Below are 288,358 nucleotides of genomic sequence, written 5' to 3' on the forward strand. Positions count from 1 at the left end.
GCCTCGGGGCGACTGAGCAGCGGTGGGTGGCACAGTTGGCCAGCTATGATCTGGAGGTAAAGTACCGCCCTGGGTCCCGCAATGCTAATGCGGACACCCTGTCTCAGTTGCCTGGGGAGGAGGGGGTTGTGGCGCAGGTGGCTTTGGATGCCGCAGCTGAGGGTGCGTGGGACTGGGCGTCCTTACAGCAGAGGGATGAGCATCTGCGGGCTCTGGCGGCGCGGGTTGAGAGTGGGGAGCCCCCTCGGCGGGAGGAGCGGAGGAAGGCCTCACCCGAGGAAGGTAGGTGGTGGAGGGAATGGGAGCGGCTCCATTTACGAGGGGGGGTCCTTTGCCGCCGGGTGCAGGACGGGGCTGCTGGAGAGCTGTTGTGGCAGGTGCTGGTGCCCTGGGGCGAGGCCCAGGGTGTCTGGCAGCGGTACCATCAGGCCCTGGGTCACTTGTGCGCCAACAAGCTGGAGGCTGCCTTACGCCGGCGGTTTTACTGGCCGGGTCTGGGGGCGGACGTGCGGCGTTGGACGGCAGATTGTGGCCAGTGTGTGGTGACCAAGGCCGGCCCGGAGGTAAGGGCCCCCCTTGTCCCTCTTTCCACCTCCTACCCCTTAGAGGTGGTGTCCATGGACCACCTTGCGCTGGGGCGCCCGGGGCGACCCGTACCCCTACCTGCTCGTGCTGACGGATTTGTTCTCGAAGTACGGGTGGGCGGTGCCTGTCAGGGACCAGTCGGCGACGACCACGGTCAAGGCACTGTGGGGTGCGGTGATACAGCACTGGGGCTGCCCTGAGCGACTCCTCTCTGACCGGGGGGCGGCGTTCGAGTCCTCCATGGTCGCGGCTTTCTGTGAGCTATATGGATGTACAAAGATCCGCACCACCCCCTACCATCCCCAGGGCAATGGGGCCTGCGAGCGGTTTAATCAGACACTGCTGTCTCTCCTAGGCTCATTGCGAGAGGATGAGCAGTCCCGTTGGCCGGAGCGCCTGCCGGCCCTGTTGCAGGCCTATAACAACTCGGTCCATAGCAGCACAGGGTATGCCCCGCATTTTGTCCTGACAGGGCGCCACGCCCGGTTGCCGGTGGACCTGGCCCTCAACGTGCCGCCCCCCGAGCGGCGATGGACCCTGGAGGGATGGGTGAAGGATCACCATCGGACCCTGCTACGGGTGTACCAGCGGGTGCTGGAGGGGGTGCGGCGCCAACAGGGCCGGGACAAGGAGAGGTATGATCGGCGAGTCCGGGACCTCCCCTTGCTGCCTGGTGACCGGGTGTTGGTGCGGAACTTCCGGCGGCGGGAGCATGGTAAGTTGGCCCCTCGTTGGAGCCCCAGACCGTTTGTTGTACTGCGCCAGGTCGATCCGGAGAAGCCGGTGTATGTGGTCCGCCCGGAGGCCGGTGGTAAGGAACGGACCCTACACCGAAACAACCTGCGCACCTGCCCGGTTGGCGACGTTCATGGGGGGCCCCCTGTGGAAGAGACCCGCCGGGTGGCCGAGCCGGAGGAGCGAGGTCAGGTATGGGGGTGGAACCCGGTGTGGGTCCCAGCCCGGAACCCTGGAGTGGTGCCCGCTGCTCCCCTAGAGGAACAGGAGCAGGAGGCAGTGGCAGGGCCTCCTGCACAGCCGGAAGATGCGCCCCTTCGTCGCTCCTCCCGTGAGACGAGGGGCCAGCCCCCGCGCTGGTACATAGAGGAGGTGTAGTCGGGGACGACTACCCATAAAGCGGGGGGGAAAACTGTCAGGAGTTCCTCCTGACATGACCGCGCTGCACTCCCTGGGAGAGCGAGGGGGCTCGGGATGGAATAATTGGCAATTGACGGTGTTCGCTGCCTGGTGTGTGCTCTGCATCTGTTGCCTGTCTGTGTAATTTCGCTGGGACTATTTAGGCAGGTGAGTGGGAGTAGCACGCCAGAGACGCTGACGGAGGTTGCCACACGGGATTTTAGCGTGGAGCCAGGTTTTTGATTTCTTTTTTTTTTCTTTTGAACGTGCCGTCACGGCTGAGTTTCGGGTTTATTTTGGTTTGCTGTTTTTTCTTTGAGCTCTGGGAGTCGCGACCCAGAGCGGGTTTTGAGTTTGCTTTGTTTAATTTCTTTTGGTTTTTGCTTTGGTGTGCGAGATGCGCGAGTGTGTTTGTGTGTTTTAGGCGGCTTCAGAAGAGCGGCGACCGAAGGGGCTCTAGCGGTGAATCCCTGAGGGAGCGGGGAAAACAACGCTTGGTTCCGGACGCAGCTGGGGTCGAAGAGAGCCCCCACCCCGTGGAAGCGCGTGCTGGGGAGGTGGATCCCCTAGCTGGAAGGGAGGTGGCACCGCGAAATCTCAAGAGAGTGCATGGGTCACCAGCACGGGGTGGAGAGGGAGGGCTGACCGGCTGCTGTTCTGTGTCTCCCTCAGTGCGATCCCGCGGAGCCGGCGGAGTTACTACCGGGGAGAAGACGTGGGTCGCCGCCGGAGCCGCCAGCCCCCGCAGGAGTGACGCGGGGGCCTTGTCTGGAGTTTATTTAATTTTTTTTTTGTTTTTTTGGGACGTAGGCGAAGCCCGGCAGTGTGGCGCGGGCTGAGCTACGTCCCCACTTATATTTTCGTTTCGTTTTGTACGTCTTGTGTGGTGTGCATGCGTGTGCGTGCGTGCGTGTGAGGAGCCTCCCCCGCAGCGGTAGCACTTCCCCCTCGGTAGTGAAATTGAGTAGTCCTCTCTCTCCCGGCGTCCAGATGGGCGGGGACGCCAGATCACGGGTGTGTGCAGTGAGGCTAAGTGTGTGTGTGGGGATTCCTTTTTTTCTTTTTTCTTTTCTTCTTTTGGTGTGAGCGGCTGGGTAGCGTTCCCGCCTGTTTGTAGCCGGGGAGGGCAGACAGGGGTGGACAGAAGGATAGGGGGAGGGGCTTCGTTGGGAGAGGGGTAGCGGCGTCTCAGATTTTATGAATTGTGTTGTGTTAAATTTGTGTTTTTTTAAAAAAAAAAAGAATAAAGAGTTGCTCCTACTCACCTTGTCCTGGCATTCTTGTGGCGGGCGGATCCCTAGGAGGGCGAACAATTTGGGCATAGTGTCACTCCTGACAATAACATTAGTCTTGGCATGTTTCATATACAGGCTAATAAAGAGGCTGGCATATAATATACTGGTAATTATGATCGCCTCACTAGCATTCTTATATGTATGATTATGCGTAAGCATAACATACCTATAATACATCTGGATATAATTTAAGGCACAGTGTTTAGGTTCATACCCAGAGATGGGCAGTATTTCTGTTATGCGAGGTTCAGACTACACAATTTTTTTTGTCTTTCACGACGGTCACCATGTCAGACCAGGCATTCATAATGCGTAAAATCTTGCCTCATCTTGGTCGGGAGACTGGCAACACTACAAGTTTGACCTCGACCAAGCATTGTTCACATCCTTGCGTGTCATCGGGGAGGTGGGTCAAGAAAGTGTCAATCATGGCTACAGAAGCGCTATGTGTGTAGTTGCTGCCGAGTTCACGCATTAGCGTTACACCGGAGAATTTGCTATCAGCTCCTAAATCGCAGATACAGAATGTGCCTCGTTGTCTCTAGTACACGATTTCTACAAGTAGTGTAAATGTAGTTGTTAATTTAACAAATATGATAATAATAATACTGATTACTGTTATTACTGTAACTCCATGCAACTGACATTTACTGTAACACTTTATGTGTAACCACAATTAAAATAATATTACCGACATTTAACAGTAATATACTGTTACTATTCCTAATTTCCATGTTTGCAGAGAGCACTCTATCATCCTATTGGTCAACTTTGGAACACGTCGTAGGAGATTCTCAAAAAATTCTGACATGCTAGACTTTTCGTCGGGGTGTCATGGGGAGTCCCAGACATAATTCGTTGATTATGTCACATTACAAGAACCGTTGTTCCGATTCAGGCCCGACGCTGGAAATTTGTCCGCTACAACAAAATCGTGTTAAAATCGGGCTGAAATCGTGTAGTCTGAACCCGGCATTAGTTGTATTTGAAGTACATATTTCAATTACTTTTGAGTATGCAAGACAGCACATGCTTTCTGCCTCAACCAGTGCAGTGGACTGTCCGTCAAGGTAAACAGTTTATCTGCACTGCAAGACCGGTTAGCCATGGGTAGCCAGCAAGTGTTAGCTAGATGCATAAGTCTGGGAGAGACCAGAGATCACAAGCCACAGCAAAGCTAAATTAGAGACCCTTCATTTTCTGGAGGACACCAGAAGGGACCTGCTCTCTCTGGAGCTGTACCCACTGATCAAGCTCCTTTTTGCTTGATTTAACACAACCCTCCCCTCTTCAGCTCCAGTTGAGAGATTGTTCTCATTTTCAGGAATAATACTCCATCCGCTCAGGAGGCGGTTAACACCAGTATTTGAAAAGTTAGTTGTTCTTAAAGGCAACTCAACAGGCTACTAATTGAAGTGGTTGGGTGCCATGTCTTTGAACTGGACAGAGAGCAAGTTTCTACATAGACACAAGACATACTATTTTCAGTATTTTTGTTGTTGTTGTTGTTTTTACAGTTTTGCTTAGATACAGTAGCTTTCTACTTCCTGTTCTTCCTTCCTGTAGGGTTCAAACTCTCACCAGAGACTGATGTACATTATAAAAATCTGAATGTTCTGCCATTTTGTACAAATTCAGAATGCCCAATGTTACAAATGTATTTTCCTGTGTTTTGAAAATACAAAATGCATGTGTTTTTTCTTGATACATTTTCTGGCACCAGTATTTTGTATTTTATTTTGATACATTTATTTCAGGGGTATTTTGTATTTGTAACAAGACACATTTTGATGTATCTTTACCCATCTCTGTTCATACCAATATGACAAAACCACCCTTCAGTAAGAGCTCAGAGTCTGTTTCTGCTTTCTTTGAGCACTGCTTTTAATCACCGTCTACACCATAATGCAGAACAGTGGCTGGCTTTCTCTAATCATGTAATACCAATTACCTATTTAGATCCAACACAGACTTAAATAAGCAAATATTCAGGGCTGACTTTGATTAAATCTCTTATCTATGCGGTTCTCCCGGCTCAGTGGCCAGTGTCCCTGTTATTTGTGAGTTGTAAATTAAGGCCTCCCTGGCCTTGCTGGCATTACAAATCCTCCAAAATAAAACCACACACCATCCTAGCAACCATATAAAACATTTAATTTCAAGATTTTATTTTTTATTTACTGTTCCATCCCCATGTAAAATACCCTCAAGTCAATCACTGGTATTTAGAAAGACGAAATTTGCTGTTCAGTAATCAGATTTTTCAGATATAGCCTGCAAAGCAATACGTTTAAAAGCTTACTGTGGGTCCTCAGTATTTTTCATTCAGGAGCTTCATTCAGGAGAGGTTTTGCAGTTTCTGGCATTATCCACTGTATATAAAAGATAAAATGAAAATACAAAATAAAAAAGTGACAAATGTTTGTAAATTTTTCCACAAAGATATGGAGAATGAGATGATACAAAACACACATGAGGAAAATGTCAGCGACTGCACATGTCTCTGGGCATGTACTGCATGTAACAGTTGAAACTGTTGCATATAACAGAGTCAGACTAGCAGTCCTGGTTTTACAGGACCTTTGTGGGGACAAATCTTGGTGTAGAAGCCTAAAGGTACTACTCTGTAAGAGGTATGCAAAAGAATTTGACATCTGAAAAACTGGTTCTCCAAAGCAGTGGTGTTACTAGCATGTCATCCTGGGGTGGGCATTTGGATATGTGGGGTGGGCAATTGTATCCAATATAAAAAGAGCCACAACTCAAAAACCTCTCTTTCCGATAAAACCTGTAGGCCCACATGTACAATAGTAAATGCAACCATGGTCGTGCTATTCCCATATGACAAAAATGATTACAATCGCTGATTATTTCCGTTTATACTGTAATTGCAGTTATTAATGTAGTTTGATAGATACGAAATTTACAGAAATGAAGGCTCAGAGTGCAGTACTAGCAAACTTAATGCAGAATTACAGGCTGTCATTTTCAAGCCTAGTAAGACAAGAATATCAGATGTAAGATTGCCATGCTTGGTGAATATGTCCTCCTTGTCACCGGCACCATGTGACACGGAAAACGGAAAACTGCATCAGGCTGTGCTGAATGCTCCAGCCACGGTCGAGACTGGTACCAGCTCGCACTAAAGCATCTCGTATTCTGGCCAAACATACGTTTAGGGTAACTTGCCAAAATTGGCTGGGAAGGTTTATCATTATTCAAGTACCAGTTAGGGCGGTGATCATCACCGCAATTATTTATTTATTTTAGGGTTGTCAACGTTAACGCGTTAACGCTCGTTCGCGATTAATCTGGAAACTTTAACGTTTGTTTTCATTTGCGGTATTAAGTTTCTTATAGATTTCAGTTAGCATTTGCTACATTTTTAAAGTTAACTCGCTGTTTACTCAAAGTTAAAATTAGCTAGAATTTCTCCAATCTAGTGTTCTAATCGCACCAGTTTAATGACACCGGCGTGACCGTACGCGCGAAAGGGTTAAAACGAAATTTGCCGTTCAGCACATCTGTATTTGCCACGTAAAATAAAAAGACCGTAAAATAAAGAATGAGTACATTGAGTTCGATTTTTTGCAGCACATTATACAAGCAGTGATTGTAGTAGCTAGCCTACCGACATCATGAATGTTCAATTATGTTGCATGTTTCAAAACCATTAGCCTAATATTCCCTTACCAACTTCTTATTTGTCATTTGATTTGAAAAATAATTAAAATTGTTTTAATGCGGCTACATATAGCCTACCTGTTCATGTTGTTTCAGACGCCATTATTGTATAGCCCACAGAATTATGTGAATTAAAATATCAAATATTAAAATGTTAAGTGTAAAAATGTAAAATATTTGTAAGTTTGCAATCACTTTCTAAGTTGTAATCAGCCTTCCCGAGAATTTTGCAGAAAAATAAACAAAATTTTTAATGCCAGGTGCCGCTGACACTGAAGCAGGGCTCGATCAGCAGAAGCAGCAATGGCATTGTCTGTGATCTTTGGTAGACCATTTTGAATAAGCCATCTTTGCATTCTTAAAACTCAAGAAACTTAATTGCCCAAGTGAGCTTGCTAGGTACTTTGGAACAAACCAGCAAGGAACTAGCGACTAACCAGCTAACGTTAACACTGGTCAAAAAAGCATTAGCTGTACCTATAAGCTATAACCTAAGAAATGACACTAAACACTAGTCAACACTATGAATGAGGGGGGAAAAAAAGGATAACAAAACAAAAGTTTTATGAACAATTCAATGCAGATGACTGTTGAATGTTCTCGACCACTCCTCTTCAATTATGTCACACATTTGAAATAACCAATGATTCATCAGAGAAATGTAAAAGTAATGTATAAGCCATAGACTATATAAATTAAGCTAAACCTTTAATTTAACCAATTTTTCATAGGGTGGGCAAATGACCCTTTTGGCAAATGACCGCCCCTGCTCCAAAGAAATTTGGCTGGGCTGTGTGAATCCTGTGCTAGAATTTCATCATCCTTTATGACTCTGAAGATGAACAGCTTTCCCTTCAAAGCACTTGCTTCAAACAAGGCTTTATTTGGTTTGGTGGTGTCCACAGCACCGTTGGGGCAAAATTTATCCACTAAAACATTATGCTATTGTATTTCACTTTGCTAATATGCCTAGTCCCATCTAACTTTTAACATCCATAAAGTGAAATATACAGTAACATACAAATATTGAGATGACAGATGTGTCAAGTTGGTGTTGGCAAGGAATACCCCATTTCCGACAAAAATTATCATAATGAACCTGAAATCTGACTCATTACAAATATTTATTTCTACGCCAAAAACCTCATTTAAACAATGAAAACTGATATACTACCCTGTGACTATACAGTACCCTAATGTGTAATTCATGGTCTAATTCAATAGTCTTGCCTCATGTCAATAATCACATCGGTTCATTATTACCAATTGAAAGCCATGTTCTGTGCTTAGCAAAAAATAACTTATGACTCATTTTGGCTGTGCATGACATTGACCTAGCTAAGCTCCTAACCAAAAGATTAATATCAATGCCAATAAGGCTATATAGCCTCAAGAGGCCACAAAACACTTCTGAAATACTCTCCCTGTCATGCCTGCTTTCACAATATAACATTTTATGTTAACTCACCAGAGGCAACAAGGTTTAAAACATCACTCATCAAGATTTGCTGTTCATGGCAAGCTGCAAGCTACTGTCTCTGGGTTCAAAATGGTTGTAAGCCAGCTCTATTTATATCTATATATCTAGCTGGCTCTATTTTCAGCTTGTGGGCTTGATAGCTCATTGGCTAGGCAGTTAAGATGCTAACTAGCTAGTTATATTGCTGGCCACTTTATTTTCAGCCAATTTGCTCACAAATTTGCACATTTCAGTAAAGAGCTGGACCTCAAAGTTTCTCCCTTGGCTGGAGTGCAGCTCTGTTGGGACCCCAAACACGACTGAACATTTAGATCAGAATATATCAGTCAGAACCTCTCTAGCTGCACGTTCCTGACCAGACATGGAGTAAGTTTCTGGCCACATGGTGAAATTATCCAGAGCTACCACCTCATAGCGGTTACCCTATGGGGTGTGGGGGGAAGACACCAAGGACATTGACTGCCACACAGTGTATACGGGCCTCCGCATGATACTGCTGGAGTGGTGCCCTACTGTGGTACTACAGACTTTTATGGGCGACATGCAGGTCACATCTATGAAGGCAAGCCTTTACATCATGCCGGCAGGTGACCCAGCAAAGACAAATGGCAAATCCGTTTTAATGTCTTATTCCTGCCAAAGTAGCCAACTCCCTGCTGGTGAGGATAGTCCAGCACTTTATGTTGTCGGCTCTCAGGCACCACCTGTCATGGAGCTCAAGCAAGGACTCAGGCGCAGACAGGAAGGCACGATAAAAAAGTTTACTGAATCCAAATCGAAATCCAAAAACGAGGTCAGAACAGACACAGTCAAAAACCAGGGAAATCATGGCGAACAAATCCGAAAACAGAATACAAAAATCGAGGTATAGAAGAACAAGCAGGGTCGCAAACCAGGCAGGCAAAACAGAACAAAGAACGGCTGGTAGCGAAACAGGAGGACTGAGACGAACTAGCAAAGAACACACAACAAAACAGGGAATATATAGGGCGAGTCAGATGAGGGAATGAGATGCAGGTGTGCAGGCAGGCAGGTGATCAGACACAGGTGGGCGGAGACAGGGCAGAGAACCGGGCAGGGCTGGAACACAGGGGAAAACAGTAAACATGAGCACATGGACAGAGAAAACAAAAGCCGGCTAAGAAGCCGCTGTACTGACACCACCACTTGCTGTCGCGGGGCTCAAGCAAGGACTCAGGCGCAGACAGGAAGGCACGATGAAACAACGAGTTTACTGAAGCCAAGTCGTAATCTAAAAAACGAAGTCAGAACAGGTACAGTCCAAAACCAGAGAAATTACAGCAAACAAATCCAAAGAGCAAAATACAAAATCGAAGTAACAAGAACAGGCAGGGTCACAAAACGGGCAGGTGCAGGTGTGCAGGTAGGCAGGCGATCTGGCATGGATGGGCGGAGACAGGGCAGAGAACAGGGCAGGGCTGGAACACAGGGGAAAAACAGTAAACAAGAGCACATGGAGAGCGAAAACAAAGCCAGCTACGAAACCGCCGTACTGACACTTGCTAACTCTATTTTGGGCTCCATCTGGTTCTGTCAAAACATTCCATCCTAACCCCGCTCCAGCTATCATCTGCCCATCCTAGATGCTGATCGTCCTCCAAACAATTTATTACTCTGCTGTCCTCACACTGCACCTTGGGTAAGTCAGCTGACTCATCCAAGCACAAGGTCGGACACCTTACCTTCTGCTCATCAAAAGCCTGTATCCTTAGGCTGGATACATTGGATTGAATTACTGGAATTTAGCAGACACTCTTATTCAGAATGACCTACATCAGTTACAGTTTTTTTTTACAATGTTATCCATTTATACAGCTGGATATTTATTGAGGTAATTGTGGGTTAAGTACCTTGCCCAAGGGTACAGCAGCAGTGCCCCCATGGGGAATTGAACAGGCAACTTTTTGGTTACGTCCTGTTCCTTAACCTCTATGCTATACTGCTGACCAGCAGTGAGTACATTTGAAGCTCAGGCTCCCTGAAGGACCCTGTATCCACAATGGCATATATTGATTTTTCCCTCGACTTTTACTACCAACTGGCAGGCTTCAGGTAACTACTGAGGGACCTACAGACTAGGCTCATGTGTACAATTATTCATCACAGATGAGTTGGGGTGGTCTGCCAGAAGGGGTCAGAGGTATTTCTCTCTACTGTGACCCCAAGCCATCTCCTGGAAATTGCTAGTGGGGGTTGAAAATGATGCTGGGGGATGCAGCTCACCAATCCCATATGTAGTCTCTCTGGTCTGAAACTGGGGGTCAGGTGTGGTATGGATGATCAGCATCTCTGATCTCTCTGCAGGGGTACAATGTTAATGGGGGGTGGCATATTAGGTTGGCATAGAATGGGCTACAGAGGCTTGTCTCCTTTTCAACCTCCAGAACACTTGCTAGTTGGCTGTTATTTATGCTGTTTCTAAATGTATGTACCTACTTACTGGTGGTTCCTGTACTCCTGTTGTCTTCTGGGTGTGAGCGAGCAAACTGGGGTGCAGGACGGGGAAGCTTTACGCTCTTTTCGGGCTCCGATAAGGAAGCGCTCATTGGTGCAGGGGTGCTCCGTGCAAATTTATTTTAATCATTAAAGAAGTGTCTAAGGGCATTGATAAAATAAACATCAGATTGTCTGTAAGGAAGATGTTTTGCCTAGGTGCTTTGATCAATGAAATATTGTGTGTAGTGGTTAATTGATTTATGTCTGTGCAATGGATGAGAACGGGGTTTCATATGGCTGCTGTGTAGCTTAGATGGGGAGATGCCTCTGAAGTGAGAGGTCATGCCATGGGACCTTTGTAATAGGGCCTAGTTAGTATATGGGCATTGTCTCAGTGTTCTTTTCCCTTTTTGCCAAAGTGTTTTGTTTGTTTGTCTTTAGTGTCTGCATGCTTATAACCCTGCCGGTAGCCTAAAGTAAAATAAAAAGTTTTCAAATTGGAAACTTTTGTCTGCAGTTCTCCCTCATTCAGTCTTGACCACATCTCCGCTCGGGCACACTCCTTTACAGCCTCTTTGTCTTGTAATGACTTGACATATGGCATGGGTAAAATTAAATGTATTTATACCTGATCAAAATATAGGCTAGTTATTTCCTGCCCATACAACTTCAGTATCCTTAAGCTGATCTAACGTTACACATGCAACGCAGCGTTATTCTGCATGGAATGCTCTTATCTATGAGAAATGACATGGGATAATCACACACTGAATATGTTCCCATTCGTCCCTCCAACATACTGTAGTCTGACTAAATGGATCGGGATCTTTCATGGTGTTCGTTAGGGTAGCCGAAACAATTTTGCTCCATGGGAGCCAACCCGAAATCTTTATCAGTGACTGATTGCATTGCATTAACACCCATATCATCTTCAGCATTGTGTTTTGTAAAATAAATAGCAAGAAATGTCAAGGTAATCAAATGGTTTATTCACCTGGTGTTGAGTAAGGGTGACATATAAAACACGTAGCCTATGTCGGAATGCGTAGGATGGCAGCGTGGTTATTTGTCTGTAGGCTATTGCAACTCCTGCAGGGGCATGTTTATCCATCTAGTGGAAGTAGATAACTATAATGCACTGCATGACATGTAGGCTATCTGTAGGCTAGTAGGACATGAGTAACATGTAGGTTGGAATCCTTTTTAAAAGCGCAGTGTGAATGTTTATAAAATCAATACGATGGTCCACGTTCAACTGCTTTCCTATATATCCACTAGAGGTCTGATATGGAGGTGCTTGTTTCAAATCACAACGTATGCAAGTGGAATGAATGAAGAAGAGTTACACTGGAATGGCAGAGTTGATGGCCTAGAAGCGATATGATACCACGCATAATTTCATTTGCTTTCAAAGACTACACTGTCGAAAACAGAAAACGTCTAGCTACATGCAAAACATGCGGAGCAAAAATTTCTAATGGAGAATCAACAACCTCCAACTTTGTTCGCCACTTAAGGTTGCATAAAGACAGGTAAGTTAAGTACAATTGTGTGTGTAGCAATCCTTGGTAACGCATGGCTTAGCTAGTAAGATAAGAGCTTGTAGCATGGACCTAACTTTAGATTTAGACTGTGAACTTGAAAACAACAAGCCCTTACCCGTTCTGTGTGGTAGCATAGTCTTAAAATTGTTACACATGTGTTGAAAATTGCTTTCTGTATAAGTAAAGTTAATTTTGGACCCTGGTTGCTTAGCATGTTGTTGGATTTTGTTCTAATTTTAAAAGTAAACGAACCGGACCAAAAGCGCACTTGGAGAAAAAGCTTTATTCGGCGATGGAATCCGGCAGCATCTCTGCCTGCGAAGCTTTAACTCAGGGAACTGTTACCGTGATCGGCCTTTTATACCATGAAACAAATGGCAACAAACAATAGGTTTTACACTGTTGCAGCATCAACCTATGTTCCCAATGCAAAGCGGGATCCTTTGATGCTGACCGCGTCTTTGTGTGGTGATGGTTGCCAATTGCCCACTCCCGGTTGTATGCTAGACTTGATGGCTGCTGCCTGCCTTAATCAATTGCTCTTGGCAATTGGTGTGGAGCTTCCTTTGTAACTATGATAATAAGGCCATCAGGTTAACAGTTCTCTGATTCTGAACCATGTCTGGTCAGAAGTTAGAAGCACTATAATCTTACAATGTATTAGAAATACTCATACTTAGCTGACAACGGTTGGAAAATTCAGAACCTGTTATCACCCTAATGGGGTAAATTAAAGCCGTGTAATATTGCATTTTTTAATTACCATTTTAATGTTAACCATCTATAAAATAGATTTGGGCACATTTTAGAAAGTTTGAACACTATTTTCCATATAGGCTAAACATTTTTTTCCTTCATCTGCATATTTGTAGGCCTTGTGTAAGAGTATTTGTGATTGCATATAAAATGTAAGTATTAATGTAAACATGCATTTATTTCACACAGATTTGAAGAGTACCAAATGAAGAAAACCCTCCCAAGTAAGCCACAGCAACCCTCAATTTCTGTGTTTTTGGGTGCACAAAGTACGCAGTACAATGCCACCCACCCTCAACAGAAGGCTATTACCAATGCCATTCTCTCTGACCTGGTCATTGGATGCAATATGCCCCTGTCTGTTGTGGAAAATAGATCTTTTCGGCACTTTCTGTTAGTGGTTGATACCAAGTATAGCCCAGTTTGTCGCAGGACATTGACATCAAAAGTGGAGAACGTTTCGTCATGTTTCGGTGACAGTAGACATTTGGTCAGATAGAAATATGAGGGGATTTCTTGGCCTTACAGTACATTATATGGAGAGAGAAGAATGGGGGTGTCAGGGCACAGGCAAGGACTCAGGCGCGGACCACGAGAACTCCAGAATCCAGGAGTTTATTAACAGAGTCGTAGAACAGGCAGGCAGTCCAAAACAGGCAGGGTCAAAATACCGGGAAGGCAGTCCAAACACAGTCAGGAATCAAAGCCGGGGACAGGCAGGGTCAAACCAGGTAGTCAGGAAGATCAGGTGAACAAGGCAGGACAGCAGGCAGGAGCAAGGTCGAAGAGCAGGCAGGGTCGATTCAGGGAACAGCGATCAGGCAGAAAACACGGCGGGAACGAGACAGGCAAAAACACACTGCAACGAACTGGCAACAAGACAGAGACAAGCAGGGTAGATATAGGGCTGGGCTGATGAGGAGATGGGAAGCAGGTGTGTAAGCAGGCAGGAGGGGATGATCGGGTGGGCGGAGACAGGGCGGAGAGTGGGGCAGGGCTAGAACACAAGGAAAACAAAAGCACATGGACAGGGGAAAAAACAAAACACAATAGCTAGGGGGCGGGAGCACTGACAGTACCCCCCCCCCCTACGGACGCCACCAGGCGTCACAGCAGGCGAGCCCGGGTTCCGGCGGTGGAAATCCCGGATCAAGCCAGGGTCCAAGATGTCCCTGGCTGGGACCCAGCATCTCTCCTCGGGTCCGTAGCCCTCCCAGTCCACCAGGTACTGGAGACCGCGCCCCCGACGCCGAACCCCCAGTAGACGGCGTACAGTGTAGGCTTGTGCTCCATCAATCAGGCGGGGAGGCGGAGGAGCCCGGGGAGCCGGGCAGAGAGGGCTGCGGACAACGGGTTTGATCCTGGAGACGTGGAAGGTTGGGTGGATGCGGCGAAGGGAGAGCGGGAGCTTCAGCCGGACCGCCACGGGGCTGATCACCTTAGCGATGGGAAAGGGGCCGATGAAGCGGGGAGCCAGCTTGCGGGAGTCCACCTTGAGGGGAAGGTCCTGGGTGGAGAGCCATACTCGCTGACCCTGGCGATAGCGGGGTGCCTTGGAGCGGTGGCGGTCAGCAAACTGCTTGACCCGAGCCGAGGAGCGGAGCAGTGCGGTACGTGCGCGTCTCCAGGTGCGACGGCAGCGCTGGACAAACGCCGTCACCGAGGGGACCCCCACCTCCTCCTCCTGGGCCGGGAATAGGGGAGGTTGGTAGCCCACACAGCACTGGAAGGGGGACAGCCCTGTGGATGCAGAGGGCAGGGAGTTGATGGCGTACTCCACCCAGGGTAGTTGCTGGCTCCACGCCGTGGGTTCCTGAGATGTGAGGCAACGCAGTACCACTTCTAGCTGCTGGTTAGCCCGCTCGGTCTGGCCGTTAGACTGGGGGTGAAACCCGGATGACAGGCTGACCGTGGCACCCAGTAGCCTGCAAAAAGCTTTCCAGAAATGAGAGGTGAATTGGGGCCCCCGGTCAGACACCACATCAGTGGGTAGTCCATGCAAACGGAAAACATGGTGAATGAGCAGCTGGGCTGTTTCCTTGGCAGAGGGTAATTTGGGCAGCGGAATGAGATGTACCGACTTGGAAAAGCGATCTATGACAGTGAGGATGACGGTGTTACCGTCAGACGAGGGCAAGCCAGTGACAAAATCCAGGGCGATGTGGGACCAGGGTCGTCTGGGAATTGGCAGGGGTTGTAGCAGGCCGGCGGGCGGCAAGGTGGACGTCTTGTTCCGGGCGCAGACTGAGCAGGCGGAGACGAAGGTCCGGACGTCATCGTTCATGGTGGGCCACCAAAACCGTTGGCTAATGAACGCCGCAGTACGTTGGGCACCGGGATGGCAGGCGAGTCTGGAGGAGTGCCCCCACTGCAGGACCTGAGAGCGAGCAGACTGGGGAACATAAAGACGGTTAGGGGGACAGGTGCTAGGGCCCGATTCGGCCCGAAGTGCAGTGCGGACGACGGTCTCGATGTTCCACTGAGCAGCCGCGACCACACATCGGGCGGGCAGGATGGTGCTGGGCTCCTGGGGTACCTCTGCGGGTGAAAACTGGCGTGAAAGGGCATCTGGCTTACCATTCTTGGAACCGGGGCGGTATGACAGGGTGAAGTCAAACCTGGAAAAGAACAGGGACCAGCGGGCTTGCCTGGGGTTCAGACGTTTGGCCGACTTGAGGTACTCTAACTTCTTGTGGTCGGTCCACACCAGGAATGGGATGCTCGTCCCCTCCAGCCAGTGCCTCCACTCCTCCAGCGCCAGTTTGACTGCCAGTAATTCCCGATCACTGATGTCATAGTTGCGTTCGGTGGGTGTGAGGCGGTGGGAGAAAAAGGCGCAGGGGTGAAGTTTGTTGTCTGTCGGTGAGCGTTGTGACAGGATGGCCCCCACTCCTATGTCTGAAGCGTCCACCTCCACAATGAACTGCTGGGCAGGATCCGGCTGGGTCAGGACAGGCGCTAAGGTGAACCGGGTCTTCAGGTCGACGAACGCCTTCTCGGCTTCAGGGGACCAGGAGAATGCCGTCTTAACAGAAGTCAGAGAGGTGAGAGGAGCAGCCACCATGCTGTAATTGCGGATGAAGCGGCGGTAGAAGTTTGCGAACCCCAGGAAGCGTTGCAGCTCCCGACGTGAAGTGGGGCGAGGCCACTCCTCTACTGCCTGGACCTTCTGCCTGTCCATCTGGATGCTTCCCGCGGAGATGACAAAACCCAGGAAGGCGATGGTGCCCCGATGGAACTCACACTTCTCTGCTTTGACGTATAGCTGGTTCTCCAGCAGGCGCTGAAGGACGCGACGGACATGCTGGACGTGTTCGGACCGGGAGCGAGAAAAGATCAAGATGTCATCCAAATAAACAAACACAAACCGATTGAGCATATCACGGAGGACGTCGTTCACCAGGGACTGGAAAACAGCTGGGGAATTCATCAGACCGAATGGCATGACCAGATATTCATAATGCCCAGAGGGGGTGTTGAAAGCTGTTTTCCACTCGTCCCCCTCTCGAATTCTGACCAGGTGGTAGGCATTGCGGAGATCCAGCTTGGTGAAGATGGTGGCGCCCTGTAGTGACTCGAAGGCAGACGACAGAAGGGGTAGGGGGTAGCGGTTCTTAACAGTTATGGCGTTGAGACCCCGATAATCAATGCAGGGACAAAGAGAGCCGTCCTTCTTACCAACAAAGAAAAAGCCAGCCCCTGCGGGTGAGGAGGACGGGCGGATTATCCCTGCTGCCAGGGACTCCTGGATGTACCGGTTCATAGCCTCGGTCTCCGGTGGGGACAGGGAGAACAGGCGCCCCCTAGGGGGTGACGAACCGGGCAGGAGCTCTATGGCGCAGTCGTAAGGACGATGCGGGGGCAGCGAAGTGGCACGGGACTTACTGAACACCGGCTTAAGGTCCAGATACTCTGGCGGTACTGCCGAGAGGTCAGGAAAATCCTCAGGTGCAGGGGGGGCTGGTGAAGCAGGGACCAAGGCATCGCGAAGACAGTGTGAGTGGCAGAAGGGGCTCCAGCCCAGGATCTTATTGCCCTCCCAGTCGATGTGTGGATTGTGCTGCACTAGCCAGGGGTGACCCAGGACCACGGAGGCTTGAGGGGTGTTGAGGAGATGCAGCACTATCTCTTCACGGTGGTTGCCGGAAATGAGGAAACTCACCGGGTGGGTGGTGTGGGTGATGCGGACCAGTGGGGCTCCGGTGAGGGCATGGGCCTCCAATGGTGAGTGCAGTGGGATGCGGGGCAGGTGCAGCTGGGCCGCCAGGTTGGCGTCAATGAAGCTTCCGTCAGCTCCCGAATCTATTAGGACAGAAACGGAGTGAGACTGACCCCCGACGATCAGGGTGGCGGTGAACAGAGGATGGACTTCAGGGGACAGGTGTAAGGGGGTGACGCTCACCCGTAATCCCCTCACTACTGGGTGAGCACTGGCCTTTGCCGGGCAGATTGCCACGAAGTGCCCTGTCTGCCCACAGTACAGACAGGACCCAGTGCTGATCCTCCTCTGACGCTCGACAGGTGACAGACGAGTCCGGTCGACCTGCATCGGTCCTGGAGGGGTAGGTGGAGGAGATGCAGGACCCCGTGCAGCCCAAACAGAGGACTGCTCCCGGGAGGGACTGGGCAGACTTCGGGAACCCCTCTCCCTGCGGTGCAGCATCAGGCGCTGGTCCACACGAATGGCCAGGCCCACCAAGGCATCGAAGCTGGCAGGTAGCTCCCGGGTGGCTAGCTCGTCCTTGATGGGCTCCGAGAGGCCGTTGAGGAACGCATCGTACTGAGCCTCCAAGTTCCACCCGCTGGAGGCAGCGAGGGTGCGGAAATCAATAGCGAAATCCGACACCGATCGGCCCCCCTGGCGGGTCAGCAGCATCTCCCGGGCAGCCTCACGACCGTGCTTGGAACGGTCGAACACCTTCTTCATCTCTTTGGTGATGGCTGCGTAGGAGTGGCAGAAAGAGGCACCGGCATCCCAGACTGCGGTGCCCCACTCCCTGGCACGGCCCGTCAGCAGGGTGATCACGTATGCGATCCTCGTCCGGTCCGTGGGGAACATAGAGGGCTGGAACTCGAACACCAGGGAGCATTGGGAGAGGAACGACCTGCAGGTACCTGGATCGCCGGCATACGACTCGGGAGGTGGCAGTCGGGGTTCCAGACTCGGAGGTGCAGGCAGGGCAGGGGGAGAGACGGCTGCAGGTGGCGCTGGGCGGCTCTGCTGAAGCTGCAGCAGCTGAGCTGTGATGCTGGCCATGCTGGTGGCGAAGCTCTCCAGGGACCTGCCGATTGCCTCCAACTGGCTCTGATGGGTTCCCAGCAGGGTACCTTGCAACTCCAATGCTGCTCTCAGCTGGGGAAGGTCCGCTGAGTCCATGATGGCCAGTTCGTACTGTCAGGGCACAGGCAAGGACTCAGGCGCGGACCACGAGAACTCCAGAATCCAGGAGTTTATTAACAGAGTCGTAGAACAGGCAGGCAGTCCAAAACAGGCAGGGTCAAAATACCGGGAAGGCAGTCCAAACACAGTCAGGAATCAAAGCCGGGGACAGGCAGGGTCAAACCAGGTAGTCAGGAAGATCAGGTGAACAAGGCAGGACAGCAGGCAGGAGCAAGGTCGAAGAGCAGGCAGGGTCGATTCAGGGAACAGCGATCAGGCAGAAAACACGGCGGGAACGAGACAGGCAAAAACACACTGCAACGAACTGGCAACAAGACAGAGACAAGCAGGGTAGATATAGGGCTGGGCTGATGAGGAGATGGGAAGCAGGTGTGTAAGCAGGCAGGAGGGGATGATCGGGTGGGCGGAGACAGGGCGGAGAGTGGGGCAGGGCTAGAACACAAGGAAAACAAAAGCACATGGACAGGGGAAAAAACAAAACACAATAGCTAGGGGGCGGGAGCACTGACAGGGGGATACAGCTGAGGTCCAATCTCCTTTCTTGCGTGCGCTTCACAGGCCCACAAACAGCCGAAAAAATTTGTGAGCTGTTTTAGAGTATTTGCAATGAGTACAGCATCAAAGACAAATTGGATTTCATCATTTGTGACAATGCGGCAAATATGAAGAAAGCATTTACAGTGTGCTTCCCCAGTGAGGTAGAGGACACTTATGATGATGAAGATGATGATCTTGATGACCCAGAACTGTGGATGATCTCTCCATAGAAGAGATGGAAACTGTAGATGCTGCCATGGCCAAACAATCACACTTACAGTGTTTTGTTCACTCGCTCCAGTTTGTGGTGGGGGGTGGCTTGAGGGAAACTAAAGTGATAGCTCCTACTCTCTCAAAGCTGACAAAAATTAGTTCACTGCTGCACACCAGCACAACATTCAGAGAGGCATTTGAGGCTGAATTTGGGGAACGAGGTATTCCTGCTGCTGTCAGCACAAGATGGAACTCAAGACTCAGACAGGTGAAGGCTGCCCTACAGTGTGAAGCTGTGTCATGTACTGGAAAGAGCTGGGCACAAAGAGCTGTCGTTCTCAGTACGAGAATGGAATCTGTTGAAAGAGTTACTGGATATCCTGAAACCATTTGGTGAAGCAACAGATATGACTCAGGGGGAGAACATGGTCACCATCAGCTTTGTTTTACCCTCTGTCCTATCTCTGAATCACCACTTGGAGAACATGAAGTCTGAAGTTACTTTCCTTAGGGGCCTGGTCAGGACACTCCAGGCCTCCTTGAGAAAAAGATTTCTTGGAATCTTCATCAATGTGGAAATGGAAAGTAATCCAGCTGGAATCTCGGCACCCTTTTCAGATCCAGTATATCTCAAAGCAGCTGCTTTGGATCCAGTCTTTTCCCAGGGGGTGGATGCCCATTTGATGGTCACTCCAGATGTTAAGGAGGAGGTGGCTGAAAAAGTGAAAGGTAAACTTGGAGTTCAATGTTTGTGCATAATTTGCTAACTGTAACTGATGCAATGAAGTTACCGCAAAAGACCAAAGAAGGATTTTGTGGACAGTCCAGCACTTCAGCTAAGTCACACCTAGACAAATGTGAAGGACAGAATGCCCTCCTCTTTTGGGTAATGAATAAGAATACTCTTCCATCCTTGTTCCCTGTGGCCATGAGGGTCTTAGCTGTTTCTGCCTCCAGTGCTCCAGTGGAGCATGTTTTTAGTCATGGTGGCATCATACTACGTCCCCATCGTGCACACTGATACACTTTTGTCCAGGTTGATTTTTTGCAAATGTAATTGAGTTTGAAGTTCTTGAATCTTTCCACATTGTCACATGTATAAGACACTACACAGATACAGTGGCACATGCAGTCACTCACTCACTCTCATGCGTGTGCGGCACACACACACACACACACACACACAGTGGCACATGGACTCACTCACTCACTCACAGACACATTGGTCACATGCGCTCACACTGCCACGCAGACAAAAATAGACACACAGGCACAAACACCCAACGCACACACAGACACATTGGTGCACACATACACATGCACAGACACAGACACTCACACACACACTCAGTGGCACATGTAGTCACACAGACACACACACACATACTATTTGTTTTCAATTTTTAGACAGTGTCTTATGTATAAGTTCAGAGCAGGAAGGATTATTGTTCACTTTTCATCTCCATGATGGGCAATTTAAAATGGCAGCTCCTCTGTTACTCTTATCCCTGCTCATTTTTTGTTGTTTGTACTGTATTCTAGTTTGCCATTGCAAATTCAAACACTGTTTTTTATTGAAATAAAAAGTCAATGTGATGAATGGAAACATTATGACACACTGTAAAAGCAACTCACTCACCCATTCACATAGTCACCCATACACACTTTACTCCCTAACTCACACACACCTCACATGTGCACCTCACCCTTCACTCAATTAAAGTTGCTTTATTGGCGTACCTGTTGGGACATAGTATTGCCAATCAGTACTCATTGAATTCAAAACCAGTAAACATTTTTCCTCTGTAAGACTACAGTTTTAAAGTATGACATATTGATTAGAAGGATATATTGAAAGTATTGATTAAATTTATATGTTGATTGGTTGCATATTAATATGGAACCTAAACAACCTAAACAATATGCATATCTTGAAAAAAATAAGGACTTGGACTTGGACTTGACTTGGCCTTGGTAATACTTGGACTCGGACTTACTTGAGACCTTTCTGTCTTGACTTGGGACTTGACTCGGACTTCATGCATTAGGACTTGAGACTTACTTGTTACTTGCCAAACAGTGACTTTGTCCCACCTCTGGTAGACACTGATTTGAGCAGGGGCATGTCTACATTATTACTATGTGGATTTTGTTCTTTGTAAAACTGAGTGGAATTGACGCACGTTTAACAACGGAAGAAAAGGATTATCGTATTTTTAGTTTGCATTCCTTGGTGAGCGCGGCGAGGAATGACATTTATTCATTTCGTGAAATGTATAACCATGGAAATGTGTGAAAGATTTTATTGTTGTACAATGTAAACTTTGCCGCTGTTGATATTTTAATATAATGAGTTTGACTGCGGAACTGGGTTGTGAAGTTTGTCGTTTGTCGTATGTTTTGATATAGTTTTCACAGTGCTGTATGGTGATTCGACGATATGGATTAAAGTTGCTCTTTGAACAAACTGTTGCTGTGATGAACTTAAATAAAGAAACCCGAAACATCAGTTGAGACTCTCTGGATCCAAGGGCTGCTACACTATGGTTTGGGGGTATCTCAGCATTCTCTGTTGGTTCCTATTGGTTGCATTCGCTACATCACACACTCACTCCTCTGGTAAGCACCTGCTATGGGGGCTGCAGTGACTGCAAACAGAGCAGCAGTAATGGCCTTGGTGAAGACTGGGGTTACCATTTTGGTGGAGTCTGAGAGTGCATGACAGCTTGCTTGAAGAGGGTTCATTTGACTAACCCCAGGACAGGGGCAAGCAGACAGTTGGTTTAATTCTACAGTTTACACCTCCCTCTCTAGCTTGACTGACACAGGGCTCAACTGCACAAACCAAAACATTATCACTATAGTCTAAGAAGGACATCTAAAATACAAAGCTGGCCAGTTACAACAAGGCTATCTATTGCTCACTATTAGCCTGTGCCAAGCTAACAAGCACAACAGTGGTCTGCAGGTTTGCTGGCTTGAACTAATATGGCCAGGGAATGGTAAACTGAAACAGTTAGCAATAGGGTTGCAATACACAGACAGGACACTTAAACTATATTAGCATGAGTTAAACTAACAAGATTAGCAGTAGTTGAGCTAACAGAAAGAGTCATTAGGCTACCAAATGCAGGCTGATTACTGGGCTCTGAGGTAGCATAGCTTGTAGCTGCAATTTAAGATGGGTAGCTACAGGGATACAAAACACAGGGTGGGCAATGGGCACTGAAACAGCATGGTTAGCATAGAAGATGCTGAGCTAGTCTGGGTACCCATGGGGCTAACAAACACAGGTTAGACAATCGTCCCAATTTAGCATGATCAGGGCCAATGGCTGCTTAAATGAGGTGTGTACAAAGAGAGTCAATATGCTCGGGAATCGGCTGGGTTTATCACTAATGCACTGGGCTCTTTCTTGACTACGTTACTTCGCATAGCTACTATTTGAGCTTCAACTTTAATCTCTCCAGGTTAGCTGTTAGCTTGAGCCTTATTACCTTGAAAACCTTTATGCTGCTTCCCTTACCTCACTCTGAATGAATAAATGTTATTTCTACATTTATTTGTTTATTTTTATTTCTGCCTTTGTTATGATAATTACTTTAAAAAGGTCTTACACACCATTGATTTATCATGGACTAAAGAATATCCAGTTACACTTGATTTGCATTGCCGTGACAATTAGCTGAAGTGCCCGTTCTACAATCTACAAACAAGGACAGTTCTGGGTGTCATTGAGGTAGAATACGCTACCCACAGAGATCACAAAATTGTACAAGTAACATACCTTATCTTTTTCAAGCATCACACAATAATGACGAGACTAGAAGTGACTCAGTCACTTAAATTTGTTCTTTTGGGTTTTTATCTGTTCTAAATAAAGTATTCTAAAGCCTTAGTTTTCACATTACAAGTTGCTGTTGCTGAAGAAGCTATCATTCGCTGGGTTGCAGGCGACACCATACTAGGGGATGGTCAGGCGGACTTGCTAAATTCGAGGCCTCAGCTTCAGCACAGGAAATGAAGAAGCTAAGAGGGGTCGGCAAACTACGGCTGTTTCCTCCTTTGGCTGCTCTCTCTGTGGTTCTGAGGTGAGCTGTCATACAAAGTTGCCTTTTATCAGACCTTTAAAATAAACTTTGAACTCACATTTGCACAACTGAATTAACAGAACAACAGTAAAACAATGAAGTGTGGTTACAAACCCTGCATTCACTTCTGCTAGTGAGATTTTAATATAAATTTATGGGCATATGCACACCAGCTTTCCCTCCTACAAGGCCAAGTACCTTGGTTACAGATGGGTAGACTGTAGCTGATCGCTAACAGAGAAAATTTAGCAGAAGTGTTACCAGTATTGGCTGAAGTCAACTTTGCCAGTTTGCTAACATTTCCATATAACTTTGTATGACTTTGTAATCATCTGTTATAGTTTACAAAAATGAACGCATTTTTGAGCTATATGGCTGAGTCTGGAAGTTAATGTAGAGGTCACATAGATGTACCACATTTATTAATATATAGAAGTTTATTAAAACTAATCAGTTATCTTATAAAATACTATATAGTATGTAAAAAATATCCAGTCCTGTACTGTGTTAGTTGTGTTCTACATTGAAGTTCTGTAATATGTTTATTTTTATTAAATCATGGTATTCTGAGCTAAAATTATGAAGCCATTTGGCTAGTTTGTACCCAGGTAGCAAACTAACGAGTAGAACACGTTTTTTTTTCGGTGTTAACTTGGTTATATGAACGTTCAGAATTCGGCCAGAATAACGTTTGTTTTAGGTTAAAGTGTGGGCTCCATTTTAAATTGGTTCAGAATAGGTGTCAAACATGTTTCGTACACCTTGTGAAAAGGTGTAAAACACGTTTGAGGAAAATGGTGTGGGAAAATGGTGTGACAAACATGTTATGCACATTTAATTTATGTTTCAATCATGTCCACTAGACGTTGATTTTGACACATTTATTGAACGTGTCTAAAGAGTTTACTTGTGCCTCTGAATGGGCATAAAATTTATTTAGCTTTACGCTTTATAACAGCATTTATGAGCAGCCCTATTTTACAACCTAAACACAAAACCAAGCAGAAATTATGAATAATTTCAAATTGCCATATTTTATTAAAACAACAGGAGTGTCTGGCTTGGGCTAAGGCTACGCAGGTGGCACTTCTCGGGTGGGCTGGGGAAGTGCTCCATTCATGGGCTGAGGCCAGTTGACATTGTTTGTCTGAAAACAATACAAAAGGTGTAAGTTAATTAGCATGTGTTCACTCAGCCTAGGCCTAGATTTACAGATGCAATAGCCTGGGTTATTCCCAAATAAACCGATAATGATAACCTACATGACACTGAAAAGAGTTTGAATACAAATACTGATTGCAAGTACATTTGTAAGTCAATTATAATGGAATTCAAGTTTTATACCAAAAGTCATTACATCTCAGCTGTCCAACCATGAATTTTATTTCTAAAAACTTCCTTGTACAGTTGACAACACAAGCTATAAATTGATGTGATTGGTTGAGCAGTTTGCTGCTGGAATTTGGGAGCAACTCGTGATATGAAAACGCCACTTGAGTCCCTGCGCCAGATGAGGACAGCAAGGAGCAAGTTATACTTGACTTCGGTCACATCGCTAGAAGACCAGCACCAGAAGAAGCAGGAGAAGAACAGCTGGGAAATATGGGGTAAGAAAACTTATAAACTGAATCTTAGTCTATTTGTACAACAGTGGAGTTGTGGAGTTGGCAGAGGAGGCATGGTCTGCTGGTCAATGTCTGTTGCTACAAAACAATTTCCCATAAAGATGTCATATTTAGAAAGTATGTAAATTGGGCTAATCACACTGAAATCCAGTCTGAACTCTGAAATCCACTCACTGCTGCTGTCAGAACAGTCCTGTCTAAAACGGGCAGGCAGGACATGGGGCCTTTCCTGTACCTCCGTGTTGCTTTCTGTGTTTGACTGGGTTTCTGCCCTCCTTGCCCAGCGCTGTGCCCTGGCGTACTCATCTAAAATAGGTCCAAATAGTTATTTTTTTCAATGGAAGAGAACTACAAGGCTTAGGTTTAAAAAGGATAGATCTGTGACTGAAGTGATGTGTGACCTCCTAGTTGTGGAATGGGGCACTACCTGCCCAGGGTGCTTTCGCCACCTCTCCTTGTCAGGAGTGACCCCTTTTTTGGCTTTTTTTGACACCCCTGAGGGGGGCCAGTAGCAAATAGTTCCCTGCAATTCAAAAACATAAGCCTATTGCAATGCTCTGCTTGCAGGCCTACCAGCATGCACAGTGAAACCACTACAGGTGTTTTTTTATTATTCATACCTTTGAAGTGGTCGCAATTCATGATTTAACAACCACAGTTATTGTCACTGGGTTTTCCTTAAAAATTCCACAATTTGATATATTGTCATCTGTCAAAGTAGAGAGAAATATATGGTAAACATATTATATTCAGGCAGCCTGCTGTATTAAGTGGACCAATTATAACCAAAAAATGTTGTAGTTGTGAAGACATGATAGTCTATGCCTCTAACATGGTACCAGTCATTACAAGTCATTACCAGTCATTCTTACCCTGTACCAAAATGGCTTGTTGTTCCAGGTGTCTTTCTGGAAGCACTTCCATGTGGGTGACTGTTTTATTTGTGTAGTACACTCAAAAATAATTTTTGAGTCACATGGCACACTGAATAATGCTTCAAGGTTGTTGTACACCCTGCAATTGACTTTATCCTGGCTGACTCTCTCAAACACCTCCACGAATGTCCTCCCTACTTGAAATATGTTATCAGGCCTCCAGAAAGATCCTGGTGTGGATATGTTTAATGCAGGCCTTTCAAGGGTAACATTTGTCTCTGACAATCTTTTTGTGATCTGTGTCAGAAGGTGATTTCCAGAGCGGACCATTTTTTTAATCTTATGATTAAAGTTTTCAAATGGAAATGCTGAGCACTTATCAAGCCCATTGAAAGCTTTCGCATCATCTGCAATGTGTAGCATGCAATGGACATTCTACACAATAAATTTAGAACCATAGAGCTGTTTGGCTCTTGTGACAAAGTGGGTCATTAGGTCTTTTGCATATATGTGGTGGTGTTGCACTAAGTTGGGGCAAACAAGAATTCCCAGAGCTATAGAAAAAGTTAGAAAATGCTCGTATACATCTGGCCTCAAGATTCCTTTCAAAACTATTTTTGCAGAATAGATTGAATTCGAATGTTGTCCTCCATTTGGCTTGAGAGAAGCTGCAACTTTCTCATGAAAGCCTTCACCAAGCTGTACATTTCATGCACAAAAAGGCCCTTACATTGCAGTTTGACATTTAGTTCATTCATTAGTGCAGTCACATCTACAGCAAAACCAAGGTCTGCAATCCAGTCTGCATCTGAAAGCTGTGGGATGTCATTCCCTTTCTTCACACAGAAATCTTGAATATCTTCTCTCAGGTCCCATACTCTTTTAAGCACTTTGCCCAGGCTGAGCCACCTGACAGCTGTGTGGTAGCCTATGTCATGATGTTCAGTCTCATTGTCCTCCAAAAGTGCAACAAACTGCCCGTGATTCAATGCTCTTGCCCTGATAAAGTTAACTATTTTAGTTACAAATCAACAACATGGTTAATTTTTAACACTGACTTACACAACACTTCCTGATGTATATTACAATGCAAAAATAACAATTTCTGTTCAGGGTTAATTTCTGTCACTTTATCCTGCATTCTCTTCAAAAGTCCAACATTCCATCCGTTGTCACACCCGCCAGCTTGTCCCATTTCAGTCCCAACTTGGCCAAACATGCATTTACCTCCATGAACAAATCACTCCCAGTTGTTGTCCCTTTCATTGACTGCATGGCTGCCAGCTCCTCCGTGATTTCAAAGTGCGTAGTTATCCCACGTACGAAAAGTAGCTGGGCTGCATCACGTACACCACAGCTCTCATCCAAAGCCAAGGAAAAAAAGTCAAAGTTGACCGCTCTGTTCTGCAACTGAAGCTCCAGATTTCCCGCAATGTCCTCACATTCTTAGGGGCACATTCTTAAATGCCTCCTTTTTCTCCGGGCATATTAGTGCTGCAGAGTCCAACAAACACTCATTAATAAACTCTCCATCAGAAAACGGTTTACTGTTTCTAGCGATTTTGTGGGATATGACATAACTTGTCTTGACAGCTGCATCTCTGGATGTGTGAAGTTTAGTAAAAAGTCCTTGTTGGTTTTGCATCTTAGCTAGCAAAGCATCCGACTCCCTTGCCTACTCTTGATCAGACATGTCCTTGTATTTCTGTGTGTTTGGTCATGTAGTGGCGATTCAAATTGTAATCCTTGAACACAGCGACCTGTGCACCACAAACTAAGCACACGGCTTTACCTTTGACTTCTGTAAAAAAATATTTAGCAGTCCATGTCTTGTTAAAAACGCGGTAATCGGTATCTATCTTTCTTTTTTGGCGTGAGCTGACATTTTGAGGGCTAGCCGGCCAGCATCACTTGTAGTTGTTTTCATGCATGTGCGTCCATACGTAAATAAAAAAAAAAACAGCACCCTTTTCAAAATAAAAGCAACACAGTTGTATTGCGTGCATGGCGTAATTACTTTTTCATATATGTTCTAATTTATGATTGACCTCACGCGGGTCAGACAGGGACGGCCAAAGGGCCAGATGTGGCCCGTGGGCCGTAAAATGCCCTGGTCTGGTCTATCTCATCCAAACTTCTAGGTTTATGAGAAAACATGTTTGGCACTGATTGCCTCAATGCAAACAAACAGTCATTTAAGGAAGAGATCTGTGCCCTGCTAATTCTTGTATCTCTGTTTCCATGCATCCAGGTGAGGAGTAGCTTTTCCATGACACCAAGACAAGCCTGGTGCATTCAGTCAACTGGAAATGCCTTGATTATGTCTATGCCGATTCATGAATGGAGACACATTTTGGTGTTTAGTTTGTGTTTGCTCTCTAAATGACTGGTCTGTGCATATCTCTACTCCCTCTACTCGCTGGTATGTTACTCTCCAAAGCCAGACTCCCTTTTGTGTGCACTTGTCACATAATAGCCTGAGTACTGTTTGGTCCCTTTTACTACTACCCTAGCTGGTGCATCACATATTACACATTTCAGATGAATATTAATGTGTTTTCCTTCATGGACAATCCCCTCAGTAAATAGCTTTTTCATTTCCTCTGTGGTTTCCTTGAGAAAATCCAGGTCACTTGGTTTTGTATTGCCGCATGTTAGTACAACTGGAAACACTGAAGGTGGATTGTGATCAATGGCTGCTAAAACTGACCAAATAGTGGTTTTTGAACTTTTGAATAGGGGCAAACCTTTCACATTCAAAGACATGTTTACAACATTTGTGGCATCAGGAAGGGGATATTTCTGTAAAGTCATTTTAAGCGTTGTCTCTACTCCCCAAAAAACATAGTCCAGCCCAGATTTGGCAGTCACATTAACTGTTTTTTTGTGTGCTTAAAAGTGTTTGTGCACTACATGGTAATTCAGAAAAGCCGTGGCATTTAAGAATCCTCAGTACACCATCTGTAGCTGCATGTGTGATGTTGTTTTCAACAACCCAAGTTGCCAAGTCTTGTTTCAGTGAAACACTTTTCTCTAAGTCACTGACAGGAGACATGCTTTCTAAGTCTATCTCTGTAAATTCAGTCTGTAAGAATTGAAGAGGCATGGGTCCGATGTAGTTTGGAAATCGGTACAGTTTTATTGGTATTCAAGCAGTTGCAACAAGAAAGTTTTACAATGATCGGCAATGCGTCACAGAAAAAGTTTCTTTGGGTTCGCGGAGTAATTGAACACTGGTTGATACATTGAGGCACTTAATATATCTTCTCTGAGTTCTTTGTCTTCAGAGGCAGGAAACAGAAATGTGTATTCCAGCTATATCCTTGCTTTTGGCATTCTTAACTCTGACAATCACCTCTGTTGCCTGCTTTCTGCTGGTCCACAGGGGGTCTGACCCTCAGCCCTCAACCAGAGGCCTAGCCAGGTAACAGTCTATGGCAGCCTTTGTGTGTGTGTGTGTGTGTGTCTGTGTGAGTGTGTTGGCACCTAGGGTGTCGGCACCTCGGTGTCTGCGGGATAGTGGAGGAGACCCTGTATGGGGTCTCTCATGGCAGCATTTAAATTGCCTTATCCATACATACATTTATGTGTGAGGGTGTCGGCACCTCTGTGTCTATGGGATAGAGAGAGAGACCATGTGTGGGGTCCCTCAAACCTTACAAGTCACATCCATGTCCATCAATGCCCCATGGCTTTCAGTTTCAGTAAGTAAGAACATCTAAGAAGATAGCGGCCTGTTATTAATAGGTGAGGATGGGCTACAGATGGCATTGGTCCTGTATGGATCTTGTCTGCCTGGTCTACAGGCCTTCAAAGACCTTCTTTGTGCTGCTATCCATTTTCTGTCATAGCTCTTCTTTCTATCCCTATCCATTGTTCTCTGAAATGGACACAGTAAATCTATTATTTGATAACCTATCACAAAACTATATTCTATATTTTAAAGTTATTGAGGCCTGAATTGCCAAATTGACACTCTTAAGTAGGCCATTTTTAAAGGCTTTGTATGATACAATTGATTTTCGAGTGTAATATCTTCTTTAGCTAATGCTGCACAACCCATAAATTTATCTAATCTTATGTATTTATTGGTACTTTATGTAATCAGCTACATGTCAGCTACATGTCAGTTGAGTTGTTGGAAGGATATGCCACATGTGTTTTGGATGGATCATTTCAGAAAGAAGCGAGTTGTAGTTTTATAATTCTATATTTTCTTCTATGTTGTCTTTGGTTTATGTGAAAATTAGTAGTTTATATGTATTTAACAATTGTAGAATGGACCTACATGTCCAGTTGCAGATTAACCATAATCAGCCACTTGATCGCTGAATGGGTCGTTAGCTTGTATCTTGTAAACTAACGTTATCTGTGCTGTTAGCTTGAGTTGAGTTACTATTGAGTTTCATTGGGCTCACAAACTGTGGGCTGGTGGTTAGTAAAGCACCGTTAACGTTAGCATAAGGATAGCTACCTAACATTATCCAGAGTTTTGGCCAACATTAATGCTACATCGACATTTTAACGTTAACGTTATTCCTCAGTGAGTGAGTAGACAACGCCATTATACTGAGTGAATGTTAGGAAGCTAACGTTATCGTTACCAGTTAATTTGAATTAGTGGTACAGTGGTCGGTAATATTAGTGGATTGGTGGTCTTTAAAAAGCACTAACTTGTAACATTAACATTATAGGATAGCTATCTATCAGCGAAAATCATAAATAAATACGCAATAACGTTACTTAGGTTATCCATGACATATATTTATATGCTATGTGTAATGCTAATAGTTTTTTGCTAAATGCAATTTGTGTGATGTTTTGATATTAGAGTTTCAGCAAAACGTTAAGTGAGCTCGCGCTACTATCTATATTTTAAAATAACCATTAGCTAGCATAGTTAGCTTAACTTCATACCACCCTTACCTGGAAAGTTCTAGACACATAGGATAGAAACGTAAAGATAACTCAGTGTTAGCAGGTTAACGTTAAATGAGAAGTACTTAATCCTTTGGGTAATTGGACAAATTTATTAACGTTACTAGTAAAACCTAAATTATCTACATTATATCTAAACTGTCTAAACTGACTTAAGCCCTCAATTGTACGCATTATTTTGCCAGTGGGTAAAAAAATTATTGTAATGTTTTTTGTCATAAAATGGACCAAGTAAACAAAAAATTTTCAAAAAAAAAAAAATTTGGAGGGTACACTTTGCGGTGCGTTGCCTTAAAGTAACACTGTACCATAATGGTAAAAAATGAAAAAAAGAGAGTTATTGTTTAAAATTTGAATGGAGGGAAATATTCAATGGCTTCAACAGTTTAAAAAACATGTCAATTTAAATTTAAAAATATAAAAAATGAACTTTACATAGGTTTGTTTGTCTGAATGTTACCCTCAGGCAACATTGTACCATTGTGGAACAGCCTATACGAATGAATGCGTAAAAGAGAATACACATATTTCAACAAACTTTACATTAAAAATCTTTAAAACCAAACTTCAAAACCATGTTAAAAAAAAACAAGACAGAGTGTTACATTCCATTGTTTAATCATTTGTGTTAGATTTGAACGTGTGTCTTCAGTTTCCTGGTGTGTGTGTCTTTTCTGATATATATTGACACTATTTGTTGCCTTGCTACCATCTTTGGCTCAATGCTTATGGAAGTTGACAAAGCAGTTCTCAGCAGCGAAGCATAGGTAAGTAGCACACTTTGTGCACTGCACTTTCACTATACCTGTACAGCCAGGGTGTTTGCACTGGCCCCTGCTCTCTACCCATACAGGCCAATGATCGGTGTTGTCCTGACGTACAGGTGCTGATGGCACTGGTGCAGCATGACTTTGGTGTTTTTTCTCAGCCAGGCTTCCCTGGCTGAGAAAACTCAGAGAACTTGCACCCTGCCAGGCAATTCTGCCGCACTGTCCCAACACAGTGGATCTTTTTCTTCTGAAGAGTGACTTGGAGATCTACACTGCAGAACCAGTTGTCAAAGAAGAGCTTGTGGGAGAGGTTGTCTGGAATTATGCTAGCAAGTTGTAAAACAGTGTTGCCACTTGCTCCAATATCTGGCATTGCATTCAAATCAAAGTTGTAGGCAATCCCATTGCCGTCTGTCAGAGATGGACACCCTGTCTTCGGAAAGTTAAAGTCCTACCAAGTATTTGTTCTAGCCATTCACTAAACAAGGTGATTTCACTAATTAGCTCCTCTTCCTGGCTGAAGAGTTGTGCTTATTAAATTCAGCTGCTGTAGTGGGTGGAACAAATATGTGGCAAGACTTTTACTTTCTGAAGTCAGGGTGTCCACCTCTGCTGTCTGTCCAGACAAATATTTTGTAACCCCAGCGCTTTGATTTGTTTGAGTTGTACTGCTTTATGTCACTTTTCCCCTTGAATGGCACAACATGCTTATCAATACAGAGCCTCTCATCCATTGGGACTGCTTGAAAGCACTGCTGGAGTGATGTCAATAGGGGACATATTTTGTTATGTCATTGTTGTCAGGGCTCCGCCCCCCTAGCTGTGGTGTTTTTGTTTTTCCCTGTCCTTGTGCTTTTTGTTTTTCCTTGTGTTCCAGCCCCGCCCCGCTCCCCGCCTGGTCCCCGCCCACCTGATTGCCTCATTACCTTCACCTGCCTGCCTGCCCACCTGCATCCCATCTCCTCATCAGCCCAGCCCTATTTCTACCCTGCTTGTTCCTGTCTTGTTTGCCAGTTCGTCTCAGCGTTTTCGTACCTGTTTCGGTCCCGCAGTTTTTGGATGTCTGATTTCTCCGTGCTTGACTCTGCCTGCCCTTCGTCTTCGTTTTCTGCCTGCCGTTTTGTCCCGTTGCCTGATCGTTTGCCTGCCTGTTTCCTGACCCTGCCTGCTTCTGTTACCGACCCTGCTTTTGTCCACGGACTGCCTTCCGGTTTTCGACCCTGCCTGCTTTTGTTTCGCAACTTTCCTGCAGTCATTAATAAACCAGCCTGGAACCTGAAGCTCTCTTGGTCTGCGACTGAGTCCTTGCCTGAGCCCTTACAGTACGAACTGGCAACGATGGACTCAGCAGACCTACCCCAGCTGAAGACTGCGCTGGAACTGGGGGACCATCAAAGCCAGCTGGAAGCCATAGGTCGGTCCTTGGAGATTTTCGCCACCAACCTTGCCGGCGTCACGTCCCAGCTGCTGCAGTTGCAGCAGCCGAGCCAGGAGAACCGCCCCGCACCGCCTGCGGCAGCTCCCCCGTCTGCCCCACCAGCTCTCCCGAGCCGGGAACCCCGATTGCCACCTCCCGAATGTTACGCGGGGAATCCGGGAACCTGTCGGTCGTTCCTCTCCCAGTGCTCCCTGGTTTTCGAACTCCAACCCTCCACGTTTCCCACGGACCGGGCGAGGATCGCCTACGTGATTACCCTGTTGACGGGACGTGCCAGGGAGTGGGGCACTGCGGTCTGGGATGCCGACGCCTCTTTCTGCCACTCCTTCGCCGCCTTCGCTGAGGAGATGAGGAAGGTCTTCGACCGCTCCAAACACGGTCGCGAAGCCGCGAGGGAGATGCTCCTGATCCATCAGGGGCGTCAGTCGGTGTCTGATTATGCTATTGACTTCCGCACCCTTGCAGCCTCCAGCGGATGGAACATGGAGGCGCAGTACGACACCTTTCTCCACTGCCTTTCGGAGACCATCAAGGACGAGCTGGTCACTCGGGAGTTGCCAGTCAGCTTTGATGCCTTGGTGGATCTGGCCATCCGCGTTGACCAGCGCCTGTCACAGCGGCACCGGGAGAGAGGAGCCAGTGGACCGCGGATCCCCTCCCGTGAACCCCTGCCCTCTGCATGAGGCCCTAGCTCCTGTGTCACCTGTCGCTCACGCACCAGAGAAGTTTCCGGACCTTTCGGCAGTACCGCCGGAGTATCTGGACCTGAAGCCTGTGTTCAGTAAGTCCCGTGCAGCCTCGCTTCCCCCGCATCGTCCTTATGACTGTGCGATCGACCTCCTGCCCGGCTCCTCACCACCTAGGGGGCGTCTGTACTCCCTATCCCCGCCGGAGACTGAGGCCATGAATCGCTACATCCAGGAGTCCCTAGCAGCTGGAATTATTCGCCCATCCTCCTCACCTCCCGGGGCCGGCTTCTTCTTCGTTGGGAAGAAGGACGGCTCTCTTCGTCCGTGTATTGATTACCGAGGTCTCAATGCCATTACTGTGAAGAACCGCTACCCCCTCCCGCTCCTGTCCTCTGCTTTTGAGTCGCTGCAGGGAGCCACCATCTTCACCAAACTCGACCTCCGCAACGCCTACCACCTGGTCCGTATCTGGGAGGGAGATGAGTGGAAGACAGCCTTCAACACCTCCACCGGTCACTACGAATATTTGGTTATGCCATTCGGGGTAACTAATGCCCCTGCCGTGTTTCAGTCACTGGTGAACGATGTCCTACGGGATATGCTGAACCGGTTTGTTTTCGTCTACCTCGATGACATACTCATTTTTTCTCGCTCCCTGCCCGAACACGTCCAGCATGTCCGTTGCGTTCTCCAGCGCCTGCTGGAGAATCACCTCTATGTCAAGGCTGAGAAGAGCGAGTTCCACCGAGACACCATCTCCTTCCTGGGTTTTGTTATCACAGCGGGTAGCATACAAATGGACCAGCAGAAGGTCCGTGCGGTGGAGGAATGGCCCCGCCCCACCTCTCATTGGGAGCTGCAGCGCTTCCTTTGTTTTGCCAATTTTTACCGCCGCTTCATCCGTGACTACAGCACTGTAGCAGCTCCCCTCACGGCTCTGACATCTACCAACAGGGCATTCTCCTGGACCCCGGCAGCCGAGGCAGCATTTCGCAACCTGAAAGGCCGCTTCACTTCTGCGCCCATTCTGACACAGCCTGATCCTGCCCGTCAGTTCATTGTGGAAGTGGACGCTTCGGACATAGGAGTGGGGGCCGTCCTGTCTCAGTGTTCGGCTGCAGACAACAAACTCCATCCCTGTGCGTTCTTCTCCCACCGCCTCACGCCCACCGAGCGCAATTACGACATCGGCGACCGGGAGCTGCTAGCAGTGAAGCTCGCACTGGAGGAGTGGAGGCATTGGCTGGAGGGGGCAAAGACGCCGTTCCTGGTGTGGACCGACCATAAAAACCTGGAATACATCAGGTCGGCTAAGCGTCTGAACCCCCGACAGGCCCGCTGGTCCCTGTTCTTTTCCCGGTTCGACTTTGCCCTGTCCTACCGATCGGGTACCAAGAACGGGAAACCTGACGCTCTCTCTCGCCAGTTCGCGCCAGCAGGCGAGACCCCAGAACCCAGCACCATCCTGCCTACCCGGTGCGTGGTTGCGGTGGCGCAGTGGGACATCGAGACCACCGTCCGCGCAGCCCTCCGGACCGAGCCGGGTCCTAGCTCCTGCCCCCTTAACCGCCTCTTTGTACCTCAGTCTGTCCGATCCCAGGTGCTGCAGTGGGGGCACTCGTCTAGACTTGCCTGCCACCCTGGCGCCCAACGTACAGCGGCATTCATCGGTCAGCGGTTCTGGTGGCCCACCATGAGGGAGGACATCCCCAGCTTCGTTTCCGCCTGCTCGGTCTGCGCCCGGAATAAGACGTCCAACCAGCCGCCCGCTGGTCTGCTGCAACCCCTGCCAGTTCCCCGACGACCCTGGTCCCACATCGCGTTGGACTTCGTCACTGGCTTGCCCCCGTCAGACGGTAACACCACCATTCTCACCGTAGTCGACCGTTTTTCCAAGTCTGTCCACTTCATTCCGTTGCCTAAACTTCCCTCCGCCAAAGTAACAGCGCAGCTGCTTATTCATCACGTTTTCCGGCTGCACGGCCTGCCCTCCGACGTGGTGTCTGACCGGGGCCCCCAGTTCACCTCCCACTTCTGGAGGGCGTTTTGCAGATTGCTGGGCGCTTCAGTCAGCTTGTCCAGCCGCCTGATCGACGGATCGGAGGCGTACACCGTGTGCCGCCTGCTTAAGGTTTGGCAACGGGGGCGCGGACTTCAGTACCTGGTTGACTGGGAGGGCTACGGTCCTGAAGAGAGGTGCTGGGTCCCTGCCAGGGACATCTTGGACCCTGCCCTCATCCGGGACTTCCACCGCCAGCACCCTGGCGAACCCGCTGTGACGCCTGGGGGCGTTCGTAGGGGGGGGGGGGGGGGTACTGTCAGGGCTCCGCCCCCCTAGTTGTGATGTTTTTGTTTTTCCCTGTCCATGTGCTTTTTGTTTTTCCTTGTGTTCCAGCCCCGCCCCGCTCCCCGCCTGGTCCCCACCCACCTGATTGCCCCATTTCCTTCACCTGCCTGCCTGCCCACCTGCATCCCATCTCCTCATCAGCCCAGCCCTATTTCTACCCTGCTTTGCCAGTTCGTCTCAGCGTTTTCGTACCTGTTTCGTTCCCGCAGTTTTTGAATGTCTGATTTCTCCGTGTTTGACTCTGCCTGCCCTTCGTCTTCGTTTTTCTGCCTGCCGTTTTGTCCCGTTGCCTGATCGTTTGCCTGCCCGGTTCCTGACCCTGCCTGCTTCTGTTACCGACCCTGCTTTTGTCCACGGACTGCCTTCCGGTTTTCGACCCTGTCTGCTTTTGTTTCGCAACTTGCCTGCCGTCATTAATAAACCCACCTGGAACCTGAAGCTCTCTTGGTCTGCGACTGAGTCCTTGCCTGAGCCCTTACAATTGTCATGACCAGGCTCTCCTGGAGGAATTTACTTCATGTTGCAAAATGGAGATTGTGCTTGATAGCCTCCTAGCGCTGCATCGTTATGGTATTTGCTACACAGTCAACCCTTGTGCTTGAATTCCAGTACATGTGGGATCCTGGCAGCACATAAATGGACATATAGAAGCTAATGCCAATAAACTGCTCTATTTCATCACAGGTATTTAGTGGCTTTTCTGGATTACACTGGACAGCATACGGGTTTCATTGCTCCACAATGTTTTCAATGCAGGTGTTACTTAACAGGCCCCTAAAATATTCAATTGGAGGCTTGACATCTGTAGCTTGTGGCAGACTGCCTTTCCATTTTGGGACAGGAAGGATGGTCCTGCAGTTTTTCCACTCCAGTCCCCTGGCTGTTTTTGGTATTTCTTGAGGTACTAAAAACAAACAAATATCCACATGCTATGAAAATGTCAATAAAATGCAACACATTATCAATAAGTGAAAAGAAGGTTATTAAATGGATTTTCCTCCCTATCTTACACACATAATACCTGTCACTGCACTTTCACCCTCACTGTCCTCTTCTTCACTCTTATCCTCATCCGTGTTCTCAGACTCATCCTCACCCTCACTGTCACTTTCTTCTTTCAGGGTTTCTGGCATCTTATTGTCTTCCTCACTACTAAATCCTAATTCATCCTCACTACCATCAGCTGGGAGTGCTAATTCTTCCTTCCTCTTCTTTGAAGAACCATAGAAATATGTTGTGTTCATCCTCTAAATGGAAGAATAATGTGTGTAAAATATAAGCATATGCTCTGCAGAGGGGACACCAAAGCGAACTGTTAAAACATCCAGTGTAATAACATTTTTATTACAATTTTATTACAACTAACATTATCAAATTTATAATTAATTAATGTATAATTATGAGAAAAAAATATGATGACTTTTATGCTTTTGAGCAGTAGAGAAACCTAAATGCACAATACCAAAAAATGGCATGGCGGGATTCCATAATGGTATGATGTTGCTTCAAGGCAACATTTGCATTTTAACTATTTTCCATTACATAATTATCAAATAAATTAAACATTAAACAATTAAAAATGAAACTTTACTCACCTATTATTGTGAATCCAATTTTTCCTGATCAAAAAATGGCACAAAAAGATGTTTTGAGGGCAGTTTAACTTTCAAACTATCTAAACACTAAATACTACACTAACAATAAACTAACTACCTAACAAGAACTAACAAACAATAAAAATCTAAACATGTACAATATTAATCTAATCTAATGTAATCTAATCTAAACTGTTAAATTAATCAAAACACTGTAAAAAAGGATTTGTTGACTCAACTTACCCCAGTCAAGTCATCTTGTTGCTTTGACTGGTTTAAGTCATGTCAGCATATAGTGTCAAGTTTATCACACTTAAAGAAATCAGTTGATACAACTTGCAGTTTGTTTACTCAACTCATCTTGTTGCTCTGACTGAGTTAAGTTATGTCAACGTATAGTGTCAAGTTTATCACACTTAAAGAAATCAGTTGATACAACTTGCAGTTTGTTGACTCAACCTACCCCGGTCAGGTCATCTTGTTGCTTTGACTGAGTTAAGTTATGTCAGCGTATAGTGTCAAGTCTATTAGACTTAAAATACATCAGTTGATTATAACTTGCAGTTTGTTGACTCAAGTTCCTGTGTCAAATAATTTGGACTAGAAAAGATTAGTTAAGAGAACTGAAAGATGTTGGTTGAGCTTATTTTTTCAAGTTTGTACAATTGTGAATCAGGTTGGCTCAACGTGAAATACATAGATTTTTCAACTTCTATTACCAAGTTACTTAGGTTTACAGAAGCTGATCGATATTTCCACAACTTACCAGAACAAGCAAAGTAATACCTACAAAGCTACTATAAATCTACACGAGAACTAGCTGAGTCCAACCTAAACATTAACACATGAAAAAATAGCTGAAAAGACACATTTCAATCAGGACTTTTAGTACAATGTCAAGAACTGTATTTCAACTCCAACCCACCCACACTCAATAAGTGTTCAGTGTTACTCTGAAATTAAAATAACTGTGTCGACACATCAAAAAGACCTTACTTTGGGACATGTAGACAAAAAAAAGCCTTCATGCCCTCTCACACATCCTTGCTCATGCTGAGGGCTGCTCCAAAAACTGAAATTACACCATGTCCCACACATAAAAAGAAGAGCATCCATTTCCACCCTTTGGGGGGAAAAAAATCTACTCTCTAGTGACTCTTGTTCAACAGAGTCCACTCTGAGGAGTGAGTGTTCAGGGTTGCTGCAGTAAAATGCAAAAAGACATACATAGAAAAAAATGCATCTCTCTAACAGAAACTTGCTCAAATGTCAAGTCAGAACATAAAAACGTACATCAAACATTACTCAAATGTCCACTCTGTCCAACTTCATGGTTGCTCTACAACATAAAAAAACACATTAGTGTCTCACAGACACATTTCCTCCAAATAGAGCGATAGAGATCAGTCAGAACATGAAAACATAAAATACACTGGTGTGACCCACAGAAGGACTATACATTTCTTTTCTCCTTACTACATAATTTAATGGACAAATGGCAAAAAATGAGAATGCTTCCTTTGGGACAAATGCAGTGACATATCCCTAAGCCATCCCTCTAACTGAGCAATTTATTCTTCAGCGGGTGGACCTTGGGAGTGCACGAGTCTGACCCAATTCCCATGAACAGATGCTGAATCACCTCAAAGGTGTATTTCAAGTCCTTTGGATAGTCAAGATTCAATATGTACAGCAGTCCCATCAGATTCACAAAATCGTTGGGTACATCACCCAGGTGACGTATGACAATCTCTTCCTCGATCATGAGGGCAACATCATTGTAGGAAGCTGGAAGGGGTTCCTTCACATCTTCAACGACTAAAAGGATTCCTATTACCATTCCCTTGATGACATCCTCTTCAGGATCTGTTGGCTTCATGCAAAAACAAAAAAAACAACCACAAAGATGCCTGTGCTTCAGAGATGCTTTGTCATATAGTACATACACACAGAGGATGCATGAAACGACAAGTGTAACCCTGCTCTTGTGAACTACTTTTCTTTGGATCATCTTGAATGACATTTCACTGCTGACCTCACACATCTTCATGAATGTAAAAGGATTCTCCCTCATGTACCATGGTAGGCCCTGCAATGCTGCTGCCCTCTTCCTTTGGTTCGATGCCTGCCAAAACACTTGATACTTAAATACAGTTGCTATCGGAATTATATAACCCCCTCACTCCAAGACATTCTGGTGATTTGAACAAAACTGAATGAAAATATACAATCCAAAGACTCAGTAAATAGTGACAGAAAGTGTTCAAATACATATTCAAGTTATTTTGACAACATTACATTGAGTTTACACGTGAACATAGAATGAATTTGGAAAGGCAGCTCTATTGCCTCAAAGTCTTTTAAAGTAGAGAAATGTACTTACATCCTTGTCGAGGCTCTCCAGTAAGGACGTCATTTTTTTAATCCCCTCGTAGCGCTTTGACCTGAACAACTGAAGGAGTTTCTGCAGATGGCTGTCCAAACACTCATAGAGCAAATTGAGGTCCATCGACATCAGCCTGGTGAATTCCTTGGCGATCTGTATGAACAAGTTACATTACATAATTTTAGTGCAGCGGCATTACATCATTTTAGTCCAAGTTATAAGTGACCTAAATTTTCACATTTCTGGCCAGATGTTATATTTGGTATTGCACGAGCCTGTAGATGTGAAACCATTTAAAATGTTCAATTGAACATTATTACTTTGTCATGCCTGTTGGTACGGCACATATTTGAAGCCTAAGGTTTTGTGTTGGTAAAATTAAAAGCACACAAAGCCAACAAATACTTACACTCTTTACCTGTCTTTCAGTAAAAAGCGCAGGCCACCTGACTTTCATTTCGGACACAGGTGGCTCCTGTTCAACAATCTCCTGTCTTCTCAAAGCAAATGTGGCACTCATAGCAGCATCAATTAAGGCCAGGGGGAGATCTGGAAAGAAGTTTGTTTCAGATCGTCTGGGTTTGTTTACTTTGTTTCTCTTCCCTCGCGTGTCCCCAGGACCTCTCTTCTCAGAATTTATGTTCAGCTCTTGACAGCCTGCATCTCTCAATTTCTGCCTGTAATTGCCCATCTTAAACTTTAAACTTAGTTTCCATCCATACCATCCAAATGTGGTGCCAGGTTCTCTTAGGCAAGGGTGTTTTTCAATGAGTGCAATGGCTACACTCTCAAATTCTTTATTCACAGGGTAGGCGTTGAAGGAATATACAGCTTCAGCAATCTTCTCCAGGATCTCAGACTTCATATCCCTTGAAATTGATAGAAGTGTTCCATCTTTTCTGAAAGCACCATTGCCTTGCCTGAGCCTCAGCACAACAACATATGAGAAGGTGGGAATGGGAAAGAGAGTTGGCCATGGCTGTGAACGACCTGCAAAGGACTCTGAATGGCTGCTCAATGAAGAGGATGTTGCCGGAGATAAAGGTAAATGTAAACTTAAAGTGTCCAAACTGGAGTTTGAGGAGACAGCAGAACAGAAATTGACTTTCAATATAACCTTCTCCTTTGATAGATCGTCAAGACATGTGACCTTACAGAAGTCTTGGAAGTCCTCATCATGATATTGAAGGTCAAACGAGGAGTGTAACTGCAATTTGTTTTTCAACACCAGTTTCAGGCCATCAACCGAATCTGGAACCGAGTCCAATCAGACCTTCCTAATGTCCTGTGGTGAAATTATCACTCGTAACAGCATCTTCCTTTGAGTGAGAAACTCTCAGGACTTCTCTGGAGATGGAAAAGACAAAAGAAGCAATAAAGCCAATAAACATTCATACATTAGTTTTTGCATTCCAAGTTCTTTAACTCTTTGAACTCTGAGCCGTTTCTTACTTTTTTTAAGGGGAATCTGCTCTATATGATTACGAGTTGATATGGTACACCATGTAAACTAAAATAACAGTTCAGCTATACCTTAGTGAAGCAAGAAAACCTATGGTGTCACGATCAGTTTGCCTGCTCTTGTGTATGGATACAGGGGTTGATAATCATTAAGTTCATGTGATTCCACAATCTCCAGTTCAGAAGGTTGTTTTAACTCCGCAAGTGCTCTATGTACCATGCTTGACACAATTCAATGATGAAAGACACTTTGCTGGACAGAACTACAATTTTAACTAGCTTCCCAAAGTCGGGTAGGCCACTGGTGTGCCCCACTGACAGAAACATACCCTCTTTATACTTGGTGCCATAGAGGCAGGCATGGGTTGCAAGAGATACAAGAGTTATGTTTCCATATTTCAGCTCTACAGCCTGCTTCATAGAGTGCTCTAGTGTATCAGGTGAAACAACCGCAATGTCTTCAACTTCCAGATCAGGTTTGAAAAGACTTGGCAAGTCTAGATAGTAAGCTAAAGAAAGCTGGTGTTTTGTTGCAAGAGTGAGCAAGATGTTTCTGAAATTGTGAGAATCATGCACCACTCTTTTAAAAAAGCTATGCTTTGCTTCAAACCTAATAGTCCAGAAATCAATCAGGGCCCAAATCTTTGAATCAGTTCCGGATAATGTTACAAAAAGTGGTGCTTGGGCAGGAGGAGGAAATCGGGAAACACCTCTTTTAATAGGAACCTGTGATCGGAGATTTTACACTGCACGTACGATAATGTCTCATCTGAAAAATGTCCACTAGCCAGAAGTTCAACTTTGTCTTTCAAATCTAATAGAATTTGCCAAGTTTTGTCATCTTCTGGTATAACATGACCGATCATCAATGGCAGTAGTCTCAATAGTGTCCAATTCTCGTGGCAATTCCCACCAATAGTATTTTTCAATGTGAAAGACTTTGAAATTGGTTACGATCTGTTGGTTTTATCCTAAACTTGAAAGGGAAGGATTCAATAATAGAATTCAGATAATCTATTGTAAAGTACTGTTTGGATACCAGTGACTTTATACATAGACATAACTCCCTTGGCACTATTCCTTCAAAAAGCTCATGCATAAAATCTGGGGGGACATTTGGTGTCAGAAGTGCGTCACAGCCTCAGCTGGTGAAGACAAAATAGGAAAGATGCCACCCAAGACCAAACCGGACAGAGGAGGTGAAAGTCTTGAGCAATGGGAGGATCTGGAACAGGAGATGGTGCAGAGGTCATCAGACAGCCAAGCAGCAGCTGCAACGCAAGGCTACACAGGCACCAAGGGAGCAAGGTCAGAGACTCTAGCAGAAAGGATGATTGCTGAATTGACAAGCTTGGTGAAAGTGCTCGTTCAGTCCCAAGCAGCATGGGATGAGCGGGTGGACCAGGTAGCAGCAAAGCAGGAGCAACGGTGGAGGAGCATCCAGCACCAGTTCCAGCAGCTCCAGGGGGCCGCTCGATCTGCTGAAGGAGTTCTGGGAGGGTCCACAAGGTCAGCAGAAGAATGTAGTCCAGTATGTGATCCACATGAGAGATAGACTGGAACAGATGACCTCTTTGGCCCAGGAGAGTATGAGAAAGGCACAGAAGAACCAAAAAGCCTGGCATGACCGCAATGCCAGGGAAAGGTCTTTTGTACCTGGCCAGCAGGTGCTGCTCTTGTTACTCACAGAAGACATCAAGCTCCTGGCGAGATGGCACGGTCCATATGAGGTTCTTTGTAAGACAGGGAGCGTGACGTATGAGATCTGTATGCCGGAGAGGGCTAAGCAGAAGCAGACCTTTCATGTGAACCCCCAATCGGAGCTAGAGCCAGTGAAGACTCAGCCACTTGTCCGGGCAATTGCAGAGGAAGAGGAACCACCAGAACAGTATCTCCCCATCAGCAGCAGCCCGCAGATGGTGGAGGTTTCCCACCTTGAATCACTAGAGCAGCAGCAGCAGCTGAAGGAGTTGCTGGACCCAGACCTGTTCCAGGAGAGGCCTGGATATACTGATTGGGTACAGCATGACATCATTCTCAAGGAAGATGTTCTGGTGAGGCAGAAGAGTTATCGCATCCCTGAACACTTGCTGTTGGCTCTGAAGCAGGAACTGGACATTATGCTCTCTTTAGGAGTCATTGAGCCATCAACAAGTAAATGGTGTAGCCCAATTGCGTTGGTGCCTAAAAAGGATGGAACTATTCGTTTCTGCATAGACTTTAGGCACATCAATGCGCTCTCAAAATTTGACCTCTACCCTATGCCACGTATTGATGAGCTGATTGAGCGACTTGGCAAGGCAAAGTACATCTCATCCCTCGACTTGTGTAAGGGATATTGGCAAGTCCCATTGAGCTTGAGGGCTAAACAACTGACAGCCTTCTGGACCCCTTGTGTGCTCTTCCATTTTCGGGTCATGCCATTTGGCCTCCAGGGGGCCGCCCCCACCTTCCAGAGACTTATTTGCAATTTGCTGCAGGGTACAAGTGGTTTTGCGGCAGCATATCTGGATGATGTGGTTATCTTTAGTGAAACCTGGGATGACCACTATAAGCATCTCAAGCTGATCTTGGGGCGGTTTAAGGATGCAGGGCTTACCATCAATCCCAAGCAGTGTGTCCTGGCCAGAAAAGAGATCAGCTACCTGTGCTTTATTATTGGCAATGAGGTCGTCCATCCACAGCTGGACAAAGTGGAGGCCATCCGCAGTTGCAGTCCGCCTTTGACCAAGAAAAAGGTGAGATCTTTCTTGGGGCTGGTGGGATGGTACCGTAGGTTTATACCTAACTTTTCAGCCAGAGATCCTTACAGATGTCCTTACAGATCTCACCAAGGCCACGGCTCCCAACAAAGTGGTCTGGACAGAACAGTGTGAGAAGGTGTTCCAGGACCTGAAGGGGGCGCTTTGTGAGGAGACAGTTCTGCGGAGGCCGGACTTCAATCAGCCATTCATCGTATAGACTGATGCTTCAGGTGTGGCCTTGGAGCGGTGGTGTTGCAGGAGGTGGAGGGGGAGCGCAGGCCAGTTGCTTTCCTCAGCCGCAAGATGTTTCCCAGGGAGACAAGGTACTCGACAGTGGAGCAGGAGTGCCTGGCCATCAAGTAGGCACTAGACTCCCTGAGATACTATCTCCTGGAGAAGCACTTTCTGTTGGAAACGGACCATCGGGCGCTACAGTGGCTGGAAAAGATGCGAGAGACTAATGCCTGCATTACTCGGTGGTACCTTTCCATTCAGCCATTTAGCTTCACTGCTCGCTACCGACCAGGTTCTGCGAACCGGGTGGCGGACTTCCTGTCCCGCATCCCAGAAGATGTGGGGTAGGGTTGTCTATCGGGGACTCTGGTCACCTAATGATTGAAAGGGGGCTGTCTTTGACACTAGAGGGCATTTATCATCTCCAGAAGGGGGAGGAAATGTAACGGAGTGCATGTCCGTTACATGAACTAAGCAAACTAAGCAAAAGGGCAAACATATCATGGTACTATCTACCATCCCCATTGTATTTCTCCGGCTCTTTTGTTTGCCTCCTCCCAAAAGACACCCAAACCACTGACTGTATAAATCAAGGACAGGTGGAATGTCTTAACATGCAGGGTGACCAACTGAATGTTTGCGCATTTCTAATCTTTGACAACATTTTTGTCAATTGCACCTTTTTTTCAATCAAAGAAATGTTTGTGGTTTGGGGGAAACAGGGCCTACCTGTGCATCCAAGGGCACAGGCAGGACAGACTCCATCAGCCAAAGGACCCGAGGACTGGGGCCTGATGGGACTTGTAGGTTTGGAGAGAGCAAACAAATGGGGCTGACCAACATGGAAGGTGACTATGGGGGAGTTTCCAGTGATTGCTGGTTAATCTTTTATGATTTAATTATATTGGTTTATAAAGAGCAAAAATATCCAGGAAACAATTTTGATGTGACAGAGTAATATTTGTAGGCCAGTATTTATTGGATTATGGCTTGTGTTGAGTAACTTGATTTATTTTGTTCTGAGTAGTTCAATCCAAGATGGCTGATTGCCTTTATAAGAGCCACACTCAGTCAGTAGGGGGGGGGGGGGGGGCTGGCAAAGAGTATAGAGAGAATCACGGCATAATTAATGTGTTCTCTTTTGGCCTGCTTAGGCAATTGTTGTTTTCTTTTTTTCGTTCCTCTCATGGTTAATTTAGTGTTATTAGTTGTTGTTACTTACACTAGTCACGGCTTGGGTGAAATAAACCACCATAACCTCATTCAACCTTTTGACCTCATCAGTTCTTTTATTATCACCTCTCGGTCATCCCACGACACCTGGATTGTGTGGAAATGAGAAAGTCTATTGAGAACACAGTTGCTCTTTACTCCATTCAGGGAATCTAACTGATGTCTGTACAATTCCAGAAGGTCATGTTTGTGAGCTTCAACTGTCCGGAGTGGAAACACTCCCTCCTTAACCTCATGAATGTAATTATCTTGCTGACTAGCTAAACAAAACCTGCAAAATCTATCAACATTAAAATTCTCTTGAAATCCAGCAAGTGAGTGGGCCCCAAGTTGTCTGCGGACACATGTAGCAAAGTACCTCTAACAGTTGTTCCAAATCTCTGAACATACAATCCTTGCTGCTCAAGTACTTCGTCTTTTATCAGTGGTTCAAGAATGGCACCATACCTATAGTTCTTCACATCATTGCTATGACACAGACATGCAAGATAGATTGACTGTACAGATGACCTATACTATATTGGTAAATTTGAAATGACCCAATAGACTGCACAGACCTTATGTTTTCTTTTGGATGTTCCTAATGGGTTGCAAACCTCAAAGTCATCTATATACAGTCCTAGGGCAATGCTTAGATCTTCTGATGAGAGCAAAATATCCTCTTTGCAATATAGACCGTTTCTGTATGTTTTATACTGAGACAAGTGTCCAACAGTTTCCCTGTGTTCTGTCTCCAAGACTTTATCTATCACGTTGTTACGATTTAACAGCTCTGTCAAGACTTTCAAAATTGGAATATAAACACATTTTCGTCTGGAAGATGCATCTAAAACATATTCAATCGGCTCAATAACTTTAAAATTATTCTTGTACAAAGCTGTTCTTTTGTATTCAGAGCCAAAAGGTCCATCCTTTGACAGGAAATGTAGGGGGTTTGCTTTTTTAACTATTTCTGTTATAGCAGTGATGACTGCACTGTTTACTGCACAATTGTGCTTGATCAATACACTTTCAATTACTTTTGCTGTGCACTCTTCCACAACTGAGCTAATACTACAAAGCTCATTTATAATTTCCTGAGTTGATGTCTTAGACACATGTAAAATTGTTTGCATACACAGTAAGAGAGATGCAACTTTGTGTTGAAGCAAATCATGCAGGTTTTGCTCATCTACGTAATCATCTGTTGTTATGTCTAGATGGTCCGAATGTGTCTCAAAGTCTGTCCTTTCAGAGTTTGAAGTGCCTGGAGTACAAGTCTGAAACAAGTTTGTACGAAAATTGTCAACGCTACAAAGGTGATGTTTCCTGCTCTTGTGTGCACGAAAAGTACTGTATACGCTGGACTGAATATTACATTCTTTAAAGGGTCATTTCATTATTTCCTTATTGTGTATATGTATTTTTAGATGCGCAAAATACTGTGTATCACTACAAGTCTCTGAGAATTTGCACGGTTCACAATTTAACTTTGAGGTCACCCGCTTTGAACGGGCTTGACTATGGTCTCAAGTTAAATGTTTTTTCTGAGATGATTCTGTCCTGAAGGAGAAGCACTGTCCTGATGACAGTGCTTCAGTTTGTAATGGACAACTAGTGTGTGTTGGCTGGGTGAGGAGTAATTACACCACTTGCAGGACCACCTCACCTCAACTGCACTGACGTGATCCTGTACAGAAAAAAGAAAAATAAAAACTTTAACTTCTATGGTTATCAGCACAAGTACAGCACAGCATAGTAAAATAAGAGTCCAAGTACTCTTCTCTAAGAAAACTGTTTTTGCAATCCAGATTTTAAGTATCCAGACATGTAGACACTATTCAGTTTATTAGAAAGCAGACCCACTTGGTCATGAAACTCAGTTGAATGTCAACATTCAAGGCATTCATATAACTTTAAGTGAGCAAGTGATCTATCAGACAGGCATGTGCATGTGCCGTGCATGTGCGCGCACTGTCGTCAAAATCACTGCGAGCCACATACACAAATGATCGTAATATAAATGTTTATTTAAAAGAAATTCAACGTTGTTGTCATGTTAGCAAGTGAGCATCAACTTGGTGTTTTTAAACAATTGCTTCTAAGCTAAGAGTGAGTCGCTATCAGACAGAGTTGCAAATGAACAGGAGCTGCAAGACAGTCTCTCTACATGGCACACAAAAACCGTTTGGTTAGGGTTAGGGGAAATGTTCTGACTCACGGTTAAAAACTGTCCCGACGGTTCTGGGAGAAGTTTGCCTTCAGGGCTTTCTGCCAAAAGGGTTGGGCTTTCTGCAAGAAACGGTTAGGGTTAGGGAAAAGGAAAGGGGTTGGATTTCTGTTAGAAAGGCTCTCTGGCAGAAAGCCCTGAAGGCAAACTTCTCCCACGTGCTGTCCCGACTGGCGGTTGGAAACGGGAAGCGAACAGTGGTCTCCTGCAGCACAGTCCACTTTATATACTGTATAATAGGGATGTAATGATATGTCTAATTTCACGATATCGTAATAAAAAATGTCTCGATACCGTCGTGGGACTGTGACCAAATGTACCAGGATATTACATGGTCATTTCGCTAGTATAGCTGCATTCTACTATCTCTCCTTGTCGAAAATTGTATTGTTCTGCTTTGCAATTGTACATACATAGTTCAATCATTCATTGCCAAACTGTAGTACAACATAATTGTGATTGCCCCGGTGCTAATATATTTTCTTTATTGTTATACACAGGGTGGGAGAGTATATATAGCTATCACAATTACAAGTAATTTTAGTGATATCGCTGAATGGTTACTGCGCTGCATGGGTTGCACCGTCGATATTTACCAAGTGTTGACAAAGACAATTCATGCCAATTTTTGCCCATGCTTAGATCATGGCTGGCTACTTTTACTTTGTTTTATTAAAGAAGGAAATCAGAAGCACTTTCAATTAAAAGGAAAAACAAACTTTATACGAATAAAAGATGCTGACTTATTTAATAAGGGACATTTTTTCAAGTCATCATTTTTCCTCGTTTTTTAATATCGCATACATATTGTATCATGGACTTTTTATGGTGGTATTATCGTTTTTGGTATCGTTACATCCCTACTGTATAAGCCAACATGTTGCAAAGTTTCCAACCGACGGCTGGCTAGCTAGCTTGCTAACATGCTAACGTATTCCCAATAAGCAAAACAAACTAAACATGAAATATCCATCAAGCGTTGTGGTGACGGGCTGTCTGAGACAGAGACTAGATAATTAATTCGCATTGCCTACTGATGAACTAGCTAGATTAAATTTTAATTGAATTTAAATTTAAATTTAAACTTACTTGATAACGAGAGTTAGAGGAAGATGCCGTCCAACTTCTTTGGGGAATGGGCCTTTTTCACGTAAACATGGCGGATCTTCCGGTCTGAGCCAACAAGGGGTATATTTACTTCCGGTTAGCCATCTTCCCTATTACTGGCGAATCGGGGCGGGGCGGGGGGGGGGCGGGGGGGGTGCTAAGGAATTAAACTATAAATTTGGCTGTTCTGTCTACAACTGAGACTACCTCTTATTTAATGTGCATGGACTTTACAAATGATTATATTATTCTGATTATACGTCACATAGCAAGTTTGATATTATCACGTTTAATGCAGCTAGCTAGCTAGCTAGGTACAACTTGGACATCAGCGGTCCTGAAGTTCCCTTTAACCCGCTAGGTAGCCAGCTAGCTTGCTTGCCTTGATAACGGCACACAGCTAACATTGGAAACTTTTGTTGTTTTATTTAGCGTTAAAAAAAACAGCGGTGACAATGCAATAGTTTACTTAGGATAGATGACCGCGTTGTTGGTAAGCTTACGCAACTAAGCTCTGTTTGAACTAATCGTGACGTGACTTTGTCAGTGTCAAAGTGATTACATACGAACGTGTGTCATTGAAAACTGCTGTGCAACATGCCTTAACAGTGAATGCATTCATGTAATTATCGTACCTTGTTATTGAAGTAAACGTTCATTTCTCAGTCCTCCCAATTGAACGATTTCATCAGATGATAGGCGCACAGAGAGGGCTGGTAAAAAAAAAAAAAAAAAAAAAAACATATTGGATTTTTTGACGGTCCACCGGCCCACCGAGATTTGTCCCGGTATGCCCGATGGCCAGTACACCACTGGCAACAGAATGGATTCAAGCCATGAAGAGCTGTTTAACGTCTGTGATGACACAGTTGTTTGTAGCATGCACTTTCACAGCAATGACCTGTTTACAACAACTACTGGTCTAAACAGAATTAAAAAGATGTGGAGCCTTGTATTTTTCCATGGGTCTTTGACAGAACCCCAGCCAGGAAGTCAAATTTATGACAGATCGACAAAGACTGGGGTTTGATGTTTGTCGAGTCAAACCTTGCTGTGGTTGAGAAAACATTGATGTTGCTAGCGTTGCTAGCCAAAGCATCTCCTTCAACAGACCGATGCAAATAATAATTTACTCAGCGCTCTTGCTCCTTTTGCCCCTTAACAATGTTATCTTCACTACATCTCCAGTTTGTGTGGCTCCTCATTCTTTTTAAGTGACCTGTAGCACCGTGCTCGTATTACGACACTACCGTCTACTACATCGGACACTATACCAAAGAGAACATGCACGTAAGAAACATGAATGAATATTAAACTATCGTGACATATGTTATGACAATGAACCATTGGATAATTTCATTACACAGCTTTATTGATGTGTATTTACAAGCTGCTAGGTGGCTTGATCTAACGTTAGCCATCTCTCCGTAGCTAGCTGACATTATCTTCATAATTAAAGATAAACTGATTATGGAACAGTTTATATCCACGATCCAGTTTGGATCGTTTTGTTTTGCAATATATATCCACTGTTTCAGCAACCTTTGAGAGCTGGAATTTTCGCAGCTATGCCAAAGATCTGGAGAAAATCAGAGAGAGACGCATATCTGTCTTTTTTCAAGTTGAAGTTGTTGTAACTCATCATACTTTGTTGTAATGTGCAATGAGTTCACTCAACATGATTGCGCTGGTCCATCTGACTAAAACCCCAAATCCCTTTTTAACAGTGAAGTTGTAAACCAAGTTGTCTCTAGCCTGTCTCTCACTGAAAACTACCAACATCTGCATAGAATGATGGGTATCCAAGGGTTCTACGTAGTGAACGCTGCCTGGTTAACTAGCACGAGACGGTTAGATAAGAACATAAGAACATATTTTGACGAGAACAAGCCATTCAGCCCAACTAAGCTCACCATTACAATTAAGGAGAATTCAAAACTCCATCAAGTCTGGACTTGAACACAGCAAGGGTCTCTGCGTCAACTACATGACCTATTCCATGTATTGATAACTCTTTGTGTAAAATAATACTTCGTTATATCAGTGCAGAACTTACTCTTAACTAGTTTCCATTTATGTCCCCTTGTTCTACAGACTGAACTCACCCTAAAAAATGTGGCACCCTAAAAAAAGATGTGCCATCTCCCGTAATTGGCATCAAATGCCAGCTAGATGATGATTCTGTTGTAGCCTCTTTGCCATGGGAGTCAGATCTTTCTTTATATTGTTAGTCTTAGCAAATTGCTATTATTATTTAACTACATTTTCGTTGAGGGTAGCAACATTAGATGATTCCATGACATATTAACTTGTATTAGGATAAACATTATTTTAATTGTTTTCTTACCTTTTTCTCCATCAGAGATTGTGAAGCTTGCCTGCTGAAGATCAAGAGAGCCAGCAGTGGAAATTCATAGCTGAGTGTGGCACAGGCTGTGGAGGCCAAGATGTGTCTACTGCCAGCTGTGCTGCTTCAATGAGGGACTGTCTTGGGTCATTGTGACAGCCCGACTAGTATTACAGAACTACATGACAATTTCTCAGAAGTTACAAGTAAACATAGTCTGCAGTACAATAGAAAGCTTCCTCTGAGCTGACTTTGTGGTTGGCTTGAAGCAGAGGAAAGGACTTCAAGCAAACTTTTCTATGCTAGACATTGCCAACACACTGCACGATGCATTTGTGAAGCTGAGTAGTATGCTCATGTGTAGGCTGCTGTCACTGAGCTGCCCAGTAAAAAGATATAGATTCTTTTGTCATATGGCTCTTCATCACTGTGTGTGTGTGTGTGTGTGTGTGTGTGTGTGTGTGTGTGTGTGTGTGTGTGGGGGGGGGGGGGGGGGGGGGGGGTGTCTTAGTATTGGACTTGATGCTCCTCTGCTTTAGCTTTTAACTACATACTGTTCACATACTGGTCACTTTTATTTGTATTGCACTACAGCTACATGCATGTTGCCTGTTTGCACTCATACACAGCTCTTAGTGCTATGGTGAAATGGATTGTTGTCCCCCTGTTATGGATTGTTTTTGTTTTCATACCGTTTTCATACTGTTGTGTACTGTTTGTTTTGCCACATCACAATAAGCTATATCTAAATCAGTGTACTGTGCTTATATTTGTCATATTTTCTCATTTATTACTTTGCTTTTATTCTCCTATAATTAGGAATTGTTAGGAAATGGCAGTAATGACACACATCAGGACAAAATTTAAAAGACATACATCACTAACCACTGATCCCTCAAAACTTCCTTTCTGACCAGATTATGTGTGACCAACTTTAAAGTATTTGTTCTGTAATAATTCAGACTTGTGCCAATTTTCACTTACGTGTGCGGACTGTGATTCATTTATTTCGTCTTCAATCTGTTGTAGGTATGTGTGGTAGCCTACCTACAGTAACTTGCAATTCTCATGTATTATTGTAACAAAAACCTAATTATTTACCAAGCCCTTTACAACAGTTTAATTTGATGACCTCTTAATTAGGGAAGTACGTTTATCTGCATCAACTCAACCGTAAGTAACCTACTTGTGTGTTCATCTGCTGCAAGACGAAAATAACTCACGAAATTTAAAGATTCAGTCCGTGATTCTGACAACCCGAATCAAACTGACAAAATGTGGTAAACACGTTTATGAAACGTTTTTAACACGTCGGTATTCTGTCTAAAAACACACCTCATAAGCACCACCGTTAAACGTTAGAAATAGGTTTCAGATACGTTCATTATTTAACGTTGTGTTAAACACTTATTTAGAACGAGTGACGTCAGTTATTGGGCTTCCACGGTTGGTGTAAGTTGACACCAAATCAACACCTTTGTTAAACGTTGGAATCGATGTCAGATGACTTCCTTTTTAAACGTTGTGTTTAATACCCGATTAGAACTTTTAAGAAACGCTTCTTATAGGGCTCCTTCCATTGGTGTCAATAAACACGTCTGGTGGACGTCGTTTACACGTCGGTTTTGTTGAACACCAAAATACAACCCAAACCAAACGTTGGTTTTGGTTCAGATAACGTGTTTTGCTACTTGGGTAGGTTAATGTTAGCCTGTGGCCTTATCTGTTACCATAAATCAGCTACTTTAAAGTATTGTAGATTATCCCTGTCTGAGTGAGCACACCGGCCACATATGAACAGGAATGGACATTCTAAAACGGCCCTCAAACATTCGGTGAAACTATTTTGCGATTCTAAGAATGTTGTATTATAGTGATATTTTGAAATGTTTCTTCCTGTCTTTTAGGTTGTCCAACCCCGGGCAAAGTCAAAACACTCTGGCTAACTAGCTAACTGTGCACAAATCGTCATCATCGAACACTACAGTTCTTTGCTCGCTAAAAAGCTGCTCCCTGGCAGAAATAGACAGAAGGGACTTAAAGTGATAAACTTGGTCCGTCGCGTAGCGTTTGAGAGGGCTGGTTCCGAACATTCACAGAACCTATAAGGTAGTCTCGATCATAATTTTCATTGCTTATGTCAGGAATGTCTAGCTGTATGCACTCACCGGTCTCTCGTTAGAATCAGGTTAGGATGATTCATAATCATCATCACCATCATCATCCTCGCCTCCATCCGTATTACCTTTTACTCAAACTCTGCTCAGAGTAATTATTTATAGCACCGATAAACAACCGCTATAGACATAACCTTGTTTGCACTAGTACAGAAAATCTTTATAGTCTGAATTACATTTGCTACACAATCACAAGATCTTTCCACCATAGGCGCTTTTGTTTTACTTTGTTAGCTGTTCAGCCTGGTTCGTATCAGTTCTGGTCATTCCTTATTCTAAAAACGCGTACTCTAGCAGGTAGCCGAACGGTTGCAGCGGCTACGTCACTCCCCCGAGACCTGGGTAAGTAACGTTGTTGCCGATAGGCTAAGGAAAATTTGCTTTTAGCTCAACTGGCACCGACGCTGGCTGTGTAAGGGGTTGGCAGCGAGCAGTGAGAACTTCGGTTCGAAACCCACTCCCTCGCCGACCCACAGAATTGTTTAAATAAATAGCTCTATAGGACTTGTACTAAAGCGTCTGCTAAATGCCAATAATGTATTGAGGGTGTTAGTAACTTCGCGGATGATATTAGCCTACTATCATCCGAATCCGTCATTGATACTGACAATGGTTGCTTTAGGCCACGCCCCTTTAAGAATATACATAATAAATGTATTTTAGCATAAGCCTGGCCGAGAGAGAACTGTAGATGTGCAGTGCAACAGGCTGACTGCCAATAATTGGTACATAGCCTATTAATATAGTAATTTCCTGTGCGCCGCTGACTAAAACGTATAATAGACAATGTAATGCTGTATCTGGATCAAGAAAAAGTTGTTTCCGAATGGCATTCAGAAAAGTTGGCATCTGGATGTGTTGTTGGAATCGGACACAACTGGAGAACATATGGTGTTTAATGAAAACAAATATCTAGGTAAATGTGTACAGTGGGATGTTAAGGTATGCCATCCTGCAAATTAGAGGTTGGCAGGGCAAAGTCCGTATCTGCACAGCGCGAACAGTCAGTTTACCCAGACTCTGGATCTGTTTAGTTGGATTGATCAAACTATTCAGCCAATTATGATTTCTTGGCTGGAACTAGCTTACTAAAATTTTTGTGAAAAGCTCGGTAGCTAACTTTAATATAACTAGGTACGGTAACACAGCATACTGAATAAAACGTGTTACTGCTGGATATGAAAGCATACTGAATGAACTTTTGAAACAGGCTGGCCTCAAACATCTGTGGTCAGGTTGGTGTACAACTTAAACTAGCTGGAATAATATTTCTTAAGTCCCTATGCTTTGTAGCTACTTTAATCGAAGCTTGTGATCATTCAAGTATTGGACTTGATTCAAATGATCAACTCGTTATGAACTCCTGAAGCTGCTTAATAACAAACTGATCATTTGAATCAGCTGTATTGGAGCAGGGAGAGATCTAAAACAGTGTTTCTCAACCCTCTCCTGGAGTACTCCCTGCCCTGCATGTTTTAGATCTCTCCCTGCTCCAACACAGCTGATTCAAATGATCAGTTTGTTATTAAGCAGCTTCAGGGGCTGATAATGAGTTGATCATTTGAATCAGCTGTGTTGGAGCAGGGAGAGATCTAAAACATGCAGGGCAGGGGGTACTCCAGGAGAGGGTTGAGAAACACTGATCTAAAACATGCAGGGCAGGGGGTACTCCAGGAGAGGGTTGAGAAACACTGTGTTAGACAACCACGTCTGTAAGTGTGACTTTATCACTATGGTACTATTTCTTTCCCGCTTAACTTAAATGATTAAACATCAGCTTGCAAAATAACTTGGAGGTGTTGGTGACAGGCTAATTTGTAAAACTGCAGATAGCCTCCCAGTGTAGTTAAGGTTACCATGTTAGCTAACGTAACTACAGTGCAGTGGCAGAATTTCAGAACTCCGCTGCGCTTGGACCTTGGTATAACTGTTAGTTAGCGCAGCAAGATAGCTGCCACTCACTTCCGCACTGCACCTCATAACCAAACTGTGCCAGTTCTAACGGTAAAATTAGTCCATGGAAATTATTTAAATTTATTAAATAGCCTGCTAAAATTATATTCGGCATGTCATGGAAGCGATAGTTGTGTGAATGAGTCTAATTCTTTGCTCAGGCACTTACTCATATCTTTTCAATGCCACCGCTTCTGCTTGAATTGTGTAAAAAGCAAGCGGGTGGCTGTCCATGCGGGAGACAAGTACTCAAACTCGCTGGGAATAGGATTTCTGAATTCACTACCACGGAACATGTAACAAGATGTAGTAAAATCCCTCACGAGTACGTTCCATACCACGAACAGACAGCCAGCTCCATTAAATCCTCCCTTTCCAGACGCTGTCGTAGCTAGTCCCCATTGCTTTTCCGCTACCGTTTGGCTAGCTAGTCTAGCTTGTTATTTCTGATGTTAGTTCCAGACGCTGTTTACGCACTGAATGGGTTTACCGATTTAGACACGAGCACGTCCTTTAATATCAACGTTTGTACAGAGTTAGCCAGCTATCTGAAAGATTCATTCAATTTATGTGAACCTCCTGTTGCATAATAATGATGCGCTTAGAGTGAAGAGATTTTAAACGCTCCTGGAATATTGCGAGTCGGGTCAATCCGTGGATTTTGAGGAATAACCGAGGTAGCGATTACAGTCCTACGTCCAGTTAGCACAACACTTGGCATTTTCTAATCGCAATTTGAGTCCATGTTTTAGGACTGTGCAATTTCTCAAAAATGCATCACCAACAACGAATGGCTGCCTTAGGGACAGACAAAGAACTCAGCGACTTACTGGATTTCAGCGCGGTAAGCAGTTGGATTGTACGTACATTTTGACAGCGGCAGCGAATGTATTAAAGCTTGTGATGCACTTTTTATGTTTTACGTTATCTCTGAGGTAATGTTACGTGTTTACTGCAAAATCTGTTATTGACTGTTGGTAAATGTATTTTAGTTACAGAAAGCAGAAACTGTTATGTTACTTACGAAGTGTTTTCCAAAACGTGTACAGATAAATATGATGTTGCTTTAGTAATTTTGTTGTTTTATAGATGCTAAACAACGAATTGAAAATATTCCCAACTCAAATGGTAGTATTCCACTTAACTATATTCTTGTTTCGTTCCTCGTTTGCCGTGGCATAGATAAGTAAATGCTGTGTATACTTTTATCACCTACTAGTTTATATCAGCAATTTCCAGAGACAGTACATCTGGCGAAACCCTACATTTTCTAGCTAAAATAAAGCGTACTGGATTAACTTTATCCAAGGTATTGGAGTTAAAATAAGGACATGTTTGTTGCTATAAAACGGTAGCTATAGCTCTTGGTTAGAATCGTTTACATGTACAACGGAAGGGTGAGCGCCAGTTCTCGCTGGAAAGTAAGTGGAACCATGGCGTTTTTCTCTTTTTAGAGGAATTAACGTTTCCTTTGAGAGCAACTCGGAAATTGTTCAAAATTTGTTATTTCTTCAGAGTTACGGAATTGTTAACTTACCACATGAAAAACTTGCATAAAACGTGGTCTACTAGAGGCCAAGTATATTGCATTTCAGTTTCCTTAATACATTCCACTCATATTCCATTTGATTTCGTAGTCAGTAATACTAGGTAAATATTGTATGCTTGACTGATTGACACATTGACTTCTTTGAAGTGACATCATAAGGAGTTCATTTCAAGTTCATGATTAGGAATGTGCTGTAGTGTGTAATATGTGTGCACATTTTCTTTGAAATGTGTTTCTTTGAAACATGTTTTACATTTGACAGAAGGACAGCAACCTATGCAATATATGTGGCAATGATTCTCACTATATAAAGTCCTTTGCTTAGTATAATAAAATTCTGTGCTAGTGTAATGTAGAATAAGTGTGAGTACATATACAGCGCCCTCTAGATTTATTGAAATCCTAGATTAAATAAAAATTATGAAAATAGTTGATCATATTACATTTGTAATGCTATACTGTAATCTTAACAGCATTGCACAGAGCAAATTGAGATTATTCACCAGTTAAAGAATTGTAATCCAGAGAACATGAGGGTCACAGTTATTCACAATTGTAACTAATCTTCAAAAAAAAAAATCTGACAAAACAAATCTACACTACAGTTTTGCCTACTGGCAGTGCAGTGGAGGATTCTGAACTATATAGAGGCATGTAAATGATTCTTTGAAGTATGAAAGGAGGTGACACGGATTAATCAGTATTGTGCACTATCATGGTAAAAGTCCCAGAGCTCTCTGGAGAATGCATGTAAATGGTCACTGACTGGCACTAGTTTGAAAATGGCTGTAATGGAATTCACAGAAACTTGAATCTACCACTTTTAGCTGTAGTGGTTATTATTAAGACATTTCTGGCAAGTGGTACAGTGGCAGCTTTACCAGGAAGAGGATGTTTATCCACCGTGAGTTGTGAGACAAGTGGTTTTGGAGATAACCATAAATCCAAAAGCACCAGCTTGAGATCTCCTAACTAAACTGGCATTTTCAAGTCACAAAGTGACAAGAACAAATCAAAGTTCCCTGCATGAATGTTACATTCATGGCCACGTTGCAAGGCAAAGGCCTTTTTTGAACACAAGCCACAAACAGGCAACTTGAATTCAGCAGACTACTTCTGAATGAAAATTCGAACCATGGCTCAAGGACAAATGAAATGCATGTTTGAGCTGTTTGGACATGCTCATCAGCTTTATGTTTGGTATAGGAGGTAGAGCTTATGTTGAGAAAAAAACCTATGTTCATTGTGAAATATAGTGGAGAATTTATTTGTTTTGCATCTATTGAGTCCTGGAGCAATAACCTCTAACTTCTACCAGAACATTGTGGCCAGAAACATGGTTTCTTCAGCCAAGATGCTCAGACTTGGTTTAAAATGCCATTCAGGCATGACAATACTATAAAATATTCACCCACACCACCAAAGAAATGGTTAACTGAGCACAAAATACATGTTCTAAATTGATCATCTCAATCACCAGACCTCAAGCCAATTGAACATTTTTGTTTTTTGAACACAAAGAAGTTCACAAATGAAAACCAAAAGAACTAGAGCAATTCTGCCTGGGGGAATGGTAAAAAAAAAAAAATCCCCATTCAGAAGTGCCAGAACCTCATAAAGTACTATAGGAGGCATCTTGTCAGTGTAATCCATACTAGAAAGGATTTACAAAATGGTAATTACAGGTATATGAATAGATATGACCCTTGTTTTTTCTGGAGTAAAACCTATCATTTGTGAATAATCCTAATATGATCTATGCAATACTATTAAAATATACCATTTTTTAGAAGAAATTACCTGTAATTTTTTTCCTTTCTAGCTTTCTAACTCGTTTTCTAGCTTTCTTACTAGTTTCAGTTCCAGCTGTATTTAGGGGTAGTGATGAAGATTGAGAGTGAACGTGTATATCATTTGCTTATTTGACTTTGCAGTTTTTGAGTAGCATGCCAATTGAATCCCTGTCTCATAACTCTTTTTTTCTGTAGATGTTTTCTCCACCTGTAAGTGGGGGGAAAAATGGACCAACCTCTCTTGGAAGTGGACATCTCACAGGTTCAGGTATGTCAATCATAGCTTGATTTGCAAAACATGAAAATTTGCTGATAGTGCTTAGGTACTTGTTTATCCATGTTTGAAGAAATTGTGTGGTTGAATTTGTATGTTATCAGTAGTTACTCTGTCAAAATTGTGTATTAGGTTTTGGGGAAATCAAATTATTTGGTCAATCTGGTTTATCTGTCTAACACAGAGTTAGACAGGAATTGTTAAACAATGCAAAAGGAGTAGAAAGGAGAGAAAGTACAAAGGAGTGGAACAGTTGCTGCAAAATGGATTGCCAATGTGATTTTCTAAATTTCAGAGCACACTGAAGATGTATGTGTTTCCTGTCAGTGATGTCAGTGAGAAAATCATAAATGCTGTAGCTAGCCCAACCCATTACTTCTTAGAAAAGGTACAAGCATTTAAATAAGATTTTTTTCTATATTTGTTTTGATACAGCTCCATATTTGCTTTTATGGAATTGTTTGTGGCAAATTTAGTTACATTCCGAAGAAATCATATGTCATCTTGTTTAATGTGCAGGACAAATTAGAGCATTGTATTAAATTAATTGTTTGGGCTTAATTTTAGCACAGGAGTTTGTAATAAATGTCATAGACAGGACATGGTGATAAGACACAGCAATATGCACACGTGCAACCTACAGAAGTATGTGGGCTGAATTTAATGCTGTACCTATGACATCAATATTTATTGGCTGTAGTCTCCCACCAACATGATTGCTTGCTATAATGTAAATTTGTTTACATTCAGGTGTAGCTTTCTATTGTAATGACCTGGCAAGGTACATCTGTCATCTGTTATCTTTAGGATGGAAAAAAATCTCTCCCAGTTCCAACTGTTCAAAGGCCGTGATAAACACCTCTGAGCTATTATGGACAGATCCTCTTTGTGATAGATCCAAACACATTTAGAGATGCAAGGTCAAGATGATTTGCCTAGTTAGGATCAAACACTTACCAGCCTTCAAAAAACTGACAGCAGATTGATAAAACCTGTGAAGTTTTTACAATTACTCACCATGTTTTTGAAATGAAACAAGTCATTTTTATTTATTTCCTTGCCTGCTCATATGTTGTACTATCATTCAGAATTGTCAATATATTCATTGTGACCTCTAATAAAACTGTAGCCTTAATTTTTAACTCTTGACTTTTATATCTGTCAGACAGCAAAAGTATAAGGGTAAGTGTAATGGTAACAGTGGCCTATATTTGGAAAATCTACAGTTTGATGAAAGGTCATTGTGACTGTTGAGCAGTTGTAACCTTACCTAGTAACAGAATCAAAGAATTTATTGGCCTCTACTGATTCGTTATTGCTGTTGCTTTTTAAAGCATGCTTACCTGGGATGGTTCATGTTTTGGAAGACGATGACCATGTGCAGTGTTTGTCCCTGTTAAAGACAAGAATAAGGTGGTGGATGATCCAAGCTCCAACAATCCTGTGATTATGGAATGGGTATTTCACTGCAGTAAAAAGTAGAATTGATGGTGGAAAACATCCTTACTAACAGAAAACAGATCACATCTATCTGGGAGACTAACCTGAAAGTGATAGTTTTGACAATTGTTTGTTACAGCTCTCAATTAATTTCAAAAGAGAACAGACAATGTGCAATTTACAAGATTTTTATTTTTCTTCCCTGTCTTGTTCGAAATCCTCAAAACTTCTCTCAAAGACAGAGAGTTGGTGAAATAACACAGGACTTTTTGTCACAAGTTCAGCATTTTTGTCATATGTCAGTTTTAATCCTTGTTCGTCTTCTCTGTGTCTTTACTTCCTGTGTTCTTCTGTGACTGGCATTGTGGTTTGCTCTTACAGGAAGAGGTTCATGTAGAATTTTATCCAGATATGAATGGCAGAATGGTGTGGGTTAGGGCTGTGCGATATGACCAAAATCTCATGTCCCGATATCCATGATACATATCACGATGTAACACATTTTCTGTAAATTCAATAAATAAATAGTTTATATAAAATGACCACATGGAAAGGCCTATTTCTTACTACATTTTGAATTATATACTCGACAAATAAAAGGTAGGCTACTTACTCATATTTGATTATTTTTCTCTTTTTATTTAGAACCTTTGTGCAAATTTTCAATGAACCCTTCCGTGCATACGGTCACACCGATGTGATTAGCCGTTTAGCACGTAAGCTAAAACCGGTGCAATTAAAACACTAGATTGGAAAAATTTTAGCTAATTTTAGCTTTGAGAAAACAGCGATTTAACGTTAAAAAAATATAGCAAATGCTAACTGAAAACTATGAGAAGCTTAATAATGCTAATGAAAACATAACAAGCATAAAAATAAGTTACGTGCAAAAAGGTTAAGCATGTAACGAAATATAGAATATTAATGTATAAAATATAAAAAAAGTAAATAGAAAACACTTTTCAACTATAGTTCTGTGTCACGTTCACTCTCTGTGTTTGTTTGTGTTGCCTTCATGCAAATTTCCTGCCTGCATCTGTGCCATGGAAGAATGCAAAGCGCCGTCCAAATGACAAAAATATTGCCGTAAAGTGTGTGATTTGTGACACAATGAAATAAATGATAGAGCATAATATGAAACGATAGACATTTTTCTGTCGTCACACGATATATATTGTCATATCGCACAGCCCTAGTGTGGGTGCCCACTGAGGATTTGCTTGGAACCAGCTCCCTGTAATCTGCAGTGTGCATCAAAAAAATGCTATTTTGTGTTGTAGTTATTTCTCAGTTCATGTCTAGCAGAAACACTAACTCAGAATAAAACATCCTTCAATCTGAAATTTATTTCATTTTGCAAAAGAATTCCTCTACAAATCAGTAGGACTCTACTTCATTTTTGTCAGTGTTCAGAACTGAAAAAATATGGGGTGCTGGAAAACAGGATACTGATATTTTATTTTATTAATCGCCGTGGCTTATTGAATCACAGTTCAATGTTTTCATTGTAAGAAGGCTTTAATGATATCTTGCTTTATTTGATCTGCTTGTACACAGACAGATAAAGTGGTCCACAGTTGCCTGAGTATTCCTTAGCCTCTATTCATTTCGATATGTTTTGGTCATGCTTGTCAGTCAAAATGAAATGATTGCATTCAGTATACAATTGTAGCTAGGAAACCAGTCACTTAATACTTAATGCCTCCCCCTCCTTGATCTCATGCTGCTGAGCGTTTTTGTCTTGCTCTCAAGCAGAACGATAACAAAAATCTATCCTTTATTTTTTACAGTGAATTAGTGGTTAATGGGTGTTTTTGCAATAATAGCGGTGTTATTAGTGATGTTAGTATGAGTAATTGCTCTTTTATTAATGAAAATTTCAGGATCATGTCAAAATTTCAGGATCATGTCAAAATCTTTTGTGTGACAATTCAATTAGGTGATTGTCAGCTTGTTTTGCTTTTGAATATGGGTATTTAAATTGCTTCTTCTGATACCTGAATGTTGTTTGCCTAAACTACAAGGCACTTTAAAGGGGCATTTTGTCCCCCTAACTAATCACCCACATAATTTCAATCCTACATCAGTTATGCAAAGATTTAAGGTATCACCAGTGCTGCATTGCAGAAGCATGTTGTGTTTTTATATGGTAGGTGGTGAATCGTGATTTGGCTAGGGGTTTCCCAGAAATTTGATCTTCATTGTGAGAACTGCTTGGTTTAGATAAATATGGGGCCCTTAACAAGGGTCTTGTGTTACTGTTAAAGTTTTCCAATAACCAGCTATTAGCTAGTAAGATATTTGTCCTGTACCACATAAAATCATTCATGCAGTGAATGCAATTAGTATAAGAAATGTATGCATCTGATTCTAATGATTTTCATAGTCATTCTGTATGCAAGGGGAAACCCTTCACTTTATGGAAGTCAGTGATTTTTACTTAAAGAATTGAATCAAAAGGCATACAAAAAAGACACCCTTACCCTCTGGATCACCTTGGATTTTATAAGCATTATGTTGACTTAATAGGACACTTGCCTGAGAAACCAAGAATTTGTACAGTACATGGTGCATATCAGAAAAGAAGACTGGGACTTGTAGTTTAATTTATGGAAAATGTAGACTCTTTCAAACACTCCAGAAGCCACAAGACTAAGTTGGGCTCTTTGCTTCCTTTTATTGCATTCAAATGTTTATTGGAGTCTGACCAACAAGAACCCTTGTTTTTCCTTGTTTTTTTGGTGGGGTTTTAATTATGGAGTGGAGGGACAGCTGTACACTGACCTTGAACAAACTGTGTGAAAAAGCTTTTCCCGTGTTGAAGGAAAACGGAAACTATACATTTTGGAGCTGCAGTCAGCAGCTGATCAGGGAAGTTCGACTGAGAGATCAATTCAGCAAGCCCATACCAAGAGTAAGTACAAGCCTCACTTTTGACAACCTCAGTAGTTCAGGAAGTTGTTGGTGCATTAGCTCTTGCAATCTTTCTTTTCAAAAGTTTCTTTTTCTCCTCTGTTTATTCATCTGTGTCCTTTATGTAGTTTTGGATAATTCTCAAACTACTGTATTTATGATATTAGAGTTTCACTTATTTGTGATAACAGATGTACCTGTTTGGGTAACAGTAAAGAGAGTCCTACAAAAGTATAAAATGTAAAAAAGTATAATTAGTCATTTTAAAATAAAGAAACAATGACTCGCAACCTAGTTTGTAATTAACTCGATATGAGAAGAAAACACTAAGAAGTGGAGACCTTGACCTAAAGTCCTGATCTCAGTTGGGAACTGTCATGCCTAAAAATGCAAACTGTATATTCATGGGTTCTGGAGTTAAAATGATGGCAGGAACTGGGACATGATGGGATGTAGCTGCTGTTGTGGAGTATGTGTAGTTTGTCCGAGTGTTTCCATGCTGCTTATTTCAAATTGTAACTGAGAGACAAAATACCTTGGCTTTTTAAGAAGCATTAAGTCTTTTGTATCAGCTGCAGTAGGAGATAAGATTGCTGTATAAAATGCAAGGGAAGAATTCTCATTTCCGTCTTTCTTACTGGATGTATCAGAGAATGAGAGAAACACATTCAGAACTGTGCTGTGAACAAGGGCTATCAGGAAAACATGCTTTTTTTGAATGTTTGAAGATGTGCTGTTAGTCAGTCCAGCCAAACTGCAGATTTTTTGTCAAAATTTAATTGATTTTCTTCAATATTTGGGCCCATGGTGTTGGAGGGATGTAAGTTGGGGGATTGCCATTTATCCATGAACAACAGAACATTCTGTGTTATCTGATGGAGACAATTCTTACTTTACTAAACCAGATCCATCAGAGGCATTCATTAATTTGAAACAGCAGCTTTACTACCTCACTTGTAAGTTCTCCCTAGTGGACACTGACAAACATTGTCATACTACAGCAAAAGTATGCTTGTATTGTGAATATTTGAATTAAAGTGATTATTTTGAATTAAATAGTAACAAAGGTTAACATATGAATTCAAAATCTCTTCAAGGGTGACTTTGGGGAGTACTTATTGTATGATATTCTGAAGAAATGTTTCTAAATGGATGACATCATCAAAATCCAGTAGACTCACTCAAGGCTCAGGGGTGATGGTTCAGGTAAAAAAAAAATCAAGGCTGCAGGCAGCATAAAGGCTTTCAGGACCAAAAAACATGTACAAATACAGATGAAAGATTTTTGCATGCTAATAGTTTTCATTATTCTTGTCAGTGAAGATGCTTTCAGAAAAGTCAGTCTGAAAGCCTTTCATTAGCAATGTTTTCATTTTCACTTATTATATGTAACATGACTGCCTGTAGCATGTAATACAGATACTGGAAAAAAGGAAATACAGTATATTGTTGTAGTGATGGCATTTAACTGACAATATTGGCAATATGCCAAATTTTTGAGTTCTTGAAGTGACTTGATGTGTCATTGAAGATTTGATAGGGTGTAGGTACTGTATTGAAGTGTATATCCAAAAATTCATATGCAACCTAGTTAGACTTACTTTGGATTATACGAATTTTGAACATTCAAGTATACTTAATTTAAGAGGTCAATGTAAAACAAAAGCTAATCCGGTAAGCATATTGTAGTTGATGTGTTTGCCATACCATTAATAGGTTACAGGTATATATGTTGCATCATAATTGATTATAGCACCACCAGAAATGTGTACACTGTGCATTAGCTGCAGCAATTTGTGATTCTGGAGGCTTTTAAATGTGTCTAAAATGTTCCTGTGTCAGTTACATTGGGTGTGGATACTTGCATAGAGCTAAACAAATTCACAGCCAATCAAAACCTGTTTGTGAGCAATGCGGGATTGAAAACCTATTATGTCTTTATTGTGGCACAGAATGACAGCATATTTGTAAAATCATACTGCATATATGTGCTGTGTGACAGGCCACTCCTATCGGGGTGAAGGTTCTGATTGTGTTTAGGGATGCAGCCTGTAGAGACTACATGCTGTTTAAATTTGATGCCTCTAACACTTGTGTTTATATGGGCCCAGCACACTCGACTTGGAGTGCAGAATATTCCTGCACTCTCCTCGTGAACTGCTCTGGGACCATCTGCTGCTGCCACATTCTGGCAAGGGAAGAGTTAATATGGAAATGGTGATGTGGCTGTGGTCCTTTGACTTTCATTACATATTGTTTTTTATTATTATGTTATGTTTGACAGTCAGTTTACATTAAAATCAGAAAGGAAAAGCCTGAATTAATAATCACAGCGTGGCATTCAGGAATATGTGCTTATTTAGAAATCCTAAATATTCACAATGACACAAATGTGAAACACAGATTTAAAATCTGAAATGCATAGGTAATTCCCACACAGGCTGGGCTCATTTCTAAATAAAAAGGGTGTAATGCACAATGTATAGTCTATGAAGAAATGTCATACAAATATCAACTCTTCACAGTAATTTTTACAAAGATAAGACAAAGAAGATGAAAGAGGCAATGTTAGAACAGTCAGTGGTTAAAATAGTGGCATATGTACATATATGTGTTTGTGTGTGCTTGCATTTGCATGTGTGTGCCAGGAAATGTGCTTGGAAAGGGTGTGTCTGTTTAGTGTACAGTGAAAGCTCCAACTCTTGTTCTCACAGATGAAGTGGAAAGATTTTGGAGCACTTGACATCTGGCTTTTTGTCTTATGCTGTTTGTGACATCAGAGTGCTCTGTGCTCTTCACAGTCTACTCCATCAAGGCTTAGAATAGCACTCTCCAGGCTCTCTAACCACCTCTTCTCTCAATTAATATGTGCAATATTTCTAACAGATTCAGCAAGATGACTTAAGTCAACTAAAACATATGTATAAAAATAATTATTTGTGACCAGTATGGCTTTGGGATATGGCTGTTAAGGTTGAAGTAAAACATTTTAGCAGAACATTATGCTTTATTTACACATTGCACAATTGTACAGTGCGGGTTTACATTTTTTATTTTTTTATCTTGTCAAGGGTGTGAATAACTGTGTAGCTTAAAATGGTTTTGAATTGTGCATTGATTATATTGTCTGTCTATTGTCTATTTTTTATTTTATTTTTAAAATTTATTCCTATTCCTATAGTTTCCAAGTAGCCAGTGAGGCCTTAGCACAGGAGTGCCAAGGCCTCTTTTTGACTTTGCAGGTGTTTGGCATTGAGTAGTAAAACAAACCCTGCCAGCTAGTCTGTGCAGTCCCAGCCATGCCTTGTCTGGGCGGGGTTTGCTTTTTCTCATTTAGAGCTGGCAGCAGTGAATCAGATCCCCATCCCCCTGCAGGATTTCAGGCTACAACTGAGTGGAAGAACACGGTGCAAGGTTAATGTGGGAAGCATAGGGATCCAGCTCATTGTGAACTTAAAGTCTGGAGTTCTGTGCAGTGGCGGGATAAAAGGATACAGCTATTCCTCTTGCAAGAGCTCTTCCCCTAAGGCAAACAATACATTCACCTTTAGCTGATGGCTTATTTCAAGAATGAAGATGCAGTTTGAGAGTCATAGGTGGGGAGCCATATAGTTTTGAGAGGTCAGTGTATAGAAGAGGGTGGTAGAAGGGTAGAAGGTACTCTGCCTCCCTGACAGCTGATCCCAGCTGAAGAGTGAAGGTATGACCATGCCTTGACAATGGAGTCATGGAGGGGAGGGAAGGCACTCAATAATGGCTGGAGTGGTCAAGGAGCAGGGGTGTCGGGAGAGATGTCAGTGGCTTGAGGAATGCTGCAGCGGGACCTGCATTTAAATGGATGCTATTGGTGGTGAGAGTGTCACTTCTGAGCACAGGCAACGTGAGGTTTGCTGGAATACAGTATGTCACTGTTTCTCAGTGGAAAGCCTTAATTGGTGGGGCCTAGATTTCCCATCACACCCAGGGCTGCTTGGGGAACAGGTGTGAGGTTTTTTTTTCTAACCTGCACTAGAGCAGGTGTGGGTTGACTAATTACAGCATGATTTCTGTATTACCACTGTGTGTGCACTTTTTGATTTGCTGAATATGTAATAGGCTGTGAACACTTCCCACAGCTGAGATAGCCTCACCATTAATAATTGAGTGTGGATGCACTCTCTTTAGAATGGAACAAATTACTCTTAAATGCATAATACACAAATGCATCTTGAATTTAATACAGAATTGCTGTTGCTACTCAAAAACCTGTTTTCAGTTATTTCAAAAAGGTTGAGGTAATAATAAATAAATAAATACATTTTCACTGGCGTTTCACTTTACCTCAGGTGAGTTACTGAAAAAAAGAACCTCCTAAAATACTAAAATACTTGTTTTGGAAGTGGCATTACTTGAATTTCCTGTTTGAAATAATATTAAAAATAGTGTATAAGGTACACTAAATAAGAATAGTGTATAAGGTACACTAAAATAATAATGTACAGGTACATATAGGAAGTTAAGGTGGTTGTGTTTTCAGATTTTGAAATATTGGCAAATTTATGAAAATTGTCCATCTAACAAAATAAATCAATTGTATGACTAACTAGCTACTGTAATTCTGTTCTGCTACATGCCTATGCAGTATGTGATGAGAAGTAAGAAGGTCAATGTCATCCTGAAATTGTTAAGGTCTGTAACACGGGGATGGAAGAAGCAGAAGTAGAATTCATGGTGCGTGGTCCATTTGTTGCTGTTTGATATACCCGACTTAATACAGTATTCAATACAACAATTTTTAATGAACTGAAGAGGCTTATCTCCCCAGTAGAGAATGCAAAGGTATACAAAGGTGTTTAATTTATGAAGTGCAGAAATGTGATGGATGAGAGATATTAGCGGAGATCACCATAAAATTTTTAAACAGTGGCATTGTCACAATAGCTTCTGTCGAGTATAGTGTCATGGACCTTTCACGCTTGGCATCACCTTGCCAGACTGTCTTACACAAAACACTGCTGAGTCCTGATGTACCTAGGAAATGGTACTTATGGACGTTTTTGGTCATACATTTGCACCCAATGTAACAGAAAAGACCTTTCTTTTCTCAGTGAGTGCTCCCTTGTAATAAGGAATTAGAACACGATCATGTTTTTCCCTACAAACATACTATAATAGGTATATTTATTTCCAGATTTGATGGAAGCAGCTCTGTCATTTTTGTCTGCTGTTGTGGTCAGGCTAGAAGATAGGTTTCCCAAGATGAAAAACACAGAGTGACAGTGGAAACTGAAGACAAATTTTAATGCCCCTGAAGTAAAGCATGTACATGGGGATGTGCATACTACAATGTGCGTAACTCTTTAACAATTTCTGCATCCATTGCAACATTGCTCGATGCTGTACAGTCCTGCAGATGCTGTATGTTCACATGTTGTCAGTTACAACACCTCTTCATTTTCTAGTCAAAGGAATCCTTAAACAAAGGCTTAATAATGACCTGCGGTGTCAGTCTTGCAATGCCCACATTTTTCTTGTTTCATTATTGGCATGCAAAATGTAAATGCTTGGCTCTGAGCACTCTGTTTGCTCTGAACTGAAGTGTTTAGGGGTAGCGGTACTTGTGGGTAATGCACATATTATATGCAGTGACAGATCTGGGATTTTAAGCCCCCCTCCCTTTCACAATTGGTTGATGCACAGATCAGCTGTCACATTCACACACACGCAGCCCTCTCCTGTCTACTGTCATCTCTTCTCACGGTCACACACAATTTTCTCCCTTCACACACATTCATGCTACCAGCACTCTGGAATGACAAAGATGTGGAAGGATTAGTCTGATTTTATTATAATGAATCTACTTGGAGATGTCATTATCAAGCAGATTAGTACCTTAACATATGTCTCCTTTGAATATTTAGACACTTTTTCTAGGGAAGTATCAAGTGTTCAAAATTCATAATGAAAATGTGTTATGTGGAGATGTATCATAGAACATAGATCAATGTGGAGAATTTTCATGTTGTAAAAACCAAGTATCACACACACACACACACACACACACACACACACACATGTTTGCTTCATGTTATTGTCACTAGGTCATGGCAGAAGTTAGGCCAAAGAGTGGTAACCTATTATTTTGGTGCCTGAAACAAGACTCAAGGCCATTACAAGGAAATAACATCTGAAAGCTGCTGACCACCCTCTTTGATTAATGCTTAATGATTAATGCATGATAAGATGTGACTGAATGTAAGGCAAAATGTCATACTTGGATAAAGGCAAACAATGCTTTACTGTCACTAGCAGGCAGTGAGCGACAAATAGGGGAGGCAGAAAATGTACCTTTATTTTGCAGTTCTCTTCAACCTATTTTTATTGTTTTGAACTATTCAGTTGCATGCTAATTCAAGAATAAGTAATAAACTGCAGGTTCCTTTTACATGATTAAATCTGATTTGGTAGCACAGTCTTTGTGAACCTCACATCACTTCAGATCATTTTAGATATAGTTAAATCTGATCTTTTAGTTATACTCAGATTTACAGAATTGTTTAATCTATCCTGATACATTGTTATAATTAAAATTATTGTTAGGTGCAGAAAGGGGATGCCACTACACTAGACTGATATAATCTTGGCACTCTTGTTAATTCTGTAAAACAAGTGTTGTGCCATTATCATCAATGGCAACTTCTCTGACTCACCTATTTGGAGCTCAAGGGCCACTCTGATAACTTGTAGCTATATATAACAAGCTAGCATAAGACAGGGTGAGACAGCCTGTCATACCCTGGTATGTGTTAGGGGTTATGGCAAACCTGACTTATTTAAGGAGGTTTAAAATTTTAAGTGTTATTGATATTTTTAGTTGTAGTTAAAGTAAGCAATGAGTGGTATTTTGTGAAGTTTGTCTTGACATTCTAAAATATAAACCTTCCAGCAATAAAATTCCTTATTTACTGTTGCTGTATTTGGAAAGCTGAATTAGACAGGAGTTGTAGATTTGGTTGTTATTACCATTGTAACAATCATTACTCACATATTATATGTAGAATAGGTGAGTGCTTTAACTTCAAAGAATATTAAGCAGGTGATGTGATTAAAAACGCCTGTTTGTGTCATTGTTGGATGTAACTACTGATCATTAACTAGGTGTTCATCTCTCATTTACCACCCAGTCTGAATTTTGGGAATTTCTGTACATTTCATTGATTGCAGAAATATGCTAGATTGCTAAGGCAAATGGAATTGTACAGCACTCCCTCTGTCAACTCACCACTGTTTCTCTTCTGGGCAAGTGCCCAGCTAGGGGCAATTTCTGGTTTCTTGCTCAGTGGAATGTAAATGTAGGAATCCATTCAGCAGCCTTGGACACCAACTCATGGACCTGCCCAAAAATGTGGTCAGCAGCACGATTCCGCCATGACAAAACAGTGTGATTATCACGGCTGTCACACTGTAACTTAATTGTCACAGGTAAACATTGGTTTGGCAGACATGTTTGCTACAAGATTTAAAAAAATGATCAGTAGAAGATAGCTATTTTTATTCTGTTATGTTAAATGACAGATGACAAATGTTAACCTGGCCAGTTGAGATGTAGTTATTTATCTGTGGTAGCTGCTCAAAAAACACTTACGTGTCTAGCCAGAAAATGTGTGCTGAGCACTAAAAGATTAAAAAAAAATGATTTGGCAGGGCACAAGTAGAATGTACTGTCCAGGGCCTATGTCACTCCACCTCAGCCCAGTCCTGGCCACATAAAAACTCAACCCCTCGTTGTCCCCAGCCTGCTCTTTCATGTAACTTGAACAGTTCTTGTTGTCTGTCAGTAGGTTGGATAGATATACCTTGAACATTTCTTATCTTGCCATTGCTTGTGTGATCAATGTATTTGGAACTGAAATCATCATTGAGTGTCTCTCTCTAGAGGCCTTCCTCTGTGAGCTAGTGTTGTGTATGGACACAATAGCTGCACACACTCTCTGAAGTCTTTCTGTCCTTCGTGGTGGCTTTTCCTCTGATCGCTGAAATTTGTCAGTTGCAATAGGCGGTGCACCTCTATTAAAACTGCTAAGACTTTATGTCATGGTTACAGTTCATATCTTTTTCAGTTTCACTTGAGATTTCACTAATGGTGTCCATAATGCCTAGATAGCTGTTCGAAAATGCATACATAAGACAATCATCATACGTCACAGATTTCAGAATTGAAAACAAAGATGTAGGTGCCTGCCAGAGAACAAAAGAATAAAACCCAACTCATCTCAAGCATCTTGAAAATGAATTTTAAAAACTGTGAAATTATTCTTGCTAGCAAAAACATACACGAGTCAAAGCAAAAGATGTACCAGGAGAAATCATGACATCAGCATGCTTATTAGCAGAAAGAAATATGGCGGTTAGCTGTTCATATGTGAAGAGAGGAAGAGATCTGAGAGAGAAACTGAAAGTAGCAGTGAACTTTTGCTGGTAGTTCATCCATTTTTCCCAGGTCAAATTTTATCTTCTAATATGTAAATGTTAGAAGGACAGTCATTATGTTTTTAGACAGCCATTAAAATAACATGTAATGTACTGAATGCCATCTGATACAGTTTGTGCAGGAACTGAAAGGGGCATCTTCGGGACTTTGTCGCAAGGGCTTGATTGGCTGCACATCATTGGTAGCCACAGTTTTGATTTAAGTTCTGAGTCTGGTCATTGGAGCCATTGATTGGATCAAAACTTTAACCAGGTGTTATTCTAGGTCTCAGTAGTTTGCTATTTGAAATGTATCACTAAAACCTTCAAGGATTAAGAGTGGCAACTCATGTGGTCTCTCATCCTCCTTTGAGCTTGGTTTGTATTTTCAGATAACACGATCTATGGGAGAATGTGTGGTGTAGCACCCCTGCAGTCTGCTAACTTGTTAGCACTTTCTCACTCTGGGGATCCTAACAAATAAAGGGGTGTCAGTCACCCACACCAACTCTTCTGATGTAGCTGTGAATCTGTATAGGTGACAGATGATACCAATATTGTCTGCGGGTTTTTAAAATTATATAGGATATGCTGGTTTTTATATTTCAGAGGATGTCTCTACTTCTTTGTTAAGGGATCATTCTCTGATATATTACATTGTAATGTGAGGTGGTATGCATTCAGATTTTTCTGTAGGTCTTGTAGTTTCTGTGTTTCACTGATTTTAAGTGGATGATGACAGATGAAGTGGTGAAATAACTATTTACTATTCATTTGTTGTGAAATCTGTTAAAATCTGTATGTTTGCAATGGCTGCCAGCTTTATTGCTGGTATATCAGTTTTTAGTTTGAATGATCAAAATGTCATATAGCCTGGCCTGACCAGACTGTGTATGGCTTCAGAATTGGGTATGTGGATCCAGATCAAAAAGGCAGGTGTTAGCATATCAAAGGGTTGGTTTTCCCATAATTCATAACATTACCAAAGCACTTTTCCTTCATTCACAAGGTTTGATGCAGACTTTAAATGATGAGTTATGTATCAGGTTTACTGTCATTCAGAGCATAAAAAGCATAGTAGAATAAGAAACTTTAGATTGCCATTATCTTAGTGGTAAATAATTTGTTGAGGCAAACACTCTAACATTATTTTCATCTTCAGACTCATTTCAAATTAGAGTGAGTGGGGTAAATGGTGCAGTTGGTGTTTTTTTTTGTTGCATTTCCATTGTTTGAAATGAACACTAATCCCAGAGCAATTTATTCACAATTGATCCTAATTTAAATTTGTAACAATCTAATAGCAGCCAACTGCAGATTAACAGCGGATTTTCACCATCTGGAAATGCCATGAGGAGTAGTTTTTTCTTAAGTAGAAAAATTGCATCACCCTCTAAAGACATCTGGAAAAATCACTCATCCATCAGAAATTCTCCCACAGTAAAGCCTCTTGAGTTCAGCAATTTTATATGACAAAACCCACAGTTCGTAATGCAATCACACATGCATACTGGCACATACCCACATTTATGTATGAATGAATTAATGGTTGGTGGGTGCTTGAGACATTCTCTGTGCTGCTCCAGTTCTGAGGAAGGAAGTGTTGGTGTAGGCACTCCTTGTCAGTGCAGTAATAGTTTTCAGTGCAGGGTATAGATTGGAGATGACACTTCAGACCATCTTTAACAGTGCTGATTATGGATTCCTGATAGCTGAATGTGCTCTCTTGGCTTTTAGCAGTTGATATTTTTCTTCCTGTTAACATGATGGTATTTTTGTGTTTTGTATATTTTGTAAAATAACAGAAAACACTTCTCAGACTGTTCTTGTTTGAAAGAGATGCTACCATAGCCACCAGTGAGAGGTTGGCCACAAGGTCATTGACTGGACACAAGGACATTAATCTGTTATTCCTACATTAATAGACAGACACCGATCACAGTGCACAACAACTATCAGATAATATCCCAATTTTCTAAATTTCTGTGTACACCAGCTGGTATTTTGTCACTTCATACTGTTGTCTATTTTTATTGGCTTGGAAGACTGCTAATCTTTTTGAGATTCCCACTCAGTATTTTTCAGCAATAGACGAACAAGGTTGATGTGCTGCCAGACTTCAGCACCTCTGTCTTATCTGTTGTATATTTTGTGAGTTTTGACACAGTGGTGTTTGTGCTCTGTCATTGTATTCTTGAACTTAAAGAGAAAGGATAAGTACTTCGAGTGAGAGATATTTGCACTCGCCAGGCTTGTGAAGTCAAGCATGCAGTTTATAAGCACAGCCATGATGAAGCAGAGTATGGAAGAGTAGAGAGTGATTATTTTTGGCAGGATTTAATCAGCCTTAATATGAGGAAATCCTCTTTGAAAAACAGGAAAAAGGGACTGCAGACATCACATGCACTCTCTAATGGGTAGCCTAAGATTACATTATTTTATAAAATGGTAACATTATAATGCCATGTTCTTTACCATCTCATTAATCTAACTGAAAAGAAGCAGGATGATATTTAATTTTGGCTAAATCTCTTAATCTCTTATATTTGATTCTGTGAAGTTTGGTGATTTTAAATCAATGGAAAACAAATAACATCTGATCTGTTACTGAAATGCTTAGTCATATTCCATTTGTTCTATCTACATCCCTCTTAAAGAAGACTTGTCAGACTTGATTCTTATGTCCGTAGTGTCACCTTCTGACTTTGATCTATAATATAAGTCATTCTAAAAGGAAACCCTTGTCATTCACAGGGATACATTCTTGATGGTCCCATGGATGGGAAGATCTGCGAATACTGTACCTATCATAGACTTTTGCACAAAGGGGTTGTTTATGACAGTACAAAATGCATCTTATATATCAAGGCAAATAACAATGATTAATACATGTTTTTACATTATATTGTTATAAGAATTTGTTGCATAAATGTAAGAGCATAGGTGATGACACGGTGATTTGCAGCCCAGAACAGACTGTGAAACTGGGAACAGGCAGTGCTTCCTGGCGTGAATAATCCCCAAATGGTGAGGGTCAGTAAATGGTGAGGGTCATCTCAGAAATGCAAATGTGTCACTTGAGCTCAGTCCCATAACAGATATTCTGATATATGTGTTTATCAGCCAGTGTTGTGACAGAGATTCCTCCTCACAGTGCTTGCTTGCAAAAGCAGGTGGGTAGGTCTGTGGAGTCCTCAAAGCCTGAATGTTTGCATTGTTTTGTTGGATTTGAGCATCATGCTAATGAATAAGACATATCAAGCTGAATTTTCAGATCTTATTTGCTCAATCTGTTTGCTTCTTTCAAAAACAAACTGTATGGATTGATGGAGCAGTCCAGTCCAGTACTGCCCCGTAGCCCCACCTCAGCCCTTCACCTGAAAAGGACTTTACTGTGTTAGGATTGTCGTATGAATGTGACATCAGCTGGAGTGCCCCTCACAGACCAGGCTGGAAGGCCAAGGGGGCGTATAAAAGGTGCTAACTGGACAGATTTGTTCATGTCCTCAGAGTGACTAGCATGGACCACAAAGGAATAGGGTTGGCAAAGCATACTGCCATTACCTCTGCATTTTCTGCCTAAATTTTCCAATTCAACAATCACCACAATAAAATCATCAGTTACTGGTTTTGTTAGGTAAATGTGAGGTAAACACAGACAGAATAATTGCAGGTTTGATTGAAGTGGCTGATCAAGGGCCTGATTAGTCCCTATGCTTGTTCTGGTACTTGCTGCTTATTGAATTTGGACATCCGTGTGTTTGGCTTATATGCATGTTAATATACTGTAATGTATGGGAATGTGCAACAGCAAAGGCATATGGACTGGTTTAGTGGACTGGTATTGGTTCTGGCTTGGGCTCAGGCACCTTGATCCAGCTAAAGAGGAGGTCAAAGTTCAGGGCTGGCCAATGATGTGCCAACTTTAGGGCAGCATGTTCTACCATCAATAGAGTCTAGCTGCAGCCAGGTATTGTGTCACAAGACTGCAGGGGACACAGATGTCCAAATGATATATTGCCTCACATAGGTCTTTATTTCTGTAAGCTATTCAGTATTGTGTGATTTTATTTTATTCAACTACTTTTTACCTTTCACTTTACTACAGTTTTCCTTTTCATACTAATGTGCATTGTACTGTTGTTGGCTGTATGTTGTGACTGCATTCAGAGACACAAGCTTTCACTGGCAGAACTTCAGGAGTACATATGAACCATCTGAACTGAGGACATTGTCAAAACAAATTCCCGAGCTTATTCATCACTGTTAGAAATGCCTCCATAATATCCTTAATCTGTGTTGTTGGTCTAGCATCTGGAGTTCTTTCTTTAAAATCAGAGAGCATTATTTCAAGTAAGCTGTGTTTGAACTTGCTAATGGTTCCTCTCTTCTACAGTATCACAGGGCTTAGGAAGTTTTTTTCTTCAAACCTCCCACTTAGAGTGGCATTATCCATACAACCTGTTATTTTATTTTCCTTCTTTTAATATGTTGTTGAAAAAAGTGGTTCTGTGTAATACAAATCAAACAGCCCCAAAAGTTTATTTTGGTTTAGCCGACTGAACTGTGACTGGTTAAGAGTTTCACTTGCTGCCACCGTCTGCCTGCCAATGTTTTCCTCTCCAGATGTTGGAATTGCAGATGTATGGCAAGCCAAAATAACAGTAAAGTCCCTTTTGTTGGGACTGCTGTGCCTCAAAGGGACATCTTGGGCTGTGCGTCAAAGTTTTTTCAGTAGTTCACCTGTCTTACAGTGAACCTTTCCTTCCTGTAATTTTGAGGGGAGAGGCCAAGGTGTGCAGAAGTTTGTTATTATCATTTGTGTGATGGGATTGTGCAGTGATATAATTCATCAAGCATGCATAGATTTACTATATTAATAAAAGTCCCACATAATGACTCATAATATAGATGTAGGGGTTTTGAAAGACAGAATATATCAGATGTACAGTGGTACATGTTTACATGGTCATTGTTCATAGTAGCTCTAAACCTCATGAGTGTTCATGAGCATTGAGTATTACTTAGACACCATCTCAAATTAGCCATATATACTGAACATATGCCTAGAATTGTGCTGAATTCTGGTCTTATCAGTATCACAAAATGCAATGATCTAGCATCTAAAACAAAAGAAAAGGAAAAGAAATTTCTCATAGCAGTTATGATTAAAACGCTAATTTGCAGTATAACAATGTGCTTTTATTTCAGCTTCTACACAGGGACTGTGGAAAATGAAAAAGGAAATGGTTCAATTTAAAGTCAGATGCAGGAAACACAAATCACTCACAAAAGTATAGGACAGGGAGAGTTGTGCTGTCAGTCATCCTACCTGAATTTGACACCTATATGCCTCCCCTAGACTGGCTATGTTTCTGTCTTTCATTGCTGTGTTTCACAATTGCAGCCAATAGACTGATTTAACCTTACATATTTTTGCTTCTGCCTTTGCAAGGTAGACTGGGACATGTTTTGCAATATTGCATAATGTTAATTTTAAACATTTTTGAGTTCATGGATAACATTACATATCATACTGGGAATATGCCATATTGGGTCATGTCCCAATGCTACAGCAGGTGAAGTAAGGAAATAGGGCTTGTTGCACCCTTGACTGCGATTGTACTGGCTTCACAGTGACAGAGTGAAGCTGATGATGAACTCAAACATTTTTTCACATAAAGGTCAAATGTAGAACATGGGATATTATGTTTTCTGTCATGGTTTCCGCACATTTAATGTGTGTTGTATTTTTCATAGATTTGATAGGTCCAGTTTTTTCTCTCAAAATGATTGTGTTGTTTGATTGTGATTGAGTTATGGAATGCCATTGCAAGATGCTGAGTGAGGAGTGTGTCCCACAGTGAAGGTATTAATCCTCCTGCCTTGCCTCCTCCCCAATGACTCCCCGACCAAAGCGGTGTGCTTGGTGCACTGACAGTGATGTCAGTGAAGTGTCACAGGGGGCTCCCATGAAGGAGAAGAGATGTTCCTGCGCACAGTCCAGACTGTACATAACTCAGGATCACTTCATGCTTTTAGCCAAAAATAAATAAATTAATCTTTAGGTTTGTTTTAGTGGAATTGGTTAATTGGTTACAAAACACCAGGAGGGACATGCAGGTAATAATAAGAAAAATAAACTTAATGTAAACAATGACATCATGTTACTGCGCTCAATATCTTCTTTAAAATATGCTGTTATCCATCAATTTCCATTGTTCTCAAAGGTATCTCATTTTTTGCAGTAACTAAAAGTATCCTTATTTTAATTTATGGTTCCATAAAAAATGCAAATAATACTCATAAAATGGTTTTCCTCTTAGTTACACTGCTTCAGAGCCTCAAGAATATGAATTCAAGTTCACATATACACATATTGGGTTGAGTTCTTTTCTTTTTCCACCCAATTGAGTAATTTCCAATTTTTCCCTTCAGAGGTCCTTCCTGTTGTTACTAAAAGCTAATTTGCCAGTCGACACTTTTGAAGCTGTTAGATGTAATCTTCTTTGTTCAATACAGCATGTTAAATGTTGAAGGTTTACCCTGTGCTTCAGGGGAAAATAGTGTAAATTGTGCCAGTCTGCTGCAGCTGCCATTAAATATGCGCCCCTCTGCAAGCTCCCTGACATCACCTTTTTATAACATAGCCTAAAGGGTGTTACTCTAGATGTTTGATGTTGAAGAGCTGCTACTAAAAGTTGGTAGGAGGTTAACATAGTGAAATTAAAGATTAATTATTATCATTTGGTTACTGGCCAAGTGTGTTCAGTTATCTCAATAAAAGGCATTTTCCAGTTGATCTTCTAATTGATTCATCTCTAAATATTGCTATAGATGACAAGTTATAGATCAGAGTGATGGATAGCAAAACATTGTTGTTATTGGTATGTGCCTTTGTTTAAATGGGAATGTTTTATAGGCAATGCTGTGAAACCCAACATGGACATGATGTTTCTCATTTTTTGTATATAAATGTATGTGTCTGAAAAAACAGGGCATGCAATAATTGTTTCAAATGCCACACTTCAAAGGAAATTTGATGTATAATTTAGTTGTCTTAATCATCATAAGGCATCAAATTCATCTTGTAATGAAAAATGATGAGTGAAAAGGAAGGGAGTGCTGTGAATGTGGTGTTCAGACAGATGATTCATGTACAGTATGTTTAGCTTTTCAATGGCAATCTATTTGAATGTACACTTTCACTGTAGTGGCTGGGGGTAATACATTTGTGCATTCAAAGGCACAAATGTATTACCTTCAGCCCAAACCCCATTGATTGTCAGGTTTGATCTGAATCTGCCACATGTGTCCTGGTAGAGTGTGTAGCTTTCAGAGATTAATTTGCATTGCTTCTTAATGAAACATGGCTTTGAAATGCTTGATTATGGTATTTCTTCATCTGATTGGCTGTCCATTGAATGGCATATCAAATACAGCAGGCTGTTTGGTTTGATGTACTTACTGTTGTATTCTGAAAATGTACAGGAGATTTGACTTCAAGTAAGACAGGAACGTGCCTGTTCATAAACTGGAACCCAGTACTGGCATCATTGCATATTGATATGGATCATTGAAAGTGTGAATTAAACAGACTAAATAACCATGGTCCCTAATAGGAGACAGGGTTGATTTTTGCTCCAAAGGACTACTGTTTTTACTTCGCTGACCCTCAATATCTCAGTTTAAGACATTACTGTGAATGTATGAAACATGGTATAAACCATGGATTAATGACAGGGCTTTCTCTGTTCTGTTGTATAAAATTCCTGTGTAAATAATAATTAATAATAGTCTAAATTTTTTTTGTAATAAGCATGTATGCTGCAGTGGCTAAATACTTAGCCCGAGAGTCTTTTCTGTGTTTGAAATCAAGTTCAGTTTGATCTGAGGTCTCTTTGCTTACATTTAATGTTGTGGATATGGTGGATAGGTTTTAAACAGGGAAGGTGTAACACCTGCTGACATTTTAAGTGCATTTCTGTCTGCTACCAGAGAGCAAAAAATTTGATAAATAGTTTATCATCTACAGAAATTCTAGTCATCAAATGGTTTAAATCAATATTGATTTAGCAAATAAGAAGTGATACATCAAGCCTTCCTCAAATTGTATTGTGGGACTGCATTCACATTAACAAAATGAAAACAGCTCTTTAATTGCATGCAGTATTACAAATTCAGCTCACCACAGTAAAGCTACCAACAGTATATCGCTTGCCCTGTGTATTGTGTAACTAATTTGTAACATTGAGAAAATGTAAGTGGTGCAGTGTCCTTGTATACTGTTTCTTTGGCTAATCATTTGGTGCAACAGAGAAAAGAAGGTGAGCCATTGAGCTGTGAGAGGCGGCCTCTTGGGCCAGAAAAGTCAGTGTTCTGTTTGTAGAGAGAGAGAGAGAGAGAGAGAGACAGAGAGAGAGAGAGAAAGAGAGAGAATTTGTGTGTGTGTTGGGGGAGTGGGGGTTTCAAGGATCATGCAAGCCTTCTCTGTTTGGCCAGAGATCAACAGGATGGAAGTAGCCACAGGAAATGAGGAAGTTCACTGCAAGCATGTGAAGGAAGGAACTTAATACACATCTGTAAAAATTGTATTTACAAGCTTAAGGAAGTGAGAAATGTCCTGTCTCTGTTGTGCTTGTTAAGCCACAGAAAACCATGTCCAGCTCTTCTAGACATGTTTTAATTTTTCGATGTTATTTGTCTTTTTTCCCCTCCCAATCAATCAATAAATCAACCAGATTTGTTTTGTATTGGACCATGACACCTGAATTTGTTATGCTATCCTTTGTAGAGCATCAAGCACCTGCCTTCCTCTGACCATGCAGTTGTCAGCCTGGCAGTCAGAGCACATTTCACACCACCTCCGACGCATTTTTCCCTGAACGCTTTTGTCTAGCTGAGAAGTGTACTCTGCACATAAATGACATAATACCAAAGCGAATTTATATAACAGACTTTACTCTGTGCTAGGGCTGTGACGATAACCGCATCACCGTAATACTACGGTCATGAGACGCCTACCGTGGGGTTGAGCTCATTACCGCAATTATTTATTTATTTTAGGGCTGTTAACTTTAACACGTTAATGTTTTAACGCAAATTAATCATATTATCAAGTTTGACCACAACTTCCTTCCGTAATTCCAGTGTGGATATTTATCTAGCTGAATTACTGAAAGGCGTGGAAAACGCAGATGTGCTGAACGGCAAATTTCGTTTTAACCCTTTCGCGTGTAACTTATTTGTTATGGTATGTAGCGTGCGTGTTACCTTATATGGTTCGTTATGTTTTCATTTGCGGTAGTAAGTTTCTTATAGATTTCAGTTAGCATTTGCTATATTTTTAGAGTTAAATCGCTGTTTCCTCAAAGCTAAAATTAGCTAGAATTTCTCCAATCTAGTGTTTTAATCGCACCAGTTTAATCACCGTACGCGTGAAAGGGTTAAAACGAAATTTGCCATTCAGCACATCTGCATTTGCCATGTAAAATAAAGAATGAGTACATTTCGATTTTTTGCAGCAGTTTATACAAGCAGTGATTGTAGTATATAGCCTACCGACATCATGAATGTTCAATTATGTAGCATGTTTAAAAACCATTAGCCTAATGTTCCCTTACCATCTTGTTATTTGTCATTTGATTTGAAAAATAATTAAAACTGTTTTAATGTGGCTACATATAGCCTACCTGTTCATGCTGCTTCAGATGCCATTATTGTATAGCCTACAGAATTTTGTGAATTAAAATATAAAATATTAAAATGTTAAGTGTAAAAATGTTAAAATGTAAAATATTTGTAAGTTTGCAATCACTTTCTAAGTTGTAATCAGCCTTCCCGAGAATTTTGCAGAAAAATAAACAAGTTCTTCATGTGCAAACGTTAATCTGTTGCTTTATTACTGCAATAAGAAAAAATTATTACCGTCACAGCCCTACTCTGTGCCCATGTTACTCTGAGCTTGTTTAGGTGTGGGGATTGACAAGGGGATATGTATAAGATGTCAGCCTCTAATATGCCTCTACGTATTTATGACCTCTCAGGCACCATCTGACCTCTCACCCTCATGTAGTAGCTTCAGCAATGGACTTTATAGCCATATTGTTGTGTCTTGTTGCATATATGAAAATAACTACTCTTGGGAAAAATGCCGTCTTGAAAAAAAATTATGATGTTTTTCTGTGTGGATTCCTCAAAGCTGTTGGTCAGGAGAGGCTGATGGGAGTCAGGCATGTGCTTGAACAGATTTTTGATTGAAGATCATGAATATATTTTTGCAAGCTCAATGCATAGCACCTGAAAGAAGGTTATTTATTTTTTTGTCATTTTTTGTTACTTTGACCAACTTAATATTCATTCTTTGCTTAAATATCAATAGCAACAACATCCATTCGCTCAAATTTGTAATGACTTTTGTGTGTTTTTCTCTTTTTTGACTCCAGGACGAAATCCTGATCCATCAGTCAAAACATTTCTGGGGTTTTTCCAGACAGGGAGTTGAGCTACATTCCAGAGCTGTGTTGCACATGCTTTCATTTTGTGAGAGCACCTGTGTTTCAGAAGGGGTCAATGGTGCGTTTAATCTATGGGCAGATACGGCAGGTATTTATAGCGACAAATGAAACACTTTCCTCCTAATGAGTGGTACTGTGATGTTAAAGCTGTGTGGTTTAAGTGCTGGCAAAAAAATGACTGAGTAAATGAAAGCATCTGGTGTGTGTTTGCGCTCGACTCGGATCCATTTGCGCGCTGCTTTTCATCACGCTGTCAGAGCCGAGGCCTTGCACTGAGACCCCGCGTTCTGATGTTCCAACACGTTGGAGTGAGTCGTCGTTTCTCTCCAGGGCAAATTGTCTTTCTTTAGGGATAATCTATTGTTTGACATCTGAGGTTGCACGGCAAGGGCAATGGTGGAAATGGACATTTTCGGTATACTGAAAATGTTCACATCAAGGTTGGTTTTTGTGGCTTATCTGTGCTGTATGTATGTTTATGTTGAAATTCATATTGCAAGAAATGCCAGTAAAAGGTGAGTACACTAAAATGTCTGCACCTGTTCAGTTTATAGTTGTAGTACTGAATTACATTACATTATTGTCATTTAGCAGACAATTTTATCCAGAACGACTCACTTAGGTTACATTTTCTACATGTTGTCCATTGATAATGGAAGGGAGTGATGCTATAAGAAGTTATTTTGACAGTAGATTGTAAAAGGTCATTTGGATTACAATAATGAATGGTGAAATGGTAGGGGAAACACTGAAATTTTATCACTGTTGCTGTATCATTTATTAATGGTGTGGTGTGTAATGTATTGGCAGTAGATTTATAATACATTACACAGAGCAATATATGTATCTTCATTGGATTATATTTGTTTAATGTTATTCCATAAAACACATTAAGGTTACATTGAAAAGTTATCTATTTTGTATAATATCCTATAAGATGGGCTACAAAAATGTACACGTAGGTAAACTTCAAAGTAGTCAGTAGTTTGCTGTTTACAATATTATGGTAGAGTCAAATTTAGTATAAGTTTAAGATGAATTGTATTCTTAAAATTCTCTATTCAATATCTGATCAGCACGTTTTAAGATGCTCTCTAAAGTAACTAAAATGTAAAAAATGAAAACGTTTCTTTGTTTCACTGAAAACAAGAAAAATAATTCTCTGTATGACAAATGAGAACCCTTCAATGTATTTCTTGCTGTGATTTATACTATATGGAATCTGCCTTAGAAGGATCTGAGGCATGGAGAGTTTTACATCTGCTTGGTATTTTTAAAGCAGATGACAAGCAAAAAAGTGTTCTTGTTCTCTCCTGGAGGACCACTTGTCCTGCATGTTTTAGATCTCTCCCTGCTTCAACACAGCTGATTTAAATGATCAGTTTATTATTAAGCAGCTTCAGGAGTTCATAAGGAGTTGATCATTTGAATCAGTGGTGTTGGAGCAGGGAGAGATCTAAAACATGCAGAACAAGTGATCCTCCAGGAGAAGTTTGGGAAACACTGTTCTAAATTATCTCAAGACAAACCCACTATTCAGATGAAATCATGTATTTGCACCCTTTAGTCTTAAATGTCTGTTTGAAATAATAGCAGTTGGTTTAGAACCATTGTTTCTGTCACTCAAAAGATGGAGTTGTGTCTCTCCCTTTCATTTCTCTAGTTTTGATTTTGTGTGAAATATGTACATGTTTGTTTGACATAGTGAGGAAGGATAATGAGCAGTGTCTGCTCCACAGAATTATATCTAATTAGCTCCGTATTAAGCTGGGAGGTGATCAATGATAGCTGCTGCACAGAATAACGTTGATGATGTGATTGTGCTGTATCTTGTTCTACTTCCCTACAATAATCAATGCTGTTTGCTGTGACACTTACCACACTGTCTGCAGTCTTACTGAAGTTATATATAAGTTGTGGGCTGTGCAAATTCCTCATGAACACAATATTACCTGCCTCTCCTTGTATCCTTGATCTCATCCCTTTTATGTGAGTGTAGTATGTGATACTACACTACCTACTTGTGCCTTCTGAGCAAGCTGTGAAACATCTGAGGGTGTTGTTCATTCCTGCAGCATGATGGGTTGTCTTTGCATTTGTTGTACAAATTTTATAGCAAATAGCATGTGTAATGGTGGAATTATTATGTCTAGCGAAAGCTGCAGTCTAGAGTGAAACCAAACAATAGGAATTCAGATGATTTTAGGTAGTCCCAAACAGTGAATAGCGGTGCTTTTGATACAGCCTTAAGGTTCAATGATTGCTCCATTCTCTTCAGGAATAAGGAAAAGTTCATCTGAAAGTAGAATATTTATGGAAGTATGCCGGTGATGTCAGTAATGACAAATGAATCCATCAACTTTTATAAATGCCATACATGGGCACAGGGCACTGGTGCTACAGAGAGAAATGACTGTATTAAGTGAAGTACAATTTAAGTACATTTTAAAGTACACATTGAATTATTGATATAAATTAGGGATTAACCAAGGGTTACTGAGAATAAAAATTACAGATATGGAAGAGAGAAAGGTACAAGATGAGAGTGACAGAAAGAGCAAAGCCATTTAAAAGTAAAACAGGATAAACAATGTAAGACTAATGACCAGCTAGTGGCAACAGTTCCTGCTGGTTGTGGCTACATCATTTGAAATCCTTTTATTTATCTTCCTGTTTTATTTATCTTAGAGGTGAGTCCTATTGAGGAATCTTGATGGGTTACTGTTTAGATTGGGTTATTTGAATTTTGTCTGGTCAGTTTTGGACTAAAAAAGGTCAATTTTTCATTTTCAAAATGTATATTATATCAGACAATTAGTATATAAAAATATTCACTATATGGACAAAAGTATTCGGACACCTGACCATTACACCAGCAGGGACTGTAATGACATTGTATTCAGATACATATACTTTAATATGGAGTTTTTGCAGCTATAACAGCTTCCACTCTTCTTGGGAGGCTTTCCACAAGGTTTTGGAGTGTGTCTGTGGGAATTTATATATAGCTACCTATAACCTATATTCTTTCAACTTCTTCAGTAGCTCTATTTAGCAAACTACAGTGCCTTTCTGTATTGTCCATACTCGTTCTATGTCCATCTTGTGGATATATAGACGAACCATAGTAACATTATAATGATATAATAAAATAAATAGTCCTAACATTATAAATGGAGTCATTTAACAACCATACCCAAATTGAATCTAACTTATTGTATTAAAGCACTCATTTCTCTGAAATCGCATGCAATTGCTTGTAAAACGTGTAGTACCCCTGCAAAAGTAGCCATCTCTTTAACTGAAAAGCCAGGAATTAGAAAAAGAAAGCTCCACCTCTCTTAGAATATCATCCAGTATGACCCAGTAACATTTAATGGTCCTGTTTTATTTTGAAATGTTTGGGTGTAAAAAAGTCTTTTGATGCTTAGATTTTATTGTTGGCACGCACTGAAAGGTTTGCTCCCGAGTTACAGGATGTCAAAAGGGACCTTTGGATAACCGAGGCTTAATTTCATCCTCACAAAAATACTATAATCCCCTTTTAATGACCCACTTGATTGAAACATTAGGATGCAATTTCGTTTTTGGAACAGGAAAAACAGCATTCCAAAGCCAGTCATTTGATTGCATACTGTACCTGGAGTATAGAGGATTTGATAAACCATATGCCCACAGATTTTCAGTGTGAACATCTATTTTAGAGTTTTTTAACTATAGCAACAGGGCTGGAGAAGTAGAACCATTAACTCCTGGTGTTGCATCTTGGTGACATGTCCCTGCATTCAGGGCTTGGTGAAACCTTCCTTCTTATCTTTGCTTGGATACTGAGGCAAAGTCAGAGACCACACAATTCAGGACAAGGAGTTGGTGCGGGTGACTCTAGGGATGCCATGCCAATATTCATTTAGCACAAGCCAGATAAATTTGACATGTGACATCATTTACTTTAGTATTCTATCAAAAAAGCACACATTGATTACCTTAGCCAGGATTTAAGTGCTTCTTAATTAAACAAAAACTCAATTTCATTTTTCTTTCTAATCAATTTTGCAGAGCAAAGTGACTCATGAAATGATTCATAATGCAAGGTATTTCTTAGATTCTTTTTCTTTTTTCTTTTTTTTTTAAATTTTTTTGTGCAGCAGTGTTGAAGGAACTTGGCTTGTATCTGCAAAGGTTGGTTGCTTGTCAAGATTGAGCACTGCTATTGTATACTTCAGTCAGCCTGAATAGCCTCACTAAATAGAAGTCTTTGTAAATGATGATAAAATTTTTAATAACCTTTGACAAGGCGATCTGCTTATCAAACATACTGAAATTAAATACAGTTTGTAAGTTATTTATGTTTTCTTTCCTTAGAATGGTTCATTGTAAGATTGAAAATATATGTAGTTGCAAGGGTGAATACCTCCTAACAAACCACAACCTATCTGAAAATGTGCTCATAGTTACTATAGTGTATGCAGAGATGGGCAGTATTTTTGTTACTTGTATTTGAAACATATTTTAATTACTTTTTAATTTGTATTTGACAGGGCTGAAAAAATTCAAATGTAATTTGTAACAAGATACTTTCGAGTGGAGTAATTTTGTGTTTTCCAAATACTCAAAATACTTTCTCCATGATTCATAAAACATAAAAAATAATGTAAATATCTTAAAATGAAGAACAATACACTGAGACACACTCACACATGCTCACAGTATTTCTGTAATCACTTTCATCTTCTGTGAAGTTAGCCCTCTCAACCAATGCAGTGGACTGTCTGTCAAGGTAAACATTTTATCTGAACTGCAACAACTATATAAAATATATCTTACTTTTTAGAATGCACACATGGTGAACGCCATAGGTAAAGGCTAAAGACAAAAATAATTGATACATGTGGCCCGGTGGCTAAAGAAGTGAATGCACCAGCAAGCTAGCTAGCTATTAATTAGTGCTACAAGTTGTCTTGGATAGTTAACAACATGAAACAGCTCGATGAGCATGTAAGACTGGTTAGCCATGGGTAGACAGCAAGTGTTAGCTAGATGTATAATTTATGTCTGGTGACATATTGTATGGTACATGGTGGGTAACATTATAGTATATCAAGATAGCGATGCTAGCAAACTGTCTAGGCTGGTGCATAGATAGTGGTTAGCAAGTTAGCCTGTCAGTTGGGTAGCTATGGGAAGAGGGAGATCGGGAGCTTGTACACATTTTATGTACATGATAACCTTCCTCCAACCTCCAAGATGATGAGGAAGAAGACTTCTTTGATTTCTCAGCTGAAGAAACTGAAGTCTGGGAAAGACCACAGATCACAAGCCACAGCAAAGCTGAATTAGAGACCCTTCATTTTCTGGAAGACACCAGAAGGGACCTACTTTCTCTGGAGCTGTACCCACTGATCAAGCTCCTTTTTGCTTGATTTAACACAACCCTCCCCTCTTCAGCTCACAGGTTGAGAGACTGTTCTTATTTTCAGGAATAACACTTCATCCGCACAGGAGGCTGTCAATACCAGAAATATTTGAAAAGTTAATTGTTCTTAAAGGCAGCTATATAGGATACTCATTGAAGTTGTTGGGTCTCAACTGCCATGTCTTTGAATTGGACAGAGAGCAAGTTTCTACATACTGTACAAGACATACTATTTTCAGTTTTTTTTTTAGTTTTGCTTAGATACAGTAGCATTCTACTTCCTGTTCTTCCTTCCTGTAGGGTTCAAACTCTCACCAGATCCTTGTGTACATTATAAAAATGTTCTGCCATTTTGTACAAATTCAGAATGCCCAATGTTACAAATTTCCTGTATTTTGAAAAAACAAAATACATGCATTTTATCTTGATACATTTTCTGGCACCAGTATTTTGTATTTTATTTTGATACATTTATTTGAGGGGTATTTTGTAACAAGATACATTTTGATGTATCTTTGCCCATCTCTGAGTGTATGGTTATATCTACACAGTTTTTGTAAGTTAATTGGTGCAGTATGTAGGTCCTCACAGTGTTTCATGGTAGATATTGGCCTAAAGGCATTGTTTAATCAAGGTAGATAAAGGGAGAGATGCAGAGAATTACAAGGAGGTGTAAGTGTAACTCTGAGGCCCAGGTTTGTGGGGCGATGATCACAGACACTTTATATTCTCTAATACACTTGCAAGGCACATAGATGCTTCTGCATGGTCATTGTTGTTTCTGGTGTCTAAAAGAATATTCTTGTCATTAGATAAGAACAAGTGTACCACCCTGAACTGGCATTTAAGAGAGTTTATACCCCTCTTCAGGTCTAGATTTTCACTAAAATCACACCAACATAACATGTCACACACAACATAACACATGTCACACACAAATACAGAGACATGTTAATTCAAAATGAGTAGTATGTCTAGAGATTTCAGTTAACACTGAAGAGCTCCAATCTAGTATAACAGAACACTGCTGGGGAATACTGCTGATAGCATCTGCAAAATGTGTGCTATAATATCTTAAATGGGAAAAAGGGGCACAGTATCAACCAGTCATATTTTTAACCCTTGGTTATATGGAAATAAAAGAACATAGGACCAAAATGTAGTTGATATTATGATATTATTATGTTATTCAAGGCACTTATTTCTCACTCTTTGTAAGTTGTGCTGGGTAAAAACATCTGCTGCATGACAAAATGTAAAACATAAATGTAAATGTTAAACTGCTGTTTTTGGTTTTGCTTTTAGTTTTTGGTTGCTAGTGCTTTAAAATCATTTTTCAGCATTGGTTAACATTAGTCGAATGGGAGGCCACCTAGGCAACCACTGCGTGGCAACAAAAGACCATTGATTTTGAAAAGTCTGCCACCCCTAGTAGCCTTGCTTTTCTCATTAGGCATTTGGAATACAGAGGTGGTCAGATGCTCCAATGTATGTGATAACCACCAACGTATTTGCAACACATGCAAAGCCAATGCCACACAAAGGTTTTGCTGTTGATTTTTGTTGATGAAATTCACAGAAAAACATTACAATCTACTGTCTAACTTACATGGCCTTACAAAATCTATAAGCTAGTTATCAATCTACTCTTGACATAGCTAGCTAGCTATTCGTACCACAATAAACTTCCTGCTGCCTCACACAGTTTTCATTCAAAAGCCATTTCGCAAGCTCTATGGCTAGTTAGGTGGAGACCTTTTTATACATTTGAGCTATGATATTAAATAGAACTTTGCTATTGCAAACTTTATGTCTAGATAATGAGTCATGAGTCCTAGTTAGCTAGCCAGTTTAATATGTTGTATAAACCATAGGTATTAAAAGGCTAGCGAGCCACTAGGGCTGCAACTAATGACTATTTGATAGTCAAATAATCTATCGATTATTGAAACGAATAATTGACTATTCGGATTATGAATTGCACACTTACTCAATGGCTTTTATTTATCTATCGGCGTTTCAATTTAGCTTGAGGTTGTTTTAGGCATATGCTAACTAACAATGAAGACAATAAAAATGAGACCTTCATTCAGAAATACGTATTTTAATGAATGGTTACTAGGACTAATTCAGTGAGGGCAGTTGCTTGTTGGGGAGTACAAGTCTGCTTCCATTGAAGAAAGCCATCCATGGTAGGATTATGAGATCCAACAAACCCATAACTCGTTCGAATTAATTCGAATCTAACCCACATTGAGCACGCATGCATAGACATGAGTTGTAGAAATCTTTTGCGATCTAGAAAGTATCAAATTCTCCGGTGTTCTCTAAGCTTGTGTACTCTGCAGCAACACTATCTCCAGCCATAAACCTTGTCATGACAATGATGCAACATTTAAGCAGAGAATTTCTAAATAGCAGACGGGCTCTGGTTTAACATTGGAACATGAACAGGATTGTTGTGAATAATAGGTTATTATTTGCTACACTGTTCCCGTCATTGTTCAATGTCATTAATAATTTATTGAAGAGAAAATGTATTTCAAAATAGAAAACTTTACAGCTCATAAAGTCAAGTAACATGGCTTTTAACATTAACATTGGCTATGCTAGCTAGCTAACTAACTTAATGAGATGAGTCTTCATCTTCCAGAGACCCAACATGCCACCTCTTCAGATGCTCAAGCATAACTGATGTGCCCCCATGCCAGACAAGGTCAGGTTTGAAATTGTTGCTGTTCACAACCTTCTTGGCAGAGTTAACCCTTACGTGTGTACGGTCACACTGGTGTGATTAGCCATTTAGCGCGTATGCTAGCATCGCTGCAGTCAGAACACGAGATTGGAAAAAATGTCTGAGCATTCCAAGTCAGCACAAAAACACAGCACAGCATTGATGTCACCAACTAATGGACAAATTAAATTTGCTGGCAACTAATTTGGTCATCGATTTTAGTCGACTATGTCGATTATGTAAGGGCTCAGGCAAGGACTCAGTCGCAGACCAAGAGAGCTTCAGGTTCCAGGCGGGTTTATTAATGACGGCAGGTAAGTTGCGCAACAAAAGCAGGCAGGGTCGAAAACCGGAAGGCAGTCCGTGGACAAAAGCAGGGTCGGTAACAGAAGCAGGCAGGGTCAGGAACCGGGCAGGCAAACGATCAGGCAACGGGACAAAACGGCAGGCAGAAAACGAAGACGAAGGGCAGGCAGAGTCAAACACAGAGAAATCAGACATCCAAAAAACTGCGGGAACGAAACAGGTACGAAACACACTGCAACGAACTGGCAAACAAGACAGGAACAAGCAGGGTAGAAATAGGGCTGGGCTGATGAGGAGATGGGATGCAGGTGAGCAGGCGGGCAGGTGAAGGTAATGGGGCAATCAGGTGGGCGGGGACCAGGCGGGGAGCGGGGCGAGACTGGAACACAAGGAAAAACAAAAAGCACATGGACAGGGAAAAACAAAAACACCACAGCTAGGGGGGCGGAGCCCTGACAGTTTATTTCGTTGCACCCCTACTAGCCACCTACCTGTGTGCCTATGTAGCAATTTAGATAACTATATGTTGCTTTAGTTATGTACTAATCTATTCTATATATTAGGTTGTTATTCTGTAGGAATGATCACACACTCAGATGTTAATCTCTTGGCCCTCTAGCTACATGTTGGTCATTTTAGAGTAAGGTTTCTAATGGCAACTAATTTCAAAACACGTTCAAATTCCACGAACAACACTGGAACACTGGTCATCTACATATGTTATCTGTTCCACAGAATGATTGACAGTCAGGGTTTAAATGTTTCCATTGTGACTGAACTTTATCATTCACTACTTTTGTATGATATCAGATTAGAACTTGATTAGGAGAATATGAAGCCATGTGTAGTTGTATGTAAAGGTCTGGGCACCACTGGTCAAAGTGTATGTCACAATGAATCTCTGAGTTAACAGAAGCTGATCCAATCTTTATGTAATACGAAGTTAAACACAACATCTGTCTGCAGACCTTATACAAATGCATAATTACTATCTGTGTGCATTTATTACAAATTCAGAATAATAAGTAAAAGTGAATATTACACATGCAAACATTTAGGCAGTACTTAGTAACACCACCTTTCTCTCAAATATTTCATGTAGCCAACTAAGAATTTTTTAAAGATTTTTTTTGTGCATACTTTAGATGATAACTTTCAGATGAGGTTGTAGGAAAGGCTTTCTGCCATGCTTGTCATTGTTGTGTAAGGTATGTTGTACACTGGACCTGTCAGCTAAACTTTTCTGCAGGTCCTTTGCAGTGATCTTTTAGTTCTGTTGTGTCAATCTGACCAGCTTTCAGGCAAAACTATCTGTAACAACTGCATATGACCTGGTTATTTTGTGACTTCTTATGAAAAATATTAATTTAAAACTAATATTTGAGTGTGTTTATTTGAATATTAAAGTAAGTACATAGATCTGTTAAATATGACATATACTGTTTAAAGGATGCTGAGCATTTGGACCATTTCATACAATATTAGGCTACCAACTTATTTCTATGATATTACCAGTAAGCTTGTCCACTCCAAAACTGAGTAAATGGCAGGCAGTTGTTGGTAAATGGTAACCCTGCTCCTGAGCTTTCTACCATGCTGCTGCCTTTTATCAATACTTGTGCACATAAACACAGGCTCCCAGCAGGTTTTTTCTGTGAAATGTGTGACAGGGACAGTTTATTGTTGGCAGTTATGAGAAGTGCCTTTCTTAGTAATACACTGCTCTGTTTTGTGCCACATTACACTTTGTGGGTCTTAGAGTCATACATATGGGAAAGTCTGACTAGAGTTTGGGGGCAGCTTTCATTCAAAGGCATTGTTTGTCTCAGTAGATTGCAAGAATGTGTCAGCAAAGTATGTTTTGCTTTCCGCCATGCATATTTGCAGCATATTTATTTATAGATGACTGTCTATGAGGTTACACATGTTAATTACATTATAAGCAGAAGCCTTGCAAAACACAGAAGACACAGCCATAAAACTAAAATGATGGTGGTGGCAACCTCAGAATGCCAAAAGAAAATAGCAAATATGGTCTGCTCAGGACTTTTTTGAATGAAAAGTATTAATCCAGTTAATAAGCAACACTAAAAAAAATTCTGTTGTTTTTACGGAAAAAAACTGGCAGCTGTGGCTGCCAGAATAATTCTGTAAAAAATACAGTAAAAATGTAAACAACTTTACGGAACAACCTGTAAATTTTACAGTTTAAAACTGTTGTAATTTACAAAAAAAAATACATTTTAAATCAGTAAATCCAACAGCCTTTTTCTGCTGAATTAGCATGACCATGCTGCTATTAAACTTATTCTATAAGTAAGAATAACATGAGGTTGTCGCCTATTGTACATTGAATCCCATTCAATTTCACTGAAAAATATCAAAAAAACAACAGTTTTTAACCGTAAAAGCCTCATTATAAGACTGTCATTTAATGGGGTTCCATTGCGTGGAAAAAGGAGGCACTCTATTCTGTTTATGGTAAATGGACTGCATTTATATATCGCTTTTTTACTCATTTGAGTACTCAAAGTGCTTTACAAGTTTATGCCTCACATCCACCTGGCAGTGACAGAGGCTGTCATACAAGGTACCAACTAGCGACTGGGAGCAGTTTGGGGTTCAGTGTCTTGCTCAAAGACACTTAGACATGTTGCCAGGAGAAAGCAGATTCAAACCAAGGATCTTCCAGTCCTCAGTCAACTGCTCTACCTCCTGAGCCACTGTCACCCCAATCAGCACAAAGGCAAACATTTATTTTTTTCAATTAACAAAGAGAAAAGGGGAAGGGAAGTCAACAAACAGTAACACAAACCACTTAACGGTGGCACCCTACTGAACCCAAACAAACATGGACAATGATAGTAAAGGACTTAACTAAGATAACTAATATAAACGATAATTAAACAAACACATAACTAAGCAGTTATTCAACAACAAAACTAAATGGTGCAAGCTAGGCATTATGGGTAATGCTCTGCAGGTAACATTATTTTAACACTGTCATGTTGTAATCTTAATGGTATTGTATTGCTTTTGTATAGTTATTCTATGTTTAAACTACAGTAATCTGTAAATTCTACAAAGAAATATGATTCTTTTAACATATTCTTACTTTTAAATTAACAGTTGTGTTTGGTTCCGTATTTTACTATAGCATACTGTAAAGTAAACACTGCTTCATTGTTTTTCTATTTACAGTTTTTTGATGTCATGATTTTACAGCACTTCACTGTTAATTTCACTCACAGGCAACCACCTAGTTCACCTTAGCAATCACAACACCCCAGCAGCCACCTTGTGCACCTGAGTAACCACCTAAAAACACCTTGCCAACCACCTAGACCACCATAGCAACCACCTACAAACACCCTAGCAACCATCTAAAAACACCTTTACAACCACCTAATAAACCCTGACAACTACAAATGATTGCTAGCATTGCTGCACAGCAGTCACTTGACTTTCTTCAAGAAATGCATCTTTCTAGTTATGTTTTAGTTTTCCATTGCATATAGCACATTAAGTGTCAGATTAGACCCATATCTACAAGGACATTACATAAAATGACAGTAAATTACAGTATATTTAAGCATACATGTTTTACCTTCAAATAAACTTTATTATTAAGAAACATATACCATATTTTTAACATCTTGTTTCTGTAGAAATGAAGGTATGTTTTTGCTGAATGGTGAAAGGTTTTATTCTGTAAATTTAAATGTAAACATCAGCAAAATCTGTGATGTCGACAGAATAATACCGTTAATTTTAGGGTAATTACTTGCTTGTGACATTATGGTATATGCCCATTAATTTTACCAAAATTTTATATTTTCACAGTAAAATTGTGTGTTTTCTACATATTATGACAGTAAAAAATCAAGTTATGCACTGTTTCTTGATTTAGGGTAATTATATGTATCTACTATGGTGATATACTATTTTGGATTTTATGGTCTTTTACTGTTGCTACTTGACAGTTTTTTACCGTAATTTCTGCAAACATTTTTTTACAGTGAAGAGTAAGACCTTACTGTAAGGATACTATATCCTAATTGTTTACACCTGCTTTACACCTACTCAGAATTCTTATTTCCTTTGGAGCAAGGAAACATATGGTGTATGTATAGTCGTGGTAAGGCTGGGACAAATGCATTTGTTCATCACTCTGAAGAGTCATGAATGTACAAAATATTAGCCTAAATATGGCTGCTGGCTCAAAGGAAATATGAACCAGTGAAGATTAATGTATAGTGCACATTTCTCCAAAAAGGAAATATCACTGGTAGCACATCCCAGTGGAACATCTAGTCACTGAAATTTCAAAAGATGTACAACAAAATGCCATTAGTATGGCATTTGTATGGTTATTTGTATACAAATAACTTCTTTACTTGTATAAAGAAGTTCACATACATCTCACGCGTCAATTTTACTTACAGATTTGTGTTTTTTTTTTTTGAAGTATCCAAGTGTTTCCAAGCAAGCCTTTGGAATATACCACCAGTGCAAGTGTCTTTTTAGAAAAATGTGTACATGATTTTTTTTCAATGTCCAAACCTAGCAGTGTAGAGAGGAACTGAAACCTGTATTGGTGTTGGTGTACTCACGCTCTGACTTACTTTGAAGCCTACACAGTAAATCAGTCTAAAATCTCTCCATTCAACAGCTCAAAAAGGGGCAGGTTGAAAGTGGGTTTGAGGGTTCAGGAGCATGTGGCATCTCTGTGTGCTACCATTAATTGCAGGGGCGGAACCAGGAAACCACCACAACAAGAGTGATTTATAAAGTATATTCTTTTTGACTATTATAAAAAAATGTGAATAGTCTTTCATACTCCCCTGACTGAAGTAGGTCATTTAAGGCCAGTTTCAGCTGACAGGTTTAAAGATTAACAGAAATGTTTTCCATGGTATTGTAAAAATGTTGCTTTATTACACATAGCAAATGGCCAGAAAAACTGATATTTTGGAAAGACCTAATAAAAATGCACTTTGGTAAAAACACTTTGAAAGCACTTTCCCCTATTTAAAAAAAAAAAAAAAAATTACACAGGACTAACTTGAAGATGAAAGATAATGATGTGTACCTGGGTGGCACTTGGGTTTCAAATGTTTCCTCTTATTAGTAATAAATTTCATGGATTGATATTAAGATCTACGGGTCAATGACATGACATGCATTTTTTGTGACCAAATCTTGTATTTTTTACAAAAAGTCCAAAACTATCAGGTGGTGCAACTGACTAAACATACATGCGAAAAGCATAAGTGCTATAAAAAGATTCATTTTCTCAATTCTTAATCAAATAGTTTGGCACAATTTTATGTTAAGCTGCTTTTAAATGAGGAAAAGTGGAGTAGCAGTCCTATTTTAAAAGTTTTATATTACTTGACAATATTTTTTTCTGAAAAACTGACTTATCAAAATGTCAGGTGGTGCAACTGATGTCAAAATTTATATAATGTGACTTCCATGTGGCAGGAATGACCTAATATAAATCCTCCAAAGGACCCCTATGCTGCAGAAACAATATAAGTAACAAATAGTAGATAATTTGAAGTCTTTTTTACGTAAAAGGAGAGGTTGGTTCAACTTATCATGTCAGGTGGTATGAACCCTGAACCATGAACAATAAACTACGAACCCTGGAAAATGTGTTATTGTTGTAAAATTTAATTTAAATATATGAGTACAAAATTGAGGTCAAGGTTATTTCGATGTCAAGAAGTTTATACAAGTTTATGTCATGTTTAATTTCTGTTAAAAATTAGGTTGAGGTTGACAAGTCAGGTAGTATAACGAATAAACATCAAATGGTACAACCAGAATTAGTTACATGTTAATTCAGTTACAGTAATTGTCAGAAGTCATTTTAATTTATGTTTCTGAGAATATTACATAACCTTTAGTAACTATACAAAGTGTATTACATGATATGTAGCAGTTTAATCTATTGTATAAATCTATATAGACCTATATAGAATCTATAATCTATTTTAATTAATTTTTGTAGATGCCATTATCGAACAAGGAGAAATCAGAACCAAAGAGAGCTTGTTTAAATGCTCAAATGTGCGTTGCAATAAACATACAGTATTCAGATCATTTAGAACCCACATGTTATTAATGAAATGAATTTATACATATTCAATATGAGTGGGTTACAGTATAAATTCACCAGGTCCAAAATTAACACCTACCAGCCTGTAAATGCAGGTAGATTTGCTGGGTTAAAGTTTCAGGGTCAGTAGCCACTCCGGCAAGTGCTTTTTATGTAATAAATAAATAAATAAATAAAAATTACCACAGCTTCATATGTTAGTCTAAGAACCCTTCTAAAATGCAAGATGCCCAAATACATGCCCCCTTTCAGTCCAGTTACTATTTGTTTTTTTATTGTAAGTCAATATCAGGACCCCTCATTCGCCACTAGTGAAATCTTGTTTTGGTCATCTACTATCGATTTAATATATGATATTGCTATCACACAGATGTGTGCCTTGCAAGATACAGTTAAAATGTAGTTTGATTTGCAATAAGTTATTTCGACTGGTGAAACACCCAGCAGCTTGGTGAACATTTTCATCTACCAGCCACTCTGGCTGGTGGACCAAAAAGTTAATTTCAGACCCTGAATTGGTCTTTTAAACTAGTCGTTAAATGCTGGATTTTATACGAAAACCCAGTGAAACATGAATAAAATTCACTAACATGTCATTTTGTGAAAGTCAGTTGATACTGAGGACAATGGTAAGTGGAGTAACCAGGCATGGCCAGATAGTGCAACCAGAAATTTTACAGTTGAAAACATCCATTCCCAATGCTATTGCAAAAAAGTCAGAACTATGACTTTATGTAATGTATATAAATAATTTTTCCAGTTTTCCAGTTTTTTTTCTCCCCATATGAAATTAGTTCTTGCAGACATAAATAACTAGCCATCTCAATGAAATGGAATAAAATGGAATGGAATAAAATGTGTCATAAATAAAAATGTAGAATAATAATGTATCATTTGATGTGTCTTTTAGACACTACAGTGATTAATATTTGCAGGCTTTCATTTGTGAGAAATGAATAAAAAGTATCATTACATGTTCATACATAATGGCATAATGTGGCATTTTGTAGATGGTAAAATCAGATATCACACAAAAATAAATTCCATTTTAAAAGTTGTAAAACTAATATGAATGCAGACATTCTTGTTGACTCATAAAATGCAATTTAAATGCAATTTTAATTTTGAAAATATTTTTTTTGAAAAAATTTTTGTTCAGTTAAAGAATAATTGAATAGGGAAAGCATAAATTCTTACACATTCATAACAAATACTGTGCATCTGGACTGTGTGGGCAAATTTCAGTTTTCAGTTTTCAGTATTATTTATGTCAAAAAACAAGACTTACTGAGTGATCCTCACACAAAACTATATGCAGTATGTTTTATATGAAGTACTGATCAGCAGACCTGTAGTGTATACTGGAACAAATACAGAGCCATCATTGTTGTCTTGCGGTATTGATTTTGTGCTTTGTTTCCAGGTCTAGAAGAAAGAACCAGCTCTGGGTCTTGGGGAAATGGAACCCGCCCCAGCCCATCAAAGGTGAGGTATATGGTCTTTCAACTAGAACAGGTGTTGGCAACCCGCGGCTCTTTAGCCCCTCTCTAGTGGCTCCATAGCTTTGTCAAAAAAAATATGGAAGTGAATAATTTTTTTTTTTTTACATTTTGCTATCATTGTTGTAGGCCTAAAGTCATCCTTACATTATCCAGTGTTCAAAATTTATTGCGTAATATTCGTTTCGAGAACGATAAAAAAAAAATGCATGAACACACGAACACACACTACGGTAAACAAAGAACAGCAACCGTATGCTTTTGGTGTTTCCTGAAGTCTCGCACAATAGACCAATACTTCCGTGTCGTCACACAGGGGGCTGGTGGCAGAAAGTGGCGTTGGCTCCCGTAGACTTGCATGCAAAATTCACAACTTTCTCAATGTTATTAAATAGCTTTACCATGTTTATATAATGTCGGTATATATATATATTTTTTTTTTGCATTGTAGCAGTCACATACTACCAAATATATTCTCACCAACATGATCATATGAGTAACTTTAGAGATTTATTTTAACGCGGGTTTTCCCCTATAAAGATAGCCGACCGAATGCATGTGTCAGCCAGCACTTAACAGTCACCGACTGTCTTGGCTAGTTTTGAGGTAAATTAACTTGATTGATTATCTAAGTGCCTTAGATAAAACATAAAACTTCACATTGGGATTTCGTTTTTTAATATTACACCTGACGGCACAATTCTTTGCTATTACTATTAGGCTACTGGGGATCCGTTGATATGTGGCTAAACTGCTATCTAGCTGCTAACTCTAGGTAACATTACTAGCCTGCAGATTCCCCATACAATTATATGGTCTTCCCCGAATCAGACACGTTACCTTTACAATTTGTTTTAATTGTAGGCGCACAGAATCGTTACTGTAGACAGACATGGTTTAATATACATCTGATAGATCATGTAAAAATGATAAAATGAAAGATTACATGATGATAACACAATAAAACACACTGTCGAGAATGGTCAATTTTCTGTTGGTACTGGTTAGACTACTGCCTGGTGGCTTTCTGCCACCAGCTAACGCTCACGCGCCGCAATGTTTGTAAATATAGGAAATGCAAAGTTAAAGTACCAAATAATCATAAATAGCCTACTGGAGCCACCTTGTGGTAAAACATATGAATGAATGCTCATTTAGACCTATTAGCAATGTTGATAGGCTAATTTAGACTGATACACTGTGGTAGGCTACCTGCATTTAAAGGGCTCAAATAGGCTATTTTTTGCGGCTCCAGAATTTCCTTCTGGCCAAAAATGGCTCTTTAGATAGTAAAGGTTGCCGAACCCTGTTACGTCCTTGCGCAATGTACAGTAATAAACTGGCATTGCTGTATCAAATATACTTCTGCTTGAATGTGGAATATCTAGGGGTGTAGCACCTACTATATTAATTTGGCTGATCAGGTTTACTTTGACAACTTTTTCAAGGTCATCTTGTGAATATTTATCCTTGTAGGTGAAAACAATATAAGGCCCTTGCTTAAAAGAATGTCTTTAAAGTTAATATTTGTGTATATATATATATATATATATATAAATATACACGATACACCATGATTACAAAAATGTGTTGAATTATCTTGTGACGAGTCACAATATTTTCGTCTGGCTCCGTTATGCAAAAAAGCCTCAATGATTTAAGCAGTGAAATGATATCCAACAAAATAATAATAATTACACCACCACTGCACCAGGGGGCGACCATTAATACTTTCGATGTGATACAGTGGTCTCATCATTTGCACGCAGTCAGAGATGAATGCATCGGTAGTTAGCCAATTCTCACTCAATTATGGATGGAGCCAGACATATGTAATGCCTCTGCACAAGTTAAGTCATTTGTATGGCAATACTTCGGATTTCCGGTGCGACACGATGATAAGGTAGTGGAGAAAGATAGAAGATGTGTAAGGCAAAACAAGTGTGCAGATCTTACAAATAGTTTTAACACAATGAGTATGGCTAAGCACATCACATGACATCACAGGAATGCTGTAAAGGAGAAACCATTGCCTGGGAAAGGTCAAGTTACTCTCCAGAAAGCATTTGCAACATCTCTTCCCTTCTCTAGTAAGAGAGCAAATGAGATAACAGAATGCATTGGCCTATACATTGCCCAAGATCTCTGGCCATTCTCTGCAGTTGAAAACTGAGGATTCCAAAGACTCCTGAACACACTAGAACCCAGGTGTAAGATTCCCTCTCGTGCATACTTTAGTCGGACTATTGTATCAAACAAGTACAAAGATGTTAAAGAGCGAGTTAAGATGAGATTGAAATGGGCAGAGAATGTAGCCCTGACAACAGATGGTTGGCCGTCTTGTGCCACACAGAGCTACATTACCATTACTGCTTATACCATCCATGAGAACTGGGAGATGGAGAACTATGTGCTTCAAACCCGCCAGCTTTTTGAGTCACACACTGGCACAAATATAGGCATGGGGAAGGCTGCTGTAGTCGAATGGGAGCTGGAGAAACCTGATTGTAGCATTGTTGTTGTGACAGACAATGCACAGAATATGGATGTTGCTGTGAAGGAGAGTGGAGTTGAGTGGAAGTGCTTCGCACATTCATTGAACTTGGCAACTAAGCGGGGCCTTCAAGTGACATGAGTGGCTCAGCTGCTTGGACGGGTAAGACACGTTTCAACATTTTTTCACCAGAGTCCAACAGCGGCTGCTTTTCTGACTTCCAAACAGGCCGCTCAAAATCTTCCACAGCACAAACTTATCACGGAATGTCGCCACTAGATGGAATAGCTCCTACGAAATGTTAATGCGCTACCTTGAGCAACATGATGCGATAACCGCTGCTCTGCTGAGTACCCAAATTTGCAGGAATGCCCGAGACATTGACACTCTTACGAGCAAAGATTTATCTGATGTTGAGGATATTGTGTGGGTACTCAAACCACTGAAGGATGTCACAACTGTTTTGTGTGATGAGAAACAGCCTACAGTGTCTCTCATTCTGCCTTTGAAGAATATGGTTGAAAAAGGCATGGCTCCAAAAGAAAACGATTCATCCACTGTGGCTGCTTTGAAAAAAGCCATACTGGACAATGTCATTGACAGATACTTGGGAGATATCGAAGACTTCCTGTAGGGGAGCACAGCGTTGGACCCGAGGTTCCGTTTATTACCACATGTAAATGACACACAGCGAGAGGCAGTGTTTTCCCATCTACATGTGGAGACACAGCGTTTGAGACAGATTGAGGTAAGCTCATCAGCCACTGAAGAGCTACTCATATGGTTTATCTCTGTGCAGCCCATTTTCGTATTTGACTGACTGTGCTCTTACGCGCGACAGATGTAGGTTTAAAAGCTAAGCCATATTTTACTTTTTAAAAGATTTTATTTCTTACAGGAAGGACGAATATTTTAATTGTTGAATTGGTAAACAAAGGAAAGATTGCTTCATAACAGGATTTTTAATGTTTTATTCTTTTGAGAACTCCCAGAGCATGGAAAGAGTAATGAATGAAGAAGGAGGTCCCTCCACACTTGGTGAAATAGACCCTGAGCATGCAGTACAGGAGGCAGATGACATACGACCTCCTCCATCAAAGAGAACTGCCTTAGAAGATCTCCTTGGAGCTTCATTCTCTACATCAGAACCAGAGTCAACAAATAGCATCCGGAGTGAGATTGATCTTTTCAGGATAGGGTAACCAATCCTCCTAAACAGCAGTCCACTATCTCGGTGGAAAGAAAATGCTCGCACCTTCCTTCATCTTTCAATTTTGGCCAAAGCTTACCTGTTCATACCAGCAACCTCAGTTCCAAGTGAACGGGTATTTTCAACGGCAGGGGACATTGTAAGCTCTCAGAGGTCTCAGTTACTGCCCGAAAATGTTGATATGTTAATTTTTCTGAAGAAGAACTTGTAAAAAGATTAGATTATTCCAGCCATGCAGCAGCCCTCCTAACTTAGATTTTTTGTTTTGTTCATAATACACTGAGAGCATGCACTGGTGTGCGTTCTGCCATGTTTGTTTTGAAGTTGTGGCTAGCGAAGAAAATAGCCCTGTTTTCTGCCATTAAAACTGAAATGCAAGTTTTGTCTGTTGGGATTTGTTACATTTCAGTTTAGGTAGAAATTCTGGGTTACCCCTTTAGTTTGATTATATTTAATAAAAAGAGTATTGAGACTGTATCGTCTTGTGAACCTTGTGGATGGAGGATCGTCTTGTCTCGTGGCCTGAGTGTATTGTCTCACCCGTAATATACAGTTGAATATATACATATATGTATAGTTATATACTATACTGTATGTATAGGAGATGTAGTAGAATATATATATATATATATATATATATATATATATATATATATACACACATACATATATTCTCCTACATTGCTCCCCAGTGGTGAAACGAACTCCCCGTCCCCTATGGACAGCTCCATCACTCCAATCCCTCACACATCCCCCCCACCCCCGATCAGTGCTGTTATAAATTGCTGTGCGCTTTTGTGTTTTGTTTTCGCCTTTACTCTGGTACTTATTGCGCTGTTTGAAGTTGGATCTTATTAGTTGCCCTATACCCTGTAGCTGTATAAATTATAAATTAGAAAGTACTGTGTCCTCAGACAAACCTTGCTCTCAGCTGAGAACTGTCTCATTGTGGAACTGTACACATCCTGTCCCCGTACTGTCGCTAATATATATATATGTCAATGTAATGTTGTGATGTGACATTGGTAAGTAGACACCAATGTGTGCTACTGTATGCAGTTATTTTACCACATTAACTACTGCCCTAGCTCATTCCACGACAGTTTGTTGGGGGAATGGTGAAGGCACATGCTTGTGCCGTTATCTTAAGTGAGTAGTAGCGCTCTGCCCTACAAGAAGGCAATGGAAAATATGCTATACCTTCAATATTGGGATTTACCTTTGACTATTCAGTTGAAAGAGTCTGAGCATGGTGAATTCTGCACTGATTTCAGTGAACAAAACAGAACTTTGCAAAATATAGTTTAGATTTACAGTTGATGTGCACAATGTCGACATCCAGCAGTAGTGTGTCTGTAACCCTTAAAGTATTATTTCTGATTGTTTCAGATTTATGCTGATAGTTCTCAATTCACCCACATGGCAAATCTGGACGTTGGGTCACATAACAACATCTCCACTCCCTATGTAAACTCCAGACTACAAGGTATGTGTTCCGAGTTACTTCATCTGATAATTCTTACAACTGTGCCTGCCTTCCATCATAGCCTTTGCTTCAGGAAACCGAGACTAGAGCCTTCCACTGAACCACAAGATCAGAGGGCTGTTGGAGAAATGCACCCACAGATGGTCCACCACCATCTGTGGTTATTGACCACCAAAAAGTCTGTTTTTTTCCTTATTCACACAGCAGCAGAACCTAGTGACTATTTATTCACTGGGATTCTGTCTTCCTATCTCTTGTCCCAGAACTATGGTTTGAGTACGAGAGAAACACTCATTGATAGCTATGTTGTCCCCTTGCTTTGATATAAAAATGTGGATCTGCATATTTTACATACATACATATCAATATATTTTATAGATATGTTTCCAGGGTATATATACGATACACTATAAACTGATTCATGTTTACACATAAAGTAGGCATGAGTTGCGAAAGATCACTTTCATTCCTTTTCCCTTGATGTTCTGTCCTTCTGGGAGATTTAGTCCCATGCTGTGTTAAGTTAACCACGGTCTCCCTCTGCCACACTCATTACAGTGTGAATAAGTACCCATTGACAGATAACCTGCTTTTGACATGTAGGCCTAAGCTCATCTGAGTAAATTCCTAGTATGTGAACTTTAAGCCAGGACTGTGGCTCTGTTTTTTGTTGAATTGCAGTGCACCACAGACTGAATGTAGAGCAAATGTTTTGCTGTTCCCAAAGATTCACAGTTTCACAGTTTCAACAACTATTCTGCACTGCTTCCCATAACAGTTTTAATTAATGTTAATGTTTTAATGTTAATTCCCATAAGCAATGTGTTACTTTGTTGAAAATATTTATAGTTCTATCTGTTGAATGAAAATACACTATGTAGAGATAGAGGTAGAGGTGTTTTTTTCACAACCTGTGTCAGAAACATGCCACTGTCTGCCTCTGTGGTTAACATTTGTGTGGTGCTTGGCAAGAGTTTTTTGCCTTGCTTTGTTACTGTCAAGCAGTGTGAAAGAGGATGACTAAGTGAGTGAGTGATCTGGGGAAAGGGGGGAGTGAAGGTTTGTTACCTCTCCTTGCTCCACACTTGGCACTTAAGTCTGATGAGCTAATGATAACATTAAGGGAGGTGAGGTGGGGAGAGGCCGCAGCAAGTGCAGCCATGCAGCCAGTCGAGCACATCCATCAAAAACAGGAGAATTGTGGAACTTCCGGTGGCGCGAGCTACAGTATGGCAGCTTAACATACAGCTCAGGTATCGGCTAAACAAAATACCCGAAATTGAAGTATTTTAGCTCTCTAAATCATATTCAAACTGAATGGAAAATGAACGGGGACAAAAATAGAAAAACAAGGTCAGGGTTAAGGAGCGTCATAGAGAGGAAAACTGGAAAAGGAGCAAGCGATACCATTAGCAAACCCTGCTCAAGGGAAAATGGCGACTCCAGAGACGAAGGGGGCATGGCAGCTACACTCAGCTCTATTCGTAAAGTGGTGAGTGAAGTTATGGCCAAAGGGATGAGCGAAGGTCAAATGTGAAAACAGAACTATCCAAGCTTCGAGTTAGCTTTGGGCAGGATATGAAAGCACAGCTAGACGACCTGACTGCTGAAAACAATCAGAAAATTCAAGACGTCACCGGCCAAATCGAGGAAGCTACCCAGCGCCTGGGGGAAGTGGAGAGATGCATGGCAGGAACAGAAAAGTAGGATATCGGAGTTAAAGACACTTTAATCTAACTACTCAACAATCAACGAGCACTGCAGGACAAATTGTCGGACCTGGAAGGTTGCTCCCGGTGCAACAACATTCGTATATACAGTGTCCCAGAAAATGTTGAGGGCATACACCAGTTCGTCGAGAACTTAATTGAGACAGAACTGGGAGACTCTTTGGGCTTATATCAGGGAAATGAATTAAGAATTGAAAGGGCTCATCGAGCACTGGCCTCCAAACCACCAGCTGGTAAACCACCGCGCTCAGTTGTGGTTCGATTCCTGCAGTTTTCAACTGAGGGGGAAGTCCTGCACGGTGCCTGGCAGAAGAAAATCTACATGCAAGACAAGAGGGTGTATTTCGACCATGACTACACTGCGGAGGTGCAACAGAAGAGAAAGGAGTACACCCCGATCAAGAAAGTGCTTAAGGAAAACAAAATCCGTTTCCAAACCCCGCTAACCAAGATGCATGTACACCTCGACTCTGGCACCATCACCGACAACAACGCCTTTGACGCAGTGGAGGATTTGGCCAAGCGAGGCTTTTCGGTGGGACCTATCCGTGCGAGCAAGACTGCGGGCATCATGAAGAGACCCTCACCAGGCTTCTTCCATGGAGCACAGCCGGAGCGCGCTGAGCTGGGATTAACCCTTTTCCTGATATGAGGGAGTGTATGAACTGATAACGGACATTATAATGTTAAAACGACCTCCATGAAACTCATTGCAAACAATGCAAACTATGTGCCATAACATTCTTTCAGGGTCTGTACCCCTGTCTGTACCCCTCTGTCTGTTTACCCTTCAGGTCTGTTAGCTAGGGGCCCCATTTTGTGGCCAATCCCCCTCACTGTAGCTAGAGGAGACAATGATTCCTCTTGGTTGGAAGCCCTGTTTGAGACTAACATAGAATTGTATAATAGTTATTGGAGTCTACTCGTTCTTGGTTATCTAAGATGTTATTTGAAGTCTGAGTCTTGGGTGTCACAGCTACAGGAAGGTTGTCTGGGAGAGAGAAATGCCTTTTCAGTATTATAATATCTTATCCCTAAATGTAAACAGGCTGGTCAAGGGCAAACTTGAACGTAAGGAAGTCATCTTATTAAACATATTATATACCCCCCCGAAAGTAATAAAGCCTTTTTTAAGAATATATTTGATTTAATAGCATCTGAAACATATGGCACCCTTATATGTGCAGGTGATCTGAATATATTATTGAACCCTGGGTTAGACACAACCAGCAAAATAAGGAAAAAGCTCTTTAGAGATTCAGGTGAATAATATGTTGCTAGACTTGGGTCTAATTGATGTATGGCGAGACTTTTAAATAAATTTGACCAAGATTTCACTTTTTACTCTGCTCGTCATAACATCCATTCTAGAACTGACTACTTCCTCATGTTCAGTAATGACCGGCATAAAATTAGGGACTGTAGAACAAGTCAGAGGGACCACTCAGACCACTCTGGACTATATTGAAAAACTGCACCTTGATTGTGCCCCAAAGACAACTGTGTGGAGGCTAAACGCAGGTACAGTGCTGGCCAAAAGTATTGGCACCCCTGCAATTCTGTCAGATAATGCTCAATTTCTCCCAGAAAATGATTGCAATTACAAATGTTTTGGTAGTAATATCTTCATTTATTTTGCTTGCAATAAAAAAACACAAAAGAGAAAGAAAAAAAAGTCAAATCAAGTATCAATTTACACAAAACTCCAAAAATGGGCCGGACAAAAGTATTGGCACCCTTTGAAAAATCATGTGATGCTTCTCTAATTTGTGTAATTAACAGCCCCTGTTACTTACCTGTGACACATAACAGGTGGTGGCAATCACTAAATCACACTTGCAGCCAGTTAAAATGGATTAAAGTTGACTCAACCTCTGTCCTGTGTCCTTGTGTGTACCACATTGAGTATGGAGAAAAGAAAGAAGACCAAAGAACTGTCTGAGGACTTGAGAAGCAAAATTGTGAGGAAGCATGGGCAATCTCAAGGCTACAAGTCCATCTCCAAAGACCTGAATGTTCCTGTGTCTACCGTGCGCAGTGTCATCAATAGGTTTAAAGCCCATGGCACTGTGGCTAACCTCCCTAGATGTGGACGGAAAAGAAAAATTGACGAGAGATTTCAACGAAAGATTGTGCGGATGGTGGATAAAGAACCTCGACTAACATCCAGACAAGTTCAAGCTGTCCTGCAGTCCGAGGGTACAACAGTGTCAACCCGTACTATCCGTCGGTGTCTGAATGAAAAGGGACTCTATGGTAGGATACCCAGGAAGACTCCACTTCTGACCCAGAGACATAAAAAAGCCAGGCTGGAGTTTGCTAAAACTTACCTGAGAAAGCCAAAAACATTTTGGAAGAATGTTCTCTGGTCAGATGAGACAAAAGTAGAGCTTTTTGGGAAAAGGCATCAACATAGAGTTTACAGGAAAAAAAATGAGGCCTTCAAAGAAAAGAACACGGTCCCCACAGTCAAACATGGCGGAGGTTCCCTGATGTTTTGGGGTTGCTTTGCTGCCTCTGGCACTGGACTGCTTGACCGTGTGCATGGCATTATGAAGTCTGAAGACTACCACCAAATTTTGCAGCGTAATGTAGGGCCCAGTGTGAGAAAGCTGGGTCTCCCTCAGAGGTCATGGGTCTTCCAGCAGGACAATGACCCAAAGCACACTTCAAAAAGCACTAGAAAATGGTTTGAGGGAAAGCACTGGAGACTTCTAAAGTGGCCAGCAATGAGTCCAGACCTGAATCCCATAGAACACTTGTGGAGAGATCTGAAAATGGCAGTTTGGAGAAGGCACCCTTCAAATCTCAGGGAGCTGGAGCAGTTTGCCAAAGAAGAATGGTCTAAAATTCCAGCAGAGCATTGTAAGAAACTCATTGATGGATACCGGAAGCGGTTGTTCGCAGTTATTTTGTCCAAAGGTTGTGCTACCAAGTATTAGGCTGAGGGTGCCAATACTTTTGTCCGGTCCATTTTTGGAGTTTTGTGTAAAATGATAATTGATTTAATTTTTTTTTCATTGTCTTTTGTGTTTTTTCATTGCAAGCAAAATAAATGAAGATATTACTACCAAAACATTTGTAATTGCAATCATTTTCTGGGAGAAATTGAGCATTATCTGACAGAATTGCAGGGGTGCCAATACTTTTGGCCAGCACTGTATGCCGAATAGCGCAACATTTAGGGCTACAATGACAGAAGAACTGGAGGCCTTTCTAGAGCACAATGGTACTGGAGAAGTCAGTTCAGCTATATTATAGGATACAGCCAAAGCTTTTCTCAGAGGAAGAATTATAGCTCAAACAGCTTTCTTAAAAAAGTTAAAAGTTAAAAAACTACTTGATCTGGAAGTTAAACTTAGGGACTTGGAATGGCTTCATAGCTCTATTAAAGATCCATCTGTCCTTTTGCAAACGAGACCTATTAAACAGGAAATAGATAAAATCCACAGTGGGGAGGTTGAGAAGAAAATAAGATTTATGAAACAAAGGTCCAAAACTAGCAAAACTACTAGCCTGGGGGCTTCACAAGCAACAAGCAGAAAGCTAAATCTATAAAGTTAGAGACCCTATAACAAATAAAATAACAACCAAACTAGAAGGAATCCAGAAATGATTTAAAACATATTATAAATCACTATACACTCAAACAGAGAAAGCTAGTGAACAAAAAATTTAACAGTTCTTAAATTCATTAGACCTCCCCTCTCTTGGAGAAGAGCACAATGACAAACTAACCCTAACCCCAAATCTCAAGTGAGGAGATAGATAAAGCAATTTCAGCCCTTAATGCAGGTAAATCGCCAGGTACTGATGGATATCCACCAGAACGGTACAAGTCGATGATGGAATCATTGCTGCCACTACTTAAAACCTGTTTCAATCACACCATGATGGGAGGGTCCCTCCCCCCTTCCTGGAGGGAGGCTTTTATTTCTGTAATACCAAAAGAGAGCAAAGATAAGTTGGACTGTAAATCATATAGACCAGTAAGTGTCTTGAATACAGATTATAAATTGTATGCAAAGAAAAACCCATGATAATATACGGAGAACCCTCCACATTATTGATTATATTAATAAAGGAATACACAGTGCAATCCTTCTCAACTTAGACGCTGAGAAGGCTTTTGACTGTGTCGCTTGGGAATTCTTATATCAAGTAATGGATAGATTTGGGTTCAGTAAAGGATTTATACAATGCATAAAGACTGCTAGGATAAAAATTAATGGCAGTCTCTCTAATTCTATAGTTTCACAACGAGAATGCAGACAGGGCTGCCTCATTAGCCCGACCCTCTTTAATCTCTTTATTGAACCTCTGGCCCAAACTATTAGACAGGAAAGAGGTTTGGAGGGCATAACTATAGGGGGAGTAAAATACAAAGTCTGCTTGTATGCAGACTTTGTATTGGTGACACTGCAAAACCCAGGTTCAGGGGTATCTTTGCTGATGAATATCTTAAAGATGTATGGGAGTTAATGTGGATATGTATTTTATATTCAGAAATCACAGGCCTTGACATTTAACTATGCCCCCGCCCAAGAATTGACAAACAAGTATAATTTTTACTGGCATTTACCATATATTCAGTACCTTGGGGTTTACTTGCCAAAAGATGTAAAAGATGTCCTCCCTGTATGCCATAAATTATAATCAGATTAACAAAAATATATATAATTAATGGACAGGTGGGCCCTGCTCCGCCTTGATACAGGCAGCAGAGTAAATTCAATCAAGATGAATGTCCTTCCCAAACTATTGTATCTGTTCACAGCTCTGCCAGTAGAGGTCCCTTTTAAACAGTTTAGAGAATTGGAAAAACACATTTCTCGGTTTATATGGAATGAAAAGAGACCTCGAGTAAAATATTCAACTCTGCAGCTGCCAGGGGAGGGGGGAGGTATGGCATTACCGTGCTTGAGGGATTATTATTTATCTGCTCAGTTAAGATCACTAGTACTTTGGTGTAACTCAACCTATGAAGCTAAATGGAAAGACATAGATTTTCCTTGGTGGATACACCAATACAGTCAGTTCTGGGTTGTCTTGACACGGTGAAAGAATTATTTCAATTACAAAATCAATGTGTCTGTCTTTGTATTAAGACTTGGCTACAGGTGGTTAAATGATTCCAGCTTCATAGAGAGGTAAGAGTACTGAGTTGGCCAGCATACAATCCACACTTCACACCATCATTGTATGATTATAGATATAGGCAATGGACCCAACATGGCTCTTTGCTGCTCTTTGTAGAATCATATCAAACAGGGAACTTGATAGCTTCCAGAACCTATGCAAATTATTTCATCTCAATAGACACTTTTATAGGTATAGATTTTTATAGGTACATATTTTGGTTGTGTCCACGTATCCAACCTTTTTGGCAAAATGTGGGACGTTTAATATCTAGGATCCTGGGTCTTAACATTGATGTGTCATTTTTCTCTCTGTATCTTGGAGTTACTCCTGAAGGCATATGTAAAGGTGATGCCTACCTCCTGAAGATTTTCTTGGTTGAATGTAAAAAAAGCTGTCACCAAATGTTGGCTTCAGAGAAATCCCCCTACTGTGGTCCTTTTTACAGGAATTGTCAATTATATACGCTCCATGGAAAAGATGACATACACCCTTCGTCTGTAGAAAGACAAGGGGGAGAAATACTGAAGGAAATGGGACTGTTACACACAGGAAATGGATACTGATTAGGGTCTTTTTTTCCTTCTTCTCTCTCTTATATTAGGAATCAATGCGGAAATCCCTGTGTAACGAACTATACCTGTATACCTGTCTCTGATGTTTGCTGATACCAAGCAAGACTTCATGTTCTCTGCCCCATATGTTTGTATATTAAACTTGAAATGCTGTTAAAAATAAAAAAGTAAAAAAAAAAACCCAGGAGAATCATGTAAAGACTGTCTTTTCTGTTTACCGCACGCATAACTTTGCAGATAATGGTGACATCCTTTAAATAATCAGCAAGAGGATCTGTGTCAGCTCTTAGGCCCTGGCAGATTAGTTCAAAGCTAACGTTGCCATGAGTGGTTGCTGGAGATGAAGTCTTCGGTAGCTTTCTGCTGCAGCTCTGTGTGTCCCTGGAGAACTGACCCAGTGTTTGTCCTTCTGCCAAACACCTACTCCTGTACGGACACCGTGGCTGCTGCTGGTCAGTTACAGTTGGAGTAAACATCCCCAGCATGCTATTCATTTAATGTGTAATTAAAAGGCATTCTGTGGGTTCTGAGCAGGGCTGAGCAGCATGATGAATGTGCTGACTGGTGGTAGCGTCCAGCTTGTTCTATGATGATAGTCTCAGCGTTTTGGAGTGTCTATGCATGCTGGAACACTTTAATCTGTCTCTTCTGTGGGGTGGGTTTTTAGGCTGACAGCATGTGGCCTGCATGTTCCCTGACCAAAGAAACCCCTTCTGGCACAGATACTGTATGAGAAATATTCCAAGCAGGTGCGGCTGTGCTGTATACGGTGCTGTGCTATATGTTTTTTTTTCACAGATATTGCTAGTGACCCACATCAATGCAGTGTAAGGCCAAGTTCCCTCCTTGTGACAGAAAAAGACACAATGAGTATAGTTCCTGTTGACTTTCTTTACTCTATTGAAACATAATTCGTATTGATTTGCTTTATGTTATAAAGAAAAATCAGAGACTGTCATACCTTTTAAAAACATGCAGAAGTAATATAGTAGGTATATTTCTATTTTATTTATTAAGCAACATTACTCATAGGTACTTTACTTAAAATAATTAAATGAGTGGAACTCGCAATGGTAATGCCAGGCTGCTCACTCATCAGTTGGAATACAGCATGGGAAATTGGAAGTGTGGAAGCATTATTTAACAAAGGTTCCTCCCATTCATGTCAAAATGAAGCTCACTTCCTGGAAAGCATGAACCATGTCCCAGGCCTCACCTCATTGTGACCTCATGGATTTGTCAGCTACCTCATCCTCAGCCATATTTTCTCCTCCTGAATTACCTCTAACCAGATGAATCCAAGGTGATTTCACAAAAGAAGTAAGTCACTTTACCTTAGGTTTTACATAAATGACTGCTTGCATATTCTGCTCTTTCAGAGTGAGTGAGGTCTCAGAAAGTTGGGTTTAGAGCTTCCGGCCCTGGTGATGCTGTGCAATAGGCTTTAAATCCAATAGAGTAAATTTCTGTGCATTGCTGGGTTACGTACAGCAGCTTTGAAATTAAAGGGCAGTCATTGGCAGCGTGGGGCGACAGGCCAGCTGAAGGGGCGTCAATGAAGACGTCACCCACAGGCTGTGTGAGCGAGTGCAGAGAGGTGCTCCAGATGAGGCCCCTGGAGAGCGGGGCCAGGGCGCTCATGTACGACCGTGTGTACGTGTCTGACAGACTGTGAAATGGTACGTTGTTGCACGGCTGCGCAGCACCTGGGCCCTTCAGCAGTGATTGATTGGTTTGGTCATGTGTAATGGTCCCATCTGCCATGTGTTTTTTTTTTTTTTTTACCTTACCAACACTGTTCCCTATGGCTGGGGGAGATGAACTCTGTTATTTTCCCTTAAAGAAGCAGGGGAGGGGGTTTGGCGGTGGTGTGCAGAGAATGCCGAAACAGGAGAGAGAATGGAAGATAATTATGAAAATCAGAAGGGAAGAATAAATAAGCATGATTATTATTATAAATAAATATGCAAACCATTAGATATACAGCAAGTGGCATGCTTTTCTGAGGGGATATCTTCCTTTACATTGGTTTTTAAATGTGTGTTATTCCACCCTCTTAAAAATGGGATATAACAGTCCCAGTGAAATGTTTGGAGGGATCTGCATAATGAATTTTATTGCAATATTGGAATTTAATTCCAAGATTTTTTGTAAAAGAGCCAACGGTTAATTTAAGATGCAGACATTATGGAGATATGATTGAATGTGGCGTTAATTAAACTGGAATAAACCTTTTTGGGGGAAGGTTATGTGATGTGTTGAGCTTTAGTCTTGTTGCAAACTATTTTTGTGTTGGACGATGGCTGTTATTAATGCTGCGCTCAGGTCAAGCATATGAGAATAAGTAACAAACTGTTGTTGTTGAGTTCAAAGCCAAAAAGTTTACTTTTGTGAAATTCATTTTATAGATGCTGATTGGACCCACACATTCTGATGGCTAATTACACATCGGAGAGCATCGACAGCTGCATTCATCATCATAAAATGTAATAATTAATGACATTCCGACAAAGAGAAATATGCAAATGAGAGCTCCTTAGCATTTTCATATTCAGCTTCAATAATGCTTTTGCTGACAAGGCTGTAATTAATGAAAATTCATGTCGCAGTCAGGAGATTGGATCGGCTTCATTCTGCTCACAATTCCCAAATGCATGCATTATGAAAAACGAGGAGTGCTGCCAAATTTTCAGGGGAAAAAAAAAACAAAGTAAAAGCACCAAATGCAAATGATGAGTGACTGGACCGGTTGTGGGAGATAGGAAGGATTTGGGGTGTGTTTAACCCTTCTGTTGCTGTAAGGACTTGCCAAAGAACCATTCCAGTACTTTTTCTTTGTACTACATTACATTGTTGTCATTTAGCAGATGCTCTTATCCAGAGCAACTTACATATATATGCGTTTCACACATATATGTGTATATGCATATATATAGTACCAGTTTGCAAAGGTTTGGACACACCTACTCATTTTCTTTTATTTTCCACATTTTAGAATAACAGTAAAGACATTAAGACAATGAAATAACACAAATGGAATTATGCAATGATCAAAAAATGTTAAACAAATCAAAACCTTATTCTTAAAAGCTTAATCTTATATTTTAGATTCTTCAAAGTAGCCAAAAATATTTTTTTAATTAAAATTTTTTTGGGGGAAGAATTTCATACATAGGCATCAACTTTACTATTTATACTTGTCTGACAAACAAATTTCAAACATTTAAACATAAGTCTTTAGATCAAAATGTCTTTGAATGCATGTTTCCCATTATCTTAATTAAGTGTGTCCAAACTTTTGACTGATACTGTATGTAAAATGTGTAAGATGTGTATGTTGCTGTGGAGTCATGTGTGTACACATACAAAAATATCTTTTGTTATCAATGGTGGGGTCACATACATCTCAGTGGTGACTCCATAGTTTTTATTTTTGCACTCTTGCAGATGTTATATGCTGTTATCGTCCACAAGCCTAGAATGTCTTTCCCCTTTTGAAATGTGTGTCATGTCATCCCCCTGGTGACGATTCAGGCATCAAACTGTGGGTCTGTATACCCCTTGTTTAGAATGACTGCCCTAAGCAAATATTTTATATTACCAAATAATTTCTTTTTCAGACATTTTTCAGCATGTTAACATAAATAACATACTGGAAATTATTGACTACTTAAAATGAGAGCTGTGAAATGATTAACAATGTTAATAGCAATTAATATTGAGCTTATAATATGTAATCAATTGCAGTAGTAATAGCATTTTTTTTAAAAAAATCTAGAATGACATTTTAATTGATGTCTGAAAAAACTGAAACTGAAAACTGAAAGTAAAAAGTAAAATGTATGAATGTGTTTTGTTAAGACTTCATAAAACACAGAGAGTGTCGTGTTCTGATCCAAATTTCCCTTTGTTAGTAAGACATTGGAATGAAAATCTTCATTGGTCAAAAGGTGAAATAAATCGTCGCAGCTCTAACACACTGTATGTTTTTGAGTGTATGTGGACATTGTTAAATTGTTAAACTTTTTCAGGGTGTCCCTTTCTTCCTCTCTGCAATGCTGCCAGAGTGAGACAATCTGTTCTCTAGGAACTGTTGCAGCAGATGTGTTATGTGGATCTGCTGGATGTGCTGAATGTTCACTGAAAATTCATAGGCTTTTCATCATTAGCTATCTACTTGCAAGATAACCGCTGTACCTCACTCATACTATATGTAGCTAAGGAAGTTTAACAATGCCAAAATCTATTTGAAATTTGAAATTTGAAATGTTGAAATGTGGAAATGGTAGCTTTGGAGGGTCAAAACTGATTACACTGTGATTTGATTTGAAAACGTTAGTTTATTTATTTGGAAAGTAAGCACAATTTAGGGATGTTTAAAGATGAAGGGACATAATATTTAAAGTCATGGTGTTCCCACTATGCAATGAAATCCGTTTGAATGAAATCAGTCTTAGAAATAATGTCTTCCATTGTATGACTTGTTTAATTCTGGCTGTAAAAGAAAGACTAAAATGAACAGACAAAAACTACATCAAAGAGGTGAACAACATTAAAAAATAAAAAGTCCCCACTGGGAAGTAGTAAGGGACTTAGTGAAGGGAATACCATTTAAAAAAGAGGGGTTTAATCCATGGGAGCAGAGATTACACATAGGTGCTTTGTTTTATATCCTCTTTAATTTACTTGCTTAATCTTGTGTGTCATTTCTGCTTGTGTTATCAATGTTTTAGCAGTGCATAGTCAGATTGCATATACAGGAAACCTCTCATTGTTTTCCATTTTTTCATAGTGTTTTAAGATTGAATCCCTTTTAGGCGTTTTGTTTTTGGTGAATTTATTTGAGCAGTCCAGAAAACAAAAGTGATGACTTGAAAAATACTTGGAGATTATGGTTTAGCTATTGTGTGACTTATTTAAGATGTCATTCATTATGATTGTATGATTGTAAACTTCCTATAAGTGGTATTTTAATAATTTAGGCAGAATCCCATTTCATTATAGTTTCCAGATGAATGTCTGTCTTTGCTTTTAATTAATGATAATGTACTGTACAATGTACAATGTATACATACATACATGCAATACATACATAAGGTACTTACATACAATACTGTATGTAAATGGGTCAAAACGTTACCAGCCCTAACGTTATCTGTATCACTTGGCCCCAGAATTTATATTGGGGACAAATAAATAAAAAGAGGGTCAATACAAATTCCTGCTGTAGGAATTGCTTTGTTAATGGGAGAAATTGTGCCTTTGTCCGTGTTCTGTAAAAAGGAAGTTCTGCAGTGAAAAGAAGTTTGGATGAAGGTGGTAACTGAACCTGCATGGGATTGGATCTTGCTTTGTTAAAACTGTGTTCAAGGTGTTCAAGGGTGTTCAAGGGTTTTTACAGAATAGATAAAACTGTTGTCTTGATAAAAGCTAAAGGCTGGAATAAACCTTTTTTATTGACAAGCTAGGCTACTACTTCTGTATTTCAAAAGTGAAGTTGCAATAGCACACTCGTTTTGTCAGTTTTTTTTCTGTCTTGGCAAATGCCATGGTGACCCCAGAGAAAGGGGCTAGTGCTGGATGTGGTCCCTTGCTGGCCTCGTCTGTTTTTCACAGAGAAGCGCACAATCCCAGCTCCACCAATGTGGACCAGCTTAGGATATATGATCGCCCCCACCAAAGGGGCCAGACAGGCCTGTTTACCACAGCTGGCCAAAGGAATTGTGAGAAAGAGAGAGAGAGAGAGAGAGAGAGAGAGAAAGGTCTTCTCCTAGATTATCTGTAAACCTCTTTGTTGTGCGCGCTTACATCTGCTTAGAGTGAGCACCACTGCTGCTGCTAGACTCAAAACACAGCTGTCTCAGTTAAAGCAAAAATTTGCACACTGAGAGCAGATAAAATGTATGCTGACTTCATTTGTTTGTCCTTACACATTTTAATTGGTACAAATACAATAGTATGTGGATATGCAACTGCATATTACTGTACTATTCCTCTATTTTGATGCCTCTGTAAAACTTTTGTCAATTTATTATTTGTTATTCCAATCCGTATTTTGTTGACAGAAATTTTAAGGGGAGCACATCTTTATTTTGTTCTGAAAGTATTAATTTACAAACATTTTGCATTTTACGTTTAATTTAAAAAAATCTTCCATGTGTCCCCATGTAACATTATGCCATGGAGGGAATGCCTAATGGACAACAACATTGCCAATGCTGTTGTTGCCCTCTGTGCTGTGCGGCAGGCAGGTTCCCTGCGTTTCATACTCAGTGTCTTATTCAACAATGGGAAATGTCAGGGTCATTAACAGAAGGAAAGAAGAGATTCCAGTATTCATGTGGGTCTGTTAAATTCCCACATGTATTGCCCTGTCAGAAGGACACGGGCATTGCCAATATGAGATAAAGAGGAAGGGAGGTGAATCTTTCGTCATGAAATTGCCTTGGTGTTCAATTTTTTGGAAAAGACACAATGTGTGGGAGTATCTTGGAACTGGCACCTCATTCAAACATTCATACCATTGATTATTTTACGCAGTTTAATTTTGTAGGAAGCATTTTATTTTTCAGGCCATGTTTTGCCTCAGCCTTGCCAACTCATTGTGGATGAGCAGGAAGCTCAAGCAGAGAGAGAGAGAGAGAGAGAGAGAGAAAGAGAAAGAGCGAGCGAGAGCGCGCACAGGGAGGTTGGGCACTCCCTCAGATCAAAGCTGATTGGCCCATCTCCATTTATTCTTCTGTTAGCAAAGAGCAGCTTTGAAGAGTCATTAGGTGTAACAACGCATTAACTGGCATGGTGCTCGTCCTTCTGCCAACTTTCAGTCTTCATCCAAGGGGCATTTTAAACAGCGGTGGAAGGGCAGGGAGCAGGTTTGGCATATCGGCATCATGAGGGCTGCTTTTCTGCCAGTGAGAGCTTCTTCAAATTGGTGTTTAAAACCCTTTCAAACAGAGGGTGGGGGATTGACATGTAAAGTAAAATCTCCCTGGACAAGAGGAGGTTTGTACAGCATGAATGCAAAAGAGGATTAATATTCCCCTTAAGGAAAAAATACTTCTCATACAATTTAAATTGTGTGTGTGTCTGTGTGTTTGTGTGTATGTGTTTGTGAAATTGAAAATGGACTGTATTGCTTTGTATTTCATGAGTCAAGTTCTCACACTGGTTAAATTAAAAATTACAAATTTCCCTCACCGTAATTGTGACATGGTGGAATTTATGTACATCTCATAAACAAATCTGATCGACTCAACAGGACAGCTTATGAATATAATGCAAGCTCTTACTCCAGCTGCCAGAAACCATACAATCTACTTATTTAATGTGTTACTGCATTGTACAAATATGTATTTCCCATTCAAGTAATATGTAAACCAATGTAAATGTGGCTAAAGAAAGCGCTTTGTGCCTTGCCCAGTGTGGGAGGCTGAGGGGTGGTGGTGGTGATACAGTTTAGAGCGCAGTTTTTCAGGGCACAGTGGTATTTTGGGAACAACACGGTACAACACAACCTGAGAAAAGCCCAGCACCGGGCCTACCACAATCATTTGAGAGAGGACATTTCATTAACAACAATGACAATAATTTAGCTTTCCAGTATGTGTGATTGTATCATCAAGGTAACTGTTGTACAGCTTGTGTTTTTCCCTTAACAATTCACTTTACAGCTAGATAGTGTTGGACAGGTAATCAGGTTGAGTACAATTCATTATTTCCTTTCGAAACAAAAACCTATAAAAAGTGAGCATTTTCAATAGATAGCCTGTTTGACTATTGAGTTTTATTGTAACCCTACTTACATGGTATATAACCTATTCTACCCTTTGATGTAACCATTATCTGTGTTAGTCAGAGTGATCTCAGACTAGTTCCATCACCTATCCAGCTATGAATGGCAAGTGATTTAAGTGATTTCATCGGCATCACTGCCATTATGCATACTGTAGTTGCACTGCAAGCAAGATCAGCTTTAGCAACTTAATCTTCTGGGAAGCTGGGCTCAGACAGATGGATTATTCTGAATGTTACATTTCAGAGCCCCTTTATTAATGTTATTTAAGGAGCAAACGCAGAATGAAATGTATTAGTGCTCAGGCTGTCCTTTCCGTATTTGTGTTGCCATTATTTAGTAGGGAAAGGCTGATGTTACTAGTCAGTCAGTGCCACCAGAAAGGAAACAAAATGGCTACTGTGCAAGTCAGAAAAGCAAATGTTACTCCCAAACAAAACAGTATTTTAATTAGCAGAGATTTTAGTCAGCAGAGATGTAGCAGAAGAAGAAAACAAAATGCCTCTATAGGAGGGTAGCTATAGCCAAACACCTTAGTGCATTTTTATTTATTTATTTATTTATTTATTTATTTATTATTAACCATGTAAAGAGGCAGTAGCTTTGTATCTGGACTTTGCAGAAGACTTGCCACTGTCATTAAAGTCTGTACAACAAGCTGCCTCCACAACTAACTGAGTTTAGTGTGGAATGGTGATCATAGTGACCCTTGTTGAAAAAGAAAGGTAGAAAAAAGGTAGGCTCTATGTTTGAAATGGGAGGTTTATTTATTGGCAATATATTTGGTTCACAGATTTTTCGTGTGTTAATTGGGTATTGTTTTTCCTTACAATGCATGTATGTAATATAAGCGGAGTCCCTATATCCCTCCTTTGTACTGAGAGCAACTTACTGGTGCTCATTACAGTTTTGCTGGGATTTTTGTGATGTAGTCATTCAGTGTTGCTTTTGCACATTTTGATGTGTGATTTTTTTGTTATATGAGCATAATCAAATCATTATACATTTGCTTATGGGTGTAGAAACCTTTTTGTAGATCCAACAGCTATTGTTGTTTAGGAATTGTGAAATCATGAGCCCACTCTACCAGACAAAGGAAAGCTACAGAATGCAAAATCCTACAATGAAGAATTAAGCATGTCCCTGTTAATGAAAACACAACAAAAATGGAAGTTTACAAAAATCTGACTTTACATTTCAAATTCTACCATTCATAACGTCAAAACTGGCAAGTTAATCAACGTGTGCCATACAGGCCAAAAAAAAAAAAAAAAAAAAAAAAGCCAGCGCTAATCCTCGTGTATCCCATCCTTGTGCATCTTTTAGTACTCGCAGCCACAAGGCTTGGCAGTGCCACCATTGTCATTGTGCCAAAGAAAATCTGCAGTGTCTGCTGTATTTTACAAATAGAGGTGTTCTGGTAAAAAATTGGAAAAATTCTGTGATTGCTGTGTTTTCATTTGCCTGTACGGTAAAAGACAGATTTGGCAATGCTTTTTTTTTTCTATGTAACTAGAACTCTACAGGCAGGCAATATTGTTTTGCTATAGGAGGTACACAGTATATATTCTGAATACATGTTAGTCAACATGTCAGCATATCAGTACATCTATATTTAATTATAGCAATTTTATTTTATTGATTTCTCAATTTTGGATGTGGGGATGTAGATAATGAAGGCTGTTTTTCGTCAGGGAGCCTGACTAGAATGTAATCAAGCACATTCAAAAGAAGCTAACAACTGCGCTTCTCTCACAGTGCTGGTGCTGAATTTTAATTCACTGCACCTCCACAAGCTAGCTTATCAAGCTAAAAATCGAAAATGGCAATGAATTTGTGGGTGACAAGGCTAACAAGACAAAGTTTCCACATTTTCCATGGCACCATAAGTAATGAATTACAATAATTTTTTAATGTATTGATCTGTTTAGCCAGGGAATTAATATGTCTGCCAGTTTTCGGCTGAACAGCCGTCGACTGATGTGTAATATTCCTTTTTCATGTTGAATTTAATACTGAAAATACTCAATACTGAAAGTGGAGTGTTTCTCACTTGCTATTTTTTCATTGTTTTGTTTATTTGATAAGCATCTTTTTAAAAACCAGCTCCCTGTTGCTAAAGCGCCCCTCTAAGCGTACCTCTTAGACTTTGTTGGAGTTCTGGAAGGATGCCATTGATGTCATGGAAACACTTGAATCGCTGAGAGTGATTCATGTTTGCAGTCCTCATGTCCTCCCCCATACAAACAAGAATGCTTTTTTTGCACTTGTATTCATATCTCATTTTCAGTGGATGCTCCCCTCTCTCTTAATTCTTGAATAGGAACTAAAATTAAGGTAAAGATCCATTTTACAGAGTACCATCAAATGCAGTAGTTCTGGGTGATATTGTGTTGTAAGATTCAATTTCATTCTTAATTTCCAGTAAGAATAAAAGGTCTAATTATATGTAAGTAAATGGACAATGAGAAATACTCTATCACTGATAATCTCAGATGCATAAACCAACACCCAAATCAAATAAGTAAATGTTATACAGGTAATTTAACTAATGTGTTTGCCCTACATGTGGAGTAATATATTTGATAGTTAAAATAAGGCTCATTTCATAAAATGCCTGCAATTGCATAAATCCACATGTGGGGGTGGCAGGCCCTCTTCAAACCCACATTACCCACATGACCCTCACCAATTCAGGCTTGCCTTTTGTCACCCTTGCGCCAGTATACACTTCAGTATACATGTGGGAGCAGTCAACATGTGCTGGCTTGACTGCCAAAATGCTCTTCTACCCCTCATTTTCATCGGTAATACATTCTGATCTTTTACTAAAAACGTAAAATATGTCTAATCTGATTTCTGTTTGTTTTACAATGAAAAAGCACACACACACATACATACATAAATATATAGCACATACTCATCTAGTTAATATAACTTTTTATCAATTAAATAAAAGGTAAAAAAGAAAGGCATAACTGTGGTAAGGTTACATCAATATGATATAAGAAAGGCAGAAAAAGCAAATGCTTAAATGTTCAACAATTTCCAAAATTATAGAGTTTAAGAGGATTTAGAAGTTTAGAAAAAGATAATTACACACCCCAAAGGGAAAATTCCACTGTCTTTATTTTATTTTTCTTTTCATTTTCTTGTGTGTGACAGCAGAGACCAGAACCAGACCAAAGGAAAGTTCACCCGAGTGTCCTTTATTATTATTTGTTTTAACCTTTTTATCTGATTATCACACCCCATTGGTGTACACAGCTGTAATTAATAACCTTGAGAATAATTGTGAAGAATATGTTCATTCTGACTAAACTTGATGTGCATAATACTATTCATTACCATATACTCATTTACTGATTTACTACCATATACTCATTTTCTCAAGAATTTATTGAGAAATGTATTCTTCTTCTTCTTCTGTTTTACTCTTCTTCTTCATCATCATCTTCTTCTTGTCCTTGTTCTTTATTTTATTGTTAAACAGTTCCCTCTACGTCTAGAGCTGTCTCTTACAGTGCTGGTCTGATTCCCTTATGGAATCAAATGTAACTGGCTATCAACTGAAAATTAAAATGCTTGATTGATTTTGGTGGTCTTTCCTTTACTTTTGACAAGGCATTCACAGCTGATCAGGAGATGCTGGTGTTTTATGTAAAAGCATGAAAGTTGCAAGCATTTTATAAGCCAGAGAGATTTTTTTCCATAAAAGAAGGGAAGGGTGGTAGCTTTTTTTAATGACGCAAAGAATGTGTGTGCAAAGAATCTATGAAGGTACCCTTTTTGTACTTCTCAACAAAGAAGGAAAAGAAAGGTCTCAGGAGAATGTGTGTATACATTTTGCCCCCAAAATGTCCTTACCATCCCTATGCTTGTAGAGTGTCCCATTTGAGAATGATAGACCACCGAGAAATTGCTTGCATTGCAAAAGGAATACAACTGTGAGAGGAGAACTATTAGTTTTACAACTAGGCCACACCATCTAGTAGGTTATACAGCACATGGCAATGTGAAGTGATTCATTTTTTACAGAATGAATTTAGTGACAAGCTGATAAAGAAGCATTCTACTGATGATTGTTTTGTTTTGGTAAAGCAGTCTTATTGGATATCTCCAATCCCTTAAATTTCATTAAGGTTACGCCATAAGGCCTGCCTTGTATGATGGGAGAGAACTCAGATCTCCACTTCAGGAACCTGGGCAGAGAAATGTCAAAACCAAATAATAAAACATCTAACATTTAAAACATGCATGTGTTGTATTGTGTTCTGTCAAATTCTTATCCTTTTGAAACAGTGCTGCAGTATGTATAATTTTAGCATTATAATTCCCTTTCTGGGTGTTTCCAGGTTCCAGGAGAAAAGGTGCAGTCCATTTCATAAGATGTCGCAGTCAAAAGAAAGGAGTTTCATTCCTTTTTTTTTCCTGGGGTTGAATTCTATGTGTGGACTTGGTACTAATGGAGTACGCTAAAAGACATTCATTAACAATGATATTAGAGTTACTCTGTGATAATTGGGAAAGTAAGAAATTGAAGGTAGGTTAAACTGAAGTTTCCCCTTTTTGTTCCTTCAGTTAAAACAGAGAGAGGGTCCTACTCTTACAGAAGAGACTCTAACTTGCAAGCCCGCCTTCAGGTAAGAGAAGCTTTGCAAAAAATTAATTTTATTCACATCGAATGGCTCTGCTTTTGTCCAGTGTATCAGTGTCTTTTCCAGGTCACAGTGATGCTGTTATCATCTTTTTGTCTTACAGGGTTCAAATAACAGAAAATTGTCTTATATGTGCATGTTAAAGGACACCTTGAATACATGAAGTCAGGCAATGCTTCAATACATACAGTATTCAGTATGTGGCTTTTACACCTTAACAAGCTAAAGTAAAGGTTTTGAGGTATGGATCAAAACCTGAGACAATTATTTTCAAAGAGCCTCCAGAATTTCTCCCTTTCATAGCTTACATCCCCAGATAGATCCCCACATTAGCTTGATTACTAGCAAGAGAAATAAAACTAACCATACTTTATGTGGTGATGTAAGGATTGCTGTTGTCAGGGGCTTAGTCAGGGTATCACAAATGAAGCAGCCAACCAGTTTAAGTAGCTAGTCTTCAACAATCATACTGAGGACAAGCTAGTCTTTAGTATTGGCACTTGACAGCGCTTGACCTCTAGCAAGCCTTTAGGGGAGCTGTAGGCCAGGCTGCTCTGTGGTGAAGTGGTGCATGCCGGCAGCAGGAGTGGACTTCCACAGTCTGTGGTGTCAGTTTAAATTCTGACTGCACAGAGGACACAGCACACCAGGGGAGGTTAGGCGCAGGTAATCCCAAAAAAAAAAAAATCAACATTGGGGATATGCAATAGGACAGATAGGTAGCCTGTTAGCTAACTAGCTATGTTTGTGAAATCTATTGCTAGATAGCTAACATTAGTTCCCCAGCCAGTTAGCATAGATTATGCAACGCAGCGATTTTCAGTTAATCGTGCTGCATGTATAAAATTTTTACGGAGGCACCTGACATTGAGAGAGGAATTTGGAGCTTTACTTGCCGACTACAATTCACGTTCATCAGTAAGGTGAGAACCAGACCCGTTATTAACCCAAATATTCTCGAATGAATTGAAAAGTGTACTATCCAAGTAGTAGCAGAAGATGTTTGTTGTTGTAATGATGACAGTAGCACACACACAAGTAGTAGCCCTAACTGGTTAACATTAGCTAACATTATTGTGATTAGGCTACTGTAATCTGACACAAATCTGACACAAAATATTGGTCTGTCCCTTAGCATAATGACTGAAACGTCAGCTGCCTCCGTAAAAATCTTCTTATACATGCAACACGATTAACTGAAAATCACTGCGTTACATAATCGAGAGGGCCACGTATCAGCGCCCAAAACGACTCCAAATAAGCCACAAAGTAAGTACAATCATGAACTTCATTGTGCTGTGCAAGAGCGCTTTTCTTCAACACAAAAAGGTGCATTGTGATGACATAAGTGTGCTCGGACCTGGAACGTAAAGTTCAATGTGAGCGCAGGCCAGCGGGGGAGTGGGGAGGGGGGACAATTGTGCTCGGGCATGCGGGCCTAGTGTGAGTACGCCCTTAGTTAGTAAAGGAAACCATGTATTCCTTCTAAGTTGTCTTTTTAGTCACTATTTTGTACATTTCAGTTGTTCAGTTTTGGGAGATTGTGTGAAAACTTGACACAAAAAAAGTCCCAACTCAGTCTCTTCATTTGTTTGTATGGCTGTGCGATATGACGATATATATCGTGTGGCGATAGAAAAACGTCTATCGTTTCATATTATGCTCTATCGTTTATTTCGTTCTGTCGCAAATCACACATTTTACGGCAATATTTTTCGTCATTTGGACGACGCTTTGCATTCTTCCACACTGCACGGGTGCAGGCAGAAAATTTGCATGAAGGTAACACAAATAAACATGGAGGAGAGTGAATGAGACACAGAACTATAGCTGAAAAGTGTTTTCTATTTACCTTTTTATATTTTATACATTAATGTTTTATATTTTGTTACATGCTTAACCCTTTTGCACGTAACGTATTCATGGTATGCTATGATAGTGCGTGTGTTACATTACATGGTTCGTTATGTTTTCATTAGCGTTATTAAGCTTCTCATAGTTTTCAGTTAGAATTTGCTATTTTTTAATGTTAAATCACTGTTTCCTCAAAGCTAAAAATTAGCTAGAATTTTTCCAGTCTAGTGTTTTAATTGCACCGGTTTTAGCATACGCTCTAAATGGCAAATCTGCACCGGTGTGACCGTTTGGTATCCGTAATTCAGTATAATATACGCAAGATTCCCTCTAGTGTTCAACGCAAGGAAAAGGAGATGGATCAAAACGTAACTCTCACTCGTATCAGTGTCATCATGGAATGAATGCAACGGCGAGCGTATGTCACAGCGGTAGAATGGGAGGGAGATAAAAGTTTTCATATCAGTGATAAGGATGATCTGTATTTCTTAAGATTATTGGTTAAAGCACAGTGTTTATGTCGATGCAAAAGGTTTCCTGATTGTGTAAATTCTTCAAAATATGTTTAATGAACTCTTACTTTTATTTAACTTCGATCACTAGTCAAGCAACTGAATTGAAGGAAATAGCCCGTTAGCTAATTCGTTTGTCCAATGCCATTAACTTCCTGGCACGCTGTGCATGCGGTCTCTCCGAAATCCGCCGCAAAAGTTAATTTTTTCAACACACTCGAAGGCAAATTCTGGACCTTAAAAAACAGAAGGAGGAGTTTCACAAACACGGAGGTTCCCATAGGAATGAATGGACTTCCGGTTGAATCGCATACGGACACAGAGCTATATGAAAACGAGGTGTAAAGTGAAAATTTGCGCAAAGGTTCTAAATAAAAGGAGAAAATCAAATATGAGTAAGTACCTTTTATAATTCAAAATGTAATAAGAAGTAGGCCGTTCCATGTGGTCATTTTATATAAACTACTTATTCATTGAATTTATAGAAAATGTGCTATATCGTGATATGTATCGTTATCAGGATATGAAATTACCTATATTGGGATATGAGATTTTGGTCATATCACACAGCCCTATTTGTTTGGTATATTTAGGTTTTGCCAGCCCTCTGTTTTCTATAAAATATGTTAACAGTCTGTTCCCTGTTCTTTAACTATTCTACAATCAACTTTTATGCATGTGTCAGTGCTCCCGCCCCCTAGCTGTTGTGTTTTTGTTTTTTTCCCTGTCCATGTGCTTTTGTTTTCCTTGTGTTCTAGCCCTGCCCCGCTCTCCGCCTTGTCTCCGCCCACCTGATTGTCTCCACCTGCCTGCCTGCACACCTGCCTCCCATCACCTAATCAGCCCAGCCCTATATCTACCCTGCTTGTCTCTGTGTTGTTTGCCAGATTGTTTCAGTGTTTTCTGCTCGTCTCGTTTCCTGCCTGTTTTCCCTGTTTGGAATTTTTGCTGGTTTTTGCCTCGCCTGTTCTTTGACATTGGTTTTGCCTGCCCTCCTGTCCTGATTGCCTGATCTGCCTGCCTTCAAGGTTTGACCCTGCCTGTTTCTGTTTTTGATCCTTGTTTTCCCCTTGGACTGCCTACCTGGTATTTTGACCCTGCCTGTTTTTGGACTGCTGGCTTGTTTGACGATTCTGCTATTAAATTCTGCCTGGAATTGGAGCACTTGTGGTCCGCGTCTGAGTCTGTGCCTGAGTCCTGACAGCATGCATGTCTTAGTTTCATATAGTTTTCAGTCAGATTAAATTGGAATCTGATGTGATAGTGTTATTTAGTGAAAATAAATTTATGAACATATCCCTTTTCTGAAGATCAGGAAAATGAGGTGAGAAATCTCCTGTATAAAGAAAAATATGGTCATGTGGTTTTTTTCCTCCTTCCTTCAGTATGAGCTAATGTCAGCGTAAGGGTACTTGTCACTCATGAAAAATGTCCTGCTTTCAAACTAATTTCTGATGGCTAACAGGACACAACCATCAAAACATTTGCAGTTCGTGTTCTTGACACAATACAGCATATGCAAAAAGTTTTCCTCTGCTATGACTTTGAGTTGAAAATGGCCCTTAGAAATTGTGGATGTTTTTAAAGTATTTAGCGCAATACATTTAAAACCACGAGTGCATTTCGTCTTATTCTTGCTCTACTTGTTGTGTTAAACCCCATTAAAACACTAAATGTCTGCATTCAAATTAGCCAGTGTTTCATTACACTGTTGGCATTTAGCAGGCACTCTTATCTAGAGCAAATAACATAGGTTAGTTTTTTTTTTTTTTTTTTCTTTAACATGTTATTTACTGAGGCAATTAAGTACCGTGCCCAAGGGTACAACAGCAGTGCCCCAGCAGGGAATCGAACCGGCACCCTTTTGATTATTTCGAGTCCTGCTCTTTACCATTATGCAATACTGCCACCCCAGAAGATGTTCTATAAGCCAGGTGTGGTCTTGGTTGGAGAACACCCTGCCACCACACACGCACACACCTTTTGTTCTGATCTGTTAAAAGATCCAAATGTTGCTCTGTGTTGCTTAGTTTCAATTTTTAACAATGTAACTGAGAAACAGATGCAGTGTATATACTAAACATGTCATTGTAGTTTATCTGACATGTTGTATATCCATGGCCATGAAGTTTTAATGGGTTAACATAAAATAAGGTTTAAGGTGTGAAGGAAGGTTTTAGGTCTTTAGGTGTTTTATTAAAGGTGCCAAAGCAATTATGATATAGACTGGTTGACAGTTTAGTATTTTACTTTTTGAATTATGCTATGGCTATGAAACAATCATACCTGTCCATAGAGTAATCATAGGTGAAATGCCTCACTCTAAGAGCAGTAAGACTCAAAAGCAGTGTTTCACCTGGGATTTGAGAACACAAACATCGGGAGCCCTAGAGCCCTTCAGCGCTTGGCTAGAGTTTGTGAAGTGGGGATGTATTGGCACTTGACAGCGCTTGACCTCTAGCAAGCCTTTAGGGAAGCTGTAGGCCAGGCCGCCCTGTAGTGAAGTGGTGCGTGCTGGCTGCAGGAGTGGACTTCCACAGTCTGTGGTGTCAGTTTAAATTCTGACTGCACAGAGGACACAGCACACCAGGGAAGGTTAGGCGCAGATAATCGCAAAAAAAAAAATCAACACTGCCAGATACAGGAATTATGTCAGGGTGGCCAGCCACCTTGGCCTGACAAAGCCTGAAGCAGTCAGGTGACCAGAAAGCGATGTGCCCACTCAAGCATGCCCTTCTGCTGGACTTACCAAAGCAAGAATTTTTTACATTACATATCACAAATATCCCTTTAGCTCTCCCAACCCTGCAGGGCTTGACGTCAATGGTTACCTGGTTGGTTGAGCAACCAGATTTCACTGATTGAGAGGTAATGGTTGCTGCCATCTTGGCAACCAAAAAATGTAAAAAAGCAAATAAATAAAACCAAATAAAAAAACAAAAAAAATAAACATTTCTCCTATCATTGCCTCGCAATGGTGGCCTGCCTTTATATTACCTCTCACCAGATCAGAAAACCCAGCAAGAGTATCATCTCCTTCTGTCCTTCTTATCCTCCATCAATACATGTTTTCATCTGAAAAATCTGTGGCATCCATAAAACCTTGAGTCCCATGTGTGAAATTCTTATTGCAATTTCTTAATCTGACGAGTTTGTAATTGATAATACTGCTGCCTCTGTGCTGTGTATCACTCTTGACTCATGCATATATGCATATGTCTTAATGACACACCAATCCACTGATCCACACAAAGTTCTCATCCCTGTCATCAAGTGAACAAAAAGTCCTTGCCTATTGCATATTTTGAGTGGGGGGGGGGGGGGGTCAAAATGTTTCAGATGGCAACCATATTGTCCATGCAGGCATCCAGAAACTGATGACTGGACCCTGTAGAGAAGCTGTCTGACACTTCTCACATAAAACAAGCAGAAAAGGTTAAAATGGTTAAAACAAACAATTTACAAAAAATAAAATAAAGACAAGAAACCAGCCTACACAAACTGATAGCAGAAACAAAATGAGCCTCTCCCTTACTCTCCATCCACACCTGTATTTAATAAGCCTTCATTTAGGCAGGTGTGGCTAGTTAGCTGGTTCCCATACAGATTACAAACATGTGAGTACGATTAACACAGCTAACGTTCAGCTTGTAGGAAGTGGTGAAGGCTCTCCTTCACAATCGCCCAATGTGGCAATTAACTTTTTAATCTTAATTTTGACTGGCATATTGAGAGGAACTTTACTCAAAATGAACATATTGTTGTATCTCTTTGGGTCTCAACAACACAGTACACTGTGCAACAACGGTGTCAGTAAAATAGGGATTTAGTTGCATGTTTGTACCCCAGTTCGTACCCCATTTTGGCTTGAAGTCAGAATCAGCCAGTGAACTGCAGATAGGAGTAGGACATAGGAGTAACCTGAATACACAGGAATGGCCAGCAAGGAATAGTGTGTTTTGATAACTGCACTGAAAATCTATACAAAGCTCCTGTCACTTTCAGCTTGTCAATATTACAGAACTCTTCAAAACTATATGAACTATATGCCCATATTAATAATTGCTTTGGAGATTACAAAGTTGTCAGATGTAAGTGCTGTTACATATTGTTAACACTCATTCCATTTCACACTGAGTACATGACTGACTGCTTTATGCAAAGAATATTATTGCATGTTAAATGTGGAAGCTTGACTTGGTATCATGTAGTTTCTCTTTGAGTAACATATTAAAATATGCACCATGCTTGTTTTATTTGTTCCTCAACATTATGGGATTGTGGGTCCATGAAAGCAATGAAAAATGCATAGGGGCTTGAGCTTGCTTAGACTCAAGTATTCTCCTCTTGCACTCTGAGTTTCAGTGTCACTTAGTTGGCAGTGGACACTTTTTTGGCAGTTCACGTCTGCTGGAGATATTATTGTGCCATTAATCTTATGAATGAACCCAATCACCTCAGTTTAATTCAACATTTAGCAATTTATTGTATCACCATTTGTTGACAAATATCAACAGTTGAAAAGCGATTTTATTTCTTCCCATTTTTCTAACCCACGTACTTGGCCATCAGTAAATTCAGTTTCTGAAGTCAAAATTTTGTGTTCCCTTCACATGATTGAAGGCAGTGTGTCTGTTCAGGGATAGAGAGGCCAAAAGACCCTTGAGTCCATCAGACAGGTCAAGTGTGTACACTGTTCATCATGCCCTTTCCACTGCACAGGGAAGCACAACATGTGGGCAACATTCCCTCTTAGTAAGATAAGGCGGAATGCATTTGTGTCAGTCAAACATTAATGCACTTCTTAATCTGGTTGCTAGAGATTTGATTGTTCTTTTTCTGAAACAGTAGTGTATCAAGAGGAACATACTCTTATATATCTTAATATTCTGATGTAGCTAATCACTGACCTACTGCAGACTTTTGATAGTGTTACTTGAACAATGTGATTGTGGTGGCTATGTCCCATGCAGTCTTGTCACACAAAGCCAGAAGCTCTATCAGCATTGAGCTGCTTTTGCTGAACAACAGCTGTTAATGCAGTAATAATGCAGTAATGCCATTCAGTCATGCAGTAGTTTAATTTTATTATCACTGTTGAGTGAGTAATACAGTAGAAGTTAAACGAGTATCCAATAGTATACACAATTAGACATCAGTATAAACCTTGGGACAGAGCAGTTTGATATCACACAGTTCCTGTTTTCTGATATATAAATGGACTCATCTGGACACAGATTTACAGTGATACAACTACTGCAGAAACATTTCTGAAATGGGATGGGCAGTTGACGGTCTCTTCACTGAATCTGATTTATCAATTTAGAGCAAGGGGACCATTCCCAATGCAGTGTCTGTGCTCTGCACTGTTGCTGGCTTGAAAGTGATACTTTAGATATTTATATGTTTCCATTTGACTGTTATCATGCCTCTATTATCAGAGAAATGTCAGCTTTCCTGTTTTGTGCTAACATGCTAATTGTCTCCTTGTTAAAAGTGAAAGTGTAAAATGCCTTTGCAGAGTGTGTAAGACTAGCCAGAAGGCACTTTACAATATTTATAAAAGCATTTTTCATGAATGTGAATGCACACAATTAAATAAAAATTAAAAAATAATAAAATAAATAAAACCACCCTCTTCTGTCTTTTTTACTCTCATTCTTCTGTTGTTTTTTGTTCTCTCTTTCATCTCCCTCTTCCATCTACGTAGTTTTTTTTATTTCCTCAGTTCTGTCTTTTTTTCTCATGCTCTTGTGCTCCCCTGCTCCGGGTCTCTCTCAAAATCTGTCTTTCACACTTGCCAGTATCCCCAGGTTCATCGTTCTTGTCCTTCACCCTTAATTTTGGGAAGAAAGTCGCATGATAATAGGTGTGATTTTTGGAGTGGGTTGATTGGAATGCTTATTATTTCAAAGTCCATCGTAAGATCAGCAGCGGTGTGGGGATGTGTGTGGCAGCTGATGCGGGCTCAGCAGCCTGACATTTCTGCACCGATGCGATTTTCTTATTTATTTCAAAAGCATGTGCACTTTGTTTATTTTCAGCAGCTGTTTTCTGCTTTCAGTATCCTGTGTATGCTGTCTCCAGAGACATCTGCCATCACAACAATTAAAATACCTGCTCTAAAGATGGGTTTGTTCAATAACCCAGTGTGTATGTGTGCCTGTTTGTTTGTCTGTCTGTAATGCATGATTTACAGTACACTTGAATTACTGTATAATGTAGCAATAAGAGCAATGTGGTCACCAGCATATCCTTGTTTTAAATACAAAGTTAGCAAATCATACACATCCTGGATGAAGTTCACTGCTGTGTAATGCACTTCTCAGCTGTTGCAAAGAGGCAGAACCCAGAAAGAGTAAGGATAAGAGTGTGGTGGCTGTGTTAACCCTTCCCTCTTTAGATGTCTGTACATCAAACAGTAGGCTCCCCCGTTTGCCGTGGGAACATCTGGCTGTGGAAAGGGAACAGAACCAAGCTGTCAGAATCTGTCTTTGAGGGCTGCTTTGTGGTTGTCAACCTGCTTATTGTACCCCTCTGATGTTAACGTGTCTTTTTTATTTAATAATGATTTCTAATTTGGCTCAGCTTGCACAAAATGTGTTTGTGGGACCAGCTGAAAGCAATTAACAGTATGTACAGTTAAGAGTGTATTTTCTGTTATCGTAATGCCTTTTTGGGTTCTCTTCTTCCTCGTAACCAGTGCTGCTGATTCAGGGCATCGGTCCCGCGTTGGTCTCCTCCTGACTGCAGTGATTGGAGCAGCTGTTGTGTGGTTTATGGAGCTGTTTCAGCCTCTGTCGTTCACCAGTCTGGCGTTACTTTATTTGTTGAGTAGACAGCCATATCCATGGAAACTTGTATAGCTTATGGTTTTGCACATTGTCCATTCATCCAGCTTTTGGTAAATTACCTGTGCAGTAACAATAACAATCCAGAAAAGAAGCAGCCAGTTCGCTCGCTCACTGAGGTCTTTGAAGGTATTGTGCTCTAGTATACTATTAACTGGCTGAAAGCCTAATGCAAGGCTTTCTCCTTGAAATATTCAAACATGTTTGGAAATTTTGTTTAATGTATTTCATGTGGTTTGCTTTAAGTTGCCAAGCTATCCAACATTAGATTGCATCTATGGCTCTCAAAGGGACTTTGATTGTTCTAAAAGTTAATGGGTAGTTAAAATAGCTGTTATGCAGCCTGCATACATGGTAGGTTACTTGCTAGGTAGTTTGACAGCTATTCAATGCTGTTGAATAAATTTAGACAGTTAACAACCACATAACTTTGTCAGCCAGCTGCATGTGTTGTTGTTCATGAAGGATTGGTAGAATATTCATATTGTATTATTGTTATGGATCCATGGAAAAGGACAATTTATAGCTTAGAACAAAATGTATCTTCAGTATCTAGCAAAGTAATTAGTTTTAACTGCTCAATTTAAACAGCTTGTGTTTAATGTTTGTGTTTAATGTGTTTAAGGGGGCTTCATTTTAGTGATTCCAGGCCTCTTCTAGGACATGTTGGTCATGTGTCCACCATCACACTGCTTTTGTCATGACTGTATGTAGGCAACCCAGAAAATATGTAACTGCTATTCAAAACTTTCATAATTGCAGAAATGAGAATCAGACATTCGCGATACAGACACCAGCCCAATGCCAAATTGACTGGCTCGTTCACCATTGGTGTGCTTGTACTTTTATAATTTTTTACTTTTATAGTTTTAACAATATTTAAAAAGAACTGCTGTAATTTTAGCCCCAGTATCAGTATAGGCACAAAAAGTGGGAGGATTTCACTTGTTTGAACAATACATTTTTTTAAACTGCCGTATCTCCGTGAATTCTACCTCTACATGCATAAATTATACATCAAAGTGGAGGAATACTTGTGACCTGTGTGAAGTTGGCACCCCAAGTATTTAAAAAGTTCGAAATGGTATTACTGTTCGTTTGTGCTACGGTTGTGCCGTAAAAATTTTCGTTTGTGCTGCTATGGATTTGTAGATATAAACATTATATTTTTAGGTGATGACGTCACCCAGCACCCCAACCTTCTCCGAATTTCTCTAAAATGGTCTTGTTCGTTTGTGCTACGTTTGTGCAGGTTTGTGCCGTAAAAATTTTCGTTTGTGCTTCTATGGGTTTCTAGATATAAACATTGTATTTTTGGGTGATGACGTCACCCAGCACTCCAACCTTCTCCGAATTGCTCCAAAATGGTCTCATTCGTTTGTGCTACGTTTGTGCCGTAAAAATTTTCTTTTGTGTTTATTTTTGTGTTTTATTGCCAGCATTAATGTATTATTTTTACCTAACGTTAATGACACATAGTAGCCGTCAAGGTAATTAGCGTTGTAACTAACGTTAACCAGCTAATTAGCAAATGCAACTCAGGCCTTGTAAGTATTTAGCAGGCTTAAAAAATAGCTACAAGTGCTTGTCATTTTTAAGTGCTGGATATTTACAAATAGCGCTGCAACGTAAGTTTACTGGGATCCCATATAATGTTATTGCTCTTGGCATTGAAACGCTCTGTGTAGGCCTGTCAGGAAATAATGTAATGCCAAAGTTTTTTTTCAGGGCACCAACCAGCAAAACGTTGCACAGTAGAGCCCACTTTCTTCGTTATGGAGAAAGCAGCGTTCTGCAAGTTGTCACAGAATTTTTGCCATGAAGTACAGTGTTTATCCAAAGCATGACCGCACGAACGAAAATGATCATGGCAAAAACCAGCACAAACGTAGCACAAACGAATGAGACCATTTTGGAGCAATTCGGAGAAGGTTGGGGTGCTGGGTGATGTCATCGCCTAAAAATATAATGTTTATATCTACAAATCCATAGCAGCACAAACAAACATTTTTACGACACAGACCGACACAAACATAGCACAAACGAACAAGACCATTTTGGAGCAATTCGGAGAGGGTTGGGGTGCTGGGTGACATCATCGCCCAAAAATACAATGTTTATATCTAGAAACCCACAGAAGCACAAACGAAACTTTTTGTGGCACAAACTGGCACAAACGTAGCACAAACGAACAGTAATACCATTTTGAACTTTTTAAATACTTGGGGTGCCAACTTCACGCAGATATACTTGTGCAGATTCTCACGATATCTTCAGCTTAGTGCTGTGATGAATGATTTGAGTTTTACTTATGAGCCTTTGTTCGGTCTGTGGTATCCCCTCACTCTGACCAGTTCAACAGTTGACATTTAAATTGTTGCAACTGAGCCAATCAGAGACAGCTGGTGTCAAGTTACTGCTCTGTCTCAGGGTCCAGACACAAAGGGAGGGGGGAAGGAGACAGCAACTCCAGTGCACTCAAATTCGCACGTATGGTAAATAATGCAAACGGGCAAGCACACATCGCATTTTCTTCAGGAAATGCACACAAATCTAGTTACTTTATTACAGTTCTTCCTCTTTCCCACCAACAGCCAAAGCATGGTGAGGTTAATCTTAGCTAAATTATTAATTGGTCAAAGAGGAGGGGTCTGTGTAAACCCATTTTCTATTGTAACACAACAGGAAAAGGAATGATGGCACTATATTCTGGTATTTCAGTTACAGTTACAGTTTCAGTCACCTACATTACAGTTGGTGTTTCCAGATGATGACTTGTAGGGTGGAAGTTGCCCATACTACCCACCTGACTGTGGCTCCACTTCAGAGCATCTTCTTGTTGGTACACTCAGGCAGTGGGCATGCTTTGATGCAAGGATCCAAACTGAAGTGTCTGCATCTGTAATCTGACCTCAGCAGTACTCAGAGTCTTTGATTTTTGGGCTGTTGCCTTGACCATTGTCCAGGTTCAAATTCACGAGTGCTTATCCCCCTCCTATTGTTCATCTCTCATGCCCTGCAATGTTAACACCTGAGTAAGGTTTTACAGTTTCCTTCAAGGTATGCAAATTTTGTTAGACGTGGGAGTAGTCGTAGACACAAGGGCAACAGGTTGGGGAGGAGGGGTGTGCATCTTAGATGCAAACACAGACACCCAGGCTACAATGTAGTTAAAAGTATTACCATGGTTGGTGCCAGTTTCTGCTACCATCTCATTATGTATCCTGGAGTCCACTACCAGAGACATGGGAGAATAGCTGGTTTTCACAGAAATTAGTTGCATGTTATTGCACTTGTGCTGTTCTCCTTGTGTCTTTACACAATTTAACAGCAAGTTAAATTCCATTCCAAAGAATACATGGGAACCAGGATACAGCCTCCACGTTATTGAGCTGCACACTCATGTACTGAGTAAATAGGAGTGAAGCTATGGGACAAAGATGCAAAAAATGCCATAAGAAACAATATTACATGGTTACAGCACATCACCGTTGTCATACCTACAATATGGCTACTGGAGTATATGAATAATCTTATGACAAAATATAGCAAATAGCCATATGCTACATTAGGTATACACATAAATGCAAAGGGATGACGTAACAAAGTGAGAAGAAATGTTGTATTAAGTATCATTCAGGTTATATGTGATAACAATGGCGGCGAGGCTAATCGATAGGCTAGGCTAGCAATTAGGGATGCAACGGTACACGGTATTTTGTCGAACTGTTTGGTATGCCCCCTACGGTTCAATACGCATACGTGAACCGCGGTAATATGATATGCCTGTCATTTTCCTATAATTTCCAAAACTTGCTTATTACGCTGCAGACTACACACATGCAAAGAGTGGTTGAATCTGCTGAAAAAATTACCAACAGCAGCCTCCCTTCTTTGGAGGACATTTACAACAGCAGATGCAGAACCAGAGCAACAAACATCATGATGGACCCCACCCACCCAGCCCATGAACTGTTCACCCTCCTCCCCTCAGGCAGAAGGCTGCGCAGCCTCAGAGCTCAGACAACAAGGCTGAGGTGCAGCTTCTTCCCTCAGGCTGAGGGGCTCATGAACTCAGTGCCATAAGTTGCCCTCTGCACTACATCCCAATGCTGCTCGTTTATTAACAATGTGTTTTAGTTATTATATGATTTTAGGTTTTGATTTTTTTTTGGCTTAGGTTATTTATTTATTATTATCTATTTTAAAAGTTGGTCCTGGGAAACAGTTTTCGTTCTTCCTGTTTTTAACATGTCGAATGACAAATAAAGAACCTTGAACCTTGAACGTTGTACATTCAGATCCACAGAACATCTCTGGAGCCTGTCAGAATTTCCCTGGAGTCTATCAGCGCTCTGTATGCAAATACGAGTTGGAGAAGAGAGGGGAAACTAAAAACAAACATTCTCGCGTATGGTCACACAGGTGTGATTCGCCGTTTAGCGGGTATGCTAAAACCGGTGCAAGTTAGGGATGAAACAGTTGCTGGTAAAATTCCCGACGATTAGTATTACCTTTTTAAATTTTATTTATCATTAAAACCATGGTTGATTACCGTGAAAACATGGCGGAAGGCAGTGATAGCGCTCAGAGATTTTTCAACGGTATAAATTTTCATACCGTTTCATCTCTAGTGCGATTAGAGCGCTAGATTGGAAAAATTGTAGCTAATGTTATCTTTGCGGGAACAGCGATTTAACGTTAAAAAATATAGCAAATGCTAACTGAAAACAATGAGAAGCTTAATAACGCTAATGAAAACATAACAAACCATGTAACGTAACAGTTACACTACATAGCATAAACAATTTAGGGTGACCATACATCCTCTTTTTCCCAGACATGTTCTCTTTGTGGGACCTAAAAAATGTGTCCCAAAAAGAGGACACATCAGGGAGAAAGAGGACGTATGTTCACCCTAAATTGTTTATGCTATGTAGCGTAACTGTTGGTGGTGTGGTCACCATAATAAACATAAGTTACTAAGCGAAAAGGTTAAAAGTTCAATAAATGCATGATGTTTCCAAAGTCAATGAGTAATGTTGTTACATAATCGTGATCTCAATATTGACCAAAATAATTGTGATTATTATTTTTGCCATAATCGAGCAGCCCTACTAGTCAGTCATGCTGTCATTTTTCTGAATGGAAAGTTTTTTATTTGTCTGTAGGCTAAATAAAGAGTTCATTGTTTAAAGGGTGATGTGTTTTTATTTTTTTTTCTTAAATATAAAGATACCGAAACCGTACCATTACCGTGACCAAAAAACCGCGATACATACCGAACCATGGGCCCACTGTACCGTTACATCCCTACTAGCAATGCAGATGCTATTTATCTACAGAGCCATCAAAGAGAAAAACATGTAAACCACTTCCAAAAATACAAACTATGCTCTGTGATGAAGGCATTATCTTACAAAGGCATAAGCAGAATGAATGTCAGCTTACAGCAACAGAACTGTGAATGATACTGAGATCAAAATGGCTGACTTCCTGTGAAGGTCAGTGAGTATATAATGTTATGAACATGATAAGATAAAGATAAAGATAAAAATCCCCAAGAGAAATCTTATTCATATATAACTAAAAAGCAGTGCTGCCTTATCAAAATACAAAAATTCAATCTGCAGGAAGTCACATAATCACTCTAGTGATATAATTGATATGAATGGTTTTGATTTTCTACATATCATGGTTTTGGTGTCAATATTTATTGAAACGCGTAATAATAATCACAGCTTATATCCTTCATACATTTTGCATGTTGATTCAGGCTTTTTACTGATAACATTACTCATGAAAGAAGCAGCCTTCAAGAAAACAAGATGTCCATTACATTAAGAAAAATGTAACCTAGAAATGGGAAGTATATCTATCTATTAAGGCAACCTGCTGTAGGTAAGATACTGTAAAGAATACTCTCAACCAACAGTTGGTTAAGTTGAATGCGACAACCAAATTCAGTCAAAAACCAAAAGTCAAACACCTGCCCATCAACATTCCTTTTGAATCGATATTTAAATATTTAAACTTTTCACAAACAGTCAAACAGAAGCAATGTGGCAGCTACTTCATAGCTAAGCTATTTCAGTAAACTTTTTTCATACATTCAGCTCTCAAGTCAGTCTCAGTCAGTTTTGCAGCTGTTATTGTGAGTGACATTGAAACTCACAACAGTAGCCTACATAATCCAGTCAGTTTGCAATCCATCCACCCAACCTTCCATGCATTTACATTTACATTTATTCACTTGGCAGACGCTTTTATCCAAAGTGACTTATAAGTGAGGCATGCAACGCATAGTTCAGAGAGGACAGTGATAATGAATTATCACTTGCTTTCTTTCCACCACCATCAAAACATTGCCTACATTTGATGTGATCTGGTATGAAAACAATTAATTGACCCATCCAAGATGAATTGCTTGTGTTTATTATTGATCAGGGAACTCACCCAAAAATAGTTGTGACAACTGCTGCTGCTTACAGATGCAGTAATTATATTATTAAGTGTATGTCAGATGCAAAGCCACACCGCTATGTAAATTTTGCCTGTCTAGCCTACTTGGAATGTTAATGGTGTATAAACAAATGTTAATGGTGCAACCTTAGCAGCTACCTGGTTGCGATAAGTTAGTGTTGCAGTCATATTACATTTTTTCTGAGATTTCTCTGGTGGGTAGCCTACTTTGTGGCATTTTTATGTGCATTTGACATTTTTATCTGTGTGCCCAGTAGTGACCAATAAAGTCATCAGCTGAAAATAATGCAAACCCATTAAAATGTCTTAAAATTTTATTTGGTTAGAGCTCTCGAAAGGTGAATAAACATACAAGAGAGAATCTTAAATTGACTTTTGCATCTAATAGAATTATAGTATGGGCATAGCTATGTCAAGTAGGGCTGTGTGATCTGACGATAGAAAAACATCTATCATTTCATATTATGCTCTATCGTTTATTTTGTTGTGTCGCAAATCACACACTTTACGGCAATATTTTGGCATTTGGACGACGCTTTGCATTCTTCCACACTGCATGGATGCAAGGCAGCACAAACAAACATAGAGGAGACTGAATGTGACATAGACCTATAGTTGAAAAGTGTTTTCTATTTACCTTTTTATATTTTATACATTAATATTTTATATTTTGTTACATGCTTAACCTTTTCGCACGTAACTTATTTTTATGCTATCTAACGCGTGTTACGTTACATGGTTCGTCATGTTTTCATTAGCGTAAGCTTCTCATAGTTTTCAGTTAGCATCTGTGATATTTTTTAACGTTAAATCGCTGTTTCATCAAAGCGAAAATTAGCTATAATTTTTCCAATCTAGTGTTTTAATTGCACTGGTTTTAGCATACACTCTAAATGGCAAATCTGCACCGTTGTGGCCGTACACACAAAAGGTTCTAAATAACCTTGGTGAAAGTGGCAATACTCATAATTTACATATGGGGTATACACTTTATCAAAAATTTTCCACCACAGTATATAATTCAAAATGTAATAAGAAATATGCCTTTCCATGTGGTCATTTTATATAAACTATTTATTCATTGAATTTACAGAAAATGTGTTATATCGTGGTATGTCGGGACATGAAATGACCTATATCGGGATATGAGATTTTGATCATATCACACAGCCCTAATCTCAAGGGCCCAAGCGAAAACGAGCAGTGTAAACATCACCGTTAACATTCCTGTATAAACACAGCAAATTATAGTAACAGCACTTGCTTTGATAATAGACATTTTTACCATGCAGTACATGTCAATAGTAGGCTACAGTAATTAAATAAGCTGTAATTAAATAATAAACTGTATGATTAATGGTAGCTATCTAGCACAATCTTAACAACAAACTAACACTATCAACTGTAAAATAGTGATTGATAAGAATAAAATGAAGAGAAAAACATTTTACAAATTAGCAGAATTAACAGGTGTGTTCAAAATGGTTTTGATGCCTGCACTAGCTATACAAGGTTTGCCTTTGAGTTTGAAAACAAAACTTAGTCACAGCATGCGATTCCCACAGTGATCTTGTTTTGTTTTTGGACATGTATGAACTATCAGCGTGAACAATTTTATACAGGAATGAAGGAATCCACCCAGTTGTTTCTTTTCATTATCTTTCAAAAGGGTATCTGGGTGTGGGTCTATCAGTCAACACAGTAACACCTGAGTATCTTCAAGATACTACAAATATCCAGTTAATTTAGCAGTGTAGCAAATGTGTATTTATTTCATTTTGATATGTTTGGTCCTTCATCTAAGCTGTGAGAGCTATGAGAGTAGCCTATGTGTTCACAGATGCCACCTGGTGGTCATGTTGTACAACGATAGTAGCTCACAGGATAATCTCATTACCATATCATTACTATAGAGGCATATTTGAATGCTGCTGTGGCATGATGGTGCTGCTGTCGCAACAAATGTGACAAATTAAACTGGTAATACAGTTCTGACATCAACATGTGCAAAGGGTAATTTGTGAATGCACTGAGTTAGCTGTTAGTGGGTTAGTTGTGTACATATGTTACAGACAGATCAGGACAGCACATTTCAACCTAGCAGGTATACACACAGGCATGGCCCTCTGAATGCTTTTTTTTTACTTTTTCCAAAACCAAACCTTTTGGGTATTTCATTCATAAACCTCTTATTTATGTAATTTGGTTTATTACATATTCAAGGCATATATTTTGTTTCCCATCAATGAACCCTCTGTTCTCTCATCAAATAACAGTACCATTTGCAATTCTCTATTTGCTTTTATTTCTGCACCAATATAAAGACATCTCGGTGGATCCACTTGGATCCCAACCATGCTTGGGCATTTCATTTTTTCTTCAAATGCATTGATGGTGCCTGTGCATCCTTTCCAGACTTTGGATCTGTTGATTTTTTTTCCATCATTGGACAAACATTAAAATCACAACACAGAAGACAGCATGAGACAGAGATGATATCCATTGTTACAACAATAGCTCACCAAACTTCATAGTAAGCCAATAGCACAGCTATGTGTGAAGGTCCAAACTGGGGCACCAATGGGGTCAATACATAAGTATCAACAACGTAAATGACAAGACACCCTAGGAAATTGGTGATACAGCAATCAAATAACCTGACTTCCCAAGAACCCCATACAGTCTATGCGGTCTCACTGGGGATTCCCATTGGAGTCAACACAAAACATATAGGTTTTTGGAATCCTAAATTTGAGCTTCCCAGAGTCAATCATATACCCAGCAGCCTATGAGTACCTTCTAGGGAATCAATGGTTCAGCACAATTACCACAGGTTTCAAACAGTAATTGATGCATTGAACAACAACAGGAGCAGTCTTCACTACAAAGTCAAGATTCCCTCAAGATAATGAAATTGTGCTTCTGGGTAGAATGCTTATACTCCAATGTTTCTTGTCATTGTGATCTATGGTAAAATGAATGTCCTCACTGCGTATCACAACATGAGAGATCCACAGGTGTGTCATGATGGCCTCTATTCTGCTCACAGGGCTACATTGTTGGTAAACAACAAATCCAACAGAATAAAAAAAATCCATGTTTAAACATTAGGAACATCATGCTAAAAATGCAAGATGTTATCTGTCGGTGTTCAGACCAAATGTATTTCCTTCACACAATGAAATCCATTTTAATGACTTCCTTACACTACTACACAGCGTTTATAATTCTGTAATGTTATTTAAGATTAACCTTGTAAACAGTTCTGAATAAGAACATTTGCCAAATATATAAACATATATATGTTCCGTGTTTTCATAAAATTATATGCATGAATCATCAGTGCCTGCCTTCTTGTGAACCTGAGGTTAACTGCCCTGATGAACCCAGTTCAGCAATAGGGTGTTCACCACACAGAGTCAATGACAATTGTCACTTTTTCCATGCACTTGATGACAACCAGAAAAATACTGGTCTGTGTTTGTGTGTGTGTGTGTGTGCGCGTGCATGTGCATATGCACATGTAATTTAATCCAGTGGGTTTGCACTCGGGATCAGGGCTGTTCCATGAGCACCACTGTCTAGTGGTTTTCTTTTGTACCCAAACTCTGAAGCCCGAGTGCTTAATTTAGGTCCATACTGACGTAATCAAACCAACATGAGCTCTCCTCCCAGCTCTGAGAGTTTTAGTCATTCAATGTGAGTTAGAGAACTGGATTGTGGTCACAATGCCCAATATTCATATAGACTGTGTACCTTTAGTGCTTTTATTCACTGCAAGTGCAGTAGAAATGTGCTGTTTGTAAGGTTGTGCATTTTGCTTGTTACAGGTGTGCTTCACCGTATGACGCATGGGTAAGAGTAGGGCTTAAAGCCAATATTGACAATACGCTGGACAAACAGTTCAGTAGAAGCATCCTTACTAAATTAGAAACAAGGAGGCACAGGCCTGCGTCTTGCTGAAGTCTGTCAAATTGCCTAAGTATGACCTTAGGTTTGGATCAAAGAGTTTTCAATACCACTGACCCCCATCAACTTAAATAAATCACTGCTTCCTTTTTCTATTATTGCAAACTAAAGCTGTTACCTCACCGAACAAAAAGGTTGATAGATACACAGTTGTGTTTTAAGCTTCAGTTACTCACTGAAAGGAAGGAGATGTGAGATTGTAAAATCCTACAGGGCCTCTAATCTCAACTGTTGTCCTGTTTCTGTCCCTGTTGTATTTGGCTTGGCAGTATTTTTGTAGTTTCACTGAACAGTGTAAAGAATTGGTGGTAAAAGTGACAGCATAAAGTAAGTAATCCAGGTGGTTGAATATGATTTCAGAGCTGACAAACTCCCTCTTCCTTGTACCGTAATTAATTGTGCAGTGTTACCCCTTGGGATATGCCAAATGTGTTTATACTGCTTTACAGTTTGACCTAGTCTGAAACTTGCATGAGATCATGAATTCAACAGCTGCTGAAATTAATGAAAAATTCTGTGCCTCAACTGTAAAAATGGAATATCTGGACATTGGCAACTGCATGCAAAGGGGAAGGGAAATTTTGGTTAGACTAAATTTTGGGCCTAATCATGTAATTCAGAATTTCAGTCCTATTATTCTGTTTTCTGTCACATATTTAAACTTAACTTCTATTCAGTTCCAATCCCAGCTAGCTATTGCTGCCCTCCTCTGGAAGCAGTGGCTCTTGAACTGAGAGAATGAACCTGTATCAGTTCAGGGTCATACACCACAGGTTCACTAGTTCAGCATGGTGTAGGTCATTTATGCAGGTCCTCATGTATGAGGAAACTGTTTTCAGGAAAGATGCTTCATCAAGCATTCAGTGACTTCAGTTTCAACACAAGAAATCTTTTGTACAATGACCCTCTTCTTGGCCAGTGAGCTGTCAAAGATGTTTGAAGGCTGTGGAAAAAATCACTATCCAAGGCTACTCTTAATTCTAAACAAACATACTCTCAAATAAACCGCTAGAAGAACCCCTCAGTTTCTTCCAACTTCTCACTCGCTTTTCTGCCAAGCATTTTTTTGTTTAAGGTGTTCAAGGTGGTGTTCAAGGAGACATGTTAATAATTGTTCAACGGTGGCAATGTAAATTCAAGCCAAAGGACTTTCAGTGGAAGGGTGACATTTGTTAATTTATCTTCAGCTGCTCATTTTTATGTGTATTTATTTATTCTTTTTATATCCAACACAATCATGTCCTGATTGTGCAGTGATGATCTTGAGCCCGGGTAGGCACGCCACTGTTGTTACTGCCAAGGCTGGAGTGTTCATCCTTCACGGGGTGCCTTCATGTCGTTCAGGTGTTTGTCATCGATCTTTGTTAATATTTCCACTGGCCGCCAGCTGGGTGCCAAAATTGGGGGAGAGGAACAGCATGAGAATGTTACTACTCAGAGTTGCCAGGGCAACATGGTCTTGAGAAGATTAATTACAGACGATGTGCCACTTTTGTTTTATCAGCCCCAACCCCCCACTAAACTAAAAAAACCTAAATGTGAGGAGGGGGTGTTGGTGACTGACTTTATTTAAGACAAAGAACCTTTTGTTTTTGTTTTTGTTTTTTCTCTCTGTCTACGAAAGGCTGGTGCGATCCCTCAGTGCATTGTGGGTTAACTGGAGAACAGGAGCAGAGTTTTAATTGGCCTATTTAGGGTATTTGCATGTGAATGGTGTTCCAGTGAAGCGTAACTTAGTCTGTTGTGAGAGGCCTAGTGATTAGCATTTCAATTAGGGAAAACACTTTCTATACTTTGTCAACTACACTAATTAGTTCAGTCGATGGTGGAAAACTTCAGATATCGATTAAATTTGGAATCATATTTTTCCGTTTTTTGTGTTTTTAGTTTTTGGCAGAAATAGACTCACTCCAGTGTTATTTTAACCTCATTGAGATGAACAAAACTTCTCATTACTAAATAACTCAACTTGATTAAGAGAACAATGTTTTCTGTGCAAAGTTTAATCAGGAGATGTGCTCACTGTAGGTAAGTGGACTCTCCCTAATCCATAGAAATAGCCTGCTTACCTATTACTCAGCTTTTGCACAAGTATTGCTCATGGTGCTCAAAGCTGTCAGACTTGTATTGTCAGAGAGGGAAATATTGTTCTTCTGAATACAGAACAATACGTATGCATTTATATCATTTTCTAATTTACTGTGTGATTTTACTATTGTCTTGTAGTTGGAAATTAAAGGGGGTTGCCTTTTGTCAAGAGAACATCGACAGTTTCCTACTGTAATTTTCAAGAGCCAAACCCATTATGTAGAATGTTATTGACTTCTTACAGCTTTCATGTTTTTCTCTCTGATTTCAGATTTTCCATATTGCTGCTGGGGTTGCTTAGACCTGCCACTAAGCATGCAGCCATAACAATATTTAGGAAAGGTTTAGTGCACTACTGCCGTGTAAGCAGAACTTACGTGCCATTTTATCTATTTTTTTCTTAGGAACTTGAAAATGACAATAAAAAAAGGGCCTCTTAAATAGACATTTTATTTTTCAATCTCTTGGGTCAGTCTTTAAACAGTACATTGATTGGTTTATTGTCCAATGAAATGATCAACATTTTGCCAATGATATGTTATCTTGCAGTGGTGCTGTATAGGTATGCGGCCAGTATATCATGATGTCAGACCTGAGTTATTGTATGCCGGTAGCGATAAAGGCCTTATCCAGTGTTACCCTTAACCACTGCCGTCCTGTGTGTCTTCCAGCCAACCCAACTGGGAGGGGAGATGGGAATGGGCAGTCCAGGACCTCTGTCTCCCACCAAGCCTGGATCCCACTACTATGAGCACTACACCAGCAGCCTGGTGCGGAGGAGAGCACTGCACAACGGCTCTGCAGGTGAGCTTACCTCGCAACGTACACTACACACCGCACACCTTCCTGCCCCCAGACAACAGCACAGAGCATGCTCCCCTTTCCCCCTGGATCACCTCACGCCTCAGCACCCCTGTGTATTTTACAGGACTTTAGGTCTCATGCTCATCCCCACCTATTCTTGAAAAACAGATCTGATTCATGACACTGCTTTCTAACTTCATCCTCAATTCCTTTGAGATACACACACACAAATACAACGTCTTTGAATCCTTAAGATCTAGCATTATTTGCAGTTAAGAATTTTGATGTTTGTTTCTGAGCTTTTAAACATGTACGGTATTGCCTTCATAACTGTGTCATATCAAAATTAAAAAAAGTTTTTTTTTTTAAAATCTGTATTTTTAAAACAGTTTTATGTTGAAACCATTAAAAAAAACCTGCCTTCCTCAAAACTGGAATCTGCACTGTCATTTTCCTCAGCTTCCAGAGTATTTTAGATTTCTCCATTATAAATGATAAATTATAACTTCTTCACGCAAACCTTTTAGGACCCTCCATTCGTCAGCCATTTCCAGTCTTAACAATTCTTCCAGCAAAGGGAACTGCACAGATATGTTTCTCTGCAAGCAATAAAAAGTGGTTAAATAAGTATATTTAAAAAGGCCTTGAAGTGGATATTTGTCTATATAATTGTCTACTGAAGATGTCTCTTCCTTTTTACATATAGTATATTCTTGTTTCCTTTTGTTATTTTCTTTGTAAAGAAAGTTTCATTTTCTTTGAGTACAACAATGAAATGAAAAATTACCTATTTTACATGTCTGTGTTGTTTTAGTTTGGTGTGCTTGTGTCTAAAAAACAATCAGTGGCATGACACAATTTTTTTTTTCCACAGATGTCCAGACAAAAAAAATTCGGAAAGTTCCTCCAGGTTTGCCATCTTCTGTAAGTTGAATTTGCCTCAATTAACTTTCAAGCTGTGTTGAAGTTGACACTTACAGCTCATGTCGTAATTTTGTAGTTCATCATCAAACCACATACTGTAAATAAAATTTTACTGAAGACCTTGTGTGCTGACGGTACTCTGCTGTCATAAACAATCATAATAAGGTTACACATTAACTTAATGTATAAACTTTGTTTTTGTACAGTTGTATTGTTTTCTTAATTGCCTGTTTAATGGAGTATGTTATACGAACCTTTACATTTTCATTGTTTTTTTCTGCAATGTTTTTAATCTGAACAGAAATATTGACTATTTGGTTTTGTCAGATAAGCTCATAAAATAGATACAAAGCCCATGACTGGAGTGAAAACCATTGGCCAGGCCTTTTTCTGAAATTATGGATGTTACATTTATAGCTGCATTAGTACATTTTTATTACCCTTAAAGGAAATTTTTAACAGGCTTTAAGCAGTTTTTATAATTTTATAACATTTTTATAACTGAATAAATATTGCAGAAGTTTGCTAGCTCATAGGTCAATGAGAATATTCTAGAAAGTGTAAATTGGCCATAGGGGTGGCTGACCCTATTAATATGAAATGAGGCTAAAATGTATGGTTTGACATGCTTCTTTCATTCAGTTTCTGTGCTCAAGGGGATACTAGTCTAGAATATGGTTATTTGTCGCATTTCCTGATTGATGCTGCCGCAAAAAAGAATTAAAGAACTATTGGTGGCTAGAAACACAGTTGTCATCAAACCTTTCTGTATGTTTTTTGATGAGATGAAAAAACTCATTGCAGTGATTGATTATAAAGATCAAAATGAACAATAGACAGAGTTTGTTTTGATGATATTTATCTAACACTCTTGTCCAAGGTCATACAGCGCTACCATTTTTTTTTACATTTTTCTGTAAAGCTTCTATACAGATGAATATTACATGGAGCAATAGATGTAAAGCACATAGTGTAAGAGTACAGCAGCCGTGTTCCCTCTGCTGTTTGAACCAACAGCCCTGAGGTCAAGCCCACTGCTCTCATCAGAGTGCATGCTAAAATCCCTTGTGCATTCATTTGGGCTTTCAAAGTGGTATAAGTGTTTTGAACAGCACATATTTGCAACCTGTGTTTTCACACATCCTCTGCCAGTGGAAGGTACCAGAGTATTTAATTTTTAAAATTTATTTATAGGATACATGTTGCTAAAGCCCAGATACTTTAATTGTTTTGAAAGTCACATTTGTTTCGGCAGTGGTTTTCAAACTATGGAATGCGTCAGTTACAAAATGATCAGTATGTACTTTTCATTGATGAGGTAAAGGTGGCTCAATCAAAGCAAAACTTATGAAATCATTTTGTTTAACATGTATTCATGGCATTTAAAACGAAGTCTGTACATCTGCGTTCAGATATATTCATATCTGTATTTTGCCCTTTTTAAATTATTGTATTCATTGATATAGTACCTTTGCCCTGAGTAAAATTCCTGTCTAGAGAATTTCATTAAGGAAAATGTGACTGTTCTTTTTTACCTGAAACTACCTGTATGTCTCTGTACTCTGTTCTACACACATCAAATTTCTAGTGAATTATCCTAGTGTGAGAAAAGTTGTGTCTTTGTTCTCCACTCAGTCATTGTCTGTTCTGTTCCACTCTACTGGGTGTGATTTTCGCCTGCATACTTCAGACATTCATGCTGTATGTTGGAAGGATGAAAACATTTTGTTTGATGTTGTTTCCTAGTAAAACGATTTAAAAAATTAAAATATTTAATTAATCGGTCTGTGAGATGCATTTCTGTCGAGTGTTTTGCAAAACTTTGTTTGGGCCCTTTTTGATACTCTTTCCCCAGTGTTCAATCCACATCTGATTAAAAAGCAAACAGAAGTTAAGTTTTGGATGGTTTTGATGTTGTTTTGGACACATTTGATTGACTTCTTAAATTTTTGAGAGCAGAACACTCATTGTAAATTCTTTTATTATTAAATACACTACAAAATACAGTATGTTGGTGCTTTACATATAATTTACCTGGAAGCATTAGGTTAGTTAGAGATAGTTGTATTGAACAATTTGGTTTGTAGTTACATGATGTAGAAAATCTAATTTTTCAACCTAAATTTAAGCCCCTCCTTGAACTACTGAAAAGCAATATGTCTGTGAAGTTTATTGAATAAGTTAATGAATACATTACAGTACACATGAATAAACTACAACTTTAAAGGGGTTGTTAGTACTAAAATATTTGGTATTTAAAATGTATGAACGTATTATTCTGTATTTCTTTTTTATTCCAATGGTATGGTGCAAATCATTTAATGATTTTCTGTTGAAAAACACACACACCGACAGAGTAAACTCCACATACATTATGTTGATTATCTTATAATATAGAATTGATATTGTTGCATGTATTATCAATTATAATTGATAATATATTCGATTTGAATCAGTGTAATTGGTACCTCCATTATTTATTTAATTTTGTATTTTTTATTCCTGCCTGTTAAATAGTTCACATGTGATTAATTATTCAAGCACTATATGTTGTCTTTCTCACAATACAGATTCTTTCAGAAGGATGTAATAAATAGAATTAAATATGCTTGCTTTAAGAAAAACTTTCAGCTTGGGTCATGTCTTTCATCGGCATTCATGTATGGCTTTTCCTTCACGGTGGCCATTTTCGTTCCTCTGAGATTATATCGGATTTTGCTTAAAGTAGGCAGTGTTAATTAAATTATGATGCATCTACCAGACAGTAGGCGACAGCAGGGATGTAGTCTCTTTTAAGAACTTAGCTTGTTTTCTGAGCTTTTCTGCCCCCTTCAGGCCTCTTGCAGTACAGCATCTCCTTGATCCTTTTTTACTTTGAGTGTTAATCGCACTGAAGCTTTAAAGAATTGGGTATGAAAGAAATGCAATAGAATATTGCTGTCATTTTACACTTTCTTCTTAGTTTAATCATTTAAGTAGTACATGTACATGGTTATTATTATTTCTTTATTTCAAGTGTTCATCTCAGAGCTGGACTGACCTTTGTGGTTATCATGCAGGAAAAAAAGATGTTATATGGCATGGGTATTGCAGGCTTGTGCATCTTAAGTGGTTTAATGATATTTAATTTCAAGGATCTCCTGTGATCTTAGCATATGTCACAAGATGACATTTTCAGACACGCAAAATTTTAGTGCCTCGATTATGGTCCCCAAATCCCTGGAGATTCAGCCAGCAATGCTTGCCTTATTGTGATCTTATCCAACTACCATCGTTGACTCACCATGTTCTTAGAAAGGAAGAATTTTAATATTATAGATGGAGACACAGAAAAGAGAGTATGTAAAAGAACAACCCACATTTTTAGAAAAATGTATCTGGACACAGTGTTGACAAAGCAGTGTTAAAATCAAGAGAGTGTTTATAAGTACATCGTTAATGTGTAGAGGGACAGAGACAGCACAGGGTGGAGGAAAACGTGCCTTTGTTTCATGCTGTGAGTAGAGGCACAGTTGCAGGAAGTGACATGGAGAACAGCACATGACATGGATAAAGACATACAAAGACTTTTGTATGGATCCTGCTGTGAGATACTGAGCATAGCACTGAAAGTAAGAAACTTATAATTAGTCCTCCTGCTTCTCTGCTATGAGAGAAATTGCTCCACTCTCGATTACTCCGGGACAGCATGGCAGATTTCAGCCACTGCAGATGGACAGACTTGGCTGTCTCTCCTCTATGCTTTTCTCTGCCCCCTTTGTCTTCTTAAGTGCTCCCTGTGGAAACAGGGACCTGGCCCAGTAAATCACCACATCGCCACTTTGTTTACAAGTTCTTTTCTCAACTAAACATTTAGTATCTGTGATGTTAACACCATCAGGAGGAGGCCTTGAACCATATTAACAAACCCTAGCAGGCTACATCAAGTGTTTTGTTATTAATTTGCCCAGCAGATGTCCTGATGCAGGGGAAATTATCTAGCAATGCTTGTAAGAAACCTTTCTGAATGACACAGCAGAACCACAGCTTGGATTCTTGGTTGCAGACCATAACCATTACTCCATGGTCCCTTTTTTAATATCATTCCAGTACCAGGTGGTCAAATAGAGTGGAATAAATGAAAATAATCCACAGGATGACCTTGTGATAAAAGGGAAAATAACCATATCTGATGTCCCTTTGTGCGTTCATATCACTCTGAAAATAACGGTAATGTTTGAGAATAATATTAACATGAACATACCTGCAATGGGTGGATGTAAGTCTGTTCTATTGCCTTTTAAAGGCTTGGTTCCCAGAAGAGAATGGCCCATCTGTACGGTCTTTGGGTAGTCTGTGGGTAACAAAATACAGGACATGGATAACAAAATACAGGACGTTTGGATGTTGCATGTATTACCTTTTATTTAGTTTGCTAGAAAGTGAACTGTATTTACTTTCCTTCATTGTTTTTTTCTCTGAGTAGCAAATCCCTCCTAGTTTTATTTTATTTTAATTTTGTGTGCTTTCATCACAATCCAGCAGTACTCCCAGCTCCACTCTAATTTAGGGAAGCTTTTTTATTTTTATTCCATTAGAATGATTTAAGATGTATTGGTAGCTTCTCTGCTGCTGTCAGAGCTGAGCCTTTATTTTATTGTGAGAAGAAGGTGGCATTTGAGCAGACCTCCTCCTTAGCTGCTGTGAAGCAGAGGGGTGTGCAAAGGTGTGCTGGCTTGTAGAAATGGGAAAAGGCGAGGAGCTGAAATGGGGTCTGTCTCTCAAACGTGCTGTCTCGTACCCCTCGCAAACAAGTACCTCCCACTTTCTTCTCTGTTTTTCTCCCTCCACAGTCATCCTCTGATGTCAGATCACACCACGGACATTTTGTATGGGGCTGTGCTAATTGCGTTTCTTGGAGTTACCGGGTTGGGAACACACACTGTAGTACTGTCTGTATACAAGTAACTTACAAAGAGAACCTTTGTTTCACATCGTTGGCCAAGGAACAAAATCAACTGACCCTTACATTCCACACGTAGAATGTTTTGCTGCAGAAAAAAACACTATTGACCTACAAGATGAATAATTTGCTAAATCAGAGAAAGCGCTGTGTATGGGTCGCATGCATTAAATAAATTACTTCAAGTGCAGACTGATTTTTTAAAAAGGTCCATAAAGGCTGCACTAAATTGTTGCTATAAATTCAGTTAAGCCAATATGGCAATTTATTTGATTTTTTTTTTTTAAAAACTTCTGCATTATTAACAATTCTAGGGCAATATTGGAATAGACAAACTATTTATGTCTTTTTGAAGTATATTGATATATGCTGTGCTGTCTTCATTGTTTTTCATGCTGTTAATACCAAAGCCCTTGTGAAACATCATTCTTGAAGGGAGCACATTTAAGATTTGTTGTCCCACCGGACAGGGCTGACATGGTCCAACCTGATAGAAAGCAGGGTAAAGAGGAGGCCTTTATTCTATGAACATTAATCTGGACATTTTGACAAACCATTTTTTAACCAAACCAGAGGCCTTTCATGTAAAGTGCTGGGACTGTAACCCATATTAAACTGCCCCCCATTAACCATGGTTCTTTTCCCCTGTGATTTCAATGAACCCCCTATCCATGATAAGGGAAATGAAATGCTATATCAATGGCATACTTAGCTAGCAGCCATATCATTCTCTTTGGTCTGTTTTTTCGCCCCAATTATTTGCTGTCTAGTTAGAGGGTTAGCTTCAGTTATCAAATTGTGAAGTTAGTTAGCCAGCTAACTGTAGTAAATTTAGCTAAGCACAAAGATATCATCATTGGTAGCGAACTATGTGATGGATTGTGATCTATCCTTAGTTATGTATTCAGAAAACATGCACTGATTTTTTTTCTTTTATTTTTTGCCAATCCAGTGGCTAGCCAGTTGTTGTATGGTGTAACATGTAAAGTGCTGTTAAATTATACTCTGTCATCCTTTCTTTGTTGCAGCCAGTGATTTGCAGTGGCTGCATTGTTGTGAGCATACCAACAGTCTAGAGAAAAGAATTTGGCAAACAACACTCAAAGCTTGTATTTATAATGAAATCCCTAATCAATCTACCGAGGTTTACTGGCCTACCTAGCTACAGGTGTATCAGATGGTGTTGTTTATTCCCAGAACTATTCCATTTTCCAAACATGTACAGGATAACTCCCATTAAAATGGTGTTTATGAGAAGCAACAGTGAATATTAAGAACCGCTATACCGCACACCAACCCAGGCCTGTTTTCGAGGGCTGTATCTTTGTGTCCAGTAATAGGACAAATAGAGGCTATTGCATATGTTTATATAGACTACAAGATTGCTTATCATTTTCAGTACAATTCTGAATGTAGTTGCTGTAAATAATTCCCATGCAATGCAGCTTCAAACTGTGCACCCCATTCAGGATAATAGTATGTTCGTTTTATAATGATGTGCTCTTATAACGCTAAAACTGAATCCTGCTGATGTAGGACAGTATGACATTGTAGTTAATAGAACTGGACTCAGAACCACAAGGTTTCCCCAGCTCTGGTGTTGCATCCTGGAGTGTACTTTACCTGTGTTGTTTCAATACATATGTTCAGTTTATAAATGCATAATATATAAAATGTATATTTTGTGCTGTATCTGAACTAGCTAAATGTGTTCACTAGGCACATAAAGAATCACAAAGGATAAAGAAGTAATTTATTTATACTTGGTTACTTGGTTCTATTGGTTACACTTGTAGGTGTAACCAATAGAAGTCATAATATTAAGGCAATAACAGAATTAACTAAAGTATCACTTCAGATGACAAGAATCCCAAGAGTTGTTCAGTATTAGTATTAAGTGGATTATTTTGGTTGGAACACATTGCTAATTGAATATCTCCATGCCAAGGCAGCATGTCTAGACATTGAAACCTAAAGGGGAGCCATTTACAAGATGCTCATTTATGCTTCTTACCTGTTAGCACATCCTGTTGGACATTTGACCCAGGCTTGTTGAATCAGGCTTGCAGTTTATTGTGCTATCGTATAAAATCTGAGATGTCCAGAAGTCACTGTCCAACATAAGGACGTAATTCTGTTTAAACCTAAGTGGGTTGCATAGTGCTACTCATAAATGATTAAAAGACTGAATTTATCTTAAAAACTGGATGTATCTTAGTGATAGTGATCATTGTTGATGGGATAATGTGGGGGGTTTTGTTGTTGGGCTGGGTTAAGAACACAAAAGCCTTAACCTTGTTGTCTACTACTGGAGATGCTTCATAGCACACACTTCATCTGAGCTCACGTGAGAGAGGGTGGCTGTCTAAGGCCAGAGAGGACTAATCTGTTGGCAGAGCAGATAGGGGTCATGTCAAAGTGTCAGTTTCGTGCAGTTGTGGCATGTTGTTTCCACCTTTGTAGATGGCGCTGGCTGGGTGTGGCATACAGAGAGGCGACGGTATCACCAGTGGCTCTGCAGTGGCTCTGGGGGATTGGGGGCCCTAGCTTTCACATCCTGTTGCCAGGATGAATTGGTCATTGTTGGCTTTAACAGCAGGACCACTGCTTCAGCCCAGACAGAGGACCACAACCTGGATGACTCTAGCCTATGAAGCATAAGGAAAGCAGGTCAGCTTTGTTTACTGCGGTGAATATGACTCAGTCTGTCAGAGAACAGCCCTACTGTAGGTACCATGTAAAACATCATGGACTGAAAGCATCACATTTTCTGTTGTAGGGATGCTATTGAAGCATGTCATGTACAGTAGGACAGGCTATCTTAGCCAACAATGAGGCAAAGAGGCTCAGGAAACCCTTAGTTTGATCCACATGAATTTGCCCAAGTGAAGCACAAAACCTCTGGCCCAGCTGTTTGAGACTGCACTGTAATGCTTGCATTTATTGATCTGGGCTTAGCATTATTTGTCCCGTAATGCTTGTTTTTATTTTATTTCTCTGTGTTTTGGCTCCTGTGTTCAATTTCATAATAGGTATACTCAGTTCTGAGAACAACGTAATTTCAACTGACATTAAGCCCTTTGAAGTGTGTAATATTGATATGATTGGATGTATATGTGCTTATATGCAACAGGTATCCCAAAGTGCAGCAAACCCTTTGGAAACTTGTATTTTCTTCCTTATATTTTCAAATGGTGTGTTTGTGCAAAAATCACAGAATCACCATAAGGGCTGCTTTGCATTTTTAATTTAGTAACTAACACATGCATACATTTGCATATTAATTAGTTGCCGATTAAATCATGCATGCATAATTGCCTCTTCACTGTGTTTAAGATTTGTCAGAACACTGAGCCCTGGTTGATGAATGTCATTTGGAGATATTGATGTACCCTTGGAAATACTGAAACTAATAATGCAAGATTTGGAATGCCAAAATTTGCTGAAATTAGCAAAATAATTAACAAAACATAAAAAGGGTGTATCATCCTGGTGGTGGCTGCCTTTTGTGCTCTAAATCAATTCTATTCAGAACAATCACTGCACCTCATGATTACATAACATATTTAAACTTTCAGCCCTGGTTGGCTTTGGTATGTAATATGTAAGATTAGATTACAATGATTGTATACAGATCTGACATTCAGATTCATTAAAACAGGCTAGATCACATAATTTCCTTTGTTTATAAGTAAGGATTTTTCTATACATGGTGCATTTGCTAGGCCCTTTCTTTGAATGCCACTCCCCTTGCATATGTATTAGCATGTTGTTAGCATACGGATTTGATTACATCAATCACATTCAAAGTGATTTGTAAATAGTCATAATGCAAAGTGCATTTCCCTTTGAATTGAAATAATTTTAAATTAACTTTTTCGTAAGATATTTTTATGACAGTACAGCTATATTTTTGTATGCTTGAAATATTGGTATTTTAAGTGAACACTTTAGCATATTAAGAAAATGACTACTTAAAAAGAATACAAATGAATGCATGTAAGAATTTGCTGATTTGTCTGGAATTCTGTTATGCCTTGACTGCATTTGGAAGTGCTCTTAAAATCTTAAAGTAAAGGGATATTTCTTACAGCTTGAACTAGTCATTTGACCATACATGTTATATCTGTGAACAGCTGAAATAGATATTCACAAAAGCTTAATAAACTGAACAGATTTCCTTGGGTCCTTTGATGTACCATGCCTGGAATGTGTTCATTATCAGTAAAAGAAGCATCTTAAAAGATGTTAATACTTGAATTTACTGTATGTGTTTGGTAATCATACTTCTTATTGAAAAAGGAGATTTTACATGCTGATGCAGAGAACAGCCATCTTTTTCATCCACAGTGATATTTCACACATGTTTTTAGAATGAGAGCAGCTGTACACTTGCCGTTCAGCAAGGTGTCAACATTCTGTAATAGGTCAGCTGTTGGAGACCATTATAGACTGTACCTGGATCACCAGTCAGTAGAGGGGTCCCTGTACAGGGTCACAGGTTTTGCTGAGTTTGCAGCACCAAGGATGACAAACAGCAAAGTATCTAGTTTTATTTACTCATTAATGCCTAAGCTGTTGCATTTGTGATCGACCCATTGCTGTCTGAATCTTACTATGTCTAAGCTTGCCAAGAGAAGACTGCGGGAAAGTCTTCGTAGTTCTGCCATTGCTGTGAAGAGGCACAGGGCCATACACTGCACAACAACTGCACTATTACACTGTGCTATTAACACAGTTTTGTTGTCTAGGTTGTGTTGCAAGTACAAATCTATCAATTTACACATTTACTGAGGAAGCTCATAAACAAATTTTATCATTATTATTGATGTTGCAATTGTCATTGGAATTATTGCCTTCACTACCATCATCACAGCATCATAATTATAATTATTATTACTATTACTACTTAGAGAGGTGTGTTTCTGTTCAATTTTTATTTGAATATTCCTTGCTTCCCATGATCGAATATTTGAATTGTTGAATGCTGAATGAGTGCTTCCCACCATGCACTGCTTGAAACTCCAGGTTTTTTTCTGTGTAAATAGCTCACTGTAGTGGGATCAGTATACTCACACTTTCAGGCAGGAAAATGTATAATATCATTGAACTGTTGTTTTATGTGAGGCCCTGAGCCCCCCCCCCCCCTTCATGAATATTGATGAGAAATAAAACTCTACATATTTCTCTTTTTACATTTATTAAGCATTTGAATACTGACAGTATCAAATTAAGTAGTCGATTGGTGTTGCCATGGCCAAACAGTCAAAAAATTAGGTATGTGGTCTCATCTCTCCTACTGTTGCTACTGTTAACTACTAATGTTACCAACCATATTACTACTATCATCATCAGCATATCACTGTCATAGTGGTCTTTTTATAAAGCTGTAAATAAAGCCTGAAAGTGAGTTTCTTAAAATCACTTTTTTTCCCAGTGATGTCCATGGGAGAGTGAGAGGGTTCAGTCACAAAATCCAGAGAAAATGACAACTCACATGTTTTAGGAGTAAAAAAAATCCCTGAAGCATGAAATCTGGATTAAATGCTTGATGGTAATTCATGCGCTGTTTACCGTAATCTCCGGGGGATGCTGGGAAAGGACCCAGGGAGAGGGAAGAAGCTGCTCTCTTTCTTGACCCCTCGCTGCAGCAGCAGAAATTCTCCAACACAACAGCGGCTGATTAAAAAAAACAAAACATGTTAATGAATAAGGGAATAGATGCCTCGGGGGGGACAGGGAGTGTGGTAGACTCCCGGTGTAGACAGCAACATCCTTCCTCAACTCTTGTTGGTTTAGTGGTTTAGTAATGTTTCAAATTGCGTGTCAGTGCTGTTACAAATAATTGAAAGTGTATTTTTGGAATAATAGTATGTTCAAATGGCTTCGATTAGAGTATGCAAACCCTTTAGATCCATCAGGGGTCTGTTCTTGGAGGTTTCTTATTCCTCTCAGATTCCAAGAATTTGGCAAGCATCACGCGCAGCCCTGGTTAAATCTAGTATGCTGAAAAAAGCACCACAGTGTGGTGGTATCTGCAATACCACTAACCCCTCAGTTTTTGGAGGGAACAAAGAAAAAATGTTCATACTCATATTACTGCCAGTCTGCTCCTCTCATGACCTCTGTGTCAAAAATAGGTGACATTCTAGTGTTTTTTTTTTTTATTATTTACATTTGATCTTGTTGAAATTTGAAAGCTTTGCCAATATTCAAGGGCATACTATACAGTATGTACGTGTAAACATGTACTTTTTTTATTTGTATTGAAATTCCATGTTGGGTGTTACAAACAGTAAATTTTGAATTTGATGTTTCCTGTGACTGTTCCTAGGCTCCATGTTGGACTGTGGCCTTTTTGTTTGCTGCCTTCTGCAGCTGCCTTTTTCATTCCTGTAGTCCAGCACAGGCTTGTTTTGGGATGATTTTGTTCATGGTTTATTTCTCTAAAATGGCAGTGTCCTTCAGGAGGGAGCCTGCTGAGGGGAAAGATGTTTTTTAGTCTCAACATAGTTTTGGTATCTTTTATTTCACAGAATATCTCAAGCTTTTTTCATTATTCATATTTTTCCCATCTTTTACTGTACAAACTTATAACGGGAACTGTAAGTGTTGCAGCATATTCTTCATGTATCTCAATACTTGACATAGCGAGTCATTCATGAAACATGAAACATGGAGTCATTTGACTGGACATTGAGCTGACTGTCATGTCTGGCCCACGGCACACACAGGTTCAGGAAGGTGTTTTTTTGTTTGCCGTGATATTTGTTGCCTTTGTTAAGATCACTTTTTGAGTGTGGCTTGTTGACTAAGCAATACAAAGCACTCTCTGTGCTGCTTCTCAACCAGGTCAGAGATTTTCATTCTCTGTGTGCTGCGAGTCATGTTCTGAGGCCTGTGCTTACAATGCTGGGAGCCCGCCAGCTCCAGAGACAGATGGTGGAGTTATTAGATGTGCATCATACGATTCCCTTCCTGCCACTCGCTTTTTAATCAAATTATCACAAAAAAGACTGTTAACAGATTTTTGCGTCCAGCCCAATAATGATCCGTTACTCAAGGTCTCCACCACAGGCAGAGTGAAAGATCAGTGTTTCAGATTTATTTGTTGTGCATTTTTTCCACATGTATGTCTTTCTACAAGATGTGCGTGTATAACTTGGCACTAACCTCATGAAGGACCTAAATAGCTGTTAGTTTTTTCACTGGGAGTGATTGTATAAACAAAGGTATGTTCAGGGGGGTTATATTGTGAACGTAGAGTGCAGATTAAAAAGATATGAAGCAGTGGTTGAAAGAGCACAACAGAATGGCTATTGCAGCACCGCAGTCTAATAAACCAGAGGAAAAGTTGAATGCTTTTTTTCTTTAAAGAAGTCAACCCAGCTGTTTACTGGGATAGCTTCCAGGTTTACTATGGAAAATTAGATGCCTGAGAGAGAGAGAGAGAGAGAGAGAGAGAGAGATGAAGAGGGAAGAGTAAATACTCCTTCCTTCTCTCCCTCCCCCCTTGATGTCAGAAATGGTTTCTCCCGACTTTGCATATTCACCATGCTTGGCCTTGCCATATGGGAAAATGCAACTGAAGGAATTGTTGTGAAAAAAGGGACAGCGAATTTGAAATAAAAGTTGTTAGAGTGCTGCAGAAGAGGGAGGGGGGGGAGAGTGGAAGAACCATGTATTGCGCGTACCCTATCCCAGGCATGAGTGGAAGCTCTTTGATGTACTACTATAACGGCAAAGCGGTAAGTTTGGAGGTGTCATTTGATTTACTTCACTTAATATAGGAAGGGTCTGTGTATGATCTGATGGAAATATTTTTCCTTTTGTTAAAAAAATTGTCTTCTTTTTATGCCATGTTTGCTTGTGGCATGCCTTTCATTGTATCTTTGTCAAGGAAACAAAGAGGAAACTAAACCAAACCCTGCGATGTATGAAAGTTATTTGGCCAGAGGATAGATATTTTTAGTTTCAATGGTGCATATTGTGAGAATATTCTCTGAATCCGTGTGGATCTGTGCTTCAATCTTGGCTTCATTTTATAAAGCTTTTATAGCTGCTAACGTTGCAGTGAGGTTATACATGACCTACTTGTTTTCAGTGATGTTAACAAGGTTTGAACATGTAGAAGCTGGTCGTAATTTAACTTTGGGCAAACTGTATGAGGAAAAAGTAACAGCAAAAAGGCTGTTAGGACATCCTTACAATAATCTCATATGAAACAAAGTCTCTAAAATATTGATCACAATATTGATCACATACATGTTTAACTATGTCAAAGTGAAAATTTTTATTGTAATTTTGAAAAGTTCCTCTTCTCCAAGCTATTATAGCACTTGCTCTTGTTTATTTGGTGTGAAATGCTGGCCTGTACAGAGGGAAAGGTGAGCTTACAGCGAGAGAGGGACAGGTACTCAGGGCTCTGGTTCTCTACATTGAGTCCCAGCCCGCGATCCACACAGGGAAGAGGCTGGAGTTTGCGCACACATTCCTGCTGGCCTTTTTCACACCGCTGCTCTCTGCATTCTGTTTTATTTCATTCCAGTCACAACTTAGTGCTTTAGGCCAAGGGTCAGTTACTGTATATCCTCTGTAAAAACCCACCCCAATTCAACATTTCTGTTCAGGTCACCCCATGCAGAAAAGCTACCTCAAAGCAAGGAGATTAGTGCCTCTGCAGAAGAAATTCTGTTAAAATCAAAAATGTCTATATTTGTAAATGAGGAAGGCTACAATTTTGTATTGTTGTTTGTAAATTAATTATGTGGATAGTTAGTAAAGAAAACTACAACATTATGTTAAATATGTTATTTCTAAATTGTAAGGTGACACTTTTATTTGTAGATACCATAGAAACACGTCAGACCTTCCTAATGACACAGGATTCCTACTGTTACAGCACATATGCAGTATATGTACATATTACAGTTTTGGCTTTCTTAATGATATTTTGTCTAATCAGTAGACCAAAAATGTGGTATTGATGTGTACATATTACTTTAAATTCATTTTTCATGAAATGCTATATAAATGTACACATGCTTAAATTAGTATTTGCCTTTTTAATTATGTGGTCTGTCCACTTTTCATGTATCGCTGAGCTCATCCTTATTTTATTTAGTTTAGTTTTGTGCATTTGCATGTGCTCTGTACATTTTGAAAACAGCATATTTCAGGATTGCCATTGTCCGAGTTTTCGCTGCCCCCCCAGAGACGGCGCCAACGACAACCGTACAACCCAAAACCTTTCACGCTGCTGACTGTCTGCACAGGCACCGCTGCTGCTTCACACACTGGCCTAGCGTATGTCTGGGGCCTACAAAGGGCAAAGGGTGCATGGCACAGGTTGGCATCTTGGTGACCCCCCTGTAGCAAACACAGCCCTCCTTTGTGTGGGAGCTGTACAGTTAGATTTTTGTTTACGATGCAGCCGCTATTGTTCAGCCTGGGATTGGCGCATTGTGCAGGGCTTGATTGCATGCCAAGCATCTTGCTTTTTCTTGGACTGTTTATTCCCAGATTTAACTAGTTAAAACACACCATTCAAAGACACAGAGTGGAGAGAGCAAGGGAGACTCAAACAGACTATCAGTGATCTTTTTGCCATATTAATTTTTTGTACACATCAGTATGTTTTTCTCTATGTATGTAAGTAATGTATGTAAATATGTATGTATGTATGTATGTAAGCAATAGCTTTACATCTAGCAAAATGTTTCTGATATAGTATATAAATAGTAATGAGGAAATGCTGTGGTGATGATGTACATTTTTATATATGGGTATTTACTTCAAATTTTACTTTTTAAATAGACAATATATAGAAGTGCAAATAGAATTTGCACTTGTGAAAGCAAAACAGTTTTTTTCAAAGTCATCACAGCAGCACAGCAATGAAAAGAATGGGTCATCAGCATTACAAATGAAAGGTCTCTTCATTGAGAAATATACCCAGTGGCCTAAGCTCTAAAAATTATCCAAAAAGCCATTTTTCAATAAATATTACTTAACATTTTAATGAATGCTTTTAAATGAATGAATCATTTATTTATCAGCATTCATATGTTTAGGTTTTTGAATACCATAAGCTGTTTTTCTCTCATGCCATGTGTATGGTGTTTACAGTTTTATATTTGTGATGAGGCCTGACAGGTAATTCGTGGGGCCAGATGTTGGGGGAAAGAGGTCTTTTAGTGTACCGTATGACCCAAATGATGCACACATTTTACCTTCATCTGCACAGCCATTGAGTAGCATTTTATATGCAATATTCCTGTGTGTGTGTGTGTGTGTGTGTGTGAGAACATAGCAGTGAGCATGTTCACTGCTTCTTGGAAAGCAGAGTGTATTGGATGTGCATACTGTGTGGTATGTTCCTGCCAGCGCTGCATTTGGGATAGTGTCAGCATCCATCACTCCTGCTTCTGTGCTCATATTGACCATGCTGCATTTTTCCTAACTCAGAGACCAGCTGGTAGTTGAAGTAATAGCTTTAGTTGTGCAGTAGTATCAGTAGTATTGATAGTTGTTATTGCATTGTTGTTGTTGTGTGTTGGTAGCAGTTGTTTTGTTGCACATGACATTTGTAATATAAAACTTTTTCCAGTTTTTAGTTGAAAGAATGTATATTGTGGTTATTTTGAAGCAGTATGATAAATTAAAGAAGTGTTCATCTATTAATTAGTGGGACATATTTATGCTGTGTATTTTTCACTCTAAGCAAAAAATTCATTCAAATTATTATGCAAAACTTTGAAATACAGCTTGAAGGTTCCACTAATTAATTTTGAATATCCAACAAATGTGCAGTGATGAATGATGCAGTGTGTACTCTGTGTGTGAACGCATGCACAAAATATTATATATTATATAGTTGATAAGCTTTGACTTTGAAATATAGATATGTCTTACAAAATTTATTTAAACATTTAGCCATACATGCAGAGTACAAGATTGGGCTTGGCAGTCATAAAAGTTCTGATAGTTTCCTTTAGTGACCTGACAGTTGGGGTATTGTAATGTGGGCTGCATGTCTCCCTGTTATTGTCTCAGATGGGTAAGTTTAAATTCCCATGCGTAATTTTCATTCAGCATCGTAGTAGTGTGTCTCCCACCGGTGATCAGGCATGCCACCCCTGAAAATGCCAACCAAATGGAACTTTCCAGAAAACTCCAGTGGATTTTCATTTTGTTCTTAAATGTCACTGTACTCCACATTAAAGCAAGATGCAACTGTCCAAAAAATGGCTGGATAGAAAAATGTGCTATTCATTGGGGGGGAATGTGGCTAGACTGCACACAAGACACGCAATTAGCAGAGATGAAAAAAATATCCATTGTAAAGAAGGATCAAATTCTAGTTTCATATCTAGCTCATTATTAGTTCCTGTGAAATGCACTGGGTTATGATATCAAGCATCATCCACCTTTTCATCCTAAAAAATAAATGCTAACCGTTTATGTAACAATATAAATTTAAATTTATAAATTTGTTTTTAAAATATTAATTTTAGTAGTTTTATTGTAATTGTTGTTATAGTTATTTTTCAATAGAATGTTTGGGTTTAGATTTAAGTAACTTTGAGGTTGCCAGATGAACAGTTAGCTAGGTTGCCATTTTTAGTTGTTCGGGTTTTTGTACAGTGAATGGCTTAAGTGCATGTGTTTGTGTGTGCTTACATGAATGTGTGTATCTATTTAAATCTTACACAAAACACGTTGCATGTATGTGTATATATGGAAAAAGTTAAAGGATTTTAAAGGTTCTTTTAATTCTGCTTATTCCAAGTAACATCATGCCAGTATGGCTCAGAAGAGTGATCTGTCAGGGCTCAGGCAAGGACTCAGGCGCGGACCACGAGAACTCCAGAATCCAGGCGTTTATAAACAGAATCGTAGAACAAGCGGGCAGTCCAAAACAGGCAGGGTCAAAATATCAGGAAGGCAGTCCAAACACAGTCAGGAATCAAAGCCGGGGACAGGCAGGGTCAAACCAGGTAGTCAGGACGATCAGGTGAACAAGGCAGGACAGCAGGCAGGAGCAAGGTCCAAGAGCAGGCAGGGTCAATTCAGGGAACAGCGATCAGGCAGAAAACACGGCGGGAACGAGACAGGCAAAAACACACTGCAACGAACTGGCAACAAGACAGAGACAAGCAGGGTAGATATAGGGCTGGGCTGATGAGGAGATGGGAAGCAGGTGTATAAGCAGGCAGGAGGGGATGATCGGGTGGGCGGAGACAGGGCGGAGAGTGGGGCAGGGCTAGAACACAAGGAAAACAAAAGCACATGGACAGGGAAAAACAAAACACAATAGCTAGGGGGCGGGAGCACTGACAGTACCCCCCCCCCCTACGGACGCCACCAGGCGTCACAACAGGCGAGCCCGGGTTCCGGCGGTGGAAATCCCGGATCAAGCCAGGGTCCAGGATGTCCCTGGCTGGGACCCAGCATCTCTCCTCGGGTCCGTAGCCCTCCCAGTCCACCACGTACTGGAGACCGCGCCCCCGACGCCGAACCCCCAGTAGACGGCGTACAGTGTAGGCTTGTGCTCCATCAATCAGGCGGGGAGGCGGAGGAGCCCGGGGAACCGGGCAGAGAGGGCTGCGGACGACGGGTTTGATCCTGGAGACGTGGAAGGTTGGGTGGATGCGGCGAAGGGAGAGCGGGAGCTTCAGCCGGACCGCCGCGGGGCTGATCACCTTAGCGATGGGAAAGGGGCCGATGAAGCGGGGAGCCAGCTTGCGGGAGTCCACCTTGAGGGGAAGGTCCCGGGTGGAGAGCCACACTCGCTGACCCTGGCGATAGCGGGGTGCCTTGGAGCGGTGGCGGTCAGCAAACCGCTTGACCTGAGCCGAGGAGCGGAGCAGTGCAGTACGTGCACGTCTCCAGGTGCGACGGCAGCGCTGGACAAACGCCGTCACCGAGGGGACCCCCACCTCCTCCTCCTGGGCCGGGAATAGGGGAGGTTGGTAGCCCACACAGCACTGGAAGGGGGACAGCCCTGTAGATGCAGAGGGCAGGGAGTTGATGGCGTACTCCACCCAGGGTAGCTGCTGGCTCCACGCCGTGGGCTCCTGAGACGTGAGGCAACGCAGTACCACTTCTAGCTGCTGGTTGGCCCGCTCGGTCTGGCCGTTAGACTGGGGGTGAAACCCGGATGACAGGCTGACCGTGGCACCCAGTAGCCTGCAAAAAGCTTTCCAGAAATGAGAGGTGAATTGGGGCCCCCGGTCGGACACCACGTCAGTGGGTAGTCCATGCAAATGGAAAACATGGTGTATGAGCAGCTGGGCTGTTTCCTTGGCAGAGGGTAACTTGGGCAGCGGAATGAGATGTACTGACTTGGAAAAGCGATCTATGACAGTGAGGATGGCGGTGTTACCGTCAGACGAGGGCAAGCCAGTGACAAAATCCAGGGCGATGTGGGACCAGGGTCGTCTGGGAATTGGCAGGGGCTGTAGCAGGGCGGCGGGCGGTAAGGTGGACGTCTTGTTCCGGGCGCAGACTGAGCAGGCGGAGACGAAGGTACGGTCGTCATCGTTCATGGTAGGCCACCAAAACCGTTGGCTAATGAACGCCGCAGTACGTCGGGCACCGGGATAGCAGGCGAGTCTGGAGGAGTGCCCCCACTGCAGGACCTGAGAGCGAGCAGACTGGGGAACATAAAGGCGGTTAGGGGGACAGGTGCTAGGGCCCGGTTCGGCCCGAAGAGCAGTGCGGACGACGGTCTCGATGTCCCACTGAGCAGCCGCGACCACACATCGGGCGGGTAGGATGGTGCTGGGCTCCTGGGGTACCTCTGCGGGTGAAAACTGGCGTGAAAGGGCATCTGGCTTACCATTCTTGGAACCGGGGCGGTATGACAGGGTGAAGTCAAACCTGGAAAAGAACAGGGACCAGCGGGCTTGCCTGGGGTTCAGACGTTTGGCCGACTTGAGGTACTCTAAATTCTTGTGGTCGGTCCACACCAGGAATGGGATGCTCGTCCCCTCCAGCCAGTGCCTCCACTCCTCCAGCGCCAGTTTGACTGCCAGTAATTCCCGATCACTGATGTCATAGTTGCGTTCGGTGGGTGTGAGGCGGTGGGAGAAAAAGGCGCAGGGGTGTAGTTTGTTGTCTGTCGGCGAGCGTTGTGACAGGATGGCCCCCACTCCTATGTCTGAAGCGTCCACTTCCACGATGAACTGCTGGGCAGGATCCGGCTGGGTCAGGACAGGCGCTAAGGTGAACCGGGTCTTCAGGTCGACGAACGCCTTCTCGGCTTCAGGGGACCAGGAGAATGCCGTCTTAACAGAAGTCAGAGAGGTGAGAGGAGCAGCCACCATGCCGTAATTGCGGATGAAGCGGCGGTAGAAGTTTGCGAACCCCAGGAAGCGTTGCAGCTCCCGACGTGAAGTGGGGCGAGGGCACTCCTCTACCGCCTGGACCTTCTGCCTGTCCATCTGGATGCTTCCCGCGGAGATGACAAAACCCAGGAAGGCGATGGTGCCCCGATGGAATTCACACTTCTCTGCTTTGACGTATAGCTGGTTCTCCAGCAGGCGCTGAAGGACGCGACGGACGTGCTGGATGTGTTCGGACCGGGAGCGAGAAAAGATCAAGATGTCGTCCAAATAAACAAACACAAACCGATTGAGCATATCTCGGAGGACGTCGTTCACCAGGGACTGGAAAACAGCCGGGGAATTCATCAGACCGAATGGCATGACCAGATATTCATAATGCCCAGAGGGGGTGTTGAAAGCTGTTTTCCACTCGTCCCCCTCTCGAATTCTGACCAGGTGGTAGGCATTGCGGAGATCCAGCTTGGTGAAGATGGTGGCGCCCTGTAGTGACTCGAAGGCAGACGACAGAAGGGGTAGGGGGTAGCGGTTCTTAACAGTTATGGCGTTGAGACCCCGATAATCAATGCAGGGACGAAGAGAGCCGTCCTTATTTCCAACAAAGAAAAAGCCAGCCCCTGCGGGCGAGGAGGACGGGCGGATTATCCCTGCTGCCAGGGACTCCTGGATGTACCGGTTCATAGCCTCGGTCTCCGGTGGGGACAGGGAGAACAGGCGCCCCCTAGGGGGTGACGAACCGGGCAGGAGCTCTATGGCGCAGTCGTAAGGACGATGCGGGGGCAGCGAAGTGGCATGGGACTTGCTGAACACCGGCTTAAGGTCCAGATACTCTGGCGGTACTGCCGAGAGGTCAGGAAAATCCTCAGGTGCAGGGGGGGCTGGTGAAACAGGGACCAAGGCATCGCGAAGGCAGTGCGAGTGGCAGAAGGGGCTCCAGCCCAGGATCTTATTGCCCTCCCAGTCGATGTGTGGATTGTGCTGCACTAGCCAGGGGTGACCCAGGACCACGGAGACTTGAGGGGTGTTGAGGAGATGCAGCACTATCTCTTCGCGGTGGTTGCCGGAAATGAGGAAACTCACCGGGTGGGTGGTGTGGGTGATGCGGACCAGCGGGGCTCCGGTGAGGGCATGGGCCTCCAATGGTGAGTGCAGTGGGATGCGGGGCAGGTGCAGCTTGGCCGCCAGGTTGGCGTCAATGAAGCTTCCGTCAGCTCCCGAATCTATTAGGACAGAAACGGTGTGAGACTGACCCCCGACGATCAGGGTGGCGGTGAACAGAGGATGGACTTCAGGGGACTGGTGTAAGGGGGTGCCGCTCACCCGTAATCCCCTCACTACTGGGTGAGCACTGGCCTTTGCCGGGCAGATTGCCACAAAGTGCCCTGACTGCCCACAGTACAGACAGGACCCAGTGCTGATCCTCCTCTGACGCTCAGCAGGTGACAGACGAGTCCGGTCGACCTGCATCGGTCCTGGAGGGGTAGGTTGAGGAGATGCAGGACCCCATGTAGCCCAAACAGAGGACTGCTCCCGGGAGGGACTGGGCGGACTTCGGGAACCCCTCTCCCTGCGGTGCAGCATCAGGCGCTGGTCCACACGAATGGCCAGGCCCACCAAGGCATCGAAGCTGGCAGGTAGCTCCCGGGTGGCTAGCTCGTCCTTGATAGGCTCCGAGAGGCCGTTGAGGAACGCATCATACTGAGCCTCCAAGTTCCACCCGCTGGAGGCAGCGAGGGTGCGGAAATCAATAGCGAAATCCGACACCGATCGGCCCCCCTGGCGGGTCAGCAGCATCTCCCGGGCAGCCTAGCGACCGTGCTTAGAACGGTCGAACACCTTCTTCATCTCTTCGGTGAAGGCTGCGTAGGAGTGGCAGAAAGAGGCACCGGCGTCCCAGACTGCGGTGCCCCACTCCCTGGCACGGCCCGTCAGCAGGGTGATCACGTATGCGATCCTCGTCCGGTCCGTAGGGAACATAGAGGGCTGGAGCTCGAACACCAGGGAGCATTGGGAGAGGAACGACCTGCAGGTACCTGGATCGCCGGCATACGACTCAGGAGGTGGCAGAGGGGTTCCAGACTCGGAGGTGCAGGCAGGAGAGGGGGAGAGACGGCTGCAGGTGGCACTGGGCGGCTCTGCTGCAGCTGCAGCAGCTGAGCCGTGATGCTGGCCATGCTGGTGGCGAAGCTCTCCAGGGACCTGCCGATTGCCTCCAACTGGCTCTGATGGGTTCCCAGCAGGGTACCTTGCAACTCCAACGCTGCTCTCAGCTGAGGAAGGTCCGCTGAGTCCATGATGGCCAGGTCGTACTGTCAGGGCTCAGGCAAGGACTCAGGCACGGACCACGAGAACTCCAGAATCCAGGCGTTTATAAACAGAATCGTAGAACAAGCGGGCAGTCCAAAACAGGCAGGGTCAAAATATCAGGAAGGCAGTCCAAACACAGTCAGGAATCAAAGCCGGGGACAGGCAGGGTCAAACCAGGTAGTCAGGACGATCAGGTGAACAAGGCAGGACAGCAGGCAGGAGCAAGGTCCAAGAGCAGGCAGGGTCAATTCAGGGAACAGCGATCAGGCAGAAAACACGGCGGGAACGAGACAGGCAAAAACACACTGCAACAAACTGGCAACAAGACAGAAACAAGCAGGGTAGATATAGGGCTGGGCTGATGAGGAGATGGGAAGCAGGTGTGTAAGCAGGCAGGAGGGGATGATCGGGTGGGCGGAGACAGGGCGGAGAGTGGGGCAGGGCTAGAACACAAGGAAAACAAAAGCACATGGACAGGGAAAAACAAAACACAATAGCTAGGGGGCGGGAGCACTGACATGATCAGCCCTGATTCTTAGCACATGAAGATGGATAACATGGATCAAAATACAGAAGTTCAGTGTAATATTTTAACACAATTTAATAGTAATGTGCTGCTGATGGTTTTCGTTTATCTGTGTAGCTCAGTTGTTGCTTTTAGTTCTAATATCTTCTACACTGTTAAAAGACACTTGAGGTGGATGTATGAGAAAATTTGTTGTAGGTAAGTGTGAATTTTTTTGCACAGTTGGCTCTGGGTTATTTGTTTTTTTCCTGCACTCTGTGCTTTGTGATAACAGAATTGTGAATATGGAGTGCTGTAAATACATTTTTTAATTGCCATTGATTTGCTTTGTGTTCAGTGAATCAAGCTAAATGCTTTCCCTGAGGTTTATTTTTTAATATTGTCTTTTTACCAGAAAATTGAATTACATGCTCCAGATGGAAATTCACATTAAATGATAACTGTGCACTTTATTTATTTTTTAGCAGCCATAGGTTCCTTTTTATGGTCATGTTGTCCATTTCAAAATGATGTTGTTTTACTGTCCCCTGTGTAGTCATTCATAGCCTCCCATGACATGCTGTCATGTATCTGATGTGGGTGGAAATGTGATTAGTAAGAGTAGCAGAGCTGGTGCCATGTGTGCAGAAGGAATTTGTAGAAACACAGCGTTTAGCGTCTAAAGTGGGCTTTGCAGAACCTCTCCCAGGCTGAGAAGCTGATGTCCAAAGTCAGTGTGCAAGGTCTTGTGCCTGGGGAGCAGATATGGCACAACACTAAAGGAAAGCAGCCCTTTGAACCTGGTGGGCATGGGGGGACTCACCTCTGAGGAAATTCACTTTCTGCCTCTGGATTTGTTCTGCTAATCAGTACTGCCTGAGCTGGCTGCTCACATTATTGTAGAAATGTCTGCTTTCTGAAACTTTGAGATTACCCTTAATTACTCCATCAATTGATCATTTATAGCAGCAATTAATCCACTGTCTGGGTGCCAGTTGGCATGTCCCCTAGCATCAGAAATGTTGAGAAGATTTCTCTCTCCACCCTTCTCCTTGTCTTTGAAATTCCTAGAAGATCCCATTCAGTACCAGTTTCCTGGCTGTTTTGACTGATTCTAAGGATCACATGACAATTAAGACTACTGGATGTAGTAATTTGATCTGGTCTTGGCAGACTTGAATTTTGTACTGAAAGGCATTTAAATCGTGATGGCTGTATCATGGTACTATATGGCAGTGTATTCTTATTTCTAAACTTGTGTTTGAAAGTGAGTGCTTGTGTGTCTAGCTTATGAAAGGTCCCTCTGTGGGGTGTCCTAAGCTAGCAGTTTGCCATAGTGATACCAAAGTTAGTGATTGCATTTTTGATGCAACTTAAAGCACTACTGTGGAGTTCCAAGTGTACTCACAAGTTTTGAACCGTGGTGATGATTTCAAACCGGGAATTTTGTTCTTCTCAACTAATAGAAGAGGGTCTAACTATTAGTGAGCTTCACGTTTGAAGATTGCTGTCAGGAAATCTAAGTTATGGATTGTGCACCACCCTTCTCATGAGATAGGCGTGCAAGCTGGAAAGGTTTGTTTCCTGAGTTGAGGTCTTTCTTGCAGTGGGTGCAAGGTCAGATGGTGAATGTCACCATTTTATTTCTAGAAACCATTTTGTTTCTAGAAGCGACCTCTGTAACTGTTTGCCTGAAAGTTTTTCTTAATTTGTAGCTCAGGGCTGTGACGCCTGGAGTAGCCACATTCTGTCAGAAAGGTAGTCAGAGATGTCATCATCTGACGAAGTTCCGGAGTAATCAGTGAATGTTTTACGTGAGTCTACTGAGAAGTCCTGTTCAGATTCTAGGTAGGCCAAGATGGTCGAATCTGGCCTGTCTGTGTTCCTAGGACTATGGTTATGACGCTGGTCATGGACATGGCGGTTACGCTCTGTATCCCTAAAACGGCCAACTGCCACCCCCCTTCCTTGTGGTGAGGGCGGTCTTTTGAGGCATGCGAAACAACGTTTTTTTCAGCAAAGCTCTGTGTGCCTTTGGGCTTTGAGCTGACAGTTCTATTTTCCTTCCCTTTTGTGATAGAATTGACAACAGTCTCCCAAGTCACCTGTGTCATTTTGCGAATTTCACGCATTGATGGGTTACCCTGACAGGTCATGAGTACCACATGAGTGTGTACACACGGGTGAAGGTTGTGCAAAAACAGGGACTTGAAGGTTGGGTCTTCCTCCAGACCTGGTGCATCCTTGCCCTGAAAGTAAGCATGTCTCAGGCGTTTGTAAAATTCTTGAGGATGCTCATATCGCCAATATTTAATTTTGAGGGATGCAACTATTGAAGATGTATTGTCAGCAAAAGGGGAATATTCTTCTGTCGGTGCTTGAAGAAGCTGAACGTAGTTGTCTCTGATGCTGGGAGGTTGCAGCTCTATGAATCTACGGACAGACTTAGAGGCAGTCTTCCAGATCAGCTTAAGTTTCTCCCGTTGTGTTGCACGGGGGAGGTCAGAGAGACTGTGTGTGTTCGATCTCTCTAAGGTAATCATCAATGTTGTGATCACGGTTGTCCAGATCAAAATGTTCAATATCTCTGGCTATAAACTCAGGCTCTTCATTTTGTGCTCTTAGCAGGTTTATTTCCTCTGTCTGAGCTGCAAGGCTCTGAGAGGCAAGGCTGGTTTGCCTGTGGAAGAGCAGGAGCAATTTTGACACAGTGAGTGCATCACACTTTTCATTAAGTAGGGAGGCTATTTCTTTCTTGCACTCACTAAGGCTCAACTTGTTGATGAACTCAAGATAGCCAGGAGTTAGGCTTTCTGCTAAGGAATGAGGATCTCCATTGTTGTGGTTAAAATGGAGGGTAATGCAATTGAATACGGTTGCTCAGTGAGCGCTACCTATAGGGTTAGCTATGGTGTTGCAGCAGCAAGCACCTTGCAGTATAGCTGGGTCAGTGCGCTAGCCCAACCGAAACAGAGTGGATTTTCTGCACTCTTTGAAGTGTTCCTAACTGTAGTATAGGGTAGTTACAGCACCACTTTGTGGCTTAGGTTACAACAGTGTTTGGGTTTGATGAATAAGAAATACGCAAGCTGAATTGCGGGAACAATAACAACTTGGCGTGTATAGCATATCAGTTTCAGGTACGAGTTAGACTACGTAGTAATGCTAACAGCTAAGCATTACAAAGCTTCTTGGGTTCACGTGAGCTGAGATGCAGGGCAGTAACAGCTTGGTGGTACAAAACTTTACTCTCAAAGGTTTACTCAGGCTGTAACACGTGGCAGTTGCATCTGGGTACAAAGCTCTATGGCTTCAGTTAGCTTCACAGGGTTGGTAGCATGCTAGCATTAACTGGTAGCATTGGTAGCATTAACTGGACTGGGTGACAACAATAGCAAGTTCTGACTGGTAACACTATTAAAGTTTAATGAGTGTTAGCAAGGGAGTGATGGCTATCACTCAATTGATCTCTTAATAGCTTGTGATCTAAAATGATTGAAATTAATTAAATAATGATCACCAAGATGCACTTTTGTAAGCATAATTGAAATACAGCTCCTGTGGCAGGCTTAAAGTGCCAGGACCTGGTGGCAGGTCAGGGAATTGCTTAACTTTTGATTTCAGAACTTTGATTTCTGAAATTATGCAAAAGGGTTTATGGTGTTAATATCACACACTTATGAATAACAGCCAACAGTACTGATCCTCACACAGGGCACGAATTATGTAGGGACAATGTCTATGATTAGAGGGGGTACCACTTACTTGTAAGGAATATCCTTACATGAGGTACCAAGTATGTAGGGGATAATTAAATTAAACACATGGAGGCACCATACAGAATATGGCATCTACCATGGTTAAAATGGTGGTTAAAAGTGGTTAAAATAAAAGATCAGTCTCAATTTCATTTTGTATATCAGTCTCATAAAATATACTAAACTATTAATTTGGAACTTCAATTAATAATTAAATTAATAATCATAATCGAAATTACCACGTCATTAGTTAGTCTTAATCAAATCACAATATTATCTGTTTCGATAACTAGAAAAATAACACTGATGATTCAACTAAGAAGTGAAGGTATTTAGAATCCTGATCAGCAGAGGTTGGTGATATTCATTCCAAGTGTAGCATTAGAACAGACAACTTTGGAAAAATAATGCATTTATTGAAATATAACATCATAGTAGTAATGCACGAATCAATACATTTATGTACAATAAGTGAAGCATGTGTATGTATTTACACTTATATGTAGGTTTGAGAGAAAGTCTTACACTAGTGTGTGTGAGCGCGTCATAGGGTGTGTGCTCCTTTGTTCTGAGTCGTGCGTGTGTTGCACGTGCACGTATGTGCTTGTGCTCGCTGAACACACGTGCTCAAAGAAAACAAAGGAACATGTGTGTGGCGGCAAGTTTGAGTTGCCTATGTGCATGTGTTAGCGAACATAATGTCTGTCTGGTATGGGATGTGTTCGGGTGATTGATAACCGCGGGGTTATTCTGTACGGATTAAAAGGAGGTACCGGGGGTTAGTAAAACGATACGCATGAAAAGACCCTCCATCTCTGTGTGGCATCTTAACTAACACTGTGCAGTGAATAGTGTGTGACAAATCAGCTAGGATCAACGAAACATAGCTAGCTACATACCTCGTAATGATCTGAATCACATGCAGGTACAAGCATTCATAAATGTAGCTAACAGTCAGTTGTTTAGCTATGCCCAGAGTTAACAGCCTACTGTAGCTCCTGAAATGAGGCCCAAATCTTTCAGTTCCGTGGGTGGTTTCGCTGGCGGTTCTGTCGTCGGGGAGCCAGGGCTGGTCTGGTTCGGTCTGGATCAGTTCAGGCGCTGATGAGGGTTTCTTTCTGGGAGACACATTGAGGTGGATCTGGTCGCACCTTTCTCTCCGGCTGGTAACAAGTTCGCGCTGCTCTGATTGCTGGTGCTGAAACTCGGCTCTTCTTTTATTGATCTCTGCTAGCAACTCATCGCTAGCTTGGAGAATCAAAGCCAGGACAGGTCCTTCGTCTCGGCTGTCTGTGTCCCGTCCGTGTGGTGTGGCCTTCAGGAACGAGAGGGAGATGCGTCCATCTTCATACGTATGGAGCACGAGAACAGAGAGATAGCAAAGGAATGCACCCAGTTTTTACTGCAGGGGGGAATTTCCTGTTAGGGTTGCCACCTGTCCCGGTTTTGCTGGGGTTGTCCTTTTTTTGAGCGACTGTCCCAGAAAATTAATAATCTTTCCCGGGACATGAATTGTCCCAGTCTTTTGCGAAAATGTACTTCTAATTTAGAATTTCATAGTTTCAAATAAAACCTCATTTGGTTTCCTTCTACCGCTATTCTATTTTCTTCCTGGTTATGTTTATACATCCAATCCTGTGCCCGTAAACGGGTAAAAATGGGTAAAACACAGCGACGATTGGCCATGTCTATACTTTTATTTGATTGGTAGCACCTTATTGCATAGCAACTGCCTGGGCTGTTGGTCTGCCGCGCGCATCCATATCCACGACCCCACCGTGAGTTCAGTTGCTAGCTAGAGGTAATGTTATTATTATTATTATTTTTTAACTTTCCATCTATTTTGTCGGTTTTGTGAAATGGGGAGAGAGACGGACGAGGAGGACGACAATACAAAATCGGACGAGCCACCAGCGTAAAAGAAAAAACGATTTACAACTCAGACTGGTCGAAAAGAGAAAACTTTTCTGAATGGGTAAGGCCCACCCAAGGAGACTTGTTCTCTGCCACCTGTGTTTTGTGTCTAGCCAAAATTTCAGTTAAATATGAAGGAAAAACAGCGCTGGAAATCATGCAGAGATTTGTTTGTTATGCAAATCATAACAAAGAAGCACCAGAGTTTTGTATTAAGCAAACGCACTGCTTAATACAATGGGTCTGATCCCATTCTCGACGTACAGATATAAAAGCAGTTGCAAACTCTAAACACTAACACATGTGCACCATTGCAGCCACTATATCACATCCAGCATAGTTTATCACTCTGATCATATCCCTTTTTGTGTGATTTTTATTTTAAGCACAAGTGCATTGCATGAACGGTGTCCTGTTTAGGTCAGGTTTTGTAGGAAAGGTTGTGAGATTTGGATGCAAAAAAATTGATTTTGAAAAAATATGCCATTTTTATAAATTGCTGTATGTTACTCATTGTTTAACATGGTAAGGAAGATTTTTACTGAATCTCACAGTGTTTTAACAGCTGAGCGACCCTTCGACATTGCTTTTTCTGTAGCCTGGAGAGGATCTTGTTGGCTATCGGACACCAGAGCTTTCCTCCATATCTGTGCTTCAGAATTCCAAAAGCCTTTATTGTCTTTTACCTTAAGCTCAAAGGGCCTTTGAAAACTGAAGTAATATTTATATACAGAGAGGGTAGACTGAGCCTTGCGTTTGATACCACTCATTGTCTCACTTGGTAGACTGCGAAATGCTGTTGGATTTTATATGGCAGTTTCAGCAAAAGTAGACTGCTCATGCAATAAGTAAGGGATTGTAATTCTTCATGAGTGTACTTTGATGAGTGGATTGTTAAAGAAAACAGTTTTATGTGCTACTCTTGATTATTGTTTTAAATTACCAGGAATAACACTTTGCAAGCTGGGTATGGCACATACTGTATATCTGTCCACAATATGTTAACCATTTTTGTTTAGCATAAATAAATACATGTGCTTATTTCACATTACTGGCAAACTATACCCGAGTTATTGATGTTATGGAATTATTTACTACACATTACTATGCAGTTATCACTGTACTCACCCCAGTGGGGTGAACGCTGCAGCTGAGAGAAAGGGGATGTCTGGCTCCAACCTGGAAAGTTTGAGTCTTGTTGAAATTGTCACTGCTTGGCCTGCCTGCGTTGCGCTGCTTCAGCAGGTGCAAGTAAACACGGTACAAACTTCCCTTTCTCCAGGTGAAAATGTGGCTAGCTAAGTAGCTGTTTAGCTAGCCAGCTAGCTACTTAGCTAAAGTAGGTGATGTTAACTATCATGCAGCAAATTAATTTACTGACATGCATTGAGCAACAGAGCTTTCTTTTCCAGCTCAGCAGTTGTTTCAGACATATTTTATATGTGTAGTAAATACTTCACGGGCCATGATTGGTTGTTTTTTTGCATGGTGATCACAGAAGCAATAATTCCCATTTATTTTAGTTTGCATCTGATGAGTTGACATGGATGGCACAAGCCACACAACCAGCAGAATGCTTGTGCATGTCCAGGCACGCTCACATCAGTGAGTAGCATGTTCTGAACAGGAATCGAATTGCTAAACAACTTGCTAAACAACTCTACCAGTGTTTCATATACTGCTGCCAGCATACAGTCAGCTTCAATTGGGTGAACATTTTGAAGCCTTGTCCAGTAGGTTAAATAATTCTTTATAAATATGGATAAATTGGTCAATATAGTCATGGCAGTATGATTAGGTCTAAAATGCCTAAACAAAGTATCATAAAAATTAAATAATGAATGAAGCGTTGAATTCATCATTAGAAAATTGCTGAAAATAATTCCTGTAATCTGAATTTGAAGTTTCCCAGTTTTCTAAAATGCTAAAGATCTGAAGATCCCCACTTTGCGGATGCTAAAAATTCTCTGCATAAAAATGCTCTCAACTGAATACTGAAAGGTGCTGACGTGTGTTTTTCCATAATACCAGTGTAGTTGAAAATGTGTGGGATATTGCAGGTTTATTCAGCAGGTGTTACTGCTCTGTGGATCACAGAACCACTTATATATATGAACCACAAAATATTCACATTCTATAGAAATCTTATGCATCATTAAAGACAGACAAAATCCCTGAAACAATGCAATGAGAGACAAGAGAGCCCAGAACTAAAGAGTTTCATCTGGGCAAGAGAGTCCTTTTTGACAACAAATGCCCCTGAGAAAAGGAGTGCCATCACGAGTTCACTGGAGGGGTATACACGTGAAGATTATTTTCTGCGGAGACTTCTGCAATATTGTGCCAGCCCTCGCCATCTTGGACTCGAAGCCAGAAAGAAAAAAAAAGTAGAGAGTCCGCAATGATTTTGCAGAGCTCTTAAATGTAGCTCCATGACCCTCCTGTACTGTCTGTACTGCAGACAAATGCTTACTCTGCACCTCACCAGCCACGCTGTGACTAAACTCTCAGGGGCATGCTGTAAAGCTGTCCAGGCCACCTCGCTGCCTGATTAATCTGAACCCCAGGTAAGGCCTCATTGGTGGGGATTTGAAAGGTATAAGGACTTATTTGCTCCAAACAACACAATGATTTCCCCCCCCCCCCCCCCCCCCCACATTTCCTCAGTGAGACCAACCTTTCTTGGGTTAATTTTGTCTAATTAGTGGTCAATTAAAAACTGAAAAATGCTGAATGGAATCTCTTTGATCTCTTGGCACAGAACCTCTTCCTTCAGCCCAGCTAAATAGGATGAAATTGGTTCCTTTTTTGAAGGACTAAGTCTGCACTGATGGCTGGATAACTTAGAAACTTTAAATGTCAGATGACAACATGTATTGTACTGGAGCAAAACCTTTTTTCATACATAATTTGAACATTTTGTTAAATTAAACCCAGAGAATGTATTTGTGTAGTTGTACCAGACACAAAGCAAGCAAATGGCTTTGGGGGCACTGGTTTATAAATGCTTGGTGTATTCCAATAAACAAACACTTTCAACAACAAGAAGTGATTCTGCATGTTGTCTGAATTATAATACAGAGGTGCATAAGCAACAAAATTACAACAAATAGCAGAAGTTTCTTGCACTCTAATAAGAAGTACAGATTATTGAGAAAGTCATTCTAGGTTCGCTTTTTTAAATGGCAGTGCTACTTGATAAATGTTCCATTGTTCAAACCCTGCATCCATCAGCACAGAATAAAACTGTGCAAAAGTCTTAGATGATTTGGATTTTCATGATCAGAATCAAAACTTGCATATTTTAGCCTTTTGGTCTTGTTCCCATTTCTCAACAATGTTTCAATAACCCAGTATATCCTTTAAGTCTTTATTTCAAGAGTGACCTTTGTACTGTTGAGGGATGGACACCTGAGTCCTCCATCAACTCTGTCATCCTCTCAACACATTTCTTCTCTCTGTGCCTTGGGGATGCTACTCTCCTCATGCATCCTTATGCAGCTTTTAGGTCCTCCAGTCCTGGTGTTGTGAATAAGGCTAGAGATTATTCTCTCTACTTTGTAAAATTGAGTGGTATAAGCTAATTCTCAATCACGCAATTACTGTTATCCTTTTTGTGCAATACTACAGTTCTATAGCAGTCTCCTTTTTTTCGTATAAGATGCTACAGTATATGCATTCAAGTATTATATTTCATGAATATATGTGAGGCATTTGCATAGCATAGTATGTATGTGTTTGCATGTTTGTGTGTGTATGTGAATATGTGTGTGAGCATTTGTTTATGTATGCATGTAGATTCCTGTGCAGATATCATGATAATCTTTGGAAGATAAATTATCAGCAGATGCTAGTGAAGATCAGATTAGATATGTGATCTAACCTGTCACAGCTTCAAAGGGAATGCAGATCTCTGTCTTGCAGTGCTCTTGGGAGATCTTGGGAGATTTCTTTTTGGTCTACACACCTCATTGTTCTCCTCCTAATACGCCATCATAAGACATAAGCAGACCATTCTGTATTTTCCCCTAAATCTTTGTCAGATTCCAAAGAGTTTCATTGAGTATACTGTTATTCATGTTTAAATTTTATTACACTCTGATGTGCTGTTGTGAGCTTTTTATATCCAGTCTTTCCTTCTCGTCTTGTGCCTCTGAACTTATTTATTCCTGTACCATGATGTATCTGTTATACTGGTGACTGTATTATGAGCAGAAATGTTTGAATGAAAAACACTGATTCATGTGAACAGGAAGATGTCTCACATTCATACAAATCAAAGAGAAGACATTTGAGTAAAAATCCTTTTTAAGCATCCTTTCTTAGCAAGGATATTTATCAGGTGGCTGAAATGTAGTGAGGGAAACTGAATGCAAACTGCTAAATTCACATACACTCTAGTTTCAGTGGCCACACTTACACTGTGATAAGTAAATTTCAGTGGTCACTCTTATACTGTGATAGGTAAAATATCAGTGGCCATACTCACACCTTGATAAGTAAAATATCAATAGCCACACTTACACCATGGTAAGTAAAATATCAATGGCCACGCTAACACTGTGATAAATATTTATGGTGACTCTTTTGAAAAATCCTTTCAGCCAGCTGGATCTCAAAACAGGAGTTGCTGACAGTGCGCATGTTTCTGCCTGGTTCAACTGAAGAGGTGTGAACTGGAACAAAGTGCACCCTGCTGCTGGGGATATTTGTGTCTGTCTCCATGACGCAGCAACTGACCTTTTCATTCGACGGGAGGCAACTCCCCCAACCCCCCCTCCATGTGACGATGCATCAAATTCCCAGAGTTAAATATAACAAAGCATTTTTCACATTTATTTCTGTTCTCTCGCGCTACGGCAGGTTTTCACTCATTTCTGAGTCATCAGTGTTTAGGGCCGTTTTAGACACATAGAATTTTCTGGAAAAAGTCACTAAAACAAGCTGTTTGGATTAAGGTAGATTTTTCAAGCACACAGTTAGCTGTGAGCCTTTGCTGTATATTTTTAAATGCATTCATCAAAATGCTATATCCAAACATTTTTTCACTGTATCCAAACAGGTTTTATTTTATCATATCACCACCATCGGTGCTTTCTGAGTTACACATTGAATTATTGGTCTCTCTACAAGCAGTCTGGATAAAGCATCTTTAGTAGACAGTTTCCAGGACTTTACCACACATGGTCTGAGAGACACTTTGTTTCACTTTGTTGTGTGGTATTTCTTACACAGCATGTAGTAGTTGACATTTCCCATTTTGTTCATTTTGAAATAGGGTAAAACAACCCCAGAGGAGGTCACCTTCATTGCTTTCTCCTGTGATCAATTTTGTTAATCAAACTGAATTTTTCTATTGAAATATTTTATATAATATATAATAGCTATATCTTTTATAGTTTGTAATATAAAAATTATTACTGAGACATTTGTGGTTTATTAAGTATTTTATATTATATATTGTGTTATATTTATTTTTTAAGTGACTCTTTGTGCTGTAGTTTAACTACAACCCAGTTTTGCATTTAATCTGGTGAAATTCAACATCAGATATCTCAGTTACTTACCCAATTTTTGCTGAGATTTTATACACCAGCTCTGACCATGACAAGCAAAGGCAGCCACAAAATCTGTGTAGTAGTTGTCATAAACAAGATAACACAAATAATTTCATCAGTGCTTTGCTGAAAAACAATACAAACAGTTTACTGTTTAACAGTTTTTACTTTAAAAATGTTCAATGATTTGTACGATACACAGTACTGGTGCCTTTTCTAAAATGAATAATCATAGGTGCCGTAGATTTTATTAAAATGTATGAAATGTTCAATTTACTCCCCTGTTGGATTTACTGGTGTTTGTATAGCAACACGCTAACATTTCGTAACCTGAGACCTTGCAGTATCATCAGACTGGATATAGCCATCACCACTGGCAAACCACAACACAACTGAACTGGAGTGGAAGTAGATGCTACTTCCTATTGCAAGAATTGCAAGCAACCAACAGGTGACAGGTGCATTTCAAATAGTCAGAGGGAAATTGACTATCATGGAGAAAGTTGTAGGGTTTTCTATTTCCATATTATCTAATGTTTGAATAAAAACATATAGACATCAGATTTATGCTAATTTCATAGATGCACTTTACCACATGAATAGTGTTTAATATTTGGATACATTTCAACTGCTGTAACCATTTAGGAAGTTTCTAATGCAATTATTTTTGTTTTTTTCTATTTAGTATTACCCAGACCCAAATGAAGCCTACTTGTAGAGAAGCTGGCCAACACTTCTCCCATAAATGAGCCAAAAAAGGTTAAAAGGTTAAAAAGGTTAAAAAAGAAACAATTTATTTTTAAAACCAAACAAAAAACAAAGGAACCCAGCCTACACCAACCAAAAGTAGGGACAAAATAAGCTTTCCTTCCTGCTCTCCAGCCACACCTGTATTTAATCTACCTTCAATTAGTACGGTGTGGCTTGTTACCCAATAAGCTAGTTCCCCAAACAAATTAACACAGGTACACACAATTAACAAATGATTGATAACAATTACCAATTAGGGACAGGTGGTGAAGGCTCACCTTCTACTCCTGGTCTATACATAATTTTGAATGGAGAGTGCCAATCTAAATTATTCTGTGGGTCAGTTTTGTGTAGGGACTTAAGCAGTTATTTCCTATAAAGACACGATATACATATTTGGTCATTTTTTATAGCAACTAATGTCTCAGGCCATATAGTAACCAAAGACTTACATTGTTATTTCTCTTATTCCTTTGAGGACTATATATTTTGCTGTTTGAGACAAAGTTTGAGTCTTCAGCAATCTGCCCAGTGGTGAGTACATGTTGTGTGAAGCAACTCAATGTAGCTAAAGTATCATTGCACGTATCAAATCAGTGTGCTAAAAAGCCTTAGTAGTACATAGGCTCAGTTTAATGCAGAGATAATTTCATGAATTTCCTGTTTTTTTTTTTGTTTTTTGCTATTGCCAGCATTAAGCTTGAACTGTTGGTTTTTTGTGAGCTATATGTAAAGTATTAGTCCAGTATATTTATTTGAACTGGAGCACAGCCAGGACCTGAAGTGGGTAGGGCCATAGTGCATCACTCACTGTTTACTTTGATTTGCACATTCCTGCTCTTGACCTGCAGCAGTTGGCAGTAGCTGTTTCAGTTCACAGATGACAGGACATTTGTGTCATCTGCTCTATCATCCTTACATGTTACCATGTGGGGACTTTGATGCCATGGTAATGTAAAGTCTAAAGTGCCAGGATGGAAATCTACAGTGAGATATTCTCAGTGTTTAGGGAATAGATATTTTTAATTTTTATTCTACTCCAGCTTTTATTGAAAACCAAGCCCACATCATCCCCCTAACACACACACACTCACACACACAGACACTCAACTTGGTATGTTTTATTTAAAGTGAACAGTTTAAATACATTGACATTCAAGCATTATTGCTACCTAACAATTAATAATAATATATCAGTGACTCATAGTTTGTGAATATTTCATGCTTGAAAACCAGTGACCTTAGGGCTCCCAACTGGTGCAGTTGGCAAGGCACTCACCTTGAGTGCAGGCTGATCCTTCGACTCTGAGTACATCTGCCAACGACGACCGACAGCCCATGGTAAGGGAACAAATTGGCTTCATTCTGTTGGGGACAGGGGTGGGTAGATCTGATAGGGCTTCCTCATCTTTCCACTCCCAGTGATTCGCCAGGTATTTTTGAGCTCCTGGAGTCACTGGAGTTGCGACTATCCTCCATTTGTTGCCCACTTTACTGTGGTGCTCTGTGTGATTTATTCTTTATTCTTTATTGGGATCGCCATTAGCTTCCAAGTAGTGGTGGCTAGTCTTCCTGGGATCCACTCAACAGCAGTAACAATCAATTTAAACAAACTATATTAAAAATGATACTGTATCAAAAACAACAAAAAAAAAAAAAAACAAGCCAACTTCAGAAAATAAGTACGATTACTCTACATATGAAACACTAAACAATAATAACCTGCACTGAAAACCAAAACAAAATTGAAAAATATTCACCAATATACAGCAACAAAACAAAATAAAAACAATCCAAGTTTCAGAAACAGTAATAACTGCAATAACATCTATTTAAGATTCATCAGATTTTGTTTTAGTGACTTTTTGAAAGACTTTTTGTCTGTCTGATGTTGATTGGGCACATATTCCAAGCAAAAGAAGCTCTATAAAGAACAGTTCTCATCATACAATTTATTTGTGGACTTGGCACCACCAAATGACTAGTACTCACTTGACATGTATTAAACCCATGACAAAAAGTGTGTGATGAGTATACAGTTCCAAACACAGTTGCATTAAGGGGGAAGAGCAGAAAGTGTGTGTTCATAAAACAAGTAGTGAACTAAATTGACACCAAAGTTCGGTCTTAATCAAGATTCATTTATCTAGTTCAAAAATTTGTCTTTTCAGTAGCTTGGGGGGCAGGTAAATAGGTGGAAAAACTCACAAATCATTTAGCATATGTAAACATTGGTGGTCATCTCAATACTAGTCTCTGCAGATGCTCAGGAGTTATATAAAATGGGTCTTAAATTTCACATGGAGTTGCACTTAAAATGATCAAGGAACATAATCAAGGGACATGGAGGAATATGAGTTCCTGGATGTCTTGTGTTTGCTGAAATCCAACCTTTCCCTTAGTCTCCCAAAATGTCTGTAAAATATTTCTTGTAAAGGTATAACATTCAGCTCACCCTTTGCTGACATGTGAAGAAGGTAAGACTGGGTTAGTAATTGGAGCAATGAAATGATTAAGAGCACAGTTTGGAACAAAAAAGTACACATAGCCTTCCTGGAGCTGAGTGAGATGTTCTTTGTTTGGAGGGTGAGTGGAAGCCATGGAGCCCCCAAAATACAGGCAGAAAATCAGATGAGGTGAAATGTTATGTGCTATATACTGATTATATCCCTCCTGTTCTGTGCTGTGTACCCTCCTGGTTGTGTGCAAGTGAGTGTAACAACATTGTGTCCTGCAATTTCCTTTCTTTTTTGAGAGTTCAAGGACATTGGTTATCGGAGAAGGGGCCAGGTCTGTACCAGAACTTAATGCTTGACTTGACCAAAAATGACCATTGCCAAAACATAGTTAGCAGGCTCTTCAGTGATTGACACGTTCAATAACATTGCCCTCAGCTGTCAGGGTTCAACGTAGTGTAATCAGTGTCAGTAGCAGATGGCTTTAACATGTTTTGTGTTTTTTTCGTGAAGATGATAATAGGGCAGCTTGTGCAGTTGTGTTCCCAGCCTTGGCTGTGATGTCCCTCTGAGTGAGCTGGACACCTGCACTTGAGCTCAGAGCCATTAACCTCCATGTTGTAACAGTTACCTTTGGCCCTTCCTGCCGAGCTGCACTTGGATCAGTGAAAATGCAGTCTCCTCAGTTGCAGGTGCACCGTGCAGACACATACACATATCTCTGCATGGTGCATCTCTCTGCTGGAAAGCAAAGCAATGGTGATAGCAGACTCGTGGAAGAGGGTTCTCGCACATATGTGCATTTTGCATTGGATCTTGGGGAGACTGGGATGCTTGCATTTGCTTTTCCACACCTGATTGTTCCATGCAGAAGCAATGCTCAAGACAGTCATATAAAATGGGTCTTAAATGTCCCGTGAGAAAGTTTATGAAAGGAACCACAGATTGATAGAAAAAGGTTTGAGGAGAGAATTCATCAGTCTCCCTTACTGCTAGTATTCTCTCTTTCTCTCTCTTTCTCTCTCTCTCTCTCTCTCTCTCTCTCTCTCTCTCTCTCTCTCCATAACAGTGAACTAAGAATCTGCTCACAGCAATGTGAAACAATACAATTGGCATGATGAGGTGCATAATAGGCTTTCTGTAAGATGAACGAAGATGGCCAGGAGTTGACAGGTTGAAAACGAGGTGAGAACATAAGAACATAAGAACATAAGAACATATGATGACGAGAACAGGCCATTCGGCCCAACTAAGCTCGCCATTTCTTAATTAAAGAGTATCCAAAACTGCATCAAGTCTTGACTTGAACACAGCAAGGGTCTCTGCCTCAACTACATGACCTGGCAACCTATTCCATGTATTGATAACTCTTTGTGTAAAATAATATTTCCTTACATCAGTGCGGAACTTACTCTTAACTAGTTTCCATTTATGTCCTCTTGTTTTACAGACTGAACTCACCCTAAAGAATCTATTATAGTTAACCTTATTGATTCCTTTTATAAATTTAAATACCTCAATTAAATCACCCCTAAGCCTCCTCTTGCTTAATCTAAATAGGTTAAGTAACTTGAGTCTTTCCTCATAGCATTTATATTTCATGCCAGGAACTAATTTAGTTGCCCTTCTTTGAACCTTTTCTAAAGCTTCAGTATCTTTTTTATAGTGCGGTGCCCAGAACTGCACACAGTATTCCAGGTGCGGTCTGACTAAGGCATTGTATAATTTCAATATAACCTCTTTAGATTTATACTCAATAGTTTTGGCTATATATCCCAGCATCCTGTTGGCCTTTTTTACTGCTACAGCACACTGCCTAGATCCTGTTAAGCTTGGGTCAACCATTACTCCCAAGTCCTTTTCAAATTGAGCACATTCTAGTTTTTTTCCACCCATGAAGTAGTCTTGTTTAAGGTTCTTATTTCCTACATGCAAGATTTTACATTTATCTAAATTGAAAGTCATCTGCCAGGTATCTGCCCACTTTTGGATGCTGTTTAGGTCTTCCTGTATTACCTTAGTTGATTCTATACTGTTGGCTAGACCCCCTAGTTTTGTGTCATCTGCAAATTTTACTATTTTACTTCTAACCTCTGCATCAAGATCATTTATGTATATAAGAAATAGCAAAGGCCCCAACACCGATCCCTGCGGGACTCCACTTCGTACAGGACCCTGCTCCGATACAATTCCTCCCACAGTTACAGTCTACTTTCTATTAGATAGCCAACTTCGAACCCACGCGGTGATGGCTCCTGTAATTCCCGCAGATGTCATTTTCAATATGAGTCTCTCGTGCGGAACTTTGTCAAATGCCTTTTGAAAGTCCAAATAGATAATATCATAAGCCCGGTTTGAGTCCAGACATGCTGTAGTTTCCTCAAAGAAGTCCAGGAGGTTTGTTAAGCACGACCTCCCTCTGCGAAAACCGTGTTGGCTATCATTTAGAACACCATTTCGTTCCAGGGATAATTGCAAATTATCCCTAATGATGGATTCCAGTATTTTGCATGCGATACAAGTTAAGCTGACAGGCCTATAATTTCCTGGTTCAGTCCGGTCTCCTTTCTTGTAGATAGGTACTACACTGCCATGTTTCCAGTCATCTGGTATTTCTCCAGTTTTAAGGGATTGCTTAAAAATAACTGTCAGAGGCTTGTAAACCACCTCTGCTAGTTCTCTGAGAACTCTTGGATATATTCCATCAGGGTCTGCTGCCTTATTTGTTTTAAGTTTTTGAAGTTTATCTAGTACTTCTGCATCATTTAAATCAATTTCCTCTATAAGTCTCTGAGAACTGACTGCACCTGAAGGCATATGCGAAAACACTTCACTAGTGAAACTCTCCACAAAGTAACTGTTTAGTGTATCAGCAATAGCTTTGTTATCGTAAACCATAACCCCATCCTTATTTTTTATACCTCTTATTTCATCCTTAACTATCCTTTTTTGACCATAATATTGAAAAAAACGTTTAGAGTTGCTCTTTGCATCTAGTGCAATTTGTCTTTCATAACATCTTTTGGCTTCCCTTATTTTTTCTTAACTTGAGCTCGCATATTACTGTATTCAATCTTATTTCTATCTGAGCTCTCCAACTTATATTTTCTAAATAATTTCCTTTTTTGTTTTAAACTGTTCCGCAGTGACTTATTCATCCACTGTGGATGCTTCTTTTTCAGTTTTCCTTTTCTCACTTGCGGAATGAATTTACGCTGTACATCCAGAATAATCGTTTTAAATATGCACCACATTTCTTTGACAGTTTTACCACCTAGAAGAGGTACCCAGTTTATATTCCTTGTATAATCACGCATCTTAATAAAGTCAGCTTGCCTAAAGTTGAATACTCTAGCATTGGAGAATGCAGACTTGACTTGCCAAAAAACTTCAAATGTAATTGAACTATGGTCACTTGTACTGAGTGGTTCCCCTACCTCAATACTGCCGATTCTATCAGGATTATTACACAGAACCAGATCTAGGATTGTGTTCTCTCTCGTGGGTTCAGTAACAGACTGTATCAAAAAACAGTCATTTACAACATCCAAAAACTCTTCCTCACATTTACCTTGACCTGACACAGCTTCCCAATTAATTGAAGGGTAATTGAAGTCCCCCATTACTATTGTCTCACCCTCCTGACATGCAAGTTTAATGTTATCAAAGAGAGTACTACTGACATTGCTATCTGAGGCTGGTGGCCTATAGCATACTCCAACATTCAGGCCTTTTTGATTTTCCCCCAATATCTTAATCCATAAGTCTTCACTAACACCAAGGGACTCCATTCCTGGTATTTCCTGAGTATTAAGATTATCCTTTACATAGAGAGCTACGCCTCCTCCTCTTCTATTGATTCTATCTTTTCTTAGCAGCTTGTATCCCTCTACGTTGTACTCATCCCCATCCCCTGGACCAAGCCACGTCTCTGTAATCCCAACAACATCAAAGTTACTATTACTCATAACGGTTTCCAGATCGAGAATTTTATTTTTTATGCTTCTAGCATTTAAACAGAGAAATTTCAGGGTACCATGTGTGAACGTACTTCTGGGAAAGTTAGTGTTAGCCATAACTGGTAAAATAAACATTTCACAGCCTGTGGGACATGACTCAAAAAGAATGGTGCTTACTTAAAACACCACTTAGCAAGGCTCTCCCAAATAAAAATATTCCCATACATCTGAAGAGAAAATCTATTTAGAAAATGTTTTCTGAAGACATTTTTCAAAAAAAATTTTTTTTGGATCTTGGATCTCTGACAAATGAAACAAAAACTACTGTGTGTCTCATTTTGGTTCCCTGAAAGGCACTTCTCTGTGACATCCACCTGCATGCAAAGATTTGCATGGAACTTCAAAGCTGGATCTGAGGAATATGTGCACTAAAAATGTTAAAGCAATTATATATGCATTTCAGGTCAGTCTAATGTAAACACAGCAGGGCCACTAACTGGTTTGAACTAAACCAGTGAATTCAATTAAATACGTTCATCCATATCGGTTTTTCACCTTAAGAAAACCAGTCTTGAAAGGTACTGGGCTGGGTTCTGTCTCCTCACCACAGGTCCGGTTCAGACAGTTGTGGTTGATTTGGCTCAGTCTGCTCCACTAAAGTCAAGTGGGTCCCATATGCCCTATGTCCAATCAGTGGCAGTCCAGCACAGGTGCAGCGGGATCACATCAGGCAGGGATACTCTGACAATGCATTCAGGAACACTGAGCCAAACACATCTGCTTTAGATATACGAGGCAAGGAGACCATGTCCCGTCTCACCTTACTTTCTCTACATGGGTTTCTTATTTCTTTCATTTCTAACTGTATCATAAATGTACAAGTACAAAGAAATTCAAACTGCAGCCCAAACTACACACTTGTCCTCTGGTCTGCTCATTCTGTGTGTATTATTATAGCAGTCCCAATGCCTTGTGTGTCATTATTCCCTTACTGGTGCACTGGTTTGTGGCTGGCTTTCTCAAGTCTAAGTGTGGCTGCAGCAAGTCTAGAGCCTGTAGTCACTACATTGCAAACATAAGAGAGGCAGTGATATTTGTATATATTTGTTGAAAATTTACTCGACAAAAGCACAATCCCACAAGTAAGAATCTGAAATGACCTTCTTACAATAGCAACATTCTGAAAAGGTTGAAATTATAAAATATTCAGTACTTTGTATTTTGCTTTTAATACCCCACACACTTCTTTTAATACCCCACACACTCAGGAAATGTAAGATCCTACATCCTGCATTTTTAAAAGGAAATAATAATTGCATGCTGAATTTAGAGGTTGAATTAACTGAAAACAATAAAATTGGAATAGATCAGAGGTGTAGGTTAGGGGAAACAGAGTTTACCCATATCATATTTATGTGGGAGTAATTTCAGTTAGTACGCTGGACAACAGGCAGAAATAACTCCTTCCTTGTTACCTAATTTATCTCTCAAATTAAGGCATGGCACAAGCTCCACATTTATCCCACTGGAAATGTTTTGTCGTTTTGCTCATGTATTACGGGACTTTTCTGCTGATTCCTGAACACCACATTTGTCAGTGTTGCTGTATCAAGGTCAGAGCACAGAACCTGTGACCTAATTTCTTTTATTGTAGGTTCAGATGTATAAATCTAAATCTAGTGGGTTTTACATCACTGACACTTCCTAAAGCAAGCTACTTAAACTGAGCAGTAAGGTACAGGTGTGTAAGTCATTGATTTCTAAGTACAACCAATGCGCTGTGTGTCCACTTATTGTGTAAGCAAATAGACAATATGAAATGTAAAAATAACATAGTGTTTAAAATGGCCAGAGGATGAAATGTCATCTTTCAAAAAAATGTTGCATTTACCCTGACTGTCATCTGAAGTGGCCACCACACACTACCATCATCTGGCTGTGTGTGTTTAAAGTTTCAGGTTTTCCAATAATCGTGAAGCAGATGGCAGCACACTACATCTGCTGTAAGTTCACTTCACGCACATGTTGGAGCTGTCGGCTGAATGGATGTGTCGCTTCCACTCAAATCTGCTTTTAGGATCTAGTTACTGTGGAGTAAATCAAATTTTTTCAACATTCTTTTCTTTCTGGTTGAAAGAAAAGAAAATATTACCAATGTATTCCCAGAAGTTGAGCCCTAATGGTGTTCACAGATGTCTTTAATACAGCATGTTTAAATCCCTCTGCCTGTCAAGGTGCTTCATGGGAAAGGCAAGTTGTCCATATGCCCACAGTGTTGCCCTGTCACGACAGGCTGTGCTACCCATAATCCTTTGCTAACGCTGTAGTCTTTCTTCATCATTGACTGGTTTTAATTCTTTGTGTTTCTTTGCCACAGAAAAAAGAGTACATGTATTTGATTTTGCACTTTTGCATTTGATTTTGAATAAGAACCTTCAGGTTAAAAAAATAAAGCTGTAAAAGAAGAAGAGTGGAAGACGAAATGCTAAAAGTGTGGACTCAGTGTGGTTGGAGTCAGCATGAAGTTAATTAGTCAATCAGTCAATATCAGTTGTGTGAGTGAATGAATTAGCCAGTCAGTCTACAGTTAGGGCAACAGTTGCAGAATATGTGCTCATTTTTACATATTTAGATCGATAGATAGATAGATATTAGTGTGTGTGTGTGTCCTGAAATGGTCAGTCTATCCCTTTCGACTGGGATTGAAATGGGACACAATCATTTGAAAAGATATTATGTACTTTATTTATTTATTTATTTATTTATTTTTGTAAAATAACATAAGTACACAGATATAGAGCAAGATTTGTTGAGCTTCCTTCTGCTACAGAGTCAGTACAGTGGTATATTCTACTTTAGAAAAGTTGACACCTGTTTTTCAGAGGTCTGTAAGTTTCCTCCTTGAATAAAAGGCTTTGTGCTTAACACAGACCTAAAATATAAATTTGAATTCAAAATTCATTAAATCCCTTCTGTTTATTTCAGTAATACATGTGCTTCTGATAAATCACATATGCATCAAGGACACAGTCTTATGTTTAGTGATGTCCCTGAATATAATTTGTTAATTATGAGAATAATCAATTTAGTGGGATTAGTAAATCTGGCCCTTAGTGTTGTCAGGTGTTTACTGGGCCAGTTGTCTGTCATTTGGTTTGAAAAGGCTGTGCTGGTCCACCAACAAAGGAATAGAAGGTATGTGTAGAGTTGAGATATTAAGCAGTGGAGAGTGTTAGACAGTAATAGATCCATAGGTACAGCTACTTCCATTATTATAAGATCCAGTTTGCTCAATGTGACATCAAGAATTAAACATCTGATCTGGCAATCTTAGAATTTCTGGAATCAAAACCAAATCCCACTTCCTGTCATCCAGCACATTAATTCCCTTTTTGACTTCACCCTGAATGGAGTCCAAATTCAACTTGCCTGTCCAAGACCAGTTTTTGGTCATGCTTGTTGTGGCCTGTTTTTTATCTCTACTTTCTTATTTTGCTTTCAGTTCATGGAAATGAAAATTTCATTGAGGAAAAATAGATTCAAGAAAAGTATGTGTTTAATTTTAGTGAATATTGACTACACAGACCTTTAACCCATGTGAAAGCAACTGGGTTATGTTTGCAGCGTTTTGTTCATATAAAATATATATTTAGATATCTACAATATAGATATTTAGAACAGTGTAGTTTCTGAAATTGTTTTTCATATAAAATGAGCTGAGTTAGCTGAGTGAATTGCATTGTGTCATAGTGGTTGGGGGAACTCATAAGAATGGTGCCTAATTTGAATTTCTTCAATAAGCACCTAGTTGTCCAAATGGATAATAATGCTAAATGCAAGTTACCCAAGTTGGCCCAGCTAGAAACCTTTGGCTGACTTGTTATGCTAATAAATTATCTACATATATATATATATACATATATATATGAGAGAAAGAGGTGATGATATACGCCATAAAGCTTTATGAGTATGAACCTCCACACAAGGCCAGTGTCCCAATGTCCTGCAGCTTATCGTTGAAATGTTCATACTCACCTCTCCATGTCTGTCTTCCAGGTGTATGCCCCGTCTGCAAGCACCGCCGAGTATAATCAGGACTCGCCCAGTTACCCCTCATCCAAGCCCCCTAGCAGCACTTTGCCCACCTCCTTTTTCATGCCAGGTAACAGGGCTGTAGGATCTACATATAATACTCCGAAAGCTATGTGATACAGGAAACTGTACCTTCAGTCAGAGGATTCCTTCCCTCATGGGGCTCTACTGTTGTCCGCCCTGCTCTTAAAACAAGGTTCTTCCTTCTGTGACAGGGTACTTGCCTCAATAAATATCCAGCTGCATTAAGAGATAATATTTTAAATGTTAGGAATTTAAGGCTCTCAGGAGAATGGCATCGTCTCAGCAAACAGATAATGTGAAATAAGGATGTTTTTGAGGAATCATTTAAAAAACTCTTATGCAAAAAATGCAACAGCAGTGAATCTTGTGTTGGAGGCAGTAGAGGTACCTTTGGGGAAAAAAGCTGTGAGGTTTATGCTCAGTGACAGCTCATGCTAATGCTTGGGGCTAGTAACAAAAACCTTTTTTGGAGATGGTTGGAAGGTTATACATACATCCATGGGATGGGACAAGTGGAAGTATTGGCTTACAGTTTGAATTGAGCTGGTTCAGGGTCTGTAACACCACAAGCACTGACAATGTCAGTTTTGCAGAGCTCCTATTGTTTTGCATCTGTAAGACAGTTTTGATTGGAGGCTCAGTGCTGTGATGTGTGTCTTCTTTTTGTGACCAATTTTTATTTCTTCTGATAAGTTGCAGGAACATTTGAATCAGTAGACAGTGAGCAGAGAAAAGGAAAGGAAGGGATAAAAGAGAAAACAACAGCTATCATCATCTTGTTCATCATCATCATTATCATCATCATCCTTTATACCTTTATTTTATGATGCATTTACCTGCACATGTACATGTGTCTTCTACAGCTCTTAAGCTGTAACTCGGTCAGGTGCGTATTGCCCTGTGAACTGATCCTGTGTTCCCTTTTTTCTGTGGTCATCCAGATGGCCACCACGGCACAGATCCATGGAGCTCCTCCAGCACAATGAACCAGCCGGGCTATGGAGGCATGCTGGGAAATTCTACCCACGGCCCCCAGAGCAGCAGATTCTGCAGCCTGCATCCACATGAGAGGCTTGTATGTGCCGCCATTTCCAGCCCTCACCTCTTTTTACTCTTCTTCTCTCCTCTGACTCTTCTAACACGTGCCTTGTTGTTCAGGTCATTCCTTCAAAAATGCAGTCATGGCAATACTTTGCATTGCTGGATTAAGATGGCCTAATAACCCAACATGTGGCAAGTCATTTAGTTCAGAAACACTCATTTTCAGGTTAAATTCACTTTGAAGTATGTCAATATGGCTGTTTCCATGGTGTTGTTTAGTAGTAATGGTCAAGGCAGAAAGGGCCTAGCAGCTATGAAAATGATGCCTTTTTTGTGTTTGTTGGGCAATGACATGTAACCCTCTCATCTCCCACAGAGTTACCCATCGCACTCCTCCGCAGATATTAATTCCAGTCTTCCACCAATGTCGAGTTTCCATTGCAATGGAACAAATCACTACAGCACTCCATCCTGCACTGCGCCCACAAATGGAACTGACAGCATCATGGGTAAGCTTGTTTTAGTGGAGGTGTTTCCAGGTTATCACTCACTGCACGATGGAAAAAACGGATTTGAAATCACACCCATTTAAACATTGCATATGCAATTAGGGATGTGTACATTTTAATAGTAATTCTAATAATGGCTGTAATGCACCATTTTTGTCTCGATGTTACTGAGTGATCAATAGGTTCTGGATCTGTATACTGTGTTCTGAGAGAGTTAGCACTAGATAGCTAGCCTATGTAAGTACAGTAGCACAAAAACATGTGTTTAGGATGAAAATGTTCAATACTGTAGAAAGACAGAAGTTTGGAAAAAACAATATTTATTAGTAGGTATTTTTATCATTCTTTTAAGTCCTTTGGAAACATGAAGTTTGTAATTTGCTACCTGGCTTGAACCTGAAATAAATTAAGACGATGACTTGAAAACAGCCTGTTTTTTCCAATACAGTCAGTGAAAAATTAAATTCAAATCAAAGCCAGCATTCACATGATGCAAATGCATTGTCATTGATGATATTGGTACATCTATATACTGCACTTCTTTTGCAGTTTTTCTCTTTCTCCTACCTTTTTGTAGTAGCCAATTTTACATTGGGCTTGTTCTTCAACAGCAACTTCTGAACTTGTTCAGGAGTGTGGGGTGAGATGAATGGATTCCTCTGATACATGGCAAATGCACTCCATGCTGTTTGTAAACTTCACTTGTTATTTTACTGTATTTCTATTTTTTTCTGAATGTCTGTAACTTCAAAGCTACCTATGGCCATTTTTCTGAGCTATTTCACATTTTTTAACATTTATTTCTGTTTGGAGCTGTGTACTGTATCAGTTTTTTAGAGTCCTTGCAAAATTTCAAGAGTTGTTTGAAAAGGAACTCCAAGGAAATTGCTTATTTGGATGTATTCAGCATACAGTGGAGTAAAAAGTCCTGGCAAGGCTGATTTGGTAATACTTGGCATGTCCAGCTAAACATTCTCCTGTCCTTGGTATTACTTCCTCATAGATCCACCCTGTATGTCTTTTAATACTGTGCTTTGAGATCACCCAGTCATTTCATTACATTATGTTACATTACATTACATTACATTACATGCATTTAGCAGACACTCTCACCCTGAGCGACTTCCAGCACAATAATATATCCATTTAAATGAGAAACAGTGTCAGACCAGGCTAACAACACTCCAGACCGGTGAGTGTGAGCATAACACAGAATCAAAATACTGTACATCACATTACTACACATAACATAAATGGGTCAGGATAGTCAGTTGCCCTGTGGGTGCAGAGCTCAGTGATCTTGGGGGAACATAGGGTTTGAAGAGTGAATTCCTCAAGTCTAAGCAAATGTATGGCTAAGGGTCCTTTTACTTGCCCCTGTCATAACTGAGTGCAAAAATGTCAGTGACAAACCCCTTTGTCCTTAACTGTACACCTGAGGAACTGCAAGTGTAAGAAGCGTGAGTGTGAAATTGTATAGAGCGAGACAGTGGGACAGCAGATGACCAGGGGGACCATGCCGAGAGCTGGAAGGGGAGGGGGAATGAAAGCTGACCCGCTGCACTGAGCCCTCCTTTCTCTCTGTGTGCCATACCAGCTAACAGGGCAGCCAGTGGAGCAGCAGGCAGCTCTCAGACTGGAGACGCCCTGGGAAAGGCTCTTGCCTCGGTAAGTTGGCACACAGGGAGCCAGCACTGCTCACAGGACCACTGCTCCCACCATCTCAGTCGTACATGAGTCTCATGGTGGATGTATCTCAGCCAGGTTTAAAATGTCACTGGGACTACCAGGAAAACTAAAGAGTGAAAATTTTGGCTGAGGTTATGAGTAATCCCAGGCTGTGCTCCCATTATTTTATGTTACAGATACTTGTGGAATTTCTGTTTTCACAACAGATTTGAGTTCTGTACTTGCTGAATATGGGAACACTCATTCTGTGCTTACTCTGATTTTTTTAGACTACATGTTTAATTTAATTGGTTTAACAATAGCCCTTGTTAAATCAAACACACTTGCTGTTATCGTATAGTTAAAGCACTTCATCTAGCCCATTTGCACAAAGCCTCCTGTGGATTAGTCGACAGTATTTTGTGGTAGGAGTGCTTTAATTGAAATAAATATTCTGAAAACCCAGTTTTAAGTACTGATTGCATGTACTATACTTTGTGTATAGCAAAACATGAACCATAGTGGGCCATAGAAGAGTTTTGATGTCAGCAATGTTCCAAAAGGAAAGGGCCATATATTGCTAACTTTCCATCTAAATTTCTGAAATGAGTTGTGAAATGCATACCATACATTTTATGTTTGTGTTCTCTGTTAGTGGTTGCAGTACCTACAATTGCAGTGACAACAAGAATTGATCTGCATTTCTTTCATTGGTAACTGTTGTTTTCAGATCTACTCTCCTGATCACACGAACAATAGCTTCTCATCCAATCCATCAACTCCTGTTGGATCACCGCCATCAATAACAGGTATTGCCCAGCTGTGGGAAAGTGTCACCAGGGAACATGTATCATTGCGCATACAAACATTATTTGTCTCCTCTTGCAAAGTAATTGCATTTTGTTGGCACAGTCCAAACATTTTGGTGCAGTAAACTTGTATGAGCCCCTTTTATGTGATTTGTGTTTAGTAAACCTACATGTAACGATTATTGTGAATGCTAAGAATGTAAGTTGCCCAACATCCTGATTTTTATGATTGCTGAGTGTTTGAATCGGTAATTCTTCTATCACCGTTGTGTAGGTAAGCTATCAGTAAGAATCATGTAGATTTTATCAATCAAACATTCAGCTTAGACTTTAAAGCATGTTGCAGGGGACATGTTGCACTATGGTTGCATGCTGATGACTATATGAGCACCATGTAATAAGCACAGTAGTAAATGCATTCTATAAAGAATAAAGGCAGTAGAACTGAAGTAAAAATGATCAACCGCTAATGAGTGAACCATTCAGTGAACCATTCAGCTTTGCATTAAAGCAATAGAACACTGTTTGACAATATGGAGCTACATTAGCAGACTGAAATATATGAGCATGAATCTATTACTTACTCAACTGTGCTAATTAAAATTCTTTTATCATTTATATACAATATCCATTAATGCATTTCCACTCAGTGTAGCCACAGTGAAGTTATTGGGGATATGTGTATCTGTGTATTCTGACATGTCAAAAGAAGATGAAGCTTAGTCAGTTTGACCATATTAAATTTATAAAGTTACATTTACAATGCTGTTTTTTTGCATTGTAAACAAGAAATAATTTTGTTGCTGACAACATTTTGACTTTATTTGTGCACAAATGTGGAGGTAATGATTTACTAATTAGCAAATGGAAATGAGCTTTTATAGCAATGGGCTATCAAAATTCAGAACAAGACAGTAAACATAAAAATGCACAGTAAAAATGACTTAATTAGGCCTGATATACATACTGAAGGAACTTGGTACTCAAATAGTCAGGCCAGGCAGTAAGAATGGAAGTGATGAATGAATATGGCTTGTTTACTTGAAATACTTCAATTGCTCATGTAACACAGCCTGCAGAACGCAAGACTCTATCTTAACCAGAACTTCTCACAGGAAATATAAGCAGGGAACAAGGGGATCGTGAGTATGGTATGGCAGTAGCCTGCCAAAGGCTAGCAGTGCCTACCATCTCTCCCCTTGTGACTCTGTCTTCCATTCAAGTTAATGACACCAAGTGAAAACAGTTGTCAACAACATCAGGGAGATCAACTAAAGGGGTGTGTACAAGGTGAAGGGAAGAACTGAAGAGCAGTGAAATAGCTGTTTTCCCAGGATGAAGGCGTTAGCTTACTCTTCAAGATCTTTATCAAAACCACTGTAGAAGTAAAAATATGTAATACAAACATAAAAGCCATACTGACTTAGTAGGGTTGTGTGCAGTTGTTTGTAGACATTAGATACATGTTCCTGATTTGTCTTGAGACTAGATGAATGTCGAAAACTGTCGATGTGACAGGTTTGAAGCCCCTTCCTCCTGTCTCCTTTCCTACAGTAACAGCAAACTCAGCTGTGTGGTCAAGAAATGGAGGACAGGGGCAGTTGTCTCCTAGTTATGAAGCGCCACTGCACTCCTTGGTAAGTTCCATCACGTTAGTGACATGAAAGCAAGTCCATACCTTTACCTTCTCCACCTGACCACTGTATTAGCCCCTCCAGCAAAGCCGTATGGAAGAACGTTCAGAGAGGCTGGACGATGCCATCCACATCCTGCGGAGCCACGCGGTGGGGCCAACTGCCAGCATGACCAGTGGGCATGGCGAGATGCACGGCATGATGGGACAGTCACAGAACGGCTCCATGGGCAGCCTGGGCTCAGGGTACGGCACAGGCCTGCTTTCTGCAAACAGGCATTCCATCACGGTAAGCCTGGTAAGGGAATGGGATAAGCTCACTCGAGTCCAAGGTCGCGCTCCTCATCAAGGTTGTTTTGGATCATTCATCCACAGTCTCCCATTGAACTCTTTATGAAATCTTTAAATATGAAATTTTTGCAAGTTTGGCCAAAGTCAAATCTTCTCGGTTGCAGGTCTGCTCTTCTCTTGCTCACTTAGGGTTAGGGTTAGGGTCTCATTAATGTGAGCTTAGCCTCCCATTAAAATAGGGATAAGCTGGCAGATCGCCACTGAAATAAATGTCTCATTGAGAACTTTGAACTAAAGAAGACTTTTTTGGATCTGTGATATATCATCGATGACAGCATATTGATTTCAGAAATGAATGTAGAAGATGTAAAATTCACAGATGTTAGAAAAAAGTGAGGGGATCTGATGAAAAATACTTCAAATTTTATTTTATTTTGAATGTTGATTTGAATAGTTAGCTAGTTTAAATAATGCTTTCTTAGGTTTTGAACTGCTGGGGAACAGAATAACAAACCAAATACCTATGAATTTAAATAAAAATTATAGTAATGTAGTTCATGCAGTTCTTCCCTTTATCAAAGTCGAAGGGAGAAGATGTACATCTTAAAAAATTCTTGGCCTTTGTTTCCCTCCTCTCACCAGATAGGAATTTTAATACTTTGCATGTGTGACACAATGCAGTTTGTTCAGCCAGATGGATATCATAATAGTCTAGTCTCCAAAATATAATGTTTTATCCCATATCTGAAAATCCTTGAATTACAAGCACAAGACATTCAGATGTAAGAAAGTCATCATTTTCTTACTCTGTTTTAAAACAGTCATTAGTGCGTAAATGTAAGGCACCTACATTTGAAACTGCAACAACAAACAAATGTATATACAGCTGTTTCAGTCCATTTTGTGGAATATGCAGGGAATATGTGTTTTTCATTTTGTTTTGTTTTTTTTTTCACTGACTGTTGAATTCTGACAAATATTGAGATGCAGTTAAAACATGCTGTTGTTCAAAGGTAAAATGAAATAGATCAATACTGAACTGATTCAGTAGCCTAGCACAATACACTTGTCAGATATCCCCTTGATTCAGTTGCACTTGATAGCATGATAAATTCAGTTATGGTCTTCATAATGGTAGTAAGGGTCACAGTGCACTGTTGTTGAGTGCTGAGTTACTCATACCCCTTTTACACTATAGTGCAAGTTCCAGGTCATTTTCCATTATCATTTTTGCAGATTTGACAAAAGCATGTTACTCACCTCCTCAACTTATCTCATACTGGTCTGATCAAAAGCAGCCCAAAGGTGGGGTTACCATATTGTGTGGTGGCATTGCAGTAGTCAGTTTTCTTGGGAAGGAGAAACTATTACAAGAGTTTTTCTTGACATCCCATGAAGAGTAGCTCTCAGTTAAGCTATGAACATGCTGCACATGTCAAAACCACTTCTTAATCACCCCTTTTATTTTTGTCAAACACTCAGTGTTGAGATCTACTTCTTAGATGTGTAATAGCTTTGCCAACATTAATCAAATACAGTAACGATCATTGTAGACTTCATAACTAGCTGTATAACTGTATAACTTCAATAACTAGCTAGCTATTGTTAATTCTTTGTAAGTAAAGAATTTGTCCTAATCCTTATGAGTGTACAAAAACCCATATCTCTCCAATTCAATTTCTTTGTGATGTATTATGGACGGAGGACTGCAATGGAAAACCAACTGAGCCAAACGAGCCAAGCCCAGATAGGTCCCAGCTTGCATTGGCACAGCACTGTCAAAGAAAAGGGTATGAGAAAAGTTGGTGCTGTGTGTCCTGCTGTGATTCATAACTCAACTCTTACCACATGTTTTTGTAGCAGATCCCAAGAATGCACAACTGGTTGAAGCAATTTAAACAAACTTTTTTCCAAAGCTATTGAAATGTGAACAGTTGGTTTCCTTTTGGGCTTTGCATTAACATAGCTGCCATTTTTAAGCAGACATTTGTTACATGAGTGCTGTCTTACACCTATAAGCTATGTGTGGCAAAGGGGTAATGGGGGAGGTGCTGCCCATCACACAAAGCCAGCAGTAGGCAGACTAGATGTGCATAATGGAAATATTGTTTGTATTCAGTCATTGTCAGCACATGGCTATGACCATTTGATATATTGTAGGGCAGTCTTAAGATGGGAGAGGAGGGAAGATCCACATAAAAAATATTACAGAAGATGCTTTTAATCTTCTCCAAATTTATTTATTTCTACTTGAAACCAGCCATTAAGCTCCAGCCAGCTGCAGGGAATAAAAAGGCAGTGGAAAGGAGAAAGAGAGGAAACAGATGGAGGAGAGGAAGAGTGGAGGCAGGGCTCTCACTACACATGCACCCAGGAATATACACTACAAAGACTTACGCCCATTATTATACATGCAGCAGTATGCAGACCTAAACTCTAGAAGCCTTCTGCTCACTATGAAGTATTTGTGCGTGCGCTTAGTGAAGGAAGAAACCCAGAGAAAACCTGGATTTGCATTTGTAGGTTGCATATCACCTTTCTGGAAAAGTCTGGTGTTTTGATGGGATTGTGCCCCATTTCCCTCAAAATGTTAAGTACAAAGCCAGTTACCTACAGATTTTTCTTTGCTATTTTGAGTTGTCTGTGATCTGGTATCTTTTCAAACTCAGGTTTGTCCTAAAATTATCATTCCTGTGTTGTGCATTTGTTTGCAATGTACTTACTGATGTACATCCCAATGAGAACTTTGCAGTAATTTCACCAATAATATGTTGTTTTTTTCATCACTTTCAATTTTCATCACTTGAAGATAACACTTGCTTAAAAAATGCAAAACCTGGAAGAACTGAATTTAAGGACTTTGAGCTATATAGCATTTGAAGGGCAACTGTTTGGTCCATACATTATTGAAAGGCCTTCTTAAGTTCATAATGGTACAGGAGGTAGTATACCAGCAAGCTCCAGGTTTCTTTTTCTGGCTCTAATATCAAAGTGCTAAATGACAGGCAGCTTTTATTTATGAATTTATTTGCCAACATTTATGTCAATGCATAATGAATAAACAGAAGCAAAAGCAACCTAAACATTAGAACATGTATGTTTGTCATGACTCTGTAAGTCAAGGTAATAAATGACTCATTGCTTACTAAAACATGGTAGTGCCATAGTCATCAGACCACTTTGACATCCATAGGTTGGTGCAGAAACCTGTGACTCCTCTTCCTTTGTACTCAGTTCCACTCAGCGTAATTCAGCCAGCTGTTATTATTGGCTGAACACACACCCACTATTCAGCTTTTTTGGGCAAACATAGAATTTTTGCTTTTTCATTATCGGGAAGTTAGGTCACCCCATGTCAGCACATACAAACATATGCAGTTAAGAAACATCTGTTTTGCACTTTCAGGGCTGCTTTAAACCTTTGAGTTTAAAAGTAGTGGCAAGGTTGTTTGGAACAGTTCATCAGAAATTCTTCTCAGAAATGTCCTTTGTTTTGATTACTTTGACTGAGATCTTGTTGCAGCCTCAAGTCCAGACACACAGCTAAATTCTTTGAGATGTTTGTTGAAAGGCAAGCATCCATCCAGCGGCAGAGATCTACAGCACTGTCTAATGGTGCTAGTCACACTGTTTTTTGCTTAAAGTAATTAAACTGGTTTTAAAAGGTTTATGTAGTGTATTTCCATTCCCCCTCCTGTGTCACCTTTATACTGTACTATATGTACTGTACTGCATTTTCAATCAAATTCAGAGTGTCCTGCTACAGTACATGAAACCCAGCAAAGCTCATTGGGTGATATGCAGTACAAGGCACACACAAAGTTGATGGCCTCTCTGAGCCTGATTTATACATAGTACAGCTAAACAAACTTTTGTGCTCTTTGAAGGTCAGTGGATACTCACCATTAGAATAAACTGTTGGATCGCTAATCAAAGGGAAATAACATATGGAGATTTATTTTCAAAACAATAGCATAATGTTATGGTTTGATAATGTTTAGTGAAATAATATCAACCTCCAATGGGACACATAAAGATAACAAACAACCACAGAGGGTGTACATGTAACAGAAAAAGAGGGAAATTCTTGGCATAAAAGAACACTTTCAAAGGAAATGTTGCAAAAGCGAGACCTGTGTAGGTTCTGCTGTGTATTCAATGTCCTAGGCTTTCTAGGCAAGAAATTTTTTGATTCTGAGTCCACGTAAAGGGTATGTTGATGGGAGCAGCAATTGGTGGGAAATAGTCACCTGTTTGACATCTCCCAGACATGCATGCCATTCCACCCCCGGCCCCCACAAGAAATCCCAAGGAAAAACAGCTGGATTGTGTTGGGAAATGGTTTTGTTACATGCCTGAGGCTGGGTCATGAATGCTGAGGTCATTGGGAAAGCAGGTGCTCAGATGAAATGCCAAAGTGGTGTGCTGGGGGGGCGGGCAGACAGAGTGGAACGTTTGGTGTTTTGGTGCAGGTTTGAGGCGGATAACCTCCTCCCCACCTATGCAGCTCTAAGAACTGTAGAGGATGTGTGGTGTAATGCATGCAAGTGCACGGCATGCAAGCCCTTCTGCTAATGCATATTCATTCCCACATAGTGATTTAGAGACACAAAACATTCTCGTTTTGCTTTCCTTTTTTCCTCATGCCATTCTAGCCTTTGGAGAGAGATGCACTTCCCAAATCAATCACCAACTGCTATCCAATTAGGTGATGGTATCCTGGGCTAATCTTTTAAATGTTTATTCCAGCCCCATCAGTCAAGTGTTGTTGTTAGCAAGTTGAATTGCCACATATTCAAAAAGTGGGTGTTGGGGCATTATAGCTTCAGAAAAAATTTACATAGCCTTTTGAAATTCAGATGCCTTTTTAAGTGAGTAAACCCTGAGTCTCTGTAAATCATCACCAGGTCAGATTGCGGTCAGGCGTTACTAGATCAGTGGTGTTTTAAAAAGGAGCTCAACTTCTCACTTTCAACAGGAGCACTCACTCTCTGAAAAAGAACTCTCAGAACATTTGGAGCAGTGAAGAAATTACGCTGCACAGATGTTGACTGGTGCATTGTGAAACTCCCCATCCATGGTTTTAAAAATGTTTGGAGGTTGTTCCCACACACACACACACGCACGTACGCACGCACGCACATACATATACAGAGACAAATATAGCAACAGCATTAGAAAGCTTCCACTGAACTTTAAGCCTACAAATCCACTTTTAAGATCATTTTTAAGTTATTTGACTATTGAGTGTTCCTCTGTCCTCATCTTAAACCCCTCTCCACATACATTATGTGTGGTTTCCAGGATGGGTTGAGGCCAGTCCAGGAACAATTAAGTGCCTAGACTGCAAAACAAGTAACCCAATACATAAAATAAGCAAACAAACAAACAAAAAAATAGATTTCATATGAGTAAGCAGATGCTTTGCTGGAAACAAGTGTTTCAGCATGGGCAATTGTTTTTTGTGAGAAAAATGTCTTTGTTCTTGTCTCAGATAAAAAAGAGTAACTGTTAATCATAGCAAATGACACACACACACACCCACTCACCCAAACACATGTGTATCCAATATTCTTCTTGCTTCATGGATATTCTTAATGGGCACAGAAGTGTCAATGCAAACAGCCTATCTGAGTAGTCTTGCTTAACAAAACACAGGACTTTGTGTCAAGTCATCTCTGCTGCAAGTGCCATTCAGAATACTGAGCAGCACTGCAAAATATTTCTACTTCAGTTTGTCATGTTATTCGGTGAACTTAGTGTTATGCATTGTATATTTCAGTTCTATTAAAATGGAATGAATCCTTGCTGCTGTTTTTATACCATGAATCAGATCGAAGTCAACTACAATAGCTCTCATATTTCGTTCTTTCACTTTATTAATAAAAGAACTGTCAATAAGGTTTTACCAGTATGTGGTCCAATTTGACTGATTTACAAAAAAGCGTGTTATGCCAACACGCTGCAGCTAGTGTCTAGTGTCTCGACTTTCCATGGCTCCCTGCTTCACAATGCTAGGTGCATTCAGCTCCGTATGAGGTTCCTTGGTTAATTGAAAGAGCATTTAAAGAAGTGGCATCTGAGCTTTAAGTGTGCTCAAAATGATAAGTATGTGTGATCCGGTGAGTCAGAGAGACCCAGTCAGACAGTAGCGAACCCAGTGCTCATCATGCAAAATCTATGTATCTTCTTTAATAAGCCTAAGGGTGGAACTCTGTTTTTTAAATGTGATTTGAATAATGTTGTTTTAAAATAACACTTTCCTACCACTTTTGTTCTGTAGGAGGCCATTGTCTATTTTTTTAACAGCAACACTTGTTGTACTATGAACCTTAGACAGATATTTTGTAGATTTGCATAAAAAGGATTTTCAAGGTACGATGGTAAGCATATTGGTACATGCATGTAACAGCCAATCAATTTGGGGTTCTGAAACTGAAATAGAAAAAAAAACAGGAAAACAGGTTTATGATATTAATGACATTCTGGGGTGGAGCGTGGACTGTATAGCCAGTAGGTCTGTACTGTGAGATGACACATCAATACCATCAATAACTAGCATTTTAAAGTGTGGCACCATTTTCAAGCACGTACAAGCATGGCAGGCATTCTGCCAGCAAGCCTCCCTAGAAGGGAATGATTGTGTTTAAAATTTGCTTTCAAATACATAATCAATAAATTTCACAGTATTGTTCATTACCATTAGCTAGGAATGACTAATTTTCAATAACAAAGACTAAGCTCTGATTAAGTGCAAGGAAGTCTAACCTTGATATGACCCTTGATATGTCCCTTCCAGAAATGACTTTAAGGTAAACTTCTATCGTCAATTAATGTCATGACTACTTCTCCTTTCTTAGGTTATAAGACAACGTGGACTGTGTCCATTTAAAATTTTGCAAATCTTTTCACTGACAGAGGTGTGGTTTACAGACCTGTTTGCTCAGTGGAGCTTCAAATTGGGCACTTTCTGTAATAGTCAGTGTAATATTCAGTGTAAGACATATGCCAGTCATTTGAGGCATGATCTGACATCACTGTTTTGTCTCTCCAGTTTTAGGTCTCAGTTTTATTTACTCCAAAAAGTTCCATCCAGATGTTTGTATGATTAATCTAAGAATAGGGCGATTGATATGGAACACACAGCTGGCACCATGGTGTGGTTAGGTAAACCGCGTGGCATGACAATGTGGCCATTTAGACAGCAAGCAGCTGTTTTGACTACCATCTCAACATTCCAAGTTTTATTTAATGTTTTGATCTCAGGGTATGATCTCAGACATCACGCTGTGAGCTACTGAGACAGCAGAAAAGTGAAAAGTACAGGGAAGCATGAGTCTTCCAGAATGTCTCTTTTCACTGAGTGGGGAAATGCACTGGCAGCCCTAGGCTGAACTGCCAGGCATAGCATGAGGAACAGAGGCTAACACAGGTGCCTCACATAATTTCAGATGCACTTTCAAAGTGTTGCACTTTATCTAATGGTTCACAGACTTTGTTTATATATGCTGTTTTTTCCATGTTGTTCTCAGGCCCATCCACATTGAGGATACAAGTGTCCTATGGCACATAAAATGCAGATATCTGATCTTGTGTGGTCAGTTCTGTGTGTGGCTTCTGTCCGGTACAGCCTAGGCAGGATGACTTTGAACAGATTTTTTACTTTGGTTTAACATCCCCATAGCTTATGCTGTGTTTTCTGTTTTCTTGCCTTGCACAGAGTAGAAGAGGTGCCAAGAATCTGACAAAACACATCCCTTCTTTATGACTTAGTAGCACAAAAAAGCAGCTATTCTCTACTTCAACAGAGAGACAACAACCACAACAGTAAAAAGAAAAAAAAACTGGCCTAGCAACCAACAATGGGTGTTGTACATGTTGTGACACAGGTTGTCATTTGGTGTGCTTTGTTTCATTTGTTTTTGTGTGCTGTGTGCGAGCTAGAAGGCCAGTAAGATTATGCGATCCACAATGACCCCAATCCCACTGTTTATATTAATTAATCAAAGGTATAGTATTACCATTGCCCTCTCATTGTACACTCATGAACTATGTGTACACTCATGCACCCTCATGTCATTTTGATGAAATATGTCAAGTATTCCAAACAATAACCACCTTTATTTTACATCAAAATGACAAATAATTAGTAGTTTTGGAGCAATACACATATAATCTTTCTTCTCTCATTTAAAAAAAATCAGAGGTATTTGGTGTTCTTATTAGGAACTGAAATGATTGAAATGATTTGAATCTGAAATGAAGCTGAATCTGAAACTTGAAATGATTAGGAACTAAAAGTGTCAGTTTAGGAAAAAGACTGGGCTCTGGTGATGGTCCTACAAAGTAAACAGTGCAGTTTTATGTACCAGGAAGTTGCAGGGCATAATACAGTTGTTCACTCAAAGTAAAAGCTTTGTTTTTAGTTGCAGCATAATCTGTCTATCACAGCTGAAGTACCTTGCTCCTGATTAACAAAGGAAAGGATTGTCAAAGTATGGGGGATAACCATATCCCCAGCAGGCCTACATTGTGAGCTGACGCATCAGCCCTAGTTTACTTTCATTTTAAAGAATGAAACTATTTTCAAGATTGTTCATTGGTTGTTATATATGGTACTGATCCATGATTGGGCCATTTTGAATACAGAGGACTGGGATGAAAGGTAAGCCAACACATTGGGGCTTGGAGCACCTTTTCTGGTGTCACAAAGCTGTTCAACATTTTCTGATATTTGCAGCAGGTAGAGAAGCATTGGTGACAATTCAGGGTCTGCTGTCAGAGTTTTAGCCAGAATTACAGGTGGGGGAGGTAAAAATGTCAGGTCCTTATCCCTTAAATGGGGAATTAGTGCCAAATCACAAGTCCTGATGGATTTCACAGGTCTGTTGTGGGAATTAGGAAGCCCATCATTTAACATATGGGCATTAAGGTAATTGCTAGTTGAGTTGGCAGACATGATAGAAAACAAATGGACGTGAATAAGCATGCTTCGATGAGGCATCCTGGGAGATCATTTTGGATTTTACCTGCCTGAGCAGCTCCTCCGTGCTGGCTTGTCACTAGTGATAGATGGGAAATGGAAGGTGTCCGGATGCTCTTTTAGAATCACAATGGAAGTGCTCCCTCTGGTGGTGATATCCTGCAGTCTTCAAAGTAGCCCAGTTGGAGGTACAGGGGGTCTTAATCACACAGTAGAATTTCATCTTCATACCACATCTGTTCATTGCTGGAAAAAAATGTGCCGGAAGTTTTTTGTAACAGTACAACATATTCCCATTTGCTTTCTGTGTTTTTCTCTGTTTCTCTATGTAGTGAATGTTTCTGTTTTGAAATGATCGCTGGATCCTTACCTGCATTGTGTTGCCAGTTTCCTTGTTTTAACAGTTGTCACTTCTCATTTTGCAGGTAGGGGCACATCGGGAGGATAGTGTGAGTTTACGTGGTGGTCACTCGCTGGTGCCCAATCAAGTGCCAGTCCCGCAGCTCCCTGTACAGTCCGCTACATCGCCAGGTCTGGGCCAGCCACCAGAAGCATACCGCGGTGAGTTGCTCTGGTCACTTTTACAGGTCTATGTTACAGTGTTGGGTGTTGTTATTAATGGGAACCTATTGCATGTTACATGTCTGTTTGGAAGGTGGAGGCTGTAAAAATTAAAGAAAAAATGAAAAGGGATATGTTTCATTGATTAGAAAAACAAGTGATTAAGGGATTTCACCTGTGAAACAAAGGATGCTAAAATTGGTCTTTGCACATCAGTTTTTAAAATTTAGAATTTACCTTTTTGACAGCACGTTCTGTTAAAGTCCACGCCAACTGTTTACAGAAATGTAAATAACTTTTGCAAAGTTAAGGCAATCAAGACTTTATAGGTAATGGAATACCTTCAGTGATGAGACATGGAAGAAAAGCAGTGTTAATTTTTACAATGCGCGTTTAAATTTAGTCAATCTTTTGTCATGTCATATGAATTAATTTTAGTTCATTTGACACTGACAAAAATGGCATATAATTTTAGTCAATAAAAATAACTAGAAAAGTGCATTTCCTGAAGAAAATGCAGAGTGTGATTGTGATCCGGCAGCGAAAACTTGCTAACGTATATGAGACGATCACTAGGATGTGGCTAAGTGGTAGGTAGGGTTAGGGCTGGGCAATATGGCCTATAAATAATATCGCGATATTTTTAGGCTATATCGCGATACACAATATATATTGGTATTTTGAAATCTCCTCTAAAGCACTTCAGAAATGCTCAATTTAACACTTTGATGCATACAATCACACCAGTATGATGATTCTAATAGTCCCTGCAACATATGTCTGCATTAAAGCATTCTTGTTTATATTCATTAGTGGTTTCTATTGGAACAATTTTAAACTTGCATGCAAAAAGGGGGAAATCACAAGTTAAATTTAACAAAACAGTATTTTGCTGCATATTTTGCAGATAACCTTCCTTGCAATACTCAGGGCTCCAGAACTTTTCCACTGGTAGCACTGGTGGTACCAACTTTCTCAGTCAGTTTTCTCAGTTTTCCCAGCACTTGATTTGGTCGCACCCTTTTTTGGTACAGCATGGTATTAATCAATGACCTTGCATGCTGATGAATAGTTGTCTTAATTTGCATACCCTAGTTTTGCATTGATGTAAAGATTGACAGTGACTCAAGACTTGGAATTTGCAAAATATTTTAATCTGAAAATTAAGTTTCCCTCGTACCACAACCACAGTTACTGCGTTAGCCATTTTGGTTGAAAATAGTACTTTTTCTTCTTCACTGGCTCAGTCGGTCTCTCCCTGCCAGCACCTGTACTCTCATCATCAGTTGTGTCTGAGTCGGGACCTCTTGTTGGCTCTCCCTCTCCACCAGCCTCCTCCTCTCTCTCCTCATTTTGTTTTTTAACCCTTTTGCGCGTACGGTCACACCAGTGTGATTAGGCGTTTAGCGCGTATGCTAAAACAGGTGCAATTAGAACACGAGGTTGGAAAAAATTCTAGCTAATTCTAGCTTTGAGGAAACAGCGATTTAACATTAAAAAATATAGCAAATGCGGCGGTGAAAACTATGACGTCATAGGCTTAACACTATGACTATAAGCTTAATAACACTAATGAAAACATAACGAACCATGTAATGTAACGCACTACATAACATAAAATATGTTACGTGCGAAAAGGTTAAAATAATCAGGTACAGGGGCACCAAAACAGCCTAATCATTATGCACTCACACAAATGCGACTACTTGAAATTTTAGCTCACACACTCTCAAAAAAATGATCGCATATGCGACAATTTTGGTCACAGTCTGGAGCCCTGGATACCCAGACCACTGCCAGACAATGGATGCAGTGCTGTTTCTTTTCGGAACCAATTCATCCGCCTCCATCTTCTATTACCATTTCCGAACTCAGCACAGTGTGTATGTGAGTTTTTTCTTTTCAATATGGTTGCTGGGGAATTGCTAGGGGGACGCTGGGTGGTTGCCAGGGTGTTGCTGAGTGGTTGCTATGGTAAACAATATGGTCACTGGGCATTGCTAGGGCGTTTCTGGGTGGTTGCCAAAGTGTTGCTGAGTGGTTTCTAGGTGGTTGCTAGGGTGTTGCTAGGCGGTTACTAGGGTGTTTGTAAGTGGTTGCTAGGCAGTTGCTAGGGTGAACAATATGGTTGCTAGGGACACACCCACCTTTGCTGAGTGTTGGGTCACATGACCCAAAGCAGCATATCAGGTCCAGTGGCTATTGGTCAAATGGTAACCCAGTGGTAAGACTTTGAAAAATGAACTGAAATGAGTGGGAGGAGGGAGAGATGAATAAATGAGTAAAAGATGAGTGCGAGTAAGTATGGGTTTTAATGAGTGTTGGGTGGCATGACCTGAGCCAGCATATGAGGTACTGTCACCATAGGCTGAAAGGTGACAGAGCGGTAAGACTTTGAAAAATGAATTGGAGTCAATGGGAGGATGGAAGAATGAGTGAATGACAAAAAAACGAGTGCAGGGTCAGTATGGTTTTCAATGAGTGTTGGGTGATTTGTCCTGAGGCAGCATATGTGGTACAGTGGCTGTCGGGCCAAAGGTGACCGAGCAGTAAGACCTTAAAAATGAACTGAGGTGAATGGGAGGATGGAGCGTTGAGTGAATGACAAAAAGACGAGTGCGGATCACGACAGTCTTGGGGGATTGTTGGGTGATTTGACCTGAAGCAACATATGAGGTATGGTAGCTATGGGGTGAAAAGTGACCGAATGGGAAGGCCATGAAGTGTGAGGGGGGTGATTTTGAAAGTGAACGGGAGTCTACGGGAAAAAAGGGATGAAAAAACGACCAAAACTAGAGAACGATTACGGATACGGCTTAGCTGTATACAAGCAACCCAATCGGGGTCAGACTGGACAGGTTACAAAAACTGTGGGAGGAGAAGCGGGACAAAATTTGGTGGAATAAGAAGAAAAAGAAAAAGAAGAATAAAACTATCGGATAACAATAGTGTGCTCGCACTAATAACATTTTAGTCAACGAAAATCTGCACGTCAAACTGTAACATACTAAACCAAAACCAAACATTTTCAAAAACATATCAATATTTATTAATTATAACATTTATCAGCATATAAACAAAATACTTGCAAACAGTATTTTCCTTCTTTTTTTAAATAAATAGGAAACAGGAAAACTGCAACATGTGAAAACTGACCAGTTGTAAACTGTTCATAGAGTTAAAAGAAAAAACTAAATTGACCTCACCCGTCTGCCCAGAGTCCCCAGCCAACCAAAGACCTGAGTGGCAGAATACCATACAGGAGACTTATGTCAACTGGCAGATACATCCTGTGCTATTATTTATGAATCTGCTGACAATGGGTGATGGACAAGAGCAGTAGATAGTTTGTCGAATTGAAATCTCACAGACTTACAGGGACATTGGAGTGTTTGATGCTAGCGTGCAGCCTTATGTTTAAAAACGACAAAACATACACAAAACTGATGCTACTGTAACATTACACCAATGTCACTAATAAAGTATGCACAGTGTGTCTGGAGTTGTCACAGACAAGAAGCTCCTTAGATGAGAATAAGTAAATCAAACATTTGTAAACATTTCAAATAAACAAAATACTGTTGAAAAAATAATTCTGTTTCTTCTAAAGGTTTTTCACAATACATAGCCAATGGAACCCACCTTAACAAACTATCCATTCACAGCACACGACTTCTACATGTAATCTCTGATTGATGACTTAAAAGAAAAAAGTAAAGTAAGATTCAAACAGCTAACAGGAGACTAGGAGACAGCCTGGGTCCCCAGCCATTTATTGATAATGTCTCCGCTCTGTGGGAAACCCTAAGGGAATTATACAATTTATTGATTTTCATGAAGGCATTTAGTTCAAGATGAGTCTTGGCTGGGTTCCACTTCCCTCTGGTGAGGTCTTCTGTAATGCTGAACACTCTTTCTGCAAAAGCATGTGAGGCTGGCATTGAGAGTATGTCCAGTGCAAAGGGCCTGAGGATTGGAAACACATCGCTACTCTGTGTTTTCCAGGAATCAATGCCGATGTCTGCTTCCCAGTCCTCTGACAGCAATTGCTTGTATTTCATCAGTTCATGCTTTATGCACATCTTAGGGCCCGTGGACTGCTTTGGTTTGCACTTTGAGAGAAACTGAAATCTGGGCTTCTTTGCTGATGAGGAGGTTGCTGGAAAACTTTCTGTAGGTGTCTTCTCCTGAGGTGCATCTTGAAAACAAGAGATGCTGTATTGTTCAAATGACTTTAGAAGGACCTGGACCTTCTCATATTTATTCTCCAGAAGAGTCTCATTAGCAAGAGTGAGATCCAAAAGGCAAGTAGCAGCTGCCAGTGGATGGAAGTGCTCTGCATCTGGATCAATAAAGTGCCTGAAACATTCTTCCAAGTTGTTCTTCATTTTATATGACACAGCAGCCAGTTATTTGTGCTGAGTGGTGTCCATGATGTCACTCAGGTGAGCAGAGAGATCCTACAGAGCTGTGAGAACAAGTGACAGTGACATTGTATTGTTTTGTAGTGTTTTGTGTGTAAAAGTAAGTCCTTCAAGGCACTCTGCCAACCTCTGCCATTCACTGGAAAAGAGGCAGTCCTAGTCCTCTTGGTCTGCTAATTGGCAAAGGGTGTCCTTCATCTGGATGCGGCGTTCCGCCAATGTTGAAAGTGCTGCTCCATCTTGTGGGACAGTCCACAATTACACACAATCCACAAGCCTCCAGCCTGTTTCTCTGTAGCCTTTGATGACCTCTTGAACGTTTTCACAATGGTGTGAACTTTGTCCAACAAGCGGCCTAGACTGGATTCCTTGTGAATAATGTTCACGACAAGTTGAAGACTATGGACCACACAGGGAGTCCGGTCAAGGTTTTCACACGTAATCAGCTTCTTCTGCCCATGTTGTTTCTGTTTCTGAATCCAGTTTACTCTCAGCATCACTTGATTAAGTACTCTGATGTTCCCTTTCCACTTGTCTTTTGAAGGCCACCACCATATTGCTGCCATTGTCACTGATAATTGTCAGAACCTTTTGTTTTGGGATCATCCATTCAGCAAGGCAACAGTCAACACATGCCTTGATGGACTCACCCGTGTGTCCAATCTGTTGTAGTGCCAGAAGCGCATGCCTGGCCTTGTTTTCTGTGGGACAACAGAAACATGCACTTATGGCGAGGAATGAAGTGGTCATCCCCCTCTTTGTCCAAATCGTTACCCAATTGTTACCTTTCGGGCATCAGCTAATCCAGACATCAGTTTCTGCTTCTTCTCTTGAAACAAGTTGTCACTGAGGTTGCTTATCTTCTTCTTTTTGGGAAGGTTGAATCTTTTGCCAAAGACCTGTATCATCTCATGAAAATCCTTTTGTTATAATGAAGCCAGAAAACTGCTGGCTGTTAGCAAGTGTTAGCTAGCTAACTCGCCCACACAAGCAAGCTAGCTATAGACAACTCTGGTTAGCAATAATGTTATATATCAGCAGGCAGCTAGCTATTTGACTCTTCAGCTATGCTAGCTAGCTGACGTTAACTAGTCACGTTAGCAAGTCTATCTTGATCTTTCACTTAGTTTATGAACTTACCGTTTTACAGACATCCATGTGTTGCTGCCACAGATGCCATCATAGGTTTGTGGAGTTTCTTTCCCTTTAAGGAGTACATGCACACATTGCATACTGTTTTAGACGTGGCTGAATCAAACTTAAAGTATTGCCAGACACTCAATCTTCTTCTTCCCGCTGTCAATGTTCTCATGCCTGTGTGATGCGGCCGTGCACCAATAGCATACTATGCAGCCTGTAGGTGGCAGCCTTGAGCACCCTGTACTGACATGAGACATAAATCCTACCACTTGAATTTGAGCCCCTGAAATAATAGCTGGATTATTAGCTAATATTTAGAAGTTACTGCAATTGGATTATTTGAAGCAACCACAGTCTTTGTAGATTTTTCTTCTTCTCCTAAAACGCTGTTAGTGTGTTGATAATGTCTTGCAGTGTTATTTTTGTCTCATCATATTTTCGTCAACAGTATGTATAAATTAAAATTGTTTCATTATCGTCATGATGTATATTTTTCGTCTCATCTTCATTATCGTTGACAAAATTAAAAAACCCTTCATCAATGAACATTTTTGTCACTAATTTCATTGACGAGACGAAGGGGACTGCAAAAGCACAGTAGTCAGAACTGATGAACTCTGTGGTCATCCTTGTGGTACAACACCTACACTTAGATCCTCTGATGTGCAGTCATTGTGTTCTTTAACAATGTACAGTGTTGTGTTTTATTGTATCATATTTTATCATAAAATCAGCATGTCATCAGGACCAATAGATGCAATTGTATTTAGAGCAATAATTTGCAGACTCCTTTGAAAAATGATGTTCAGTTACACAGATGTTTCCAGCAGCATCATGTCAGAGAACTGATTAACTTGAGGGTGTGCCGTTTGACTTGTGGCTCCGGTTATACCTTATAGACTTGAGGGAGTCCCCACCAATCAGAACAGGAGTTCCGCCTTTGGCAGGAAGCAAAGCACCTTTTGTTTTCCTGTGACCCATTTATCGTTCACTCTCCCTATTTTCCAATCATAGGTGTAATGGAGGGGTGGATGTCCCTCCCTCTCACAGAGGTATTGGTGTAGAGCAGAAGGATTCTCAGTGTGTAGATGTTTTGTGACAGTGCACAGTGTGCTGCTCAGATGATCACTTTTATACAGTTTTTATACACTTTTGATTGGAGCAGGAGGCTGTATTTCTACTACTGGCAATTCACGCACTGGGACATACAATATCTACAATGAAACCCCAAACCATTTTTCAATGTCAGGATCAAATGCATTTATTGTAGTTTGGTGATGGCAATTAATTAACCTGTTTCTGTATGACTTGCAAGCTTTTCAGATGTGAGACACCTAGGTAGGCAAAGCAGAAGCACTTGAATAGTAGTATATAGACAAAGATTGACATACAGGGGGCCACGTGTTTGTAAAGTCTACTCTAGCACAACTCTAGGCCACTGATTTGCAGCTCTGTAGAAGGTCAAAATTGTAAATATGATATAAAATTCCTAGAGAGCAACTTGTTTTCATTCATTTACACTGTACTGAATAGTATATTATTTCTCTCACTCCCTCCCCAGTCCTTTCCAGTGGATTGCACGGCCAGAGCACTTCATCCATCAGCTCTGAGATCAAGTCGGAGGATGAGGGGGATGAGAACATGCTGGACAGCAAGTCCCTTGACATCAAGAGGGATAATGATGACAAGAAGGACCTCAAGTCAATTAATAGGTCAAGATCTAGGTAACAGTAAAGTTAGCGCGCGCTTCATTCAACTCCTTCAAAGGACTTTGATGAAGTGAACAGTGTGCTGTGAGAGACACCTAAATGAAAACATCCAGTAAACCTGTCAAAATTATTATCCATGAGCACACTCCTTACGCAAGTTTGAGTCTTAGTTGGGGCAGTGCTGTCGTGCCCCTAAGCAAAGTACTTGATTTGAATTTCCAAACTTCCACCTGTATAAATGGATAACATGTCAAAAGTTATCTCAGTAGGCCACACTGGTTAAGGGCATCTACTATGCCCTTAATAACATTAAGTATGTCCTTAATTACAGGTTAAAGGACCTTATATTAAGGTAATTTACCAGTAATGTGTGTAATTTATATAACATCATCACCATTCTTGTGTACATTGAACAGTCAATACCCACATACATACCTACACATACGCATCACCTCCAGCAAAACCTTTGGATGGCATGGCCTGCAGCTGAGTATTAAATTTCCATTCATATATAGAGGTGCTCTGTTTGGCTGCTTCTCTCAGTCTTTTGTCAGGTTGTGGTACAGACTTCTGTGGTTTTGGGCCTGGGTTTAGCTGTCGTTCACACACAAGTGTACGGAAGCTGTGCACATATTTTGAAAGCGCACTGCATGTGGCACATCCCCAAAAGAATAAATGACTCTGTCCTCAAGCGGTTTATACATTTTCATTAGTGGAAGACCATGCTTAAAATGCCTGGGTTTTCTGTGACTTTCTTTTTCCTCCCATATTATTGAAATAAGAGGATTCAAACATGTTTCAAAGACTACTAAGAGTGGCATGACCATCAGCCCCTGATTTCCACCTTGAATATCCATTGTGACACAGCTCACTTAACACAGGCAGGTGTGTCATCTGAATTGTAATTACATAAAAGTACTGCTCGTCATTTCCTATAGAACTGTACAAGACTGAATTTGCTCAGTAGCCCATTTGAAAAGACAGCTGAATAAAATGAATGAAACCTGTGGCTCTGTGAGAGTTGGTCCCAGCTGAAGCATGTCCTGTGCCCCTCCTCTCGGTCTGTCTGTGCTCCCTGTGCCTGTCCCTCAGTGCTAATGCTGATGAGGACCTGACCCCGGAGCAGAAGATGGAGCGGGAGAGGGAACGCAGGATGGCCAACAACACGCGTGAGCGTCTGCGTGTGCGTGACATCAACGAGGGCTTCAAGGAGCTGGGCCGCATGGTGCAGCTCCATCTGAAGAGCGACAAGCCCCAGACCAAACTACTCATCCTGCACCAGGCCGTAGCTGTCATCCTCAGCCTGGAGCAACAGGTCCGAGGTATTACTCTTATTGCTTGTATTACTCTCTGCTATTGTCGCTATATTATTATTTGGAGGGAGCTAAGAAAATAGATTTTTTATTATTTAAAAAAATGAACTAAAAGTAAATTTATTTAGCAATCATTACACTAGGCACACTCACTCATTTTCCATCCTTCTTGTCCTACTTGTGGAAAATGTGTGGATTTAATGATAAAAAATGACATTTTGGAAGTAGACAGTATAAATAAAATCTCCACAAACACACACACGCACGCACAAAACATTTTCATCATACAAAAAATAACAAATTACCTGTTTGTACAATCCAGATAATCCCAATGGATTATCTGGATAATTCCAGATATCAAAGGTATGAATGAAACAATTTGGGCCACATTACCTCAGTCAAACTCAGTAGGAACTAATTCCAAAATGGTATATCCTAAATTATTTTGTGTTATTTGGACCTGTATTTTTTGTTCTTTTCATTTTACCATCTGAAAACAATGTGGTCTTTCAAAATATATAAGGTACCAGATTTCAGAGGCATGGATAAACTTTGGAGTCATGGATTAAATTTGTTAGCCATGAATTAGGCTTCAGAGTGATGAGTGAGACTTTTTTGCTACATCAGTTTGGCCTTGCCAGGTGGCAAGAGGGACTAATATTACCAAACTGAGTAGAGAGCAATTCTATCTTAAATCTAATACAGAGTCTAATTTAGCTTACTTAAAACCTAGAAGGAATTTTTAACATGTAGGAAAGGCTAGACCAAAGCAAGAGCACGGAGAACTTCTTTCTGTTACTTTTCAGACAGTGTCTGTATTGGAGGTTTACCCTTGATACTCTAGAGTTCCCCCTACTGAATGTCCAAAAACTCACTGACTGGTATACCATTGTATACCTAGAGAGGAACTTGAACCCCAAAGCTGCTTGCCTGAAGAGACGGGAGGAGGAGAAGGTGTCGCGGGACGGGCCCAGTCTTTCCATGGGCGGGGCACACCACAACATGGGCGATGTCTCCAACCCCATGGGACAAATGTAAAGAGAACCTCGTAAATGGTCAGAATGCCTCACTCTAAGCTCAACTCATTGTTGCATTTTGACATCAGATTGGCAATATGTGGACATTGGCTGCTGAGCTGTAGTATAGGTCTTTTCAAGGTCTGCTTGTTGACCTCAGTACCAAAAGTGGGCCAGCCAAAATGTAGAATGTAGCATATCTGCAAACCATTCATGAAATTAACAAAAAAATGTGTTGTTTTCCTTTGTTGTGATATTGTGTTGTTGCAGAAATTGGCAACAGTTCAATCACTAATATGCAAACACTAATATAAATTTAGAGGCTTTCTGAGCCATTACAGGGCTTAACTCTTTTTCCAACTTATCAAGAGTGAATTTAGTAGTGAACTTTTTAGTAGTGATTTTGTAATCTGTCATTGCCTCTGTTGTTTTCTTTTGTGCAGTTTTTGACAGTTACTGTAGTGCTGTGCATGATACTGTAGTTGGTTACATAGAAATTGAAGGTTTGATATATTAACAATCTTGTTTGGCCTCTTCTTTTACTCCACAGGTCCAAGTTGCCAAGTGACTCCATCAAAATGATGAGTGACAACTTCCTTTGACAGTGTTGTCCATTTCCTGCCAATCACCCAGTGTTGTCCAATTCCTCCCCCACCCCTTTTTAAGTACAAGACAGCAAAGGTACAGTAGCTTAGGCAAGACAGACACAAAATGTTTTTTTTTTTCAGCATTCCCCTTTTTGGAAAAAAAAACATTGAAAAGAAACAACTCCAAACATATCATTAGGAATGTTGTAACAATGTTGTGACAATGTTGTGAGAATGTTGTTGAGAGCAGCTCTCTGACGGAATGGCAATCTTCTCCACACTGTGGAACCTTGAAGTTGTGCCTGAACTCCTCCTGAAAGTGTAAATGAAACAGAAACTCTATATAAAATCAATCTGTAGGTCTTGAGTGGGGATTTTAAAAGAATAAGATATTTAATTTAAAGAAATTGTAAAACTTGCAATAAATAAAAAGTGTACTTCTAAATAGAGCTGATGGTTTTTAAGACACTGTCTTGTTAAATATTGTTTCTGCGTGCTACAGTATGTGGAAAAATTAGAAAGGTGTTACTGCCCCTATAGTAACCAGCAAACACCCCCATTTTGAATTAGTGATTTCATTACCCATTCCTTTGCATGAGCAGAGCAGATGGACCTTCTGAGTACAAAAGATGTCAGTAATGGTGTTTGGGAATAATGCTTCTTGGCTGTGTGCAAGCTACTTGGATAGTTTAGAGTATTGTCCTTTGAAGGGTTTCATACATTTTTTGTTGTGTCTGTTGAGTATAAAATCAGTGAGGCAGGTGGCAGTACATTCTAAACAAGCACAATTTCTTCTCTTTTGTTTCTTCTCAACTGATGGTTCTGATGTCACTACAGTGCCACAGGGGACAGAAGTTCCTCAGCCCTCTTTGTCCTCTTTGTTTATTATTCACACTTCCCTCACTCAGCCTACTGCTCTTTTCGGGAGAGACTAAAGGCAACATCACATGACTAGTGTAGAAGCAGAAGGAGTAAATGACATCGCACACAAATCACAAGCCACATGCACATATGGCACTTTTCTAATAGCAATCTATGTGTAGGTAAAATATTTTAAAAATAAATCAAGTTTGTAAATGACAACAGGAAAATCTGAATGTTGTGTATTGAACTTTAACTTTTTAATGACTTTTTAACTTTTTGAATGTACCTAACATGATAATTGAGGGGGTGTTTACATGTTTAATTTAAACTTAATAGATGGTAAAGACAACCAGACAAATCAGTACAAATGAAATCATGCATTGTGTGCAATGATTATGCGCAAATTGAACAGAATTACTTTGCAATTATGTGCAATTCATTTGAGAATCTTTCAGAAGGCTTTACCTTATTGGAATTGTGACAAATACTTATTAGGTATGAATATTTACTTGAAATGTTTGTGGGGGAAAAACAGCAAGCACCAGTGTGAATTCTACCATCTTGTCAGAATTAATTTTATGTGACATAAATATCACCATGTTACAACATACTAGCTGTGGCTTGAAATCATTAATTATTGAGATCTAGCTGGTGGTACAAATTTTCATGTAGCATTTCCATAACTCCAGGCTCTTTGAAGACTATTTCCAATATGGCTATCTTGGTTTGTTGCATTCTAGACACATGAGATAGATATAATGATTGTCAGCTGTGTAGCCAGTAACTTTATCTCAAATAAGCAATGCTGCATCAGTGAGACTGCTTTTACTGTAATTTTCACACTGCTAGCAGTATAATAAGCTGTTATTAAAATATGACAATCCCTCAGTGATATATTAGCTTTATGGTAGTTTACATCTGTCTGACTGTGAAAGGATTAATGGCTTAGTTCACATGATGCATCATAATTTACCCTTAGTCTCTCTCACTCCCAGCTGGCCAGTCCCCAGAGATGTAGTTGGACCACCAATCCTCATGAAGTCCCAACAATGTGCCTTTTACATTAATAACAAGGATGACATTATCTAAACTTTACAGGATGCAAACCTAGGGAATTATTAATCTTTAGGTCTATGCAGTCATGATTGCCATGACCTATTATGTAAACAAAGGATACAAGATAAAGAAAACAAGATAAATTATGCTTGAAGTCTTTCTCATGTGTACTGTAGGTAGCTGTATAACCGAAGGACCCTGCAATGAGTAAATTATGCCCTACCCAACTATTCCCTTCTCCCCATTGCCAGAGATTGTGATAGAGTGTTCAGATCCATTATCAGCTTTGTTATGGGCAAGAGCCACTGTGGTCTTCAGTATGAGTATGTGGTTACATGTGTAGAACTGATGCTTTTTCCTTGTTTTCTTTACATAATATAAAATAATTGTATGACTGATCGCCACTTTTAATCAGGGTAAGAACACATGAAAGGTACATTTACCTTTGAAGAGATACACTACATGGACAAAGGTATTTGGCCACATCTGTTTTTCAGGGTTTGGGCTAGACCCATTATCTCCAGTGAAGGGCAATCTTAATGCTTCAGCATACCAAGACATTTTGGACAATGCTATGCTTCCAACTTTGTGGCAACAGTTTGGGGAAGGCCCTTTTCTATTCCAACATGACTGTGCCCCAGTGCACAAAGCAAGGACTATAAAGACATGGTTTGATGAGTTTGTTGTGGAAGAACTTGACTGGCCCACACAGAGCCCTGACCTCAGCCCCATCGAGCACCTTTGGGATGAACTGGAACGGAGATTGTGAGCCAGGCCTTCTCGTCCAACATCAGTGCCTGACCTCATAAATGCTCTACAGGATGAATGGGCACAAATTCCCACAGGAACACTCCAAAATCTTGTGGAAAGCCTTCCAAGATGAGTTTAAGCTGTTATAGCTGCAAAAGGGGGACCAACTCCATATTAAAGTATATGTATTTGAATACAATGTCATTACAATGTGGTCAGGCGTCTGAATACTTTTGTCCATATAGTGTATATTGTGCCACAAAACATATTCATGCTCTGTGCAGCATATTGACTGTACGGCATCCCCACAGGACAAAAAGGACTAGAGTTCCATCTGCTCTGCTTACTGCTAATCAACTGTCAACACTGACATTTGTAAATTTTATGCAAGAAATGCAAATTTATGGTTATTAATTGTGTATGTAAAAGTTATATTTTTACATGTAAATTTACTTTGTGTCTAGAAATGCATTATATCAATTTTTTAAATATTGGGAAAAATCTAGTGTTTTGAAAATATGTCTCAGATTGCAAATATTATTAGGTTAAAATTATTCTTAAACATTACAGTACGTTCATGTTTTGGGGAACTTCTTATTTTTCAATTTTTACTTTACAAGGATTGAACAAAACAGCAAAATAGGTATGTAAGGTTTGATTCATGCTCCATTTTAATTACAATGCCATATATAGCGTAGTTTTTGGAGGAAATATGTAAATAGTCATAACAAACAATGTTCATTTAGTTGTGTGATGACCTTTCTAGCAAAGAGAGGTGGAGATGGATCAGTTGCATTTAAGGCACTGCATTTTCTTTAGTTGTTGTGAAGTGCCAGGGTCAGTGTTGAATTACATCAATGTTTGTAAAGTTCTAGTCTCATATCTTAGTAATGCTACACTGTTGCTCTGTGCTGTTTATTTAATAACTAATTTCAGACACCATAACAGTGCCAGCTCATTTTTTTTTGTTTTTTTTTTTTTGAGGTAAGTCCACACTGCTAGAGACAGCAATGCGGTTGCTGTAAGAATCTCTCTGTATGAAAATGCAAATTAAGCATATTGGTTAAAACTCTTGCGTAATTCTGTAATCATTGATATACATTTTAAAAAGGTGAACTCCTACAAGATGAGTAATATCAACAGACATACAGTGCCCTCCAAAAGTATGTTAATGGTAGAGTGGACTTTGATATTTTTGCTACTTTAGGAATTTGCATTTGAGATCAAAAAATGACTATGAGACCCCAGTAGTGACTAGCATTTAGCTTTTATTTCATGCTATTTACATGCACATACGTTTTTGTGATTTTACAGAAAGAGCCATTTTAGTGTTGAGTCCTTTTTTCAGATGTGCAGAAATTAGTTAACAAATGAATTCAAATCAAAACAAATCAAAGTGATAAGGTCTAATATGACTGCATCAAGTCTATGACCCATTGACATTACCAAATGTGTGGCATCTTTGGAAATACTTTTCCAGGTTTTGTTATGTGGGCTCTCTGTCTTCAACCTCCTCTTCAGCAAGTAAAACACACGCTCAATTGGATTTAAATCTGGTGACTGACTTGGCTAGTCTAAAACATTCCCATTTTTATCATTGATGAAAGCTTTGGTTGCACAGACAGTGTGTTAAGGGTCCTTGTCTTGTTGCAGGATAAAGTGCCAGCAAATGAGATTGGAGAAATTGCTTTGTGCATAGCCATACAAAATCCGTCTGTACACTTCTGAATTCATCCTGCTGCTGTCGTCATCTGTTACATCATAAATAAAGGCAAGTGAGCCAGTTCCAGAAGCAGCCATACATGCCCAGGCCATGACATCCCCCCCCCCCGTTTCACAGATGAGGTGGAATGATTTGGATCATGGGCAGTTCCTATCTTTCTCCACACTTTTGGCTTTTGGTGAAGGCTTATTTTGGTGTCATCTGTCCATAAAAAAGTCCACCAGTGGTTTCTTTTTTTCCAGAACTTTCTAAGCTGCTGTACTTGATATAGTCATTTCCTGTGCTATGGTTCTGTAGGCACAGTGCCGTCCACAGATAGATTCGTTCATTTCATTTCTTCAACTTTTACAGACAGAAAGACATAAATCGCTTTTAATGTGAAACGCGATCTCACGGGAAGTGATGTTGCAGTTTCAGGACCTCTCACCCAACCAAGGACAGCTACAGTAAACAGGAAATGCCCCCCTCCCAGCGATGCGAGTAAAAACCGGGTGCATTCCTGCTATCTCTCTTACTCTGCACGTCCGTAGGCGGATGTCCCTCTTGCCTGTTGCTCCATACGTCCGAAGGCCGCACCACACGGACGGGACACGGACAGCTGAGCCGATGGCCCTGTCCTGGCTTTGATTCTCCGAGCTAGCGGAGATCAGTAAAGCAAGAGCCGAGCTTCCAGCCGGAGATAACGGTGCGACCGAATCCACCTCAACGTGTCTCCCAGAAAGAAACCCTCGCCAGCCCCTGGACCGATCCAGACCGAACCAGACCAGCCCTGGCTCCCGGAGCCGCCAGTGAAACCACCCACGGAACCGCAAGATTTGGAGCTCATTTCATGAGCTACAGTAGGCTGTTAACTCTGGGCATAGGACATTTCGTGGCTAAACAACTAACTGTTAGCTACATTTATGAATGTTTGTACATCCGTGTGTTCAGATCGTTACGAGTAATGTAACTAGCTATGTTTCGCTGTTCCTAGCTGATTTGTCATACACTATTAACCGCGCACCGTTAGTTAAGATACCACACAGAGACGGAGGGTCTTTGCGTATCGTTTTACTAACCCCTGGTACCTTCTTTTAATCCGCACAGAATAACCCCGCGGTTATCAACCGAATATATCCTGTACCAGACAGACGTTATGTTCGCTCACACATGCACATAGGCAACTCAAACTGGCCGCCACACGCATGTTCCTTTGTTCTCTTTGAGCACGTGTGTTCAGCAAGCACTCGCAGCACACGAACGACTCAGAACAAAGGAACACACACCCTATGTCACGCTCACACACTAGAGCAAGACATTCACTCAAACCTACATATCAGTGTACATACATACACATGCTTCACTCATTGTACATATGACACGTGTGCCTTACTATTTTGATGTTATATTTCAATAAATGCATTATTTTTCCAAGGGTGTCTGTTGTAATGTTACAAGTGGAATGAATATCGCTGATCAGCTGGAATGCAATGGAATGAGATATCGCAGGAATGAAATGGGGGCACTCAACACAAAAACGGCCATTTCTCTAAAATGGTAAAATGTATGTGCAAGTGAAGACCATTAAATGAAAGTCGATAGTTTCTACTTTTATTTCACATTCATCTTTTCATTTCAAATCCAAACACCTTAGGTTAATGGCAAAAATTACACATTCCACTCTACCATTAACATACTTTTGGAGGTTTTTGAGCCCGTTTTTACTCTCTAGTTCCTGCTAAGGTAAAAGGATATTCTCAAGAGGTTTTCCACACTTTGAAAGCTCAGTGGTGTTTGTGGCATTAGACAGCATTATTTAGACTCCTTCTTTGTGTCTACAGATGTGTCAGGTTCCACTGTCCCAAAATGAAACTTTATAAGATTAAAGTATTGCAGCATTGCACAATGGAGTCATTCCATTTCACCTTTTTACCACAGATTAGTTGTTGGGTTAAAGTATTGTAAATAGGTCTAGCAGGAGCATTAACACCAATTTTTTTTTTACTCAAAATGGCCCTATCAACATTGGGCATATTATAAAGAAAAGTTGAAATCAGTAGTACCCACTGCTAAAAACCTGTATTTCCTATGATTTTTCTATTCTGTTGTCACAATCTCTGGGTACCTTGCTAGGATACCCACACAGCTCAAACCTAGATCCATTTATTTTTGTGTATTCAAGCTAATCAGTAAAGCCATTGCTGAACTGATTTATTACCAGTTACCAGTCAACTTATAACATGAATTGGTCCACCTCCACAGCTTCACAGAAAACTCATTTATAGAATATGGATTATAAAAACTACCTTTTGGACTGGGAGAATAGAGGTTCCATGTTAGCCTTCAGTGTATCTTAAATAAATACTATTGCCCATAAATTGTCAATCACTTTAAAGATGCAATTTACATCGTTCCAGTCTTCCGATTATTTTGTGTTCATGGTTTCATTTTTTGTACATGTTTGTATTGTTTGTGGCAGTGGGTTCCTACCCCACTTTTACTGTTCATGGTATTTGATAGATGATCAATTGATAGAATTAATTGATTGCAGGGAGGTAAACTGCAAATGAAACTAATTAGTCATCACTATCTGCAATCATGAACAAGCACAAAATGCTGACATATGAAAGTATGCTGACTGGAAAGTTTTAAGTATTATGTATTTTTAAACTACAACAAACAGAAAAAAATCAACAGAAGTTACGTTATAGGCCTAAGTATTTGGGTAGACATTTCTTTCTTACAAGTGTTTATTCCTCGTGAAGTGGTGGTTTAACCATGTTCATTTCAGAGCATTATAGGCATACGTAATGTTGAAAATATATGAACTGTGGCCTTTTTCATTCTTCTTTCTTGTGATGCAATTAAGTGAAGAGAAAATGAGCAGAGAATTACCATGTATCAGTGCCTGGCTTTTTGTTATAAAGCTTCTTTTGTCCTGTGCTCTTTTGCTATGAAATAGAGTAGTGCACCCACAAATTAAAAAATGAAAAACTAAATATATTTGCTGTATTTTCACAGAGGTAATTCTTTTATATCAAGAAAATTTAAAAACTACAAATGATGGATTCTGAATATTCCTCTTGTAGATTTTTGGAATCATTAGAAGTAAAAGTTTGTTACTTTATTTTGCTATTTAAATTTGTTATTTTATCATGTGTTACTGAGACAAAGCTGTATGGTGTCTGCCACGGGCAGTCTCATTAAGACCTGCAGCAGAGATTAAACTGTAAATTACATTTACAACTTTGTTCAATGTGTGGCTTAGTGCCTCAAGTCTTTTTATTCCATCTTATTTTCTTTTTCTTTTTTAGTGTATTGACGTTTTTGCTATCATTTTGTTTTGGTTGTATTTTTTCATTTATTTGATCGAATTATTGTTACTATTCATTTTTAAAATCTAGAAATGTCCAGGTATGTTGTTCGCTGGAGTTGTTTCTTCAAGCCAGCTCATCCTTGGCCATCGCCTGTTTTTCATCTGTGATTACTCAATGAAGTCATGTACAGGACTGTTCTGTAGCAATAAATGTGCCATTTTTATAACCCAGCAAATTGCTTTTGCTTGTATTGTGTAGCAGAATAATCTAACACTGTGTGGCAGGCAAGCTTGCTTTCTTCCATTGTTCAATCCTGTAGCATATATTAGGTTAAATTATATTGCCTAAAAGGTTTTATCTATAAACACAACACATTTACATGACCAAAATTGTAAACTGCTGTTAATCTATCACCTGCATTTTGTCTATTGCAAAGATGGTCCTTGCATAATTGATTTGATTGAATGGTTGAGACATTACACTGAAATTCAGCTCTAACTTGCCATTGAGTCAAACCGCTCCTGATTAATCCGAGTACGGCACCCTTCTACCCCACAGGCCTCATGCAGTCTATTCACAGCCAAATGATCAGCCACTCCTAACTACATTGTATTACATTACTGACATTTAGCAGATGCTCTTATCCAGAACAGCTTGCATAGGTTCATTTTTTACATGTTATCTATTTATACACACATTCATACATACAATAATCATTAATCTCATAGAAAATTAGTCCTTAACCATTCAATAGTTGTCATTAAACTATCACTGTATCTGTATTAATGCTAAAAGAAGGAATGACCTGGTATCAGATCTTTTCCAGAAAGAATTGCATTTCTAATTTAAATCTACTTCTCTAATTATTTTGTGAATGGTAAAGAATGGAATTAGGAAAAACAGCTCTCAGAAATATATCTCTCAAAATTTTCATTGATATTCTAGGTGTTAGTAGGTTGAAAAAAGTATTGGATAGAAAATTATTACTATATAAAAGAATTATCTTTTAACACCGATAGTACATAGAACAAGTAAAATGCATGGTATTATCAACCTCTCTGTACAGTTTAGCAATGGAAAGAACATATGATGTAATTTGTGATTGTTAGATGAGTCACAGGTTTGCATTTATTCCACCCCAAACTGCACCTCATGAGTTAGGAATGTGAAGATCTTATATATTTTACGTGATAGTTTCAGGGGACTTCTGCCCATTCAAGGCATAGCTATGGGCTTCAATTTCCCAGTGGGTGGTAACCAGCCTGAAGTGTTAGCCAAAGATGTGTGATACAAAGCTGAAAATGCTGCTCAACAGTTTACAGAAGTAACAGCCTCTCCTGTTATCTGTATTGTAAGAGTTTCAGTGCTTCACTGTTTCATAAACGGAGAGTCCTGGTTCCCTCACCCTATACACATTAGTCCTCCTAGGGCAGGATTCCTGCCTCAGCCTCTTCAGAATACCCATCATCTCCATCCTTCAAGACTTTAGACCTTGACCCTATTGGACAAGCCCAGCTTTGGGTGCACATGGGTAAAATTTATTTTTATTGTTCTAGGTGGGGTTCTATTTGACTTTCAATTGACAAAACATCAATATTACCCCTTGCTCCTGTTAACCAATTTTCAAATGTTATATGTCAATTTAGTGACAAGTCCAAAAAAATATTGTCAGTCCTTTTAATATGACTTGTCTTTGGTGTAAAATGAAGTTACATACATAAGTGGGTCACAAGGCAGAACATGTTATGACCCCCCCAGGGCTAGGCCATGTGGGTTCCTGCTTGCTTTATGACCTCTTTTCCCTATCTGTACTGACTATAAGCAATAAGAAGGCAGATCAGTTCTATTCCCAGACCCAATGTCAGTCTGGGAATACTGATCACCTGGCAACCCTGTTATTCACCATCTTTACTGTCTGCTTCAGTACATATCATTCTGATTATGACATGTCTGTCTTGCCAAACCTGAACTGAGTCACTGTCATTCTGTAGTAACAAACATCACACAAGTTGATCTTGGACAGTTCATCACTTTCATATATCAAAGAGGTATGTTCCTGTTTCACTCTCTGTTTTAACTCTACCCAGAACACCACTTCAATCTCACACAGACTCCTTTTAGTTTCCACTGAACAATGTGACGCAACATGTCACACTTTATAGAAGGGTGTTTAGAATGTGCTCCTCTGATTTTCAGACAGACAGCTAGGTAGACCATCTGCAGTGGACAGGGAACAAGGATTGCTACCAGAACAATGAGGGCTTGTTGTGGAAAAGCGTTTATACTCTTGGGCAGTGCACTTCACCTGATTTTTCTCTGTGAAGTAAATTGTAAATTGGTGTATACGTTCAAAAAATCAACTTGACTTGATTTTCTTGACTTGATTGATCAAAAAAGACTTGCCTTAGATAAAGCCACCTTTAAGAAAATCTGTAATAATTATAATAAACTAAACTTATTATACTTACATAAAATAAACTTTTTGTGTGACATGTGAAGTGATGTCCACACTTCAACCTCCTCCAAAACAGTCATTTTCATTAAAAATGCAGGTAATAATTAAGATAAAATGTTGTCAATTTAAAATAATCACAAGTGTCGTTAAAAAAGCTGAAAAAGATGACAAGCTGTACATTAGGGTACAACTTTGTTTAGATTCTTGTTCACCCTGGAGTTCAGCCAATAAATGGACTATTAAGGACACTTCCTTCCGCTGCTTTTTCCAGTTATGATTTTCTGTTATGCAGTCCTTGTAAGGGCAGATTTCGTTACTATTCAGATGTCACTCTGGGGTAGAAGCTCCACCTACAAGTCTGTTTTGCCGCAGGAGCTTGAGAATGTGCCGTTTATATGAAATCGCACTGGTGAAAGGAGATTACCGAGACAAAGGTAAGGCATTTGCAAACAACATTTCCCTTTCTTATTTATTTTGCGGTACTTGTGGACATTCCAGCTTTGCACGGATATATATTTACACACAAGATACCTTTAAAATTAGTTATGAATATGTACTGAATACTGAATATTTTAGATATAGAAATAGATAGATTATTTTAATGGATAATATTCTAGTTTTGTAACGAGTCGCTCGCGCCTGCTCCTTTTAGCTTTTTTATGTTGTTCATTTCTTTGAGATATTTATTCTTTTGAGATATATCATCGGTTGTCATTAGGTTGTCATAATGCTATTCGTAAAGAAAATAAAATGTACACTTATCATAAACAGACCATTACTATCGTTTGAAATATATCGAAGAAATTTCTTCGAATATCGAAGAAATCAATTTCAGTTTATCATTTGCATAACACTGAATTTATAAATTTGTAACACAATACTACTATTACGTACTTGTAATAAGTTATTGCACTTTAGAGTGAGTTCACGTTATCCATCTTATAATGTTGACGTTTTCTGGTGGCACTTCTGGTCTAGACAATTGTCTGTTTCTGGCGTGACTTGACACATGCTATGAAAAAGGATTCGTTTCGAGTATTTCCTGTCGCTTGAAATTGAGAATTTAGCATAAAATTTTGGTGGATTTGATATCTGTTCTGATATCAAGTGTCCATGAAAGATCAATATCAATGATCAGAGGCCCAGTTGTAAAATGTATTGTGTATGTAGAGTAGATTAATAATCTACACAAATTAATGTCTAAACTGATACTGGAGAGCTGTAATATCCAAATCTACTGACTCAAATATTTTAAATCATACATTGACATCATTCATTGTGCTCTCCAATTTCTCTTTTTTGGTCAAACTAAATTACATTTAGTCTGGAAGGCAAAGACATATCAATACTTTCAACAAGTCACTCTGGTTCAAAAATGAACTGTGTCGTTGTGGCCCATATTGGTTTGGTGTAAACTACTCTTTTAATGTATGTTATTGCACATAGTTATGTGACACATCCATACATTTTGAGGCCTGGATCTAGTCTAGGATGCCCCTGCTGGATATGCATAATCTCTGAATTAGATCATGGAGAACAGTAGGAGTATGGAGAAAAACACTGCCATCAAATTACAGATGGGTTAAATGGGACTTGGGATTTGTAACAGGAGCATGAGTGAGAAAGATGAATATTCCTAATCATAGATCAGCCAATTGCATTGTATTCTGAGGATGTGTAACGACCTCGCCCCCTCCCACTTCGGCTTCAGCCATTCAGCACTCAGTGTTGCCGACCTGCTAATCACCGGTCTGATCAGCGATTACCCCCCTCACCTGTCTTGATTATCTCCCTCACCTGTCTCCACCTCGTTAGCTTTGATTTGTTCCCCTATTTAAACCCTTGTGTTTAGTTCACCAGTGCAAAGTCAGGGTATACTAAGCCTGGTTTTGCAAATGCTTCAATTCCTGCCTGTATCCCGTCTGATCGTTTGTATCCTGCCCCGTTCCAGAATAAAGGTTTGCTGTTCCGCACTTGTGTCCAGCTCTCACTGCAGTGTGTGACAGGATGTACGTAAATTTTTATTGAAGTCATAAAATAGATGTATAATAAACACTTGCTTCTGTCCCTCTGCTGTCATACATCCATCAGAGAATTAACCTAATCTTTGTAATTTTGTTTTAATCGCAAGCCTGTAGGCCAGGATTTTTTAAAAATTATAAAATGGATATTAATTATTAATGGATATTAATGGATTAATGGATATCAATTTTTACAGAATCATATTTCTTCACAAAGCAGGGGCTTCAGATTGTTTGTTTAAATATTTTGAATGTTCAGAGGTAATACCAGACACAATATTTTAGTCAATAACGGAAGCTACTGGAAGAAACAACCTTAGGAATAATGGGATCCCCTACTCATTTTTTCACAACTGAGACCGGAAGTGTTTCACCATTAGAGGCACTGGAGAGCAAGAACAGCCAGTTCAGTTCTTTTTTTTTTTTGTAAGGATGAGCTGTGGTTATGGGGGTGGGTTGTGAAGAGGAGGGGTTTACAGTAATAACCTTGCTCTCAGTGCCTGTAATCTAAGTCAGTGTCCAGAGATAGGTGCTGTAATGCATTCCACACCCTGTTTAGAGAGAGAGCATGAAACTGGGCAACTTTTGGGACTGACTCTATCCTAACACTCCCTGACTTTCGAGCTTTCACTGGAATTCCTCCAGGGGATTTCACTGCCCTCAAGGCAATATAAACAGACTGGAAGAACACAGAAACCTCACAAATATTCTCACAGACATGGCCTGACTGTACAGGGGCAAAATGCAACTGGCTCTTGTCTGAACCTGCTGCCATTACTCATTTTCCCACATGATTCCCAGTCCGATCAGATATACCCATCTATCCTGTCACCTTCCTGACACTGCGGGAGACAGTTCACAAAACTTGCTAGGGCTAACCCTGTTCACCGTGTCATGGCCACACAGATGGACATACTCTCACTCAGACACAAACTAAGTCATCCAGTTGGTTAATTCCTTGTGGTTTCAGATTGCCAAAGATTATGATGCTTTGTGAGTATAACACAGCTCTGGTGAATCCTGGGCAGGACACCTAAGCTCCAAAGTGTTCAAAGTGATCACTCTAACTACAACATGTCTTTAACTTTAAAAATAATTCCCACTTTAACAATCATTAACACAAGCCTCACACTGTAGCCAATATCATTTTGGCAGTTTACAACCAAATTTATGGTAGTGACATCGTGATTATGGTACTTTATTCAAACTGTTCTTGTAAAAGCTAAATGTCTAAAAAAAGTTGCTGTTGTGGAGCATGAAATCTAAGATCTGTGCGTCAGCCTTGGTAATCTCCCATGCAAATAAATGATTATAAAAAATAGACTGATCAATCCCTTGGCTTTCTGACCAGTCTGAAATTATTTATCGTCCAACAATGGAAATGCACCACAGCAGGGTGCTTTGCAATGACGTGCACCTCTTGGCAAGAGTCTGCTTTTATTGAGAGACATGCAAGCAAGGACTTGTTTTGAGGAAGAAGTTAGTTACTGAAACTTTGAGGTGTAATGGAAGCAATGATGTCAACTATGACTGCAAAAGCTAGTATGGTATGCCCCTGTATTTCATGTTTGAAAAGTGCTGACTTGCATGCATGCTGTTACTTAGAGTATTATGTCTCCCCTATCCCAGAAATTGAAACCAGTGCAATGCCTTTAATTTTTGTAGTATTTAAAAAATGATCCAAAAATCAGATGTGATAAGAGTTTACTGGAATATGTATTTTCCTGTCTATAGGGTGTCACTTATTGTGCACTTTCAATCTGATTCTTCTGATTAGTAGCATTTCAGGTTGAAACAAACTGGTTTAAATAATGAATGAATTCGGTCCTCTTGTGGTCTAAACTTTGAAGAAAAATCTTTGGACATTTTCAATTTTTTTGTGGCTCTTTTGTTACATGACTTAAAATGCATTGTGTTGTGGTTGTGTATTTCAAGCTGAGTGAGTTGAGACAAACACTGTGAGACAAACACTTGATCGATTTAGAGATCCACAACCAGCAGACATCAGCACATTGTTAGTGAGATGTCTGGACTCTATCTGCTTGTCATATCTATCTGGGTCTATCTGCTTTATCTCGCTCTGTTTCATTTCAGCACTCATTGCTTTACCTCTGCCATTCAGCCCAAGCTATGTGTTATTTTTGAAATCAAGTTATTATTTAGATGTCCTAGAAGTTCAAGGTGCATTGTGAGAAGAGGGCCTCTAGAGATTTGATGATCAGGGCTGGGTCTGTCTTCCTGGGCAGGAACTGGTGAGGTTGCAGCAGAACCTCCAGGTGAAAACCTACAAAGAAGAACCAAACACACTGAGGTTCCAAGACTGTGCTCTGCAGGAAATTGTGAGCAGTGATCTTCAAAGCTACCAGCAGAAGGCGCAACATCAGCAGGACCTCTCTGTGTCTGGGCAATCACAAGGGGAGATTGAGCAGGAGCTGGAGATCAGAATGGTATGAAACATAAACCTTTTTTACACACTCATTGGTAATGAAAACATCCCTGTGAAAATGTCTCTCATTACAGTATTATCTCAGACTGTAAAACACCCTTGGGCTTCAGAATAGTGGTGAAAACATTTCTGATTTTTCATTTTCTAGTGTTTGTAATTATGACTTCAGAATGTGATTGGTAGTGAAAATGGCAGAAGCATCGTTAAAAAAATTACCAGCAGGGATCTTGTGAATTTTATACAACCTGTATTGTGTTGCTGTATGTCTTTTGAATTTTTATCAGTCTTAATCTTCAGTCTTCATCAGTGCCCAATATGTAGCTTTCAAATGAGCAAATGCAAGTGCTCAGTCTTAAATTGCTCAATGCTTGGTTTAGTTATTGGCTACATTAAGTACATTTGAAAAATAACATAAAGAAATAAAGTTTGTCACTTCTTTAATGGTGTGATACAGAAAATAGACTATTTGTAGAACTCTATTTTGTTGAAAGTTTAGTGGGGTTTTGCATGTCAAAATGGCTTTTTTACCGTTTGGAATTTGCACATTGATTCTCCTTCATTATGGTGAGGCACACCTGTGTAAGACACTTATCATGCTAAAGAAATAACATCTGCCATAGAGAAAAACGGAGCTTCCATGATTTAAATGTGATAGTATCAATGTATCAATATTAAGATATCAACTATAATGATATAAATACTCACTCAGTCACATAAATAAACATACAGTACGTGAGTAATTTCAAATACCTTTATTGACTTTTTGAGGACACTTTTTGTTAACTACATAAGATATGACAATCTGGAGGTTATGGTTATCTTGTTGTAGTTTGCAAATGACATCCCTGTGTTATGCAAAAAAAGGTTTCACATAATCACTACTATTTCCAGGCCCAAGATATGCCAGCTGTTGGGAGAGGTGTTTCGTTGGTCTAGATAGGTGATTTTTAACTGAAAACTGGCATGGCAGAGAGCCAGTCGTTTTACTGTCATTTTTCACATAGAGACAGAATGCTGAGTGCATTTACATGAATCCATGACTCATATCTGTCTACATCATGAGCTGCAGAGATAAGAGATTGAACTCAGGTGCACACGAAGCACCCTGGCATTGTCTTTAAAATATACACCTGTATTACAACATTTACCCAGCCAAAACATAAAACGTAAATACAAATTTTAGCCTAGACTTCAGTGCTCTTTTCTTGTCACCTCATGATAATACATTTGCTTGGATTCAGTTGTAGTTCTTGTACAATATGAATCAGATAACACTAATGTTAGACAAAACCTCTGTAGGGTTAGACATTATAGGCCATTCATTTTACATCACTTCACTAGAAAAAAAAAAACATTATATTATTATTATATATTATTTTGAGTTCTTTAAGCTAAACATGGGATGAATTACTTGTGAGAGGCTTGTTGTGCAAAAACAAGATTGCATGGCAAATTGTATGGTATTGGCATTGGCAACAGGCATTCTCATTTCTATCCTTTTGTGTTCCTTTTGAAAAGTAATCCTTTGTTTTGTAGGATGCTGTGAACAACATGGCAAGAGGAAATTCTGAACGTAGAACAGAATGCAACAAAATTCTTCCAAATGGACACACACACATTAACGGAGAGACCAACAGAAGCGCTGAGCTCAGTACACCAACCAAGAAGGTTTCTGTGAAAGTAGACTTGCAACTTTCAGGCCACATCAAAGATCTCATTCAGAAGTTCTCCAGTGGTGAGAGTGGCCAACACTGTTCAGCTGGATCTTCTAGCAGGTCGTTGATAGCTGGTGCTAGCAGCAGGAATTCCACAGAGAAAATTTCACAGTCTGAGGTAATGGAGGGTAAGGGAACACCAGAAAGAATCATCTCTGTTCTGAGTAGAAGTGACAGTGGCAAACCAAATGAGGAGGGCAGTTTACCCACTATCACAGTAACATCTCCATCAGAGGACCCATTTTCCAACTCAAGAGACATCCAAGAAAGTGACTCGCAATGCAGTGAAATATCAACAGATGCTACCTCTGAGAGGATCATTTCTCAACTTGGCAATAACTTAGGCAATGGATCAGTGGAGGAGACAGTTGTGGTGAGTTGAGTGAGATCCCATATCACTGTCTGTGATGGAACATCATTGTCTTACAGTGAGTGTAATGCCTGCTGGGAAAAAAAGACCTCTGCAGATGAATGCTTCATCTGCTACATCTGCTACCCTCATAAAATGTGAACAAACTTCAGTGTCTGTGCTGACCGCAATCTTCCACATTTTAACATTTCAGCCATATTTGTTTCTTCCTTTAGATATTACGTAATGCTGCAAGTTGTGCAAGTATAAATACTGTTTGCAGTATCTCAGAATTACTCATGCTTTATTTTCACAAATTTCAGAATTATAAATGGGGCTCCAATCAGTGTGATGCATAAATTGAAACTAGATTCACTATGTTTCTTACGTTTGTTGTATGTTTCATTTCATTTAGTTTTGCATGTCTCTGACTCTCTACATTTTACTGTTCTTTCATTTTACATTTGTAAAATTTGTCTGAACAAGTATTGTTATTTAATGGAAATATTTGTTTGTTTTGCATTAGTTTAACGTTACAGTAATAATTGATGTATGTCCTACTTATTCTTGCATCCTCTAGGAATCTGATTTTGTTCTAGAAATCCCTCCTTCAGGGGAGGAGCTGCTAAGTTTTCAAGCAAAACTAAGCCCAAACTATCAGCTGTCTCTCAGCTCCGACATGCTTGGGAATGATTCCAGGGATCCAGACAGAAAACTAGGGGAAGATAGCACCAGTGTGTGCTCAGAGGGCCACAGCTCCAAACACTGGCCAAGTCACCACAGCTCCCTGGAGTCCCTGACATCACAGGATTGGGACACCATATCAGAGAGGGTGAGCATTCACCCCTAATGATATTGTGGTTGCCCTCTGCACTTAACTTACTTAAATTATCTAATCACACAATTTTTATTTCTCTATGACTTCTTCATATTGTGTTCTTCACAAATGTTACAATTACTAGGGCTCACACAAGTACCATAAATTAACTATTTGCTTGCAAACACTCTATGCTATGGTTTCAAACAGTTCATCTTTATCAGTAACCAGGTAAGTCTAACATTAATTTTATGGCAGATGTATGCTGACAGTCAGCAGATGTTGATGGAGAAATGTAATGAAACTTTTTTGGTCAAATCATATCAGGGTAAACTAATACATATGGGAAATTTGTATTTTATGATGGCTTGGATCATTTAAACGTGTACTTTACAAGCATTTCCTGCAATAACTCTGAAATTGCCCATGTAGCCAGCATACAGTACATCATTTCACAAGCTTAAATTGTTGCTCCCATTTAAAAATTAACATTGCTGTCAAGGCTGCCAATAAAGGTTGTTCCAAGCACTTGGAGTTGTTGTCTCAAATGAGAAGCACTGTGGAAGTTCTGTCATCCTGTTGGTTAAATGTAATGTTTGAGTTAGGTGTGCCTTCCACATATATTATTAAGCATGTCATTAATTCACCTTTCCTTTGTTTCAGATGGCTGTCACAGAAAGCCCATCGAGAGTGTTCAGAAGCCCGTATAAATCTCTTTCCACTGAGACCTACCCGGTTTACAGGATGTCTGAGAGCAAGGTGATAAGTGTTCAATGTCTCTTAACTATGTATGGAAAAGCATTAAGGCTATGCAAGAGAAAAAAACGTAATACTTAATTTGTCAGTTTCTGCTCTTTCAGATTTTGCTTATAACTAGGGTGCTGTTTAAAGCCGCTTATACCGGCTTATCAGATTGTTGCATTCTCCATTTTATTTTGTTCATATTCCTTCCCAGTTTAATCCCACCGATTGTACAGTCTGATAACAAAATGTACATGACTGCACAATTTAATTATGATTTGTTCTGTTAGGATCCCTTTCTGTATGAAATCATACATAGCCAGATCACGTTCAATTAATTCTATTACTAGCATGCTTGGCCTTCTGTTTTCTCCTGCTAAAGCTTCATTACTCTTCTGTGTATATAGATGGACTTGAATTTTCATACGAAGTACATTCTATGCGATACTCAGTTAGGATTATATTGTAAAGTGGATTTTATGGATTTGTTTAATCTGTTTAAAGCAGTGGTCCCATTAAATAACAGCAGTATGATATTTTACTTTGCAATGTTTCACATTGCACTCATTGATACAGCCTTTTGATTTCATTTCGGGATCTTAATACTCTTATACTGACAGTCTAACTGTGACATCTTATTTTTTCCACTGATAGAGAGTAACTGACTAAAATAAGAATTCCTAAAATTTGTTTGGAATGTTCTGAATGAAACCAATACTCAATGCCAAACTACATTCCAAAGATATTTTGAAGACACAGAAGAAAGTGTTATACAGGTGTAAGTGCTATAGGCCATGTTATACTGTATTTCTGAAAAAATGTCATTTAGATGATGTGCCGTTTTCTGTCTGGAGCAGGGGCTGGTGTCACCGGCCACATCTGATTTTGGCATCTTCAGCCTCAACAGCAGAAGCACCAGCCTGGTGCCTTCACCCACCCTCTCCATCTCCAGGGGGGGCTACACTGTGTATAGGACCCTGACCAAGAAGCATGAGGTATGAACATTAAAGAACACCTTAGGCTACTCTCTCAGAAGATACCACTAGAGCTTTGCCCTGCATGGAAGTTCTCAGTAGGTGTGTGACAATTCACTCGGAGAAAAGCTTGAATGGTCATAATGGCCCTAAGGCTGATGTGAGGTATTCCTGTACTTGAGACAGGAAGGTGGCATTATAAGCAGAGGGTGCAGGAGGTTGAAGTAGATTCATGAATCAAACATGGGCAGGAAACTGGAGTTGAAGTGGGCTCTGGCTTCATTTACTCCTCTTTGAGCAAATGGAAACATGAAATACCTTAAGCACCGATTAACCTAACAAGCTACAGTATTTTATTGCTAGCCAGATTTGCCCCTTTGTTGCATGTTGTCTCCCTGTGCTCTTGCAGGTTATTCCCAATGGCTTTCTCCTGAAATCAGGTGTTCACAGCAAATGCAACTACATTGCAGAGCTCACAGGGCAGCTGGATGAGAGCCAGAGGGTATAACTATGTTTTCCTTAGAACCTCTATAACTGTTTCAGGTTGTTATTGTAGGTGTTCTACCTACCTTCTCTGGTTATGAACGTTTTTTCCTTAAAAAAAATCAGAATTCAAAAAATCTTTGGTTTCCTAATGATGACACTCAATAAGTGGCAATTGCTTTGTAGCATTTTGCACAATCCACCACCCACAAGTGCTTTTGATCTTACCCAGATCATTCTCCTATGTGTTTTCATGAATGTACTTCCTTGGACCCCTCCCCCCTCCCTCACAGAGAAACAGGTTCCTGGAGGCAGAGAGGGTCCAGATGGACAAGGAAAGGAACCAGATCCGCTTTGAGATGAGAGGCCTGCTCGTGCAGAATGAAGACCTGCTGTGGACCAATGCCCAGCTGCAGCTTGAGATGAAGGGGGTGATGGACAGGATGGCTGAGCTGGAGAGAGAGAGAACCTCAATGAACCTTAGCCTCAGACAGCTAGAGGTATCGCAGTATTCTCTTTGTGTCCTGGAGTCTGCCTTCAGAAACAGCAGGGAATTTTTATTAATATACCTCTACTATTTATTTACCTATTTAAATAATACTGACTTGCACTTGTTATTAATTTATACTTGGACATTCTACTGCTGCTGCATGAGAATGCTTTGAATGTGCATTGTTGTTGCTCAGCTTGGTGAATTTACATTACATTATATTTAGTTGCTTAACAGACACTCTTACCCAGAGTGACGTACATAGGTTATAATTGTGTAAATGTTATCCATTATATAGCTGGATATTTTTACTAAGGCAGAATCAATGTTCCTTACCACTACACCACATTTTTGCCCCTAACTTCTGCTTTTTCTTATTCTGGAAAAGCTATGCTGAGATCTGTACAGATTTGAACTCAAGTTAAAGGTTTGTAGACAATGCTCAAATCTTTAAAGACTTTAATAAATCAAAACAAAGCGGGACAACAAAGCTTCATAAAACAAAGCAAATTTGTGTTGAATCACATGACAGCTGGTATAATACAAGAGTTCATGAAAATGAATCCTGTACAATATAAGCACCCCTTTTCTGGTTTAAAGTGAGAAATGAATCAAATATTTCCAGTCCATTTGGTGACTAGTGTTTGAGGATTAATTCCATTGTATTTTTGGTGTGACTTTTAAATGTCCAAAGTTGATTTTTTTTTTTCCACAGACAGAGATAACAGAAGCAAAAGAAGTGATGGTGGAGGCTACTACTCAGCAATATGCTTTCAACTACCTGCAGCAATCGTTGAAGGAAAAAATACAAGACACTAAGGTATAACAATCTTTTTTATGTACTATTACCATGTGGTAGCACATTCTGCATAATGTGTTACACAGTTCAGCTTTGAATTTAAATGTTACACTCTGACACACTCCTTAAACAGAAGATATTCTGATATTTAAAAGGTAGAACACAAACATCATGTATGTTAACCTTTTACCCCTGCCCTTTTATCATCTGAAACAGTCTGACAAGCTGTTTGTTTTTAATGAGGAGAAGAGGGGTGTGGCCAGGGGTCTTATTGGGTACTGTTTTCTGCAGGACACATTGGAGAAACAGACCCAAGACTGTCATTTGTTGTCAGAGAAGCTGTGGCACACAGAGAGGAAGCTGGAGGAGCTCAATATGGAAAAGCAGGCCCAGGAGAAGAAGGCTGTGGAACTGGACAGTACTGTGCAGCGTCTGGAGGCTGAGGTTGTTACATCACACAGATTTTCAGCTGATCCTCCCGAAATGCCATGATGGTTGAAGAGAAATAAGTCACAACTCAATGAAAATATCTCAGGGACCCAGAGCACCAAATAAGTTTACCAGAGGCAGTTCAGATGCAACAATTCACGTCATATCTGTGTTCAGATACTAAGCTGAAACTCAGTCTCATTCAAGTGTATTTACTCCTGTTATTTACATAGTCAAGTCAGTTTCAAAGTGTCACAGAGGCTTGAGTGTTTTACAGTTTCATTATGTTCACGAATAACCTTTACTCCTTCATTGGTACTCCTTACCATAATGATTTATGTTCTATAAATACTTCTTGATAGTGTTTTATAGAGTAGCATTCATGTATATATTGTAGCTGTGCAGCTGCTGGTCAGTGCTGTACAGAATAACAGTGTTATATGCATTGTAGCTATGCAGCGGCTTGTTAACAGCCCTGTGTGTCTTTGACAGCTGGTTGTGGCCCTCCAGGCCTCCAGTCAGGCAGCAGCAGAGCTTAGCCTCCAGAAGAAGCTGAGGGCCGATGCCCTGCAGAGGGTGGAGCAGCTGGAAGACAGCCTGATGAAGAAGACCCAGGAGTTACAGAGAGCGCAGCAGACAGTCACCAGGCTACAGGGAGAGGTACACCACAGCCATGACTTCTCTCACTGCTGCAACAGGAGAGAACAGGAGAAGGCAACACGCCAAGTCATCACAATGCTATGTTCCACAAATTGGAAAGCCAAGCCATCCCACCACAGGCAGCTTTGGTGTCAGTAACAAAATGGATATAAAAAAAAGTTTTTGATAGCCCTTGAACTTATTACCACCAGCTGTTTGCACATTTGAAGCAGTGTTCTATACTGAACCTTGGTTAACTCAGTGTTTGAGTGTATTTGGTTGTGCGCCTTTGTAGGTGCCTGCATAGGTGTGTGTGTGCATTTCAGGTCTCTGATAGGTTGACTGATAAGGAACGTGCTCTGGAGGAAGAAATCAAGAGGTGTGAGTGGGCACAGTTGCAGTGCAAACAGGCTGAGCGGAAGGCGAAGGACCTTCAGGCTGAGCTGCACACGCTAACCCAGTCCAAACAGGACACGGTGAAGCAGCTGAAGCAGGCCCAGGTACCTGGAAACTAGACTGTCAAAGCTTGTACTTTACACTCCACCAGGGGGTGAAGTTCTGTCCACACATACTCTATGCAAAAGGCACAAATCTGCATTCACAGTAATGTGCTCGCTGTGTCACAGGAAAATATTGCAGATATGGAAAGTAACCTGGAGGACATGCATGACAGTGAGGAACGATGGGCCAACAAGCACAAGAAGGCTGTTGAACAGGTTAGAGACTGTACTGTAGGACTGTTAGTACTGCACTTCAAAAACCCCATTATTCCAGTTATTAAAGTTTTCATATGTTTTGTTTTTTCCTTTCCTAAATCCTTGTATACCAGTAAAGCTGAAATTCTTTGAAATATAAAAATATGATCATAAAGAGATAGAGGTTCAGGTATCTTTAGTACTTTGTGGACTCAAATGTTTTTGAGTGATAAAATGTAGTTTTCAAAAAAAAATTCATTTCTGGTCAACCATGAGGTTTGATGATCATTTATACAAAATCAGTTATTATAAAAAGAACAACTAGAACTTCCTGTACAATCAATTTACAAAAAAAACTGTGTCAGAATTTGTAACAGAACATTTTTGTCCTATATGCTAAAATTGTGGGGAAATGAAAAGCACCAACCAGGTGTGTCATGGAGTAAAACAATTAGTACAAGCATTTGATGTAGCTTCCAGAAAGTCATTTTTACAAAGTCATATTAATGTGGCCAAAGTGCTATTTCAATGGGAAATACATTGTCTTTGTGATGTGGACATCTTTTTATGCTCATGTGAATTATATTCTTTATATTATATTATATTCTTTGCCTCCATCATGCCCCACATTTTCCTCTTCAATAAACCTGAAATATACTATCATGTATGTGACCAATTCAGACAATGGCACAAAAGCCACTCTTAGTTCTTGAATTATGAAAGTATTTTTGAAGTACATTCTATGTGGCATAAATGGGATGGGCGTAGAGTAGTTGCTGGGAAACTGAACCAGTGATAAGTGTATTTCATGTTTGAATGTCTTTTTGGGGACTGCTATAGTACCCTTGAGCAAGGCACTTAACCTAAGATGATCCAGCACATATCCACATCAAGAAATCGACTGCATGAAATGAAAGCTATGTGTGTGCAGAGTATACTTGAAACAAGTATGCAATGCAATATAATATTTGTCATTGAGTGTCAAATGTAATTTACAGGTGGAACAGTTTCAGCAGAAGCTGATACAAGAGAAAGACCTGAATGACCATCTGAACAGAGAGAAAGGCAGGCTGGAGAGACAGGTACACATTTCTTGAGTTGTCAATCAGACACAATGAAGGAGGGCTGGTTTTGTAAGTATGTGTTTTAAAGGAATGTCGCTGAGAGTGTGTGTGTGCATATATGTGTACATGCATGTGTGTAGGTGTTGAAATGTGTCATGTTCCTGCTGTCTCTCAGGTCAGAGACTTGCATGTGGAGGCACAGGAGCTGAAAGAGAGCAGGGTCCAAGAGGACATGCTCACAAAAGCCGAGCTTAGGGTCAAGGAACTAGAGGATACTGTGAAGACAGAGGAGAGGTCAGTAGGGGAAGAAAGATCACTGGTCCCAATGAGTTTAATAATATTTATTTCAAGATGAACTCTCTGTGAGGACTGTGTGCTTGACATTTTAAATGGTTAAAAATTGTAGTATGTTGTCAGTGTAATGTACAGAGTTCTGTTGATTTACAGGAAGAAAGTTGTTCTGGTGAACACCATTGGGAAGCTAGAGAGGAAGATAAAACAGCTTTCAGACCAGATGGAAGAAGAGCATCAAGCAACCACTCAACATAACGCTCAGGTGGGGAACTGGAGACAAGCACCACAATGTGGTGCTAGAGCGTTATCTGTAGTGTGCATGTCTGTGATCACGCAAACACTGGAATGAATAAAAAATTTGTTCTTAACGTTGATTAGCAATTAAATGCAAGCATTACTCATATTCTTCACACTTCTGCAAGCTCAGTAATCACTGAAATGAAATACAAGAATTGTGCAGGCCTTGAAAAAAGCAACACTTGCATTTATTTGTTGGTCAAAGTTAAGGACAGATATTAATTTAATCTGGGCCTAGGCACTCAGTGTAGCATTACTGAATTTTACAGAATATGAGGTTATTTATAATAAGTTTAAGACTGTCTGAAAGTGATTTATAATTGCATTTGGGACATTGGTAAACAAGAGAAACATATGTTTAATTCTTGGACTCCAAGACTCCAATAACTCATAATAACAAATCATGAACAAGAACCTCAGTTCAGTTCAGTTCAGTTCAGTTTACTTTATTGGTACCCGTGGGTAAACTGGTTTTGCAGTTCAAGAGAGAGATGGGTGTCCTTAACATGTAAGCTACAAAAAACACATGACACATGTAACATGGAATTTAAAACATACAATATACACAAAAATAAATATTACAAAGACAGTGCTGACATATGACCTATAACATATATGACATGCACACACACACACACACACACACACACACACACACATAAAAAGGTTAAGAATGTTGGAGCGTGTAACTATGCATAACAGTTGCCCTACATGACCTTACTGACTTGTTGTTTGCATAGTATAAGTACAATAAACATTATATCTTACAGTGCAAACTTAGGTGCAATTAAAGTGCTTAAGTGGTTACAGTACATACAGTAAACCTAAAGTGCATTACGCAATTGTAGAGGTAAACAGCAATCTAGATTTACATTTTGTTTAGCAGAATAGTTGCAGCAGGAACAAAGCTGTTTTTAAATCTATTTGTCCTGCATCCTGGTACTGCCAGCCTCCGTCCAAGGGGGAGGTATTGGAACTCACTGTGCAAGGGGTGTTGGCTATCATCTAGGATAGCCATTGCTATCCGCTGTAGTTGACTTGTGTATAGAGAAGAAGGGTGCAGCTGCGACTCACCAGTCAGTTTACTTGACCACTTAACAATTTGATATAGGCGATTCTTGTGTGTAAGGGGAACATTGCCAAACCATGATGCTAAACAGAAGGATATGACTGATTCAATAAAAGTGCGATAAAATAAAGTCATCATGGTCTTATCAACATTAAAGTGGAACAGCTTCCTCAGGCAATGTAACCGCTGTTGTCCTTTCTTGCAAACAGCTTCACAATTCTCCTGGAAGTTTAATTTGGAGTCAATGATTGTCCCTAAGTATTTATAGGATGTGACTTGTTCCACTGTTTCACCTTTCACAGTAGTGGCCTCATATCTTAGGTTTTTTCCAAAATCAATATGCATATCCTTCGTTTTGGATATGTTCAGCTGAAGGTGAGATTCCTCACACCACTGGACAAAATCTTCTATTATTGGCCCATGGCCTCTTTCATTCTTCTGCAGCAGGCTCACAATCACAGAGTCATCAGCATATTTCATAATAGTCCTATTGACATATTTGCTCTGACACATGTTCGTATACAGGATGAACAGAAGGGGTGAGAGGGCGCACCCTCGTGGTGAACCTGTGGAGGAGCAAAGCTGACCAGACATGACTCCATTTACCCTGACTTCCTGTGTCCTATTTGTTAAAAAGTCCAGAATCCAACCAATAAGGTTAAAACTTAAATCAAATTGTGCAAGAAGACGATTTACTAAAATGTGCGGTTGGATTGTGTTAAAAGCAGATGAAAAATCAATAAATAGAATTTGTGCATGAGACCCACTTCCTTCAAGATGTTTAAGAAGCACATGAAGTAGAGTAAGGGTGGCATCTTCTACTCCTCTGTTTGGCCTATAAGCAAACTGCATGGGGTCCAGTGCATGTTCAGTGTGCCTTAACATTTGTGACCTTACCAACTTTTCAAAATTTTTCATTACAATTGAGGTTAAAGCGATGGGTCTAAAATCATTCAAAGTATTAGGCCTACTACATTTGGGGACAGGGACCACAACAGCATGTTTCCAGACCTTAGGTACATGTTGTGTCTGTAGAGATTTGTTAAAGATGAAATGGAATATCGGGCTCAACTCTCTTGTACATAACTTAATTACACGCCCACATATATTATCTGGTCCATGACTTTTATTAATTTTTGTCTTGAGGAAGACATTTTCAACATCTGTACATGTAATGTTGGTGTACTGATTATTTTTGAGTTTATATTGAAGTTCTTCAACCTCCTGACTGAAATCAAACTTATCAAAACGGTTATAAAAACAATTCAATGCATTAGCAAGCTCATTATCAGATTTAAAACCCTCAAGGGAGATATGGCTACTGTTACTCTGGTTCTGAATACCAGCTATAGTTTTCATACTGGACCAGGCAGAGCCAAGGTTGTTCTCAGCCATTCTTTGTTCAAGTTTGGATTTATATCTTTGTTTGGCTTTGGATATCTCAGTTTTCAGCTCTTTGGTGGCTGCATGTAAATCAGTGGCAGTACCATGTTTCTGGGCCTGCCTTTTTTTCCGCAGACAGTTTTTTATAGACCCATTCACCCATGGTTTATTATTAGGATAAATCTTGATTTGTTTACATGGGATGATCATATCCCTACATCAGTGAGTTCATCCAAGTCATTACAGGATTCCTTAAAAGTGTCCCAGTCTGTGCAGTCATAACACTCCTGAAGGCACATAACTGATTCTTCCATCCATTCCTTTACTTCCTTGATTTGCACTTGTTCCCTTCTCAAGACAGATCTGTACTTGGGGATGAGTTGAATACAGTTATGGTCTGCAGAGCCCAGCGGGGGCAGTGGAATTGATTTGTAAGCGTCCTTCACTGTACCATAGCATAGATCCAGTGTCTTTCCCCTCCTGGTTGGACAGTTGACATACTGGTAAAGGTCTCTCATTGACTCTTTCAGAGTAACATGGTTAAAGTCACCTAAGATAAAGTTCGGAGCGTCGGGTGAGAGTGTTTGTAATTTTTGGATGACATCAGAAATAACATGGCAAGCAGTGGTGGCATTTGCCTTTGGGTGAATGTACACAACTGTTAGAAAAACTTGCGGAAATTCGCGTGGCAGATAGAATGGGCGAATTGACACGGACAGGAGCTCAATGTCGGGTAAGCAGATGCTTTCTCTGACAGTCACAGAAGTACAGTAGCGTCTATTAAGATATACACATACCCCGCCACCGAGCGTCTTCCCCGTTACGTCGGCATCTCTGTCTGTCCGGATAGGTGATCCGAAACCGTCAATCCACAGGTCTCGGTCCTGGTCATGGCCAGACAACCAGGTCTCCGTGAAGGCCAAAACGCAGCATTCCCGAAAGTCCTTCTGCAGCTGGACATTTCCCTGCAGTTCATCTAGTTTATTCCTGAGGGACTGTACGTTTCCCAAAATCATTGTGGGGAGGGGGATCCGTTTGAGACTTTGCTTCTTCAGGCGTAAACGAACACCTCCGCGTTTGCCCCGTTTCCTCTTTTTTCTCTGCCATGCTGAATGTTCGGATTTGTGATCTTTCCTTATACAATCTGGTAATTGTAAAGCCACATCTGGTGTGCTATGCACGCTCTCATAGCGGAGTTGAAGCAGCTGATCTCTGCTGAGGAGAAACTTTAAGACAGACTTCAGACAAACTTTGGGACATTCACGACTTATAAAACGGATAAAAAACAAACAAACATATCGGACGCCACCTCACTCACTGCCAGTCGCTGCGTGCGCAAGCGCCCATGTGTCACCTGAGCCCATAGTTTCCTACAAAGAAATAATCTCTTGGAGCTGTACAAAGACAGGACTGTGAAGACACCGATTAGATCAGGCAGGTATGCTGTTTATGGAATGTTTAGTAAGGTACATTCTGATGTCTTATAACAATTGTTTTGAATGGAAATTTGTGCTGACCCTGAGGTATTTGTCTTTTTGAGAGATGCAACATTACAATAGACGTTTATCACTTAATGTATCAATTGAAGTGACACCAAACCCCAAAACAAAATGTATTCTGTAGTTCTTTTTTCTACCATACAATACAATCAATATCCAAATAAACTGCACCAAACCATATAAAGAATCGACAACTTTCCCCAATTGCCTTCACTATAAATGGATCTTCCTGGGTCATCAGACCTGGGAGATTAATCTGGTTTGGAGCACAGCCTGATTCTCCCTACTTTTGCCACAATCAGAATAAAATATTCTCAGTAATATCATAAACAGTGACTACATGAAACTTTTTTCCTCCGAACCTAGAGTATGAGTTTTTTGAGAATTTGTATATTTATAAATATAGTTTGCATAACAGACTTACATACCAAAGTAAACATAACTCTGGACCTTTAACCCAAAGCAAGGTCCAAACCAATTACATGTTTAAATCCATTTTTAGGAATCTTTATGATGATGGACCCAGGACTTGTGTGTTTTTTTTTTGCTTATAAACTGTACAATTGGGTGTGATATTCACAATGAGTTTGCTTTTGAGGATACGGAAATAGAGGGTATGTAAATGCGTGGATGTGTGCGTGTGGAGTAGACAGTGGGCTGCCAGCTGACCCCTGACCTCATGCTGACCCCTGAAATCATGCTGACCCCTGTTCTGTAACTGCAGATGACCCAGCGGATCCGCTCACTGAAGTGTGCGCTGAACGAAGCAGAGGAGGTGGCGAGCCGCACGGAAGCCCAGCAGCGTCAGACCCAGAGAGAGGTGCAGGAGGAGAGGGAGACCAGTGCACGCCTGCAGAGACAACTGCTGGACCTGCACCTGCAGACCAAGTGAGACTGCTGTCACACACATGCACCCCTTACACGTACACACCTGTAATCATACCTATTCACACACCTGCACACCGATAATCACATTTATACACACACCAATCTCTTTCCCCTAACTCGTGCACCCATACACAATTTCCCTGTATAATCGCACCCGCAAACACATGCACATACACACCCATACACACCCACACACACACACACACACACACACACACACACACACACACACACACACAGACAGTTGTTTATACTTTCTGGTCACACGCATGCATACACTCACACTTTATTCAACCACACACACCCTTATACTCACATACAATATGGAGAATCACACCTAGTTATACCCAGACAGATGCATATAGCATGTACTGACAATCAATATGCTGACATTCTCCATATTCATACACACACGTACACACATATGCATTCATACTCCATCATAGTGTGCATGAATGTGAGTATGAATGCATATGTGTGTGTATGTGTGTGTGGATATAGATGAGGGTGTATACTGAAAAGAGAGATAATAATGTATTACGAATAACACTATATTTGACTTAGGGTTGAAGTTGTGCTCACGCCTGTAATGCAAACAAGTTTAATACCAGCCCTCTTTTGTCTAGACACAGTCCTAGATTTGTATATTAGTGTGCATTGATCACAATTTGTTTTCATAAGTCCAAAAATGAATGCTTGCAGACCTTTATTTTGTTACCTATACTATGAATATCACAAAACTTCACTTTGCTCAATACAAGACTATATATCATGTTTTATTTTAACGAATATTCCTTCTTAAGAACTTGAGTTGAAGAAAAGTCAGAAACACACAAAATCCTCTGTTCTAACAATACAAAAACACTCAAGGAAATCACTTTCACACTGTCTATGTATGTGTTATTTATTTAGTATGAGCTAACACCTTGTTCTGTGTTCTGTGTGTAGGCAGAAGGAGTCCCTGATCATGAGGAAAACACTGACCAATCAGAAGAGAATGATCAGCTGCTGAAAAAATGGGAACAATTGGAAACAGTATTATAGAAGAGTACCAGACCCTTCATATGGCTCCCATACCTTCAGAGTAAAATCTGAAATGCTGAAAGCCAACAGAATGACAGATGGGCCTCTGTTAACTAGTCAGAATTCCTACTTATTATTGTTCTTGTAGTGAGCAAATTCAGCCTCTCAAAAGCCATTAACACTCTGATCCAAAGTCTTGGTAAAGCGTCAAAATACCATTTCTCAAGTCTTCTATTAGGAAATAGCATGTTCAATGGTATATATGAGGTAAATGTTAATAGCAAAGTGGAGAACTGAAATAAATTGCATTAAATTATTGGGTTGGGTAAATATTGAAGAGTGAGGTCCACTATATCTGTTTTAAAAGTACAATATTTATCTGGTGAAAAAGGTACACAATAAGGGTACTAAATATGCTCTTACTTTTTATGAAATAAATGCTTTATGAAATGGTTTTTAAAATGATAACACTGATTTTTTTTTTCTTTTAGTATGGCATAAGAATTATTTTTATATTTTACCATTTCCATGTAAAATTTAGTATTTAATGATGACTTATTTTTGTAATAATACTCAAGTGTGCCCTGTGATGGACTGCAATTTTCCAAAGGGTGTGGTCCTACCTCACTCTTTGTGCCTGCCAAATTCTGCTGTGGATTACCAATGTCCTCTAAAGGACACTTTATTGAGCTTATAGATAGGTAGATGGATTTTCAAATCTACCAGATACATTCCATGTATTCAATTGCACCTTGGACCTAAGGATAGAGGGAAGATAATATGGTGAAAATGTGGCAATTAAATGAACTTTTTTTTCTGTTGCACTATAAAAGCAGCATTGATTGCTGTCTCTTCTGTACTGCCCCAGTTTGTGGATGTTTGCAAAACCATCCTTCCAAGACTGTGTGCTAGATCATTAGAACTTTGCATTACCCAAGATAGACACTTTTCTACTGACAGTTCTGATCTGATTATGTTTCAAAGCTGCATTCCGGTTGGTTGTGTGTTTTCAAATAAAAATATCTTACAGGATGGATTCCAATCTATAGGCTACTGCAAAGCACTTGTTCTGTAACTTTAAATAACTGTATCTGTGTGTGTGTGTGTGTGTGTGTGTGTATTACATTAGCAATGCCCTAGTGGAGGTATCCCTGTTGGAATGTTCATGTAGTTGCTGTGGCACAAAATAGGAACAATGAGATCAGATAAATAAAATAACTGTATTATTTAAATATAAATATATGTAAATATAATTATTATTTTATTTTTAAAAATCTGAAGGAGCTTACAGTATATTCAATATATGCATAACAGTATTACAGTACATTCTATACATTCTATTCTGTTTACTGCTGTAAACAATGCATTCAAAGTTTAGATATGCCCAACAGCATTGGAACCATGAAAAGTGGTATCTTCTCCTGGTATGGAAATAATGATTCTGTTTCAAACTGATTTGACCATTGCTTATAAGAATATAATATTATGTTGAATAATGTTCTGACATGTTTGCTGTTTTTTTTATTTATTTTCCATTATTGATTTCTTAAGAGCTTCAAAAACCTGTATCAGTGAATCAGCACATTTCAACCTGACTGAAAAGGCTTAAAATTAATTCATTTAACCTCAGTTACAAAAATGGGCATATTCCCCCACAAACTGAAGAGATAAGGTGGTGTTTGAAGACCCTAGTAATATATCTTAGTTATTTCTTCACCTAAACAAGTCACAGGGTACCTGCTTACCCAGTATGATGGGCAGGGACAATGCAGGGGCATTATTTGAACATACTGCATTTGAACAGCTGCTCTTTATTGAAACAGGTCATGCATGAACAAATGCCAAACAGGAAGTGAGTTGGAAAGTGGCTGTGAACTAGATTCATACCTATTTTCTCAAATAAGGTGGAAGGCAGTCTTCAGGTCTCACTGGATTACTCGTGCTGGTTGTTTCAAGCCCAGGATTATCCCTAAAAAAAAGGGATGCTCATGCTGTAGTTATTTGGTCACACCAATGGTAAGTAGCAATCTTCAATGGGTGAATTATAAATACTATGAAATATTTATTGAATGAAGGTAAAATTACAAGAGTGTGAGTTTCCTTTGCCAAGTAGACAGTTGTTTGTATTATTGTAACTGACTCTGTCTTGAAATTGTGACCATAGTAAATTTGTTTGGTCGACCAATGGCACTTTTAAATGTAGCGTCCTGTAACCTTATAAGTAACATAAGTAACAGCTGTTCCCTGGTAACGTATGTGTGTAATAATTTGTTGCTCAAACTTTAGCCGTTAGATCACGCTTTTCACTTTAAATGGTTTGAAGCATAAGGACATTATCACTTTAAGTTTTTGCTATTACTGAGTGCACATTCTATTACTATTGACACAAGATGTTAACTCGAAACACTAACTTTGATTGACATGTAAAACTCCTTTACCTTTTACCTTTAAATATAAAACATGCATCAAAGCAAAAACTGCATGTGATCTCAAATGATGAGATCACATTAACATGCCAGATGGAGATGTGGGGAGTGCTTGATTTTCTTGTACTTGCAAAGCAAGCAGTAGTACTTCTTTGAGTATAATCAAAAGAAACACATTTAGCATTTTAAGCATTCAGCTTTCTGATGCACCAGTACACATATGAAGAAGTTTGTTCTTCTGCAAAGGATGGTGTGTTTTTGTTGTGTACTGTATTATGTACTTTTGAAACATTTTGTATTTTAAGTTATGCATTTCTAAAATTACTTCTTAAATATGTTTTGTAAAAGAGTTGTGTATGAACCAAAGTGTTTTTTTCCATTTCAATTTTCAAAGATTAATACATAAAGGTATATGCAAATTTTTGGATGCCTACTTTTACTGTTAAGAGAGAATCCAGTTTATTGATTTAGAGTCACAGTTAAAAAAACTGTGTAGTCAGTTTAAAAAAAAACAATGAAACCAACAATCATTATCGTTATCGTTATCAACCATCGTTATCATTATATTGCCTATAAAAATAATCCAAAATATACTTTTTCCATTGTTTTTCTTGTAATACTTCACAAATGAAAATGACAGACAATTGAATGTTTATGTATTATTAGTAATATAAAGCTATCACCATTCAGATAGTTGTCCTTCTGAAAGACAGTACAGAAGTCAGAGTTTTCCCACGATGGAGTCAGATTTAGGATGATACACAAACACATGTGTTATGTAACATATTGCATCACAGACTCTGGATGTGCATAGAATTGAAGTGGTCATTGCAAGTCACTGTTTTACAGGCTGGCAGAGGGAGAAGGATATGTGAAGATACAATCTTCCCAAAGGACATTTTCTTTCCTGTTTTATTAAATGTATATGTATTTGTTTGTATGGATGTTTAAGGTCCCCGTATGCTTCCCTGTGTGTTGCCATATATACAAAACCTTGCAATAAGAAGCTTTTGTCAGCTTCTTCTCGCAAGGTTTTGAATAGTTCACCCCAACCAGATAAAAGCATGAAAATGCTTTCTTTCTAGCTGGACAAGGTACAAAACAACACCTTGGGCAAAACAGCCATTTTACACCTTTAGCGCAACAGTGTCAAAATACAACAGCATCTTAGGCCATCTCTGATCATCATGCCATGTTTCTGAGCCCTCTAAATAAGGTTCTAGGTTTTCTTTTCATAGCTTTGAAATATGATATACTGTACATTTGTATTTATATATCATGAGTGTAAGACAGCATGAGTTATCACCCAAACTGGCATTATAACACAAATTTACACAATCTGAAAACTGCCTAATCACTAATTACAAATAAAGATCTACCAGTTAGGGCATAATTATTTCCCTTAGGCTGCTGATCCAAGAAAGTCTAATTTATGTTATATTGAGAATGCATGCAAAAAAAGCATGAGAGGCATGACTAAAGTAAGAGTAAAAATGGAATTGTGTTCATTCTCCTACTCAATCAGGAATGGCATCAGCAATGGAACTCAGCAGTGAGTCAATCAGAGGCCAAGATCCAGAGGAAGACAACCTCTGTTTCAACTCCATTTCCTACGTTAGAGAAGAGACAGACTACATCCGTAAGGTAAGAGGAATGAAGATAATAACTATGGGTACAATTCACACACACTGAGAGAGCACAGGTAACTTTCAGGAGGACTGGATTGATAAGATAATATTCAAATACAATTAAAACAAACATACAGCTGAAACAAACCAAAGGCCAATGAAATTTAAAGGAGGTGGGATCATGCAGCTAAGGCCATGTGTACACATTTTCACTTGCTAAATTTTTGCAGTTTGCTCAATTTAATTTGTTATTTTTCTACCTGGATGCTACCAGGGCAATATTTAAATGATGATTATTACATACATGTTTTACCTCATGGACCAGACACCTGTAAGTAAACATGCAAGGACAAGTGTGAATTTATCCCAATGAGAAATGCATGTCTGTGAGTAAAAACTACACCCCCAAATTCATAAACCTGAGAATTTACATTTCACACATAAAGTCTGTGGACTGTGCACAATTCATTCAAAAAGAACTGAAATTATTTTCTGTGAATGCAAATCTCAGGTCAGCAGACCCAAAGGACACAACCAAAGCATTTCAGCACATCTATATTATATTATAATCGAACCTGTGAGAATAATTCCACTCCACCATCAGTCTCATTTTGATCATATGGATTATGTTGATAAGATTTAAAATACTAATGGGGATTATGCCGCTGTAACATCAGGCCAGCTCTCTAATAATATTTGAAGTACTGTACATATGCAACTTCAATATTGTGTGGTTTGTTTCAGATCCATTTGGGACTAGAAAAAATCCAGACGCAAATTGAAAATAAAGGGTGTACTGGTAAAAGGGGGAAAGCCAACACAAAGGTAAAGTACTTGTGTTTGTTACACTATTCCTCTCATTCCTTACCTTTGAGCTCAAAAGTTAATTGCATGGGAATTAAATTCAGACAAAAGTAAATTTTAAAATTTGCTGTCGTGTGACAGGATGAAAATGCTGTGTCTTCCTGTTGCTGTTGTGGGGCCAGAGGGAAGGACCTTGTGTTTTTGAATAAAAAAGGGTATTTTATTAATAATTGCTGATCCTCATTCTCTGTGTATTCCCCTACTCACCACACCCAGTGTACTGCTCATACCTGCGGCAGCCCATGTCTTCGTCACCACCAGGTCCTGGAGGAACTGCAAGCCACGGAGCTGCAGCTCTCCCACATCCTTAAAGAGAACCAGGAACTGCAGCTGAGGGTGCGGCCATGGAGTCAGAGTTCCTTGCTCTGTACAGTTTCTGCTTACACCTTGAATAAGGCAAATACAAGCTGTAGTGCTGATAGCTTTGTGACAAAGCATACTGCACTGTCACCCCAGTTAATGCAAATATTAAACTCACAATGGAAAATGCATATACAGTATAACTTCTACTAGAATGTAACTGCTAACTGCTAACTGCTACTGGAGAGTTTAACATCTGCAATTTGTTCTTAATTGTCAATATACAGAAAAATGCAGAATTAAAAAAGGAATATAATTTTGTGCTGTTTTAATACAGTGGATAGAAATGTATTTATTATGAATTAGATTTAAATAAATATAACATTCCAGTATACCATATATTCTCTGCATAAAATGACATAAATGGAGCAATACTGGCATTTTCTAAAACATGCAATATATTCCTCTTAGGTTTCACACCTGAGCTATACCTATCACCAAGATAGTGATTGTTATTGTATCAGACCTACACAACTGGCTTGCTGTAATATGGCATTTTGTAGAGCTATCAGTGTTAAAGCATTTAACTATTATCTTTTATCTATTAACTATTATCAAACTGCTATCAATAATGTTAAGAAAGACTGACGTTGCTAAGAGCCCGAGGGAAACATTTGGGGCACAGACTCTTCAATGTAACTGCACTTCCTCAGTGCTTGGTTCTGTCCTGCTCAGCTGGAGGTGTCCCAGAAGGTGGGAACTGAGGCCATGAGGGACGCAGCCAAGAGAATGTTTTACCTATATGAACACCAGGCCGAGGAGCAGAGAGAGAGACACATCAAAGAGAGACACACATTACAAGTGAGGAGAACCAATCCAGTTGTAAATCAATTTGTTGGGGCCCCACAAAAAAGTCAAAGTTTGGCACCTGTTGAGGGACACTCCCTAGGGTACCCTGGATTTTGCTACTCCTTAAGGGTGCTTCCAGCTAACATTGATGTCCTCCATAGGTGTGTAGGAAGAACTGCTCATTTTGTTTAATTCATCTCACCTGTGAGTAGGCTAAATGAGAGGTTGGAAAAGTTAAAGGTCCTTGTATGCTTTCTGGTTATTTCCAGTGTGTATGCGTTACACTGGGGTTGTTGCAAGTGCACCCATTCAGTCTGAAGAGGGATTTTTGCCTATCTCTGTTGGAATGTCATTTTTGTATTTTTTCTCACTGCTTCTTTTTTGATTCCATTTTAAGTGATTCCATTCCATTCCATCTTTTTAAGTGTTGCATAATAGAGCAAGAGCAGCATTTGAAAAGGGCTCTGGAGAATGTGAACACTCTAGAGAGAACTCTCCTGCGCAAGGAAGAGGAAGTACTTGAACTGGAGAAATTAATGGAGAGAATGGAGCAGGTGAATTTTAAATGTACTACTGCTAGGTTGTGGATGCACACAGAACTAATAACATCTGGTAATATCTTGAGTTTTAAACATTTTTGTTACGTGTTAATTTGTATGAACTGAAAACATTCATGTAATCTATTTTATGTGTGCTGTAATAACGACTAAAGGATGTACATGTGGAGGTAGAGCTTCTGTCCAATATGAGTGTCATGAGTGTCTGTGTCACAGGAGAAGACTGCCTTGAAAACCAGGAGAAATCAAATTGAACATGAAGTCAGATGTAAGCTCTCGGTGCTTCATAATGCAGAGTTCAATGGAGCCAGGTGCGGTTTACCACAAATGCACAAACAGTTTGCCTCCACTGAAACACAAACACAGGCATGCAAAGACACGTTAAATGAAAGACTTTTGCAGAATGAAAAAAAAATTATGTTGCATAAAGCAGCAACCATTTTGTGTTACAACATACACCACATACATTTGAAAGTTTGAGTAGTACAAGGTGTAGGTGAATGGGTTGAGCATCACTAATTTAGACCACAGAAGTGACGGTCCATGGGACTAAATCCATAGTAGGAACACTACTGGTGGCTGCTTGTGCAAGGTATTCAGAATCCTGCTGTCAAAATGATCTGTATGCTGAAAATATGTCCAATCTGTTATCTCAGCATGAGGAGATGCAAATTGGAGATCTGCACATTGGAGGAGAAGACCTGCCACCTAGACAACTTGATCCTCCATCAGAACAGGAAACTGTGTAGTTACCTGCAACAGGTGATTATTGACCTCACCTTACTTAATACCCCCATCAATGGAGCAATGAATGAATGGAAACAGACCTTGAGTTATCTGTAGCCTTCATGATCTTTCTTTTCCAATTTGGAATGCCTAATTGTATTATAGCGATTCTGCTACATATCTACAAACCCACTACGATACTGCAGTCCCCAAGCTTGCAAATGAGGAAAGAGACTCTTTGTGGCCAATTCAGACTTAAGAGTACTGAATGTTTTTTTTTTTGTGTACTTTACACATTGTCAGTTTTTGGGATTCAGACTTACCTTACGTACCCGCCAATCTCCTAAAATGGTCGATATCTTACAAAATTACATGCTGTGATTAAATGTAAATTACGCTGGAACACCATACCTCCAAGCACATCTGATAGACTTTCTCACATTATTAGTTAGCACTGCTCATTGCAGAACGCAGTCACAAGGCACTCATTTTAATCATGAAAGCTGAGCAGATACTTCTAAAATCTTTTCTTCCACAGAGATGAACCTTTCCAATACCTCAGCTTAAAATGATACAAGTTAAAAATGTTAGTATCAAATATTTTATGTATTTTTATTTATTAGGTTGTTAGGTCAATAACAAAGCAAAAACTAACCAGCCCCAAGCATTACCATATTTGAATGTATTGTTAAATTCTCCTTATGAAATAGTTTAAAATTAAGTGGAGGATTTTTATGAGGGCATCCGTGATGGATAGACTGTCTGTGGTCTGAACTGAAATTAGTGAGCTTGCTAGGATAATTGTATCAACTCTCTCATAGCACTGTGTGCTTTTTCATTGCGATTTATACAATTGTCCTGCTGTGATCATCAGTGTAAATGGACCTATATTCAATATAGCCTTGCTAGTTAGCCACTGTTTCAATTAGAGCGACTGTCACTGCAAATTAATTGACGCGTTGCTCGCCCCTTTCATTAAAATGGACTGGATAACAATAAAGTGATTGAAAGTATTTCCTTACTTGCTAGCTAGTTGCTACATTCTAAAAATGAGCTGCCTGTATCCACAGAGAAGTAAATCTACCATTCCCATTTTCACAGTTACATCATAGGACTGCATAAAAAAACAGGAACAAACTGTAAAGTGCTTGCAGGACATGGTATAGCTCACACAACATAACATGACAGCTAAGACATAAGCAGCAAAGTGTTGCTGAACACTGGTGGATTTACTAGCTAGGTAACACAAATATTGCCACCACTCTGGGGATTTTAAACACCTGGAGATATGTCACAATGTACCATGACACTATGTAGAACTGTATAGCCAGGACCAGGTGCACTTCTTTCAGCATAACCAAGACTGCAGTGTGTACTCCAGGTCTTCAGCTTAAAGCCTTCAAAAACCACTGCTTCATAAAGATGAAAGCAATGGAAACACTGCCTGTAAACACGACACTATTTAACTGAGGTGAGGCATTAGCTCATGTCTCAGGGCATACTAATATTTTGCTCTCCAGACCTCTAGAAAGATATGTAGCTAAGTAGCAAAATGGTAGGAGACAATTTCCAACTGTTCCAACAGTGTTGGCTATTTCACTGTCTTGTGTCCAGTCTGTCATTTAAATCACATAGAATGCCATTGTCAAATAGATGTCTGTATTGTAATGCAGATATCACCTTTAATCTGACAGTGTTATAGAGCAATGTGTTGCAATCAAATTATTTCTTTTTCTGTTCGCTACATAGCTAGTTTTTGTTTTCAGTGGAACGCTGGGATTTTACCATCAATTCATCTACATTTACATTTATTCATTTAGCAGACGCTTTTATCCAAAGCGACGTACAAAAGTGCATATAGTGGGCAAACAAGGTCAGTGTAGCAAGAAAGACCTAATCTGATCTAGGGGTACATATATCAAATACAATCATTGGGACAATAAAGTACCGCTATGCTACCTAGGCAAAAACGTGCTACAAATACAAGGTAGGGGGTAGAGCTACAAGTACATGCCAAGAATCTTAGATCTACAAGGTCAAAATGGCAAGGGTGTCAGTCCAGGCAGAGTCTGAAGAGGTGTGTCTTCAGACCACGTCTGAAGGGTTGGATTGAACGGGTTGTTCTCAGGGGGTTGGAGAGTTCATTCTGCCATTGGGGGACGATGACGGAAAAATGACATTGTGAGGAGCGTGGGCCTTTCTTTCTGATAGTGGGAGGAGCAAGGCGTCTGGATGGAGCGAAGTTCGTCGTTCGTTGAGCGAGTGCGTAAGTTTGGATGAGGTCCTGGAGGTAGGTCGGGGCAGTCTTTTTTGCAGCAGAAAAGGTGAGAGTCAAGGTTTTAAAGCGGATCCTGGCTGCAATCGGGAATCAGTGGAGCGATCTCAGCAAGGGGGTGACACGGGAGAACTTTGGGAGGTTGTAGATCAACCTAGCAGCTGTGTTTTGGATGAGCCGCAGCGGCTGAATGGTGCAGGCTGGGAGGCCTGTGAGGCGGGCGTTGCAGTAGTCCAAGCGGGAGAGCACGGTGGCCTAGAGGAGCAGCTGGGTGGAGTAGGTGGTCAAAAAAGGGTGAATCCTCCTGATGTTGAAGAGGAGGAATCGACAGGAGCGTGTTGTCTGTGAGATGTAGTCAGTGAAGTCCAGCCTGTTGTCAAGGGTGACACCCAGACTCTTCACAGAAGTGGAGGAAGTTACTGTGGTGCCGTTAACAGTAACTTAGAGTTCTTGGAGAGGAGAGGTCCTGGCCAGGATGAACAGCAGATCAGTCTTGTCCAGGTTAAGCTTGAGGTGGTTGGAGGCCATCCATTTGGAGATGTCAGCCAAGCAGGCAGTGATCTTTTCGTTGACCTGGGGGGTGGAGGGAGGAAAAGAGAAGATTAGTTGAGTGTCATCAGCATAGCAGTGATAGGAGAAACCATGTGAGTTAATGACTGAACCAAGCGAGTTGATGTAGATGGAGAAGAGGAGGGGTCCCAATACAGATCCCTGGGGGACACCTGTAGTGAGGGGAGTGGGTGTGGAGGTGGAGCCTTTCCAGTAGATCCGGGAAGATCTACCGGTCAGGTAGGACCTGAACCAAGAAAGGGCGGTCCTAGAGATGCCAATCTCTGAGAGCTTGGCGATGAGCAGCTGGTGGTTGACTGTATCAAACGCAGAGGTCGAGAAGGATTAGGACCAAGGACAGGTCGAGGGCTCTAGCTGTGTGGAGGGCCTCTGTCACTGCCAGGAGTACCATTTCAGTCGAGTAACCGGGTCTGAACCTGGACTGGTGGGGATCGAGGAGGTTGTGCTGGAGGAGAAAGGGAGACAGTTGGTTAACAACAGCACGTTCCAGGGATTTGGATACAAATTGCAGGAGGGATACTGGACGGTAATTGTTCATGTCAGATGGGTCGGCGGTGGGTTTTTTCAGTAGGGGGGTGACCCGAGCATTTTTAAGATCTGTGGGAACAAGACCAGTGGTTAGAGATACGTTGATGATGGAGGGGAGATATGGGGCAATCTCACCGGATACAGACTGGATGAGGGTGGAAGGAATGGGGTCGAGAGGGCAGGTTGTAGTACGGTGAGCTGTGATGACTTGAAGAACTTCTGTGTCGCTGAGTGTAGAGAAGGCGGACAAGTGGTGACTGGATGCCTTTCTGGTGGATGAAGTTGTAGATGGAGGGGTGAAGGAGTCCCGGATGCTGGGCATCTTCTTCTCAAAGTAGACCTTAAAGTCTTCTGCAGAAAGAAGAGAAAGGGAAGGGGGAGGAGGAGTGGAGAGGAGAGTGGAAAAGGTAGAGAAGAGATTGCGGGGGTTAGTGATGTTAGCATCGATTTTGTTTTGGAAAAATAGGGACTTAGCTGTTGTTGTAGCAGTTGTAAATGCTGTTAGCAGGGAGTGGCAGGACGCTAGATCCTTGGAGGATCTGGATTTTCTCCACTCCCTCTCAGTGGTCCGCAGCGCAGCTCTATCGGAGAGGAGGGAGTTAGTCAGCCATGGGGAGGAGGGCGATGGCTGTGATTTCCTGGAGGTAAGGGGACAGAGAGCATCTAGGGTTTGAGACAGATGTGTTCAAAACAGTTGTAGCAGCATTAGGAGGCATGTTTGAGAAGGAGGTGAGGGGAGGGAGGGTGGAGAGAACAGTGGAGGTGAAAGTGGAGTGTGAAAGGGAGTGGGGGTTCCTCCTGAAGGTGGTAGTGGGGATGTCAGAGGAGTTGAGTGTGGCAGGGAGGGAGAGAGAGAAAGATACAAAATAGTGAACGGATACATGGAGGGGAGTCGTCGTGAAGTGGGCCATGGTGCAGTTCTTTGTGAGCACAAGGTTGAGCAGGTTGCCGGCTTTCTGGGTTGCAGGAGACGGGGAGAGGGTGAGGGAGAAGGAGTGTAGGAGTGAGAGCACGCTAGCCGTCGAGGGGCTCTTAGGTTGGACATTGAAGTCGCCCAGTAGGATCAGTGGGGTGTCCGGGAGGGAGCTCAGGAGCGTGTCGAGTTCATCGATGAAGAGACCGAGTGGACCTAGGGGGGGAGATACAGAACGACAATGGTGAGTTTGACAGGATGAGAGACAGTTATTGTGTGGTATTCAAAAGAGGTGATAGAGAGGCTCTGGAGGGGTACAAGGCAATATCTCCAAGATGGAGATACTAGCAGGCCTGTGCCCCCTCCTCTGCCTGAAGACCGTGGTGTGTGTGTGAAGGAGTAGGATGAGGACAGGGCAGCAGGGGTGGCAGTGTTGGTAGGAGATATCCAGGTCTCCGTGAGAGCCAGGAACTGAAGGGAGTTGGTCTCCGCGTAGGCAGTGATGAAATCTGCTTTCTGGACCGATGACTGGAAGTTCCAGAGTCTGCCCGCCACTGAGAGTACCTCCAAAGAGGACAGAGTGGGATGAACCAGGTTGGTCTGGTTGCGTCTGCAGTGGTTGTATCGCCTAGAGGGAGGAGAGAAGTGAACAGGGATAGGGAGAAAGCACATGACTTAGTGAGAAGTGAGTTCGGTGAAGAGTAGGAAAGTAGTGCAGGAAATGCAGCTGGTGTAATGGTTTGGCGATGAGGCTGCCATATCGGACTAGAGTTAAATACCTGCGAGTGCTAATTACCTAGTTCAAAGCAATAATGACTCACAGCTGACTATATCTAAGCACAGGTGTGACAAATTAACAAATTAACCAAAGATCGAAACTAGCTGGTCACACAATCACGGTCTTGTTAGCTACAGCTAAACAATAACAACAACTATCTACAAGTAAAGAAACGATACACTTATCCGTATCCTGGACGATGCCAAACGCCAACTAGATGCACACTTCAATAACCTTAGGAACACCTACAGGGCACATTGCAAGGCACATTGCAGTTTTTCCTTACAGAACACCATATGACAGCAGTCATCATTAGCAGGTATTTACGCACAGTGTGTGTGCAGGTATGACTAAGGAGCATGTTAGGGTAGCCAAATTAATCACACCACTACATCACACAGCGACTTTTGCATTTGTCACCAAAAACAGCAAACCAAAGCACCTCTTTTTTTCCTGATTTGTGTGCCATTAAGGCAATGCATACAAGGAGATTGCCATCGTATTGTTATTTATATTGTAGCGTGCGTGGGCTCCAAGCCTGGTTTTGGCTTGGACAGAGAAGGAGAAGATGGGGACAGGATATCGCACACGGAGAACATTTATTTCCTGATCTTACAGAGTACGGTGGGTTGTGCCTGTCGCCAAAAGCAATAACATTTGTAAGGCTTTCCAACTGAAGGAACAATTCATTTGCATGAAAGACTAGTAGTGCTGCCAACAGGCTTGCTCTGCAGACCTCCTTTCATCAGATACTTTGCACCAACTGGGGCAATCTCGACTCATTACTGCACTTCAAATAACTTTTCCCACCCTAAAACCCTGAACTAGCCAATGGCGACCACGCACCCCTTCAAATTTGGAGAAGAAACCCCATAATCCTTGTGCTGCCCCTCCCCCCACCCCCACCCCAGTCCTTACTGGTATCCCCACTGCAGGGAGGCAGAGAGCAACAAACTGTCAAAACTGCACCAACTGCATGCATGTCAGAACACTGGCTTGGAGCATAGCTCAGAATGCTACAATATGTTCCCTCTTAAGCAGGTGGACAACAAGTGATTACATGGAACAAATATGTAAGATTACTGATGGTATGTCTACTGCAGTTTTATACATCAGTTTATATGTACCAGTTCATGTACAGCACCTGCACAGATCTACTGATCCCTATTGGTAGACCCATAGACTGTGAGCAGGTACAGACAATGAGATGACTTATCCACATAAATACATAATTGAGGGATGATGCAGATTTTTCTGGAGTCATGGAAACTTCAAGAACACCCATATGTTTTATGTCTCAATTGAGTCATTCTTTGAGACATAAAAGAATTTATGAATAATCATACCAACTGTTATTAAGGTAATAAACAGCATAATTATGCACTGATTGGTGTTCCACTTATGCCTCAATTTATTAAGACTTTTCTGACTTTTAAAACCGTTTATACAGATGGTTATAATAGGAGGAATACCAAGAAGAGAGAGTGTCCAGATAACAGACCCCCTTTGTGCATGAGTGCATATGTATGTGTGTTCTGAATGGGATGTTTAATGTGTGCCCCTGTGTCTAGGACATTGCTATAACTGCCATTGCTGTAACAGGTGGTATACAAGTAATAAAAATATGTGAAATGCAAAATCAAGAGAACTCTGTAATTGTCCTGTGATTCCAGATTGAGCGACTGAAAAGAGAGCTCACAGCCCAGGACAGTACAGTAGAGAGCCTGACAGAAAGGCTTCACTCAGCACAAGCACAGGTGAGTCAGAGGTCACTTAATACTGTACTGTTTACCACAGTCTCCATACAGAATGACACATGGACAAACACAGCTCTTTTTAATAGTGAAAGGCAAATGCCTCCTCCAGGATGAGGCTTAAACATCAATTCCTTAGTATCTGTGGCAAGACCTGTTCATCCCATTCAGTGAAACCCCTTTCCATTCTAGGAATGTACAGCAAATGAAACAGAAATTAATATATCATTTCACAATTGGTCTTGTTATTTTGTCACAGGGTGGAAAACTTCTAAATGCATCCATAATTATTTTGCACCTCCCACTTATGAATAATTCATATTCATAGTTCCAATTTAATGTATTATCCCACTTCTAATTCTAATTATTGCCAGTTTACTTTGAAGCAGTTACTCTAGTAGGTTTTGAGTTCTTTTCCTTTTGGTGCTTCACACACTGAAATCATAAGTTCCCTTCAATGTTATCATGGAGACTGAGGTTTCTATTCAGCCTAACCACAGTGTTATTTGTCTCTAGTAATTTTTTGTGCAAGTTGTAGGCTTAAGCAAATGTTAGAGCTTATTTATGTTGTATGTATGTTGTATGTCTCATACATATTTTCGTTCATTTCAGTGCCCACTAAATTCATAATGTGGTTCAGGTAATAAATATCAGACACATGCTGTTTGTTTCACTGACATAAGGGGCAAAAAGCAAACAGCATTTTCACTGAATAAACACCTGAGGCATGGTGTTAATATGTGGTGTGTTTCTAAATATATCTATATTTGAGCAGAATAAAGAAATGAAGGACAAACTGGAGTTCTGGAAGAGTGAAGCCCCCAAGAAGATGTCACAGGGTGTGTCAGTCAAGTAAGAATTTTATCTTGTTTTTATTTTACTTACTGTTTTATCACTTATTTAGTTTATTTCCTAATACAGGAGGGACCATCTCTTCTACAGAAGTAACAGGGTTTCTTCAGGTTTCAACAAGTTAAATTTAAAACTTTTTATGACCTTTTTAAGACCATTATGGATGAAATTTAAGACTTACATGAGGTACGAGAAAGTAAGTAAGAGAGTCCCAGAATTACTTTCAAAGTAACAAAATTTATTGCCATTCACAGATCAAATCATAAAAGATCAAGAGCAAATTTGTTAAATGCTGTTAAATGCTGTTTATTCACCCGATACTCTTTATGGAGCCATATGTAACTCCACACAAGTTGTATAGGGCTTATACCATAACAGTTTTATTTATTACACCGTGCACTAATACCTGGATCCGTACGGAAGAATTACAACACACGGAGTCAACTATGTATGCCACCAACGCATTTCTCAAAAAAAAAAAAAAAGGCGACGGAAGAAGCATAATGAAATGAATGTACATATTTTAGACTTAACTAAATGTAATTTAACCTAGTGTGCAATATTTTAGACTTTTTAAGGTCTTAAATTTGGGATTATTAAATTTTAGACTTTTTAAGACTTTTAAGACTCTGCGGAAACCCTGAGTAAGCACACATGCATGCAAAAATAGTCAGCAAGGAAAAAAATTACATATAACATACAGTAAGTAGACCTCATTTATAGAAAGCTTTTATCTATTAATATTTTACTAGTATTATGAAGAAACAAAATGTTGATATTTGGAAAAAAAACATTTCTCCACCATACATAGCAGATGGTTCACTAGGTGGATGTCTTATTTTTAATGAATGCATTGACATTTTGTGGAGAGGTGATGCAGTGGCTTTTGAATCAAGCTTGCATGAAGTTTGCATTTTCTCCTCGTCTTAGTGCAGGGGTAGGAATTTTGCAACTTAAAATGATTAAATTTAAAATTTAAACTTAAAATTGTTCTTTTATATTATTACACAGCAAAAATGTTTGCTCCTTGTGCAGGCTGACGCCCATGGACCAGGTTCAATCCCAGCGGTGGAACAAATTGGCTTCATTCTGCCAGGTATAGGGATATGTATGTCAGGAGGGTCCCAACCAATCTTCAGCAGTCCTTTAAAATATTATTATTAACTGCAGTGCAGTAAAGTTCAATGATACTCTTTTTGAAGGCATTATTAAAATACCACAAGGTGAACACAGTTTATGAACATTTTTTTCATTCATAATGTTTACGGACCTAATATAAAATGTACTGAACTACACTTTTTTGCAGCACAAGCAATAGTACTGACGATCAGAGGGTAATTTTTCCAACCATGATAAAATAAATTATAATAACATATAATATGAGCTTAATAAAATGGTTGTGCTAGATGCTGGAATAGGGATGGTAATGAAAACAATTATACAGTTATCCATTATCTATATTGATGAAATTTACTGAAATTATTTTCTTCTTCTGTGCTTTGCTGGGAACAAGGTACACACTTTTAAAAATACTTGTGTATTCCAAAAAGACGAGAAGAAGGAACTGGGTGACACAGAATGGAGAAAATTGAGAAAAAGTAATTCCAGAGATGAGATGGATACAGCCTGAGAAGAATCAAGGAGCTTCTGTGCAATGCAGCATCCACTGATATTCCAACAGTAATCAGTATCTTAAAGTAAAGTATCTTTATTCACTGTGACACATAATCTACCAAAACCATCTGACATTCACTATAAATCATCTTTCAACTTCACATCAACCAATTTACATGAGATGAGATGGTCAAATGTCATAAATAGTAAATTGTAAAATGCAAAAAAAGTAGAGTGAGAATTTCATCAGAAAGCCAGGTTTTCTAAGTGTGACACTATGGAAGTGGACACAAATTGCATTGCTGCCCACTATTATAGCATCTGTATTGGTATGGTTTGTTACTCATTAGCAATGCTACTGCAATGTCAGCCAATAGCTCTCTCTCTGAGGTGGTGCTATGCTACTGTATTATTTGCAGATGGAAAGATGGAATAACAGAGTTGTGCAAATGAATTTATAAAGCATTTGGCAGCACTATTTTGTAATAGTGCTTAGTCAGTCTGACATGCACACAATATTACAATACAAATAAATCTGGTAAGACTTAAAATGTCATGTGCCATGCCAAGGAGAATATACTGGAACATGTTTTATGTATATAAATATCTGCCACTACCTTGCTTGTGTCTTTATGCATTCTTTGAAGTTAATCTGATTTAAAGACAATAGAATCTGATCGAAAAGGCAGGTGGTAGCCCTATCATCCATTACACTCGAAGTAAAATATAGTCTAGGCCTGTATCTTAAAACTCTGCACATAACGCATCTAAGGTCTTTAAAATGTTGCTTTCGTTGTCAGGAGTCAAATCCAAGGAGTTGTCAAGGAGTTGATTGTTGTAATTGTTTGATCAGCATCAAATGACGTTTTTTAATCTTATATGTGTTCAGCCTTGTTGTATATAGTATACTTTTACACCACAACTTGCATTATTACACTTAATTTTATCAATGCTGTTAGTTTCTAATTAAAAAGGTATGTTGCCCTTAGTGATGATGACTCTATGGACTTTGCTCGCTACAGTGCATTTAATAATTGTGTGTACAACCCATTATCTTGGTGTGAACTGAGTACTGAGCATAAAAATGGGCTATGCATCCATATACTAACTAGCATGTATATACATTTACAATTATTTTTTTCCCCATTTACACATAAGATATTGAGAAAAACCACAGAAATGCAGAACCTAATCATCAAGATATCTAGATTTCAGGCCCTCACGATATGAGTTTGTTTAAACACAGGAAAAACTCTGACTGGTACACAATAACATTCATACCATAGCGTATTAGGGCCACAGTGGGAAATTTTTATTTTTGGTATGCATGCTGAGATGAAAATTAAGATATACCGAGAATAAAGTTGAGGCATTTCAAGACAAAAGATGAAATAACATTTTGAGATTAAAGTCAAAGGGTGAAAGGTTGAGGAATCCCCTATTTTCACTGTTCAGCTGCAGCACCTGCAATTGCCTCCACACACATACCAAGAGCAGCGACTATTCATCCACCTTGGGAGGGTGAAAAGGTGAGTTAAGATCAACATAGCCTGAGGTTAACTAAAATAATATCAATAAATAACACAGATACATGAGAGTTTAGCTGGCATTTATCTCTACAAAATAGATAGCTAGCAATAGCAACAAAGCAGCTACTTTAGCTATTATTTACTTTATATATAGCAAAACTAGTTTGCTACCTGGAAAGCTACAATAAATTGTTATGGATATTGGTGGTGCATTCAGGTGAGCAAACCAGTCAGATACCTTTTTAACAGTAAGCTATACGTACTCTCGAGTAAGTGAAAAAATGAAGCACCATTAGCTAGAATATCAGCCTCTTATCAAACAGACCAAGCAAGTTAATATAAGTTAATCTTTTTTAACCCTGCATTTCAAATGGTTCTGCCTACCAACCAGTAGTTATTTAAAAGGTATTTGTGGTGTCTGACACCAAGAAATACATGCAAGGGTTAATACAAGAAAAAAACATGAGTATTTACGTTAATGAAGTGGAGATACGATTGCATGCTGAGATGTTCTAACGTCATTGTTTGATTGTGATTGGCTAAATGTCAAAGTATATAAGTGAGAAGGTGTTGGGTCACACTGTCTTTTTCCTGGTATTGTGAGTTGAGCAGGTCATGCTGGACTAAAGCTAAAATAAACCATATAATTCTATAGCTGTCGTGTTTCATTGAAAACATCCTCCAGTTATGCTCTTGTACGTCGGATATAACAGTATTTAAAAGCATTTCCAACAATGTTTATTGATTTACTTTGCAACCTTCATCTGCATTCAGAATACAAGTGATGTCCTGTTTATATGAAAAATACGATGTGATCATCGCAACTGGCCCACCTTTACAGGTACTCTGCCCTGTACCATCTGTGAGCCAGTGGCATCACTCTCTCCTGTCCTTCTCTCCTCCTTCAATCACGGTCCTTCTCCCTAAGCCCGGTCTGGGCTTGGCTACATCTCTCAGCTGGACAAGAGTTGGGTGGCTACAGTCGGTCGTCAGGTGGGCACCCCCCTTCCTTGGTGTTTCGTCGATTTAAGACCCCGATACCTCGGGAGGGCTCGACAGCAGATCCAGCATCCTGGCTGACCACCACCCAACTCTATGCTGTTGCTAGTCCTTCAACAGGTTGGCTCTGCCACCACACCTCCTGCTGCAACCAGATCCAATGAGATGCTAATTCTGCCTGCTTGGTGACATTGCCTACCTTTCCTGGCCATCCCTTCAATCCCCAGCAGCTCAAGGGTTCTCCAGAGCAACTGTCCAGCAAAGCCTTGGCAGCGAACTTCTACTGGTAGATTCCAGGCCTTCCATCCGTTTTGTTGGCTCTCGAGGATGAGGTTTATGTAAATAAATACGGAGGATGAAAGCTGACTTGTTTAAAATTAAATAGATAAATGTTCAGAATAATTGCATAAATAAATGAATTAATAAATAAATTTATTTAAAAATATCTACATTTATACATTTTTATGTTTATACATTTGTAATTTTCTACATTTCGTTATTTATGCATTTCTATATACTTAGGTATTTTTTCCTTTTGGATGATAAATAAAATGGTCCTACCTGCAATTTTTTGTTGTAGATTCAAGAGTCTGCAGGATTACCCATTTGACTTGCTTTGGATTGAAAATTAGCCTAGCCACGCATTGTGCAAAAAAATAGCTAGAGACTTTCCTTAATTTGACCTGGAGGGTTTCATGGAAGATTTAGGATACTTGTTGAGAGTGATGTGGTTGGGCTAAAATATGCTAACCACAGAGACCTTATATTTTCAAGCTTCACACAATGAACTGATCTTTAGCTAGTTAGCCAATGACATGGCTGGATGAGTCATTGAAACTTGCCTTGTCAGGTTTTTTTTGTCTCTTCTAAATAAACTATTCCAAAGCCATCTTTTCTTCACAGTGTGAGATTAACAGCGAGTTCAATGGAGAATTACATTTTGATTAGTTTTTCTCCAACTGAAGTTGAATTTTAGAGTCAGTTGTTTGCACTCTGTACAGCGAGTTGACCTTCCTACCAGAACGTCATCCACCCTTGTGACAGAGGTGCGCATAAAGGGACAGGCACAGATTGAGTTATCAGAAAATTTTTTTTTTTACAAATTTAAAAACACTTAAGTATATCTAATCTACCCTTTCAATTAAATGCTTCTTAAAGCAGTGGCAGAACTTCATTCCACTAGACCTGTCTGTTATTTTGCTAGACTTGTCTGCCACCTTTGACACAGAGAATTACCAGATCCTTCTGTCGACTCTTGCCGATCTGGGCCCGGTCCAGTGACGGATTAAGGTGGTCATGGGCCTCTAGGCTACTCTTGTGTGTGTGGGGGGCTCCCCTTACTCATCATGCTTTACCAGAAAAGAAGTGGTTTAGTGCCATGAGTAAAATAGGGATGTGCATCTCCATCACTGAGGCCGATACACATCTCCGTGCATTGCCAACGATCCGATACATTAAAGATACATATCAGGCAACTACTAATGCGAAACGATATGATTCACCCCTACTGCGATGTAGTGCGATTCCACACGATTTGATTCAACACAATGCGATTCAACGTGATACAATGCGATGCAATGCTGATGCAAAGAATGTGATGCTATGTAATTCAATACAGTACATATAGTTTGATTTTATTTCTTTGGTTCTTCTTAAGCAGACAGGAAATCCCAAATTAACTAAAGTGCCATTTTTACTTTACATATCTGTTTCTCTAGCTTCAGGTGAGTACTTGAGTTAGTCGTGCTACCTGTGTACTTTATAGTGGCGTGGCATATTTTGCAAATTGCATGCGTCTTGTCAAATTGTCCGTCTGTCTTAAAAAATCCGAAGTGTCGGCAAACATTTGATTTGTAGCAATTCGGTGGAACGTGTAGCTTTTCCTCCTCCATGATAATCTGTGACTCGCCCAGTCGCCTGGACACGCCTCCAACTCGCGCGAGACTTGGCCGAGAGACTTGACGAGAATTGGCCACTGACAGCAGTGGAGAGAGAGAGTGCGCGCTTGAGAAACAGTTTAGAGAGGAGGAATCAATCTAAATATAAATTTATTGGTCACATTTCTAAATAATAAAGACATTGGGCCTCTACTAATAATTATATATACATAAATCGGATTTTACCGATGGAAAGATGTTAGAAACGATACATCCCGAGTTCATCTCAAATTGTATCCAGTGCACACTTTTTTAATCGGGGCAATCGCATCGTGAAATTTTATGCCGGTGCACCAATGTGAATCGGTGAATCTTACCATCCCTAGTGTAAAAGCATGCTAGGAATATTACACGGCCCACACACGCACACACACACACACACACTCTGAGACAGCCTTTACTATAAACAGCAATGCTACAGAGAAAAGGCATTCACAGTGCATATGCAAGCTGGTAACAGCTTTTAGCTTTCTAAACCAACAGGTACAACATCTGCAGTGGTACAGAACACAGTTTTACTGAGGCAAAATCACAACATCATTAGAGACACAAATTGAACCGCTGTGCAATACTCGAATAAAACAAGGCCATAAAAATACAATAAACACAGCAGCAGCATATAACAGGAATAATGCAACAGCAGCACAATCATAAATACATAGTCCTACCTTTGAAGTTTCTCTTCCTTGTTTTTCCGACAGACAGGTCCTTAATATGGCTGGTAAAATCCAATTTGCGCAGAATATTTAGGGATTTTCTTTAGTAGATCTTGGCCATGGTGTTCTTTCAGCCGTTCTTTGCCGTGCTTTTTGTTTTTGTGCCCCGCCATCATATTTTCTTTCTGGCATTTTTTTTTAAATTTAAAAACAGTAGGAAAAAACATAACAGAAGAACATTCAATGCCAGGGGATACAATACAGACAGAAATTCACAGACAGAAATTATGCATTACAGACAGAAAGTATAAGTTAGGAGAGAAAGATGTTGAAGAGTACACACAGATCTAGAGTTCTGAGGGCCTTGGGATTTTTAGAAAAAATAATAGATTTGATGTATTGCTTGGTTTCTCCCTCAAACCTGGTAAAGGATGGTTTCAAATTAGAAAATGTCAGTGCTCCCACCCCCTAGCTGTTGTGTTTTCGTTTTCCCCAGTCCATGTGCTTTTGTTTTTCCTTGCGTTCTAGCCCTGCCGTGCTCCCCGCCCTGTCCCCGCCCCACCCGCATGATTGCCTTCACCTGCCTGCCCGCACACCTGTTTCCCATCCCCTCATTAGTCCAGCCCTATATCTGCCCTGCTTGTCTCTGTCTTGTTTGCTAGTTCGTTACAGCGTGTTCTTGCCTGTTTCGTGCCCGCCGTTATCTTCTGCCTGTTGTCTTGCCCGTGCTTTGATCTTCCCTGTGCTCCGACCTTGTTCCTGCCTGCCACCTGGACTCGTCTGCCTGATCACCTGCCTGCTCGGTTCCAGACCCTGCCTGCTCCGATCCCTGACCCTGGTTTCGTCCCCGGCCTGTACTGCGGGCAGCCGGGTCATTTTGTGGCGACCTGTCCGGCAAAAGCCAGCGCTCTCCCGTAGCAAGGGGAGTGCAGGTGAGTGTCACTCCCTTACGCCAGTCCCCTAAAACCCGCCCTTTGTTCTCGGCCATGCTGCTTGTCGGAGGTCAGCCACATGCGGTCTCCGTCCTGATTGATTCGGGGGCCGATGGAAGTTTCATCAATTCCGACCTGGCAGCCCAGTTGCACCTGCCCTGTGTCCCGCTGCACTCACCGCTGGAGGCCCACACTATCACAGGGGCCCTGCTGGTCCGTATCACCCCCGCTACTCCCCCGGTGAGCTTCCTCGTCTGGGGCAACCACCGCAAAAAGATTGTGTTGAACATCATCAACACCCCGCAAGCCTCCGTGGTCCTGGGTCACCCCTGGCTAGCTCGACACAACCCCCACATCGATTGGGAGGGCAACAGGATCCTAGGCTGGAGTCCTTTTTGTCACTCCCATTGCCTCCGGGACGCCGGGGTCCTTGGGGGCCACCATTTTCACGAAACTCGATCTCCGCAACACCTACCACCTGGTCCGGATCCGTGAGGGGGATGAGTGGAAGACGGCCTTCAACGCTGCATCCAGGCACTATGAATATCTGGTCATGCCATTTGGTTTGACTAATGCCCCGGCTGTCTTTCAAGCCCTGGTCAACAACGTCCTTCGGGACATGCTGAACTGGTTTGTGTTCGTCTGCCTGGACGACATATTGATTTACTCCCGCTCCCTGCCCGAGCACATCCAGCATGTCCACCGCATCCTCCAGCGCCTGCTCGAGAACCACCTGTACGTGAAGGCGGAGAAGTGCGAATTCCATCAGAGCACCATCTCCTTCCTAGACTTCGTCATCATGGCAGGAAGCATCCGGATGGCCCGGCAGAAAGTCCGAGCAGTGGTGGAGTAGCCTCACCCCACCTCCCGCCGCGAGCTGCAGCGCTTCCTTCGCTTCGCTAATTTCTACCACCGCTTCATCCTCAACTACAGCGCAGTAGCGCCCCCCCCTCACCGCTCTGACATCCGTCAACAGGGTGTTCTCCTGGTCTCCGGCAGCCGAGGAGGCGTTCCGCGACCTGAAGGCTCGATTCACCTTGGCGCCTGTCCTGACCCAGCCAGACCTTGCTCGTCAGTTTGTGGTGGAGGTGGACGCCTCAGACGTGGGTGTGGGGGCTGTTCTGTCCCAGCGCTCGCCTGCCGACAACAAGCTCCACCCCTGCGCCTACTTCTCCCACCACCTCTTGCCCACTGAGTGAAACTACGACATCGGCGACCGGGAGCTGCTGGCCATAAAACTGGCGCTCAAGGAGTGGAGGTACTGGTTAGAGGGGGCGAGTGTTCCATTCCTGGTGTGGACCGATCACAAGAACCTATGGTACATCAGGTCAGCGAAGCGCCTGAATCCCAGACAAGCCTGCTGGTCCCTGTTTTTCTCCCGCTTCAACTTTACCCTATCTTACCACCTGGGCACTAAGAACGGTAAGCCTGACGCCCTCTCACGCCAGTTTGCCCTGGCCGAGGACACCCAGGAGCCCAGCACCGTCCTGCCAGCATGATGTGTTGTCGCAGCGGCGCTTTGGGATGTCAAGACCACCGTCCGCACTGCTCTCCAGAACGAACCGAGTCCTAGCTCTTGTCCCCCTAACCACCTCTTTGTTCCCCAGTCCGTTCGTCCCCAGGTCCTGCAGTGGGGACACTCATCCAGACTCGCCGGCCACCCTGGGGCCCGGCGCACAGCGGCGTTCATCGGTCGGCGGTTTTGGTGGCCCACCATGACGGAGGACGTCCGGAGCTTTGTCACCGCCTGGTCGGTTTGCGCCCAGAACAAGACTACCACCCGACCTCCTGCTGGTCTGCTGCAACTCCTGCCTGTTCCCAGAAGACCCTAGTCCCCAGACCAAGCGGCAAACCAACAGCTGGAGACGGTGCTATGATGCCTGACATCCTGGGAGCCTTCGGCGTGGAGCCAGCACCTTCCTTGGGTGGAGTATGCTGTCAACTCCCTGCCTTCTGAGTCCACGGGGCTATCGCCCTTCCAGTGCTGTTTTGGTTATCAGCCCCCCGTGTTCCCGGCCCAGGAGGAAGAGGTTGGTGTCCCCTCGGTGGCAGCCGGCTGCCGCCGCACCTGGAAACGCGCCTCCTCGGCGCGGGCTAAGCGGTTTGCCAACCGCCACCGCTCCAAAGCTCCTTGCTACCGCCAGGGCCAGCGAGTGTGGCTTTCCACCCAGGATCTTCCCCTCAAGGTGGACTCCCGCAAGCTGGCTCCCCGCTTCATCGGCCCCTTTCCCATCGCCAAGGTGAGACAGTCTCAAGGGTATTTTTTCAACAGTGTAATTACAAAAGAGAAGAAATTGAAGGCCACCAAGCTTTGAGAATACGTACTTTGGTTCCATAAGGAGTTAGGATTTTTGAGAAACTGTTTGATCCAATTTATTTTAAAAGTTTTATTTAGGGTAGAGAAATCAAGAAGGTTAAGGCCACCTTGTACGTAAGAGTTCATTAGCACCGATTTCCTTAAATAATGTATTTTGTTTTTCCATACAAAATTGTAAAGAATTTTATCAATAAATACAGAGATTTTTTAAATTAACATCAAGAGATAAGGCTGGGTATGTAAGGCGGATATGCCCTCTGCTTTGGACAATAAAATTCTTCCTTTAATGGATAGGTCTCTTTGAAGCCATAAATTAAATCTTTTCTGAGTTTTGTCCAATAACAGGGGTGAAGTTCAATGCACATCTAGTGTCCTGGTTTTTGTTAATATTTAGACCAAGGTAGGTGACAGTGTCTTTCACAGGAATGTTAGCGATATAGGGAACATTGCAGGTTTTAAGTGGGAGCAGTTCACATTTATTGATATTCAAATACAGCCCAGAGGCGTGAGAGAATGAAGTAATTGTATTAATAGCTACAGATACCTGTGAAGCATCCTTTAAAAACAAGGTAGTATCATCAGCGAGTTGACTAATGATAATTTTTTTTTCGGCTATTGTAATACCTTTTAAGGGACTGAGTTTAATGAAATCAGAGAGTAGCTGAGCACAGATTAGGAACAAGTATGGGGAGATGGGACACCCCTGTCTGACTCCCTGATTTGGTTCAAATCTGGGAGAGGTTCCAGAGTATAATTTGATTGAACAGTTTGCATTCTTATACATGGTTTTAACAGAAGCACAAAAGTACGGACCAAACCCAAATTTCTCTAAAGCCAGAAAAATAAACTTGTGCTCGACTGTGTCGAAGGCCTTACAGAAGTCTAAGAACAAGATATAGGCCTCATCGTTGATCGTTGTAAAGATGGGCATAGTCAATAAGGTCCAGTACAAGTTTGATGTTGTTAGATATGTGTCTATACCTCATAAAACCAGACTGGGTGTCATCAATAATATGATCCAGGACCTTTTTTAATCTATGGGGAAAGATTTGAGCTAGAATTTTATAATCGTTATTAAGCAGGCCTCCAATTATCAAGGAAAAGTGGGTCTTTCTTGGGTTTAGTCTTGGGAGTTAATAGTCCTTGAGATAAAGTGGGGGGGGGGGGTGTTCGTTTTCAATGCTTTCTGTGAACACACCATGAAGGAAAGGGGCTAGTTGTTCTGCAAAGGCGATGTAGAATTCAGAGGTGAGGCCATCAACACCCAGAGATTTGTTGAGTTTAAGGCAGTGGATGGCTACTAGGACCTCATCTAATGTTATTGGACTATCACAAACATCTCTATGATCATTCAGTATTGATTTAATATTAGTGAGATTTAAAAAGTTGTTTGAGATTTATACAAATTACTGTAAAAGTTTGAACAGTAATCAGCTATCTTACAGGGGTTGTCAGTGATAGCTCCATTGATATTGAGTTTCCTAACAGAGTTAAATTTATTCTGTGATCTTTCTAACTGAAAGAAATATGCAGTGTTTTGTTTTCCTTCCTCCAGCCATTTACTCCTTGACCTCACAAAGGCTCCTTCTGCTTTCTCTCTGTATATTTCATTTAATTTATCTTGCTGTAAAGCTAAATCCTCTCTGTCATTATCTGATAAATTCTCAGGCATAATTTGAGTGAGGGCGGTTATTTTAGTAATCACCTTTGTTTCCTCATTTTTTCTGGCTTTGCATAAAGCAGAGCCATATTCTCTAAGGAACTTTAAATTTAAAGAATTTAAATTTAAAGAGTTCCCAATTTCTGCATAAATTATCATCTATTAGGGCCTTGTTCGAAAAACTATTTAGCAGTTTTTGGGTCTTCTCAATTACAGAGTCATGCTTTAGAAGAGAGTTATTAAGTTTCCAGTAACCTCTAAAACCCTGAGTGAAATTAGGGTTAAAAGAGATTTGGAGTGACACAGCTTTATGGTCTGTTAATGGAGATGTTATTATATTACTAGTAATGTAATGACTATCCAGGCAATCAGAGATTAACCAATAATCTATGTGTGACATAGATGTGTGGGCTTTATTGCTCCATGTATAGAGTTTAGTATTTTGTTTTTTAACTAATCAGACTGGAAGGTGGCGATTTGTCTGTGCTAGGCGGCCATCTATCTAAGGAAATGTTCAAGACAATATTGACATTTCCACCTATTACAAACAGTAAATTAGGATATTTAGATGTCCAGTAAAGGAGGCGGGATTCCAAGATATCAAATCAGAAGTCATTTTCAGATTTAGTGTTATACCCATATATATTGGCAAGCAGTAGAAAAACATTATCAATATTAAGAATTAGTAGCAAGTAATGGCCCTCAGGATCACTTTCTGAATGCAGGATAAACCCATTAAAGTTATTTTTAAGAATCGCAACCCCTGCAGATCTCTCTGAACCATGTGAAAATCATATTTCATTTCCCCACTGAGATTTCCAAAAAGAAACATCATTTATCACAGAATGTGATTCTTGAAAAAAATAAAAATCAGATTTCTGCTGTTTTGCAAGTAAGAACAAGGCTTTACATTTAACATTGTCTCTTAAATCTCTGGCATTGAGAGAAACAACTGATAGAGACATTGTAAGAAGTGTAAGAAGTGTTGTAATTGAAGTAAGTGTGAAACGAGTTGTAACCGAAATGAATAAGAGTGAGGTGAGATGTAACCAATGTGAACAATTCTCACTCCTTTGCAAGTACATGTTAATGTTAGTGTGTAATGTTTGATCAAGAACAACGTTTTTTTACCAGGCACTACTATGTATTTAGAACTGAGCTGTGTCTCCGAACGCTTAGTAAGCATGTTTATGTGTAGATTATGGTGCAATATGTAAGTGTGCATTCCAATTTGTGCTGATGAACAGTGTAGGCTGAGTGTATGCCTAAATGTTGGCTAGTGCATGTGTGTGTGAAAGGTGCAGAGCACTGAAATCAATCAAAGAGGTCTTGAAATGTTTTCATAGGTGCCTGTTGTGCTTCTAGTAGAGCTGGGCGAACCTCCTTCCCTTCTATAACCACATGGGTCCCAGCGAAGTGTGCCTTCTTTCCTTCTTTCTTAGCGGCGTCAATCAATGGCCAAAGCTTTGCTCACAGAGCTCTGTCGGCAGCAGTGAGATCCTCTGTAAATCTTAGGTTGTTCTCTGTGAGAAAGTGAGAGCCCTTCACCTTCTTCCACACCAGGTCCCGCGTATATCTGTTGGTGAAACGGATGATGGTCGTCCTCGTTTTTTTTCTGTTTTTCGTCATAGCACCCTAAACGATGAGCAATGTCGATGTTTTCTTTTATCCTTGCATGAGGCTCCCCAACAACAGCACACCACACATCGGTAACTCTATCTTTCATGTTTTCATGCACGCTTTCTGGGATACCGTGGAGTCTTAAGTTCCACCTCCGCTGGTACCTTTCAGTTTCGTTCATTAGTGTTTCTAGCTGTGGCAGCCTTTGGATGTTATTCTCACACGTGTTTTTCACTGATGCCATATCGGTTTTCAGATTTCCAATTTCAGTGAGTACAAAGTCAATTGATTTTTTCAGGGCATCAATGCTGACCGTGTTGTGGTTGATCATACTTTCTAAGTTTTCAGCGTGCTCATTGATAATTGCAGCAATGTTGTATTGCAGATCTGTAAGTGTTAAGTCACCTTTGAGTCTTTTTCCGTCATGTTTGGTAGGAGTATCTGGGTCAGAGTCTGGCACGGGTTTCAGCTCTGGGCTCTGGCTGTGGTTGCTGGGGCATGTGTAATTATGCTCAGGGTTTGCACGGCAGGCAGATGAACCATTCGAGTTAGACTGCACTGCAGTTGTAGTCTCCGTATCTTTGGGAGATAATTTCGCCGTGGTCTTGGCAAACTCTTTTTCTTTGCGTTTGACGCAAAGGACATGACGATAGTTGTAGTAGCTCGCAACGCGTTGGTAATTTAGCGTTACTATAAAGTAATTAGCCGTATGCCGGACACAAAAGTTGCGAAAGACTATGCAAAATAACGAAGTACTTTTCTGAAAAAGTCAAATCTATACATAAAAGATAAGCATTACAAGGTAGTTCGCTTGAAGAGTTGTTCAAAAACAACAGAGTAAGGGGTGAAAGCTGAGCTCCCCTCAGGGCTGTGTGCTGAGCCCCCTGCTCTATACCCTCTATACACATGACTGCACCCCTGTCCACTCCAGCAACACCTTTGTCAAATTTGCTGACGACACCACAGTGGTGGGGCTCATCTCAGGGGCCAATGAGTCCGCCTACCGGGACGAGGTAGAACGGCAGTCAGTGTGGTGCAGAGACAACAACCTGCTCTGAACACGTCGAAGACAAAGGATTAGTCATCGATTTTAGGAAGGAAAAAACAGACATTCAACCCATAATCATCGGGAGGGTCACGGACTTCCGTTTTCTGGGAGTCTACTTTGAGAAGAACCTGACCTGGGGTATGAACAAGCTTTAAATGCCACAAAACATAATGTTCACATTCACTGTGCAATAAGGGATCTGCGCAATTAATGCTCAGGGTTCTTCACTCTGCAACAAGGGATCTGTGCAATCTTTCTGATCTGTGCAATTTTTCAATGTAGATATCTCTGGGTGTTTTTACTTGTGTTCTACCATTTTTACTTTTTTATAGTCTTACTTTTAAATTATTTTTATAGATTATTTTACTAGCTTTTTTATTGATCTTTGCACTGTTGAGGATTGCACTCAAATTTCGTTGTACATGTTACAATGACAATAAAGAAATTCTGATTCTGATTCTCTGATTATGAAAATTGGCAAGATAGTCTCAGCACCGACACTTTCCAACTTCACTGGGTGCCATCTTGGCCAGCTCACTTCTTTCTGACATTTTGCTGCCATGCTGTCCAGTAGCAGTGACGTATTATTTGAAAACCAAATTGACCTTATGAACGTGGCCACATCTACCCAATCAACTGCTTAATTTTTTAAATGTTTCTTATGGGCCAACAGAACTCAATTTTTTTTTTCCTCTGAAGTAAATTTAAATAACTAACCCTTTCGCGTGTACGGTCGCACCGGTGTGATTTGCTGTTTAGCGCCTATGCTAAAACCAGTGTGATTAGAACACTATCTTGGAAAAATTCTAGCTAATTTTATCTTTGAGGAAACAGTGATTTAATGTTAAAAATATAGTGAATGCTAACTGTAAACTATGAGAAGCTTAACGCTAATGAAAACATAACAAACCATGTAACACAACACGCGTTACATAGCATAAAAATAAGTTACTGCAAAAGGGTTAAAAATAGTCTGGCCAATCCGGGGCCCTCACACATGTGGGAGCCCTAGGCTGCAGCCTAGGCCAGCCTGTGCATTAATCCGCGCCTGATCACCGGCACCACACTGTGCTGGGTTGAGTCCTACCTCACAGGTAGATCCTTCAAAGTATCTTGAGCCATTTTCGCACATGAACTCCGGACAAATGTCTGGAGAACCAGGTCCAGAAATTGGCTGGAATTGCCCTTTCACACATGTAGCACACAACAGGAGATTGTGTCAGTGCTCCCGCCCCCTAGCTGTTGTGTTTTTGTTTTTCCCTGTCCATGTGCTTTTGTTTTCCTTGTGTTCTAGCCCTGCCCCTCTCTCCGCCCTGTCTCCGCCCACCCGATCATCTCCACCTGCCTGCCTGCACACCTGCTTCCCATCATCTCATCAGCCCAGCCCTATATCTACCCTGCTTGTCTCTGTCTTGTTGCTAGTTTGTTGCAGTGTGTTTGTACCTGTCTTGTTCCCGCTGTGGGTTCTGCCTGATCACTGTTCCCCGAATCGACCCTGCCTGCGCTTCGACCTTGCTCCTGCCTGCTGCCCTGCCTTGTTCACCTGATCTACCTGACTACCTGGTTTGACCCTGCCTGTCCCCGGCTTTGATTCCTGACTGCGTTCGGACTGCCCACCTGGTCTCTATCCTGCCTGTTTTTTGGTCACGACTTTGCCCGGCGTCCTTAAAAAGGCACTTGGAATCTGGAGTTCTCGTGGTCCGCGCCTGAGTCCTTGCCTATGCCCTGACAGATTGTCCGTGACAGACGCGTTCTTGCATATTGGAAATATTACGGTTGGTTTAGGCGCGGGGCGGCTCCTGGGTAGGGCGTGCAGGAGACGGGACATGATGCAAAAGGAAAGCTGCAGAAATCGCAGTGGCTGTATTCGAAACCGCCTACTGCATACTGTGTACTGTGTACTAGTGGTGTTCAAAACAATTCTTTTTTTAATGATTCGGTTCCTTTCGTTCAGTAAAATGTTTTGAATCTTTAACTCACTGATTTGTTCATTTCCATATCCGGTCGGGCGGCATACACGATTCTGTAAATAGTTTTATTGCATTATAAAAGTTACTCTACATTGTTCCAAACATCTTGTCCATTATTAGCCTGCTCTCTGGCAAAACGGCACTTGTGAAACAAAATGTCAATGAAATTAATAATTAAATCGTAATATTCACTACGTGAAACTGCAACATGCTATTCAAAAAATCATGCAGCCGCTAAGTATACTCCGTCTTTAGGAAGGTAATGGAACCCCACATTTTAACGCATATAATAGCCTAAGCACATGTCATTTGCTAAAACTAAAAGAAAATGCACTGAGGAAAAAAGAGCCATGCTTATATCTGAAGCGAAAAACTTCATTTTACAAGTTTTGAACTAACCGAGCCCAAACATTTTAATATAGTTGTAGGCCTAGTCAGTGATGTCATAATTTTATTTGTTATTAATGTCGACAATACGCTACAAATGTGATGCATAGGCTTATGCATCACGTTTCTGTTTTGTTTTGTAGCCTACTATGTTGATTTGTCAGTATTTATTAATAAGGACTTTATTTGCGTTAAAAGGAAATGTAATGTCAAGATTAAATAAATCATAGCCTGTAAAATTGCAGTTGTGATAAACAAGAACTGTGATACATTGTGCGCACCTAAAATATACTACTGCTAAAAATCTAAATCTAAAATATTCCAGGTAGATGAGCAAAATAATATTTAATATTTTTAATTCCTATAATGTCACGGAAGCGCTCTGATTCCTTTTGCATTGTCACAGTCAATGGCGGATGTAGCACAAGCCTGCTATACTGAGAACTAGCGATTCTAGAAACACATAGTCACCAGGTCTTCATAGTCAGTGACTCTTTTGAGGGGAACGGAACCGGTGTACTGGGAACTTGTCATCATAGTGAGTCTTTGGAGTCCGAAGGAACTGGTGAACTGAGGAACTTGTCAACAGTTCATCAGGTCAGTAGGCATTTTGCATTGTCCCACATCATCAGCTGTGCCGAGATGGCGAGTGGGAGGTGCTTCGAGAGTTTTAGCATTTCAGCCATTGGCTAGTTGTCGTCATGAACGTACTGCTGATACAGTTTTGTGATAGGCTGCTTTGTGGACAGACCGCATATCTAATATCCACTGGATGGAGAGTTATAGCTGCTATGCCAGCTAATCAGCATGCATGTTTGCAAAGAGGAAGGAACGAATCTTTTAGACTAGGAATTCAGTACACTCAGTTCACCTCAAAGATTCGTTCAAAAGGATTCATTCATTCACGAACTGCACATCACTACAGCATACTACACAAGTACATATTGTAGGTATACTGCATGCTATTTTTCAGTGTAGTACCCAGTATGCGACCATTAATGATTATATTTGTATTATGTTACATTGTCGCGTAAAATCATTGCGAGTTTAGAAACGTCCAGATTTCCTCATGGTATTTTCCAGTTAGACGCCACTTGCATTCTCACGAGTGAAAAGTATTGACGAGTTCACGAAAAGTATTCTAGAGTTTAGAAGTCTAGAGTCTAGAAGTATTTTCAGGTTTTTTCTTTTCAATGTCTTACCTTTTGGTGGTACGGGCACATAATGTGGCACAGAGGAGAAGGCGAACATACTGTAGCTATTGTACTTTTGGGTAGCCTATAAAAAATATCACACATAGACATCCAAATGGTGCTACCGGTACTCATAATTTATTATTAATTATTAGGGGTGCAGCGTATCACAAAACTCACGGTTCGGATCGTATCATGGTTTTTGAGTCACGGATCGGATCATTTTTCAGATCAGAGAAAAAAAGGAGACAAATATAACTTTGCTTTCCATTTATTACTTAAAGAACACTTAAAGCAAGGAACGTTTTCCCATGGTCTTAAATGAAAACAACATTCAAGATGTCCAATAAAATCTTAAAATATTCAATACTCAATTATTGAGTGCTTGTTCTGCTGTACTTGCTGTATCCGAAATCGCTCCCTATTCACTGCATAGTGCATATATATACATTTCACACTTGATCGTTGGACTTAACTGTCAGCTAGCTAGCTAACGTTAGTTTGAACTAATTTGAACAGATGAAGCTGGGTGCTAGTTCTTTATGTTAGCTAGTGATAGCTAGATAGGTAGCGGTATTATCTAGCTAGCAGGGTAATGTAAGTTGCAACTAGCTAGTCACTTAGCTAGCTAGCTGGCACTGTTAGACACAAAGATGTTCATACAAATGTTTGAATAAACCTGCAAACATAAAACTATATCCAGAAAATTATTAATTTAGTGAGCGATTTCGGAAGCAGCCTTTGTCTTCGCAATGCTACTGCTAAGTAAGGTTGCTGGTTTTTAAAATGGCGCTTGTATCTTTTCACTGCAACCCAGCATCGAGATTTAGGGAATTATTACTTACTTTAAAAGGTAACAGCGGCAGTAAAACTGTATTTCACATTAGGCTATAATGGTTAAACTTTGCAATTAACCCACTGTTCACATGCATGCCAAACCGTGGGGGGATCCGCACAGATCACGGATCAACTACGGTCTGTTATACCACTATTAATTATGCATTTATTGTAACAGGAAGGTAAGTTTTTGTTGTTCGCTGTGTAATGTTAGGTCACCAGTTCACTATACCTATCACTATTAGCTACAGCTTAGCTAGCTTAATCATCGTAAGAGATCAGTTTTGGCAGTATAGCTATAGCTAACAATCTCTTTAACGATCGTTGGACTCAAAATAACATGAATTTGGGCGTATTTGCAATATCAACGAAAAGGTGGAAAGAAATATACAGGCAAGCAGAAAAGAGTACGAAGCAGATGTTTGTATTCTTCCGGTTTCGCGCCAGTCGCATGATATAAACGTCATCAACACGCCCACTCGCTCGCTGTGAACTCTCCGGCAAATTACCTGCTCTATTCACACATCGGCTCACTGTGGCATGAGACAGACTTTGTACTAGGAATCTGGCAGAACAAAGTCTGTCTCATGTATAGTCCGACTGATTCGGACATTTGCATTCTCACATACAGCTCCTCCGGCTAATGGTTAGATAGGTTCCGGCTTTCAGTGCATGTCTGAAGGGGATTTGGAGGGGTGGTGTATCTAAGTCAACTTAACTAACCACTGGGGTACCTCAGGGATTAGTGCTTGACCCCCCTCTTCTTCTCATTGTACACCACGTCACTGGGCCCAATAATTCAGGTGCACAGCTTCTGCTACCACTGCTATGCCAATGACACCCAGCTTGGATAAAGGACCACCACTTTCAACTCAACCTGTCTAAGATGGAGCTCCTCGTCATCCCAGCCAGTCTGTCCATTCAGCACGACATCACCATACAGGTTCAATGACTCCATTTAGGTCTGCAAGGAATCTGGGGGTAGTATTTGATGACCAGCTAAACTTTAAGGACCACATTACGACGACAGCCAGATCATGCAGTTGTGTGTGTAGAACATGGGGAAAATCAGGCCCTACCTATTTGAGTATGCTGCACAGCTCCTTGTCCAGGCTCTTGTCATCTCAAGACCGGAATACTGCAATGCTGTCTTGGCTGGCCTTCCTGCATGCAATTTCAACCAGCTGAGGAGGGCCTATGTTACACATCTCTTTTTCTCAACCTGGTCTCATGGGATATACGTACCTCTGACCACAGCCACAAATACGTACTCTCAGGTACACTCTGTCACAGTTTTGAAAATCAAATGTCCACTGGGGGTGCTAAAGAGAAGCTCAGACTTTAATTTACGATCATTTTGCCATTGAAATGGACTGTGGTTGACTTTATGTTTTTTAATAAAGTTACATTGTCCTGAAGCTGTCAATTGTCAGTGTTATTTTCATGATAAATGCAGAATCATTTATGGGAGCGCTCATGATGCCTGTCGGTTCGTGAGTGTGCAAAGCAGCTAATGCCACCTCTTACATAGCATCACGTATAGTTGTGGCTATTCTCGTATAGTTTGGTGGATAAAGCAGAATGTGTACTTGCTGGCTACCCAGCAGAGGTTCCCTTAACCTTTTGGCTCGACATATCGGGGAACGGGAGTAACAGCCTACCGATTCATTCGACTGAGTGATTTAGCAAGCTAGCTACCTTCAATTAGGTGTCCTGTAGTGCATATAGCTAAACCACCAGTTCTTTCAGTTCGCTTGATATCTAACTAGATAAAAGTCTGCGATTTGCTGTTGGTTGTCGTTTGCTACAAAGCTCAGGTTGTCGTAGCCTTTGTGAGGAGAACAAGATGATTCCTGGCAGGTTCTGACATCCTAACATACCCGAGGTGTCAGCTGACCTGGTACGTAGCTTCAGGGACGTTACGTAGTTAGGTGGCTAGTGATCTGTCAGCTTCTGTGTTAGTTAGATTAGCTAGATTTGTGTTTTTGGTGTCCTTTACTTTACGTACCAAGTAGTACATAGCCATGTATCGCAAGAACGATATGCCTTCTTAGTTTGCTTGCTAGGTAGCCAGATAAATAAAGCAGTCGGTGTGTTTCTATTGGTTGTCACGATGTGCTGGCTACAAAGCTCAAGTTGTAGCTGATCGGTGTGCATTCGCCGCCATCATCAGCCAGATGTGTAAGCTGAGCTAACATACTAGTGATAGCTGGCTAGAAAACTAGCTGATGTTATATATTCACAAAAACACATTTAACAAATCACCAGTTAGGAGCACATCCATATGTGCAAACAAATGCGAAATATATTGCATTGCTTCCTGTGTATTTTTACTAGCGGTGTAACGATTCACCGATACGAACCGGAAACCGGTTTTAAGGTTAAAGATGTCACTACATCGATACGCGGACACCTGGATTGATCTAAATGTACCATGAACTGGTCGATGGCCCGATTATAAAATTATTAATGGGTTGACTGAAGGTTTGTTGCTAATTCTACTTTAGTATAAACTAAGCTGCTGCGATTTAACGTTACTAGTCATGTTACTTTCAAAATAATAATGACCATCTCTCATTCGCTAATCTGCACAGCATCTCGCGTTGACCTTTTACCTTTTACGAGAGTAACTTTAGTGTTGCTTGCGAGGTAAAAACAAGAACGCGTCCGACAATGCCGACCTGGGTTACAGTTCACCATCAAATCTAAAATCTAAAGTTTTGAAGACATTTGGATGTTATAAGAAGGAAGGAAAACTGGACAAAAGTCTGGCCATTTGTAAGGCCTGTAGAACAGCGATTAAGTACAGCAGTAAGCGGTCAGCAATGTACTGACTTCTGTGTTTGTTTGTTTTTTTTAATAATATTTTTTTTTCATATTTCTCCCCCTAACTAACTGCCAAAGTGAGGCACCTGGGCATGGGTGTGTGAGACAGACTTCAGTTTATGTTAATGATGTCAAAATGTTTGTTCATACAGTAGTCTTTTTTTGTCTGTGTCTATTGGAAAAGTAATAAACACAATGACGTAATTCTGAAATGATACATTTGTGTTCCATTTTTTCCCGTGCCATAAAGTAACAAAATACTTAGAATTCCCGGGTTTTTTTGAAATATATATATGTGAAGATAAGCAATGCCACTTTTATAGAATTGGCTTATTTTAATTTATAATGGAAAATGAATGTCTACATTAAACAAATGTTAAGAACTGTATCAGATTGCATCATATTGCATCGCACCGAATCGTATTAAAATGTATCGTCCCTGAATCGTATCATAGCCCATGTATCTAGATAGCCTACGTATCTGATCGTCTTATAAGGGAGAGATGCACACCCCTAATTTTTACTTTGGATTATTATATTAACATGACAAATTTGCTACTATAAAATAGGCCTATGTAGATACTTAGTTCAAAGTAAATTAAAGCACAGCCAAAACATAAAACTAACATACTGATCTCCTCCATGAGCCAAATGGTATTAGGGCCTATTTTTTTTTTTTTTTATTTTATGCATTTTTTATTTAGCAAGCAAGATGAAAATATTTAAATAAGTGAGCAATAGCTACCTGATGATACTTTAGCGAAGGTGGCACATCAGCTGCTTTACCCTGTCATCGTGAGCAGTTAGGCATGTTGAGCGCTTCCATGAGATTCCGTTACACCTATCGTAAAATAAAAAAAAAACACGTGACGTCTATTTCACAGAGCTTCTCTAACACCCCCAGTGGACATTTGTTTCTCAAAACCGCGGCAAAATGTACCCGAGAGTACGTATTTGTGGCTCTGCAAAAAAGTGGTCAGAGGTACGTATATCCCATGAGACCAGGTTGCTTTTTCTCGCTCCACTGGCTCTCTGTAGCTCCCCCATCAGGTACAAGGCCTTGTTACTTGTGGTCAGAACAGCTAACAAAGCTGCACATACCTACCTGAATGCTCTTCTACAAGCGTATGTTGCCTCCTGACCACTATGCTCTGCTACCAAATGGCGTCTGGTGGTTCCATCACATTGCGGCACAATATCACTATCCAGAACTTCCTCTGGTGTTGCCCTCCAATGGTGGACTGACCTTCCACAGTTCATCCGTTCTGCCAAACCCCTCACTATTTTCAGAAACATCTGAAAACACAGCTGATCCACACTCAACAGATCACCTGAATCACTACCACCTAAAGCAGTGTCTTATGTCTTATCTGCCAAATGAATAAATGTAAATGTAAATTCAGACAGCCCCTTTGAGATGAAAAGTAGGTAGCCTTTAAGAAATATACAATTTTTTCCATTTATGTTGTGTTTTCCATGATCACAAAGTGCTTCATGCTGAGTTTACATTGCATAATTTTGCTGATTTTATACATTGTAGTAGTATTATGATTTTTTAGTAATGGCAGATGTCCGCTGGCTAGCTTTACAAGAAGTAACAATACAACCACCTAAAGCCTGGGTACACTGGGTACAGTAATGTCCTACCAAAGATGTGGAAAAACCAGCAATATTGTTTTATGATTTATACAGCGTTTGTTAAATGATAGGTTAATGAGCTAGCCAGCTGTAAGGGAATGGTAATCAATGACATTATTTATATTTTTTGTTATGGTCGCAGTGAGTCAGTAAAGCAAATCTTTGCACTGAACTGAACGAAACAATTTGGTTCTGTAAAAGGCATCAAATTGCCCATACATCCCAAAGATAACTTGCACTGAATTTCAGGCTCCCTCTTCAAGAGGAAGAGGATTCAATGATCATAATGCTTGTTGACCAGGACATCAAGTCCTACTTTTGTAAGAGTGAAAACAGTTCAATCACCTTTGTTGCTCCTTGGTGGTGCTGTCTCCAATGCCCATTGTTTCTAACCTCACCTATATGCATCATTCATATAGTTCAAGAACACTGGGACAGACCTAATAGATTTCCTTATCCCCCTAACTTTAATTGCTACTATTTCCACCCTACTGCCAGATTGAAAAAATGTTTTTTTTGTTTGTTTGTTTTTTAAGGAGTGTGGGGTTTACTTATTCTCCAGAAAAAAACAAGTCTTCTCTGTGTCTCTGTAGTGATTGACTACTCTCAGTTACCACAGCTGATAGAGAAAAATGTATGCTGAGTACTGACATCCAGTGTATTTTAAATGATCATCAGTATTATTATTAAGAATTATTTCTATTATTAATATTATTTTACTATCATTAAATACTTTTAAAGCAGCTATTTACCAGCTGTCAATATGTGGGATATATGCAACATAATTTTGCAAAAAATTTCATCAGAAATACTTTTAGTTTCTCTGAACTATTTCTACTAACATGCAGTTTTTTTATCTGTGTAATATTTGTTTGAGATTTGTTCCCCATTAAAGTTATAATTGGAAGGGATGCTATAAACATATCACTGTTTGCTGCTGAGATCAGTAAGCTCAAGATAGATGTTACATTACATTACTTCAATTAACAGACGCTCTTACCCAGAGCGACTTCCAAATAGGTGCATCACTCTGCTAAGAGTAGTTATCGCTAAGTATTACAAGAGATCAGTAAGATACAAAGTTAAGTGTAAAGCTAGTGAAGACTGCCTTTTTTTGTGAAAATAGCAATCAATAGGATATCTATAGACATAGATAGGGAGGAAGGTAGGTTAGAGATGCAGCTTGAAAAGATTATTTTTTTCTTGAAGGCGTCCAGGGAGTCTGTTGGCAGGAAGCTCATTCCACCAGTGTAGAGCCAGTACTAAGAAGAGGTGGGTTTGAGAGATGATGCCCTTGTATTTCAGGACACAGAGGCGACCTGAGGTATAGGGATGGGAATTGATAGGATTTTATTGATACCGATGCCATTATCAATTTTGCTTATTGGTCCAATTCTTTATCGATTCCCTTATTGATTCCTGATCAATTTTCTGTGTTGAAAAAAGCAGGCCTACACAGGTTTTCAGCGTCATCGCAACTGTTTTATTATCTCCGAGTCTGAACACAGTATAGAATGTCTGCCTAATAACATTTGAACATGTTAAAATAAATTACAATTAGATCCTTTTCTTAAAATATAACTTGGAAAACAAATATAAAACTAACTGATAAAATAAACAATTCTTACTACCTAGAAAAAATAGGCATGTATGCCTAGTAACATTTGAATAAATTACAATACTCCTTTTCAAAGGGGAATAGGCTTGAACAAAATATAAAACTGGCACATAAAATCAACAGTTCTTCTGCAGAAAAACATGTCTGCTTTCTCTGGGAGGATCCTAGATCTCTCTGGGCTAATGGTGTCTCCAGCTGTGGAGAACACCCTCCCAGGTGGGGTGGAGGACGCCTGAACACACAAATAGGTTTGGGCAAGATCTGACAACAGGGGCAGTGTGTCTCTCTTCTGCCACCACCAGACAGCAGGGTCAGCTGATACAGGGATGGGAGGCAGGCCTCTGTAGATCTGGACTTCTTGCTCAAATCTCTCACTGATGGCAAACAGTTCCTCCAAGGCTGTCTTGTGTTGCTTTAAGGGTGGGGTCTGAAATTAAATGGACCATAAACTTATTTTTACAGGAAGGCTTTTGTGTAGTAAATCTGTTGTTTGTCTAGCTTCTATCCCTCTTTTATCACTTTTGTTTCACCTGTTTATATTATACACTCTGTTTTATCAGGTCTTATTCAATTCAATTCAATTCAGGAGAGGAGGGGCAGTAAAAAAGGTGCCAGTGTGCAACAAGGAAAAAAACCCCGGCAGGCTAACATTATGGCAGCGTACCTAGGGGACGGGAGGCAAGGGACCGGCATAGTCATGAGGGCGACCCTAAGACAGTCAACACCAGATCACGACACAGATATTATGTTGTATATGATGTTATGCCTTATGTTCTTTTATTTATGTTTTTGTTGTTTTTATCTTGACTGTGTGTACTACTTTATCTTATTGTTTAACATCCAGCAGGGCCAGCAGTGGTGGGGCTGATGATACTGCAGCTCCCCCTGCCCTGGATGTGCTGGAGGCCCCGTGTAAATGATTAAGAGCATTTCAGAGAATGGTATATATTCCTTTTTAATGTATTTATGGCTTTTGCAACTTTATGGAAAATGTATTATTCATTCTGTGCTTTCAACAGATATCATATCTGAGCACACTGGGCAGCCACACAGTTGGTGAAATTGTGAGAAGTGTCATTCCCTGTGGAGTATGGTTCACCTACAGCCTGGAAAA

General features: G+C 40.5%; 2 protein-coding genes across 16 annotated transcripts; both read left to right on the forward strand.

The window, feature by feature from the left end:
- Positions 1 to 55,754: 55,754 nt before the first annotated feature.
- Positions 55,755 to 217,354, forward strand: LOC118776234 (transcription factor 4-like). 13 transcript variants are annotated; one of them, XM_036526384.1, is made up of 19 exons: positions 55,755 to 56,149; positions 58,843 to 58,915; positions 98,243 to 98,304; positions 103,412 to 103,508; positions 123,326 to 123,387; positions 145,831 to 145,963; positions 146,838 to 146,887; positions 191,441 to 191,546; positions 192,442 to 192,575; positions 192,918 to 193,050; positions 194,648 to 194,718; positions 195,449 to 195,527; positions 197,082 to 197,164; positions 197,237 to 197,458; positions 206,860 to 206,995; positions 214,121 to 214,283; positions 215,361 to 215,590; positions 216,483 to 216,636; positions 217,148 to 217,354. In XM_036526384.1, the coding sequence occupies exons 1-18, from the start codon at positions 56,078 to 56,080 to the stop codon at positions 216,617 to 216,619; spliced, it is 2,043 nt and encodes a 680-aa protein (XP_036382277.1). In that variant the 5' UTR covers positions 55,755 to 56,077; the 3' UTR covers positions 216,620 to 216,636; positions 217,148 to 217,354. The 13 variants fall into 13 exon arrangements, with proteins under 13 accessions (XP_036382277.1, XP_036382279.1, XP_036382278.1 ...); XM_036526386.1 differs by having other exon boundaries at positions 197,237 to 197,449; positions 214,121 to 214,271; XM_036526385.1 differs by having other exon boundaries at positions 197,237 to 197,449; positions 217,148 to 217,353.
- A 10,344-nt stretch (positions 217,355 to 227,698) lies between these two features.
- On the forward strand, positions 227,699 to 247,910 carry LOC118777050 (cingulin-like protein 1). Of its 3 annotated transcripts, none has more exons than XM_036527765.1 (18): positions 227,699 to 227,762; positions 231,596 to 231,796; positions 233,332 to 233,883; positions 234,440 to 234,691; positions 235,340 to 235,435; positions 236,272 to 236,412; positions 236,801 to 236,893; positions 237,168 to 237,374; positions 238,080 to 238,184; positions 238,455 to 238,607; positions 239,085 to 239,252; positions 239,558 to 239,731; positions 239,858 to 239,947; positions 240,925 to 241,008; positions 241,166 to 241,284; positions 241,438 to 241,546; positions 246,257 to 246,420; positions 247,369 to 247,910. In XM_036527765.1, the coding sequence occupies exons 2-18, from the start codon at positions 231,794 to 231,796 to the stop codon at positions 247,430 to 247,432; spliced, it is 2,574 nt and encodes an 857-aa protein (XP_036383658.1). In that variant the 5' UTR covers positions 227,699 to 227,762; positions 231,596 to 231,793; the 3' UTR covers positions 247,433 to 247,910. The 3 variants fall into 3 exon arrangements, with proteins under 3 accessions (XP_036383658.1, XP_036383659.1, XP_036383660.1); XM_036527766.1 differs by having other exon boundaries at positions 236,275 to 236,412; XM_036527767.1 differs by lacking the exon at positions 236,801 to 236,893.
- Positions 247,911 to 288,358: the final 40,448 nt, after the last annotated feature.

This window comes from Megalops cyprinoides, chromosome 4 (assembly GCF_013368585.1).
Source record: "Megalops cyprinoides isolate fMegCyp1 chromosome 4, fMegCyp1.pri, whole genome shotgun sequence".
Lineage (NCBI taxonomy): Eukaryota > Metazoa > Chordata > Actinopteri > Elopiformes > Megalopidae > Megalops > Megalops cyprinoides.

Bases quoted from the DNA above. Each gene is read 5' to 3' on its own strand.
- LOC118777050 (XM_036527765.1), top strand. The intron at 236,413-236,800 runs GTATGAACATTA...GTGCTCTTGCAG, and splicing joins CCCTGACCAAGAAGCATGAG to GTTATTCCCAATGGCTTTCT. The intron at 241,547-246,256 runs GTGGGGAACTGG...CTGTAACTGCAG, and splicing joins CCACTCAACATAACGCTCAG to ATGACCCAGCGGATCCGCTC.
- LOC118776234 (XM_036526380.1), top strand. From the start codon at position 56,078: ATGCATCACCAACAACGAATGGCTGCCTTAGGGACAGACAAAGAACTC. The intron at 191,547-192,441 runs GTAACAGGGCTG...GTGGTCATCCAG, and splicing joins CACCTCCTTTTTCATGCCAG to ATGGCCACCACGGCACAGAT. The intron at 197,459-206,859 runs GTAAGGGAATGG...CTCATTTTGCAG, and splicing joins ATTCCATCACGGTAAGCCTG to GTAGGGGCACATCGGGAGGA.